General features: G+C 34.5%; 17 protein-coding genes, 2 long non-coding RNA genes and 2 pseudogenes across 45 annotated transcripts in view; 7 read left to right on the forward strand and 14 right to left on the reverse strand.

Annotated features, from left to right (window-relative positions):
- Window positions 1-40,889: 40,889 nt before the first annotated feature.
- LOC138932785 (uncharacterized) lies at window positions 40,890-72,045 on the reverse strand. Of its 2 annotated transcripts, none has more exons than XM_070294947.1 (12): window positions 71,319-72,045; window positions 49,605-49,713; window positions 48,708-48,933; window positions 47,337-47,861; window positions 46,325-47,237; window positions 45,867-45,980; window positions 45,362-45,763; window positions 44,805-45,151; window positions 44,159-44,674; window positions 43,911-44,029; window positions 43,631-43,838; window positions 40,890-43,544 (listed from the first exon to the last, which is right to left on the reverse strand). In XM_070294947.1, the coding sequence occupies exons 2-12, from the start codon at window positions 49,696-49,698 to the stop codon at window positions 42,980-42,982; spliced, it is 4,029 nt and encodes a 1,342-aa protein (XP_070151048.1). In that variant the 5' UTR covers window positions 49,699-49,713; window positions 71,319-72,045; the 3' UTR covers window positions 40,890-42,979. The 2 variants fall into 2 exon arrangements, with proteins under 2 accessions (XP_070151048.1, XP_070151049.1); XM_070294948.1 differs by having other exon boundaries at window positions 43,917-44,029; window positions 71,319-72,044.
- A 2,123-nt stretch (window positions 72,046-74,168) lies between these two features.
- LOC138932787 (putative gustatory receptor 28b) lies at window positions 74,169-76,022 on the reverse strand. The gene is made up of 3 exons (XM_070294951.1): window positions 74,768-76,022; window positions 74,450-74,536; window positions 74,169-74,364 (listed from the first exon to the last, which is right to left on the reverse strand). Exons 1-3 carry the CDS (start codon window positions 75,824-75,826, stop codon window positions 74,260-74,262), a joined length of 1,251 nt encoding a protein of 416 aa, XP_070151052.1. The 5' UTR covers window positions 75,827-76,022; the 3' UTR covers window positions 74,169-74,259.
- A 3,679-nt stretch (window positions 76,023-79,701) lies between these two features.
- Window positions 79,702-84,463, forward strand: Smc5 (structural maintenance of chromosomes 5). The gene is made up of 14 exons (XM_070294949.1): window positions 79,702-79,920; window positions 80,108-80,435; window positions 80,505-80,843; window positions 80,917-81,045; window positions 81,143-81,350; window positions 81,464-81,595; window positions 81,685-82,206; window positions 82,285-82,414; window positions 82,489-82,735; window positions 82,819-83,226; window positions 83,385-83,612; window positions 83,681-83,860; window positions 83,974-84,069; window positions 84,135-84,463. Exons 1-14 carry the CDS (start codon window positions 79,865-79,867, stop codon window positions 84,273-84,275), a joined length of 3,144 nt encoding a protein of 1,047 aa, XP_070151050.1. The 5' UTR covers window positions 79,702-79,864; the 3' UTR covers window positions 84,276-84,463.
- Window positions 84,464-84,561: 98 nt separating this feature from the next.
- Window positions 84,562-85,577, reverse strand: LOC138932788 (small lysine-rich protein 1). Its single transcript, XM_070294952.1, has 2 exons — window positions 85,003-85,577; window positions 84,562-84,912 (listed from the first exon to the last, which is right to left on the reverse strand). The coding sequence occupies exon 2, from the start codon at window positions 84,886-84,888 to the stop codon at window positions 84,613-84,615; it is 276 nt and encodes a 91-aa protein (XP_070151053.1). The 5' UTR covers window positions 84,889-84,912; window positions 85,003-85,577; the 3' UTR covers window positions 84,562-84,612.
- Window positions 85,578-86,208: 631 nt separating this feature from the next.
- Window positions 86,209-98,961, forward strand: Hydr2 (abhydrolase domain-containing protein 2). Of its 6 annotated transcripts, XR_011446774.1 has the most exons (11): window positions 86,209-86,395; window positions 87,364-87,478; window positions 87,721-87,894; window positions 94,928-95,100; window positions 95,256-95,423; window positions 95,849-96,035; window positions 96,148-96,346; window positions 96,428-96,578; window positions 96,658-97,056; window positions 97,133-97,183; window positions 97,321-98,961. XR_011446774.1 is itself a non-coding variant. In XM_070294339.1 (9 exons), exons 3-9 carry the CDS (start codon window positions 87,740-87,742, stop codon window positions 96,825-96,827), a joined length of 1,203 nt encoding a protein of 400 aa, XP_070150440.1. In that variant the 5' UTR covers window positions 86,209-86,395; window positions 87,346-87,478; window positions 87,721-87,739; the 3' UTR covers window positions 96,828-98,961. The 6 variants fall into 6 exon arrangements, 2 of the variants coding, with proteins under 2 accessions (XP_070150440.1, XP_070150439.1); XR_011446772.1 differs by having other exon boundaries at window positions 96,658-97,183; XR_011446771.1 differs by having other exon boundaries at window positions 97,133-98,961.
- A 4,099-nt stretch (window positions 98,962-103,060) lies between these two features.
- Window positions 103,061-106,381, forward strand: LOC138932659 (adenosine deaminase 2). Its single transcript, XM_070294720.1, has 4 exons — window positions 103,061-103,399; window positions 104,404-104,989; window positions 105,070-105,390; window positions 105,946-106,381. Exons 1-4 carry the CDS (start codon window positions 103,159-103,161, stop codon window positions 106,379-106,381), a joined length of 1,584 nt encoding a protein of 527 aa, XP_070150821.1. The 5' UTR covers window positions 103,061-103,158.
- A 461-nt stretch (window positions 106,382-106,842) lies between these two features.
- Window positions 106,843-109,767, reverse strand: LOC138932661 (uncharacterized; annotated as a pseudogene).
- A 516-nt stretch (window positions 109,768-110,283) lies between these two features.
- On the reverse strand, window positions 110,284-112,644 carry LOC138932344 (odorant receptor 46a-like). The gene is made up of 6 exons (XM_070294061.1): window positions 112,481-112,644; window positions 112,064-112,317; window positions 111,388-111,860; window positions 110,855-110,959; window positions 110,556-110,711; window positions 110,284-110,370 (listed from the first exon to the last, which is right to left on the reverse strand). The coding sequence occupies exons 1-6, from the start codon at window positions 112,582-112,584 to the stop codon at window positions 110,317-110,319; spliced, it is 1,146 nt and encodes a 381-aa protein (XP_070150162.1). The 5' UTR covers window positions 112,585-112,644; the 3' UTR covers window positions 110,284-110,316.
- Window positions 112,645-114,242: 1,598 nt separating this feature from the next.
- Window positions 114,243-116,666, reverse strand: LOC138932343 (odorant receptor 46a-like). Its single transcript, XM_070294060.1, has 6 exons — window positions 116,479-116,666; window positions 116,062-116,315; window positions 115,386-115,858; window positions 114,908-115,012; window positions 114,610-114,765; window positions 114,243-114,420 (listed from the first exon to the last, which is right to left on the reverse strand). Exons 1-6 carry the CDS (start codon window positions 116,580-116,582, stop codon window positions 114,367-114,369), a joined length of 1,146 nt encoding a protein of 381 aa, XP_070150161.1. The 5' UTR covers window positions 116,583-116,666; the 3' UTR covers window positions 114,243-114,366.
- Window positions 116,667-117,196: 530 nt separating this feature from the next.
- LOC138932406 (odorant receptor 46a-like) lies at window positions 117,197-119,748 on the reverse strand. 5 transcript variants are annotated; one of them, XM_070294201.1, is made up of 7 exons: window positions 119,598-119,748; window positions 118,921-119,174; window positions 118,218-118,569; window positions 118,088-118,127; window positions 117,756-117,860; window positions 117,397-117,552; window positions 117,197-117,308 (listed from the first exon to the last, which is right to left on the reverse strand). In XM_070294201.1, exons 1-7 carry the CDS (start codon window positions 119,699-119,701, stop codon window positions 117,255-117,257), a joined length of 1,065 nt encoding a protein of 354 aa, XP_070150302.1. In that variant the 5' UTR covers window positions 119,702-119,748; the 3' UTR covers window positions 117,197-117,254. The 5 variants fall into 5 exon arrangements, with proteins under 5 accessions (XP_070150302.1, XP_070150303.1, XP_070150301.1 ...); XM_070294202.1 differs by lacking the exon at window positions 118,088-118,127 and having other exon boundaries at window positions 118,184-118,569; XM_070294200.1 differs by having other exon boundaries at window positions 118,088-118,569.
- A 440-nt stretch (window positions 119,749-120,188) lies between these two features.
- Window positions 120,189-121,577, forward strand: LOC138932486 (uncharacterized). The gene is made up of 3 exons (XR_011446778.1): window positions 120,189-120,304; window positions 121,081-121,221; window positions 121,306-121,577. It is a non-coding gene; the product is annotated as an uncharacterized lncRNA (long non-coding RNA).
- On the reverse strand, window positions 120,452-122,747 carry LOC138932485 (odorant receptor 43a-like; annotated as a pseudogene).
- A 2,663-nt stretch (window positions 122,748-125,410) lies between these two features.
- On the reverse strand, window positions 125,411-133,229 carry LOC138932464 (uncharacterized). Of its 2 annotated transcripts, none has more exons than XM_070294346.1 (10): window positions 132,934-133,229; window positions 129,452-129,745; window positions 128,966-129,173; window positions 128,649-128,821; window positions 128,336-128,525; window positions 127,941-128,092; window positions 127,552-127,735; window positions 126,405-126,730; window positions 126,021-126,216; window positions 125,411-125,781 (listed from the first exon to the last, which is right to left on the reverse strand). In XM_070294346.1, exons 2-10 carry the CDS (start codon window positions 129,680-129,682, stop codon window positions 125,696-125,698), a joined length of 1,746 nt encoding a protein of 581 aa, XP_070150447.1. In that variant the 5' UTR covers window positions 129,683-129,745; window positions 132,934-133,229; the 3' UTR covers window positions 125,411-125,695. The 2 variants fall into 2 exon arrangements, with proteins under 2 accessions (XP_070150447.1, XP_070150446.1); XM_070294345.1 differs by having other exon boundaries at window positions 125,412-125,781; window positions 133,134-133,229.
- A 3,121-nt stretch (window positions 133,230-136,350) lies between these two features.
- Window positions 136,351-141,129, forward strand: LOC138932747 (uncharacterized). Of its 3 annotated transcripts, XR_011446833.1 has the most exons (9): window positions 136,351-136,552; window positions 137,188-137,295; window positions 137,602-137,811; window positions 138,088-138,642; window positions 138,940-139,009; window positions 139,094-139,256; window positions 139,803-140,033; window positions 140,106-140,235; window positions 140,846-141,129. XR_011446833.1 is itself a non-coding variant. In XM_070294876.1 (8 exons), the coding sequence occupies exons 1-8, from the start codon at window positions 136,526-136,528 to the stop codon at window positions 140,149-140,151; spliced, it is 1,410 nt and encodes a 469-aa protein (XP_070150977.1). In that variant the 5' UTR covers window positions 136,351-136,525; the 3' UTR covers window positions 140,152-140,349. The 3 variants fall into 3 exon arrangements, 2 of the variants coding, with proteins under 2 accessions (XP_070150977.1, XP_070150978.1); XM_070294876.1 differs by lacking the exon at window positions 140,846-141,129 and having other exon boundaries at window positions 140,106-140,349; XM_070294877.1 differs by lacking the exon at window positions 140,846-141,129 and having other exon boundaries at window positions 136,352-136,552; window positions 140,124-140,348.
- On the reverse strand, window positions 140,695-146,433 carry Cart (Carcinine transporter). 3 transcript variants are annotated; one of them, XM_070294873.1, is made up of 11 exons: window positions 146,343-146,415; window positions 145,452-145,664; window positions 144,638-144,814; window positions 144,198-144,301; window positions 143,749-143,903; window positions 143,422-143,590; window positions 142,768-143,016; window positions 142,116-142,330; window positions 141,739-141,920; window positions 141,351-141,529; window positions 140,695-141,073 (listed from the first exon to the last, which is right to left on the reverse strand). In XM_070294873.1, the coding sequence occupies exons 1-11, from the start codon at window positions 146,403-146,405 to the stop codon at window positions 140,863-140,865; spliced, it is 1,917 nt and encodes a 638-aa protein (XP_070150974.1). In that variant the 5' UTR covers window positions 146,406-146,415; the 3' UTR covers window positions 140,695-140,862. The 3 variants fall into 3 exon arrangements, with proteins under 3 accessions (XP_070150974.1, XP_070150975.1, XP_070150976.1); XM_070294874.1 differs by lacking the exon at window positions 144,638-144,814 and having other exon boundaries at window positions 140,697-141,073; XM_070294875.1 differs by lacking the exon at window positions 145,452-145,664 and having other exon boundaries at window positions 140,698-141,073; window positions 146,343-146,433.
- LOC138932748 (uncharacterized) lies at window positions 141,287-143,198 on the forward strand. Of its 2 annotated transcripts, XR_011446835.1 has the most exons (4): window positions 141,287-141,507; window positions 141,714-141,904; window positions 142,109-142,344; window positions 142,819-143,198. It is a non-coding gene; the product is annotated as an uncharacterized lncRNA (long non-coding RNA). The 2 variants fall into 2 exon arrangements; XR_011446834.1 differs by lacking the exon at window positions 141,714-141,904.
- Window positions 146,434-146,554: 121 nt separating the features above from the next.
- On the reverse strand, window positions 146,555-161,048 carry Fs(2)ket (Importin subunit beta Fs(2)Ket). Of its 3 annotated transcripts, none has more exons than XM_070294872.1 (7): window positions 160,819-161,048; window positions 160,235-160,293; window positions 159,968-160,150; window positions 159,208-159,561; window positions 158,982-159,131; window positions 156,912-158,779; window positions 146,555-146,645 (listed from the first exon to the last, which is right to left on the reverse strand). In XM_070294872.1, coding segments are annotated over exons 1-7 (2,676 nt in total). In that variant the 5' UTR covers window positions 160,880-161,048; the 3' UTR covers window positions 146,555-146,644. The 3 variants fall into 3 exon arrangements, with proteins under 3 accessions (XP_070150973.1, XP_070150972.1, XP_070150970.1); XM_070294871.1 differs by lacking the exon at window positions 146,555-146,645 and adding an exon at window positions 155,468-156,322; XM_070294869.1 differs by lacking the exon at window positions 146,555-146,645 and having other exon boundaries at window positions 156,908-158,779.
- Window positions 161,049-169,063: 8,015 nt separating this feature from the next.
- On the reverse strand, window positions 169,064-224,550 carry Hr38 (Hormone receptor-like in 38). Of its 2 annotated transcripts, none has more exons than XM_070293880.1 (8): window positions 224,274-224,550; window positions 177,301-177,536; window positions 174,160-174,398; window positions 173,462-173,962; window positions 172,716-173,046; window positions 172,156-172,464; window positions 171,324-171,558; window positions 169,064-170,698 (listed from the first exon to the last, which is right to left on the reverse strand). In XM_070293880.1, exons 1-8 carry the CDS (start codon window positions 224,374-224,376, stop codon window positions 170,442-170,444), a joined length of 2,211 nt encoding a protein of 736 aa, XP_070149981.1. In that variant the 5' UTR covers window positions 224,377-224,550; the 3' UTR covers window positions 169,064-170,441. The 2 variants fall into 2 exon arrangements, with proteins under 2 accessions (XP_070149981.1, XP_070149980.1); XM_070293879.1 differs by lacking the exon at window positions 224,274-224,550 and adding an exon at window positions 223,066-223,372.
- Window positions 224,551-266,395: 41,845 nt separating this feature from the next.
- Csn8 (COP9 signalosome subunit 8) lies at window positions 266,396-269,911 on the reverse strand. 2 transcript variants are annotated; one of them, XM_070293966.1, is made up of 4 exons: window positions 269,728-269,911; window positions 269,477-269,547; window positions 268,457-268,635; window positions 266,396-267,517 (listed from the first exon to the last, which is right to left on the reverse strand). In XM_070293966.1, exons 1-4 carry the CDS (start codon window positions 269,791-269,793, stop codon window positions 267,258-267,260), a joined length of 576 nt encoding a protein of 191 aa, XP_070150067.1. In that variant the 5' UTR covers window positions 269,794-269,911; the 3' UTR covers window positions 266,396-267,257. The 2 variants fall into 2 exon arrangements, with proteins under 2 accessions (XP_070150067.1, XP_070150069.1); XM_070293968.1 differs by having other exon boundaries at window positions 269,477-269,564.
- A 176-nt stretch (window positions 269,912-270,087) lies between these two features.
- Window positions 270,088-282,574, forward strand: Mbc (myoblast city). Of its 6 annotated transcripts, none has more exons than XM_070295083.1 (23): window positions 270,094-270,391; window positions 271,095-271,336; window positions 271,438-272,186; window positions 272,340-272,493; window positions 272,593-272,763; window positions 272,896-273,276; window positions 273,364-273,579; window positions 273,667-273,989; window positions 274,118-274,481; window positions 275,580-275,678; window positions 276,028-276,218; window positions 276,311-276,661; window positions 276,844-277,120; window positions 277,234-277,481; window positions 277,645-277,776; window positions 277,898-278,177; window positions 278,268-278,491; window positions 278,563-278,862; window positions 278,984-279,293; window positions 279,376-279,485; window positions 279,908-279,997; window positions 281,318-281,576; window positions 281,658-282,574. In XM_070295083.1, exons 1-23 carry the CDS (start codon window positions 270,349-270,351, stop codon window positions 282,126-282,128), a joined length of 5,985 nt encoding a protein of 1,994 aa, XP_070151184.1. In that variant the 5' UTR covers window positions 270,094-270,348; the 3' UTR covers window positions 282,129-282,574. The 6 variants fall into 6 exon arrangements, with proteins under 6 accessions (XP_070151187.1, XP_070151184.1, XP_070151181.1 ...); XM_070295080.1 differs by having other exon boundaries at window positions 270,095-270,391; window positions 279,890-279,997; XM_070295081.1 differs by having other exon boundaries at window positions 270,095-270,391; window positions 274,118-274,466; window positions 279,890-279,997.
- A 946-nt stretch (window positions 282,575-283,520) lies between these two features.
- Window positions 283,521-288,358, reverse strand: part of Gpat4 (Glycerol-3-phosphate acyltransferase 4) — a 14,275-nt gene continuing 9,437 nt past the window's right edge. The window contains exons 5-9 of one of the 2 annotated variants that reach the window (XM_070295087.1): window positions 287,610-287,843; window positions 286,932-287,047; window positions 286,691-286,832; window positions 286,397-286,605; window positions 283,521-286,235 (exon numbers count right to left, since the gene is read on the reverse strand). In XM_070295087.1, coding sequence (XP_070151188.1) covers window positions 286,148-286,235; window positions 286,397-286,605; window positions 286,691-286,832; window positions 286,932-287,047; window positions 287,610-287,843 — 789 coding nt within the window. In that variant the 3' untranslated portion in view covers window positions 283,521-286,147. The remainder of the gene's footprint in view (window positions 286,236-286,396; window positions 286,606-286,690; window positions 286,833-286,931; window positions 287,048-287,609; window positions 287,844-288,358) is intronic. The other variant, XM_070295088.1, reaches the window with a different exon arrangement.

A 288,358-nucleotide genomic window follows, 5' to 3' on the forward strand; every position in this document is an offset into this window, starting at 1 on the left:
GCGAAACGCACGAGAAACGAAAGTGCGCGGATTATGCAAGACGCGAAATTAATAACGGAAAGCCGGAGCATACTTATAATGCGTTTTTTAAATGCATGTCGGATAATTGAAAGTTAGGAAAGGAGAAAAATTCTTTCGCGACTGCATGATCAATGATGCTTAATCATCCGCGTTGCAATTATAATGCACTGCGTGGTATCATTAATTCCAGATTTGCACTCATATGATTTGACAATAATTTCGAACTTTCGATCGAAAAATCAATTTGACGATCATTTTTTTTTTCGCCCATGCATATTAATATTTTATGATGCCGAACTTCGCGCTTTTCTCAATTCTTACGAGATTTCTTATGACGCTCCATAGCAGTTTAACGACGCGTAAAATCCTGAAGGAATCGTTGCAGCATTGTGCACAAGTGGAAGTGTGTTTGCACGGCGGATTGTCCTGCGCTAGAGAAACGACTAAAGGTGAGTTTTATGGAATTTAAATAAGAAAAAGGTTATAGCAAGCTTCTGCACCGCAATAAAAAATGATAAAAAATGCAGCAAATAATTATTTTGAAAGTTATAAGTCAATCGTCCTGAATATATAAGATCGAAATACACGAATTAATAAAAGCGCGTGAAAAAAGATTAAACAATGCTTATTATTCATAGTTATATAAAAAAAAAAAATTATATCGTTGATTAAATGCACGTATTTTAATAGACAAAAATTCGAGACTTATCAGGTTTAGATTTTTTCCATAATGTCCGTTACGCTTTTATCGTCAAGTACCACGATCATTTACTTACGTCAGAAGGCAGCTGAAACATTCACACGTGGATACAATGCATCGTTCCGCCTGCACGAGATACACCGTATCTAATACGAGACGCCTAAAAGTCTTCGACGTTTCCTCGAAGGAGCGCACCGCGCGCGTTTCTTATATCATCTCGGACACTAACGAAGATATAGGGTGTCGCCTGGCGGACAGATAATCGCATCGCGCCGGGTCTAAGGTGTCTCACCGTCTAGAGGTTGGCCGAGATATTGCGTTACGTTAATTACGCGCTATCGCGGCCGCCGTTTAAAAGCGATGGAAACTCTGAACAACAAAATTATATTGTTTTGTTTTTCCTACGTCATGGATATTGTATCGGATAAACAAGTATTTCTTATGCTGAATTTAAATGCATTTTTAATTTTCTACTTCTGTGACAGATCTGTTTCAAATATTTTACGATAATGGTAGCATATATCTTTTTCTCACTTGCCCTAATGTTTTCATTAGAGAGAGAGAGAGAGAGAGAGAGAGAGAGAAATTTAATTTGCTTAATCTGAGTTTCTCACTTGTCCTAATGTTTTCATTAGAGAGAGAGAGAGAGAGAAATTTAATTTGCTCAATAATATAAATATTATATATCGTTCTACGTAGCAATTTTATGAAAAATCTTTACGTATTTTAAACTATTTAAATAGGAATTGTTATATAAATTTTGAAATATCAAGTTATCCCCTTTTATTTATATAAGTTAAGACTAATAGAAAATTTCGATTACATCTTTGAGTTTTTTGCGTAAAAAAATCTGCTTCAATCATTGAGAATGATATATGTGGCAATGATTATGTTCGCAAGTGTAATGAGAGCCGTGACTGAAAATCGATCAGCTGAGGGATCGCCGGCAGAACTGGATAAATCTCAATACAAAGTCAATTACGGCTGGCAGCTACGATCACGCCGGTGGGCGTGAATGGCTCGCACGAGTCATTTGCATCTCGTTTGCGCGTCGATATCGAGTTGATTTACAAATTTCAGCCGGCTCGAAATCAACTCTGCCGACTGACAGTTCGCGCTATATATTATACATTTATTGTCGCGGATGCGAACAAGAGTGTTCACCAACAAGATTATTACACATAGATAAATTAAATAATCTCCGATTGGAGAAAGAGCAGAAACGCATAGAAACGTGTTTAAGCCGTTGCGTACTATGCATTAAATCGTATCGTGCTTATATAATCAATCGACATTTTGAACTCTTCAACTGCCTATACAAGAAGTTTTAAATAAAAGACAAATTTAATAAAAAAATCAATAAGTACTGAAATTAATACCAGATACTCATTGTTTTTTGATTAAGTAGACTTTTATTGAGTTATTACTATTATATTTTAAATGTTATTTAATAATTATAGGTGATAGAACAAGAAAGGTTTAGCCGATACCGATTCGATATTCGTGAGAAAAATTCTAACATTAAATTCTAACATTAAATAAGAAATTCCTTGAGAGTCTTTTTTCAAAAGACAATCCTAAGAAAGAAAGAAGATTGAATTATATGTAAAAGTAAGCTTAATTGCAATGACCCAACTAAGTGCACCTCATAATGACACCGGTCATTTCTCGATGCGAGCACGTTAACGGGGCGATCAATCAGGAATTATTATGCGTCCGGACATTTTTTCGCGCGCCCGCATGATTTATCCCGTGGACCCGAGTCAGTCGGTGCTTTGTTACGAGTAACGTTTACCGTGCCTGATAGCGTCATTAATCCTTTCGGGTGTATTTGTTGCCGCGAGAAAAGTATTAGGAATTGTGTTATATGAGCGTTGGAACGAATAGCTCGAGACAAACGCGCGCTGTCGGAGCGATCTAACAAATCCGCGCGAGTAGAAAGGCGACGTCCGCAAGAGCGTAAACGTCATAATGATGCATCCCGTGTCGTTTGTATCGCGGCCGCTCTGTAACCCCGTACGAGTTCGTGTCAATTAAGCTTGCAGGAAATAATCCCGCCCGATCGCGATATCGGCGTAATATGCGCCGATAATAATGATATTACCGATCTCGTTGGTTTTGATCAAACGCATTGCCCGCGAACAAGCGAGCCTGTTCGAAGCGGAAAGCGGGCCTTGGTGGCTTTCGGTTTGATTTACAGCCGGTTAAAGAGCGCGGCCGACACCAGTGAAAATCGGCTCCGATATAAGGAGTGGTCGCAAATAGCTGTCGTGTTAGATTAATTGTCGATTCATTTCTAATTTATTTAACATAAATAGAATAGAGAGAGCGAGAAACAGAGAGAAAATATAATATTGTATCTTATTTTCTTCTTCTTTTTCCTTCTTTTTAATGGCCACTTCTGATTTAGGATATGATCAAATCATTCCGGCCAACTGGTAAAGAGTAATAAATGTAAAAATCCTCTTTAAAAGAAATGAAAACTCAAAAATAAGAGTCAAACAGAGGATACACGTGTAACGTGTCAGAATACATCCGTTTCCGTCCGCGGGCGGTAACAAACTCAATATCGTTTTAAATGAAAAGGGATAAAAAGCGTGAAGAAAACGAATCGAAAATAAAAACCGATAAACAAAGCCGAGGTATGTATCATACTTAGTAAATAAACAATCTTCTAAAATTCCAACTACGTATAAAAAAAGCTATTAGTAAAGAGACCAAGCGGTCTCTTTATTCCAGTCTTAAGAAAGAATTTCCGTTTCAATTACATTCGCTGCTCATTGTATCCAACGAAAAAGACTTTGCAATTAAATTCAAACCTCTAATCAACAACATATATCGACGAGCGCGTATTCCATCAACATATTCATTGGTCTATTAACCGCGCGTGAAAGACAGGAAGAGCAAGGCCAGGAAGAGCACGGACGTTACGAAGACGACGCACCGACACCTATTATATTATCGATGTATCAATAGAGAACTCAAATATTTTGATTATACATTTATCGAAAGCTGAATTTTTAGAATCGAAAACTTGTAATTTTTAGAAATACATCTAAAAACATATTGGACGGAAAACATGTATGATTTTATATTTTACGCAACATATAATTTCAAAAAAAATTGACAAACATTTCCGGACAAAATGGTTCTTTGTTGTTCCTTAAATCGGAGCCTTATGGCCTAAATTTTATTGGTTTCCATATAAATGCGCCTGTGGGATTTAAGAGCGATGCGAAATTGACAGATGCCCTCGGGTGGTTTCTCGCCCCGGCCGTTTTTCTCCCTTTGTCTCCCCGACTGCGCAGCTAAAATCAATATTTAATCGGGCTTCCATCGCGCGCATAGCTCGAAGGCAGGTGCGAAAGCAGACCGCCATTGTTTTAAAATCATCAATGATTTTGGCGGCGCCGCGGGGTATCCTCGTAACTTCGAATCCCTTTCGGATTCGGCTACCTTGCTCTCATCTACCTCTCCTCTCTCTCTCTCTCTCGTTTTCTGGATCGCGCTCCGCGATAACGATCGGGCCGAGATAACGAGCGGGCAGATAATTGGATGCTGGATATCGCCGTGGAAATCTTGGCACCTCTACGAAGATGGAATCGTCGCTACTTTCACGGTTGCCGCGTTAAACTTAACTACGAAGGTGAAAATCGGTAAATGAAGATTTTGCATAAAACTTGTGCAAACTCTATAGAACTGATATCCTCCTTATGTTTGCAATTGTTCCTTAACGTCAAATTTTTATTTATTTCTTTTTGTAAGTCAGCTTCTTCAGCTTGATTTGAAATTTATTTCTCTTGTATATTACATTTCTCTTTACATCGATCCAATTTGCAACTAAAGTATGTACAAAATTTCTTTAACACTTTTCAACTTTTTTCCAAACCTTCTTTATCTTCTTCTTCCTAATTATTAGATAGTTTTCACTTCAAAGTCAGATTGTGTTTGTCAAATTCATCAGATTATTTTTACAAAGAGCACTATATTACTTATTTTACCCTTTCATTATATATTCGCCCATTTAATATATGCGACCAGATTCCTTTTATATGAGAGAGAGAGAGAGAGAGAGAGAGAGAGAGAGAGAGAGAGAGAGAGAAGCTCTCTATAGACACAACTCTTAAATATACATGACTTTGAATAATGTGTTTCCGCGGAATCAGATTGCAATGAGGCAAAAATAAGGAACGGTATAACGAATCAATTTTGTTTCCTCATTAATCGCGGACTATGGCCCACGAGATCACGGCGAGAATAGCGCGGCAATCCTTGTTGCAAAATCTCTCGATATAATACCAACCGCGATCTTGCTATTTCGTTCTCTTTCATTCTCTTTTGAAAAAAAAAAAAAAGGATAATATTTGAAATATCTCATTCTTGACGCGAGATATAAAGCACCTGCGAGTAGATAATAGCGATCTGCAAGGAAAAGGTCGCCAATGACTGTCAGAATGTCCGGGTGCGCGAGGTTATCCGTGTCGCAGATCAACGCTATTCGTTCTGAATTCCCTGTCAGCGAACGGCTGATCCGGGCGAATGGAAAACAGAGATACCACGAAACCGACAGTCCGAAAAGAGAGAGAGAGAGAGAGAGAGAGAGAGAGAGAGAGAAAGAAACTAATTCTAGAAGAGGAGACAATATGCATATTTATCCTTTACACGTTCGGCACGACCGTGGCCCCGACAAATACGCATAATACCAAAAGTCGCCTTTCTTTTCGCGCCTGAAAATCTATACAAGATTCAAGTGTTCAATTATCTCGCGCCTAGACGACTATCCATTTACAAGCGCGGCGTCGAATAAATTATCAGTGCACGCGTGGCACGCATGCATGCGCACGAAACGTTGCGTGTCACCTATGCGGATACCTATAATTTCGCGTTATAATAACTAGTTGCACACACACCGTAGCCGCCTTCGTCGAGGCGCCGCATGCATTGTTCATCGATAGCAGGACAATGACATGGACGCAGGTAGGGACGAGCGAGGATGCGACAAAGACGCGAAGATTTCTCTCGAGGAAATTTTCATCTCGAATCTTGTCCCTTCCCTACCACATTGCACGTCCTCTTTTTACCACCTTTTCGTTCTGTAATTTACCGTTACAAAAGCTCATCGCCCACGCGTCTGCCCGGCCTCCTCCGAGTACCATCGACCGTCGTCGATCCGTCGATTTACGGTGCTGATTCAGCGAGACTGATCGAGCCTTTTAATGCTAAATATCGCTAGAGATCTTTATGCAGCAGGTGCACGTCTATCTTTCGAGTCACGCTGATGAGAATAGAATAATCGTGAAATATAGTACTTGGCTAATACTAATAATATATATATATATCATACTATTATTCTAATTTTATATTAAAAAAAATAAAATTAATATACATCTATCACTTCTCAAGATTTGTATTTAACCAAGTTAAAAGGAATTCTCACATGTACAAGATTTAGATTTTAATAAAATTTGAGCTTAAAATTTTCAGAACTATAAATCTTTAAGTCTTTTGCTCTTTTTAAACCATAAAAGTTAGTATGGGCATTAAATGTGTAATTATATGTAAGAAATAATTTATCAAATGATCCGCGGTAGCGCCGACTTACCAACACAAATATATATATATATATAATAATTAATAAATATTTGTTGTTGACAAGTAAATATTTATTTGCGGCGTTAGACGGAGTTAAAAAATAATCTGTCGAGAGGTAGGCAACGAGAAACGCTAAGAAAGAATTTAATCGCATAATACGTGTACGTGCTCGCGCGATATCTTCTCGATTTCACGTTTCGCGTTCAGCATTTGCATTAGGGCTGACAATGAACGTTACCGTGATTTAGTTATCATTAATCGTTTAGTTATCATTAATCGTTGATGCGGAATATATTACATTGATACACGTTGATAAAGCATTGTCGATGTCTTTCATTGGCCAAAACTAATATGAAATAATTTAATAAACAATTTATTAAGAAATTTATTCTTAATACTTGATATAAAGAAATCTGTGTGCGCGACGAACTCGCATTAAAATAATTTTTCAACTTACAATATCGAGCGCTCTAGAGATGAGCAGTCTTCAGTGAAAATTTAGAAATGTCATGCGCGGAAGCGTTTAGCACGAATACTCAGCCCCAGGCATAGGTAAGGGATCCCCAGATATCAGTGCGTACCAGGAAAGTTACCGAGTTACCGAGAAAGCTTCGTAGCGACAGTCGATCCCATCTACAATGCTCGCGGCGGCAGTACTGCTCGTCAAATACCAGAAGGTGGCAATAATCTGCACGTGTCGCAAATAATTCGTGGACGGAAGCACGCGCGAATGAAATCGGAGAGGATATGCACCATGATGCATCGCGGAGAACGCGGTGTAATGTCGGCCGCCTCTTGTAAACACGTGAGTCGTCCGCGACCTTCGTCGCGAGATGACATCGTCTTGACTGACATCTGGATATCAGTTTATCTTTTGTAGCGTGCCACAGATACTCAAATATTTTATAAGCAATATACATAGCGTGTAAAAGTAATAATGATGTTATTTATATTGTATATTATGCGCTCCGACACTTTCCGTCGGAAAAATCATATTATATTTATAATATATATTATTAATAACATAAAAAAATGTTTATAAAAATATGTGAAGACAAAAATGTATGTATATAAAGTTGCCATCATAAATAAATTTAAACGATATTATATATATTATTATAAAAAAATATTAAACCTCTATAAATCTAGCGCTCCATTTCCGAAATTTCGAGATAAATAAAGTTCTCCAAATATGTTACAGAATTCCTGATATGCTCTATAAAGAATTTTATCAATTAAACGTCGAAAATAGATATCCGAAAATATGAAATGTCAACTTCAAGTTTTCACAACATAAAAACTAGTTATAACTTTTTTTATTTCAACAAAGTACAAAATTTATTATCGAAAGAACGGTCAATTCGGATTTATCAAACAAAATTATTCGAATCTAATAAAATGAAATAAGTTTCTTTAATGTAAATTTTTTATATTGATAATCGATATGAAAGCTAATTGTCATTTTGTCAGATTCACCAGCATCATAGGTATATCCCCATAATAAATGTGAAACCATCAAATGATCTCTCGAAAAATTTAGTTAAAAAACTGTTATAAAATAATTTTTTTTTTTTTTTAGAGGGAGGGGAATCAGATTTGATACAATGAAAATTTCAATTCCGAAAGAATTGCTTCGCAAGAAGATCTGTGACAGTTGAGTACAGAGGGAACTTTCGAAACAGGCTTTACGGCGTGACTTAGACATGCGCATTAGTCAAACAATTAAGAGCTTGTAATGGAACGTCACATAAATAACGCAGTACAACAGTGCGCGATGCGTATACCTGGAGACTTCGGATCTCCCCTTTCTCTAACGCGACGGATCACGCTAATGGAATAACACGCGTGCACGCGGCATTGCGTGTATGTATATACGAATTCGCAATGTACAGCCGTGAACGATGGAGATTTTAGCTACGGAGTGCGGTCTCCTGTTAATATCGCGTAGGCGGTTCAATTTGCCGCGAGCCTGACCTTCTCGAATTGCATCGGCGACATTAACCTGTCATAATTACGACGTACTAGTCTCTCATCGTGGTTCCGCCGACGTGGCTTTTGCGGAAACCGCCGCAATCTGCCGCCGATCGCCGACTGAAATCCGAGAGCGATTTAACAGGCAATTACGAACGACGGCATGGTTACCGTATAGCGAAAGTAAACAAAGTACAGAGACACGAATGGATAATTCTAACTACTTTTCTAGTAATATTTTTTTTTAATTGAAAAAAATGCTTGTCTTTCGCATCTGTCATTTTCCAAAAAACGAAGTTAAAGAGCATTAAAAAAGAAATATTCACCTATTAAATAACCGATTAAATACCAAAATATTAATATTAAATATCAAATAATACTATATATTAATATTTAATTACAGAGCATTGCTGTAAAATATTTGACGTAATTCTCACCAAAATATCCAAGCTAAGTCCATTTAAAAAAAATAATATGTACTATAATCAAAGCAATGTAATATCCTGAGTCTGCATAATGCACTCTGATTCATACACAGTGATTTTTAGTTGTAGCGCATAACATTCCAACGATAAATACATTTTATATAATTTCAATATAAAATCACAAATTCTGTTAAATTAAAGTAATAGTTTTATTCGCTAACAAAATCAGCAAGAACATCTCTTTGTTCAAATGGTTGTTTAGTATTCAAGAAAATCGATCGTGACATCGTCGTTTACTACTAATCGGCAGCCCTATACGGACGGTGATGGTATTTATTTCCTCGAATGATCTGATTATGCACTGCTTATGCATCCCGATGCAAATAACATGCCAGAACACAGTGGCCTTTGATTCTCGAAAAGCTCTCACTGTTCTTGGTAGGCCCGAAAGACACCTGAATGGACCTCATTTCGCTCCACAGGGTGCCAACATTAATGCGCTATCATCTCAACAGACGCATGAGAATGTACGCGAGCGGTATAATCGTGATGAGACGTTGCGTCCGTTAGTAAGTCGCGACCTGAGATGCGATCAAGAAATTATTATCGATGCGAGGAATGCTCAGTCGCGAGTCTCTGTTAATTAATAATTCCACAGAACATGTGGTTGCAATTTAAACGAGGCTTAGCTAACGGTGATTTAGCGTTAAGTTTAATGGCAGACTTTCAGACGTAATGAAATTTTGTAAACAATCCTGCGTCCGGATGGTAATTTATTTAATGTGCAAATTTGCGATATTTATCTTAAATTAAAATTGAATTTACTACTTTACTTCGTCGCGAATGAAGCGATTCGCGATTAATGTGCGAGCAAGCGAATATTTAATATAGCGATATTTAATAAATTTAGACAAAAAATAATTATTTAGAAAAAAAAAAAATAATTAACAGAATGTAATTATCATATGATAATATACATATACTGTATTTTTCTTTTCACGAGAATTTAGAATTTTTTTGCTTCGGTATGTGTGCATGGGCGCTTGGATTTATCTATTTTTAAGATAAATACAATGAATGTAGCCTATTTGGACGACATGCGAACAATGAAGAATACAGACCACCCGCGGCTTAAGTGTTCCCCATTGAAAGTGCGAATTCTACTACAATGCTTCTCTTTCGCCCTAGCTAACAGATCTCATAGACGTAACAATTATGTCGCGTGCTAACTTTCACGGTACTCTTTTCGGAATAATAGCTGCTATATGCGGCAGCATATAGGTATAACATCACGCATTCTCCGGCGTAAAATAAAAAAAAATAAAAAAATAAAAAATAAAAAATAAAAAAAGAGAAAGAGAAAAAGGAATATAAAGTCGCGGGCCAGATACCACACACTGAGCGGACGGTTTTTGCGGCCCCGGCTGTAATAAAAGATTGCATTACCGGATACTGATCGCGCGGCGATAGTTATTACGCAAATCGCGAGGTTATCGTCGTAACGCGTCTCGGTCGGCGTGCGATATATCTCTACTCGGGTGTATAAATATGATCACTCCTCGAGTACAAGCCGAGCGTGTATCGTAAATTAGTGGATTAATTACGACGAATGCGGGTACCGTTGTTCTCTTTACATATCTTTTTTAAACGTCAGATGGAAGCGTACGGGAGATGAATCACGGAATTTGTTCGGGACAGATGGACGATGCTGCACTTACCGATAGCTTCAATTACTCGATCGTGCGCAGCACTAATTAGTAGAATACGAATCGCGCGATGCTTTGCATGGCACTCCTGCTTGCTGCTAATTACATTGCGACGCACAATTTTTTATCATACGAAATTCCAAGCATGTGGTACGTACAATTTTTAATTCTAAAGAAATATCAAAATTTAATACATTTCTTGGAAAAATTTTACAAGTCTATTTTCCTTAGTATATCTCAGATATTCTTAATAAACGTCTCGGGTACGAGAGAAACAAGACAAATTATCGGCGCGTGATTCCATCGACCGGTAGATCGAGATCGCGATAGTGACCGCGAACCAACGACGTTTGCAAATCAATTAAGCGGCGTAGGATAGAGTGCGATCGGCTCGGCGTTAATTAAATCGGCCAACGGTCGGCTTGTCGAACTGTCCTCTAATTTCGTGGCTGCTTCTCGCAGATATGATAATGGAGGCGATTAGAACTATATTGCGCAGCGATTTACCAATCACCGTGTAATCGATCGCGTAGATTGTAACGCGACAATTTTTGTATTGTTTTTTTTTATCGCAATATAATTTTATATAAAAGTAACAATTACGTAAAAAAGGAATCGTGCATCAATGTAACAATGTAACTGATGGATCGAGATTTCGAATTTATTTCCGATTCCTCTATCAAGGCTATCATCATAACAGTTGAGAAAACGATGATATTCTGATATACAAACATTCACTTTTTTAAATATATAATTAGTCGTTAATTAATCTACGATTCTTTAATTATAACGTAGAAAATCACGAGGGAATAATATATGGTAATATAGGGCATCGTATGATACGCTCGATAGCTCGATAAAGCCATATTCTTCGCGAAAGCCGAAATTGATCAATAACTTCACACGGACGATTATCCCTCGCTAGTGCGCAACAAAAGCAAATTCTGGAATCGGGTTAAACAAACGTTGCCTGGAATATAATGGTGCCCTAATGACTTGATAAGCACTCTCTCTCCTGTGGTTGCCGTTGCAATAACGCGGCCGCACCGATTTCTCGAGAACGAAAGAGCGAGTATCTTGTGAGTTATACGCCATAACGAAGAGAGTGGTAATAGCAATGATAGTAATAGAAGCAGAGATTATGATCATTTTAAAGTGAGCTTTCTAAAAATATACGGATATGCTTACGAATACCAAAATATACCTAATAAATATAAAACATTTATACGCGTGTCAAGTAAATTAATAATCCAAACATTCCAAATTCTTTAAAAAAAAAAAAAAAAAAAAGTCCTATCAATTCTGACGTTCTATAAATAAAATTAAAATAATTAATATTCAATCAAAATATTTCTATTTAAATTCGAGATTTGAATCAATCGAAATCGGTTTCCCCCTTTTGTCGGTCATTCATCGATAAATAATCATCGGGATACCCGGTAAGCGATTTACGAGTGAATGACGTGTCACGCATTGCTCCCGATGCCTGGGAGGAGCGAAAGTCGCAACGGTGATCCTCGATTGGTCGACCAACCTCACCACAACCGGTAGGCACCAAGATAATTATACCGCCGCGATAAATTAGCCCGGCTTGTCACACGCCAAGCGGAACCTGTCCCGAGATACGAGGAAATCTTGTCCGATCCGCGGGATTTCACGGCGACCAATAAAGACGCTCGATTGAGTCTGAAGCAAGCGAGATACATCAACCGATCTGATTTATAATTATCTCCCGACGTGCCTGCCATTTTGACATTGATGAGAAATTCTCGCGCGAGATTTTCTCTCGTCAAAAAAGAATAAAAATCAAATTTTATATCTGTATATAATGAGAAATACTCTTAAAGCAATGTGATGAGAAATACCTTTAATCCAATATCATTGACCATAATAGATTAGAAATGAACAAACATATACTATTAACTTCGTTCAAAGCAGATTAGAAATAACCGGACTTGCTGCAGGCAAAAACAAAGATCTCATGATTACATACATGTCGTAATCGTAACATTAAGTCAGAGTGTACTATTAGAAAAAATATTGCGACCATTAGCATTAGTCATAAATAATCGCCCCGAAAATTCCTCACAATCTACAATTCGATCGAGCTTTTTCCCTCCGCGAGGTGATAAATTCGAGTTCACGGACATCATAATACATCCGCCCACATTCGACGTGACAAAAAATCGACCTGTTCCCCCTGTTCGTTTCAGATTCTAGATTAGACGCGTACCGTTGAACTTGTTTTTAACTGGCCAATGATCTATCGGTCAAGACATTCCATTTCCTTTCTCGAGATTCCATCGTGGCGCGTTTCTTTCTGCGTGTGCCTCTATGCGTTTAATATTATTCGATCATTAGTCATGTCATTAGTATTTAAACATTTAAAGATTTGACATTAGTTAGATTGTCAATAAATATTTAACAGCACTCAAACGCACGTTCATATTTACAAGAGGAGCTATAACCTATCTCTTTTTATGACAAATTAAAAGTATTGAAAAAATTCATCGAACACATTGATATTCAAATATTTAAATAAGAGAGATTTTAAAATTATAGCAGTATTTTAGATTAAATGTTTGTTTTACTGTATGATACTGGAAATTCGTTAAATATTCTCGGCATAATGACTAGAATCGCCTTGAGCAGAACGAGTGATTAATAATTGCTCGTTGTAGTCAAAAGTGCAACTGCATCGAGGAAAAAAAGAAAGATTCCTTTAACTTCACACCTGGATGGGTTTAACTTAATACGAACGTTGACCGCATGATTTAACGCCCTATGATTTTACTTTAATGTTTATGTCTCTATCCTCTACCCCAAATAAATTGTCTAGATGAATTAGAGAAAAAGAATTTCATAAACCGTTTTGACTTTTACGACTCAAGTTTTATCTTTACTCTATATACCTAGTCTCGCCTCGTTAGACCGATATCTTTAATTATTGGAATTATCTCTCAGCTCTCTTTCTCTCGCACAATAATTATGAACCATTCTCAACGATGTTTTAGCAGTAACATGCTTATAACTATAACTGTTGGGTTGAACGGAAAGTTTGTGCCGTTTTTTCGGTCTTCATCTGCTAGAAAAAAACGGAACGAATTTTCCATTCAACCTAATATATGTTTATAACTACATTCATTCTAGACACCGCGCAATGTTTTCGACGTGAGTTCTGTTAATTACACGCTTAAATATTCCGTAATCCTAACGATATAATCATGTAATAAGTTTCGAATGTATCGTATAGGAGCACCGCGCTCTACGGTGTTTATTGAATTAATTAATTGCACAGTAATAAAATCATGGTGCCTTTTTCGCACAATAAATATTTTTCTGCAATCCTTTATTCGATTTTTTTTTTTTTTTCATCTCGTCTATTGTTATCCGCGGGTGATATACACCTGCTAAAGTGCTTTTCACCGTGGAACGAGGTGCATTCCGAACAAGAATCTCGCAAATCGCGCCCGACGATGTCGTTTGCACAATCGGCATTGCGAGACTAATTATCGCCGTGGATAATAGGTGCTCGTGCGGTATCGATCAAAAATTTCTAGACGTGGGCGTGGTGTTTCGCTGTGGCTGCTGCTCAATTTTGCCGGCAAGCCTCGTTGAGATTCTAAATGTCGGGGTTGCCTCGCTTACTTCGTTGCATGTCTAACAATCTTAATTCTGTTGATCACACCGAAACGCATTATAAATACGCGATTCTAAGAAATGCCGAGCTCATATTTGCGCGGCATGATTCAATACCGGCTCTATTACATTAACATCCAAACGAGCGGCGCGATTTCGCGTAGGGGCGACATTATATTGTAGAAGAGAGCAAAGGTATCCCTTCTCTCCATTCCGCGGTATCGTCGTCGATAGCGAATCCAGTATGTAAATATATCCCGCGGAGGAGATACATCGCGCATGTGCGTTGATCTATGCATATAAACGTGCATACGAAACGTGGGCGGCCGGCAACGTACAAGCCGGCTCTGAATGAACTTCTTGCGCCACGCAAGTGAATGGATTCGCGTGCGTTTAACAATGATGTCGATTCATTTCGCTCGAAGGGACCGGAAATCTTCCGTCCCTCTTAACCGTATAGGTATGGTCGCGATAATCCTGTATCTTAAAAAATTCTGTAACTAAAAAAATAACAAATGGTATAAATGATTTTCTATCGAATCTCATTGAACGTTTCGCGATATCTTTAAAACGGCCAAATTTTATAAAAATTTTATAAAAATTAAATAAAAAAAAAATGGTATAATTCTGTACACTTTGAAGTACTAATAAAATTAAAAGCGATACAAACGGTATAAACAATTCTTTGTTGTATCCCATTGGCCGTTTTACGATATCTTACAAGGGGTACTTAAAAGTTAAAAATGTAATTTTGTACTCTTCAAGGTAACAAAACAAAATTAAAAGTGGTACAAACAGGTACAAATGATTCTATGTTGAATCTCGTTGGCCGTTTAATGCTCAGTTAAAAAAAATTACTAAATTATTTTTTATAATAGATTTAAACAATTTTTTAAATGCTGTAGTTTTATGGTATAAATGAAATAGAAAGTGTGATACAAATGGATATAAATAATTTTCTGTCTACAGTCAGGTATCATTTTGCTCTCCGCGGCGGTGCCGTTATTAGGCAGTACGCAATGTACGCTCCAGCGTACGGCGCAAAGATATAAAGCCTATTTTATAAACATCTCTTGAAGGATATAAAGTATATTTTATTAAAGACCACCAAGTGTCATCGTTGGTCATCATTGCGATGGTTCCCAAGAAGATCGGATCAAGATGTTCGGGAACTTGGGCAGCTTGATGCTTGGGCATTGTCCATTTGATTGCTGGCTTTTCAAGTAAGAGAGTAGATCATATCCGTCATGTTGACAATGAGCATGATCATATAGGAATTGTGCCGACTTTGGAGCCAATGACAGCAGCGACTTGCTGTTCGTCTTTGAACGCATGCGTTCTGTGATTGTGCAGCTCCTTGTCGAAGCGGAATTGATCACAGTTAAAGACCTCTTCAGACATGTAGCTTTCGTCATGAATGGTCTTTTTCACGAGCTCGATGAATTAAGCTCGTTTCTCTTCCAGCTTGACCTGATTCTTCCACAAGTCATGGCCCACCTTATGAGTAATGGCCCGAGAAACAATTCAATTTTGTTTCTTAAAGTGAAACGGCCAGCAAACTTTAAACTTGGTGTTTGGGAAGTTAGTCTTTTTCACTGAAGTGCACACTGCCGAATCGTTCTATCGGTGACACAGCTGTGCTCTGCTTGCGCTTTTCTTCGAACATCTTCGTCATCTCCTTATTGATCTTGCCGATGGTGTCGATGCCTTCGTTTGCGCCAGCGTTTAAAACTGGTGCATTAGCCGTCCACGAATCTTTGGAACCGCCTATAAACGATCTCCTGCCTGATATTCTTGCACTTAGCGAAGAACTCATCGGACAAGTCGAGTTTGAGATCTTCTTGCTTCATGTAATACCGGAAGACCTTTTCTCACATCTCCGATGAAACTTCATGACTGTAGATACGAAATTTCATCGAGGAAAACTCGTTAGCGGGATCATAAGTGGAATCGTTCGAATCGTCATTGTCCAAATCGGAGATTTCAGATTCTCTATCTGATTTTCCAAGGTCATCGATGGTCACCGGTGATTCGTCAATCGGAGTGTCATTGTCGACCTCGAGCGATTCAAAGTTGTTCAGGTGAAACTCTTGCTCGACGAATTGTTTGCTCAATTGCTTGGCGGTCATCAAAGTCTCGTACGGATTGTCAATCGAAGCGTCATCGTCAACCTCGAGCGAATTAAAGCTGTCCAAGTGAAGCTCTTGCTCGACGAGTTGTCTGCTCAATTGCTTGGCGGTCATCAAGGCCTCGTACGAATTGTTAATCGGAGCGTCATCGTCGATGTCGAGCGAATTAAAGCTGTCTAGGTGAAGCTCTTACTCGACGAGTTGTTTGCTCAATTGCTCGGCCACCAAGATCTTGTATAGGTTGTCAATCGGAGCATCATCGTCGACTTCGAGCGAATCAAAGCTACCCAGGTGAAGCTCTTGCTCGACAAGATGTTTGTTCAACTGCTCGGCCATCAAGATCTCGTACGAGTTCACACTGATCGTCTCGCTGATAAAAAGCGAACATTGAGATAGTGAGACGGAAGGCTTTTAATAAATCAAAGCAATAATATTGATAATGTTGATGAAGCGAGGTGTCTTTTTGCTTCGGCTTCTCATCGTGAAATCGTTCGATAGCCCTGAAAAGGACTGTTTTGGTAATAGCCCTGAAAAGGGCACTAAAGCCATAGGTCTATACCTATGGCAGACATTGTCATGACAAAGCATGTCATTCGCAAACATCGTTATTAATGTACTTAAATGTAAATGTGTTTTACAACGTAATGTTAGTGTCTCATAGTTACACCTCGCAAGGAAATTTAATGTAACCGCACGTGCTTATATGCTAACGGTGAATTGCGTCGCTGGTAAGCGATACGGCCAACGTGTAAATGGCGAAAAGAGCGAGTTAATTAAGACATTAATTTGTAAGATAATTTTAAAACCGATGTGAATCTACCGCTTGATTTTATAAAAAATTACAAATTGATAACATAGCTTGTACCTATTTGTAGCGCACTTCATTTCTTTCAAAGAATTAAAAATATAAGATGATAGACATTACGAAGTGAATGAAGGGGAGAAAGAGCGGAAACAATGGCCGTATTTCAAAATTCATTAACAAATTCATTCCAGTACTAAAAATCTATAATTCACACGTATATTATATATTACCAGTACTGACAGTGAATTTTGGAACACGGCCAATAAGAAGCAGAGCAAGACATATCATAAGATGCGGTCATATAACAGAACTCATGTCTCGTGATCTTTCAACAATCAAATCGATGTCTCCTCCATTTCGAATGTAGAATTAAAACAAAACCAATATTTTGCCGAATTGATAAAAAGAAAGAGAGAATAAATATCTTTGATTTTAAAAATTTTTTGGTCTAATTAACTGATATTAATTATACCGTAAGGAAATATGAAATATTCAAAGTAGCATTAAATAGTACATAGATAGATTACAATGTAGCTATCTATATCAGTAACAGGCAAGTATTAGGCAGTTACGCGCCACTTAATTGCTAATTATTCAAGAATGTGGTACCGGCTTAATTATACATATTGATGATTTATACTGCTCGTTCACGCCCGGACGGTAATTGCCGGGCGGCTTTTAGTGACACAGGATTTTGTGGAACCGCGAAATTACTATGATTTTGAGACAATGTAAAATGCTAAAATCCGGTCGCTATCTGTTTGAAAAGCGATGGTCGTCGATGAAAAGGTGCTTGAGCGAACCGACAAACCTGTTTGAAGATGGCCCGCGGCCGGCGGTCAGTGATCTTATCGCACGATAGTTCGTAAACTAATCATCCAGATTCTAGTCATTATACAGCCGAAGTGAGAATATCGCGTTCAATTTTACATTTCCAATAAATGATCGTTCCAATGGGTTTATCGACTCTCTAACTTTTCTAAAAGATTACAAAGATGTTTTCCGAACGTGATCGATAAAGCACGATGGCCGCGATAATTACGGATGAAAAAAAAAACCAGGATTAAGCGAGTTGAAAGTAAGTAAAAATAAAGTAAACAGATTAAATGCCCCGCATTTGAGAATATTAATTAATTTATATTCAATGTGATTGACTTCTTATCTTAAAACATTGTAATTATATTAATAAAATTAAAATCAAACAAAAAATCTCAAGTTAATTGAGGCTGTACTCTATTTTATAAGTGTCATATGGAATGCGGACAAAATACTAACAGAAAGGGAGGAAGGCGTTATAATATCTATCCATATACAAAAAAAGCGATAAGCTAGAATGTATCGAATTGCAAAAAGAGGAAAATTCTGAGAAGAATATTTAGAACATGCGTTGATCAATAAACATTAAGATACCGAATAAAGATTAATAAAAAGATATATGAATTGTACCGAGAAGACTAGATATAGATCATAAGATAAAAATAAGCTGCTTGAGAGGAAGATTATTTAGAAGACAATAATAGAATAATAAAGCTCGCATAGAAAGAACTGTTTTCGCGATCTCGAAAACAGAATTTATTTCGAGATTTACAACGAAAACTATTTCGATGTCGGTGGTCCATCTCTCGTTCCGACAAATGGGCACAACAACCGACAGGCGCGTAGGTAAAACGCGTGCAAATTAGTCACCGATCTTCAAACTCGCGATTCCTACGCACGCGTGCGTAACAGGGCACGCGAGAGCCAGATGAACGGCTCCGGATCACGTCGCAAGCCGTGCGTAGGCACGGACACAGACATACTCCATTCACTTGGCGCCACATTCATTCATAGGACTGGGGAATGCGCCTGGCAAACGCGAGTTGGTCGTACGTCGACGATTCCGTTCTAATGCCGCCGTCGCTGCCGCAATCGACGTTACTATTGACGTCGGCCAGCCTCCGTTTAAGACCGGTAAAATCATTCTTGTTGCCCTGATAATCCACCTAACTTCCAGTCCGCCCGTGCTCTCGCTGTGATACGGAGACAATATGCATACTACGTACCACCATTGTTCCCGGTAATGTAATAATGATTATAATAAAATTTTAATCGGACGAAAGAAACATTCATATTTTGAATTAAATATAAGCTAAAAATATCGATTATATGACCAAGATAGATTTTTAATTATTTCGTCAATAATTAAAACTCAAATATTACATTCACATAAAATATTAATCAAATTTTAAATTCACGTTTCGCGATAAATGATCAATCGAGTTGTGCGTTATTGGCACATGCGTATGCGTAAACATTTATATAGATCGCGTAAATCGAAAACCAATGTAATTTTATTCTAAATTGGAACTAAAAATTAATTTATCTGCATGTTTTATCGGCGAAGATGGTACACGGAAAAAAATATTCCTCGCAGCCTCACTATTTTTTTTTTTTATATTCTAATCGAAATATTATATATAACTGCGTTTTACATCAAAGCGTTGAAAAATTAATAACGAACACATTGCCGAGATCTGCTTTCATTCGAAACAAAATTATAATAAAATTATTATTCGAGACAATCATTAATGAAACAAGTTGGCAATTGCGGGCAGTCGATACAACAGACAGGAGATTTGCGAAGGTGGCGGGATTTACATTGTAAATTGCTCATCATGGATACAATGCGTGAACTATTCGGCCATTGTCATTATGAAAATGACAGCGTAGTTCGAAGAATGACAGTCGCGCACTTGTGTACCGACACGCAAACGTGTTTTTATCGTTTTAAAGACAAATGCATTTAATTCACTACGAAGCTAATTTCTATTGTCGTTCACTTTTGCAATCTCCGGAAGATGTAAGATATGTATTACCCTCTCAATATTAAAGAGAAATAAATCTAATATTTATTTGGCACAAAATTCTTATTGTTGCGCTATAAAATTTTGGAATATTGTATAGATATCATTGTCGACAAAGGATTTCCGCGTTTGATAGCGGAAGTACTTGGAGAGACGCGAGAGAGATCGAAGAAGAATGTCTCAGGGCTCTCTCGATTTGCATACTGCGATCAAGGAGGCACGTGGGCCAATGCAGCGTAATGAACCGCACTTATGCATACACGATACACATGCAGTGACACCTTCCCTGGAAAGTATGAATCATCATTCGAGAGCCGTATCCCGGCTTCAGGTTCAAGTTTCCGATATTCAAAGCTATATCCACGACATATTCACGTCGCCCACGCTATTTCAAGGAAAATTATCACGTCGAGGTACGCGTTTAATTAAATGTATGCGCTTATTAAAAGTGATTTTTTTACAAAGTGATCGAGTCGATTAAAATTACAGTGGTGACATTCAACATGTAAGGAGTTTTAGATAATGTTTTTAATCAATCGATATGTAAAACGAAATAATAACAACACGCGGCTTACTCGTCAACATTAATATCCATAGTTAGCTATACAATCGCAAATCGTGATCGGCATAGTTATTGTTATCCCACGAATGTCATCGGGGTCCACGATCAGGTAGTTGTACACATATCGCGAATGGATGGATACGATAAAGTGCAGCGCGATAACAATCTCGTTTATGAGCAACTCTTGGACGAAGTTACCCCAATCGTAATCACGAACGAAAACAATGTCATATCCTTACGGCAAGAATATGCATCCTGCTGATCGTGGGCAACCGAGATAAAGGTTCTCGTGAAAGGATAGTCGTAAACTTTTATCGATATTACATCAATGGAATTTTCAAAGGTCGAAAGCATCCCAAGTTGATCGCATATTATTCATAAATTAATTGTATTTAAATGCATAATTTTTTTTTACGCTTAAGTAATTACACGGACGTAAGCAACCAGAACATAACTAGGAAGTTAAGTTAATTTCGCGACTATGTTCATGATATGGTAAGTTCAATAAAATTTAATAATTCAGTCTTTATAGAAGAACGTTTATTAATTTTTATGTAAGATTCAGGAAATGTTCAACAACAGTCGGAACACTTGTCGCGGGGATCGGCAATCTTAATGGGACACCCACGTGCAAATCCTGAAGGAAGCGACTCTGTGGCACTGTACATTTTCAGAACGCGTGTCCAATCGACTCGACACGGCGCAATCGGATTCCGTTAATTGTAAATTTATGGCGGCCGCGTGTAAAATTGCACGGAGAACGGAAAGAAAATCGCATGTTATTCCTCATGAATAGACTAAGAAAACCGTGAGAGACTCGTTCGTAAAAATGTTATTCCAATATTGTTAATTTATCTCTTCAATATTAATTTAATATTAATCTATCTCCTTGATAATTAAATTTTAATTAATTAATTCGATTTTCATATCTAAATCATAATTCAAACTATAAAAAAAAATAAATTGTGATTATATAATATCTAATACTAAATTTTAATTTCAATGTATAATGATGAAAGTTTCTTTAACAATATTTAAATGATTTATCTTGCAAATTCATTTTTTAGCTTCTGCGCATATCTTATCATTGCAAAAGGTAGCGATCGCGGTACATTATCGCCTCGAAGAAATTTTCAGCGGTCGCCAACGCGATCAATGGTAGCGCTTACAATGCCGGCACAAGACATGAGGTGGCAATGTCGACAAGTACAGCGTATATGCCTACCACCGCGGAGGTGGTTCCAAACATGAAATAATCACGCGTGGTCGAGCAAGAGACGTCGAATGAGTCACGCCACGTGCGATATTGTAAACCGCGAATACTGCCATCGTGAAGACCATTAGCGGACGAATGCCGAGGAATACGTTATTAATTTGAAAAAAGTCTAGAATCGATATAGTATCTAAGCGGATAAATAATATAATATGAAAATGAGAAGATAGACATATGAATAGAGAATAATAAAAAATTGTGTTAGAAATGTTCAAGGAGATTGAGGAATTTTGCGATAAAAGCTTGAATCGCGGTCAATTAGGAATGTTAATGAGGAACGCTGCGACGTATTCGCGGGGTTAATGACTATTTGCATACAATGAGGAAAAGCACCCGCGGTTATTGCCGTCTAGGAGATATCGCGTAGGACACATGCCGCCGACGTTACCTGCATATAATTCTAAAGACAAAGACAATCGTCGCGTTCGCGTGGTCTGACAGGTCGACACGTCATCCAAGATGCAATAGAATTTTCGCGGGTGTTGTTGGATGGTTAACTAATGAGTTAATCCAAAAACTCCAGTTGTTAATCATCATCGAAATTTAAAGATCAAAGCGTCGTGTTTCTGTTATCATGTTATCATGTTTCATTGTAAGATTTTTAATCCTCTTCACGAAGCAGACATTTTACGCAAATATTAGGTAAATTACTGCAAATTTTATGAAGAAGTAATTATACTGTATTATTGTGAATGTATATTTTGTTTTTCGATCAATTTTGTTCTAAATATAGCTTTTAGTTTTTGCACAAAGTATAATTTAAATGCATGTAATGTATGAACTCTTTCTCTCTCTCTCTCTCTCTCTCTCTCTGTAAATGTTAATATATATATATATGAGACAATATAGAATTAACAATGTAGAATAAATCTAAGTGCGAAATAAATTGTATGCTCTGACACATAAATCATCCTCTTAATGTCTTATAACAAAAATAAATAAGATAAGTCTACGTTTATTCTTTGTTGTTCAATATAAATCTCGAAATACGATTTGAACACGCATCACAGATTTTTATCACTTTTTTTTGTTATAGATAATATTAAATCCTAATACACTTTTTGATAGAATTCTTGAAACGCTATAAGAACTTCTAAAAAAATTATTTTAATCAAAAAATTTTAATTCTAGAAATAAAATATATTATGATAATCCTTTTAAAATCGATTTTATCAAGTCAAATTTTTTTAAGATTAAGAAAAAGATATATAAATAATTAATAATTTTAGCTATTAATATTTTTTTAGTTTTTTGTTCTAATTTTAAAAGAATGAAGATGAAAAATAAATCTGTTATTATGAGCTCCAGAAACTTATGAAAATTATATACGGATATTGAAAATCGTGCAATTTCATTTCCTTCCAACGTGAAACTTAATAACTAACTTGACTCTTGAACGGAAGAGAAGAATCCGACGATTTTCGTTTTTTCGTTCAGGATTCAACCGTGAAATTATTATGTCAAGGACCACACCTACGCATCCTGTAGGTCCTGCAATTGATTTTAAGCTTCGTTAAGACGGTTCTCGGAGACAATTCACCGTAACTTCCGTTTCTTTACGCTAATTATAAGATAAAATAAACATAAGTGACTTTACATTATTTGTCGTTTTTATGATAAAAATGATAATAATTTTTAAGTGACAGTGTGTTCTCGCATTGCTCTTAAATGTTTTTTTGTTCTCAAAACTTATTAACCAATGTCAAGATAATATTCTTTTATAATGCTTTATAATAACTGTTTCAAATCATTAAAAATGAAATATCTTTAAGTTGATGTGTCTTTAACACTCTCTAGTTTTGAAGATCCAACAGCGCTCGATTATCGGCGCTATGGAACATGATAAATGGCAAGTGTGTGTATGGTGGCTACGATAAATCATCAAATCACACCATGCAGGAAAAGAATCTACGAGAGTATCGTCCAACTCTGTTAATCAGCGGGAAAAGACGCGGCTAATAACAATCGATAATGAAAATATTAATTATTATTTGCTGCTTCGTGACTTTCAATTTATTTTGCCACAGTACCGCGCTATAGCATTGTTCCGCTCCGCAAAAGTAACGAAATCTCATTAATTTCTCTCGCTGACAATAAATCATAAAATATTCCGCTCTGATAATAGACTCGTTCGCGCAAAGGTGGATCCGACTTGGATCCTTTATGGCCCGATAGAATGATCGCGTGAAATGTGTGTGCCAGAAATAAATGGTAATATACTCTATTTAAGTAATGTAATAAATATATATAAACAGGGACAACAAAAGAAAAAATTAATGCTTTAAAAAGAAATCTCAAGATTAAGACTTAGAGAAGCGACTCGAGAACAGAGTGGATCGAGCGCCACTCTCTCTCGTCTCGGCGCTCGAAAAATAAACATCGTACTGCAATAAGAATATCTAATAAACATAACGGTAATATTAGAAGTGTGAATAGTAAATTGGAGCCAGTCGATTTAAAATACATCGAGTTGGCTTTGATTTGATTACATTTATATTTTATATGAACCTGTAAGAACATAACAAATATATATCAACAAATATATTTCTTCTATATCATGTATTATATTTTTTTAGAAGTCTCGAATATCTTTTAATATCGCGTATGGCAAATCGAGAGTGTCGGATCCAGAAAGGACGATTGTTTCGTTCGACCCATTGAATTACGCAGTCGCGAATTTCGGTCGTTATAACCGGTCCATCGATTAGCGCAACCAGTGTTTGTCGCAAGATATTCTTCTCCAAACATGTGTTGCGCATAATTCGCTCATCTGCAAATAAATGTTTCATCCAACATTTAAAGCAGCATTGTTCAAAAGTGACACACAATGACAGTTTCGCTATCACTACCGAGACTTCATACAAATAATTACCCATCTAATATTCCTTTCCCATTCATGCTTCACGTGACCGATCTAAGACTGCTCGCTGCTACAAAAATGTAACAACGCATAAAAAAAAAAAAAAAAAAAAACACGGACTCTTATCTCCTGCGCATCAAATAAAATCCCTGCGACAGCTTCCGTGTTTATTTCCATTGTTGTGATGGATATATTTCTAACAGCTTTTGTATTGATCTCTACCCTTGTAATAGAAAGATGCAACGTATCTAAAAGTGTCGTCCCCAAATCACAAATTTTCAAATAAAATTCTGTTTTTTATTCATTCACTTTTATAATCATAAAATCTAAATCTGCGAACCGTCTATCAAATTCTGACTTTAATTGATCTATCAATAGATTAAAGCAGGAAAAGTTACACGCAAATCTTAAAAATTCGCTTTAAATTCCTACACAATGTACAAACTGAGCGAAATTATTTGGAAAATATTCACATTTATTATGCTAGATTCGACATTACCGATTCGTCACGCAAGATATTGAAAGCTATTCGATCTACTTATAAAATAGAAACACTCGTATTTGAAGAACGAATAATCTCGCTCATTTTTTACATTTAAAAAATTTTCGATACTACTACACTACTATACTACTATATTACTACTACATCGTTCGAATTTCCAGGATTTACTTTTCTTACTGTAATTTACTGGTAGACGAATTAAAGTCAGAGTTCGATAGACGATTCGGAGATTTAGATTTGCACAGATCTATTACTATTTAACAATTCCATGATTGTAAAAGTTAATAAAGAAGAAGCAGAATTTCGATTGAAAATTTGTGATTTGCATTCGGATTTATTTGTAAAAACTGTTATAGAAAAATGCGAAAAAATTTATAAATTTTTTTCAAGTAATCAACCGACAACAAAAGTTGTGGCAGAAACATCCACTACAACAACAGAAATAAATACGAAAGCTGTCGTAGAAACTTCATTTGGCGTAGTAGGAGGTAAGAAATTTACTCTTTTAATAAGTACATTGCTGCTACATTTCTACAACATCGAGCAGCCTAAAATTGGCCGCGTGAAGTACAAATGAGAAAGGAATTAGGCCTATCTTACACAAATCTCATAGCCGTAGTATAGACACAACCGTAAGAATCAATCAATAACGAGCGTTCGTAGTATTTCAGCCAATATGGCTAAAATATTATGAACACGCGTATTAGAAGATTCTTACGATTACGTCTATACTTACGGCTAAGGAAGTTATATAGAACAGACCTTAGATAAGTAATTGTCCGTATGGAGAGTCGCGGTAATCATAGGTATACTGTCATCATCTGCCACCCTAAAACAATACTGCTAAAGCATCGAGAGGGGTCGTCAAAGGATCGCTGCGACGAATCAAGATGGAAGTGACCTCGCCCTACGGTTCACAAAGAGATTACGTTCGCATCCGATATATATTGACAATCGCATTTCTGATGTACAAAAAATGTCTCATGTATGACGAGATGGAAGTGTCAAACTTAGCGATGAACGCCGATAAAGAATAACCAAGATATACGACAGCATATCCCGATAAATAGATTAGGACGATCATCGATCGCTAAAATTCGTACTCGCGATCCGTCACTCGCCACATTGGCAGACACTATACTTATCACAGACTGCGCGAAACATGTGTTTGGAGAACGGAATCTCGCGACAAACACATAACTGATACGCGCGAAGCGACGGACTCGGAGTATAAATAATCGCGGTAGACGCGTACGCGTAATCCAATGGGAAGATCGAGCGATCGTCCGTCGCTGGATTCGACACTCGCGACCCGTCACTCGCCATATTGGCAAATACCACACTTATCACAGACTGCGCGAAACATGTTTGGAGAACGGCGTCTCGCGACAAACATATAACTGATACGCGCGGAGCGATGGACTCCGAGTTTAAATAATCGCGGTAGACACGTACGCGTAATCCAATGGGAAGATCGAGCGATCGTCCATCGCTAGATTCGGCACTCGCGATCCGTCACTCGCGGTATTGACATATACCACACTTATCACAGATTGCGCGAAACACGTGTTTGGAGAATGACATCTCGCGACAAACACTCGATTGCGCGAAGCGATGGACTGAATGCAGATAACCGCGGTAGACACGTACGCATAATCCAATGGGAAGATCGAGCGATCGTCCATCACTAGTTTCGGCACTCGCGATCCGTCATTGATATTGGCAGATACCACACTTATCACAGATTGCGCGAAACATGTGTTTGGAGAACGGCGTCTCGCGACAAACACTGATACGCGCGAAGCGGTGAACTCCGAACACACAAAGTCGCGGTAGACACGTACGCGTAATCCAATGGGAAGATCGAGCGATCGTCCACCGCTAAATTCGGCACTCGCGATCCGTCACTCGCGATATTGGCAGATATCACATTTATCTTCTTTTTTCTTCTTAGTTATTCCCACCGGTTGGTGAGAATTTTACACCTTCAACTGCACTTTGAAGTTATATAATGTCTGGGGTCCTCGATCAGTTTATTTACAGTTTTGTATCATATAAATTGTCCAGTGTTCCGAATAATACATTGAGTCAAATATACTGTCTCTACCGTTCAATCCTTTCCGGTCGAGTTCATTGTCCATTCATCTTCTTCTCAGCTTGCATCACACTTATCACAGATTGCGCGAAATATGTGTTTGGAGAACGGCATCTCGCGACAAACACTGATACGCGCGGAGCGGTGGACTTCGAATACAAAAAATCGCGGTAGACACGTACGCGTAATCCAATGGGAAGATCGAGCGATCGTCCACCGCTAAATTCGGCACTCGCGATTCGTCACTCGCGATATTGGCAAATGCCACACTTATCACAGATTGCGCGAAACACGTGTTTGGAGAATGACGTCTCACGACAAACACTGATACGCGCGGAGCGGTGAATTTCGAATACAAAAAATCGCGGTAGACACGTACGCGTAATCCAATGGGAAGATCGAGCGATCGTCCACCGCTAAATTCGGCACTCGCGATCCGTCACTCGCGATATTGGCAGATATCACATTTATCTTCTTTTTTCTTCTTAGTTATTCCCACCGGTTGGTGAGAATTTTACACCTTCAACTGCACTTTGAAGTTATATAATGTCCTCGATCAGTTTATTTACAGTTTTGTATCATAAAAATTGTCCAGTGTTCCGAATAATACATTGAGTCAAATATACTGTCTCTACCGTTCAATCCTTTCCAGTCGAGTTCATTGTCCATTCATCTTCTTCTCAGCTTGCATCACACTTATCACAGATTGCGCGAAATATGTGTTTGGAGAACGGCATCTCGCGACAAACACTGATACGCGCGGAGCGGTGGACTTCGAATACAAAAAATCGCGGTAGACACGTACGCGTAATCCAATGGGAAAGATCGAGCGATCGTCCACCGCTAAATTCGGCACTCGCGATTCGTCACTCGCGATATTGGCAAATGCCACACTTATCACAGATTACGCGAAACACGTGTTTGGAGAATGACGTCTCGCGACAAACACTCGAATGCGCGAAGTGATGGACTCTGAATGCACATAATCGCGGTAGACACGTATGCGTAATCCAATGAGAAGATCGAGCGAGCGTCCATCGCTAGATTCGGCACTCGCGATATTGGCAGATACCACACTTATCACAGATTGCGCGAGACACGTGTTTGGAGAAAGGTATCTCACGACAAACACTACGCGCGGAGCGGTAGACTCCGAATACAAAAAATCGCGGTAGACACGTACGCGTAATCCAATGGGAAGATCGAGCGATCGTCTACCGCTAAATTCGGCACTCGCGATCCGTCATTCGCGACATTGGCAGACACCACACTTATCACAGACTGCGCGAAACATGTGTTTGGAGAACGGAATCTCGCGACAAACACATAACTGATACGCGCGAAGCGACGGACTCCGAATTTAAATAATCGCGGTAGACGCGAACGCGTAATCCAATGGAAAGATCGAGCGATCGTCCGTCGCTATATTCGACACTCGCGACCCGTCACTCGCCATATTGGCAGATACTACACTTATCACAGACTGCGCGAAACATGTGTTTGGAGAACGGAGTCTCGCGACAAACACATAACTGATACGCGCGGAGCGATGGACTTCGAGTATAAATAATCGCGGTAGACGCGTACGCGTAATCCAATGGCAAGATCGAACGATCGTCCATCGCTAGATTCGGCACTCGCGATCCGTCACTCGCGGTATTGACTTATACTACACTTATTACAGATTGCGCGAGACACGTGTTTGGAGAATGACGTCTCACGACAAACACTCGCATAGCGATAGATGACAGTTAAGAATCATCAAGATACGCAACCGCATAAGTCAGTGGTTAAACCGAGACGATCGTTCATTGCTACATTCAGCACTCCCGTCTTATCACGCATGATACATTCTTGAAACGTCAGAAATGCGATTGTCAACAAAGCGAACTCGAACGCAATCTCTATATGAAAACCGTAAAGTGAGATCACTTCTATCTTAATTCGTCAGAGCAATGCCTCGACGCTTCTCTCGATGCTTTAAATGTTGAATGGAACATCTATATCACAGATGAGTGAATTACGCAAAACATGTATTTGGAGAATGATCTCGCGACGAACACTGGAACGCGCAATCGATGGACATTGGTCAGAAACGACCGAGATTTGCGACCGCGTAATCCAATGGGTAGATCGAAACAATCGCCCCTCTCTGGATTCGACATTCTCGATTCGTCACACGCCATGTTGAAAGATATTCGAGACTTTTAAAAAAATATAACTTCAATTTAGAGAGGAGGATAAGCCTCTCGGAAAGCAAATATCAAACCACCGACAATATCTTGCCAAGAGAACCTCTCTAATCTATACCGTTCGGAACCAGCGATAAACTCATATGTTTGCGGTAGGCGCACACCGTAGACATATATTGAGAGATCACCACATCTCTGATAAGAGATTACGGACTCATGAAGAAGTTATTATATATATATATATACACACACACACGTACATACAAAATAAATGACACATGCAACACACTTTTAAAAAAGGCGATTATTTTATTAATCCAACAATAGAACTTCTAATAAAACTACTAAAACTTAAAAAAAAAAAAAAAAAAAATTGTTTTTATTTAACATATGAAAAATCGCGAGAACTTTTTATATATCGATCTTAGCGCTTCGAGAGCGTTAAGAGTTATTGATAGAACTCGTGAGGTGCTACCCAGAACTGTCAATAGAACTGTCAGAACTCTAAAAAATTTTTTTGGTTTTTCATTTAATATATGAGACAATCATACACTCAAAACTTTTATATAAAAATTAATTACTATGTTTTCCCGATACTCTCGTTATACACGTATGCTTCGCGACTGGTAATTATGGCATCCAAGAGCAATTTTGTACAGTATTCGAATACTTAACATTTTAGTCAAGAGTATGGTGAAAACAAACATATACTGTTAATTTGTCAAATCTAAAGATCTTTAGACAAATAAATTCTTTAAATAATTTTCTGCGATATAAGTTAATAATTGTGCACTTTTATGTGCTAAACTGTTATATATGCAGCATATTATTTAGTATAATTGATCACTTTTTTTCCAGAAGAGCAGACATATGTTAGGAAAACTTCATCATTGTTTAACAAATATATCTGAGACAATTAATATAAATCAGAAGAATGTGTTTTAAAAATGCTAAATATCCTTAAGTAATATTTTTTAAATATTAATTTAAATTTAAATTAATGGTTTAAATACTTTAAAAAAAAAAGATACATTTTTTACTTGATGTATGTCATTAATATCTACATATGTATTTTACTTAGAAATTAGATTATCATGATTAGAATATCATGAATATTGAAAGATAAGAGCGATTTATATTCTTGTTTAAATCTTTGTAATAATATTACATATCTCTTAATATATTATGAGAAATATCAAACTCAAATATTTTTAGAATTAACCATATGACCATAATATACTTTTTAGATCATTTCTTGTTTGCGAAATGTCTTAAACAAAGAAATATAATTGTTTAATATAATTTGATTTTATTTCAGAAAAATTCAAGACACGAAACGGCTTATATGCATAGCCACTAATAATGCCTCAGGAAAAATTGTCGAACGAAGACATGATAATGTCAGTGTGTGTTCACACTGCTTCTTTATCCTCGAAGCTAAGAAAGCCGAATCCTGTTGCCCAAATGTGGGAAAGTATAATCAAAAACATGCTCGCCAGAACAATACGAGAAATAAAATATTAAAAATTGTTATTTTTCATTGAGATCTTATATGAGCATTAATATATGCAGAATTTATATTTTTTTATATAAATAATAATATTTATATAATAAAAATACATTAAAAGCAGTGTGAACAATGCGAAAAATGAAATATTAAAAATTGTTATTTTTCATTGAAATCTTAATATAAAAAGATCCTAATATAAAAATTAATTTACTCACCCCTGGATTTCTTTTTTTCCTAATCATACATTATGACCACTTCCATAACTTTGCCAAAGCGAGTAAAATAGGATCCTAGATCTGTCTCCGTCACATCACTTAGCAAAACATTAAGAAAAACTTGCAGAAGCCACCACAATGTTTTAGTTTCTGAAGAGTGCGTAGATTACATGGTTTTGGATCAATCTGTAATATGAAATATCAAAAAAATGTTTTATCTAACTCTCTTACTCATGTACATATAAAATCATAATTTTCTTTGTAAACTAAATTTACAAAATAGATTACTAAATAGCACATTTAATAAAATTACAAATACAAAAGATTAAGACAAAATTATGATTGAAAACATATTTTGTTTTCCAGCAAAAAATTATTATTGTTATAAAAAAAATATTTAATTACTTTTTGACAATCAATTAAATTATATAAGACTGATCAATCTTAATTAATTAATTTTTTTTTAGGTATAAAAGTAAAATATAATACTGAAAGGAAAATATTTGAATATTAATTATTTTTGAAATTACTGTAAATTCCATAGCCCTAGAAAGCTGCAGCAGGTTGAACATTATAGCTGCTTCCCTACTGATGCGGCGGCGGCGGCGGGATTTGTTGCTGTTGAGGCGGTCCCAGTAGTGCACCCCAATCTTGAGCATTGTACTGGGTACTATATCCGGCATATCCGATTTGGGGGCTAGTGTCCCAACCCTAATATTGTTGCATATGTTACCAGGCGAACCTATCGGTCCTCTCATCATAGATCCACCCATTTGTCTGTCCGAGAATGGCCGGGAGCCATTCATAGGCTCCATATTCCCGGCCATTCTCATCGGTAGGCCACCCTGTTGAGGTGGGCCCCACTGACCCTCATGACTATCTTGCTGGACGAGTCCCGCGGTTCTGCACGTTTAATTTCAATCTGAAAAGAAAAAATATGCAAATGTACTTGTATGCAATGTTAAATATCTTTTTATCAAAATAAAAAGAATTTTAAATTCGTATTAAATGTACGTATACATATATTTCTAAACTTTATCTTAAAAAATTTATTTTTAATGCGAATTTAAAATTCTTTTTATTATTTTTGATAAAAAAATAATTTAACAGTACATTAATAATACTTTTATAATAAATATATTAAAAGCAGTGTGAATGTTCACACTACTTTTAATATATTTATTATTTAAATATTATTATTTAAAAAAACAAATTCTGCATACATTAATGTTCATATAAAATCTCAATGAAAAAATAACAATCTTCAATATTTCATTTCTCCCATTCTGGCGAGCATGTTTTTGATTATACTTTCTCACATTTGGACAACAGGATTCGGCTTTCTCAGCTTCAAGGATGAAGAAGCAATGGACAGATCATTGCGGAGTATTTTGTCAACATAAATGAAAAACATGTATAACACATCAATACATCATCGCATTATAACCCTCTTTACAAATTATTATATATTTTAGGCTAATTAATTACTTTATATTAATTATTATACTTTATATTTAATTGTACTTTATATATAATTAATATAGTTTATATTTAATTATATTTATTATGCTCACCAGAACAATGCGACAAATAAAACATTAAAAATTGTTATTTTTTATTGAGATCTTAATATAAAAATTAATTTATACTCATTAATTTATACCCTGGATTTCTTTTTTTCCTAATCGTACATTATGACCACTTCCATAACTTTGCCAAAGCGAGTAAAATAGGATCCTAGGTCTGTCTGCGTCACATTACTTGGCACACCATCAAGAAAAACTTGTAGAAGCCACCACAACGTTTTAGCTTCTGAATAGTGCGTGGATTTGGCTCTGGACATGGCTTTGGATCAATCTGTAATATGAAATATCAAAAAAATGTTTTATCTAACTCTCGTACTTGTGTACAATAAGATCATAAACTAATCTTTGTAAACTAAATTTACAAAATAGATTACTGATAGTACATTTAATAAAATTACAAATATATAAGATTAAGACAAAATTATGATTGAAAACATACTTTTTCTAGCAAAAAAATTATTATTATTATCAAGAAAAATATTTAATTACTTTTCGATAATCATTTAATCATAACTTTGCCAAAGCGAGTAAAATAGGATCCTAGGTCTGTCTTTGTCGCGTTACTTGGCAAACCACCGAGAAAAACTTTTAGGAAGCCACCACTACGTTTTGGTTTCTGAAGAATACGTGGATTACACGGTTTTGAATCCATCTGTAATATAAAGTAGCTATAATTACTCGTTATTCCCGATATATGCGGATATACAACCGGACGAATAAATAAAACGCGACGAATGCGATGTTCCACCATTTTCCCGATACTCACGTATGCTTCGCGACTAGTTTTGTAACGGCGGACCCCTCGCGAAATAAATGACGATCGAAGGCAACTTCATACCGACGCCTTCTTCTCTGCCTTCCCCCCCCCCCCCCCTCCCTCCTCATCGCGAACTATCTCACGAACGAAATATACCGATCACAAGCTCGAAATCTATCACAAATATCATACAAATCGAGAAAATTAAAGAGCGACTAATAAGGCGATATAATTGCTCACTTCGTGTATAGTGTCGCGAACGAACGCAATATTATATTTTCGCGACACTCCCGATATTCGCGATGCCTCGTAATTACATGACTATCATGGCGGAAGACTTTATCGGACGCGTCGTGTAACCTCCGCCCTCGAATCCCTTTCCATCGCGGACTACCTAACGATCACAAACGAAATATAATAGTCGCGAACTGTTTGAGATCGCGAATATTGATATACTACAATTATTATACGATATACTTACTTTTTTCTATCTGCAATTCACTCCCGAGAAAGCGCACGTCCTCTCGCCACAGTGGTCCTCCCGAAAAAGAGGGATACCAACCACGAAGGTCAAAAAGTGATGCAATAAAACAAAAGATAAACGATGAGCGCGGGCAGCCGAACAAACCGATTAGTAGCAATGCAACGTGATTGGCTTTTACTTTTAGAACCAACAAATCAACGTGGAGCGTTGATAAGACAATAACTACGGTAAGGATGCAAACCTATGTGGCGAATTAGCGTAATGCGGAACGAGAAGGGAACCAATCGCGAACGTTCCCTAGTTTTTGTTACTTCCGCGTTACGCTATTTCGTTGGGTTCGCTCCCTCATTGTTCCGCTAAACGCGGCCATTCGCTTGGCGACATAAAGCATAATAAGCTCTTACGAAGAGAGAGAGAGAGAGAGAGAGAGAGAGAGAGAGAGAGAGAGAGAGTTCAATTTGTTATAACAAAATAAATATACATATATTTGAGATATTTTAAAGCCATTAAACATGAAAAAGTTTGAAAACCATGGTACATAAAAAACTGTAAATAATAAAACATAAGAATTTCATCCATACGATATTTTCAACATTATTCACGTTTCAATATGACTGCTTACATTCTCAACTGTAATTGGCTTTCCTTACATCTTAAGTCTTACTGCTTAAGTTTTTCCATATACCATGGCCTTTAGTCATAGTCATGGCCTCACTTACACCGATATATACTTTAATACCTACTTTAATACTATATTGCAATCACAGCCATTCTATTTTTTGAAAGAATGGCTACGATTGGCCAGTGTAATATATTGCCCGACTATGATTCGTTTCGTCCCCCTTGCAAGATAAACGTAGAAGTGGAAATAGAAATACTCATATGGTGAACCGTGAACGTAGGATAGATATCCCCACTCCTACGTTCACCTTCCTAAGAAAAGAAAACAAAAACGAATCATTGTCGGGCAGTGTGTATACTTACGTTAGTATGTATTAAAATATATCGATGCGGATATAAGCATCATAAAACTCGTATCAAATTGCATTAAAGATTGAAAACTAAAGATTGGAATTTAATTAATTAGAAAAGGAGCTAAAATTTCTTTATTCTGATTAATATTACATTTCAATCTTTAATCTTCAATCACAATGCATAGTCTGATATGGGCTTAAGAGCCTGATCTAGAGAAATTTATATATATTAAATATATAATGCGTATGCATTATAAAGAAATTAACCAATCAAGTGTCTAGGACACCATATTGCTATCTTCTTCGTATTAGACAAATGATTGGTTGATTTTTCTGTGCATTATGTATCTATGCAATTTTGTCTAAATAGACCCTAACTACATACATTCGCCCCGGGTCATTAAATACAAAAAAGAGGGAGACGTGTCGCATTTTTATAGAGGGCGCACACACTGAGTTATTGTTTCGTATCTTATGCACGTGTTTTTCACAGATCGAGAATAATAGCGTTTTTTCGAATGAACGGGTTAATTCAATCCGGATCAATTAATCACTATATTTTACTATGAATTCAAGCCTTTTATTGGCAGAGATGATGCAATGACGTCATTAATCGCTCTCAGAGCGATTAAACCTGCTACATTCGAAAACGCTATAAATATTATGTCGTGAGAATAAAATATCGTAAATGTTGAATAGTCGGGCAAGGTGAAGTCAATCATATAGTCATATAGTCACTTTGAATTTAATGTTGGTTTAGAAATGCCAGAAAATTGTCGCGCACATTTCTCCCGCCAAAAACTAGTCCTGTCGACTTATCGGGAATGTCATATAATATCGCGAGCGATCTTTTTTCTCGTTACGTATCGGTAACTGTTACACCAAATTGTGATTAGATATATTCTTGTGATTGATTTGAATCTACGTGCTGCGAAGGAGAATCGACTGACAATGACAATGCTCCCAATGCTTTTACGAATATTTGTTAGTGGGTAAGTAAATTTATTTGTTATATTCGATTAATCATTTATTTATCTCCCTGTCACAATCATAATCGACTGAAACATGTGCACACGCGAGAAATTTACATCGATGTAAATTTATCTGAATATGCACACGGTTACGAATTGGCTGGCGAATTGGATTGGGGTAACCACGTCGATAAAAACAGAGCTGATAGCGCTATTAGCGCTGCGCGACCGCTAGAGGGACGAATAATCGGGAAAACGGGAAGTCAAACATATAATCACTTTGAATCTGGTGTTAGACTAGAGATGTCACGATTGTCGCGGACGTTTCGCGCACGTTTCTCCCGCCAAAAACTAGTCCTGTCGAGTATCGGGAATGGCGTACTAAATTGCGAGCGATTATTTCTTTCGTTACGTATTCGTATCGTTAACTTACGCGATCCAAATCGACTAGATGTGATGATTCTTGTGATTAATTTGAATCTATGTGCTGCCAAAGCGAAACGACTGACAACACGACATCACGACAATGCTTATGATGGTTGCGAACATTTGTTTGCGCGTGAGTAAATTTATTTGTTATATTCGTATTCGATTATCATTTATTTATTTTTCTGTCACTATCATTAATCATAAACGATTAAAATATGTGGATATAAATATCTTTTCTCTCACTAAAACTTTATTGTAATAACGGTCACGTAACTTTCGAGAAACTTTTCTGGCCAACTCTATGGAAAACAATCGGATAACCATGATGAACGCTCGCACATTCTTACGTAAGAATGCGTTACGTGCGTCGATTTTCTCTTTTGGTACGAAGAAAATAGGCGGGAGATCAATGTATATACTCGATGATAGATACGCGTTAAGCTTTAAGTACATGCATTGATATCTCTTAATCATTTTCCGATCATTGCACGTTATCTCGTTTATTTTCCGTACTAACAATAAACGTATAATCATGCCTAGAGAGACATTTATACATATATATTCTAAGTATAAAATTAATGTCTATATTTCTTTATCCCTTCGGGAATATTCATTTTAGAAAATTTACTCCTTTTAAAAGAAGCGAGGAAAAAACTTTTGCGCACGAGAATTAAAATATAAAATTTTTAATTATTATATATAAACTTTTTTTAAAGAATTTTTTACAAACTATTTTACAAATAATATTCGTCGTTAGAGATACATATATGTTGCATTTATATTGTATTCGAAAATAATTATGTATTTCCAGATTAGATTAAATTGGAGAGAGATAAACCAAGGCAAAAGATTCGATATATTAATTAGTTAGTCGGAAGGTAAAATCTGAAGGATTTGCTGACAGCAAAATGTCATCGAATGAAGAGATTATTGCCAGACCGCAATCAGAAACGGTTGACGCTTGATCGTGACACAATGGTCACGTGCTGTAATACCGTGTTAAGATCTGTTAGACACTAGACAACACGCGTTACGATCGAGTTACGTCACGTGCATGTTGCGGAGAATTAAAATAATCTTCATTGCTCATAGCAGCGAACACATGACAACACAACCGCAAATCGTACTTTCCGGTTGTAGAAATTCCTTCGGTTATATATAATATTAACTCTATATTAAACCAATTACACCGGTTGAAAATTTTCCCTTATCCCATACTATATAAACACATTATTAAAATTATATATTTTATTATAACGTATAAATATACTCGTAAAAATAATGATATACACAGTTTTATATGACGCAGTAAGAGAATATTGATAATATATTTTAGAAAATAATGTTAATTATATTTGTGCAAAATTATATTTGGTAGCAGATATCCAATAAAAATTAAATAATGGTTAAGTCAAAGCTAGCGAAAGCTTATTGTAATGAAGCGAGAAATTCTAAAGTATTCTCATATGTTTAATATTTGCAAATAATAAATTTATTATATTTAGTGAGAAAATATGTATTAGTACATTTTAAAAAATAATATTATTTTTTTAATATGTTAAATTAAACAATATATATATATATAAAATTATTTAAGTACTTAAAATTAAGTAAATTTATTGCTGACAAATACGTGTATGCAAATATTAAATAAGAAATAAACATGTGGGAATGCTTTGGAATTTCTCGTTTCGTTACCAGTATAAGCTTTCGCTGGCTCTGGACTGGCCATTATTTAATTCTTATCGGATATCTGCTACCAAATATAATTTTGCAAGCAGTTGCGTACCTTCGCAAAAACCAGTTCACAGAACAAATTATCATTTCACGATCGTCAAGGACATCAAAAATTTCCTCACAATGAAGAATGAAAAATTAAGAACTATGTTTTGCTTTATATATCATTCTCGATCAAAAAGGAACACGATAACTCACTACAATCTTATTTATATGTTTATAATGCAATAATCTTGAAAGAATTTTTTCTTGGAGAAAAGTATGATATAAAGATCTTATTGAAATATATTATATCTCTTTAAAATTTCCACAGTTTAACTCAATTATCTATGCCTCGAATTTGCGCTTAAAAAGATATAATTATATTGTAGCGTTACGGCAACTCACTGTTTCTAAATCATGTAATAACCGTTCTCATCGAAAAAAGGCGCCCATTGATACGAGCTTGAGCGTTAACACGAGCCTCTGCCGAATTATTTAACATTATAATGACCGGGCTCCTGAGAACAATCGGAACAGGTAGGAATACACTATAAGACCTGTTACGAAAGAGCGGGCGGACTTCGAGCAGCCTCTGTTTGCCAGCGCATACGATGTTATCTTCATCTCGATTTAGAGAAGCTAGGAGAAAAATTGAGGCCGGCGATACATGCTCGCGTAAACAATGGACCGGTCGAACGACTTTTGATCATTTAGAGCGGATACATTTATATCGTAAAGATACTTATATAGGTAGCCGCGTGGCAAAGACACGTTGAGATATAGAATTGCCGTTATTATCGCGAATATCTGCGGTATTTCGCCGTGAATACCCGCATACATGCGTTGTCACTCGAGAAGACTTACAGTGTACACCGCCGCAGAGCTTTCTTGAATGTCGCGATCTTTTTTTTTTCTTTATTTTTTAGTCTACCGCTAAATAAACGGCCAAGAATAGAGATATTATAGCGGGTGAGAGGCTCTCTGAAATACCTGGCACATATTATATTATATAGCGCAAATTACAAATTACGGAAAGTGATGCGCGAATATCTATATATATATATCCAAGAGAATATAAACAATAGTTATCGTAATATAATTATTGAAAAATTACATATTAATATTTGATTAACATTTAAAAGACATGTGTGTAAACTCTTACTAAAAATATTTAACATTTAAATTTTTAATTAATCTATCGGACTGAAAAAAAGAGCTGATTTTTTTATATTTTATAAATATTTTTTATATATAACTCATACTAAACAATGTATTGAAGAATCAGTACAATACTTCATAGTGGCGCAAACTGTCGGAGGAAACATAAACATAAAGGTTTTAAGATGACTAATAAAATCATTTATATATTTAACTACTGATGATATTTCGAAAACTACTTCAATACAAAAAGGAATAGATGCCTCATTACTTTTATTTCAATTTAACATGATTTTATTAACGGCATAACTTGTCAAAGAAATTGCTTTGCTTTTAACATTATATTTTATAGCTAAATTAATATTTTACTGTTCTGCTTGATTTTTAAGCTCATTAGCCTGAACGAAGCTGTCCCACATGTTACAGAAAATGTTTGCGTTGCCATGTAAAAGGAGCAAAATACAATATCAAGCGACGCGATAGCGCGACATCAAATATAGGAAAAAATTTCTTTCTGGCTTGTCAACGGTACGTATGCACAATATATACATGTTAATTTTTTTATATGTAGATATTTTTTATAACTTTTTTTTATATTTCTCTTCCATATATTTCTCTTGTGTTTATAAAATCGTAGCTAAATTGTAAAATGTTTCAATAATTCCTTATAAACAATTATAGAACAATAATTATATTACGGAGCAAATCTGAAATAAATGCACAAACAATGGCATTATTTTCATAATTGTTATACTTATAAAAGAAAATTAATGTTAAATAAATATATTATATATATTGTATGACATGATATATGTTATACATTTCCAATTCTGAAATAAATTAAAATTAAAATTATATGTATGTAAAAATATACATATATAAAGATAAAATATGGGGTTACAAGTAATAAAAACAGACACATGTTTAATATTATTTAATTCCAAAAGGCACAATAAGCATGCGCTCAAGGAACGTACGCTGCGAATACCATTCGCCATGGGCCTAATTATAATATATGTAATTTAACAATAAATAACACTGGTATAATCGGTAACGTAAAATCAAAGATTGTATATAGTGCTCTAGGAGTAATAGACGTATATATCTGACAAAAAATCGCCGACATTATTTTTATAAAGTTAACTACTAGGAAGAGCTTAGTAAAATATACCGCGGTATGTATATATACAAACATATATAAAAATTTTTTTACAAGAACCTATAATTTATATCTGTCAAAGGAATATATATTCGATCGTAATGCATTCGTGGGTATTATTCCTTGATCAGACGAATAGTAAAAAAAACTTTATCTCTACGCGCAATAAAATAAGAACTAATTTTCTAATCATTGTGATGTATATATATATGCGATACTGGCGTATAATATCTATATTTTTTATGATATACACGTATATAGTTGTACATAAATGTTGTTATGAATTCGAGCGATTTATATTTGAAAAAAGCCACTATATTTTTATAAGTATAAAAAAATTTAAATAACAAAATAAATATTATTTTCTTATTTTTTTAATCCATCCTGAATTATTTTATAGATATCTTATATATTTTATATATATATATATATATATATATATATATATATATATATATATATATATCTTTTTTTATTTCTACATAGATTTTTTGTCTATATTTTTATTTGAGCTTTTGCAAATATATATATTAAAAAATTATAACTATAATAAAATAAGTCTTAGAAAGATTGTCGGATAGTGATGCTTGAATGAATATCATCTATACTGCCTTTCATGATGCAAAGAACGTAAAATAATATTGCGCATTACATACAAGTATAGTATAATTGAAGATATATTTCTCGCAATGTTGCCGAATGTGCGCAAACAGTTATGAGTTACAATCGAAAATTAAAAATACTTTTCTATCGGAGTCTTTAATGCTCTATATGAACATTTTCGGTGAACTCTCTTAACTGTATAGCTATTCAGTCATAATGAACAGCGGATGCTGAAAATTAACCCTTTTCAGTATATTTTATAACCCTATGATAACAATTCTTTAAATTATACTCAAGTATAGTAACTGGTTGTATGATTGTTTACACTTGCTACTTAACGAATAGCACGCTCACTTTTATATACAAGTCACTTATTTCAAAAGCGGTATGCGAATCTAAAGACATCTTCGAAAGTCTTCGAAAAATTTTTTATAATCATCACTTTAAAAATAAAAGGCTCCTATATTTTATGTACATTTCGACGTTTTATCATTCATTCGAGAATGCAGGAACATAAGAAGCAATTCTCAAGGAACTGTCGATTGATACCGGAAAGGGTTAAATATATTATGTGAATTTATTTATACAAAATATGATGTTCTATCTGTCATCTGGCGACACTATTTTATACAAGAATGCTATTAAGTGGACCCTTAATGAGAAACATATTCCGTATAAAAATCTTTTGTAAGAAATCCACTTGTTATATATCGATAAATAATTGCATCTGTCATTCGAGTTCGCAATCAATCGGTGATTAATCTTATGATATTAATTAACCTGTGATGTGTTGGCGAGAACACGGTGGTAACATATGATCGACAAACGTGTAGTCGCATTCGCGAGGGGATATTAAGAAGCAGGAATGAATTGTTCATTGATCTTTTAATTGTAACAAGCGAGAAAAAAATGTCATGGTTACGCGAACGTTATCACTCGCTAAATACCGAATCTTATTTAATCAAATGCGCTAGCTTCTTCTCGAACAAACTATTACTCGACAAGAAATAAAAGAAAACCAAGGGTAAAGAACGATACGATGCGTCCCTTGCATCTCGAGAATCAGTCTTAAAGATGCATTGAGCAGAAGGCGATAGAATTGCTGGATGAAGGATGCATTGATGTCGATCGTCTTTCCGGTTTCGCGAAAAACACATCTACGAAAAGCCATTCTTCTCTTTTGTACCTTTTAGGTATTTGTCTGCGATGATAAATAATATCGGTTATCTATGTCTACGATCGGTCAGATGATGCGATTAAATTTCGCAATGGAAGTCAGTCTCAAAACTGGATTCGGTAAATTAGTTTCGCCGTCGATAGCTAACTGTCTCGATTTTTTTGTATATATTTTATATTACTTCCGTAGAGATCTTTTGTTTCCATAGGTACTCTTTCATTTTTCTTCCGATATTCATGTAGAATTACTTTTTTATTAGCGATGCTCATTTTTTGTTTTTATTTTGAGTTGCTAAAAACGTTTAAAATTAATGTATGTATGTCTGTATGTATGCATGTATGTATGTATATTTATACACATATGCACTGTAATTTAGATGTGCTATTTAAAAACGCAAAGACACACATTGGAAAAATCTTATTATTAAAATAATTGAATTCCGACGATTGGTATTTTGATTAGATCTCATCATCTCCAATGAGTTTTAATTTATTCGAGACAGAGTTTCGCTATACGAGTACGTATATTTCAAGATATCGTATATCTCCAAACGCACTAGGAATTCTTTTATGAGTCAACGTTTTCATTGCTATTATAACCATTTAGCTCAACATAGTCTCTCTATGTTGAAAAAATTCAGAGAATATTTAATTAATCAAAATGCCATATCGGCCGCAGAGCCGTTCATTTTCTCTGGTCTTGTTAAAAAAATCCTTTGGTATGGCTAAACGATTACATTCACTAATAAGGCAAATGCCTTGAAATCATTTGTGTCAATTCTCTTGTTTTATTTCAGGACGTCAATCGTGTATCTTGTATTCTGGTGTCGAGCTTGTACAGTTAGTAACATCTTTAATAGAACACCGTATACTTCGAGGTATTTGACTAATTTCCAATTTCTTCACAAAATCATCTACTTATGTCAGAGCATTGATACGTTATCGGTGCTTTTCTTCTCGGACAGCATGGACGTTTTTTCCTCCATCTGTATGTTCCCAGCGCTACCATTCCTGCCGGACTCGCAAGCTAATTTTAGCATATCTGGCTGAAGATTGACGTACCTGTGAGCCTGGTTGTCATTGGAATTTTCTTGGAGCCACATTTGCTTCAAAATCGAGGCTCTTGTAGAGTCCAGCAAAGGGCTGGAACTGTCTTGTTCGCAGGATATGCCAATTAGTAGAGAATCCAAATTCTGATCATCATCATGGCCGTTCAAGTCCAGTAGAAGCGGCGTTGGCGAATTCGGGGATTTCGATTCTTGAATTTGTGGAACAGGACGCTGCGATGGCCACGAAATGGAGAACTTTCGGTTGTTCTCCGATAGTTGTATGTCAAGTTGCGCGGTGTGCTCCAGCTGCACACTCGACAGAGGTACATCCAGGCACGGCGAGATGATGCGAGGATTCGTCGCCAGAAAATCAACAATCTCCGGCGCCGATGGTCTCTTCGTGTGGTCCACATTCCAACAGGAATACATTAAACTCTCGCTATAAATATAGAAATATAGAATATAGCAGAAGGATCGTTAAACAAGATGCTACAATCGTCGAACTACGTCGTTATAATCACTTACAGCTGCATTTTCACCTTCTTCGGCACGGTGAGACAATTGCCAGCCTTCACATGCGAGAGTACTTCATTGTTGCTCATCCCTTGAAAAGGGAAACTGCCGAATGTAACAATCTCGTAGAGCATTACTCCGTAAGACCAGACATCGGATGCTGGCGTGAAGATACCTAATGCCAGCGATTCTGGCGACATCCATCTTACTGGTAGCATGCCTAGGCAAAATAAAAATTTGCCAATATGTTCTTTTATGAAATTACAATGCTGTAAAAACGAAGATATCATACTATTACCCTTCCGATTAAATTTGTAATAATCGTTCTCATACATTGGTCTCGTCATACCGAAATCTCCGAGTTTCACCACTCGCTGGGCGTTCACCAGACAATTGCGAGAAGCGACATCTCTGGGGGGGGGGGGGGAAACGTAATAATAATTACATAAGTAATTATAAGTAAATAAGAAAGCAAAAAAAAATAATAATTATGACATATATTAGCATTGCAATTAATAATTTTGAAAATTTGCCGTTTACCTGTGAACATATTTCAATTGCGCTAAATAACTGAGCGCTCTAGCAACATCCAACGCCATGGCGGTTAATTTTTTATTCGAGATCTCGTCGGAGTCTTCGTAACTTCGATCATTGACCAAATGTCTTCTGGCCAACAGATAGGTCTTCAAGTCGCCGTAAAGCATAAATTCCATCACGGTTAACACAGGTTCGCACTTTATGCACACACCTAATAATCTGATTATGTTCTTGTGCTCGAATCTCTTCATGACCTCGACCTCGCTCAAAAAATCAAGCTTCTCGTCGGTCGAACTGCCGACTTTTAAAGTCTTCACGGCAACGGCTAACCAACCCTTATCAGGAAAAAAAGCTTCACCACCGTAAACGGTACCGAAGGCTCCCTCTCCAAGTTTTCGATTGATTACTACTCTATCTCGAGGAATTTCCCATACATCCAAACTAAAAGTGTCCGTCTGTGACAGATCGATACCCAGGGACTTCATATACTTTTCGTGTTGCCGCACTTTTTCATCGTATCTATAAAAAATAGCAGAATACTATAATTAAACGAAAATGCAAAAATATAATACCTTGAGGAATATTAATTTTATTTTATATATTGTCTATTACGATATAATAAATATAGAATAATTTACAATGAACGTACTTTCGCTTAACCATGACAAAGCCAATGATTAGAAGCGCTCCGAGGAGGCCGAAGCCGATAATATTAGCGACCACTATCGCTACTTCGCAAGAGACATCCAACAACTCTGCCAATCCTGCCAAAACGCATCTCGACGGAGGCTCCGAACCATCGTCGGGTATCGTCTCCGACAACCAAACGAAAGCCGATGTATTTAAATCCAATGTACCGCCAATTATTTCGTGTTTGGCTTCCGAGGCATTCGGGTAAAAATTACCAATAATACGCGTCTCATTATCGATAAACTGTACGATATTAACAACCGAGTATCTCGATGGTCTGCCTAGGAACTGTATTCTTCCGGATACCTAAAAAAATGAAAATATTTAGTTATCATAAAGCATCGCTTATACACGGTAATTCGCTATCGCAAGATATTTTAATAACAAATTCTTCAACAAATCTTAACTGAATTATTTCTTGATGAGAATTTGCTGGAAAGTTATAATATATATAGATCATCTTATATTTAATTTTACGTCATGCGATAAGTTAATCGATAAATATGTTGAACCAACCCCGTTAAAATCAGTCTCTCCGATAATGCTCGTGAGACGATTGACCGTGTGATCACTGTGAAGATCGAAGACATAGCTCTCATTTTCATGGAGAAGTCGATCCATGGCATAAGCGTAAGTCCACATAGCATCATAAGCATAGCCGGCATAATTAGAGGGCTGTAGCGGAGGATTCTGCGTTCGGCACATGTTCTCATAACGCTCGCGCCATTCGCGCACCGTGATTCCCTCCTGCATTATGCTATCGTCGCGAGCAAAGTACGCGTGTGACAGACCGAGATGTCCGTTTATAGCCTTCATCATGTCGCTCGTAGTGCAAGGTACTTTTTCGCCCATTCGATTGTAATAATCGGTATCATACCATTGTTGCTGAAGCCAAAGCGGAAGAAACCAGACATAGCCCTTTAACAAATAAAAATTAAATCGTTGAAATTTCTGAATTACTTTTATTTTTGTTTTTACAATTTATTCATAAATATTGAGCGAAGTGATATATAATTATTACCTGAACAGCTGTCATCTCCAATTTATATGCTTCGCACATAACTTGACGAGCTACCTCACTGTACACATCGGCGATAATAATTCTTGCTCGTCTTTCTTTCAAATCTTGTAGATACTGAAAATTAATATTTAAAATTATCTATCACAATTTATAGAGATCCCATCTTCGCATAAAAATTATTGAAAGTAATTTCACAATTTCTATTTGTACAAGTATCGTGTTATTTTTAAACATAAATTGAAAATTTATAAATTAGCATTTTTTCTATGAATCTTTATATTATACTAGAACTTCTCTGAAGATCTTTCGTTCAAAGATCATACGATATGCATAATACAGCGTCGAGATAACAAATTGCGGAAAAGAGCCAACAATACTTGCGAGTATTGATTTAATTTGCCTTTTTTAAGAGTGGATTATTATCGTATTGCATAAAATTTCTCATAAATTAAACATACATTCGTCATCACATCAGTTTCTCGTTCTCTTGGAAATTTGACATTTGCCACGAATAGGATGCCGTTATCTCTGAGCATATCCTGCATGTACGATATATACTCAGTGTATTTTTGTCCATCTTCCGTCAAGGACGCCACCCGATGCCAGCCCAGCTTCTGCAAGAGCTGCAGGTAGACGTATTTGTATTGCTTGTTCTCGCCGATAGTTCTGAAGAAGTACGGATATTTGCTGCGATCGTCGAAACTGGATCCCTCGGCGCTGTAGCTGATAATCACCGTTTTGTAGTGTTTCGACACTCCGACCAATGGCTCCACGGTTTCCGAGCAAGCCGGCCCCAATACGCCGACTAGCTTCTGATAATGATTATGTACGATGTAGTCAATAAAGGACTTCATTACCATATCCGACTTACATTGGCCATCGTTGGCTAGCAGGGTCAGATTGTAATCTCTCAGCAGAGTGTTGTTAACGTTGATAACTTCTTTCGCCATCTTAGCGGCTATCACAATCGACTTGGCCATGTATGAGTTGCCAGTCATAGGAAATATTCCACCAACAAATAAGGTGTTCTTGTAGTCGTTGTTGGGCTTCCATTCTGTCAGGGTATAATTCAGATTCTCTCTCAACCAGTCACAAGCGATCTGTTCGTCCAAGACGTCACTCGTTGCCCGCATACGTCGTAAGATTAAATTCTCGTACATTTCTTGGCTAAACTTCGCGCGACTGATCGCCTGGAAAGCGATTTTCGCGATCAATTCCAGTCTATCCCACACTAGCTTCGTTAGTCTGTTCGATTCGTAGGCACAACCGATCGAACCCTTTGTCGCTTGGCAACGTGGAAAATCTATCGTTGTAAATTCTCTCTCATTCGGTATCACAGTGCTGGGAAAATAGTGCAAAATCACTAGCGATCTGAAAGAAATTTGTATGAAAGTCGTAAAATATCTCGTTTTTAATTCATAATAATCGATTGTTTCGACAAAATTACATATTCTACGAAATCAGCCGTACCTATTTTCGACAGAAGCCGACAAATTCCGCGCGAATTGCGTGTACTCCCTAGTCAAGTTCTTGATCAAGTATCTGAGATTCGGACCCACCCACACTACCTTGACGTAGAGCTTCATCTTATCAATATGCTCCTTCACGAAGAGCGTGACATCCGGGTATTCGGCTAGCAGTAGCGCGCATTGCGGCATCCTCTGCTGTCCTTGACTTTGACATTGTTCCGGGACATACATCCCATGCTGGCAAAAGGCTTCGCGGCAGTAGTAATCTGTGGTATTCGGATTTATCGTGAAATTCTTGATGATTGACAGATATACCTCGTTGACGGCGAACCTGTTGGCGGTCTCTAATCTGGAAAAAACTAGCCAGCTGTCATCGGGTTTGGCTAACGCCTCCGGAACGAACCATCCGAAGTGTCCCGGTGGCGCTATAGAGCCACATTCCTTCACGTTGTATTTACTTAGCAGCGGCGACGTGTCCTGCTGCGGCGGAATCCACACTTCCATATTCACCATCGTATCTGGAATTCTGTTATCGAAAAAAAAATGTTCATCATCCGTTTCAAACGAGTGTATATTCCTCCGCTGTGTTTAAAAATCGCGAGTTTATTTAGCTATCGATTCAAATCTGAGTTCGATTTAATGCTCTGACAACATATGGAAGAATATCAAAAATACGTCATCACTAGTAATTTATATAAATTATTTATTACTTATTGCAACAAAAAGATATTAAATTTAAAAACTTGAGACTTTTCCATTCTGCTGTCTTGTGGCTGCCACATATTAATAATTAATTATGATATATGTTATATTAACATATATATGTCACATTATTAATAAACAATCAAAATATCGCATATATCGCAACTTACATTGTTCTGTGAATTAAAATTGTGTAGAAATAAATATTATTAAATAATTGAGAAACAGTGCAAGAAACTTAATATAAGTATTGGTAAATATGTCCTGATTATTTGCCGAAGAAAGCGCTGCTTGAGACGAAATATGATTGCTCAGCGAAGATGCAAAGTATATTTGCAATCAATATGATAGTAAATGTTCTCAATTGTTAATCTAGTGTCGAAAATATTTACTATAGTATGAATTGAATATATTATACATACCAAAACTAAAAATTCTATCCACTTTACGCTAACATGTTAGAAGTTTTTAATACTTATTACAATTGAATACTATTATTTAATGCTATTTACGAATTCGTTGAAAAGAAAATCATGAAAAAAGCTATTATAATTATATTTATAATACAAAAAGAAAAAAAAAATAGATGAAATAAAAAATTCAAGAAATCAAGAAGATCAGTACCGGAATCGCAAATAAAATAATATTAATTATCGTGTCTTCATCTTACATTTTGTGTTCGTCGTATATCAGCTTGTCGGATAGCCTCTCAAAGACCTCGGATACATTGAATTTATCATCCTTTTCGATAATGCCGATATTGGTGTAACCTAATACTTCGGTCAAAAAAATTTTCATGACCTCGGACGTCAATCTATGCGTGATTCTTCTCGATACTTCGAACTGAATGTTCAAGAAATCGCCTTCATGATGAATCACCCTCTTTGGATTAACTTCTGCAAATTGTAAAGAAATTTTCCTCGAAAACTTTTTATTTTTTTTTATTTTTTAGTGAACTTATATTATGATTAAAAGTTTTAAATTAAAATATTTTAGAATTAAAGTAATCGGTAACAATTAGAAATTCTGCGAGAGGGACTTTGTAATCCGAACGCGTATAATATAAATAATGATAAAAAATTGTTATTTGACAATTGAAAAACACGAGTTGAGAATCGCCGCAAATAGAAATGCAAGGCCGTTCTATCGCTCGATCCGAACAATGTAAACATCTGAGAAAAACATGTAGCCGGTGGAAGAACGTTTCCGGCCATTGCCAATCTACACGATGACTATATTCAAATGCTCGATAATAAGCGGGTAAGCTATACGCGGCGCGATTACGTTAACTTGCACGAAATGCGAATTCAGTTCCTCATTACGTTCGCGCCGCGAAGCTCGTGATGTATCTAATTATTCATCAACAACGATGAGTGATCGTCTACGAATGAGTCGTGGACGCGATTCAATTAATATCCAGACCACGCCTCATCATCGCGTCAATTAGCGATTATTCCACATGACGCTTTTCCGATAGCAAATCAATGATATCGGCGTCTTCGGAGCTGACAAATGCGCCGTAATTGAGCCACAACGATCGGACTGATGATAACGAACGGCGATTTACCTTCCAACATTGTTAGACAGCGGTCCGAGTTTGCTGCAATCTTTAGCACGGCCACGAGGACCAGCAGGCCTACTAAGGATCCGGGTCTCAGCATCGTGACCTTCTCATCCTGCAACAGAAAAGGTGATCGGTGAACTACTGCTCGTTAGAAATGGATTAATTTAGTCACGACTCGCGAGATCTATCCGTAAAGTAATAAAACGGTTTGTCTAGAGGTGATCGCATTATTCCGAGTTGAATGTTAAACGAATAGTTGACGAATAGTTAGTTAAACGATTCATGGAGAAAAAAATGGAAAATAGTAATACATTAATCAAGATTCTCGAATCCTATTCTCTCATCAATATAAATTGATTTTTTAAATGCTTATACGCGTACAATCGATGTACGATCTCGCGATATAATTTTAAAACAGGATCATAAGTTCATGATTATCTTTGAGGAATTTTATCTTAAAAAACAAGCAAAACACATTAACAAATAATTTATTGCAGTGGCCAAGATTATATTCTTTCACTATTAACAATTTTTTGTCGCTTCACTTGAAACGTGTTTATTTCATATATATCAGAAATCTATAGCAAACATTGCAAGAACAGCAAATATGCGTGACCAGATAAATAAAGTTTTTCATTATTACGGATATTATATTGCAAAATAATATCATGTTTTGCTGAATTAATCGACATATATGAATAACATTCACGCGTGACACTATGCCTCGAGAGTATCACACGATCACATACTGATCCAATGCACGTGACACTCAGATAACCGTGACGAGCAATTCAAGCCATAAAATGCGGTATATTTCACGAAGCGTTTGGGTCGAGGAAAAAAGAAACTCCTCTTTTCCTCATGTAAATAGCCCTTGTAAATTCGCAACGGACCTATAATTTGAGTCAAGATCAAAGCATAGATTAAATATACGGAAGTACGTATATATTCGTGATTCAGTCTCATCTATCAGCACAATTTTTCTATATATTAATTTTTTTTCGATACGATTCAGACAGTTCTCCTCACTTTCCTAACTTTAATCCAATCACGTTGCTAACGTAATCAATCATTATTCACGCAATACAATATTTCGCACTTATTACGCGCATCTATTTGCACGATGAACGATATCGCTCCGTTATCAAGACAAGGTGGCGTAGGGTGATAGGATCGCAAAGGGTTACGAAGGTAACGGACGTGTTCAACCAGCGGGGCACCGGCTGATCTTATCTTCTCGTGGCGATTAAGGAGGCGCGCCTTTCTATGGTCACGATAGTGTATACTGTACGGTGTGGAAAGCGAATCGCAAGAACTTCCGGTTTCTACGAGGAAACTAAATGACGAGAAAAAATACCGTCAGAATCTATTCGGTAGTTGTTCATGGCGCCGATAGGCGCGATGACTCGCGATTTAAATGTATTCGACCCGTGAAGGGATTAAAAGAGTTCGATAAATATAAATGAAGCGTGACTCGCTTCGTATAAGATCGTCTATAAAAGTAACGGACGTACGTGAATAAATTTAAATTCATCCAAAAAACAGTCACCACGATTTAATCTCGGAATTAGACAATATCGAATTAATTGATATCTAAACTTTTCTTCATCTTATCATTGACTGTATTTTGTATTTTCATTAAAAGACATAATATAAATTAAAAAATAATTATATAAATAGTCGCGCGACCCAACACACATACACTTGTCGTATTATAGATTAATATTCTCGTGTTATCTTTGATTTAAACTTGATTTCAAATAATAGACAGTCAACTTTTACTTTATCGACTTAAGTCACCAAAAAGAAAACACATTTACATTGTTTTACTCAACATATTCTTGACATATTACATTCGGAGAATGAATGATATTATGACTAAAACTACGCATAACTTAAGGGTTAATTCTTATCAACCGCGCATTGCTTGATGCAACATCGACAAATGTACTAAAGTTACGGGTTCATTGCATGTGCAATTTATATCAATCTGGGGATTATGTCTAAAAGGCGAAATGAGGGCATCGAGAGGAAAGGGAACAGAGGCCGCATATGCTCGAAAAATCCAGATTCGTCGGCGCCCGGATGTCGCCGCGACGTCTGAAACTCGGTCGTATCTTTGGAGGGTATAAAGCAGCCATTGCGTCAAAGCACGACAAATTTTATCACGCCATTTGAGCGTGGCGACATGCTTCTTTATTGCGAAATCGATAGACGACGCAAAATGTAGATCAGAACTTCTGCGCGTGAATAAGAAGCACTACATTTTATACGCTTCTTCAAACATTAAGCGTATTATTTCATATAGTATTCGCGAAAAATATAAATTAGAGAAATAATAAAAAATTCGTCTCTATATAAACTGATATCGATATACAAATACGAATAAAAATCATAATTCAACCGTATGCATAAACGAAGCTAGCATATCGTCGGCGTCATAAAATATTGCATAATATAATTCTATTTTTCAACATATAATTGAAACAAATATAATACTCTTTTTTAAAGAGAGAAGCAGTTATAAATGTATTCCACAATTCTGCACAACAAAGATCAATTCATGAGTTATCAATACATCCAAGAGTGCAAATTTCGTTTAAAAAAGATAACGCAGTATTCGTCGCCTTTCATATATCAGTTTTGCCGATTTATCAATTTTATCGACGAGTAGTGCGTACAAATGTCGTCGCAACGCCACGAAAGATAATATCATCTGTCCCAAGTAGCTTCATAGGAATGAACCTTGTTGACAACAAGGCGTTCATTAATTTTATCGTTTTATAATAAAATAATTTTTCTCGTTTTCGCATGTCATATTTTGCGACTTCTATTTTTCTTTGTTGCACACAATGTATCTATAAATTCATAAAACATAATAATATCTATACATAATTAGATGGAATACTTTTATTTCTCGAGATTGAGCAAATTTTACGCCGCGCAAACGATTCGATCTTCGCGAACGGATACTGACAATATTTTAACCCCGTTTACGCGTCGCATTGGCTGAGAATTATACAGAAAGCTGCGCAAGATATTGTATCCCGACATCTCCAGGTAAACGACGAAGTGATCCAAAGACGAGAAGACAAAACGACCGAGGAAATGACGAAACGTTCGCAATTTAGATGCAATGCAGAGGCGTTGAAGTGCGAGTGTGACCTACGCCCCCCGTTATCACTCATGAATAAGACATTATCGGACACACGTCGCCTGAACTTTATGCTGCGCTTCGAGTTTCGTCACTGCCATTCAGAATCTTTTACACAAAAAAATCTTAACATAATATTGATATTGTTATGAATGAGAAACGCAAAAAACTCAGCGAAAAATAGTTCTATATTTTTATGCATATATATGTATAAATTTTTTTTCTGTTTGACTTATTGAAGTCTTATAATTTTTAATGTAGTTGATATTTAATCGCGTCGACGTGTAAGCTCTCTATGTGAGATACCATATGAAAATAATTTATATGTTTATTCCATCAGAACGATATATCTTATATTTTTATATTTTGGATATAATATATGAACGAACAAATACGCGAATTAGAACGTGAGCCGTTCAATTAGGATCAATTTTCCAATTATGTAAATGTGAAATATGTAAAACTGATTGTCCTACGTCTCAATATATGTGACATCTTCTTCTATAGATTCTTTCGTTAATGCGAACTGAGTGATATTAGTTGTTTTAATTCCAAGGTCTTAACGCAATTGTCACAATAAATCTGTTCTATTGCGACGTATGTTTCATAGTTCTTCCGCCACATTCAATGTCGATTATATTATACCTCTGAGTTTCGTTTCGATCACATTATCATAACAAAAGATACGGCACGGTCTGCCACCCATTGGACTCTCTGTTCTCTTAAAACTGTCCTCAAAATAAATTTAACAAGCATCTCATTTCGGCTCATCCTTGATCTACATAAAATACTCGAAATTAAAGGAGATGCGTTGATCGCAGAATAATACAAAATACAGAATAAGAAAAATAATAAAGTTTTATTAAAATAACAAACAATTGTTTTATTCATCTTTTTTTATTGTTTTGGAACAAGAATCAGACACATTAATAACATATCAAATACATTAATACATTAATATTATGGTTTCAAACTTAAATTATAAATATATATCGAGATTACTTCATTAAAAAAAAAAAAGAAAAAGAAAAGATTTAATATAAAAAAAAGGTTCGAGTATTCCTCACGCACAACAAAATGTAAAAATATTGTCTGAAGCAAGTTTAGCTATAACCTCTGATCTCGGGCATGTGCATCAGAGTCTATACATTGCGTCATACATTGTAACGTTAATTCCATTCTGATTGCTGGGTGAGATAATCGCTCTCAGGACGCGGGATCGAAACCTGCCTCAGGTGGCAAAATGAACGTTTTGCATGGGCGGATGTAAAATCTGCTATTTTAGATGCCGGGTGCCGATAGGTGGACGAATATTTTAACAACATTGTGCACGAAGGGGTGATGTGAACACGCGACTGTACACGTGACTTCGCGTGCACATAAAAGTCAAGCTACGAGGACGCGTGCAATATCGTGTTTGTGCATCGAGACTTGTACGCACGGATTAAAGTCATTCGAGTCGGCGCAACTTCGTCATTTAGCATTCTATCTTTTTCTCATATGCAAAAAATTTCCCATTAATTAGAATATTTTGCATAATTGCGTTCACAGTATGATCACGAAATAACTTGATCGTATTTCTCGTGCCTTCCTATAAAATGTATTTATTTCGAATTGACTGCAAATGGTATTTCCAAGTAATTTTCTCGCGATGTATTGAATAATAATTTAGTTGCTATCACGTTTTTGAATTTGACGTTTCGTATAATTAAATTTAATGTGGCTTCACAAAAACATAGGATTGTATATCAAATATTTTCTTTACAAACATCGATAAGTTCCAAGCAGTTTCGATGATGCATTTCGGGGCTTCCTTCCACTCGATTGATATTTGTAGTCTGTATTTGTTCTTACTGTCAATTTTCCTGTTATTATTCTCACTCGAAATTTATTTATACAATAAGGCAATATTTGTTATAATTATTTGCAAAAGCAAACAAATAAAAGTATCATAATACATCTTGATAAAATTTTCTAAAATACGATATAACGAAGAGAATTTTAACTTGCATACAAGATAACGAATAAGTAAACTATAAATTTCCAAGTAATGGTTTCCGTTGTTTGAAATCATGGCTAGAGAAAGAGAGAGAGAGAGAGAGAGAGAGAGAGAGAGAGAGAGAGAGAGAGAAGAGAGAGAGAGAGAGCGAGCGAGCGATTCTAGATAGAATGATAAATTGCGTATCTATTTTAAACAAATAGTAGGAGGAAAGAAGACCTCTACGACACGGAAGAAACGTTGTGAAATAATATAGCCAAGTGATGTAATTGGTGCCACGACAGCAAGGCAAGTCTATCGAGATTTAGTCAATCAATGACGTCAGAACAGCAAAAAATGTCATTATCGCGAATCAGCTCCTTGTAAAACAGGTATTAGACTTCCGAGAAAAGACATATACAAAAAAATTGGGAAATAATATAAGCGAGTGATGTGATTATCATTGACACGGTTGCAAGAAAAATGCGTTGTCAAAACTTAGAAATAGACAGTCACACTGCGAAATGACAAAAAACGTCAAGAGCGAATTGGCGGAATCGTGATAAATCTGTCGTGAGCAGAGATTTCTCTGCTGAATACTTTTGTTTAAATTTTTTTTTTTTTTTTTAAATCTCAATTATATTTAAAAATCTCAATTTTAAAAATGGCAAGATAATCTAATCTGACGCAACTAAATTATTAATTTTTTTAACGATTAAAATATATAACTCCTATGTATAATCGTCTTAAACTTTTTTATTTTGAAACTTCTGTTTTCTCTTCCTTTCATCATATTTTTATATATAAATCAATTTTTAAATTTAGCTTATATTGTACTTTATCTACATATCATGTAATTATTTCGCGTGACTCTTTCCGCTGTTTTCTTTTCTTTTTTTCTCTATTTTCAACTAATTGCTGAGAAAAGATTTTATCCTACTGTATAATGAAATATCGTTGTCTCTCCCAGTCGTCCTCGACGGGGCAATAAAAATTCCGGGCTACAAAACATCAAACGACAGCTGTAGCGTCTATTTTTGGACAGCGAACACGCTCACGCGCGAATTAAAGTGTCTCCACGCGTTCGTGCGTTATTGCGTGCATGGAAAAACACTATCGTGGCAAACGCGAGCGCAATCAAACGCGCACAAACGGAATCGCGCGTGAATTGCAACAAGAAGCGACTTTGCGGCGCCGAAGAGAGGAGGAAAAGTGCGTATGAAAATCGCAAATCAGCGCAGTTTGCCTTCTTATCGAATGTTTTTTCCGCGACGACGGAAACGTGTGCGTTTTCAGCGACGGCGATAAAGACGATATCGCCGATACGCGCTGACGAAATTTACACTGGCGAGGCCAGAGATCTCGATAGCATGTAATAAATGTCATAATAAATGGCACTAGCAATCTAGAGTTCGCATTCCGATCCTAATTCAAATGAGATATTTCGTAATTAATAATTATATGAAATTTTTTAACAAGATGTTTAATTTTACACTTTAACTATCTGCTATTAATATTCATGATTAATTGATCATAAACTATATATCCTTTGTTAAATTTCAGCTATCACTGTTTTATTGTACCGATACACATAGTATATAATAAATAGATTTTATTAATTTTTGGACATTAGAGAAATCAACAATTATTACGCCTCTAAATCTATCATAAACAACAGCATATTCTCATCTATATCGGTAGTATAGTTACAGGTATTAAAATTATGTAATAGAAGCAATGTAAAATTGCGTCTAAGAATCGTATTAGAAAACGCGAGATCGCTGGCTTTCAGCCACAACAACAAGAACAAGTAAACAATTCGTAAAATTCCATACAGATCACGATAAATTGTTTTTATACGAAAAAGAAAAATTTGTCACGAATATTTTAAAAGATTTCATTACAAGATTTTAAATTCTATTTAGGATAAAACGAAGTGCAAAGAATATAACGAAACTATATTTCCACAAATCTGTGCGTAGGACATTATAGTTTTTAGTTTCGCATTATTTCTTTATAATTCTGCTTCATTCTATCATTCAACTTTACTACGAATTCTTAATTATGTTAAAAGATTATTATAATAATAATTATAATAATAATTATAATAATCTTTAATTATATTGCTGTAGTTATCTACGCTATAATTATTTTGATGAGAAATAAAAAATTATTTTTGCTGGAAGAAAAAAAAATACGTACATTATTCTTGAAGAATCGAACGCAATATATAATATTATTGAATGAAAAAAAATTAATCCGTCAATCGATCGAACGATTGTAATCTATCACTTTCCTCGATAAGTTACGACACACGCAAACATACTTTATAATACGCGTTTGAAAGAAAAAAAACGAAATACCAATGCAATATGACGAGCGGCGAGTGTGATTTCTCGCGCGCGATATCGAGAATTATTCGAACCGATATTGATCGATGACTAACATGGAATGGTAGATCGACGAATCGTTAAAATGCATCAAGCTGTGATGTTGTGCCTCAACGCGAAAAACCGTGCGCACCAACAATCTATATAGATAAGAGAAGAGCGTTGACAAATCGTATGCACTTATCAGCCTTATGACGTCACGATGACACTTGTTTGTCATGACCGTGCGATACGATCTACGATATTACAATAAATGTAATTTTCGTACGTATGCCACCGGCTATTTCACATTGCCGCATTTAATATTAATAATATTTATTTATTCTCATTTCTTATTCTATGTGCATTTTTTACTTTTATTATCAATGCGTTAACAACGCACTTTGCTTGAGGATGCAAATAATAAATTCATTCTTACGCGTATTCCGCAACCATTTCAATAGTCCCTTTTTCAAAGTTTTATTAATAAAATAATGAAATACTCTCTTTCGATGTTGCTGATATATTAAAAGATATAATATTTTCTCTTATTTTATCTATAAATATGATAAAAAATTTGAGTAATCTCCTATGAAATATAATTTCTGGATCTCAGAAACTGTAAGATTATTGAACATTTTAATTTGACTTTGATTTTTATCGGATTTTTCATTATATATCAGGCGCAACGATGTAGCACCAATGGAAACTTTTACGCGAAGAGGCTTAGTTGTGTGATGAGTATATATGAACATTGTAGACGCAAATTAATCACTCGATTAGCCCGATCGCTTCTCGCGTGTTTACGCGTAGTGATTGATTTTCTCGGAAAAATCGCCATCGCGATTTATCGTCGCGAAAATACCTTCGTCGACGATAAATATAAATTCATTGCTGGCTAATTAAGATTCATATACTCGCAGCAGAATACGCATACATGTAATAGAGCACTACTCGCGGGCATGTTCGCGAGTATGAGTAGCATGAATGGTGTTAATGGATAACAATGTGTTAAGAAATATTCCGATACCGTTATCGCCGATCTATACCGTTACGGCTATAATTTTCCGAAGAATGTGTAAATTCATTAGCGCATCTTCGACGTCTCCGCGTAAAATGCATTAAAAGATATCTGCGATCGAACGGCGAAGGAAAATAGTCTTGATCGCGACGAGGAAATCCGATGCGGACAGCTCCCGAGAACTGTTTGCCTAGGCGGTGAAGCACGTAATGCTAATTACAAACTAACAACAACAGCTATTGCAATCTTCTCGCGGGACTACTCTGGGATGTAAAAGGAAAATACAAATTGCCGTTGCAAACCGTTGCAACTTGGATATGGCAAATACATGAAGTAGACAATTCGAGTATGGTTAGCATGGAATTTCTGTGTATAAAACCGCTAACTTATATCCTCGCACATTCCAAGACGCATACTTATCCAAGATTGAGTATAACCGCATAGTTGGTATCCGAGTTACTTCTTCTTACCGAGAAATAACTTTTCTATTCCATCTCAAGCTAGTGTGCTCTTCTTCCTTTCTTTGCACGATTGCACTCAGGAGAGTTATCGATTTTCGCGAATAGATACGAGAGAAAAAATCTCGGACGTAAATGTCGCAAGAGCGGAAACCGGATTTCTACACGTGGCGATTTCATTACCACGGAGGAATAGAAAGCCCTCGTGCGTGACAACAATTCGCTACGTGAATACCGGACGATCGCTTTCAGCTTGACTCCTGAGCTCATCGACCGGTTAACCTTGTCCGTATATGAGCGGCGGAGAAATCACCGGTCTTCTATACTCGAAATTGTCCAGGCGTATATATGCCGATTGACCGAAATAAACATGTATGAAGCGCATGAGAAACATACACACCGTACGATTCCGTCAGATTTAAACAACATATACTATATATATATATATTAATTTATGATACGTGATTATAACATGCATAACATGAATATAAATAAAAGTGAGGGATAATTCCACATTCATTAAATTTCGATGTGTATAATGTAAAATAAATACAATACTTTATTAGGATAATAAATCTTTTCGAATCGACTTTGTACAGATACAAATAGATTCTGTTGCACATTAATTTGCATACTTGGAACGTGAAATCTTTATATGTAGATGTAATCTTTAGATGTAACAACAACTTTTACATTAGACTGGAATTGTTGAGATTCGCTTTCTACGCCAACGAAATAATTATGACAATCAAGGGAGAGGGAAGGAATCGCGTCTTTAAAAATTCAAGCTATACAAATTGGATTTTCAGATCTCTCGGCGATGGGAAAGCTCTCGTAAATGCTCTTTCTCTTTTCTTTCACAAGGTACATATTTTATGTACAGTTTCTTTGTCCGGGCAAGTACCTTGGACGAACAAAAGATTATCATCGCGCACTTGACTTCGCGTTCTCTCGATACTCTTCGACCGACGCGCACGCATATTATTCTTAGCGGATAGCTCTGCTCGGCTCATAAACCATCGGCCGCGATTACCACGACGTCATTTTTCGCATTCCATCGCAAACTACATTGATCTAGACCTCCCACGCGGCAGATAAAACGTGACGGATCGTATACCGTTGCATCGCACGGTTCTCTATCACGCGCTCGCGCCGCTTTCGAGCAAATTCCAGTGACCTCGCTGATTTGTTGATCTTGAAATGATGCAAGGTATCTTGTGCAACGGCATCTAACGCTTGCATTACGCAAAACAAAAGCAGCATGATTGATTGACTCGTATCAATACTTTGGATTAAACCGCGCCCTTCAACTCTTAGATATAGCAAAAAACATGGAAGAAATATTGTACATCATAAAAAGAGGGAAAATCAGATATTGTAAGATCTAAGAAATTTATCAATATCATTAGAAATGCCAAATATATCCAGTTTGTTAGAAAAATAAAATTAAGACTGCTGTAGCATAGAAGGACGCAAACTCTGAAAAAATTTTTGTTCGAACATTAAAATCCTCCAAGAGAAGGGGGGTGGGGGGGGGGTGGGATAGGATTATTCTCTGACGTAGGTTTTCACGGAACATTGATCGATTTATAAGTTATATCACGATGCTATTTAGCTGGCTAATTTTTCTTCATTTTTTATTTCTTTTTTTATTACAATCGATAATCTCACGCATAGAAGGAAGCAACACTATGAAGAAAGAAAAGAGTTTCTGATGAAGAAATATAACATGCGAGATGATGCGAATACGAAACGACGCTATTCGAATAAAAAACATGTTTCCTATTTACTTCTTTTACAACGAAGAAATAAAGACGATTATTTTACTTTTCAATTAAGATCAAAGGCACATATTTATGTCTTTTTCTTCGAACGTTTATTATCATCTTATTGACAACTTGTTTTTCGTTTCGTCTCTATTAATTAATTACGACAAATATATTATGAAGCTACTGGCTGGCCTGACGTAAAGATCAATAGCACGAGAGAGACTCGTCACGCTGACGTTTGTGTGCTGTGCACATTCACAGTCTACAATTAATTCAGATCCGTGATCCGCAAGATCCTCCCTCTCTTTTCACCCCAGTTGATGTCTCCTGCCCATATATATGTATGCAACGAGGTGCCCCTACGCGACGGCCACGTGTCAAGGCTCTCTGAATAACTGCAACTTACGTCGCGGAATGCCATAATGTCGCTCTGTCGCGTAAACAAGTTCCGTGCCCATTCCCGCGCCACGTGGCAATGCCTCATCGGCCTCATACGTGCGTGGGTTGTGCGTGAGGGCACGTTTGATGCGACGCGAATGCCAGAAAACGGGGATACAGCTGTCTGTCATACGGGGAGAGAATGTACACGCAGTGTCGATTCAACGCGTTTCGCCTGCCTCCCTCTTCCTCCTTGTCTTACCAATTTATTATACTAAATGCCGTTTCCACGTACGTTACTTGCTTACTTTATTTTTTCACGACCGTTTCTGCCTCTTTTTAAAAATGTTAGAAATATTTTTATCTCTCACACGTGTCTCAACAGAATATATAAAATGTACTGCATGACATGGATTTCTCTGTATAAAAAATTTGTTTTGGGATAATATATTCAAAGGTTTTTTTTTTTTTTTTTCACTAGAATAATTTGTTGCGTCAATTGAATTAAAACATATATTTTATACATGTATTTTATATATGTATTTTTTAGTCTTTATTATCTCTTTTATATCATCGTTGACATTATCATCTGAATGAAAAGTCTTGGTAAGAAAACCTGCTATTTTTTTGAAACAATATTCTCGTTACATCTCAATCCGATAATAATCTGTTGTTTGAATTCTCTAACAATGGAGATTGCCGTAGGATTAAACCAATCTTCACTGTATACTTAAGAGATCGATGTATCGTTGCGCTATTTGGCACGATTGCAATGCGGTAGATCAATAGCCAAGTGCCAAGCGTTCGGAATAGATAAAAAGAACGAAAAAGCAATATTACTATCGGTAAACGAAAATCATTTGTGACAAATAGCCGACTGTAAAATTATGAGAAGATAAGAATGAGACTAGTCTATCTCATTTTACACTTGCACACGGCCGATATCTAATCGCAGATTAATATCATATTAGTACATATGTGATAATGAAATGAACTAACAATTATGTGTAGACGAACGATGATGGCAAAAACCTTGCGTAAGTGAATGAATATAGTCGGATAGTCTCGTTTGCCGAGCGATTCCCACGGCCGGATTCCGCTCCGAGACAGTTCACGTTGTGTCAAGGACAGACCGGCTATTTTGCGCGGGCCAGGTGTGGGTGGAGTGCATCGACCTGCTTACTTGCATACTTATCCGCGCGTGCAATAGCGTCCGCTTGTAGAACTCTTGCATAGCCGCTCATCGACGAGACACGAGCGTAGTTCACCCGGAACGTGAAGGACCACGGGAGACTATTCGGTGGCCGATTTGTCGACGATCGGTTAACCCTTCTATGACAAAATGACTTTTGTGTGTGTGTGTGTGTGTGTGAAAAGGTTTACGGTCGCGAATGCAAACAGTAAAATGTACTTTTCTCAAAGTTCTAGCGAACTAGCTCATATATATATATAAAAAAAAAGGGAAAAATAATAGGACATCTTATATTCCTGCTGACTTACGGTTCCCGAGAAATCTCTCGTGATCCTGGAAAGTGTAAATGGGATTAGAGATTTGTCATTTATGAAAGAATAAACTTCGATTTTATCTTATAAGTGAAGATTTTATCTTATAAATGAAGATTATCTCTAATCTTGATTTTATATATCTGATTTTTCTTCTAATACTAAAATTATAAAGAAGATAAAGAATAATTTAAACTTTTATTAACAATTAGTCGATATAAATAAAACTGACCATTAATCTTGGTCAGTGCAGTACAGTATCGTAGATAAAATCATAGATAGAATCATAATACACGGATAAGTTGTCGCAAAATATATATCTAATTTTTAAATCACAATATTTTGGAATATAAAATATATCTGTGTTTTTACATCGCTAGACGAGCTCAGTATTTATTTACAAAAAAGATATAACTTGTCTATAAGAAATATATTCTTATTTATGAATTTATTTTTCGTGACTGCGTCTATTTATGTGCGCGATTCTGTGCAAATCAAGTGGCCGTTCAAATCAGAAGACAACGTTGTTAGATATTTTCGATTCTCAACGTTGCAACTGACGACTGATTAAATACCACAGTAATAAAAATAGTCGCAAATAAATTCGGTATAGGTGGACTTAATGCATTATATATCGCTAAATAGAAAAGACGTTCGTATCGCTTCTGTATGCTGCGCTTGGCAGCCGATATGATAGCGCGCCATACGTGTGCCAGCAACGTCGAGGCCAATGCAATGCGCGGTCATAATCCGAAAAAAATTCTTGCATACACGAGTTAATCTTTGTCGAGAGAGAGATGGCGGGAGGGGGGAGAGGAGAGCAGGTGGATTGGAGGAGAGAGAGAGAGAACGATGAATCTAACGATGTGACTAGTTCTGCATCTCTGTTATAGCATCAAATTCCGTGTATACAGCGTCACGAAAAAATTTCTTTTTTCATTGCTTTGTATCAAATGTCAAAAGCACTTGACAATTGCCCCCCCCCTTTTTTTTTATATTGTTAACGCAATATTTTCGCGACTTTTTAAAAATTGACAACTACATAATCAATCAAGAATTTTGAATATTTTCTACATAGTTGAAGATTCAGGTTCTATCTATCGAAGCACCACTGTGCTTTTTAAGAAATCTTTGCCAACAGCAAGAATGATTAAGCGAGTATGACACACGCGAGAGTGGCACGAGCTTGTATTTACGCGCTGAACCAACCAAAGAGAGATCAACCGAAGAGAGTGACGTCTCTTACACACGACGAAGTCTGTCGTTGACCAGCATGTGGCTATCAACGGTATAAAAACGGCGTAACGTGACGCTCTGTATACGGAATTCGATGCCATAACAGAGATGCAGAACTAGTCACATTGACTGACGTTGCACCATCGGAGATGCAGCTTGCACTTTCATCGTCTCCATATACGATGACGGTCAGCTGATCGTTGCGTCACACGAACGTGATGCATACTGCCGTTTTTAATCTGCCAAGTAATCAGTTTTTGGTATTTTCGGAAGGTGGCGTCAAAGACTGATAAACGATACACCTGTATGGATCTTTCTGAGATACAAACAGTGTAAAATAATATTTTTGTTCGTTTTTGTCGTTTTTCATTATTCACAGCTGAATAAACTGCGACTGAAAAAAATAATTAAGATAAAAAAAGAACTTCCGTCTACCGGTGCAAATGAGATATAGATAGTGAAATAACCGAGTAACAACATAATTATGGGCGTCTCTTCCTCTATGCTTATTTACAATTAATACAAGGCAAAATTTTATATTTGCAGCTTTGAGATGTGAGGATTTTATTACAGTGTTAAATTACAAACTGTTCGACAATGTTTATTTTTGACGTTCACAACTCGCGGAATACTTATACTTCAATATTCTTCTCTGAGCTTTAAGAATTGCCTACTTAAGAGTGAAACGCATAGTCATAAATATGACAGTTTTGAAGCTGCGTTCGTTTCTAAAGACGTTATAACCACGCTTTGCATAACTGATGCGAACGAATTGTTTCAAAGAGTAGTCACACTGTTGAACCGTTACTCTCGTGCATGACGACGACTTCGCTTATACGGTTCTCTTCGAAGTCCTAGAAGTCTAACTTACAAACATGTAGCGTCGAAAGAAAATCTATTTTGTTCATTGATATATATAAAAATTTATATATATATAAAGTTCTTGAAAAATCAAAATATATTTTAATAACATTTAAATTTAATTGTGTTGATTAATATATTAATATTAGTAGATGTTATAAAAGAATGCATGAAGCTATTTTGCTTTGATGTTATTTTTCGACGTATGCGATTCCATTTTTTTCCTATTGATTTTTTTGAAAAATAATTTAAAATTAAATTAAATTAGAAAATTCTTTATCTTTCTAATGATATTTGTATCGCAAAGTTTTTTCGCGAAGTTTAATTTGTTTATCAAATTACTGCTAAATATGATTAAAAATATGATTAGTGTATATAAATCGGGGCGAGCTATAAATACACCTAAACTTGATCAATTTGCGTTTCATTTACTTAGAATCAAATAATACGAATATCAATAACACTCGATGTTTTCTTTACAAAACATCGGTATTTTTTATCTTATCGGTATCGCAATGATAAATTAAAGCGAAACAATGCAGATAAATGAGAAATATATGTATTTTGAATATGTATTTTCAGAGTAAATGAATATGTGTCTGTGTGATGTGGAAAATGTTACACATCGAGATGTATCGCATGCAAGATATATTGTATGATTTAAAATGTCAAAATATCCGATTATATATTTTCAATTCACTGATATATATTTTCTTGTTCACTTGAGTGTTGATACCTTCTCCGCAGTTATCGACACTCACTAAAAATATCGATGTCCCAGTTTCAATTTATAAGCGTCTCTAATCGGTTTATCTGTATGTTCGTATCTCGCAGAGAAACACGAACGCAAATCTGTTGTTTTTATTTTCCATGTTGTATTTGCAATGATAATGGACACATTGACACTTGATAATTCCAAGATTGAATGCACTTAAATTTTAATTAAAGATAAATCACTCCGAAAAATCTTGGAACAAAATTAATATTTTAAAATGCTTTGCCAACTTCTTATGCGTACTTTTTAACTGCGTCCAAAAGTATTCTCAGAATTTTCAGTCGAAAAATACGAAAAGATATTTAAATAAATTTATATATAATTTGAGAGATTAATTCTCTGTCTATGGAAACATCGGGAAACGCAGCTGGCCCCAACGTCAGTGGCCGCGCTTAATTTAATTCGGCGACACGTGCATGTCTTCGTCGGCGCCTATAAACGGGCACTTGCGATACAGATCACTTCCGGGTGCCTTCTAACCCGTTTAGAGCTCTTTCTCTGTTTCTCTTTCTGGCACCTCGTGACCTCTTCGCGAGCAGTATGACAGCGAGTCATCATCAACACGCGTCATCGTGATTACACGCCATGTCAACGTAACTCACGATGACATATGTATGTATACCTCGGAAATATACGAAAATAATTTTGAAAAAGCAATTGATTGTCTGGGGTATGAAAATTTCTAAGATTTATTTCATTTTGATTCAATACTAAAATTAAGAAAATCAATGACACGTGATAGCTAAGCTACATTATATTTAATACAAGCAATTAAATAATTAACAGAGACACCATGTATATTGCGTGTGCTGGTTTATCGAAAAATTCGAAGAAGCGATTTCGCATGCCTTATTATCATAAACAGCAGAATATTATTGCATAAATGTTCTTTAACGCACGCACGATCACATCTTTATTAAAAACTTAAAAATCCCCGGTGTATATCGCGTAATTATCACTATGTAAGTGTACGTCGTCGCTACATTCATAAAAAAATAATACTTGTTTACGTCGATACGTCAAAAAAATTATACTTATTTACGTCACGTCATGCGCGATAACAGACACAGCCACTCTCTATATGACTCATAAATGCATATAATAATCGAGATCGAAAATATTTGAGTATTTACCGTGCGATTAAACTCCAAAATTCTTAAATAACATAAAAAAAAATTAATGACAAAATTTTTGAATAATTTAAAAAATAGCCATTGTCATGATCAATAAATATAAATATATAGTAGAAATGACACGATTAAAAAAAAACCTATTTACTTAAATAGATAATTGTAAGATTGATCAACATACATTTCTATTATGTATCCATGGGAGAATAAATAATTTTTTTAGTTTTTCCACATTTCTCTCCCAATCTGCTTCAATAATCGACATGTATTAGCGCGTCATATTCAAAAATTAGGATCTTAACTATCGTTACGCTAACGAAAACAATTCGGTACGAATATCAAACGCTCGTCAATTTGCTACAATGAGTGATAAATGCAAAGTGTACAGTAGTTATATAATAATACAATATATTCATTGAAATGTATACGACTTCCTATATCGAATATATATATATATATTCGAATATTATCCGTAGATAATACTATTTTAACATTGTAAAATAAATTATCACTCGTATTTATTCATATATATTATATATATATATATATATATATATATATATATATATATGTGTGTGTGTGTGACAAAATAAACTTTAAAAGACTTTTTTATTTGAAGTAAAAATCAATAGATAAATACGACTGATTCTTTATTCTGAAATGTTAAAATAGAATTATCTTATACATGTATATATGAAAGAGAGAAGTACGAAGAAAATATAGATAAGGACAGATAAAAAAGATTAAGAGAACAGTATCCCTTCGTTTTTAAGTAGTTATTTTCTCATTGAATTTAATTAAATAAATTCTAGTAATGTGATCTAATATCCTCAGAAGGAAAGTCGTTTCCCAATTTGAGAGAAAAAGATGTTTATCGCAAACACACACACTCTTTCTCTCGCACTTAAAATCTTTACCGAATGCTTTACATAACGGTTTCCGTGGAAACATTTATCCTAGTAGAAAAATATGCATCGGTCAATGACAAAGCGCAGCCGTTATTCGTACATAAGTCTAATAATTCTGTTTGTTCCAGCGGACGAGGCGAACAGCAACTGACTCACGCACTCGCGACTCACCGCGCAACCTAGATCCGATTTTATCTCCGTGCTATAACGCGCCGTGCATCGTGTCATTATGTGGTTTGAGAAAAACAACGTGTCGCCGTGCGTCGTATATCGTAAGTATATCCTTGGGCATTTGTAGAAAATTATTATCTTTCCGCTCTTTTATGAATGAAACGTCCGCTTTCGTAAAGCGACGTAAGGAGAAAGCGCGCGAAACTACTTACTTGCCGAATCGGCGATCGCGATTTCATCAGCGCCCGGAGGGTCACGAGCAGGATCGGCTTTAGACATATAAAGAGCCCGATCGACGGTTCTTGACTCTTTCATTTTCTTATACCATATCTTGGCCGTGTTTATTGTAAAAAATTTAATTAATTTCATACGAAAATTAATCAAATTGAAAATTTGGAGGATAATGAGAGAGAGATGTGTAACGGCCATGCTTACGAGTATTTACATCGGTGAGACTGCATTATCTTTTTTCTGCATTAAATTTTCTCGATAACATCTAAATAAACGCACATATCTCGATTCGCCTCGAAGTCCGAGAAAAGTGAAGAACGCATAATGAATGCACGCCTCATGATGTCAACGGGGTCGTCATTTGCGTGCGAATCACACGCGTGTGCATTCGTTGCGCATATACCCGGGCTCTTTTCGTTCCGCATAATTAATGCTACGGAATGAAAGGTAACGTCACGAATCGAAAAGTTTATCGAAACTCTACATGCCCGAGCTCCGGATTGTGTCGCCGTTAGGCTGCGAGACAGGAATGAAGCAACGCGAAGTGTAGCAATCGGAACATACACGGAGATATATGAGATAAATGGAAAGACTTAACGATGTAATTGGAAGTGTAAACTGCGCAGAATCAACATCGGCCGTAATTCGAAAGCGATATATTCGGCTGATGTAAATCGAATTTCTAATCGTGCAATCAAAACGCCGCATTTTCGTGTAAATATAAATATACAAGATGACAAAATTAGAATAATAATTCCCAATCGCGTGAGCTTTAAACTATACGTTATTCGCGCGAAATCTATTTGCTTGAAACTAGGTATAGCGCGTCTCAAGAAATTAACTCACGAGTTAATAAATATATTATCTAAACTCATATTGCGCAGCGTCGTAAACGACCTCGAAAAGGATGAATCGATTAATTATAACAAAAGGTATTGAATTACGATATGTTTCCCCAAGCGAATCACATTCACTCGATATTAGTTCCGATCGACTGGAATCGTGACAATGACTATTACGGGCAAGGCCAAGCGATAGGCACGAACGGAGGCGGATCTCGAAAAGAAGAAAGCGGCCGATGATAAAAATGAAGGCGTGGGCGTCGCTATTTTCGATAAAATAGCGGGTCCGCATTCCTTCGGGTTTGCTTCACGTGCGTATTTCGTATTTTCGCAATTCCTCGCAATATAATCGCGCGAGCGCAATTATCGCGTCGGTCATAACTTTGAAAATCGATTCTCATGTTATGGTTCGAGCGCCTCGCATAAACTTCGCGATAAACCGTGGAAATGGGAATAGACAGACTATTAAAGGCTTGTTTAAATTATTTAATACCGGCAGAATCTTTTAATTAATTAATTTAATAAATTTGAAGAAATTGTAACAAAAAAAAAATCGACTATTTTTCAGACAGAAAAAGGGGTATTGATTGCGATGCGTTTATTTCAAACGAATTACTGAATAGAAAGACTTTCTTTAACATATATATTTTATTATGTATAATATGCAAAACTACTGGATGCAAGATTATTCGTAAAATTTTGTGTGCGAGAAAAAAAAAAGCGATAATCTTTCAGTTAACCCTGGGAAGTAGGCGCGTGTAGACGGATAAGACTACGCTTTCGCGAGCACATTTTTAATCGCCGCGCTTTTATAGCGCGCATGTGACCGTACGGTGGATAATAAATGCGACGTACAATGATAAATGGCGTATAACACACCACGATTTGTCTAGATATACGCATGCATCGATGCGTTTGTAAAATCGCTTATTCGCTATCCCGACGATGCGAGAAACAATAATTCATTGTACGATCTGCTCATGTATCAAAACTCGACGCGAGAACTCACACACTTTTCATTCGGATCATTCTGACGCGTTGGATCTATACGGATTCGAAAAAACCTTGGATGAAAATTAAAACATCTCGTCCGTATGTATATGCAAGTTTTACCGAAACAATAATCGCGTGCCTATCGCTCGCTATTTATTCATGCCGAATTTATCGAACGACAATATTAGCACAAGTTGATTCAATTCGTCTTCGACGAGCGTCTTTAATGCATTTCGCATCCGTTGTATCGCCTGTATGTACGTCACATCAATTCTGCTCGATGATAAACACGAATAGAGCAATGAGTGTGAATCAAATAATGATTGACGTTGCTCGTTATGTTTATTTGCCGGCGATAAAATTGTAGCTAAGAAGACAAACAAATATATATTGTAAAATAATTAAGAATGTCGAAAAAATAATATTCAAATTTGTCAGTTTTGATTTTTTCAGCTGTGAAGTAGATAAAATTCATTACGAAACTGAATGGAATAATCAACAACAAAAGTGCTACAGTAGATAAAGATGTCATTGATCGAGAACAAATATTGAATAGATTTAAAAATTATCTAAAATAGAGAATTGGATAGAGCCTCGGGAATAATTCGAGATAGAAGAGTGCAGCTCTCTTTCTCTCTCTCTCTCTCTCTCTCTTCAGAAGTCAAGCTGGTATGAGAACTATTCGATGCGTATTGTCGACAATTAGACGACTCATTGTCGCGTTCATAAATTCTCGTTAATCTCTGTTAACCGTGTAATAACTCAAAGACGCTATTGCGCGGTCGAGCACGTCTAACGGAAACGTCATATCTATCACGTCGCTTATATTCTGCAAAAAGTTCACTGACTTCCGGCGCGATTTCCCCGCATGTGAAACTTCAATTAAACCTTTCGTAACGACTCGAATCTTTATGAACTTTTATATATATATATATATATATGTGTGGATCTTTTAATTGATGTATTTGTTAATATTTAGACTTTTCCAGAAATATTTATTTAAATTATTCTTAAATATAAATCGATTAAAAAATGTATTTTTGTTTAGAATCATGATATGCTCAAAGATTTCACGGCGATAGTTTATTCGATAGTTTCGCTGAAATCGTTTAATTTTTTCAATATCCGAATAGGCGACCATCGCTACTTTTATATGAATTAGACGAATCACGCATTTTTATTTATGATGAGAGACAGTGCCTTAACAATTCCGCAAAGTGCGCCAAATGCTTTATCCGCAGCTCTTGGCACTCAGTAGGATTGACGATACAAGAGTCGCGCCGACATAAATATAGCATGGGCTCAATCTTCTCTGTTTTATTGTCCGTGTGTCGCCGTTTTCTTAATGATAATTTTTAAATAAAACTGTTACGATATTCATTTGCAAACATATTACCTTAAATATTTTGTAAATTTCAAGATAGATGATATGAATTTATTTGATATATATATATATATATATATATATATATATATATATATATATATCAAATATATTATTATATATATATAATAATAATAATAATAATAATAATAATAATAATAATAATAATAATAATAAGCGGCGTCTTTAGTCTTTAACTTAATGTGCCGAAGGAAATAGTCAATTTCCGAGCTAAACGAATAGATAAACATTATATCGAGATAATAACCACGAGTTTTAAAAGCGCCCGACAATTAACTTGTTGTGTAATAAGTAGCTCTAATTACAGTTTGCTGCGTACGAACAGCTGAAAATTGCCCAACGCTCGGTTATACGTGACAAAGTTTAACCAGACGAGATAGCGGATGATAACCCGTTTCTCGAACATCGTTATCGATATTGATTTATGGACGAAACTAAACAATCGTAATGACAATTTTTCTGATTGTAGCTATTGTGGGAGGCCACCGCGCTTCACGAGCAGCTAATGAGAGATATACATATACCGGTAACTTACTCTTCATCGGGAGACGGAAAATGAGTCTCAAGAAACGCCCTTGCGTCTCTTGAAGCGCAGCTGCAGCGTAGATCGGCGACGCTCTTCTCATGCGCGAATTAAAGTCGCTACATCCCACTCGCTCGCCGATTACGTGTCCGGTTGTTTATATCCCAGACAGATCTCTTCGTCGTCGTGTGCTCGCTACCGTGAATGTGAATACGAAAAAAGAGCCCGTGGCGCGACGACGGCGCGGCATTAAAAATCCGCGGGCAAGGCCGCGTTTTTGCATTGATCAGGTACGAGATCGGATGGCGCTCACTCGCGAATCTACATCCGCTGGACCTGAACCTCGAGCACGAACACACGAGTCCACCGTCCGTTTTGCGTTTTATTCAAGTCCCGATTTGTTCAAGTTCGACGCGATTGCGATTCTTTTCACATAAACGTGAAGATCACACAATTGTGCTATATACGCACATAAATCATGTCACTCTTGCACTGATTTTCACGTTATTCTCCTTTAACGAGATCGTTTTCTTGTTCTTGTCTTTGTTTTCTTTTTATGTCTCCGTTTCACCGCATTCGAAGCTCAATTTTTTTATCGCTCGCTTCAAAAAACACGATATCAATCGGCTGATTTTAATTCGCGAGAGAAAAATCACGGTGAACGAACATACGAGAATAACAAATCCCCAACGTTCTCTCGGCGCGGCGGTCGGCGCAACACTGACAATTGCGTATCGGTCAAAGAGAGGCGCCGCCGCCGCCGCAGCGTACGATGAGCCGGGCTCGCGCAATCGCGCGATCTACGCGCTCGCTGCGCGTCCACTCCTCACCTCCCTTTGTACTGCCGCCATCGTCGCCGCCAGAATTAGACAAAAGAACGGAACTTTGGTTCCCTGAAAGAATCGCGTACGCACGCTAATATTAATGTGTAAGATTTTGTCGCACGTTGCATGTCCATACAAGCGGTCGATGCGAATACAGTTCGCGTATCCGTTCGTGTGTCCGCGTGTAAATGCAATACACATATACATGTACATATAATACATATATCGCAGACACTGCGATGGTACAGTGTTCTATAGATTGAATAAAGTAAATCATCTTTTATTTATGCGTTCTTTTTGGCGAGTTTGGAATCGATAGCGATAACGAGAAAAATCGAATTTTTTTCGGTATTAATAGCTTTGAGAAAAAGTACGTCATCTTGTGTAGAGACAATAATATAATGTTATTCTGTTTGAAAAATGTTTCTTATCAGGATGGTACGTGATACATGTAACTCAAATAATTGATATAAAGTTATAATCGTCGGTTATTTTAACAATAAGAAAGTTATTCATTTAGAACCTGCTTATCATTGTATTATTTAACATCAATGTGTTTTTAACATAAACTCTTTACAAATCCTTTGTTTTCCCACTTTATATTCTGTTGACAGTTTTTAATTTTTTATATAGATCGTTTTTCTAGATTCGCGACGAAAACGACGCATATTTTATGAGTACGCTGATTTCACAATCGCAATCTATTCAAATTGCTGGAATATATTTGTCTGAATTCGAATCAATGTTCAAAGCGAGATTAAACAACGTATTGTAAATTACTTAAACTAATTTATTTGACCGATATTCGCGGGTATAGTGTGTACTTATATCGAGACTCATCTTTGCAAAGTTTTGTGCCGCTCACACGTACGGTAAACATCTGTTGTCTATTTGTCACGATTCTCGCGTCGCGATATTAAAGTAGGATTGGAATCATTAACGCATTTAGCCTTTTAATCTAAATTAATCTTTGCGACTATGTTAGGATATTATCGCGCAATAAAATGTTAACCTTGACGACAATAGCGATCCGGCTACACCCTGCCATACCTCAACACTAAATGAAAACTTCTTCGTGGTTGCTGCCATCGCTATTAAATAATACAAACCGTAGTTGATACACCTATTATTATTTCACATATGTAATATTGGCTCATTACAAATTATTTCTTATTTCATATGCGCGTTTCCATGAACTCATTTTATTATTATCTACTTTGTTCAACTATTAATCGTAGACGTTATTGAAGCTGGCATTTTCATCTTTTTTTATAAATACGAGATAAAGTTAAATCGTTTCGAGATAAGTCATTATTACTTTAAAATGCGAAATATGCCCTTATTAATAGAAGTCCTAGGAAAAAAAAATTTTTTTTGCGATCGCGACAAAACGATAGGATCAAAAGCTTTCATAAGTCATTCGCTAGCGATAAGAATTCTGTGGCGAATATGAAGCAAATATTTGAAAAGTACATGTATACGTCGTAACTTTCAATAGCGCAATCTGTTCCTGTGGAGCACAGAGTTTGAGATATAATACTGTAGGATCTCGAAGATAGCGTTTCTCGTTGATTTTTTTACAGACCTAATATCGCCACCGATATGTGGCGTCAATGAAAGAAATTTCAAATAGAAAAATTTAATCATTCTTTTATTCATATCTGCATTACTAAAAGTTACATTGATAATCGTTGCATAACATAACGTACGATATGTCATCTGATAGGATTTGAAATATTTTTTTGCATTTCAGAAATAAGAATATCAAATTGTACTGGCTTATTAATATTTGCATTAATTCATTTTAATGTTGTCGCAAGAGCGATTTTTAGATTATATGATATACATTTAATGTGTACAAAGTACAACATTATTTTATTATTCAATATTTTAAAAGTTTATTTGCAGTTGATTGTTGACATATATATAGAGAAAGGGATATAAGATTTTTAATTGTCTCCGTATATAATGCATATATACACGTGTCTCTATACAAATATAATACATTAAATGATAAAATATTCTATTCGTTACAATATGTATAAAAAAAAATATTTCCAAACATTATATTACAATATATTATATTTAAAAACATTTCTTTGTTTGAGATTATGTGTGCTTTCTTTTAATTAAATTATATGGGTGATATTGATTGTAGCTTTTCCGCTGCAAGTATGCGACGTGTATAAGAATTGTATTAAGATTAATAAGTACGTGGTGATGCTACCCACTATCTACAAGCAAAATTACAAGATAAATGATATACTTTTATTATTAATATTTAACGAATTATATATATAATATATAACGATTATTTACTGCAGTGAGGAGTGTCGCGTCCACATTGAGACCCTTCGCAGAGAATGCATTTTCTCGATGCAGTATTTGCAAAGAAAACAATTGTAACTGTAATGCCAAATCGTGCAATAATTAAATAAAGGATTTGAAAACGTTAATAAATATGCATAAAAAATTTAAATATAATAAAATTACATTTACTCGTTTTTCATGAGAATTAAATTATATAAATTAAATTATATATATTTGAAAGAGAGAATGTGAAAAATTATATACATATATTTGAAAAAAGATTAAATTATATATATTACAAATTAAATTATATATATTTTATGCTACCTCGTCTTTGATCTGCTTATCGCTGGTATTGATAAGCACTTCGTGAACGGTAGTGCCAATTTCCAAAGCCTGGTCCTTGCCGGTCTCGCAAGCCCACACTATCAACGCTAATTTCATAGAGTAATACAGGATGGACGTGATATAATACGAATACCAGATCTGTTTTTCCAAATTGATGAGAGGTACGCCGTTTTGTCGTTGCACTATATAAAAGTATAGGCTGAAAGTGATCTCGGCGAAGGTCATGACTATGGTAGCGAGAATCTGTAGACTGAAAACCATGTTCAACATCTGTACCGCATCGCTGACTATGAGATGCCGTTTCTTCAGAGCCTTGAGTTCCATCAACAGGAACGGATTTCTCTGCTCGTGATAGATCCGTCTAAGGAGATGCGGTTCATCGTTTATCACGAGTTCCCGCAGATTTGCCAAATTTTCGTTGATCTTCGTGAAACAGGCCTTCAATACACAAACGCAATTCATATACAGCATATCCATCTGAAAGACTAGCAGAGTGTTATACAGCGCAAAGACCTTGGCGAAGATGTCAAGATAATTTGCGGAGTAACAGTTCGGCGCTTGTCCGATTAGAAAGATGAAACCGAAAATGTCCTTGGCGTGGATTAGCCTAGATAACTTCTCATATGTTTCTGGGGGCAGTCTTGACGAGATATCCAACACAGTCTGGAGCAGGCGCATTCGCGGACCGCTCAGGATGTACGTGACGATTGTTATAAAAGCGCCTAACAAGTAGTAGCAGTTACCCTGAAGAGCTCCAGGTACGCCGGCGAACTCGATCCTTCCGGAGATATCGATCTCATAAAACATCGTCAATCCGTAAACGCAGAAGATGCAGATGACAACGGTCGACAGAATGTAGCGCGGTCTAGAAGTCTCGAAGGTTGAACCGTTGATCTTATACGGAAATATTCCGAGAATCCGGCAGAAGAGAAAGCAAGGATACATCAGGGATAGAAAATCCGTCGCGTGAAACAGCCGCCATTTTTTTCGCACTTTGCCCTTGGCTCTTCCTTGAAACTTTGATGACGAATGGAACATGATCAGCGGAATGTCATGGAAGAATAACAATCTAAATCGTAAACTAAAATAATTATTAATCACATTATTAATGCACTTTCAGCATCAATACAAGCTCGATCGCGAGTGTAGCTTCTTTTCTGAGTTTAGCTTCTGAGTTCGCCTTTTCGCGACGAATGCGTAAATGGACATAGACTCTTCGTGATCTCTGTCTATATCCGGCGAGTTTAAGTTTAAAACTACGAGGAATTCCTGTATCGTATAGCAAGACAGAAGACATAGGGATCATTTGTTAGCCGTGAAGTAACCATGGCACTCTTCGATCGGTACTTGTCACCCCTGGGATGCAGCGCCTAAAGTAATGATGTGTAATTGCTGTGACATACGACTCATCATCTTGCGCATCTAGATCGCGCACAAGGCGAATCATCTATATACGCGAAACAGGAAGCATCTGTATACACCAAACAGGTTGCGCAATATCCACGTGACTCAGTAGCTCTCAAAGATCCGTTAATAACGGCCGTCTGATTTCATATTTCATATTTATATATATATATATATATATATTTATATTGCGTGTACAGGATGTTTGACATTATTATGCATCCATAAATCTCTCCGAGATCTAATATCATCTCTGATCCTATTATCGTAACATTAAATATAAAATTTTTTACTCAATCTAAAAAATATACTGCCATCTAAATATTTATTCTTCAAGCTTAATTTACACAGATAATGATGAGTTCAAATTATTTTCGCAAATCTATTAAAACGAATTATATTTATATTGTACATAATATTATACACTAAAGCGCTGTTGAATTACGCACGCCGCACGTGTTTTGAGAAACACTGATATAGATCGCCGTGAAAGGCATATGCGTAACGAATGTAATGTTGATAAACCGAGTTATGATGCAAGGACAATGCTATTATCTAGATTAAAATTAATCGACGTATTCCCTCGACTGATGAAATTGTTAACAAGTACATTATGGTCTATACACAACAAATTACTTCAAGCTGACTGGTTTTTTTTTTTTTTTTTTTGTTCTAGCGATAACAAAAGGGATGAAATGCACAAACATTATCATTACGATAATGCGTCGATCACATTACGTCTTAACGAAACTTCATCAAATTATCGTTGACAACTTGAAGGACAAACGTATTTCTAACAAGTTGTTCGATTTGTTTTCGGAAATTAAACATTAAACATCCACTTTAAATATGATTATGTTCTTACTTTAGATAAAAGACATGAAAACGACTCAAACAAAAAGTTCATTAATAGAAAAATAAAATAGAAGTATCAAATTTTTAAATCGAAATAGCTTGCAGCAAATTCTAAATAATAATATATGTAAAAGTATTCCCCAAATTTTATCGCGTCTTCTTTAATTTATGGATTCTTTGATCAATTAAGAACTGATTTTTTTCTTTACAAGATAGTCGAGATATCCAAATGATAGGTTAAAGAATTTACAGATGAAGGGAGAAAGACATTTTATATATCAGAGATAACTATAGGATTGCCATACAGACTTGTTTATTTGATATTTTAGTCTATACCTTGTAATTGATCGTCTCTTATAGTTACAGATTATTTGTATCAGACACACACGTACATGTTTTATTCCTTATCGTGTTTTTTATATTATTTTTATGTTTCATTTTCGTTTAAAGCCTAGAAATTGTAAAATTGCATTTGTAAAGTAGACAAAATAATTGTTATTACATTAGAAATTATTATAAATAACGCAATCGCGTTATAATCATAGAAAGCCTTATAAATAGCATAATTGCCTTATATTCGTTTTTAAAGCCTCTTTTGTGCATATCTTCTTGCGATGAGCGCAATAATTACTTTGCACTTTTTGAAATGTAAAGACATATTAAGCGTATTTAAAATTTATAAGCTATTTAGCATAAACGCATATTTATCATATGTTTCTGCTTATTTGAATGTTCTCCATACAATGCATATATTGTTTATGCGCAAAGTTTCAATTTATGCGCGAGCATTTTACGTAATTTTGTTTGGTTTGGTGCACTTGCGCTATGAATTTCTGTTTTACATGAATATTTCCGTCTTATTGTTAAATATTTCTACGTATTTACGCACGACGTTCCACATAAAGTAGCATGCTTATTACTTTACTTAGCTCTTTATAATGTAACGATAATAATCGTACTAACAATATTACAAACAATTTATGCATAAAAATGCGATACGTCTTTGAAAGTATATCTAGGAAGAATCTTTTGAGATATATTTACGTATGATTTTAAATTATTAGAGAATAAGAAATTATATAATAAAAATGACATTATGTGTGCGTGAAATGAAGAGAAAAACATTTCAAGTTATTAGACAGCATATTTTGGTTCATGTATACAAATAAAAATGTGAGATCAATATTTTTTTAAATATTAATTTTATTTAAAAAATATATTTCTTTAATATTTTGATACATATTACAAGGTGTATAATTATACATCTTGAAAATGAGAAATCGATGTAGAATTTATTTGAAGAAAAAACTTAGAATATGCTATTAAATTTTTCTCATTTCGTAATATAATTTTCAAGTTTGTCCCAATAAAATGTCAAAATTATTTATCAATATATATCGATATAAAATGATTTATAGGTAGCTGAAACAAGATATTTTTAAAATTCTCAAAAACTTTGTATTCATTGCAATTTATCTACAACAGCTGTAACGATTTCTATGTAAAAAGACACAAGTTTTTAAAGGATTCGACCTATTTCATATTGAAAATGTTCGAGAATAATTAATTATTCAAAATATTTTGCAACATATGATCATTATCGATATATATAACTGATTTATAACAGACGCATATATATAAACAAGATAAAAGAAGATAATAAAAAATATGTCATTAATATGTAATGGCAGAAGAAAAAAAATTTTTATTATGAGTTTAAAAAAAATTATTTGTATAGTCAATATATCCTTTCTGCATATTCATTCTAAAAACAATTAAACATTTTGTTAGAATTTTATAATATTTTTCTTAATTCGATACTACGCTTATATGAAATAAAAAACTAATAGATTTATCAATTTTATGTATGAACCTCTCAAAAGTCACTCTCTTTGTATTTAAGAAAAAATTTAATTTTAATATTTTATATTTTGTATTGGATTTTAGCACATGATTAATGTGTCTGAGACACTTATATAACTGTATTTTCTTTCTGTCTCTAAAATAAAATATAGATATATTTGATATTTCAGACACGATGTAGCTCGATTAAAAAATGAACCAGAAGTTGCCATTTTAGGCTGTATTGCGATTCCCCATCCAGATGCACCCGATATTATAGTATACGTGACACATACTATAATATCGGGTGCACCCGGATTGGGAATCGGAACACAGCATTAAAGGAAGAAGAGAGGAATGAAATGTGCAGCGTGCACGTAAGAGAGATTGGTTCAACAGAAAAAGCAGTTTTGCAACTGTTGTAAAATTCTTTAATATGATTGGTTCTCGCCCTTAATTCCTGCCGGATCTAAATGTCTAAACCAATCATATTAAAGAATCTTACACAGTTGCAAAGCTGTTTTTTCTGCTGAACGCAGCCAATGCAATTGACATAAACGCTGATACATTGCAACTCATGCTAGGTGTCTCTGCGGTCGGAAATGCGCTACAAACGCTTCGAAGTGTTTGATTGACCAATCAGGACAAAAAGAATAAAGATTTCTCTATTCTGATTGGTTAATGCAATTCTTTGAAGCATCTCTAGTATCTTCTCGATCGCAGGCTTTAATTTCGTTTGTCGGTATGGTACATATTTGGCGGTAAATGAGAATTCTATTTAATACTGTATATTCTAATATATTCGGCGTTATTAGAGCTATCCGATACACATACAGTTTTAGTAACAAGAAGAATCAGTTTCATCTCGTTTTTATCACTGGAAACTTTTCAATTGTTATTAGCGAGCTTCATTTATTGCATTCTGTAGTCATCTTTTACAAATATTGAGATCTACTCTTAACTTAATCTAACGAGATGGACGACAATGTCGAGAAAGGAATTATCACGCGCATATATCTGGAAAATTTCGTGTAAGAGTGAAAAATTATAATTTTTATTTTTATTAATATATTATTTATATATTTTCTCTCTTTTTTCCGAACATTATGTATTGTATTAAATTCTATTGTCTCGTATTATATTACATTATATATTAATTCTATCAAATAATTTAGAGTTTAATGTATGCTTTCAAAACAATATTTTTTAACCAAACAGGACTTATGACAGTGCCGTAGTGAATCCTGCCAGGTATCTCAATGTGATTGTTGGACCTAATGGTTCTGGCAAGTCTACTATTGTTGCCGCTATAGTTCTTGGCTTAGGTGGCAAACCTAATATTATTGGACGAGCGCTTCATATAGGAGAATATGTCAAGTATGGATGTCAATCTGCAAAGATAGAAATTTATTTGAAGAATGGCAATAAACAGGATCATGTAATAGTCAGGATATTTACCAAAGAGGGAACATCGAAATGGATGATTAATGGTGCTCTGTCATCTGCAAAAGCTGTACAAGAATTCACATCCAGTCTTAATATTCAGGTATATATTGCTTTTTTTATTATTATATTCATAAAATATATTTTTGATAACGCTTGTTGTTTTTTATAGGTTGACAATCTTTGTCAGTTTCTACCGCAAGATAAAGTACAAGATTTTTCGAAAATGGATGCCCAAGCATTGTTAGAAAATACTGAAAGATCTGTCGGAGATCCAAAACTTTTAGAATATCATCAAACGCTGAAGAAAATAAGGACCAATTTCAAGGAATTGGAGCATGATGTAGCAAATAAAAAAAGATTGTTAGAATCTAAAATTCAGAGACGTGATGGATTGCAACAAACTGTTAGTACAATAAAAGAAAGAAAGTTGATAAAGAAAAAAATAACAACACTGAAACAAAAAAAGGCATGGATGCTGTACGAGGAAATGCGCAGAAAATTAGTGGAGGTATACAAAAAAAAATTTGAATTTTATTTGTTATATTTTATATTATATTTTTACTGAAATCTTATTGTAATAGTCTAAGAAAATCAGAGATACAACAGCAAAAGAAATGCAATCAATAGATGCTAAATTAATACCAATAAAAAAAAAACTTGAAAAAATACAGTTTGATATGACAACGTTAAAAAAATCGTTAAATGATCATGTAAGTAACATAAATAAGACTCTGCTATATTCAAAAAATTACTTGATTCAATAGTAGGTTCTATATTAACAATTTGAAATATGTCACACATTTTTAGAACAACAAAGTTAATGCTAAAAATACGAAATTGAAAAGCGTAATAAATGAGATTCTTAGTTATGAAAACAGGATTAAAGAATCTGAAAATACATGTTCACGTAGAATTCAAACAGAAGAGAATCGAGATCAAGAAATTAATCTCGCACAACAACAGAAAAGCAAATTGGAAAATGATTTTTCTCTTATGATTAACGAAATTGGAACAGGTTCGTAATTGCTGATTTAGTTGTTTAGGGTAATAATGAATATTGATGAGAGACAAAGAGAGAAAATGTGTATATATGTATATATGTACTATAATATGTATCATATATTTCAGAGGAAAGTTTAATAAAGCAATTGCAGAATATAGCAAGTAATATGGAAGAACATAGAAGAATAATAGATAATTTCACTAATAAAAAGAATATATTGAAACATGAAGAAGAAAACATTGGCCGTGAAATAAGAGGTATAAACTCATATATTATATATTATTTTCAGTTAACAATTACTATGTTTATTCGCTATTAAATTTATTAATTAAAATTATGATTGTAGCTGTGCAAGCAGAATATCAATCTCTCAATATTGATGTGAAGCGTTTAGAACTCTTGAAACGAGTGAGTCCTGACGCATATAAAGGTGTGCTTTGGTTGAAAGAGAATCGTGATAAATTTTCGGCTACAGTGTATGAGCCCATGTTGCTCAGTATCAATGTAAAAGAAGCTTCATATGCCAAGTATTTAGAAAACATAATACCGTTTCGGGATTTAGTTGCGTTTACATGCGAGAACAAACAGGATATGAATCTGCTATTGAAGTATCTGAGGGACCAACAGAAACTACAAGTCAATGCAATTTATTCTGATACTACAAAAAGAATTATGCCACCAAATATACCATTACAAGACATTAAACAGTTTGGCTTTAAGCATTATTTAGCATCACTTATTGAAGCGCCACCTGTCATAATGACATATTTGGTTTCGATGTATCAATTGAACAATATTCCTGTCGGGAACAATGAAGTCGAGAATAATACAGATCGTATACCTCGCAGCTTAAGTTGTTATTTTAGTGGTAAAATAAATTTTTTACACACATTGAATTTTACAAATACGATTTTGTACCGTAAATTTAATAGAATTTTCTTTGCAGAAAACAACATTTATTCCGTGAATATATCTAGATACACGCGCACAACATCGACCAGAATATCACAGGTCAATGGAAATGGCATGCTATCAATTATTCTAGATAAATCTAAATTACAGAGACTCCAAGAACGGTATATTAAAAAATAAATAAAAATATATAATAATAAATTTAAACACATTATGCAACGATATATATTTGCTTCAGATTAAACAATTTGCAAGAAAAGAAGAATCAAATCCTAATTGATATTAAACAGGAAGAAGATAAAATATGTGAAGAAACTAAAGAATTAGAAAAATATCGGACTGACAGAAATAAATATCAACAAAATATTCAGCACATTCAAGCATTGAAAAGTAGAATATGCATAGCTGCTAACAAAATTGAACAACAGGAGATGGACCGAACGAGTATTGATAATATAAAAGCTACATACGCTAAAGAGATTAAGGTTTTTTTTAAATAATATATATTATAAATACTTTTTTGTCTAATGTACAAAATCTGCATTTATATTTATTAAATTCTCTACAGGCTATTATGAAGAAACAATTAAAAATGTATAAAGAATATAACATAATTTTGAAGGAATGTTTTAATTGCGTCACAAGTAATGACGAAGTCAAATTTGCAATAGCCTTACTACAACAAACTTTAGTAATTAAAGAGAATGAGGCTGCAGATTTGAAGGATATGTTTACAAATGCAGAGAGGATATTTAAGCAACACGATGAAGAGTTTCAACCTTTAAAGAGAGAAGCTGAAAGACTATATAATGAAGCATTGACAAGCACAAATAATATTAATCCACAAGATAACGCCTTTAAACCTCTGAATAAAACCTTTGAAAAATTACCGGCTACTATAACTGAAATAAATAAAGAATTACATATTGCTCAAGCAAAAGTTTTCTGTATGGCAAAAAATGTTGATGCCGAAAATGTAAGTATGACATGTAATGGAAGATATTCTTTTAACATAGTATGCGAAACCGGTGTTGGCTCTAAATTGTTTTATTTGTATATTGATTTCTTTTACCATGTTACAAATTATTTATATAATAAAAATAACAATTGAGTATTTTCTTTTTACATCTTTAGGTGTTGCGTGAATATGAGGAAATACAAAATAATATTCAAAATTTGACTGAGTTTATCAAACAGAAGACTATTAAACTAGAAGAAATGACAAAAGAGATCAAAATATTAAAAGATAAATGGTTACCATTGTTGGAGCAGCTGATTGAAAGGATAAACACGAATTTTAGTTCTTATTTTTCTGCAATGGATTGTGCTGGCGAAGTTATACTTGCGTATGGTGAAGATGTTGTAGGTTTATGCATGGTATATACAACATATGAAATAAAAATTCTTTTATTGATTAGATATATTTTCAGCTGGATTTCGATCAATACGGTTTAAAAATCAGAGTAAAGTTTCGAGATGCAGATGAATTGCAAGAATTAACAAGACATTTTCAAAGCGGTGGTGAAAGAACTGTAACTACTGCCATTTATATGATCGCGTTGCAAGAATTGTCGCGCGTACCGTTCCGCTGTGTGGATGAAATTAATCAGGTTTGTTATTATACGTTTTTAAAAGTTTGTTATTGCACATGACATATTTACATAATTTATATATCATATTTTATATTTTTTTACAATTTAAATATTTCGCGGTTATTTTCTAGGGCATGGATGCAGTTAACGAAAATCGAGTCTTCAACTTACTCGTCAAAATGACAGGAAGGCCAGGCAGTTCTCAATATTTTCTGCTCACACCAAAAGTAAGTGTAATAATATTATCCAATTTTATTAATAATAACTTTTATTAATCGTGTTGTTTTAATAGCTTTTGTTAGATTTATCATATGCAGAAACAGTGACAGTACATTGTGTCTTAAATGGGCCAGTTATTAACACAGATGATAAAGAATTTGAATTTGATACAGAGGCTTACATCAATTCTTTTGCATCTACAGCTGATACATAGGAGAGAAATGTAAAAATTAATATAATGCTTAAAAATACATAGAATGTAGGTTAGCGTGCCTTAAGATATGATAATTTATTTTTAACAACATTTGCAATCAACTTAATGTTAAGGAAAAAAAAGTCTTATGTTAATATTATATAAGTTAGCGCGTTTTAATTTTTATATTATTTATATGTGCTTTATATGTATAAATATATATATATATATATATATATACATATATATATATATATATATATAAAATATATAAATATATGATATTTATATATTTATATATCATGTTAAAACTATTTTTTTCATAAAAGCACATATTTTCAGGCATTAATGCAATTATTTATTTCTTTTTTTTTCCTTTTTTTTTTTTCTGAGCTTCTGGCCATGGGAAACCTCGGCACTTAAGCACGTCCATGATGTTGTGACATGTATAATAAGCATTTTCCATCACCTCCTCGTTAAAGATATCCATAGTAAATCTTGCTTTCCCACCACTTCTTCTCGATTTTTTCGATCCTTTATTCTTGTTACCATTGCCACCTTTAGCACTTTTTCCATTATTTTTTCCATTAGTTTTCACACCCATCTTTTTCTTGCTTTTTCCACGCATTGCCATTGTTAAAATCTATTCGATTAATACCTTGATATCCAAATTATAATAAATATTATTTATTAATAATGAATATATTCGCTTTTTTGTAAATATATATGATTACTATTAATTAATTACCTTTAAAATAATGTTAAAATACTTTTGATTACTGTTCTTTCATTTTTGTCGCACTCTCGTGTATGTAAAAAATTTGATTCGAATTGGAATAAACCACGGTCGTACATATGACCATGAAATAAACACAGCTCGCGTTGCCATATCAACTTATAATAATTACATCAATAAAAATAACTTTATCGATTGATACCCAATTTCTTAGAATTAATCGATACAAGGACAATATATTTAGGACACTTTCCATGTTAAAAAAAAATTTATATTGATATGTCAGTTTTCGTCGTAGGCAGAATGGATCGGCGGAATTTTGACTTGCGTAATTTGTTTTCAAATCTTTTAAACGATGTTCTTCCGGTTTGTTGCATCACCGAGATTCTGACAACGATTGGCATCTTTTAGTGTTTCGAAGATGATGTCTCTCGTAAAGATCTTTTAACCTTCGACTTTTATAGTAATCGTTACGCATTCGTGACACATGAAAAATCTTGAATCACCGACCTTCGAATCTATGTATGTGCTCTTAAACATCCTTGACCTTAAATATGTACAAGCCATTAACTGATGTATTTACCTATTGTGAGTTTCGAAAAATCATAAGGTTTATGTATATATATATATATATATATATATATACATATATATTGTATATATACATATACCGTTATAATATATGATCTTTTTTTTCAAAATATTTTCGATCGCGATGAGATAGTAGTTCAAACAATTTTGTTATTTCGCGTCTAAATATTATAACGTAATTGAAACGTCAAATATTTCGATCTATATAAACTTCAAATTTAATTACATTGCACATTTATATATAAATGCACATTTATATATAAAATATTTATTTTAACAAATAGAATTCAAATTTAAAATTAAGTACAAGATAAAAATATTGGGAGGCAGATGATTTATTTACGAACTAATATTTACGCAAGAAAATATTAATAAAAAATGTGAAAAATTACGATAAATAATTAGAATATATATATAAGCACAATTTATCGCGAATAAAAATCAGATAATATGTAAATTACGTTTGGTATAAAACATAACCGACAGAAAAATATTAATATGAAATATAAATAGTTAAATATATATATATATATATTATGATATATATATCTTCCTCTTTCTTTCATATTGCGAGTGAAGTGAAGTGCGAAACGGACCGCTCCATGCTCCATTCTGTCAGCGTGTTTATCGCTGACGCGTATAGATGTCAGTCGTCCGGTGAATCTTGACGGGAACAGATGTAAATCGCGTGTCGAGTCTGTGAAACGAAACGCCGGCGAGCCGGTCGCAACAATAGTTTTTATTAATTTTTATTCACAAACGGATAGAATTATCGCATCTTGCCCATCGGAATTTGCTGGTTGCACATCATTTGGTAAGCAGGAATTATCCGAAAGCGAATAGCACGGTCATTAATTCCTCTCTGTCTTTCGTCGAGCACTCTTGTCAATAGTCCGAACACTATAAAATGGGTGTGAATAGGACGCAGATCCCAGCGGCTTTTTACCTCTATTTATTTTTTTATTATTATTGTTACTTATTTATATAGATTATTCATTAATTTTGATTCAGTAAAGTTATGCTAAAAAAGATAGAGAGAGGATCAATAATCAATTAATTAATTCGCTGTCGGAAGGATTCGCACCTGGCAATTAATCACTTAGAAAGATGGATTAATTAGTTGCGATTATCATTAATCACTTATCTTGGTCTCCGATATCGTATTTTTCAACATCGAATTTAGAGAATAAGGAATCGCCTTGTTACAGAAACTTTTTAGTTAGCGTAAAATGCTAATTACACGGCGATGTGAGGAATAAAAATCCGAATAAAGAAATATTTAAATGCAAAAATCTTTGCTGTCAAATCGATGACATTAAATAATGGACCGTCATATTTTGCATATTTGTCATCTCGATTTTATTCAATCCGAAGCGTTAAGAACATGTTCTTGATTTATAGATTGAACTTTTTCTGTAAATATCGATTGATTAAAGAAATGCGTGAGATCATCAAATTGATTTATCTGATACTTATTGTTATTTAATTATTATTACTTATGATAATTATCGGTATTTTTCTCGTACCTTATGTAAATATAACGATTAAATAATTGAGAATGCAATATGATGTAATACAAAATCGCAATAGGATTTATTGCCTCTTGTGCAACTTTTTTACAATCGTTATATATTTTTTATTTTTCTAACAATATTTTTCCAGCTGATTTATACAATCCATTATCCGGCATGTACGTCGTACTGCATTTCCATTATCTCATCATTAATCATCCGATATCAGAATTGGGTTCTACATTTTAATTAGAATCACTTCTGCTTGCAGGTCACACGCGGCTTCGATATTCGTTCACTGCCGTTGCAGCCTTACTCATAACCTGTTATCGTTCCATATAAACTGTAAAAGAAGATAACGTAACTTCAAGAAAACATTAAAATAGGTAAAAATAAAAAATATGACTCTTTAACAAAAACTTAACAGATGGTATAACTAATGTCGCTGAGAGAAAAAAGAAACATATTTCATAAAAAAACTTAGTGACATATAGCGACTATAACAAGATACTAAAAGATGTTTGAGCTATGATCTTTTAAAGACAGAAATTAAAGTCGCGCGATTACTTTGAAAAGTCTAGAGGAGATATAGAGAGTGAATCGAGAAAAGGAAGGATATTTCTTTCAGGGCAACGATCTAAGGAAAGATGTCTACTGCTTTATTAGCTGTGTTCGCCGTGATCCTGTGTATTCTGTTCAGAATATTGAACGTGAACAGCTCACCACAGAGACCACTTCTCGTCTGCAAAGATCAATCTTTCCTGTCGACAATGTTGAAGATCGCGCCGGTCATTGCCGAACCGTAAGTCTGGAAATGCATTTTTCATATATTTTAAATAATCCGTGAATCGATCGTTTCGAATTTTGTGACTCGAGAGAGTTTGTCCAAGAGATAAGAATCTCGAGAGATAGAATTCGAGGTCTAAGAGTTTCGCGAAAGTGAGGTTAGAGTCGATGCTGGAAGCCGGGTCCAGCTGACGTTTCAGCTGATATGCAAGTATAAACAAGATCTCTGTATTATCTCTTATACGCACAATAATTTCAAATTATATATATCGTATGTCATGATCGAGAAAATAAATAAGAACAGTTCTTATACTTTATGTGTAAGTAAAAAAATTCTTATACATTATGTGTAAGTAAAAAAAAAAAAAAAAAAAAAATATTATAGTGGAAAAAATATATATGTGCATTTTAATGTTTTTTATAATCTGTTTATTTTATTTGATATATATTGAAAAAATTATATATAATAATACAGATGAGATTGCAAGATGTTAATGTACGAATTTATAAAATATGTATTTTTTTGATGAAGAAATTATTCAACCAATTTTGAACATAATTTACATGAAAGAGATAATTAAATTGCTATATTAATTATATAAATTATAAATTATTATATTATATATTTTGATTTTTATTTACACAATAAAAAAGAATTGTCTAGAGAGCTTATAATATAATATATAATATATAATTAGTGACATCAACAAAAAGTTTGAGCTGTTTTTTGATGGTTTATATAACATATGAAGGCTGCAACAATTGCTCTCTTACCGGTATTGTGAGTGCTCTTGAATGATTATAATGAATTTTTTTTTTTTTTTTTTTGCAAAATTAGGAGTATTTAGGATAATAGCTTTTTGTTATAGGCTTTTGTCCGCAAATAACAACCTGGTCAAGACGATTGTTATAGAGAATAATATGCGGTTACAGTAGTCAAAATATAACGTAGCAAAGCATAATTTTGTAGGTAATGACGATAAACCCTTTCATTATCACAAACTCTGTTCTTAAGCTACTGTATGAATAACGTTTATTAAATAAATATAAAAAAATATGATGAATTTATCATTTCCGCAATTTGTGGATCATTACGAAACTTAAAGTATATTCACATATATATAACGGAGATTAATAATTATCTGAATGCCGTTCCGTATCTTAACTGCACAGAATTGATAAAAAGAGTGTGCACATAATGCATTTATAGGAAGAAAACAAGTAGAGTTCACCAATTCAATACAAAAAAGAAATTGAGAATAATTTTACGTTAAAATGCCTTCCCCCATTGACAAAGATGAAGAGAATAAAGTTGGCTCGTTAAATAATTTTTTCTATTTGTCGTATCTTTTAACTCAAAGTGGTATATGAATAAAAAATAATTTCTCTTTGTCATTTATATAGACAGTCGAACTAATTATTCGCAACTGTATTCGCGGAAACTTTTTAGTAAAACTTTATAAAATAATAGTCGCTTGAAAATGAAAAATATAGGACAAAAACGATAAATTTTTTTGAATTGTCATGGACATTGAACAAACGTTTGAATTTTGTTGTAGAAAAAAAATTAGTACTCTCATTCTAACTGAATGGCATAGTGTACTATGTTACGCTGTGTTCTGTTTTATATTCTTCATATGAGATCAGCATTTAAATCAGCACTTCCCACTTCTGTGTCGAAAGAATGGCATGTGTCTGCTAATCTCTTATGATGGTGTATTCGCGTATGTGTGAGAAAAATGCGTGAATTAAGATACGAACCGTATCATTCGCAGTATATGTGTCATATAGATCTTTTTCTACTGTCCAGCCAGATCATGTCTCCGATCGCAGATGATGTAAGCAAAATAATAATAGAATCATGTCCAGTTTTAGGCGGTTTATAATACATACGTTGCTTTCATTGATCTCATTGTTCCGTTATCTCAAGGATACAAAGAATGACTCACATCAGTCGGTTTTGCGAATATTATCAGCAGCAAGTATGCGAAAAATTTTCGTTCCAGCACGCATGAACGAAATCTATCGTTTAGTTTATCTAGTATTTCAGTATAGTTTTCAAGACACTTCGACAAAACATAATTCTACGAAATTTTATTTTGCGGAGGAAAGTTGCGACGACGACGAATAAAAACGCGATTCATCGCGAAGCTGTACTTCCATTAATGCAATGCAGATTAAGTCGTTGAACAAGATAAGCGCTGTTGAATATTGCATCGTCAAGGCATTTTTACTGATATTAATAATGTTAGTCAGCTGTTTATTTCGCCGTTAGACATTACGCGCGTTTACTTCTACCAATTAATAATCACGTGAAAGCGAAGTGAAGCAATTCCTGCTGCGTGACGCGGATGTCATATAAAAGTTTTAATGCAATAATAATAAAAAAAAAAATATTCCATTGATCAAATAAACTGATTGCTAATTGTAATTTCTTTTTTCTTTCAATTGCATGAAAGCGCTTAAGAGAAAGCGGAAACATGCAACGATTTTTAACTTTGTATTGCATATGGAAAAAATAGTAACGTCACGTTTGCATGTTTGCCTCTATAACCGATAATTCAAGAATGTAATTACAAGTATAAATGTTTGACTCGTATATTGATTGAAATCAACCACAAGTTTCATTCGAGTTTAATATCTGATGCTTACATCAACGTAAATGTCGGCTTTTCGGCTAGCACAAATAAATTAGTTTCTCCAAAGTGTCTAAGGAATACATGATTTAATGTCGAAAACTGTTCTTATCGAAATTCCACAGTTGCCGATTTCTCGCTCACGCGATATCGCGATAGATGATTATTACCCGATCCCACGTTGAAGGATTTTTCTTGCGCAGTTTATTGAGAAATCGTGAAATTTCCTAGCAATCAGCTGTCGAGTATTGCTTTTACTTCCCGTCTGTTGTTGTTTTTTCTAACGTTCGAATATACGGCGTCGAAAATCATAAATTATAGATTTTGATCGTGCCATCCTCTCACATCAATCGTATATTTGATCGTTACTTTGCTTCTCTTGCGAAGATCTAAACGTTCGTCGCACGCAATTCGCTCAAATCAGTTCCGTCTTGTTCGAGCAAGCGAGCTGCACGAGAACCGAGCTATTTCCCTTCGTCATGATTTTGTCGCTTTCTTCTTTCTAATGACTACACGTTGCAGCTATTTCAGCACGCCGTTCTTGAGTCATTACCACCCAACTCAACTTCTCACGAGCGTTTTTTGCATTTCCGTATTCACCATCATGTAAAAAATAATGATTCTCTCGTGCATATATGTCGTACTCATAATCAGCCTGATCCGTTTTTAACTAGCGATTCCACATATAAGTTTAATCACAGACCAATTGAAACGGAATCACGCAAACCATATTATAAAGAATTAGATATATCTGAAATCGAATAAGTTTAATACAGTCGTACATTAGAGTGCTAAATAAAAATAAATACTAAATAAATATATAATAACTATTGAACCACGCACACAACAGTACGCTCTAATTTTCCGATATTATTATCTCGTTGGACAGTAAATTATGAAAAATAATATAGTTTTGCCTAAAAATTGAATCTTTCTTCGAGGATTTGCGAAGCCGAATATGATGTCAGAATGATAGAAAAACGAAAAAGTTATGAGGAATTACACGTGAATAATTAATTTTGTTTTTTCATTGATGACGTAGAAGCCGTTTAGTAATACAGATGAACTGCTTGTTTTTTGATCGTAATATGTAATTGAGTTATTATCTAATCGAATTATCTTACTATTGACACAATTATTATAATGATATGTATTTTTGAAATTTTTCACTTTGTGTTCGAATAATAAGTTGTTAATGCAATACATAGTATTAAAATTGTGAAATTGGTAAATTAATAATTATTTCATCTGCAATGTCTTACTAAATTTTCAGTATAATAAATGATTAATATCATAAATCCTCGAGGAAAGATTCTATTTCTAGGCAAATATAATATTTTTTGATAATTGGAATATCTGATCGAATGACGAACAATGTAACAATTCAATAAATATGGATAGCTTTCAGGTTTTTTGATCGATTGTATTAGCCATGATCATGAACTCTAAATAAAAGAATCAATTTGCAATATAATATATATGAATATATGTATTATAATTTTGTAATCTAATATGCAAATAGAATTTTTCAGCTAACTGTAGATAATATGATAAGAAAATATATACATTTTTAATAATCTAAAACATTATTTTTGTATGATCACTGTGTTGTGATGCTAAAATTTGAGTTTCGTCGAAATTTAATATTTATACTAATATTAATCACTACGTACGTGTTATATTATAGGTGATTTTTATAAAAAGAATAAAAAAACTGACCTTTTCTGTATTTTATTGAAAAAAAACTCAAGGCTAGATTAAGCATAAACTAAAAGTATTACGTTAGCACAAAATCTTTTATGCATATTTTTGAGGAGTTCTAAAATAAGATAATTCAAACTTTCCACGTTTCAATTATGTAATTCTCACGTGTAAAAAAATTAGAATATTATCAGGGGACATAATTACAAAATCGGATAGTGATTCTAGAACGGAGTTCTCGCGCATTTTTATCGCTTCATCAAAAATCGAAGTAATGAGGAAAAACTATCGTTATAATATATATAAACGTAGAACTTTTTCTACATGTAGTACTACATATAGTAGACACTACATGTAGTTTTTACATATAGTTTACCCTACTTTTCCTTATCACGTCACAATTCGTGCGATGATTTCGCAGCTGTGCCGCGAATAGTATTGACACGATTCTCCTTGCGTTTACAACTGCAAATTGTCACGTGCATTGACTGTCACTACGTTCAACTTTACGCTAACTCATCGCGAGAGGAAAGAATTTTATGTTGATTCATAATTCGCAAAATTTCAGGACAGATCTTTTCTCCTCCGCTACAATTTAAGTCACATAAAAAAACAGATTAAATAGAAAGCAAGAGAGAACAAAAACAAACGTAAAAATCTATATCTTATTAAGCGATTTAGATTTAGCATCTTATGCTAGTTGTGTTAGCAGAGAAAACATGATATTAAGAATGGGAAATAGAAATTGAAAAATAATTATCATCATAATGATCTATCAAGTTTTCGGAGAAGCATGGATAATAATAATATCAGATCGAATGCAACAAATGTATCGATTAAACAAATTTTTATCGATAATGCATGGAAATATATCATTAGCATTTGCAGGAAATTCTGATGATAAACTTTTGAATCCCCCTTTTCTAATTCCCTAATGAATTTAAAATCGCGTTTTTTTCTGTACTTAAGAAATTTTAAAAGATTTTTTTAAGATAAAGATGCAGTAAATATTTTTTCTGTAAGTTAAAAGCGAGTTGTATATTCTTTGTGAGTCTGTTCTACTCCGGACAATCGATATAATGTTACTATACTTTATTGATCCGTAACTTGTCGTGTAACTTTATACATTTCTGCTTTTAAAATGCAATAGTATGGTCGATGTAATTTCATACATATGTCATTGTGTTAATAATCGCCCAAATGCCGTATATTCTTTGGCAGCTGTAACCGCATATGATTATGGCAATAATTAGATACTAAATATTACAGTGTTTTTGCGATTTATCATCTATAGATGATGGCAAAAGGAGAAAGGTTTGAGCCTTTCGAAACAAATTATACAGACTTTTCGGATGGTTTCTAGAAGTCGTTGTGAATCGAATAGATATGTGTAATTATATGTCAGTGGATACTTCATTTAGCGATATTGCGGAATATATTTTCTTGCTAATGATTAATCTTATTGATATAGACACTTCTCGCAATTTGTAACAATAAACGTTTTTTTTATTCAAGTTTTTCTATAGATTTATTTCATTTAGCGCTTTGCTTCGTGTTCCATTAATCCACTACGACTTCTTGTCTATTCTCTATAAAGTAGTTTAACGATGCGGTCTACTGTTCAACTCCGCTTTTCACCGATTTGCGTTTTGCCAAGTGAAATGCGTGATATATTATAACTCCATTCGTAATTTTCTCCTTAAAAAAAACGTATAGTACGTGTGCGCTTCACAAGATGAAACAGAATTATAGCAACTTCGAAAAATATTTTTGATTCTTAGATCTTTTGTTATATAGATCTTATGTTATATTATAAAATCAACATATTTTTGCGCTAAAGGAATAAATTAATTTCATAGAATGATATCATTTATTTTTTTTACACCAATTTTTTACATCATATTTTTCCGATTTTATAATTAAAATTAATTGTAACAAAAATATCGTTATCAGTTTGATAAATGTGCTTTTTACGAGAATAAAGATTATATCGATACTTGAAATCGGTATTTAATTAATCGATTTTATCTATGTCTCAAAATTTATTTCAACGTATGAAGCGTATATGCATTATCAAAAAAAAATATTTTAATATTTGACTGTTTAAGCGTAATTTGCATCTCGATTCGTAATCATCACGGTAATTAATAGTAAATTTTCAAACACATGTGGCGTTCTCTTGAGTATGATTTTTGGCTTATCTAATACCGTCACAATATAATTATGAATATCTATTCGGGTGAAATTTATATTTCAGAGTTTGTTCAGAATTATAGTACGTCGTGAAGAAAGTGTACAAATATTAATTGAATTTAATTTAGTTCTCATCATCGATCTCATCATCGATCATCGTTTTCATAAAAAAAATGAGACACGCTTTTAAAAAGATGCAGCAAATTTAAGAGAGTTCTAATTGTTTATATATCTTATAATCATATTTTCTTAATAATTATAATTGTCTTTCCCCGAGAAAAAATGGATATATATAATTATATATGATCTTATGTCTATTTTTTCTCAGATCGTTAATTTCTTTATTACTCTTGAAATTTAAAGATCTTTAGTATCCGTTAACACACACAAGGAAATAACGATAAACGAAATGGTTGATAAAGTTAAATTAGCTATATTTTTTCAATAAGTATCAGTAATTTCTCAATATATTTCGGTAAACATAAGTTAAAAACGGTTATGGTCCTTGGCCTGTTTTAGATACAAACCAACGAGATTGTGGGGTTTCAGCGGACACGTACAAACTATTATTCACAGTGTTATAGGGCGCGTTCGGTGCCCTTGGCCCATTGGTGAACGCGTGTACATCGCTCTTTCGGATGATACTACTCTTTCGTATGATCTCTATCAGCCGCTGACCAACGGACATGAAGGTATTGTTCAAAAATTAATTTTAGATTCCTCAAAGAGCAAAATATATTTGGCGATTTATTTATATTTATTTATCTTAGGAGAGAATGTGTTTAATAATCAAAAATTTAAAGAATAAGAAAGTGTATTACTATTACCAATAACTGCTGTTCTCTAGATGACATAACGATAGCTATTTGTCCCGGTATCGGTAACAGCTCGGAAAGTGTTTACATCAGGACATTCGTGCACTTCGTGCAATGTCATGGCTATCGATGCGCAGTACTTAATCACGTAGGGGCCCTTTCCAGTGTCAAGATCACAGCACCAAGGATATTTTCTTACGGTATGTATGGCGATCGATAAAACTTGTCCCGCCGCGACAAGGCGGTCGATCGAGGAAAGTCTACGAGTAATAACAGAGTTCTTATATTATGTATGTGTACATAGCGGGAGTTATAACAGCTATGGAAAAAAACCATTTTAATATCGAATAGTATTGGATTTTACAATGAGGGAGAAAGAGAAAGAAATTATATCGCTTTATTAATCTAAGCTTAGAGATTACATAATCGTAATTATGCCAAATGTATAATTACTTATTCGAATTTAATGTTGAAAATTCTTATAAAATTATCTTCTCTTTTCAGATATATTGATTTATTGAGTAAATATAAGTTTACATTGTGTTATATAATTTTTTATATTATATTAAATTTGTTTCTTTCGTTTAATTTGAGATAAATTTTATAATGCGTATTTTGCGAATAGGTCACACGGACGATTACAGTACAATGTTACAAAACCTGATAGAAAAGCATCCTAATACCAAAATAGTTTGCATCGGTTATAGTTTGGGCGGCAATTTAGTGACAAAATATCTCGGAGAACGAGGTCCCAATAAATTGCCCAACATTATAGGAGGAATATCGATTTGCCAAGGATACAACGCTCTCGAGTAACTAAACAAATTTTTTTTATTAACAATTAAAATGTTAATCAATAAGGAGAATCATTAATTTATTGTACATTGTTTTATTAATTTGTTAAATTTATATATTCTATTTTAGAGGAACGAAAATTCTGTTAAACTGGCAGAACTTCAGACGCTTCTATCTCTATGTAATGACAGAGTCGATGAAGAATCTTATACTAAAGCATAAAAACATGCTTTTGTGCGAAGATGTAAAACAGAGGTATAATTTGAATGAACGCGATATAATTTCTGCGGCGACATTACCCGAATTAGATGAAGCGTATACGAGAAGAGTAAGTTCAATTTCTCTTCAAATACTATCAGATAATTTAAACGGGGAATTTCTAATCTTTATAAATTCTTTTGTTGTTTAGATACACAACTTTAGATCTGTACAAGAATTATATAAATGGAGTAGTTGTATCTTTTATTTGGATAATATCACAACGCCGATGGTATTCATCAACGCGATAGACGATCCTATCGTGCCAGAAGTATTATTAAATCCAATTAAAGAGCACGCAGGTAGATATATATGTTATTTGCATATATACAATGAGTATAGTAAGTAAGAATATACTATTATCAAAATTCTTAATTTTAGCAAATCATTTAAATACATTATATGTGGAATTGGCTCACGGAGGTCATCTAGGTTTCTACGAAGGAGGTTTTCTGTATCCTAATCCTATAACATGGCTGGATCGAACCCTAGTATCTCTCGTTGGATCGTTGACACTAGCGCACGCGGATAAGGCTTTTAAAACTTCTTAATTTAATTGAGCTTGTTTAACATATTTGTATTATTGGGCATAGATAGTCATACACATTATAATCTTGTTGTGTGATTTGTCAAAGCACTGCACTATTTAACCCACATTCGAAATCTGCAAAGAAAATGTATGGAGAATAGAGAGGACGAATTTAAATTAGTAAAAATATTTAATATTTACTTGAGTCATTTCATGAAATGAAATAGACAAGGCTGCATCTTTTTACACAGGTAATACAGGGAAATAAGTGATAAGTGTGATTGTAAAATAACAAATGTTTGCTCACTGATATTTCCAAAATTGCAGTTTCGGAATTCCAGATAAATTTTAAATATTGCGCGACTTTTTATAGTTACAGTAAGTGGAATTTTTGTTATTGTACAATTTCATATACAATCAAAATCAGATGGCTTAATCTTTCAAAAAAGAAAACAAAGAAAAAAGAAATAAATAAATCTTGCATATTTTACTAAATACTAACGCTTCTTTCTCAGGGATCTTCTATAGGACGACGATTCAATGACAGGCCTTTAATGGTCGTTAACATATTGTTAGAACTGCTCACTGTATAAACGATTATTATGATACACACTGTCAGTTCAATGCAATATAGAATATTCTGTGTACTTTTCACTGAGAAGAACTTGTGTATTTATGTACAATATATGTAATAATGTAGGATAAATATTTACTTAAAACATTGATAATTGCATTCTGATTGCATTCTAAAATTATTAGCTTTATCGATATGAGAAATACGCATGTGTGAGGATATACTATATATATTGTTTATTAAAATCCATGACTGAGTGATAACGTTAGATTTACAAAGAAATCTATTAAATCACAGATTCAATTTCTTATGTAAGTCTAAAATTTCGTAAATGTATTTGAGTGTATATACATCAAACTTTGTAAATAATACTTTTCTAAACTAGAATTATATGTAGCAAATTTTTTTTTATAAAATCAATTTAAAAAATTTACAAATTTAACCTTATTACCAGTGGATTAATAAATAGTGAATTTGTATATTGCAAATTTGTATATAAATTGTATGTTTGTATATTGGATAAGAAGTGTTTATGAAATAATCTATAAAAATGCAATAGGCCATAAATGATATATTGATGCAGAGATATAAGTGATACTAAGTGACATATTACAGGATATTATATTGCATATTAAATTGATAGTATGTAATACCAAGATCTGCAACTATGTAATTTGATATATTCTTAGTACTTATGGTGTATATTGATGAAAATATATAATGTTTAATCCATTATGATTCCATATGATGCATATAAAGTATTTTCTTCGTCCATAAAATGTAATAAATTTTAATTCTATATGGAATATAATAGATTAAAATATGCTGCATCAGATTGTACACATATTTTATATTTGATGCAGAGATAAAAAAAATTAAATATTTCTTAAATCATCAATATGAGTCTATATCGATAAAGTTAATATGCAATATGCAATAATTTCTTATGCTAGACAATATATTTTAATCGATACATTTATAAATTGCTACATATTTATGTATGATCGCATGGCTTAACTGATATTTATTTTCTACTGGAATTGATAATGGTTTCTCAAACGGTACTATACATAACGTTAATAACGGCTGTATGTACAATTTTATTTACCCATGCGATGTAATTGACTATGTTTTTACTCAAACTATTTATATGATGTGAATGATGTATAATTTACACGCGATTGCATCATAATTTCGCATATTTAGAATAAGGATTTAAGTTGTTGATTTATTCCGGCAAGTTCTGGTCCTTAATACTATAGATAATGTAAGCATTTATATCTAGAATGAAACATTCGAGTAAATTCGCTTTCTAATCACATGGAAGCAATTGCCGTAAATAAGTCGATATTAAATTTTAATGTATCGAATATTACACCACATTTGTGAGTTTTATTTGTACAATTCACGTAAAGAAAATAACGAAAGACAATAAGACATAAAATACACACGAATAAAATTTATAAATAATGCTTTTGATTAAAATATTTTATGACAGGAATTATTAGATTTGATGAAATCTCTTTAGGTACATGATATGTATTTATTTTTCACTGTTATCTCATAAATGGCCTTTTTTTAATTTGAGCATTTCTTTTTTTATGAACAATTTCCTCTACATTTTCATACTATATTGACATTAGCACAAATATACAGAGTAAATCACACTAGAAACTGCCATTTTTAAATCTGATATTTTATGGAAAATAAATACTGGATAGAATATACATTTTATGACATAACATAATATCGAGATAAATTATAAATATTTGTAAACTATTGATTTTTTTAATGACTCTGTCTTAATACTTTTTAATGTAGAATGATGAGAAGAATCGACTTATATGTCAAAAAACACATATCTTCTTTTATAAAAAATAAAAATGAAAATTAGAAATCTTGAGATCTTTATCTGGAACAAACTGAGTTATCAGAGGAAGTTTCTTTTGAAACCAAGAAACTTTTATTTTATCAGAAATATTTTTCCATAAAATATTTTAATATTTTAGAATTTATTGAAGATGATTTTAAGTGATTTATTTTTTATATATTGATGATATCAATAATACATCTACAATACCCAAAATACAACATTAACGAAATTTGATGTATGTTAAATATATTACGATACTATGAATAAAACATTTTAGGTGTTTAAAAAATCACGAAAATACAGATTTCAATGTTTCTTCAGCTAAAATTAGTCAAAGGTAATTCTATAAAGCATTCAAGAAATCAATAAAAAAAAGTATTTATTAATACGTGCAATTAAATTAAGAGTTACTCTGACAATAAACAAGCAACGACTACTCAATATGTAATATCATCGTTATATTTTTTTACAGCTGGATTATGTGATACACGTAATTTAACATAATTATATTGACATGTTAGAAAATTAAACAATTCCTCGTTTTTACTAATTTCGTTTACTAGACGTTTGTATAACAGAATATATATTTTATTTGTAATTTCATGCAATTATATGAAATCCTTTATGCAACACACACATATGCGCATGCGCATATACATATATTCACGCATATATATATATGAAAAAACACTTAGAAATAGAAAAAAGATGTATACAACAATATTTGAATTAAAACGCAATATGCTCTTCTTATTGAGTTTATGAGAAAGAAAGTTTCTTATCTCTCGTTACTATTCAATTTATGTGTACGATCAAATACGATCCTTCTTATGAGATATCGTGATTATTACAGTGATTTACAATATAGTTTAATGCGTTCACTGTCCCTAATAGAAATATGTAGTTAGTAATGAACGAGTGAGAGGAGTATGCTTATACATTTTCGGATACTGTTATAAATTATTTTCTTTCCGAATAATCAGTAATTGGCACATTTACTATCTGGAAATGTAAATGTATCCTTCGCTCGTATCTATCTGAAACCGCATCGATTTAATAAGTCAGCGATAATGTATAGGTAGTAACTTAGAATTTACATGACTCAATTTAGCTTAATTTAGTTGAAGAAATGTTTGTTTTCACGTTCTTATCTTACACAGTGCTACGCATTGCAGAGAAGTCAAATAATATAGAATACCATATCTTCTTTATCGAAAATTTCGGTGATTTATGAGATTTTGTGATAATGTGAAAAAGTAATATTGTCTAACTAAAATGTGTTTACGAAAGTATAAATGTCTTTAGATTAACGAGTAACATAATGAATAATTGGTTTTGGTTTTAATTTGTATAAAAATTCTAAAAATAGCTGAGGGAGTTGATTCTTTTTTTAACGGATTTTTGCAATTTGCATTTTATGAATGTATTTAAACTATTTGCACTTGGATGTTGTGAATAACGACCTAATACTATTTGTCTTTATAAAAAGACTGTAATGTTTTGTAAATCATGTATGTAAGAAAATATGACATTTTAAAACATTGTGTTGAGAAAGATATTTTTTTTTATTAAGATCTGAGATAATCAAGTTTTTGAAATTTTACATAAGAATGTTTTCTTAAATCATTTGTAATTTGTACGCAGCGTTAAACGAAGGAGAATAGAACATGACGACTTTTGTATATGATTCGGAATTCCCGGATTTCCCGTTTGAGATGCTACGCAGAGATAAATCTCATTAGGTCACATATGAAAATGCAGACTATTTTGTATAACAATTCAATATATGTATCATGTGGCGTAATGATTTTTTTTACCATTATTTATCCCTAATCCATTTGTAACACGTTTAATCGAATGTATTTATTCCTTATGATCTTTTAATTGCGCAACTAAAGAGAGAGAGAAACTTGCTTTAATTAATAATATAATTTATCGTTTTTCAAAAATTGACAAATATAAAAAACCAAAAAAAATATTGCAGACATATGCAGTTGCATGCGTGCACGCATATAGGCAAAAAAAAAAAAAAAAAAAACAAAAAGTTAAAAAGAATATACAGGGTGCTCCTAGGTTAAATGGCCAAATTTGAAATATAAATATAATAAACAAAAATTTCCTCTGGAAGTATGCTCGTCAACGCTTTGTTCAAGAGATATTGAGATTTCTTAAGTTTTAAACTATAGGAATGAATAATATTGAAATAATCTAGGTATATCCTTTTTATTACTTTATAATAATCAAAATTGTATTATTAAATGTTTTGTTCAATGATGGTCTCTAGTCCCGAGACAAGCATTGCATCTATCAATGAGAGAACGAATGGCTAATTAATATTGTACGTCTGTTATTTTTTTCGCACGCTTGCGAAAATATCCTCCATTTTAATGATTTAATGTTAATAAATTACTTTGTCTACAGTGCAAGCAGAAGCCTGTCAATGATCTTCGATCTTAAAATAAAAAAAAAGAAACATTTCGACATTATTCATTTCTATAGTTCTGTAACTTAAGAGGTCAATATCTCTTGAATGAATTCTTTAAAGTTCTAAATTCATATTTCAAGTTTGATCATTTAATCCGGGAGCACCCTGTATAATATGAAATTGATTATTATATTATTTTAAAAAACGAGGTCGTTTGACGAATATAATCCATAATCCTCAAGAGAATAAGAATTGCTTTTAAATATTAGTTTTAAATATTATTTTAGTATTAATTATTTAGATTTAATTAGTATTTTAATATTTAATTTATTTTAAAATTCTGGCTGATGAAGTGATAAAGACAATTCAGGAAAAAACCGCTTACTAGAATACTTTACATATATGCATATTAAAAAAATGCATATTCCTAAGATGTAAGATAATAACATAAGAATGAATATATGAAAGAATTAAGATAAGATAAAATAATATAATAAAATATCTATTTTGCAATTAGGTTTCTATCTTATTCGGCATATATTTATATCTGTATTGAGCGATAATCATGATAATTCATCAGATACTACCATATATCCTCTCTCTCTTATCAGTCTAAAAAATTTATTTTTATCGTGGTACAAAATAAAAATAACTATAAAAAACTACAGCTTTTCTTGTAACGCAACCCAATGGTCACAATATATATTTATTTTATAGAATTTTTACGCGCGCGCATATATGTAAACATTATTTACGTAACAATCAACTTAATTAAATTATGCAGATATATTATATTTATGTTTGCATAATTTAATTAAGTGTATAAAGGATCCGATAAGAAAAAGAAAAACTGAAATAATTTATAATTGTTTCTTTAATTTTTGATGAAGTCTCTGGCTAACATGAAATATTATTTTAAATCGCAGAAACGTGCAAAAGATTCTTGTTCTTTATAATTCTTAATACTTAGACAGGTTATTTGATCGGTCTGGAAATCTAGAATATGTGTTGTTGTTTATTCTCCTAATTATAAATTAGCCGAAGAAAAATCGATTAAAAATCTAATGAAAAATAAGTCTTTCTTCTTTAAATATCTGATTATATCGTGCGCAATATCGTCATAACATATCGAAATTTTTTTGATGATGACCTCTACATAAATAAATTTACACGTATATTTGCGATCGCGCATGTGGATTTCTGCCAGAATGTTTGATTTATACAGTTCAGAAATATGGGCATATGTCATTAATCGTTAACGATACACATGGTCAACAACCGACTTTGCTAATGAGAGTTACCGGGGTCCTCATTATGTACCACTCCTCGAGTACCCTTATAAGTAGTTCTGGTAGTGAGAATTATTCAGTGGTGATGGAACAGCCGTAACGTTCACAGAGTTCTATTTTACGAGGTGTTTTATCGAGGCGAGACTATATAACAACGATAATTCGTATGCAATTGGTAAAATACAGTTTTTTATGATCAACATGAGTTGGTTGATCTTGTTCACCTTGACGATCCTGATCTGTGGCAACGTGATCAATGCGCAATCCATGCAGGCGCGAAAGTTCATACGACAGAACTACTACTGGCAGTTACGAAGAAAACTGATAATGAATGAAACGCGATGTTCCTTGGGCGGCCAGTTAGAGCTCAATCCCATGGAATTAATTGCGAATAAGATTCTGATGTCAATCAAGTACCAAGAAATCCACGAAGGTTCAATTTTTTCGCTTATACAATAAATTTATCCGCGTAAATGCGGCCGCATCTAGTCTGCAATTATTTAAATAAAGAAAATAATCATAGCTTTTTAGATTAATGATGCAATATTTTTTCATAGAATGAGTTTTTGAGCGTTGTTCAAAAATAAATTTTGTAACAAAAAAATTCGAACATTTTTTTCATATTCAATGTATAATTAAATATCAAATCGTTCACATTACATTAATTTTTTTGCGAAATAAATATTAGTTTTTTTGTGTCTTTTTTTAATTTTTTTCTGTTGAAAAACTATTATGTCAGCATATTATTGTCTGTTGTTCTCTGATTGAGAGATGCGATAGTGTCTCGATGCCAAGTACACAAAAATAATGAGACAAGTTGACGTAAAAAATAGGATAGTGAGAAATAAGCAAAATAAAGATTAACATATGAAAATGATAACGTGATAAGGTCTGACGAAAAACACGGAAACAGTTGATAATGGCTTAAACTACTAACTATTATATCGATTTAATCTGTGAAACTATTTTTTTTAGGAAACATTTTCCTTTTCTAAGCGATCTTTTTATAATTAATGTTTTCGAAACCGCGTTATGAATAATCGTGTACGAAATCGTGAATTGATAGCGCAAAATGAACAATTTTTGTTGTTGATATATTATTATTTATTCAATGTTAACAAAACATCTAGTATTAAAACATATTACAAACAAAAACTAAAATACTTCTCGAAATAAGATTTTGACGAAGCACATAATTCCACATTTCTACCTATAATCATAATTATTAGATTAATAATTCTTATCATGGAAGAGAAGAAAAGGAAAATGAGTCATAGAAAAATATACGTATATAAAATAAAGGAAAAGAAAAATCGACGGAAAGTGATACACCATTAATATTACACATCATTATTATATATCAGCTGATAATGAAATATCTAATGTTTGATTTATAATAGATATCCCTATAATAGAAATTCTTTATATTTCGGGCAGGTTTTATCAGCAATAACTTTCTACCATCGCGTAACTTCCTGGAGGTCATATCGGAAATAGAAAAATCCGAGGTATTCAAGATTTTACGTGAAATGCCCAAGGGCGCCGTTCTCCATGCTCACGAGTCCGCCATCGTCTCGCTTGATTATAAACTCAACAATGTGACCTATCGTGAGAATCTATATGTATGCGATCAAAACGGCAGTTTGCAACTTAAGTTTTTTAAGAATCCTGACGAAACTTGCGACTGGCAATTACTGAGCGAGGTGCGACGGGATCTACAACAGGCCGATGCAATCAACGATAGAATCAGACGGTCGTTGACAATGATCACGGAAAATCCGAGAAGCGCTTATAGCACCGTCGACAAGGCATGGGAAAAGTTCAATAGCATTTTCCATTTTATGAACTCCTGGCTGTCCTATCGACCCATCTTCGAAGACGTTTATTACCGCGTACTACAGGAGTTCTACGAAGATAATGTGATGTACGCGGAAATACGATCGACACTATTCTCATTATATGATTTTGACAAAGTCTATGGATCGCTGGAAATGGCGGGAATCCTCAAGAACATCACCGATAGGTAAAAAGTATTTTGTTTAAACTTATTTTCCTAACCAAGTATTGTGAGCAAAGAGATGTGTAATAAAATATGTATGATAGGTTTGTACGGGATCATCCCGATTTCCTTGGCGTTAAGATTATATATTCGCCGAGGCGATCCATCAATGAAACGAAACTAGACGAATACCTGAAAACGCTGGTGCAATTGACAGAATTCTATCCAAACTTCGTAATCGGTTTCGATTTGGTCGGCCAGGAGGACAAAGGAGAACCTCTCATAAAGTTCGTCGACAAGTTAAACGCCGTTAATCCGAAAATTAAATTCTTCTTCCATGCTGGAGAGACCAATTGGAACGGAGTGTCCACTGATTTTAATCTTTTCGATGCTTTGCTGCTCAATACCAAACGTATCGGCCATGGGTGAGCAGCGCTAATAAAATTAAAAGAAAATTAATTTAGAAAATTCACAATAGGAACATTAATTAATTAACAAATCGAATGCGAAAATATTACATTTTTTAACGATATTTTTACTTTATCGTTTTAGATTATTTATTAATAGTTTATCTAAATTTTTATTTTAAATTTCAAATAATCTATATTTTTTCTCGCCTTTATTTATCCAGGGGGGTAAAGGAGGGTTTATTATATATCTCGAATTGAGATTATTTTTAAAAATCTTGGTATAGCACCAAGTAAATTTCGTGCCCTGTGCACATATTCAGTTTCATAGAAAACTTATTTTTCTATGAAACTAACGCACTACTATCCGCGTTCTGGCTCTTATTAGCCCGCGATTATTTGAAATTTGTAATGTCACATGAGAGCCTAATTTCTTAAAATTTTTTATTTTAAAATTCAATAAATAATAGATTGCGATATATCGAAACACAGTTTACTTAAAATATCGTTCGCAGTTTATGATTGATATAATGCATAAACTGGCATACATTGACACTCAAAATATTTCTTCAGATACGCATTAACGAAGCATCCAATTTTATGGGATCTTGTGCAGCAAATGGGAATCGCAGTGGAGATTTGTCCCATCTCGAATCAAGTTCTCAGCCTTGTGGAGGACATGCGAAATCATCCCGCGACCGCTTTGTTTGCGTCGGGCTCGCCCGTTATAATTTCGAGCGACGATCCAGGCCTATGGGGCGTTAAAGGACTCAGTTACGATTTTTATGAAGCTTTTATGGGTCTCATGAGTGCCAACTCGGATCTCAGAAGTCTGAAACAATTGGCGATGAATTCACTGATTTATAGCGGCATGAACAGCCAAGAGAAAAATGAAGCGTTAATCCGATGGCAGAATAAGTGGAACATTTTCATAAACAAATTGGTCCAACCATATCTTATTGACAATAGATGGCAAAAACTATTCCAACTTTCTTTAAATTCCCAATAGACATAATCAATAAGATGAAAAAGTATATCCCTGTTGAAATATCGAAGAATGATGCCATTTAATATAACTCGAAAATATTGTTAGATTATTTATAGATAGTACTTCTGTTTTCGCAAAATGTATTTGTTTTTTAATTTTGTCAGTGTAATCATTAAAACTTCGTTTTATTCTAAAAAAATTGCGTTAAATTTAAAAATTGCATAGAATTCTTTCATTGTACTTTTTTATATATTATATTTATATTATATGAATTATTGCTATTCTCATCATGTTCGCTAACAACGCATTACTGTGCAGAAAATATTTCTAATGCACGTTCATTCTGAGCATTACGTTCGTTGAAGAAACTTATCAATGTGAAGATTCTTCGAAGGAATATTGTCCGTGTTTTAGGATTTTATACGATAAGATATAAAAATAACATAAGATTTTTTATTTTTTTACTGTATACGAAGTAACGATTAATTCGATGCCTGTTGCAAGAGATCGCAAGCTGAATAAGAGATATTGCAGATCTGAGAAAATAAAATTTCTCATTATTATTCTCACGGCCTCTTTTATTTATGTCCTATATTGAGATTTAGGTTTATATTAATAATATGAATATTATTTCCGTATATTACTAATTTTTATTTTTTGAATTATTCCATATTATTAATAATTTTATTAATATCTATTTGGAGTTATGTTGTAAGGCTTAAAAACTATCTATCTATGTTTGCATAATTAACTTGCTTTGCAATAATCATAAATAATTTACGCTGCTATAACAGTAATTTTAACACTATAAATCTAACGATTCACAGAAATTTATGAAATATATGTAAATTTATGTTCCCTTCGCATTTAATAATTTACCCAGATAAAGGTGTTAAGTGATAATACAAATATTCCGTGATAGAAAAACATTATTCCTTTCTGTTTATTATAATATAATATTAACGATCTGCGTTCTCGTAGCGTCGCTTTTGTTCAATCGCTGGAATAAATAGCGGTCACGATGTATTTGCTCTGCGAATAAAATTTGCTAATCCATATTCACATTAACAATTGTCATCACATAATTTTATTCGTCTCAAAAAATGAAAATTTATCTTGATAAATATTTATCATATATGAGACTATCGAACCAGCTCGTTCTATCCTTATCGTGTAATCGATCGAATTCAAACTGAACCGCTTATAGTAATTAAATCGAAATAATATACTAATAATAATTTTACTATTTTTTTTGCATCAAGATATTAATTCTGCAAGTACGAGCGCGCACTTTTCAAACAATAATCGCAATAGAATTTTTTTCATTTTCCGTTTCTCATTTATTTTTAGACATTTATTACATATAAAGAACCGTACCCTTTAATTACACCCTATATATACACTTTTTATTTAAGTTATACGTCTACGTCATTTTACAATATTACAGTACGTTACAGAACATAACAATAATTTACCTTTAATTCAAGCTTGTTTCCGTACCAACAGTAGTAAAATAATTAAAGCATCATATCGCGCAGATACGAGGGCATGGAAAGAAACTTAAAGCTGAACAGCCTCATCTGCAAAAAAATAAATATTTATATATCTGCAACACTATAAATAAAATGTTCCGTTTTTGTAATGTACCTTTGATATTAGAAAATTACCGGTGCACATGATGAAAAAGAAAAGTATCATGATCGATCAAATGAATAATTTTTGCATTTTTTATCATGATTTTCATGATAATTAAATGATGTTTGATGCATTCCTTGATCGAGATATTCGTTCCAATCTTCCTTCTGGAAAAGATGCTTTTCAAACTGTTCATCAATCGATAACACATCGATAACACGGATCGATCTCTGCGTAAAGATGTGAATTGTGAAGTCGTAGACAAAACTGTCGAAGGAAACGTTACGTAACATAAGATTTCAACCGCAACACAAGCTCGTTTTTCGTGAATAGTCCTAGAGCTGATGATCATGAAGCCCAGCCCGGTCGCGTACGATATCATCATAAACGATATAGTGCTCCATTTAGCTATCATGAATAATTAAATAAATTTATAAAAATCTTCTATACACAATATTTAACGTTCATTTTCTTATGGTATATAAAATATTATTGTTTAGCCGAGAATCATTTGAAATCAATTGAAATCATGTGAATATCGGCAAATTGTGACAATCGGCAAATTTAATTGTATTCTCGAATGTTAATAATCCTTAAATATTTATCTTTAATTTTAACTTGTATATTTAGTCACTTATTTTAAATATAAGCGATAAAAGCATAATCTCTCATAATTATAAAATAAATTACAAATTATATATTATATTAACAATTATATATAAAAAAACCCTCCCAACGGGTACACCTTGACGTTGGTGGGAGGGCTTAGTACCTGGAAGGTTTTTCCTGAAGGGGAAGCTAAGTACCCAATTGACACGTGACAATGCTATAAAAGCATAAATGCTTTTCGCAATAATGCCTGTCGTAAAAACACATATTAGTGCGTCGGTTTTCACGAATGATGAGTAGTGTTTTTGCATAGTATTTTGCTTCGATAAGCCGTTCGGTTTAAATCGATCAATAGCTCGATAAGAACAGAATGGAATCATCTGCATTTAATTCCATCTTATGTACCGTACGGTGTCGCCGTATCATGTCTGCATTAATCAAACACTACAGTTTCCTTTTTCATTACATTTTGATATATATGAATATGACATATATTTGAAACAAGAATCGCGAAGACGATTAGCATCGATCTCATCTATCAATTTTGAGTTTTTTCGTTTAATTTATCGGTTTTTAGTGTCGCAAATAATTAATCGCATCGTCGCATAATATTTCGATTTTGTTCCGAATTTGATTTTGTCGCGGATTTTAGATCGTCTAAAAAGGCCTGAATATTATACGACATCTCATCATACATCAAATAATATATTATATAATGTATATCAAAACGCAAATTATTCGAATACCTCTACGACTATGTTCTTCTATTATTAATTTTTCTGTGGAATTTCTTGCTTGACACATTTTTTCACGTAGACAATCTAGCAATTGCTACATTTTACTCTCCCACAGCAGAAAATTTGCGTATTTTACGTTCAATGTAAAATTCAAAGAAGGTCAATTCTAAGAAAAACCCTTTTGTCATTTCGTGGTCACGCGTGCGAATCACTTCTATTATATCATACACAGAAAAATCTCCCTCGAAGACATTTCGTTATTATGATCTGCATTTGTAATAAGATATGCACAACATTGTGAAAGGTACGTTAAAATTTAATACGGTTGAGTCTTCTACATCAGCAGTCTTTTCTAAACGTTGTTATTCGTTTCACCCACCAAAGAAGAAAGAATTCGCTTTTATATACGTAACATATCTTTGACATAAGACGACTATCGAGTATCTCGCGAGAAATATTTGTTAAGAAAAATTTCTATTCAACGTAATATCAAATTTCCACAAAGAAAAATTTATATACCTATATATATATATATATATATATATATATATATATATATATATATTGAACTTAATATTGAACGGACGATGCCTATTGATTTGTGTGACATGAATAATAAACTAGATTGGAAGTGAAGAAGTAAGAAGTTTTATAAGAAATGACCAAAGATATAACTTTTCAAGATAATTTGATTTTATTAACGATAAAAAATTTAAAAAATTTGATTCCAAATTATTAACAAATTTGATGTAAACGGAACATTGTTATGGAATTAAACTTTTGATCAGCGATATTTGAGGTTTTATTAACAGACAACGAATGATTATTCGCAACAACTTAATATAATTAATAATAATTGATATAAAAATTAATTTTTTCAGAAAACATTATATAATATCGTCTACTATACATCTTATATAAATATAGAACTACGTTGTAATGAAAATAAATTACAATTAACTATGTATCTGTTAATTAATCCGATGCTTGCTGCAGGAGATTAAAAGCTGAGTAAGACGTTTTACAAATCTAGAGAAACAAAATTAATTGATGTTAAAAATTTTCTATAGTTTGCTCTTTTATATATACTAACTTAAACATCTAGAAAATTGCAGTAACAACAATAAGTTCAAACTGCTTTTTAATTAAAAGTAAACTCTATAAATGTAAACATTGTGATATACATGTATATATTTATTTCCGAGTTTACTTACCCAGGTAAAAGTGTCCAGAGATAACGTAAATATTCTCTTATTGGAAAACGTCAATCCTTTTTGACTGTTTATCATAATAAGTATCAGAGATCTACGCTCGTGCGACGTGGTCAATGTCCAATTGCTAAAATAAATACTATTCGCGATACTTTTGCTCTGCAAAAAGAGTTGCCGATTATTCGTTGTATAATGAAATCTAATATTTTCTTATAGAACAATATTAATATTTTGCATTTCACGGTTCTAAAGTTTTATTGAAGTATTATATAATTGTTTACCTTTATTATATAATTGTTTACCTTTAACTCAAGCTCGTTTCCATACCAGCAGTAAAAAAATATCTGCATCATCATGCTGCTAAAATATAGTATCATAGAAAGAAACTGAATGCTGAAGAGTTTTGTCTGCAAAATTAATTTAATTTATGATCTACGAACAATACAAAACAAATACATACATAAATAAATTTTTTTCATATGTCTAGGATTTTTGAAAATACAAAAATGCTATCATAATAATATTGAAATAATAATATTAATTGCTTATATAAATGAATTAATATAAAATACTTTAGAAATTAATATGAGATACTTTAGAAATATAAAGTTTATGTATATTCTATTTTTTACACTATTAAAATATAAATGTTATAATTATATTGTAATTTAGAAAATTATAATCTAAGCAAATTAAAGTTATATGAATATATATATATATATATATATATATATATATTTGTTTAATTATTTAGCTATAGAATTAATAAAAAAAAAAAAAAAAAAAAAAAAAAAAAAAAAAAAAAAAAAACGACAAAAGAGCATATTATCCCAACCTTTGATATCAGGAAAATGCTGGTGCATAAAATAATCATACTGAAAAAGAAAAGGACCATGACTGTCCACAGGAATAGCGCTCCTATTTTCTTCACAAGAATGCGCACGAGTATATGATGCCTAATGCATTCCTTAATCGACGCAGTTGCATCCGATCCCTTTCGAGAATTTATGGAGACCTTTATATTATCTGTCAATCGGCGACATATCAGCTCAATCTGCCCGCAAGCGTGAATTGTGAAACCGTAAACGAGGGAGTCGAATGAAACGTTGAGCATAACTGCATAAAACAGCGCTGCAGTTTGTTGTAGATACGTCGCCGCATATGGAAATATTTCCGAAACGGAATAGGGAACATACGATTTTGTGGGCAGAATCCATTCTTCTTTGCCAAATCCTAGAATCGGCGCGGTCACGAAACCCATAGTAGTGATTTGCGATATGATTAAGAAGGAGAGAGTGCTCCACTTAGCTGTCATAAATATTTCGATTTAGTTCACCAAAAGGTTCGTTCGCCAGAATCCGAACCGATCGTGAAAAGCGGTCAGTGCGTTGAGTCAGTGAATTTTTATCGAGTTTTACTAACAATAATTAAATTGTTTGTATAGCGCGATTAGTTGCATGAAAATTTTTTTTTTAATTGCATATATGTTACTTTTAATAATATCCGAATACCTTTTCGACTATGAGTCTCTATTATCATCTTTTCCGTCGAATTTCTTGGTTGGCATATTTTTACGCGCAGACAATTCAACAACTCTGACACATCGTTTTTTCGTAGCAAAAAGTTTGCATATTTCAGGCACAATGTTACATAAGTTGATGCCAAAAAGAGTCCTTCAGTAAACTCATCGATTCGATCACAAGTGCGAATCAATTCTATCACTTCAAATATCGTAAACTCATATATTAGGAAAAAGACTGCGTACCTGCGAGTATAAAATTTACGATCAGTAGTTTCAAATAACCAAAAAAAAATTCTCTCTTTAATCCGATAACTTTAATAATTTAATATGAAATTGAAAGTAATTTTATCTTTATTTTAATTCTCAATACAGATAAGCCATCCTTATATTTTATACGTTTAAATACTTATAACAGGAGTGTAGACAACCAACAATGATGTTATCGTCATTTCGTTCTTTCCACGCGCCACAAAACCATAAGACTTTAAAATTTACCGGCAGAATGTCCATAACTGCGCGTTATTTCTTTGTCATTTGGTGTGTCTCTATCTCAAGACGATAGAAATTCCTCGTTTCTCAATAATGCATAATGAGTTGAAATTCGATCACAATAAGAGAAAATTTCCGGTAACATTTCATCATTGTAAACTGCATTAATAATATAATAATAGCATACGCGTATAATATCATCGAACGTATTTAAATTTTAAAGACGATCGATTTATGGCATAGCTAACTATGTAATCTTGCTACAATGTTATGTATGTATATCGCTTTGATAGAAAAAAATAATACGAAGGTTGTGTTTTTGCTCTAGATTGTTATTGTAGAATAAATTTATCCAAATGACAACTTTCGTTGATAAAATATTAAGTATGTTGCGTCTGCTTCGTGAAAAATATAAATAAAAATTCTTATAATAGAAATTCTTCATATTTCGAACAGGGTTTACTAGCAATAACTTTCATCGCGCAACTTCCTGGAGATTGAAAATAGAAAAATCCGAAGTAGTCAAGATTTTACGTGAAATGGCTAAGGGCGTCGTTCTTCATACTTACGAGTCCGCCATCGTTTCGCTCGATTATAAACTCAATAACGTGACTTATCGCGAAAATCTATACGTGTGCGACCAAAACGGCAGTTTGGAACTTAAGTTTTTCAAAAATCCTGACGAAACTTGCGACTGGCAATTGCTTAGCGAGGTGCAACGGGATCTAGAACGGGCCGATACAATCAATGATAGGATCTGACGATTGATGACCATGATCACGAAAAATCCAAAAAGCGCTTATAGCACCGTTGACAAGATATGGGAAAAGTTCAATAGCATTTTCAAGTTTATGAATTTCTGGCTGTTCTATCGACCTATCTTCGAAGACGTTTATTATCGCGTACTACAGGAATTCTACAAAGATTATATAATGTACGCGAAAATACTCGACACTATTCTCATTATATAATTTTGACGATTGCCCGATAAGAACAGAGTGGAATCGTCTTCATTTAGTTCCGTCATGTTTCATGTACCGTATGTCGCCATATCATGCATATGTAGATAGCCAGATTCCACGGTTTCCTTTTTCACTACATTTTGAAGACATATGTATGCTTTGAAACCAGAATCGGAGCGAAAAAGATTGGCATCGATCTCATTTATTGATTTCTAGTTTTTTTATTTTATTTAACAGTTTCGCAAATAATTAATCGCGTAATATTTCGATTTTGTTCCAGATTCAATTTTCTAGATCGTCTAAAGAGATCTAAATATTATACGGCATCCCATTATACATCATATAACATATCAAAACCCAAATTATTCTACGGAAAAAAAAAATTTTGCTACTATAGCTAATCATGGTTAGGTTTGCAAAATAAATTTCTGAACTGCAACAAAACGGTTTGCTGTTGCACCTAAGAAATAGGTGTCATAGCTAAGATATTCGCTGTTTATATAATATATGATTGAAATCTAGTTACCACACGCAATTTTTAACTACGGCCGCTAATTTTTTTTGTCCGTGTCGAATATCTCTGCGACTATGTTGTTCCATTATTAATTTTTCTGTGGAATTTCTTGGTTAGCACATTTTTTCACGTAGACAATTTAGCAATTGCGATATTTTATTTTTCCACAGCAGAAAATTGCGCAACAATTTAATATAATTAATAATAATTGATATAACAACTAATTTTTTCAGAAAACATTATATACTGTCGTCTGCTATACATCTTATATAAATATAGAACTATATTGTAATGAAAATAAATTACAATTAACGATGGATCTGTTAATTAATCCGATGCTTGCTGCAGGAGATTAAAAGCTGAGTAAGACGTTTTACAAATCTAGAAAAACAAAATTAAATTGATGATGTTAAAAATTTTCTATAGTTTATTCTTTTATATATACTAACTTAAATATTTAGAAAATTACAGTAACAATAATAAGTTTGAAATGCTTTTTAATTAAAAATAAACTTTATAAATGTAAACTTTGTGATATATATGAATATATTTATTTCTGAGTTTATTTACCCAGGTAAAAGTGTCTAGAGATAACGTAAATATTCTCTTATCGGAAAACGTCAATTCTTTTTGACTGTTTATCATAATGAGTATCAGAGATCTACGCTCGTGCGAGGTGGTCAATGTCCAATTGCTAAAATAAATACTATTCGCGATATTTTTGCTCTGCAAAAGAAGTTGCCGATTATATGTTGTATAATCACATCTAATATTTTTTTATAGAACAATTTTAATATTTTGCATTTCACGGTTCTAAAATTTTATTGAATAATATAATTATTTATCTTTATTATATAATTGTGTTTACCTTTAACTCAAGCTCGTTCCCATACCAGCAATAAAAAAATATCTGCAGCATTATGCTGCTAAAATATAGTATCATAGAAAGAAACTGGATGCTAAAGAGCTTTTTCTGCAAAATTAATTTAATTTACAAACTACAAACAATACGAAGCAGATGCCTATATTAATGAATTTTTTCATATGCGTAAAATTTTTAAAAATACGAAATTACTATTATAATAATATTAATTGTTTATATTATTAAAATAATAATATAAGATACTTTAGAAACATAAAGTTTATGTATATTCTATTTTTTATGCTATTAAAATATAAATGTTATAATTATATTTTAACTTAGAAAATTATAATCTAAGCAAATTAAAGTTATATGAATATATATATATATATATATATATATATATATATATATATTTGTTTAATTATTTAGCTATAGAATTAATCAAAAAAAAATAATCGACAAAAGAGCACATTGTCCCAACCTTTGATATCAAAAAAATGCTGGTGCATAGAATAATCATACTGAAAAAGAAAAGAACCATGATTGTCCACAGGAATAGCGCTCCTATTTTCTTCACAAAAGTGTGCACAAGTATGTGATGCCTGACGCATTCCTTAATCGATGCAGTTACATCCGATCCCTTCCGGGAATTTATGGAGACCTTTATATTATCTGTCAATCGGCGACATATCAGCTCGATCTGTCCGCAAGCGTGAATTGTGAAACCGTAAACGAGGGAGTCGAATGAAACGTTGAGCATAATTGCATAAAACAGCGCTGCAGTTTGTTGTAGATACGTCACCGCATATGGAAATATTTCCGAAACGGAATAGGGAACGTACGATTTTGTGGGCAGAATCCATTCATCTTTGCCGAATCTCAGAATCGGCGCGACCACAAAACCCGTAGCAGTGATTTGCGACATGATTAAAAAGGAAAGAGTACTCCACTTAGCTGTCATAAATAGTTCAATTTAATTCATTAAAAGACTCATTCGCCAGTATTCGAACCGATCGTGAAAAGCGGTCAGTGCGTCGAATCAGTGAATTTTTATCTAATTTTACTAACAATAATTAAATTGTTTGTATAGCGCGATTAGTTGCATGAAAAAATTTTTTTTAATCGCATATATGTTACTTTTAATAATATCCGAATACCTTTTCGACTATGAGTCTCTATTATTATCTTTTCCGTCGAATTTCTTGGTTGGCATATTTTTACGCGCAGACAATTCAACAAGTCTGACACATCGTTTTTTCGTAGCAAAAAGTTTGCATATTTCAGGCACAATGTTACATAAGTTGATGCCAAAAAGAGTCCTTCGGTAAACTCATCGATTCGATCACAAGTGCGAATCAATTCTATCACTTCAAATATCGTAAACTCATATATTAGGAAAAAGACTGCGTACCTGCGAGTATAAAATTTACGATCAGTAGTTTCAAATAACCAAAAAAAAATTCTCTCTTTAATCCGATAACTTTAATAATTTAATATGAAATTGAAAGTAATTTTATCTTTATTTTAATTCTCAATACAGATAAGCCATCCTTATATTTTATACGTTTAAATACTTGTAACAGGAGTGTAGACAACCAACAATGATGTTATCGTCATTTCGTTCTTTCCACGCGCCACAAAACCATAAGACTTTAAAATTTACCGGCAGAATGTCCATAACTGCGCGTTATTTCTTTGTCATTTGGTGTGTCTCTATCTCAAGACGATAGAAATTTTTCGTTTCTCAATAATGCATAATGAGTTGAAGATCGACCACAATAAGAGAAAATTTCCGGTAACATTTCATCATTGTAAACTACATTAATAATATAATAATAGCATACGCGTATAATATCGTCGAACGTATTTAAATTTTAAAGACGATCAATTTATGGCATTGTTAATTATGCAACCTTTCTTCAATGCTATGTATGTATACCGTTTTGATAGAAAAAAATAATACAAAGCTTGTGTTTTAGCTCTAGATTGTCATTGCAGTATAAATTTATCCAAATAACAACTTTCGTTGATAAAATATTAAATGCGTTGCTTCTGTTTTGTGAAAAATATAGTCGTAATAAATAAATCGTATACATACATAGAACCATTGCGGAAAGTCTGCTTATATTGATGACATGGATATAATATTTCATCTTTTAATCTTCTTACTTATACTCTCGTATGTATAATAAGTTAAGTTTTTTATAAAGTGTATCAAAATAGAAATAATTTAGAAAGAAGATTCTATTTTAAAAAACTTTTACAATATATCTGAAATACACGGACAGAAAGAAGAAATATGTAATTTAAATGTATATACAATCCGCGTTCATCTATAATCCAGGTATAATTATATTGACGTCTGTTGCAAAACATTAAAAGCGGAGTAGGATGTTTTTAAAATCTGTATAGAAAACATCATTAATAATTAATTATTGCTTTGTTGTTCCTGTTGAATTTGGTATATAGGTATAGTATCACCATAAACTTACCCAGGTAAAAGTATCGAGGGCCAAGCTAAAAATACCATAATAAGATAATTTCAATCCTTTTTGACTGATAGTCATCATGAATAGCAAACTTCTGCGGTCATATGTGGTAGCAGTCGTCCAATTACTTGAATAAATAGCGTCGCCGATGCTTTTGCTCTGTGCACGCGATAAAAGAATTTCTCATTCATGATAAGTTTTTAAGCCCTTTTCTTGATCTACAATTCGATACAAAATTATAAGTAAACATTGTATGACTAGGATAATTACGATTACAAATATGATTTTATGTTCCAAATGTTTCATCGCGAATTATAGATCGATTGAAATAGGCTTTAAAATAAATTATCATTTTATCACACCTTCAATTGTAATTCGTTCCCGTACCAACAATAGAAGAACACTTGAAACAGCATGCTCCCAAGATATAAAATCAATGAGAGAAATCCGACGCTAAGAATTTCCTTCTACAAAACAAACTTACGATTTAATATATTTGCACGATATAGTTACACGTATCGCGAATTAGACGAATTAGCAGATAAACAATACATAGTAATTACGTTTTTAATCAATTATTTTTTATCTGCTATAGAAAAAAAAAATATTTAACATAATGTTAGAAAAACTTTTACAATGTTAATTAAATTATAAGAAATTAACAATGGAACGTAAGAATCTAAATTTACGCAACCTTAGACATTTGAAAAATACTGGTGCATAGGGTGACCATGCTGAAAATGAATAAAAGCATCACGGTCCATACAAATAACGATTGTATTTTGCGTACAATCTCGTGTACGTGTAAGTGATGTCTCACGCACTCGCTAATCATCGCGCCTTTATTCGAACCGAATCGATATTGTGCGATATCAGGGTGATCCTTGAAGATTTCCGATAGACGATAACATAGCAATTCGATCTGTCCGCAAACGTGAAGGGTGAAGCCGTAGACGAGGGAATCGAATGAGACGTTGAGCAAGACCCCATAAAATATGGCACCTACGTGCTGAAGATACGTAGCCAAGTACGGGTATAAGCCAGCTATCGAGTACGGCATGTATGTCTTGAATGGTAGAGGTCTGTCTGTATCTTGAGGTCCAACAATAGGAGCGAGCACGAGAGCTATGCAAGTGGCTTGAGATATACTCATAAAAACTCGGACGCACCATTTGGCTGGTGATAGACATATATGTATATTATTTTTATATTTTTAAAAATTTATATCACATATTTAAATAGAATATTGTATGTGCGAGTGTATTGTAAAATATTGGAAAATATTAATTTTGGGGATTTAATTAATTTTAATATAAATTTATGCTCTGTGATCTTTCATAAAAAAATCTTAATATACTATCACTATAACGTTATATAAATATATTATGTTAAAAAAAAACTTATTTTATAATATTATTATTAGAATATATTACAATAATAATAATGCTATTACAATAAGTTTCATTTTAATATTAAGATTTATTATTTGCAATAATTTCGTCAAAATGGCAATTATTGGCTGAGTACCTTTGCGATCGTACTTAATTAGGATCATTTTTTCTTCGGAATTTTTTGGTCGACACGTTTCACCACGAAAACAGTCCAATAACATGGACACTTCATCTTTTCGCGTCAAGAAGTTTCCATATTTAACGCATAAAGCTACATAAGTTAACGCTAGGAAGAGTCCTTCTGTTATATCTTCGATATGGTCGTGAGTTCTTACAAGTTCAATTACTTCAGATATCGTAAATTCGTATATTAAAATTACTATGGCGTACCTAAAAATTTAATTATATCTTAATAAAAAGAAATGCCCAACTATATGTCTCATCGTCATATCATCACGTATCATCTGAACAAAAGGGAAGATTGAGTTCAACTAAAAATTAGGTGAAAATAGATTCTCCCTGCGACATAATCAAATACAAACTTTTCTTACTGAATCTTAAAAATGTACAGATAAATGATGTATGTCTGTAATAAAAATAAATAAAAATAAATAAAAGTAATAAAAATGTTACCAATAAATTAATTTTTTAAAAATTTAAATGAGAGGGATAAAGAAAGTACAATAATCAATAGTTAGCAGACTCTTCTCAAAATTAATATATAATGTATGTACTATAGTTACAAATTTAAATCTGTGACACGCATAGACAAGATATTATTTGGATGAATATATCACATTTTCATTATCATACCTGTAGCAGAAACTTATAAAACGAACGAAAAGACTTTTATCTTTTTCTTCGCTCCATGCACCGCAAAACCATAAAACTCGGAAATTCAATGGCAATATATCCATTATCCCGGAGTGATCGTTTCGATATTGTTTCACTTGGGCAGAGTTACCCTCTTATCATACCTCGCTATGTCTCGAAAATGTGCAATTTATAGAAAAATTATAACAAAACATATCATACATCGTCAACGTTCGTTCTCTTGAATTAGTAATGAAGTCGCTAGAACGTTCTTTATAAGCGTTTCTTAACATTTAATGTCGTCGAATAGAGGGGGGGCTCTCTTCGCTGATTTCTTTTACTATTATATTCTCTTCTTGTCTCTGAATTTATTTTCAATACGTTTATCAAACTTCTACGACGATATACGTTATTTTTATAAATTATGAATTTGAATAATTTATCGTACATTGTTATAGAGAAAGGAATATTGAAAATAACAGATACATTATTAAAATATTACATACTGCTATTGATTGTAAAAAATTTATCTGCAATCTTCGGTCGTTTGTCAGAAAAGCTAACTGACAATTAGATGAAAAGTTTGCAAATCAAATGACAGATATGCTCCTTTGCATTTGTATCTTTTTAATTATTTGGAAAAATATTCAATGCATAAAAATTTTATTTTTCTTTATACTAACGAACAGATGGAACATGCTCATTCAGTAAGTAATCTACAGAAAATAAGTTTCTAATATAAAAATATTTAAAAATCAATATCTCTACTAGTAAATATATACAATAGTACGAAAATACATTTAATATCAATAAAAAGAATAGTATTACATTTGCTAAAGAATAGATCGAAAATACTAATTCGAAGTTTGCTGCAACAAGTTGAAGGCAGAGTAGGACGTTTTTACAATCTGCATAGATGTAAAGAATATATATGTAATTTTTAGAATATATATATAAGACGAATTGTGTATGTTAAGTATACTCACCCACGTGAAACTGCTAAGGATTAGCGCGCAAGTTCCATAAAAAGAAAGTATTCTTCCTTTTTGGCTTATCATCATCATGAGCAACAAATTTTTGCGTTGCTTTGTCGATATTGTCGTCCAATTGCTTGTATAAATAGCGTACGCGATATTTTTATTCTAAATAAAAAATATATTACTTTATATATATATGAAAAAAATGTAAAATATTAAAAAGAAATAAAAAAAAAAGAAAATTTATTATTGGCAACATCTTCAAGTCGAGCTCATTGCCATACCAGCAGTATGTGAATACTTGGAATATCATTGATCCTAAATACATGATAACAGCAAAGAATTCCGGGCCAAAAAGCTCCTTCTATAATAAAATATTGTTTATGTTTTAAATTTCATCAATCAATTTTATAAGTATTAATGTTATTATGTTTCATATATCAATCTTTATATTTACAAAAAAATATATAAAATAGAATTTTCTTGTTACTTTCGACATCTGATAGATGCTGGTACAAAGAGTGATGAGGCTGAAGAAGAATAAAATGGCGACAGTCCATACGAATAACGTTTGTATCCTGTATATGATGTTATAAACTAAAATATGATGTTTCACGCATCCTGCGATAGCAAAACTTTCAATGGCGGTATTTGCATTTTTTTCGTTATTTTCTTGAAGAAATTGAAATATTTCTATCAATCGATAGCACAGCAGCTCAATTTGTCCGCAGGTATGAATAATAAGACCATACACGAGGGAATCGAAAGAGACGTTCAGTAATATTGCATAAATTAAAGTTGTCGTTTGCTGAAGATAAGTCAACACGTAAGGAAATAACGTTGTGATGGAGTACGGTACGTATATCTTGAACGGTAAAGATCTTTCGTTCCGAGTCAATAGGGATATTATGAGAAGCATTAAACCCGTTGTTTGACACATGAACATGAAGAAACAGACGGTTCCTTTAGCTTCGTTTTACAATGTCATATAACGAAATAGAGTTTGTAAAATAATTAATTATATGCATAGAGAAATTTTAATCGTATTGTATAAACAATTAATTAAATTTTCGGGCAAAAGCTTTATGCACTTAGCTAAGCATATATTTATAATGTTTATAAATATATTTACATGCCATGTATATTTATATAATATATTTTATCTTAACAAAAAATGTAACACTTAATAAGATTCCGCGAATTTTAGAAAGGGTTTATATTATTAACTCTTTCTAAAAAGTTAATTCGAACATATGTATACTTATTGTTAGTCACAAATATATACTAATTTAATATTCTAAAATTACAATATATATGTGTAATAAAAGTACCTTTGCGATCGTATTGCTTCAGTATCGATTTCTCGGCAGAATCTCTTGGCTGACAGATTTTGGCGCGAAAGCAATCTAGCAAGGCACGCAATTCGCATTGTCGCACCGAAAAGTTTAAATATTTTAAGCACAATGACACGAAAGTTAAAACAAGAAATAAGCCCTCTGTTACAGCTTCCATATCGTTTCTTATACGTACGAGCTCGATTACTTCGAGTATCGTGAAGTAATGTAATAGTATACCTACCAACATTATATACGTGAAAGGGAAAGAAATATGTATGTGTACACGCATTCATTGCACGTGTATATATATATAAAATAATATTATATATTAATATATCAAAATTCTTATCACATTTAGTTAATATGAATATTATTACTTTAGAGATAATTTCGATTTTAATATATCAATAAAATAATTTTAACAAAATGGCCAAATTATTTTTGCTTGATATATATATGCTATATCTGTAGCAGTAGTTGATAAAACGTACTATCAAGTTATTACCTTGACTACTACCATGTTCTTCTCATACACCACAGAAACGAAAAACAAAGAAGTTCACCGGCAATAAATCCATATTTTATTGTCACATCTAATGTAACAGCGGATTTTCCCCTAATAATGACAAAATGTAGTGTATCATCAGTTCAGAATTCTAAGTCTCTGACTACAATGTTTCTGCATTAATAACGATGATGTATAGCTATAACATTATACTAGGGTGCATTATATTTTTATGTCGTCTGTTGGGATAAAACATCGGCATTGTTCCCATTGCATTCTTATATATTCGATTTTATACTCTTGTTAGAAAGATAACACAACCCAGTGGCAACATATCGTGCAAAACTTCAATATATCAGCAAGTTGTCACTTATTTAAAAGACTAGCACACTATAAGCGTACGCTATTTATTTTATGTGTATGTATGTATAATTATTTACACACACACACACACACACACACACACACACACACACACATATTAACTCTAGTTTTTCGTTTTTTTCAAAATAAATTAAATAAAAATTATACACACACACACATTTAATATTTGAACTGTCAAATGCATCGTTATATGCATCAGTTATGATAGGTTTTATTGATATAAAGTAATGCACAATGCAGCATCGATATAATCAATCAGCATCGCGGGGAAAAGAGGTAACAATACTTGTGAATATCGATTTACCATATCTTTTTAAAAGTGGATAATCTCGATGAGAACTGCTCATATTACGGCATATTATTATACCATTACAAAATGTGTGTGTGTATGTATTATATAAAATATTATAAAATGCGCTATTTAGTTTTTATAAATGATAATAGATAAAAATGATAAAAGAGTTACGATATCTCTTACAATATTGGTTTGAGCATAAAAATATTGAAAGTTTCTTTTATGTTTCGTGGGGTGTTACAGAACACTAAATAAAACAACCGGAAATGCAAAAAAAATTTATCTCTCCTAATACTCAGATATATCTTTATATGACACATGAAAAATTGTGATTTCCGAAATGCGGAGATATATTCTATTACAATTATTATATTATAATTATTTTCCTATAGTTTTATATTATAATTATCTTCCTATGTTCTTTCGAATTCGAAGGAGTTTTAATCATTAACAGCATTCATTTATTCTTTCACGTTCATATGATCATCCGATAGATATACTTCTAAGTTTTCGCAAAATATCATACGGAAAACGGTGACATCTTTTGCAATATTGGTTGGAGCGTAAAAATGTTTAGAGTTTCTTTTATATTTCGTGAGACTCGCTACCCAGAATTCTAAATAAAAAGCCGAAATTACGAAAAAATTTACTTTTAAAATATTTAATTTAATTTAAAATATATATACTTGTATAATTTAATATTTTGTATATATATATATATATATATATATCATAATACGTAAAATATTTTGGCGATGAATTATGAATAATATGGTATTTTTGGTCTTGGTAATGTAAACATTAGTTTAATGTAAACACATTTACATGTTATCGTCTTGTTATTATTCGTACGGCGAAACTTGAATAGTACTGTAATAGTGGGAGATGCTACGTTACAAATTTCTTTCTTACAATACTTATTATAATTATTATCATTCACGCGACAACAGGACGACACTCGAAAAGAAAAGCAGTGATGCGAGATGCTCCGTCAAATTTCTTTTCTATACGCGATCGCGCCAATTATCGAAGAATAATTTGATTGATATGATTAATATGATTAATAATTAATTATCTTTTACATGTGTTAGATCATACGTTAATTATATCCCGACAATAAATTTCGAAGCGCGTATTTCATTCGTAATTTATTAATTTAATTTTAATTAAATTTTATTTTATTTATTCAAGTACGAAATGTGGTGACAGAAGTCTAAAATAATAAATTATCGTTTTATGCTATCTCTCTTTATGAGCAATAATTATTTCTATAATAATATATTTATTTAAATAAATTTAAATAAAATTTGAATTAAATTTTATAAAGTTAAATAGATTTCTTCCGGTACTTTATCGTTTGATTCTTCTATGGTTTAAATATGATTCACATTAAGAACGCGCAATTAAATAATCGAATCGCAGGATCGAGTAATTAACTTAACGAAAGGCTTTGTGATACATATCTATCGATTAATAAATAATTAATCTATAATTTAAAATACTTATAAGTATAATTTATAATATTTTGCGTATATATATTGTATATACGTCATAGGACGTGAAATATTTCAACAATGTATTATCAATAACAGTTCAATCTTGGCGATATAAACATTAGAAATCTATTGTTTATGTCTTACACCTTGTTATCGTTTGCGCGGTCATACGTAAATAGTTTTATTGTAACAGTGGGAGATGCTACGTCACAAATTCCTTTCCTACAATAATTCATCATTCACGCGACGACACTCGAAAAGTAGTGATGCGAGATGCTCCGTCAAATTCCATTTTTAAACGCGATCGCGTTTACTGTGAAGGGGAAACCAAGTACCTAGCGTTGTCATCCTGCCGCAGACGGCTTTCCGCGTCTTTCGCGTCGCGTGTCAACACAGCATTGCCACGAGTCGCACAATGGCTCATATGCGGCACGTGCATTTGTCGCATATTTTTTTGCAATTAGATCGAACGACAGTCCATGGATAATAATATTAATTTAAGAGAAAATAGATAAAAGTTCGAGATATCTATGGATATGTTTTAATCTTATTACAAGCACTCTTGCATTAATTCATTGCATTAAATATATTTTACTGTCATGTGACATTCTTAAATCATGTCAGAATAATGTTAGTTGAAGAAGGGAAACATGTATTTATGAAATGCTGTTTTATTTAAAATAGTAATACTGTATAATATATGAATTCCAAATACAAAATCAAAATACCATAATTCCAAAAGACTAATCTATACATATACACACACATCCCATAGATGCAATAAGAATTTTTTCTCTATATGTATATTCTTTCATAGTAATAACAACGATTGCTAAATTAAAACCTATATTAAAAAATATATTAATTTCTTATAAAAATATAATATTATATATTTCTTATGTACAGAACGATACAAAACAATCTAGAACAATTTTTCCGGAGTTAAACATATCAATAATACAACAATACAATTTTTATATAATTCTAAATACGTTTGTACTATCTCTAACATCACTAGAGAATTTTTTCACATACTATTACATAATATTTTTTATATTATTGATTTTATTCTATAAACAACTTTTTATTAAAAACGATTTCGATTTAAGATTGATACTCGCTCTTCAATTTTGATCTTAAAATTTTTCCAGTAGTACTCTTCGGGATCTCGTTAAGGAATATAACCCCACCTAAAAAAAGAAAAACATACAATCCCCAAGCCTTCTCGTTAGTTTTTAATTATCTAGTTCTTTTCTACGTGAATTCTTATTATGTATTAGATCTTTAATTTTATTACATAAAAATTAGATATCCGAATAAGATAATTATCCTAAAAATCGTATAATATCTCTTATCAATTTAGTGATTAAATGTTATAAGATAGTTAAAAATTCCATGACGCTAATTGTTGCTGGGAATTGAGTTATACCTTCGAGTTGCTTGTAGTCGGAAACCTTTTCTTTCATAAAATTCTTAATGTCGTCTTCCGTAGGTTTCTTGCCCTTCTTCGCTGTTATGAACGCTTTCGGTACCTCGCCATATCTTGCATGCGGAATCCCGATTACTGCTGCTTCGTTTACATCTGGATGCGTTCTCAGCAATGCTTCCAATTCGGCTGGCGGTACCTTTGACCAGGGAAAAATAATGTTTTAAATTGACAATTTGAATGACAAAAGAAGCAAACACTTTAATTAAATGCTAAGAAATAAGATATTATCAAGGCCTTCAAGAAGCTTTGGAATCATTGCATAAGTTTGAAGTTATATATATAAACACATAAGAGAGATCATTTTTTTTACGAGAACAAACTTACCTGGAATCCTTTGACTTTAATAAGCTCTTTCATTCTGTCCGTAATAAAAAAATCATAATCTTCATCGAAGTAAGCGACATCGCCTGTTTTCAACCATTTATCTTCGGTTAACGTTGCCTTCGTTGAGGCTTCATCATTAAAATAGCCTTTCATAATATGAGGTCCCTTAATCCATAATTCGCCGGTTTCACCAGGAGTGGCGACATCCTGTCGAGTCTCTATATTTACTAAGCGTGCTAAGCAACCGTCCACGTTTTTTCCAATGCTGGAAAATTTTTTTCCATCTTCAGCGAATGCTACTGGTGAAGATTCTGTCAATCCGTAACCTTGAAAAATTATTGCAGTCAGAGAGTATTATGACTGATAAGCGATAAAATTTTTTAATTATTTGCAGTATGCATATAACAGTGTAAACAGTAAAATCTGATCGAGAAGTATGAGTTACTGATAATAATCGATGTTTCAATGCAATCTTAAGGCCATCACACACAAAATTCCGTAAGGACGTAAGACGTAAGCGTAGGAAAATTTACCAATCCTAATCGAGTATTGGGCTTTCCGTCAAAGTGGAGGAATTACGGAGAGCCAAATATTCGATTGGGATTGATCGATTTTCTTACGCTTACGTCTTACGTCCTTACGGAATTTTGTCTGACATGAGATAGCCTTTACTGCCATGTTTAGTGGAACATAAGACGTAGAGCAGCAAAATGTGTTTTTACCGAAGATTAGTATACCGCTTATTGATCTTTAGTGAAATTTTTTTTCTTTTCTAAACTAATACAATAAAAATAAATTCAAATTTCACGAATTTAAACGCTCATTAAAATACAATATTACTTTAAACGACAATAAAATTTAATACAACGTCGATGGGCTTTATTTTAAATATATCGATTTGTTAGATTTTGTTAAAAATTGGACCTATACATCATTCGTTCATTCTGAAAATCCACAAATATATTACTTGCGTTTTTTCTTTTTTTGATTTTTCCATTCTTGCCGAAAAACATATATATCCGAATCTTCATAATATTCGTGCGTGTTAAGATGCGATCCCGAACTGGTTTTGCAGAACTCAATGAACGTTTCGTTTGTTCACGGATCGAGAATTTCTCATTGACTATTTAATTTCACAAATACTCACCTTGACGAAACTTCACAATATTGGAATCAATATTGAACTTGTTAAATAATTTATCGATGTCTGTTTTAGCGAGAGGTGCAGCACCACTTATTATTGTGTGAAGATGCTTAAGATGTTGTATTTTCACGAGAGGAGAACCAGACAAAAATAGTATAATCGGTGGTACACAGTATAATACAGTCGTCTAAAAAACGTAACAAAAATTTGAAAAACTACGATTTTTTTATAACAGATGGTTCAAAATAATAAATCCACAAAATTTTATTTTTTAATTTCGATTAATACATTCTTACATTTAATATTTAATCTAGCATTTTGTTAACCGAGATTTTAAATAGTTTATGGAAAGATCTATTGAACATATATTTGCACAGTAAGCGAGAATTTACCTTTTTCTGTAACACATCGAGGAACGTCTCCGGTACGAATTTTGGAACGGTAATTAATTTCGAGCCGACAGCAAGATTCGAAAGTACCACAACATTCATCCCGTAAATATGGAAAAATGGTAATATTAAGGGAATTATTTCTTGATATGTACCTATAAAAAACAAATAAAAAGTAAGAAATTAAAAAGTAATAAAGGATAGATGTCGAATTAATCACTAGTAGAGTAGGAGAAGGCATTTCAAAGACAACACATTCTACAATTATACTATAATATACTACAATATAATATTATACTACAATATAATATTAATTTATCGCTCGTATAATTTGATAAGATAAAATAAGAACGTGTATAATTAGAAATTAATGGCTTATTAAATAATGTCAAATATACTTGTAGTTGGGTGGTATGTATCGTTCAAACAGTTTTGGCACATCACGAGATTAGATACCACATTGCGATGTGTCAACATAACACCCTTTGGTAATCCAGTCGTGCCACTTGAGAATGGTAGAATTGCTACATTATCGCAAATTGTATTCGTACTTATAAGTGGCAACGATTTTCCTCGTGTGATGAGATCCTAAAAAATATTCAGTGAGGAATTGTTTTCTTATTCTTATTTAATGTTATTATTTTATAACATTTAAATATTATCCAATATATATATATATTTGCATGAATGTAAATTTAATTTAATACTAACATCAAAAGGTATCGAACCCTCCGGTATAGAACCAGTTTTATCATCAATCACAATAAAAGGTATTTCAGGCGGAAGACAGGAAGCTCTTGTTGCAGCCAACGTTGTGGATGCAATTGAGGCTGACGTAATAATTGCTTTTGCATTGACTTTTAACAACTGCTTTGACATTTCGTCTGAAAATTTTCATCAAGTCTACCTGTAGCGTAACAATACGCTTAATTTGCTCTCTTCTTTGACTTCAATTCTATGCTAAATATTGCGCGCACATATATGGACTTGAATCAGAATATCTAAAATAACATCGTAAAGCAACTTACCAACCGTATAATACGGATTTATTGAAGTGATAACGAATCCGCCTGACAAGCCTCCAAGGAGGCCTAAAACTGTATCCGGAGAATTAGATGCTGCCAATGCTATCACATCACCTTCTTTCAAACCAATGTTCCGCAAACTTCTGCCAATATAATATGTCGCATCTTTGGCTTGTGCGTATGTATACTTTTTGCCATTTATACCACATTCCTGCACAAAATATATTATAAAATCGATATTGATATTGTATTAATTCTTTACACATTAGGTTTGCCGCTTATTAAATAGTTTTAACAGTTGATTGCGTTTACATTTGATCATATCTTCCGTTTTTGTAAACATTTTTTCTTTATTTCTTTTCTTAAAATTTTTCCACAATTAATTTTGTTAAATATCTCATTTAATAATCTGTTTGAAAGATATGATGCAATTGATTAGAATTGTTTCACATCAATAGATCATCATTTTCATATATATGAAAAAATTACCAAAGCGATGTGGTCAGGATAATTTTCAATGTTGTTCCAAATAAATTCGTGGATTAAGATTTCCGGATAAGTAACGTCATTTACAGGTACAAAAATCTTCTCGCCATTTGATCCTGTAATAAGCTTGGTTCGCGCTGACGTCGATGTACACCTTAATGTGAAATTAAGTGTCCTACTAGCATCTAATACTCGGCTTAGCCGCTGGATACCACGGAATGCACGAATCGCCATACTTGGACAATGGCACTACTAATTTATTGTGTCAATAGAGAGAGACAATAAATGGCTCGTAATCTGTAAACGCGCGATGTGTAATTACTATGCAATACACACACAAATAAAGTTTTTGAAATAAAAACATAAAATAAAGACGAAAATTTCATTAACAATAGTTTGCGATCCTCTAATAAAGATTGTAATGTTATATATACATATATATGTTATATATATATATAATTTCCAGAATAAAAATTAAACAATTCTTTTTAAATTTTTATATTTATAAGATTTTTCTTATACGTCTTGAATTAAATATTTTTATCTTACAAGACGAAAAAAATTGATACTATATTTCATTTGTGAGTATTAAAAACTTATGCTATAAACACATATAATATTTAAATAAGCTTATGAATAATTTTTACTGGCTAAAAAATTTATAAACTAAATGTAGTATGGATACGAAATAATGAAGCATTTATGTTCTGTAAGTATTTATGTACTCGTAAATAAGAAAATAATTTTGTTATTTTTGTGACAAACGATTGACTTGCACAAAAAAATCTTACATATTGTAATACCACTTATCATCTCGTGATTAATAAATATTTAAAACGTTCTATTTGTTCTTCAGTTTTTAAAATCCGTTTGTTTAAGTCAAGTATTTTTCTCTATCATCTTGATCGTTATAAAAAATATACATATATTACATATTCGAAGTTTAATCAGGACTGTTTTTTACATATATTAAGTGAGTTGAGTCATCAAAATGAATAATCATAATAAATAATGGTTGATTTACTATTATACTGTTATATGCTTACTTATTTAAAAAATTTAAAAGACTAAAATAAAAGAGAAAAAAAATAAATTATGCGATGTATAATATATATATATATATATATATAGATAGAATAAGAAACTCACTATATACGATTTAAATTGGAGAGAGAATTTAATTACTAGATAACGATACTAGAAATATTTAGTTGCGAAATATTCTTTTTCTTCTTTTTATAATATGTATACATATATTTATTATTATATATTTATGCATATATACGTTATTGCGTAAAAAAAGGCTTTTTTTCTGTTTGTATTTTTTTGAATGGAGATACGTCACATAGAAATATCTTAATTCGTCTTGTATACAAATTTCTAATATTAAAATATCAAAATAGAATTTTATTGCAATTTATAGTATGATTGAATTGGTATACAAGTGAAGTTCAATTATACACAAAAACAAATACATTGATTATATTGTTTATTCAGTGGATAGTTAGAGATAATAATACTCGATAATTATTTCCAAGGCGTGTCAATTATCAGAGTATCTTTAATTTGCAACTGTTAATATATTCATAATGTTTTAATATAAAAATCTTATATGGTAATAAAAAGATTATATATTGCGGTAAAATATCGCATTTAAAACGTGATATGCATGATGATATTTTCATTACTACTCATATGTTATCTTTAATAATAATTATTATATAATCATAATTATATAATAATTATGTAATGACGCGATTATATAACTATTTTCTACTTCTCTGAAACAAACATGTTTTGCTCTTATTTTATTCTATCTGCATTATGCATATTCCAATAAATGCATATAATGCATAAAATGAATTTTATAGTAGCCGTTTTAAATTGATATTTGTATCAAGCGATATAGGATATCGTCAGGGACAGAGCTGGCAATATTTAATAAATTATCATCAGTAAGCTGATCATGATTTCTAATACGCTGATTTATTGAGAACCGGTATTATAATAAACAACAAGCAGAATCTTTTAAACACGAGCCGATATAAAAGCGTTCAAAGTTCAAGGAATATCATCGTTACTTTCGTTATTGCTTTATCATTGCCATAGACGACCAACATGCTATCTTTGTAAATGCAAGTCATTTCAATAAGATCAAGTAATAACAATTTTCTCAATTATCAAAAAAGAACAGAACATAAGCAGAAATTTGTATGTTTTTAGTGTATATTTACGATTGATTTATTATTATTATTTAAATATATGTAAAATTAATGTCTAAAAAAAATATTTTATTGTAATATATTTATCTATTTTTTAAGCATTATTAGCAGATGTGTATCGCTCTCTTATCGGCTTTGTGGTATTCATTTATCGTAACACACTTTCTTTTTACTAAACAGGGACATAAATTTAAACAAATTATCATTAGTAACGATACGCAATGTTAAATTAATGTTTAAGAGCAATAAGATAATCTAATTTTAAAAACGTACAATAGCGCAAAATATTTGCCTAATATCAAAACAATATAGGTAACAATTTCCGAAAATTGAGATTTTCAAGATTATAAAACTGCCACATATATAATGGATAATGCAAATGATGTTTAAAAGAAAAATTTACTTATATTTCTTTTACGTATGTAAATAGCATTATTGTGATTGTAATAAAAACAAATCGTAAGAAATAAAAAAAAATTTACAGATAAATTTATGTAACCTTTTACACAAAATATGCATATATGTATGAACACGTGCGCGTGATATGTACATTTGCATGCATATTTACAGAAATTTTATAACTAGCAATAAATCAAACTAATACCGAACTTTGTACTTATTATCTGTGTTATGTATTTTTATAAATAATAAAATTATGAGAAGTTATAAATGTCTGTATCCATATACTAATACGATATTTCAGAGTTAAATAATACTTAGATAAACGTATTAGTTTTTTAAATGATGAAATAAATTTATTGTGCATTATAATTAATCACACAAAAAGAAAACTTTTAAAAGTAATAAAATTATCGATTTTGAAAACATTTATTATGCGGAATAATTGCCTAATATCAATAAACAATAATTTTTGGAAACTCATCAAAACAGACCAGAAGTTTTTATATTTTTAAACCTTATTCCATGTTTATTATCACTTTTCAAAACTATAAACTTGCATTATCTTTATAAATTTTCTATATTTGCTTCAAAAATATATAAATAACGAAATTGCTATTAGTATAATTATTGTGCACTTATCGTTGGCGTGAGATATTAATATGTTTTTCTTTTCATGTCTAATTTAAATTATGTAGAAAAAATGCATACGTAATTTTCATAAAATTAACTTTATTGCTTGTAAATTATGCAACAATAATTTATTTAATAAAACTGTTTTTATATCTTTTATCTTTTTTTCGAAAAGCATTGTCTCAGTTTGCACTATAATTTATCGCACATACATTACATAATCGTAATTACATTTTCTTGTTGGATATGCAGATCGTGGAATTATTTTTAGCCATGTCAGAACACTGTTTTAGCGATGTAACGGTTATATATGATAAAAGTCAATGTCGAAGCAGATCGTTGGCAACACGGGTGTGATACTTTAGTACATACGAAGTTCTGGTGCAAAAAAAAAAAACAATTCGTAAATTCGTCAATACGAGAAAACTCACGCTGAAACGGTACACCTTAATTGCCGCCGATGTAGCACCGACGTCTGTGCATGACTGTATTTTCGCTGACGCAAACTGCAGAGTTCTCCAACAACGTTTAACTTTAAGCATTGAGAGAAATATCGTCTTAACTCCCCACCATCAGCTTGTCATGCCGCGCTAGGAGGGAGTATAAGGAATGTGAATGAGAGAAAAAAAAGAACTGTAGAAAAATCAGAGCAGCTTTCTCCTTCTCTCTCTATCTATTACAAATTTAATATTATTAATATTAACTTAAAGCTCAATAGTATATTGCAATTCTTATTCGACATCTCTTATTTCATAAGATATATTTTTTATAATAGTTCTATTAGTTGATATCAAGTAGTTGATATGACAAAGGGATTTTGCAATTGTAGAAAATAATATTTTATGAAAAAGTAAATATTATATGCGTAATGAAAAATTTCTTGAAACATATAGTAAAGAAAAAATTTTTCTTTTAGCAACTCTCTAAAGAAGTTCTCGTAAAAAAGGATTTATTGCTGTGCAAAAAAAAAAATATTATAGACGTATATTAAGAGAATTCTGAAATAAAAATAAAAAATTTTATTTATAAACATGAATTTTAAATTATAGTTTTTAAGTGCATCAAAAGTTCTCGGTACTTATGCAGAAAAAAATTGATATTTACCAAATTAAAAAAAAAAAATGTATATATATATATGATAAAGGAAAAATTATTTTGTTTAAAGCTAATTTTTCATTTTTAAAATACAATTAATTTAATGGGAACATTAGGACAGAGAGAAAATATTTATATTATACATAACAAATTATGAAAGAACTACGTACGATTTTTTTGTTACATATTGTTAGATAACTTTGATTATAGAATGTATCAATAGTTTTATATTATATTTGTACATATATGTTAATTACGTAAATTACGCGATATAACTAGAAATTTTCTTATTTGGACATAAATATTTATACATAACTTGATGATAATATAATATATAACAAAATTTCATTATTCGTTCTTTATGATTGATTAGATTGATTTAATTATTATCATTATGTATCAATATATAATCAGTTAGCAGTAATCTACTGCCATTCTTTGTTTCATTATTAAAAAGGGGCAACGATAAGATATCATTTATGATGTTTCATTGCTATTAATACTACATTTATGATATTCTATAATGATATATTTTTGTCACACAACGATGATTATGTATTAATTAATTCACATTTACATATAACGAAACAAGAAATTAAATATATCTTATAATATTAATGAGCTAATTGCACTTTTCGTCAATTCAAATTTTCTACTGCGTCAATATGAAAGAACGAGAATGAAAGTACACACTTTACTTTCACATATGACCTTGTATCGAATAAAGTAGTTTTTCTTGACGATATAATATATTGGATTCTCTTGCCATCTAGCGTTATACTTGAAACAACAAACGCATTATGCTTATCATAATTGTTCGACAACATAACGAGACTCGATTTTTCTCTTACGCAAAACAATTGATGTATTCATATACGTCTTATACGTTACATAATACATAACAATTTAGAAACTCTCACAGATATTCTAAATTATACTACTCTGCTTAGACCGGTTCTACAAGTCGTATATCGTTAATCGTAAGGAGATTGACCAATCACAGTCCATAATTTCAAAAAAAATTGACTGTGGTTGGTCAATTTGTTTACGGCTAACGACATACGACTTATTGTAGAACCGGCCTTATACCTTCATTGTTTTAATTTTATGCTATGCGTAATTTTTCTAAATCTAAATTGTAACTGCGTTTCTTTTCTTCGACTGTTTCTATCAATTTCTGTTAGCTTCTATAATATACGGCGTTGACCTGTTACCTGACTTCGCTTTTCTCATGACTATTATTCTTCTTTGAGCTCACCTGTTCGTTTATAGGTTGATGCTTTTTTCTACCTGTTTCTACCTGTTTTCTACCTATTCTCTCTATTTATATTTCAAATCGTGTTTCTTACGATTCGCTACATGTATATTCTGTTAACTATTTAAATTTTTATGTTATAATTTCTATTTGTCATTTTGTAACCATCAAACACTTAATTTTTTTCACCATTGAAGACAATGTTTTTTGATTTCCTGAGAAAAAATTAATCTATATAATTATATAAAATCACATGTGTATATATATGGTCATATACGATTCTATGTCCATATTTTCTCGGGTTATTATAAAAATTAGTCTAATTATTATGTATATATATATATACATAATAATTAGAATAATTTTTATAATAACCCGAGAAATATATATAAATATATATATATATATATATCTTATTTTTTAAGTTTTTGCTAAGTTATTCGCTTAAATAAAGTTTAATTTGCAACATTATCCGCGACAATTACCATAGACTTTGCTACATAGAATGATGTAATGTTTCAAAATTCCTTTTAAAATCACAAATTTTACAATTCCTACACACGCTGGTCAATTTGAGCTTGCCGAAACGCTAATGCGCCGACGCATCTTCATCGATGCCGGCGTCGACGCTGATGACGCTTGCCGAGACAGGATCGTCTCACAAAAAGTGTCATTTAGTATCGAGAAAATTAAGATAATATAAAATTTATTTTTGAGAGAGAGAGAGAGAGAGAGAGAAAAGGAGATGGGAACAGAAAGAAATTAACACAGTAAAACTTATATTTTTATATTAATGCAATATTAAAATTACAAAATTATAAATTCCAAAAAAAAGAAAGAAAAAAAATTTAAATTTCAACAAATTACATATTTTGTTATACTTATAACGCTTTATTCTTTTGCATTTTAACTTAAAATTTAATTTGTACTTGAATAGTTTTTTTTTTTTTGATTAAGGAAAAATACTATCATAAAAAAATTGTTACAAGAAACCGTTAAAATACCATACAAATTAATCGTTTTAGAGATAGCATAATATATTGTAAATATATTAAAATAAAGAAAATAAGGAAAGAAATTAGTTTTGTATTTACGCATGTTATTTCAAATAATTGATTATTCAAAAGATGTTTATAATATATTAACTTTTGTAGAGAAATTCCTGAAATACATCAGGCGCATCAGTTTAAGCCACCAGATTATCCCTTATACCTGCTTGTCTCTCTATCCCCCTAGAACAACAAACACCAGCACTGCGACATCCCTGCATACGCTTGAAACCTGCGCCTAAGGGTGACCGCTATGTCGACGTGTACCCTGCAGTGTGCTCCCCCGTTGCAACCCACGTACACCCTCGACTGGCGACTATTCGCACGAAGAAACAAACTCTCTCAAGAAACGGACGCTGAAACAGTCTCGAAGCTCGATAATCGTCACACCGGATCATTCTTGCACGCAGCATTTGGGATATGAATGAAGACCCAACCCTTTCACCTCGAGGTAAATAATCCTCTTATATGTTTAGCGGTGCTCGTGTCCATTCTACATGCCCGAAGCACATCGAGAGAATCTGAAATCTTTTCACCAAAAAATGAAGGTCTTATGATCTTTGTATATGACAGAACATACATCCTGTGTCGTGATTAGACACGGTGGAACAAATGTTAATGTGCATGAGCGAGTATTGACGTTTTTATCGATTGGATTATTTATGCATGTGTACTTGAGAAAAAATATTCTTCGGTTCTATATCGTTAGGGAGTATGTACAAATGTTTGTATGAACGTTTTCTCGTATCTTCTTTAATGTTTAGCATTTATAATCGATCGTATATTAGACGACTTTAATTAAATGCATAATGTACGACTTCAAAATAATCTAAATATCTTGCACGCGGGTAAAGGAGCTTTTGATTATGTTCAAAGAAACTATTAACGCATTATTATGCCGTTTAAAATTATATACGTAAATATAAAACACAAGGAACTCACTCGTCGAAGTAACCATTTCTCGTGGTAAGACAGGTAATCGATGATTTGCAAATTTTCAGAAAAAAAAAAAAAATAATAATAATAATTTAATATCGAAGAAACATATTTTTTATGAATAAATACATACTGATGTATTACTGTTAGGTTCTGGCAGTGCTGCTTCTATCTGTGATTCCATGGCCTGGTCCCAGCGTCTTTAAAATATCATGCCCCCGCGATCGAGCGTCCGTAGTGAGGAGGATAGTTCACAAGGTAAGAAAAGATCTGTTGATTCATTATCTAATATACAATATATATGTATAATAAAATTATCTAATAAATAAATAAATATATATATATATATATATATATATATATATATATATATAATGAAATTATCTAGAAAAGTAAATATAATATTATTTTTTATAATATTTCGAGATATCAGCTTCTATATATTTTCTGAAAATTAAAACTGATTATTTTAGCGATAATTTTTAAGCCACAAGTTTTAAGTACAAAAATAATAAAGAAAGACGAGACGATGACGCAATTTTCTGAGCTCTGTTGAGATTTCAGAGATGGATGCCAATATTGAAGAAGTATCAGGTAGAATTGCCACTGGAATGTCCGTTTCACGAAAGTCGAGATATCTTTCGACCGCAACAAAAGGCAAAGCATCAACACAGGCCCTCGCAATGGACTTGCGGCCTCTGCGGCAAGTCCTTCTATGCCGAAAAACACTTGGACGCCCATTTCGATAACAGACACAAAAGCAATGTTAATACGGTAAGAGTTAAAAAAAAAAAAATGTAAAGCCATTACAGCCAATACAGCCATTATTTATCATACAAAAAAGATTGATAATCTAATTTCTAGAAAGTATAGTACACAATTGTACAATATAATTTTTCTTGGTAAAGTTTTGAGCTCTTCTTTTAAATTCTTCGTAATCTTCATCTTGGCAAAGTAAATCTTCAATTATTAATGAGTCAAAAATTTTGATCAGAAATATTTTAGAATCCAGAGCGAATGTGTATGTAAGATCAGGCATGTTTTTTTCAGGCGGAAGATGCGGTATGCCTGGCGGACTATTGCGATATCATGCGCTGTGATGTGTTGGGTAATCGCGATTTCGAGAATTCAGTGGACGACGATGGCAGCCACCTAAATACCGATATCCAAGTGTGGCGCGAAAATACCGAACAACGGGAGCAACAGCAAAAGCAGCGTGGCGTTTCCATCCGAGTGCCATGCGAGTCGCGTGGTCTTGCCAGAATGTATCCTGCGGGCAAATCTTGCACCATCGCTGGCGGTGGCGCAATGACAAATCTGCAACGTTACTGTCATCGCGATGACAGTGGCGACATGCACAATCATAGATTAGCGAGATCGTCCTATCATAACGAGATCGCCGGGTCTGATAACAAGAGCAACGGTTGCGATGAAGAGGAGGATGAAGACGAGGATGACGAGGAGGATGCGGAAGATGAAGAAGATCTGGTGGAAGCGGCGCTACCTGCCGTCGACAAGAAGCAGAAACGACGAGGATTGCATTTGAGGAAGATTAAATCCCATTGCAAGCCGGAGGAGCTGCAAAAGCTGAAGACCCAGTGCGAAGTGAGTACATATATTATATAGCTGGTTATTTTATTAAAAATATGTATAGTGTCATTTTTTATCAAAAATATAATGATCCAACGCTAATAAAAGTTCGCACATTCTCTCTTGACTATTGGTATCTCTTATTGTGATATTCGTTTATAATGAAAAGAGAATGAAAATTAAATAATTTAGTTGCACTATCAAGTCGACATTAAAAATTATGATTTAGGAATAATATATGCAATCTTTGATCACGTATATATATTAATATTTTTGCAAGTAATGATGTATTTATCGCGTAATTATCAACAGATACTCGTGCGTGATTGCATTGCCGGATTACTCGCTAATCTTTCTGTGCGTGATTTTCAGGAAATCGAAGGTATGCAATTGATTATATTACATACAGATATACGACTGATACGGTCGTTGATATTTTCTTATCGGTTATGGTTTATGTCAATAGGGGAACTGAATCGCGCGATATGCTGGTATCTCAGTTGTGATAAATACTGGGAAGATACGAAGAGGTCGCAACGTCACACACCTTGGTATCTGCTGACCATTTTCATGTTGGTCCTGTTCTCGTCTATCTACGCGTGTTACTATGTCATTTGGGTCTGCTTCAAGTACGTCGTGCCGAAAATAAAATACATTGTTATTTCTTTCGTCAGAAAGTTCCGCTAGATGGCTTCTAAAAAAAAAAAAAAAAAATCATCTTGCATCGTTAAGAGAAATTGTGACACGAGTTTTAAGTTATTCTATGCTAAAGATAAGAAATATCTGGTTTATATCGAGTAAAAAAATTTGACTAGAAATAGCTAATATCGTACTTAATAAAATGTATATAACATATTAAACACGCGGATTTTTTTTAAGTAATACTGTACACAATGTTATGTCATTTTATATGCAATACCTCAACCACATTATTGTTGTACAATAAATATTAAATAAGTGATTAAAAAAGCTACGTAAAAAAATGCTTTAGATATGTAATAATCCTCTGAATGGAAAAAAATTAATGCTTTTTTTGTTGTGGAAACTTTTAAATAAGTGGGAATAAAAATAATCATGTTAACTATAGTCTTATCATTAGAACGCTCCATGTACGTTTCACTCACCTATTTTATTATAATAAAGAAAACTGATTCTTTTGTACTTTCTCATTGTAGCACCGCGGACGAAGACAGACTGGATGATACCGGAAGCATAGATTACAACGGGAGCACAGATCGCTCGAGTACTTCCCCGTTGCACGACTCGAGTATTCAAGGCGAAGGCAGATTGGAAAGACGGAAGGGCGATCATGGGGACGAGAATTCACCCCTGTCGAGCGAGGACATGCCCGATCATTATATCTACGTCTCGTATCCGCCTGAGCTGAAGCGACGACTACTGGAGAGGTAGATTTACCTACGAGTCGATTGACTCGCACCCGAAAGTACATACGTGAAGAGTATTGCATTCGCGTATAGTGACTCTCCTGCTTTCAGCTGCTACAACAGAACCACTCGCTTATGAATTGGCTTGGGAGGAAGAAACATACCAACAAACGCGGCGGCAAGATCTTATCCCGATCCCTGCACAAAAAAGAAGGCATTCGAGGTTAAACTCCTCATTCTCATCTTTCTCGTTATCTTCGTGTTTTGTATACCGAATGTGAATAAACTGCATCGTGGACACGACACATTGATCGTGACGTTCTCTTATCCTATTTCTCTTTTATTTATATTAATTATTCATTTCTAAAAAAATTTATATGCTACTTGTAATGCGTAATTTAAGAAGAAATATATTGATATATGTTCAATATGTGATTATGATCGTCTCTTATCGTATTTTCTTCTCTGATGATCTGACACTTGCATATATATCAAAATACCATATATGCTATTGCAGATTTGTATTTTTTACGTTATTTTGATTTCATCATATTCACAATATTAAAAAAGAGATATATTGATTAGGGTAGCACAAATAGCGATATAATTTTTTTGTCAAGTGCAATATTTTTACTAAAATGATATTTATTTAAAATAGAATTATTTTTTTACGTATATATACTTATATATTAGTTATATAATTCAATGATTTTATAAATCAATAATATATAAGAGAAAGTATGAAATAATTTTTTAATTAGCATTGAAAAACATTTAATTCATAAATGTGATAAGAAAGAGAAAAAGATTCTTTCCGTTTTTTTTTTTACTAGATTCGAAACGTTCGAAGCTAAAACCAATAGGTCATTTTCATAGTCCCATCGGAATCGCGTTGGGTATCCATCACGCTGGATTGGCGAACTAATCGGCGAACACTCGCCGTACTCGGCCGTTGTTGTTCCTCCAAAATAGACGAGGCAAACGGCACTTCAGGTACTTCGTGCATCTCTACTGTTTCTCGCGTCGACAAGTCTTCGTAAGAAGTTGCAATCGACGATGGCCTGAAGAACATACATTTTAATAAAGTTAAGTATAACCAAATAGATATAAAAATACGAAGAATCATTTTAGATATAAAAGAAATAATAGTACATTATTATTAAGATGTAATTAATTATATACAAAATAATATTTATTTTATTATATTTTAATTTTGTTAATATTCTTAATAAATTAGAAATTAGATTTTTTTTTTTTTAAGAATAAATCAAAATAGCATTCTAGTGTTCTACGAAATTCATAAAATTGCATAATTAGTAATCTATCGCCAATGTGTACTTTGTCGGGATGCAACGGATGCAATCCGCGCACGTCCAATTCTTGCCAAATAATTCTCCTTCTTCAATGGTTTGCGGCAGACGATGGTGCAATGTTTCTGGTAATCGCAATCCTGACAGACCACCAATAACCGAGACGGCACCCAAAATGAGTAAAGGTAAGACAAGATTCTCTTTCCCCTTAAAAAATCGTATATTCGTAAATATTTTATTTTTATTAAAATTTTTATAAAATATAACTCGTAATAATAGATAAATATATATATATTGTTTCTAATAAAATTAATAAGTCAACAAATAATTAATTACTTAATAATTTAATAAATTTTAAAGAAATACTTTTTTGTAATTATTACTGAAATAGAATTTAAGCAGGAATGCAGACTTACGAGATATGTTACGAAAGGTATAATGATGAGTCCGAGACCGCTGATATATGCAGAGAAACCAATAGCAACTCCGCGTAATTGCGTGGGATAGAGTTCTCCGGCGAAAGGATAAATAATTAGAAAAGAGGCCGATATTGCAGACTTCGATATGAGAAACAATATCAAGGTCTCCATGACAGCATCTTAAATAGATTAAAAATAGTAGATTGAAACTGAGATGTCAAAGTTCTCTCTTCTAACATAAATACTTTACAAAATTAATTAACTATTATAACTTGATGCTTTCAGTAATATTGCTACGTTGCATGAACCGCCTAATTACGTTGCTATTATCGTTAATTAATCAAGTCATTAACTGATTGGCCAGCAGTGCGTACCAGGCGACAACAGCACCGTGGCAATACACGACACTCCAGCCACGGCCATGCACAGGCAAAGCGGCCATCGGCGGCCCCATCGATCCATTACAACCCAACAAGCGATATAACTGGGAATCTCGGCAAGAGAAGAAAAGAGAAAACTCAGATGTTCCTCATTTCCTAATGCCGGCCCATAATAAGAAAGACCGACGTACACCATATTGTTAGCAAACCTAATCATAATAAGGTAAAGATCCATTTATTCTCACGTCGCCAATATGATCGCCAGGAAATAACGTATTATTATAAATTTTATCGTTAGCATTATATTAATTCCAATATAGATACCAACATCTACAATTTTAAAAATCAACCTAATTACAAATAGATGATTATATAATATATAAAATTAATAAATGTTGAATAATTTACTGATTTTTAAAAATTGATTATAAAGAAAATCAATGTTCGCAATGCGAAGAACCGTATATTAGAAGACTTCGAATAATTATCCGAAACTTTCCTTTTAATAAACACATTATAAAAAAATTATGAGTCCAAAATGATATAAATGGAAGTAAGAAGAGAAAAAAAATGAGGATCATCGAGATATGAATTTATGGTTTTTTGCTATTTCTGAAATTGATAAGCGCGTTTCTATACAAATTACCAGTTTAAAGTAATAAGACATGTCTTGAGACGCATATTCGGTGTTTTAAAGAGCGAGAGGACACCAGGACCGGTTCGCAATCTTTCCTCTTCACTTTTCGATCTCGACATTGTCATACGTCGACGAAGTTTCTGAGTGAATGATGCGGGTAGCTCTTTGCCATTTACTCGGGCCAGAGTTTCAAGAATATCATTAGCTTCGCTGAGGCGACCTTTCGCTAATAGCCATCTCGGTGATTCCGGCAAAAACCTATAATAATCTCTAATATTTTCACGTGTGTGCTTACATGCGTGTAGAAAAAAATAAATTAACATAAAAACTGTTAGACCATTCAAAGTTATTTCGAAATTAAGAATTAAATATTTTGACGATGACTCGAGTAAAAATCGTGTAAAGTTAAATCGAATGTACAAATACGTATAGATACAAGGTAATAAATATAATAGTTTGAAAATAATTTTTAGAAATTAATATTTCATACTAATTTGATAATATTTAAAAAGCAGAGAGAAATATCTCATTCTTATTTCAAATATAATTCTTATAAATCGTAAATATTATATATCCACATTACAATTACCATTATGTAATTTATGTAATTTATATATAATCTGCCATTAGAAATTTTAATGACAATATTAATTGTTCACTCACCACCAGTAAGAGAAATAGATTAAGAATGGTGCGCTCGTGGTTATGGCAAGCATTCGCCAATCGCGTATAAAATAAGTGACGCCTGCTAGCATACAGAGGCCCATCGTATAAAAAGTGCAAGTCATAACTGTCACAAATGAGCGATAATTTGGGCCGACCAGTTCTAAGGCTACGGAAATAAATATAGTAATAAATACAGCTATCTAGATGAACATATATCGATAGAGCTTAGATCTCATCAAATATTTTTATTACGTCGATTACGATTAGTGTAGCAATATTTACCAGTGGTAAAATGTTAATTTATTGTAAAAGTTAATTGCTCACAGATAATAAAAGGTATTTGATAAATAGCTGGTATCGTCAAACCGACGACGAAGCGCGTAGAAGCCCAAGTCCAAAAATCGTTTGTTATCGCTGTCAGAAAGCCACCAGTTATTAACGTTGCCAGACACGCGAAGAAAGATAATTTTCGACCAATTCTATTCAATAAAATAATAACATTTAAATATGGCATTAAAATTAAACAGGATAAATAATCTGCAGCGATATATATATATATATATATAACTATATATAAAACAATTAAAAGACAAATAAAAGATAAATATTTTTTTTATCAATAACTCTATTCATCTATAGAATTTTAAATCTCTAAAATAGGAAAAGTATGTTCTAATTAATATAAAAAAATATAAGCAAAATAAGATGAGATTTTGATCTGAAAAATTAAATTTTAATGAAAATTGGACTCGATCAACTGAGCTCTAGTTTACCTGTCATTTAATGTACCGAATAGATATACTCCTATAGGGCCCCCTAAATTAAGAGCCACCAAGCCAATCGTTGGATAGATTGCGCGATCGCAAACAAGGTCGAACTGTAACACAGCCGAATTTCTAATGTAAGCGTACGGTTATTGCCCCCTTCATCTTTTGCTTTCTTCGTAAAATTTACTCTTACATTTCAGATTTTTTCCAGATAATATATTTCTAATTTCCTATTTCCATAAAAAAAAAAGCTGTACATTATCTGTAATTGTATCTTACATTAAAAACGAGCAAGACTATCTCAAGAAATTGTTGAAAATTCGATGCGCTTTGATGAGAAAAAAGATCGATTAGATATATTATTCGCGAAAAGATTTAATTGTAAATTTATAAAGTCTAGAGAAAAGTTGTAAAGTTTCTCCTGTATAATTGCACGCACGACGTACGTCGATAACGATGGACGACGTCACCTCCGAGGTGTCGTATTCCCAGCCATGGTCGCAGGGCACGATGTACCACGACGAATTGGACAAGTACGTCCAAACAACGGAGATGTTCTCCGTCGTCGTCGTCGCCCAATCGACGTCATACCGTGTGCATTGGCTATAGCTCCCGTTCTCGTTCTGCATTTATATTACATCTTTACAATATCACTCTCTACAGCATTACGTCACGCAACATTGTACGAATAATACATTCAATATGCTCGAGCTAAAAAAATCCTACCAATGTCGGCGATCACACGTGAAGCAAATGGCAGGTTTTATTTGTTCCAATTTAATGTTAAATTCTATTAGTCTAGTAGGAGATTGCACATGTATAATGTTGCATTTATTGGGGGAATAATTTTTCAATTTTTCAAATGGCAAACTACAAAAAAAAAAAAAAAATTCAAATAATTTGCGCTCTTTACCATGTTCTCAAGCGCTAACTAGACACAACTCGAATTTAAATTAAATACGATATGATTAATTAAGTTTTAATTGAATTTATCAAATTTATACAGAGGAGGAAACAAATTGCAAAGAAAATGCAATATTAAATATTAAACAGAAGAGGGATATATCAACAAAACAACGACTAGCACACATAGCGTTAAATACAGAAGATATTATCTCTGATCGGTCGCAGCTGAAAAAGTAGATATGATACATGGGGATATAAACAACTTGTCAATTTCTACATATTGATAATTGGAACGGTGTTGCATTTACAAAGCATCGAGGAGCTCTCTCGCATTGTTGATTGCATCTGACTCACAGGAATAGCGAGATGCCTTCTGGATGCAGCATCCGTATGCTCCAGATCTGGTATCTTGCACCAATGCGGTGGTGTATTTGCCATGAATAACTGATTGAAAGCGCAAAAACCGCAGGGCAAACATGCCGGCAGACAGACCAGCCACAACAACTGCTTTTGATAACGACCAAACTCGCCGACGATCGGCAAAAGATCATCGAGATCGAAACTATCCTAAGAGGCATTTCGCGCGATTCGCGATTATTAAATGGCTAAAGAAAGCATTCTATTGTTGCGTCGCGTCTGTATTCGCGAATGATTTATAAATTCTCTGAACGATTTAAGAATAGTTTTTTTTTTTAATTTTCGACATTAATTTTAAAAGTATTATGTTTATTGACAGTTATTAAAATTTAGATTAATTAAAATGTTAAGTTTAACAAAAGAAAATTAATTGAAGAATATTTATAATATATTTCAATTTTATATAAAGTACTTAATTTTCGAAAAATTCTTATTTTGAATTGGTTATAAAAATTATACTCTGGTATTTTCATTGGAGAACAATCAATATTGGTTTCCTTCGAGAATCTATGACTCGAAATCAAACAAAGGGACAGGGACACAGGATTATAAGCAAAACACAGCTGTGCTATTAAAAATTTTCTCTTTATCTGGATTCAACCTAAAAATTGTAAAATTTTCGCGGACTATTTTCGCGAAATGGTACAAATATTATTCAATTAAGAGTGATTGGAAGTATGCGAAGAATTAATGCCATCTTTAACATCAAACTTCGCTTCCATGCGTTGGATGCAGAATAATATGCATAATAATTGAAAATAATTGAAAATCGAAATAAATAAAACGGCAAGAAAGCCTTTGTAGAAATAATAATAAATTAATACTTACGTTATCTTCCGCGACTCTGGTATTATCGACCGGTATCGAGTTGTTATCATTTTGTCTCTCCATTTCGGTGAACTTTTAGTCAGTCCCACGTTATCGAAAGCCTCGATGATACCTTATAAAGGCGTCACGTGACGTGTATTAGCCTCCATCCGTGGATGGATACGACTGATGTGACGCGCGTTGCATCGTCTTGTTCGTCTTCCTCCGTAATCAAAGTGCAAGAGAGTGATGTCTCTCGTAGATTTGGAAAAAATGCACCCTCAACGATTTCGGCGCTGACGGCGATTCGCCGCGCTGCGTCTTCTATCAACAGGACACGGGTCCAAAATACATTAATAAGTTCCAAAATACGTTAATAAGTATTCTTCCAATTGCCGACTCTGATGTTTGCGTATTTTTGCAGTATCGAGATTATTTTAAAATGTCAAGAATATAGATTTATAATGTATAAGGTTTGAAAAATCGTTAGAAAAATACGAAAAATATATAGAACGTAAATTAAATTCTTTTTCAGAATTTACGATAAAAAACAATATATTATATAAGAGATTAATTTTACACAATTAAAATTTTCAATAGTCATGAAAGATCAATAATTTGCAAAAACCAACACAAACACACTTGCAAATGTCAATTATTGTAAAAAATATATAAAATAATTAAATTGAGTCATGTGTCATTTTTTAAATTTAAACAAATATACGTAAAATATATTTATAACTCTAAATAATGATACTTTCGGATGATTCGAAATTACGATCAACTTCACGCGCACTCTTGCACTGAATGAAAGAATGTATTGGAAATGCAATAAACGGATAGTTAATCACGAGTCGCGCGTGTGCCGCGGGGTATCGCGGGGTGTGTCCTTCTAATTCAATTGGGTTAAGGGTGCTTAAGAGAGATTAAGAATAATGCTGGAACATGTCGTGTTATATACGGACACACGATACAACAATCCAATACCCTCTTCGTTCCCATTTCCTCCGGATAAATGCGATTTTCTTTTCATCACGATAAAAATTTTTAATTCCATTAGAAAATAAGGAATTCTTAGATTATATATATAGTATAAAAATTTATGTAAATAATATAATTGCACAGGAAATATTCTAAAAAATAAAATTAAGAAATAAAATTTGAAATTTTAGTGTTTCAAAAATGTGCTTAAACGGAATGCGATAAATATAAAACAGGTATTCGAGAAAGGGTGGTGCAACGTTTATGATATATTTGAGCGACGACTGGTAATAATGGCATCACTGCGTGTATACAGATTTCATGGAATTTATTTTCGAGCCATCGTGTTGTTTGTGAGAAAAAAGGAAATCATGAAATAAAAACAGGAAGCATTTCGCATTTTCCGCCGATTAGATCTCGTTTCACATTCTCGTTTCATACGCATTCCTGTACGAGACCGCGAGAATTTTTGTCGCACTTCAAAACTCGCGTCTCCGAAAAAAGACAAATGAAACAATGAAGAAATAGCAGTCGAAATGACTCGATATTATATGGCACTGTCGCTTGGCGATTCGTATAATCTTGTTTCTCGCATTCATCGGTACAGTCAGCCACATTAATGTCTTAAGTGATATGCAATCGAATTGATTCTGTATAATGTAACGTGCTCAACGCATCGTGTATCGAGGTCGAGCGAGCGCCGAAGAAAAGGTCTTGGCGATTTTCCGAAAATTTTCGACCGATTGCGCCGAGTTTTTTCTCCGTGCGTTTCATAGGGGCCTTGAGGCGCGTCTATCGAGCGATCATTAATGTGACCGATTATACGCTAGACACACTTCCCGAAGACTCGTCCTCCAGTCATTCCACGATCGCTCTGGCATTCACGTAAGCGATGTAGCCGAAGTCACATTATCGTTGTCAATTATAAATCTCCACAGGAAACACAGTCTTCGCAAGCACCACATGACTGATTCAAACCGAATAGGAATAAAATGATAACGCAATACGATACACGCACCGCGTGAATATGCCGCACCCTCTCCTGTTGAAGTCTGGTCAGTTCCTCCGATCGTTTTGAAAACGGAACTTACAATTAAAGAAGCAAGTGAAAGAAGAAGAAATATTATAAAGAAATTTTTAAAGAAATTTATAATTAGTGCAATTTAGGTCATTCATTTTCCTAATTTTTGAGTACATACAAACAAATGCTAAAAAGTCAATAATCACATACATCCGCACACATGTAAGATTTTGACATTTTTTAAACAAATAAAAAATAATTATTTGCATAAATTCAAACGTTAGATAAAGTAGGCAATAACTCTGATACATCGTCAATTTCGAAATTATAGACATATATGAATTTTTGAATATATATTTATTCTTATAAAACCCGAAACTTTTGAGATACTATAAATTTTACGCATGGCCTTCATTCACTTGATTCTTTAAAATTTCGGGACCTCTGAATAACCGGCATTAAATAAAATAATCGAGTAAATGTTCCATACAGTTTGAGATTCTTGATGAATCTTTTTTCGTTAGAATTTTGATTTCGTATCCATTTTATCCAAATTTTAATCGCGAAATTTAAATATCTAGTTATATTAAAACCTTTTACATCTTGATTGCCACGCACACACTGTGCTATCACAATAAATGTTTTGGGATTCTTAATAAATAATAATATCGCTGCCGATCTCTTCTTCTCTCGATCGTAAAAAATACATGTTACATTAAATCCGATACCTTGTTCCCCTTGTAAATTCCCTCAAATATATAAAATAGAATCTCTCTTCTGTGACATCACATTTCTCGAAATAGTATAATTTGTTTTTTAATTTGATCATACATCAAAAATGATAGATATCCGCAAAACGTGGATAAATTTAGCGCTTTTCCTTTAGCTCGATACCGATTGTAGGCGCAAAAAGGACATTGAGTTGAGCAAATACTGATGATTACATCCGATCTGCGAGGGTTACGCCGCTCGAAAATCGACGATTCGATTATCTCTCGCGTCGCGAGAATAGGCCGTGATTTCTGCTCGTCGCGAAACACCAATAAAGATTTATCAATGATCTTATCACGCCATAAAAGGGTCTCATCCTACAGAAATCGGCGGATCGAGTGCCAGGAAATTGAAGGAGAGGGTGGAGCAACGACGACAGGCGGACGTCCACATTCAGCATCGTCCTCTTTATTTTTTTCGCTTCACCCACGCATATATAGGTCGCCTAGAGACACATTTTTTCTTTTCACCATGCGTCAATTATATTTATTTTGGTCCGATCGCCTCTCGATCGGCAGCAGCACTCGATATCCTCTCATGCGCAGCGCACCAGACGTCATCCACGCACGCAGCTGTTTTTTTTTGCTTTTTTTTCTTTTTTTCTTTTAATTATTTCGCCCACTTCGTCACGACGGTGGCGTCGCTCTCTCTCTCTCGGCATCCCGCTTCAAAAAAGCATCGTAGATCGCAAGGTATCTTGACGTGAACATTTTAACGATTTAACGTGAGAATTTTCGAATCGTGGCAATTTCGCGAAAACGAGAGAGATCTACACCGAATCTTATCTATAGAACAAATGTTTTCTTCGGAGCAATCGTGCTATTGGAATTTTCGTTTGGTACAATATGTAACAATTAATTATTATGGAACACGTGATTTTTAATTGACGGATCCTAATATCGATAATTCTCTTCAGAAAACGCGTGATGTGCGAAGAGAAGACTTATCGCTTCAGTTGCAATTTCTGCGACTTACAGTGCGATTCGAAGTAGAATTCTCTCTTTCGATAATATCGTAAATTGAGAACAAAGAAAAAAAAAAAGAAATAACTTTGTGCTTATATATTCCTGCGATACACGTTGCCTCGTCGTCACCGCCGCGCGATATCAAGCGCATCGAACAACAGATCTACGTTGGGCTCGTGTTTCGCGACTCGATCGTTAAAAAATATTATCGAAAATATTGTCTCGTACATACAAGGACACCGCAGGCGGGCGGCAAGTCGCGAGGACGCTTGCGAGCCCGTAGGATCACGTGAAAAATTCGAAAGACAATGATGTGTTGCAACTATTAGTTATTTGCGGCCATTGGTGTCAAATAATTAGACAAAAAATTTTATAAAAAGTGTGCTCTGGCATACAATCGCATTAATAAATATGTCAAGAAGGCAATCACAAAAAACGTACTCTCAATCTCTTTCTTCTTTTTTGTTTTGCATTATTTTCAATATTTGATTATATATCTTTTAGATTCAAAAATACATTTACATCCATAATGTGTATTATGCAGATTAATTTTAATAATATAAAAATCACAAAAAACGTACTATCAATCTCTTTCTTTCTTTTTTTTTTGGCATTATTTTCAATATTTGATTATATATCTTTTAGATTAAAAAATACATTTACATCGATAATGTGTATTATGCAGATTAATTTTAATAATATAAAAATCACATTCAGAAAATTTTTCATTGATCCCGCAGGCCGATAAGCGGCGCGATCCGGCCCGCCCCGCGATACAAAATTTATATTTACTTTTACACGTTTGCTTCTTGCCTTCGTTTCTCCAACATCGACGATCCGTTCTCTTTTCTCGAACGTGACGCCGCGATTCACGACGAATCACGAGCCAACCACATTATCATCATCAACATTCTCATCATTATACCATCATCCTCAACAGCAACATCAACACCAATATCATCAGCATCACTAACATCTTCTCTTCCCGATCCGCTCCTTCAATCATCGATGCATCCATGATAAATTTCGCTCTTCATTTAACTCACAGCGCACATCATCACTGATACAGCGTAATGCACACGACTTTTTAAAATATACTACATAAAATACGCTCATCACGCGTACGTTCGCTCTAGTAAGCATCGCACGCACTCTAGGAGTCTCGACGATGAAAAGGCTAAACAATTAATTAGTCGACAAGAGTCAAGTTGCTTTGTCGTGCTATGATGGATTTCAGGCTGGCTTCGTATGCTGGCGAGAAATCACCACCGTAAACCACGCATCGAGGACCTTCCGCCGCAAGGATGGTTTCACGTCGTTTTCTCGAGATTGTTACGGAGGATATTCTTACGGCGGAAAAATATATTACGAAGAACGTTGTAGATTTCACGCGAAGAAAATTTCCCGATAACTTACAGTGATGATCTAGACAGAGCATCGGAGCCTTATAATTTTTTATGATTAATCAATATTCCCTTCCACGTGTTATTCTTCTATCTTTGAAAAAAATCTTTGGCATGCGGTTGTTTGGAATATATAGACTTAACTTCTTTATCGGAGATCTCCCGAAGCTCTGTTAAAAGAAGTTTCAAATCCTTGATTGTAGGATCGATTGAGAAATATTTAATCTACAGAACAAGAATTATTCGTCCGACCTCGAAGACCTCCATACGCGTTACAAAGCCAGCCTTATGGAGCACGGTACTCGCGAGCGGGCTTTTCTTCACCGACGATCCCAACGTGTGCGTTTCAAGCTCGATCAGGTTATCGAGATAGAGGGGAAAAGGAAGGACTTCGATCGTAGGATATGCTATAAATCAGGATCGTCCGTCAGAATCTTGTCCCTGCGATCGACAAAAGGATCACAAAAGATCGCGAAGACCGTGCTCTCTTCAGGGTAAAACGTCGATTCCTCGCACACGAGAGATTCTCTCTCTCTCTCTCTCTCTCCCTCTCTTTCAAAAAATCACAGTCGCATATACATCTATTATTTTTTCTTTTTTGTATTTTCGTATCTTTTGTCATTTTTAAATCTCGTCGCTTAGTCTTTCGCGATTTCCCTTTCGTTCTCTCTCTCTTTTTCTCTGGCATCAAAAATGTTCAGGTCATCCATTCACCAACGAGTTCACGCTTCACTCTTGCATTTAACTTTCTCTCTCTTTCTATCTTTTTCCCCCTATTCTATTTTCTTCAACAAATTCGGTGACGCAATTCGCGGCAATCTCGCGTCAACATCAAAACAATCTTTTTGAAAACGAACGTGATTCAGAGTATTATTATTATAGATAAATACAATATTTAATATATTTGGAAATAACGATTAAAGCCATAATTATATATAGTGATATTTTTAGCATTTAATAAATTTCGGAGAAAAACACTTGATGATTTGATTGTTAAATATCTAAAGATAGTTTAGTAAAAAATATTTGTTTGTTTTATACAATTTTTTTCTTATTATTTGACAAATCAAATCGCATCATTTCAGTTTTCCAAATTTTTAGAATTCAAGGCTATATAACTTTTCTATTATAAATGTACGAATAAGTCAATACTAAAAAAAAAAAATAAAAAATAGTGATATATACAGAAAGTAATTATTTACATTTTTTTAAACCATGCAACTTTTATTAAGACTTGATTCTTTCGTTAATAATAATAAAGCTCTAGATAAAAATATATATTGATTCAGAGTCGATCAATATTAAAATCACAATTGATTTTCAGATCATTGCGTGTTCACAAAATTTAGCACCAGATTGATTTTAAGAAAATAATCTCTGCAAATTTAGGACGCGCTGCGAATTCCGGCGACCGCCACACACAGAAATTGCAAACTTTCGATCGTGAATCAGAAAAAGACGAGCGATCGAATTCTTTGCAAGATGCGGAAAGACGCGCACCGCTGTCCTCTCCGTCGTGATAAATTCTCACTTTCTTTCTCTCTCTCTCTCTCTTTCTCTTCATATAATCTTCGCTAAATGGAATGTATAAAAGAAAAGGATACTCTCGTGCTTTCCTATCGAATCCATCGTAATCAGAAAATTCGCTACTGATTGCAATCATTGGTGATAACCATGCTAAAACGATAAGTCATCATAAGATAATCGGTGAAATTTCGGCATCAAGAGCATTACGTTTCGACACAACAGGAAATAATCGATCTCCTTGATAAGTATAAAAAAGATTACAGAAAAATAATTAATATTAACTACATACGAAATACAATATTTTGGACGATTAAGTTTGTATACGAGAGTGTATATCGTTTAATAGATATAATGTATCGTAAAAATTTGGTATCATTTGGCGTAGTTTATTAATTCAGAAAAAAAAAAAACTGTTACACAGAGATATATGTTCAACATACTTTTGAAAATCATTGACTATTTGACAAATAACATAATCGCCTTAAAATAAATATAGAATTGCTCGAATAAATATTGCCACAAGTTCAGAAATGTTTTCCTGTGTTTTCGCAAAAAGTTTCATTCCGCAATTTATGAAAATCTTGTCTTACAAAAATAGTTTATTCTCTTAGAGAAAAGTGATTTTAATATATATATATATATCTTCCACGTTATGAAACTTTGACATTACCTCGATAAATTTAAAATTAATTAAAAGCTTATTTGCTTATCTATAATTTGGCAATATTCGTATGTCACATCTATCGAGAGATAATACATTATTATCACTATTATTATTATCATTGTTATTGAATCTAGCAGATACGTGAATAAAAAAATCGAATTGATTTGTATACATTTCTTAAACAAATAATAAGAAAAAAAAGATCATTTTCCTGCGATTTATAGGTATATTTTGAGGGAGAGGAATATCTAAAAAATATATATTCATTTCTCGTAAAATCCCGGATGATGAAATGTCGTGGCAATACTTATGCGGAATACTGTAATAATAAATGTCATTGTATTGTATATGCGAAATAAACCATGAATATCAAAATTCTTTAAGCACGCGTGTGTTGTAAACGTGCGTCATTGATGCGCGATGCACGAATTCTAGTTTTCGGAGACACAGAGATATAAATCAATCAACGTGATCGTTCTACATTCGTTGCCTTGATCATCGGGCGAGTGTCAATGAAATATCTCTGAGAACTGTGCGTTTCCACGCTGGCGTTCGTCAAAATACATACACTCGCGTTTATTAAATTCAAAAAGCTTAAGATTTCTACGTGTTATATTACTACGTCGCTATCTCTCCTTCATGCATTCCGAAAATTTGCAACAAAAAACGAATATACATTTAAATGAAATCGCTACAAATAGTCAAATTAGAAAGAATGTCCGGCATGTCCGCTGGTAAAAATATTTGGAATGCATGGCACTACCACAGACACGTTTCTCGACGACATGACGTAACTCTGTGTCACGTTATTATGTCGCTAAAAATTGCGGACTGTGTATCTCGAAACAGATCCGCGAAGAGGCTGCGTGATTCTACAGAACGACTCATGGTGATAATTCGCGGCATTGACTATTCGTTATTAAAGATACGGTATAAGCGGAGGTAGAAATACACCACATGATACTTGAGACGTACCGGTCGAACGTGGAAAGGTTTTTCGCGGTTTCAAATCGTACGATTTCACCGTAAATAGATGTAGTGAAATAGATTCCGTTCGGAGAAGTAGATTTTCTACCTTAAGCTACCCTTCTCTCCACGCTACGACACTAAGCTATGTCAATTACCCGTTTAATAGTACTCGACTTTTTTAAACGCGATCACGATATTTTCTCAAAATCCCGGTGATCCGCGAGATTCTCTCATCGTGTGGGAAAAAAAGACAGGCAACGCGTGGTGAGGAAGACGATTTCACCTAGACCTCGAGAGTGACTCGGACATCTCGCGAACAGGGAAGGAAGGAACGAGTATTTAAAAAATGTGGACAAGCCATGCGGTTGTTCCAAATGGCAGTGCAAAGCTCTTCGTCTGCGGCGTCACTCCTAAATACCGTGATCGCGCAAAGTACTTGATTGATTACTAAAGTGATTGGACACGTATCTCGACCGGTTATAAAGGCTAATAAAAGGAAAGCGGACAGGATAAGAATGGGGAGTTGTTGAGCATTCAATATCACTTGCTCCTATGGACGTTCAGGCCGGACGAGGACTTCGGTACAACTAAATCATTTGTGCCAGCAAAATATTAACTTTAATGATGCAACCAACATCAACAGACATTCACGTACGGGGAAAAAGTAACATACACGACATCATCTCATACTATTACACAACAAATCACGCGCGTAGCACAAACGGACCAGGAGTCATTTAATTTTATGAGTTTTACAATTTTCCTGACCTATCGCATTCAGTCTCTCTTTCTCTTTTTCTCTTCCTTGCTATCCATTCATTCCGCTGCATAGGAAAGTGATACATACATAAAATCTAAGCTTTATAGCTATAAACTGCGATTCAAAATTTGATGCACATCATTGAGAAGCTCGGTAAGAGCTTTACAATGAGTCAACGGCGAAAGTTACCGTAAATAAAAGATTCTTGTTCACTCTCTCTTTCTCTCTCTTTTTTATATCACACATACGCACATGCATACATACATTTTACATACGCTATATTATATTTTTCATACGCTTTTTCTCGTATTTATCATGCTATCACTTTATTTCAGAAATTCTCCCTGAGTCTCTCGCATCATTCATATACATATATATTCTCCTTCCAATCTCTCTTGGTGTTCCTGTCGCGCTTTTGGCATCTCATTCTCTCGCATCTTCTTCTGCTCATTTCTTTCACGTGATCGTCCATCGAAGTCATCCTCTCTCCTCGAGGTTTTATCTCTCAATCACGCGAATAGAAATCGCAGGTTTGTTCATACCAGGCATACTTGCAATCAGAATTATCTCAGCAGACTTCTCGCTTGGTTCATTCATCTCAGTAACATTTACTTGCATTCTTCATCATTATCCGTTGTCGGCATCCGGCAGACAGGTACTTATTTTTTTGTTCTCTCTCTCTCTCTCTCTCTCATTCTCACTCTTACTTTCTCACTTTTTCTCGTATCATATGGGCTGCGTTCAACACCGATTATATCGATAAAATACCGTCGCCAGATAGGGACAAGTGCAGACTCATCATTCCATTTCGTCATCATCGCTTTGGACTCACGCACATCCATCAACTCGCATCCGCACCATCCAATCTTGTTGTCTTTGTATTGTGTTTGATAGCTTTCTAGTCAAATCAAATTGCACGACAGTACAACCGTGGGGCGATCTGTAAACAACAAAAGCGAGCCAAATATCAGTCACCGTCGCTCATCTGTGCTCTTTCTTTTGGGGAGGGGGATTTCAGGCGGGCGTTTCAAATCGCGTACCAGAAAGTCCGAGAAACAGAAAATAACGCTACAACGGAAAGTAGCATATTTCTGTTAATATTGAAATAATTCTTGAATGCCTTCATGTACTCACGTGCGCGCACTTTCTCTCTCTCTCCCTCTCATTATATATTTCTTTCCGCCCTCCCCCTTCTTTCTTTCCTCTAATAGTCCTATCCTAATTATGGCCTATCCCCGCTGTGAAAAGTTCGCCCGTTAAACTTCACAATGCCGAAGCATGTACGATAAAATGTGCATGATAAAGGCGGAGCGCGGAAAAGCGCGAGAAGAGGAGCAGCAAAAGTAACAAAGATGAATCTCTTCGCTCTAATGGAACAATGAAACTGAAATACGAGTTGGAGAGAACTCAAAATAAAATACGATGTTAATGCATTGCACTTAAAATGAGATCAAATTGCATCGAGATTATTGCGACGATTAGGCACGGCGTTTATATTTTGAAAGAATATAATGAGATACAGTACTCACCAACTGGACGTAGCATTGGCAAGAGCTTGAGTCTTGAGCTTCCGAATCTCCTTCGCAGCCCAAGTCGCCAGCTGTTTAGTTTTGTGAGTTCGTGACTTCCTACCCTTAGCCAACAGCTCGTTAAGCGGATCAGTTTCCACCATGGGCAACAGTTTGACTCCAAACACCATAACGAGATCACCCAGTAGGCCTACCGCAGCTGACACATTGCCGTCAGAATGCTCGCGGTCCTGTGCTATCGAAGTGATGAATTGTATAATAAACGGCACGTGCGGCTCGATAAGGGAGATAGCAACATCTGGGCAATTGTTCGCATCGCCGCGGAGACCTTGGACAATGCCAGTGTAAGCTTCGAGTACGCCCTCGCGCAACTCATTCAAATAATCGATCATATCGTAGTCGCTCCTATCTACGTTAGCCTGCGATGCCTGTACTAGCGTCTGTAGTACAACGTCCAAATATTTCTTGAACTCTGGTCCAATACTCATGGCGATGTCGCCGAAAGCCGAGAAGATCTGCGGTTTAACTGATCGATGGACGGCGTTATTGCTGAGATTCTCGAGCAACAGCGTCATAATCTCGTCGCAGTAAGGTATCATTTTGCTCTTCAGTGCGCGGCAAATGTCACCGGTGAGACCGACCGCAGCACAGCACACTTGGTACTCGGCGTAATTCTTCAGACCAAGACAAAGGTAAGGCTTGAATGCCTCCATATATTTTAGAAAGCCTTCACCCAATACTTCGACCAGAGTGGAAACAGCCATGAGTGCATCTTCCTGTACACCGCCCGATTTGCACGAGTTTGAGTTGAACATGGACAGCAAAGCAGTCATTATCACATCGGATATTTGCGGTGCATCCTCTGGAGTGACTTTACGTAATACAGACTGCAAAGTTGCACAGAGCAACGACTGCAGATCATTGTATTGGGCGCGATCAGAGTGGCTCTGTATATGCGACTCCATCTGTAATACCTGCTGCAATCGTTCAAGTATTACCATTGTAGTCTTCTGCACAGTCATGTAACAGTCGCGCGGTGAATTCTTTACCATCTCCATCAATGCCTCATAAGCAGCGGATCTCAGATTGGCTTGAGCGCCATCTGGTCGATCCGTTGTCTCTAAGAGTCGTTGAATGATAAAATCGAAGTATTGTGACATGCAATATGTTTCTGGCTGAGTGGCATCTTCGCTCACTTCAGCAGATTCATAACTTGCCTCTGCTAATCCTGTAAATGCCCAGCATACATTGGCAGCGACGCGCGGTTCGGCTTTCAATCCATTCACCAAAGACTCCAACAGTGGTTTCAGATAGGTCTCATTGATTGCGGCATCTGGAATCATCTCACATATACGGCCGAATGTCCATGCTGCGGTATCCCGAACGACCACACTACTATCATACATCAGCTCGATGAGAGTGGGCATAGCCTGTTCCACTAACGGTTTCAATGTGGCAGGTTCTAAACCGCCGAGAATCGAGCCAAACGCCATAAGAGCTGCATCTCTATACCTCCAGTCGGGACTCTTAATATTATCCTTGACGAAGGGAAGAACGAATGGAACAATGGATTCTTCGCAGCAACTGGAGAGTAGCATCAAGCATACTCCGGCGGCTTTTGAAGGATTCCAATCGTCTTCATCATCAAACTCTTCTTGCTTGGTTAATTTTTTCATCAATACCGGTACAAGATATTGTAAAGCTCCTTTAGCATAATGTCGTGAGACTTTCAGCGGCGGGCGGCCTCCTTCCGATGCTTCTCCTTCTTCCATTGATAAGTCAACTTCCTCATCAGATACATTTGACCAAAATTCTATTCCCTGAAGTGCCACTTCATCAGTGTCGGACTTCATAGCTTCTAAAGTAATCTACAAAAAAAAAAATAATTTATCAACAATTTCGTATACATATTACAGTAAAGCGATAACTTGGAAAATCAAAGCCATTTTTTTCAATTTGGGAAAAGAGAAATGAGACAGCTTTAACTGTATATCTTTCTTTTTTTTTTACTTTTATTATTTGACATTGTAATTGTTTTTATCTAAATAAATTGATTAAATAGAAACTTACAGGAAACAGTGCTGGAGCCATATATGGTTCCATATATTGGTAATACAGTGACATAATTTTCACAAGACACTGTAACGCAGCCACTCTGATCTGAGGATTGGGGGACTGAGTAGCTTCGCAAACGACTTCCATTATGAAGTTTCGTTCTGTCTGCAAGTATGATTAAAATCTCAAAAGGTTAGTTGCTGATCACAAATTGTATGATAATTATATGCCTAATATTAACCTCTTTCTCAAAATTTCCTTTAGTAAACTCCAGGGAATTGTATAAGGCGCTTGTTGCTGCTAGTCGAACATGATTTGACGTACTGGAACCCTTCATACCGTGAATGATAGCAGTGAGAATCTCATTTGATTGCGATACCAACACTTCACTCTCAATCTCCTGACAGATATATCCAATAGTCTCTAGAGTGGCTTCCTTCATCACTTCGGTACTGGACGGGTTGACAACATTATTGACTAACAATGAAATTAATTCATTCCATTGTCCCACAGGCAATTCGGCAACAGCAACATAAGCGACACATTGCGCCGCAGAACTTGGCCTATTGTTTTCTGTTCCTAATGCTCCTAAAATCTGCAAGAATAAATATCCCACATATCTGTTATATAAAGAAAAATAATATATGTTTCAGCAGCTTGATCGCTATAAAATTTTATTTCTTAACATACATAACATAATAAAACCTTTTTAAATATAATTAAATATTTCAGGTATTCAGATACACAGAATTCCTATTCTACAGTTTAAAAATTATCTTTGAAAGATAAACATACATATATAAAAATGAAGATAACATATAGATAGAAAGAGAGAAACATTGTATCTTCTTATTAGAGATTCCTGATGTTGGAAATCGATAAATCATATGAATATTATTTTGTAATTTTAGGCAAAAGATAAAATCATCTCTGCTTAATAAAGTCAGAGAAGGTGTATTAAAATATTAATAATATAGAGATATAGGAATAATATATCTTACATTTTTCTTGATATAATCCCTTGTTTCAGCAGGGATAGTGAGCCAGCGTTGCTGGTACTGGAACTTCATGTCTGGATCCTTGGAGGTAAGTTGGTTTTTGAGCTGTAGACCCGCTGCCATGCGGGCGACGGGGCTCGCGCCGACTGTGACCAGCACGGCGCTGAGTCGTTGCACGAATTCATGCTGGAAAAAACACAACGAGAAGTATTATAACGCAAGCATTCCCTTTTGCAAAATTCTCGATCATCAATCCTTCGAGTTACTCACAAGATTAGAGTCGGCCGCATGCTGCAGAAAAGTCTGCGCTGCCACGAGCTCATTCTTATCTGAAAATGAGAGAGGGACATGTTAATCGCGTGCGCAGCGGAAAATTATAGGTTAGACAATCGCGAAGGCGCCTCGTATCGCGAACAGCGACGTGCAGATGCGAGCAACCGTCGCGCGAGACAATACTTTTCCGGCGGGGAACAAAGCGCCTAGCAACAGCACGACGGGGCGCGATATCGTGCGTAACCGCGTGCGAAATGGCTCGCGATCCCGTCCGCGAGACAAAGACGATGAATGCGCTGTTGGAAAATCACGATGGAGCCGAAGACGGCGATAGCCGCGAGAGGAGCACGTTGCGTATGAATTTTTCGGAGCATCAATTGCGACGCGCACGCGAAACGATTTTCGCGACTTTACTTTCGGCATCTTTGGCGATCGGGATATTCGTTGCGTGCGCGCGAATATTGCGTTCCCCATGCGACGAGATATTCCGAAAACACTGACGCTTGACCGAGAAAATCGCGCGGGCCGGTATACGTGACGTCGCCGATGATGGGCACGATGGTACGACTCGACAGACTCACCTGATGAGACGGTCCTCTCGAGGAATTGGATCAGCTGCAACGTCGTTGGATCCATCTGCATGGCTAATGGCAAATCAATCTCGTTTACGGCGCTATTCGTCACGAGTCCCGCGATTTCAACGGGAGATACACAGTATAGTTTACGCCTGTTCCTTGATACGAAAGTTCTCGGCGCGACCGGCGGATATCCACATGTAGCCACCACCGACTCAACTGCCTTCGACTTTCCCCCTACCCTGCACACCCACTTCCTGTGCTGGCGGTCTATCTTCTCCTTCTCCTTCTCTTCCTTGAAATCGGCAGCGCGATTAATCGCCCTCTCTCACTCTCTCTCACTCCTAGCATTCGCTTCCTTTGCACACAATGTGCGGCGCAGTGATATCTGCACCTCTTTGATATTCGCGTGCCCGAATCTACGTACGAACCGCGATTACACCGGGTGAAAACGCAACCTCGTTGCGAAGAATAACGCGGAATCGACGCAATGACGGACCCGGGGACGAAACTATCGTCGCATTTTTCCATTACGATCGTATTGTGTTTTCGCGAGCGGGAACTATTTTCTCAGAGCGTGCTACCGCCATGCAACTCGCATGCGCCAACTGATGCGCGCGTCACCTGGCAGTCCTGGCACTGCTTGCCAGCAGCCGCATTGGTTCAACATCCGTGCGCAAGATTAAACCGTTACGTTGGTGGGTCTTTTGATTTGAGATGCTCAAGGTAAGTTGCAATCTCATCTTTCGAGGAATATCATCTTTCGCGCAAATATCATTTCCGCGAATACGGACAATTTACGGGCGTTCGATATCATCGTCCGCCATAAATATTTACTATGTATACAGAGACATATTTAATAAGTACACCATTCAAACTTTAATCAGTAAGGAATTTTCTAGAAATTTACATTACAGATAAGTACATAACATTAACTAAAATATATTTGATGGCGATATATTCCGAAAGTTAAAATGTCGGATCATTGTCATTTATCTATCACAGATCAATCTGTTGCAAATACATGAGCCAATTTTATTATATAGGTTATTTTGTATATGTGTGTCCGTTATCTTGTAAAAAATATTGTATAAATATATGTATATATCTTAGATATATTTCTACATGTATATGTGACAGTTATTTAATATAGTGATTATGATTTCTTTACAGGTGACAATGTGTGTACGAGTATGTTTCGACATTTTTAAACTCGTACAGCGTAGGAAGATTTATAATATACAGACACGTTACAGATTACAGGTATGTATACAACATTGCAAATATTATACAAGATTGCGCAATCTTTCTCTTATTTATATTAGACTTAGTTCACTTTCAACGAATTTAATATTGAAACTGAGAATAAATAAACTCTATCTCTTTAATCTCTTACTCGAATATTTTTCTTTAAACATATATAAAAACTAAATCTTTAAAAAAATATTTTTAACCAATAATGCGTGTCTATATAACTTAACGTAAATAAATTAATAACTTAGAATTATTTCCAAGAACATTGCAAATTCATACATATTTACAAGAATCTTAGAATCCTATTATTGATAACGTCGATATTACATCTGTGTCACACTATATTCCGAATACATTAGTCAACAATCAATATTATCTTTTGCAATTATTCATATTAATTTATTACCGGTATAAGAGCTTTTTAAATATAAAGAAACCTTATTACAATTAAAACAGCATCAATGTCTGGATCTCGATTGTTCGCATATGTAAATTCTAAAACCGGTATGACATATTAGAGTTACGGCCAGGTGTGCACAAATGTCCTTCATAGTTGATAGAATGGGTTAACGTAAAAAGCTGTTCTTGAACTAAAAAGATTTCGAATGAATTGCGAATTGTTATAGACGAGCCAAGGGAAGAAACATAAACGGAGGATGAGTGAGAGGATTTAGTAGAAAGGGCGCGAAAAACTAGCCGATCGTTCGTTTTAGTAGTTTTAATGAAACGATATACAGAATACATTTGCTTTCGTAATGCAACGCAACGCATTCTCGCGTGCCTTACCATCTATATCACAAGTCAATTTTTTATTTATAAAATATAATCGTTATAATTTTTTTTGTTCTCACGTCTTGCCTTTGAACTGCCTCCCTTCGTCATTTATATCGAAAGTATATATATTTATATATATATATATATATATATATATATTTATTTATGTATAATATATATACTCATTTATTTGTATATCTCTCTGTATATTTATATATTTATATATTATTTATATATATATATATATATATATATATATATATATATGTATGTATGCATGTATATATTACTCCAAGCGAGAGGAAACTGTGTTGCGGCTCGGCACAGAATTAAAAACGAATCAGGCCGGAAAGAAGGTGTTATGAATGTGCGCGCACGTGTGTGTGTATATATGTGTGTGTTAATATTCGAGTACAGTATTAGGTCCTGTGCACAATAGAGAAAATATTAGGAATAGGAATAAAATATTAAATATCGGGAGGAGCAATTTTGAATTATTTTACTTCAAACAAGGAAACGGAATGGATTGATTATTTCTAATTTTAATTTTTTTATTTCATTATGCGTTAATCCATTCCGTTCCCTTGTTTGAAGTGAAATAATTCCAAATTGCCCCTCCTGATGTTTAATATTTTATTCCTATTCTTAATATTTTCTCTATTGTGCGCAGATCCTTACACAGTGACATATTACGCTATGCGTCACACCGACGATCGACGATCGTATGGATGAAAAGATTGGCGCCAAGTATTGTTCTCTCGTATTTTTTTACATTGCAAGCCGCAAAAGTTACATGTATCGCATATACTTTCTCTCCATCTCTTTCTCTCTATCTTTATCTCTCATGCATCGATCGCGTAATCACACAGCGAGATCACACGATACTCGCACGATGCAATTAATTACCACTTCTCAATTCGTACGGCCATCGATATTTTCGTCATTTCCATCGGCTTTCTCCGTTTCGTTTCCTTCTTATTAATTTAAGATTAATGCATTCAATCATTTGCATAATATTTAGCATATAAAAAGGGAGAGGGGGAAGAAAGATCGACGATCTATCAAAAGATCATAATGTTTTTTTTTTAGTTTGAATTTTCTTACAACACTTATGTGGACGTTTGTTGGCTGCTATTCACATTGTCTCTTTGGCTATGTATATATTAATTTAGTCGATTTATTTTCGGTACAACGCTCATTCTTTATGGTGCATATATATATATAGATTAAGCGCGTGTCAGAATACATTTGTCATACATTTATAAACGCGATTTTTTGGCCGAGTATATATGTGTATATGTGATGTATGGTATATGGGTGCAGACATTCGTACAATAGAGTGAAGCAGTGAGATATTAATCAAGAAGTAAAAAATGTAATTTTAAAAGGCATTTAATTAATTTTACTCAAAAGAATTTGTCTTGCTTACGTCAAAACAAGATACTTAATGATTTAAAGATCTAACATTTATTAGATTCTCAAGTTGGAAGTTTTTACAATGATACCAAATTTACAGATATTGAAAAATATGTAACCACAAAATTGTATATGCAAGTTAATGTTTATAAAAAGAATTGTGTGTGATTATGTTCATGTTTCGGCTAATTTAAAAATATATAGTTAACTATAATTTTTATATTGTTTTTAATTTTTAAAATTTTTATTTTTACAAGGGACATTCGTTTCTCTTAATAGTGTGCTTATAAAAGTGAGAAGAGTTTCTACAATGCACAGATCAAAAAGTTGCTCTATACATAATTTCGAGAAAGAAATTCAAATTACACCTTAAAATAATTAGTTCTTCTTCAAAATGATATAGAGAAAGTTTAATAACTTGTGCATGAAGAAAGCGCGTTATGAGAAACTAATCTGAAATTTATTTAGAAATTTAATAAATCTTAGAAATTATAGTAGTGCATTATATGTGTTTTCTTTCAAACATCGTAATTACCTTTCCATCATTTTGATGAAGAACTGTGCGACAAGTTCTGTATTGTTTTCACGGTGGAATACCCTGTACATGAACATCTGACGTTTTACGAATCAGCGATAGATATAGATAAACTCAGTGTTGCGACGTCGATCGAAATAATTTATTACCAAAATTTCGAAGAGAATTTGCAAATAATCTGTTAATCGAACATTTATTGCATACATCGATGAAACGGGGAGAAGGGGATAGATTTACACCTAGCGGAAAATTGACTGTTATTTCGTTACAGTAATGACAGATAATCGGTTTAGACAACAAACGTTGGGACGATCGCGTTTGTTTGGTTGTAAGAACGATTTTATTGTTCAGGCCCAAACGATCCGATTTTGTCCTCCTCCTCTTCTCCTTCCTTTCGCATTTCTTTCTCTCTCGCCTGTTCTCCTTATGACAATTTCTCTTAAAAAATAATTCGCCGCAGTGCTGGGTCCAGGGATGATTTTTCAGGATCAGGAGGACATCAGTCTTGCGCTTTTATCTTCGCGTAAACTCTCGTTAAAAAAGATACATATAGAATAAAAAAACATATACATCATTTCAAACCTCTCTATCCTGCTTTACGGAAATCGAAATTTTTTTTGCGTTTCTCACCCGTTCTAGTCGTCTTTTGTGAAATTTTGATCTCGATCTTTCTGCGACTGATAACTCTTCTCCTGAAATCTTTTCTGGACTTGACACTTTATTCGCGCGGACAAAAAAGTCAATCCCTATATTCGAGGATCCCGTCAAAATATGAAGACTGATATGAGGAGAAAGTAAGGCAAATCTCGGACAAAACGCTTGTCCTCGAGAATTCGCAATTGCACACCCAAGCGTTTCTTATTTCTTACAAATATGAAAAATTTTCGTTTTTATATTGCCGCCATAAATCGATGCCAATGTCTGCTTTATTTTTTTATTATTAACACCAAATTATTTATTTTTTATATTCTGAAATATTTTATTTTTCTATCCACATCTAGTCCATTATTAAATACTTATTTTCGCAATGGACGGACGAAAACATTTATATTTACCGAAAAAACATGATTTTGTAAATATTTCAACGCTCAACGATTAATAATATTGTTCCTATATGCCTAGAAATATTTGTTATAATCTCTCATAGCTATGTTAAAAGACTTTTTGTCAAAAAATGTTTGTTTTTAGAAATTTTAAAGGCAAGATTTTTATATTTCTAAAATTCTTCAATCGATAGAATTATAACGATCTTATTTCTCACGTTACAAAATATTTTGACAGAACATTGGCACCGCCATGTATTTGGCATATTTTAAACAAGAATTTTCTTATCTTATTGCTATCAATTTTGCAGGGCGAATCAGTTTCCTTCAAACGCTTTCGAAATTTTGTACCCTTCGCATGATCCTCGAATAAGGAAACGATATCGACACTCTGGCTCATGTTATCCTAATTTCGATCGCAAGGGTTGCTCGAGCCGTTGCACCCTTCGATTCTGTTTACCTTGCATTCTTACCGGGCATTTATTTTGTCTTTTGAACACTTGCACACGTATTTATCCGCAAACATGGACGTACTATTCACGGAAATTATGGACGTATTGTCCATTGGTTGTCTTGTATTTTTATGACAAAACCAAATTTTGGGCGCTAGAAACGGAATTCATAGACTTCTTTGTAGAAAGAATAATTAGAATATTAACTGACTTGATTAATCATTCATTATGACATTATATCATTAATGTTTAATACACATATAATATCACGCATGCCATATAAGAGCTGTCATATTGGCCAGTATAGCAACGTTTGCGTTCCATATGTGAATCTTATGTGATAAGTACATTAGAGTTTGCAATTTAAACAAAACATTTTGAATATCTTTTTTTCTCCAATGCATTTTTCAGGGATGAATATATACATCAAGAAAAATAAAAATTTGTTGGTAACATTATCATAATCAAATATGTAAATTTCCGCGGAAATGTTGTGTTAAGATTATTATTATGGCGAATCTATTGGAAAGCATTCCTTTATAATAATTATTAATAAATAGCAATATATATTAAAATCATTAATTAATTCTTCACGGCCAAAATTATTTTACAGATTTGCACTTGGCAATTAAATATTATTGCTCACGATTTCTAAAGAATATATGATGTTCTATATATAAAAAATTATTTTTTCTCAAATCAACTATATCTCATAAACTCATTTTGATATAAAACGAACCTGAGTTCTTTTCGTGCACGATTGCAATGGGGATTTTTAATTAGTATTAAGAAAAGTTTCCGAAATATCGCAAAAATTTATGGTATCAGAACAGTTGTAAATGAAGATAAAATGAAATTGATTTCCGTTTCTAGCAACAGAAATGTACGCGGATATTTGACTTATTCTGTGCACCTTGTTGTGTGCGCGGAATAAGTCAAGAGATCATGTATCAAGAACATGACGCCATTAATTGCTAAACAAAATATAGAAGACGTTAATCCAAGGATTTACAATCGTAGAGAATTAATAAAAAAACGAGATCAATCTAGTTATCGATTCTGCCTAATCCGCGATGCGTCGAGCATTTGCGGATACATACGATTTTAGATTAACATATACACACGTAATTATCATATCTATTGTGCACGTACAGGTAATTAATGCGGTTTCTGTGTAAATGTGTCTCTGTTTATGTATATGTTTATATTTGCTTATATGTGTTTGTATGTATCACGATGTGAAAACAATGCCTGATTTGTCGTGTTTACGAAGCTCGGATCGCTTTATGATAGCGACGTATAGTGGTTATCGTAAGATTACATTGGTTGGAGTAACTATGCCTGAACAAAAATAGATTTCAGAATCATCTAATGGAATATATGAATATAATTAATTGCAGTAACTATAAAAGTTTAATCTGAAACTTATTATCGATTTTGTAAATATTATCTCGAAAACTAAAAAAGAAAAAACTCAGTATATCTGTGTAAATAAAATAAAATTAGGCTTATAAACAATGAGAAGCAAAGAACAAAGAGAGAGAGAGAGAGAGAGAGAGAGAGAGAGAGAGAGAAAGTGAAAGAGAGAGAAAGAGAGAGAAAAAGAAGTTATTAATTTTTAATATAATTTTTTTAAATAAAAAAATATATTTTAAAAAAGAGAATTCTTATGCATATACTTCTCTTTAAGATTTTTCTATTAAAATTTTCATATTTATCTCAAAAGTAGAAATAATGATTAAATCTTTTTTCGCTGCATGCAAAGTTATTCCCGATCTGCAATCTTACTTTATCTTACGGTGTACTTGAATGTGGATAAAATACAAAGATACATCAAAAATAGAGATGCGTGCCGACTGCGGTAATCCTGGAGGCGAGAATGCCTGTTTAGCATTCTCTCTCGTCTGTCGTGTCAATCGAAGGGCACTGGTGCGATGAAGGACGTTTTAAAACGACGACGACGACGACGACGGCAATGGTGAAGCTTACTGTAGCGAGACAATGGTAACACAAAGTGGTAGTAAAGGTAACGCTGGTAACAGTGGTAGTAGTGGTAGTAACGTCATAGAGTAATAACGCTATTAATGAGTAGTAATAAGTATAACGGTATAGTAAAGTAGTAGTTGTGTAGTAGTTAAGTAGTAGTAGCGGCGCGTTATACGTATATAAATAGGACATTCTACGTTAGTTTGATTAAAAGTAAATGTCATAACGTAATAGGTAACTTTAAGCCGGGCCCACCTCGCCATCATACTGAATTCACTCTTTTTTCCTTTCTCACTCTCATTCTCTCTTCCTCTGTTTCTTTCTTTCTTTCTCTCTGTCGTCTATTTTAAACGAACGAGATGAGCCCGTGGTTGTTCGCCTTAGCTTTCTAAAATCACATAAACGCAAGAGTAGTGGTAAAGAACCGATCGATATCGATCACGCGCCTTAGATAACGCCCCAATGGCACTGACGATGCCGAGTTTAGTCGTGAGTGCATTGCGAGAAAAAAAGCTCCACGAATAAAAAAATCTGAAGTTCATCAAAGTTCCCTGGTGAAAATGTTTAAATCAAATCTGTGAACTAAAACTGTAAAATCTATTTGTACATTTAGCCATTTTAATTTCGATATCAAAATATGCGATTGAATTAAAAGATGCATTAAGCTTTTTCTATTTATTGATAATTTATATAGCAAAGCTATGCAATTTTAAATTACTAGGACGGATCTAGTTATGTAAAATGCTTGTAAAAAGAAGCATTAATAAATATTTACGATTTAAGATTAATTAATATCTGAAATATTTGTTGAATTCTTGTGTGATAAATCTCTTCTTGAAAAATCCCCTCGATTAAAAATCTATCTGGTAAAATAGAATTCACAATTTCTCTTTACGGTTTTTCTTAAACTCATAAAATAATAGTCGCTTCTAAACTCATTTTCCATTATCATAGATATCCAAGAGACATGTATTGCAATCCGCTGTTAAATGCACACGAACTTCACAGTTTACTCTTACATTCCAGTTTTCATCAATTAATTTTTCACTCGATATTCTTTACCGCGCTCGATCCATCAATTTGACTTGAGAATCCAAAGCGCACATTATTAGGACAGAGATATGACTACATGATATAAAACAAAAAAGAAATAATAAAAATATATATATATTTAATTCGACTTAGAATTGCATCAATTTTTTACACGCATTTCGATAATCAATCGATGCATCTGCACTCGGCATCGTCCGGCCGTCAAGAGCGTAACCGACAGTCATATCCTACGTCTACTGTCAAGACGGGAGAGCGTCATTCACTCTCCTCGCCATTGCTCTGATATGTTGCGAATCGCCGATGCGTTTTCCAGCGACGGGCAAGATATTGCCGAAGATATTACCGAGATGTTGGAGAAGTGACGGGTCGTGCGCATATTAGCCACGGGAACGAGGCGAGGCGAGGCAAGGAGAGTCTCGTACAAACTAGATAGAAAAGTGAGAAAAATTTGCGTTCTTCGCGCGGAAAATCTTCCCGTCTCAGAGAGAGGAATCCCTCCTTCCATCCGCATCCGAGTCCGCGCGAAATCTGCTATAACTAGAAGAGGGAGAATAGCGAAACCGCCTCGCAACTCGCCTCACGCCCGCTTTCCGCTTGCGCTGACTTAGTCGTCGGCAATAGCGATAGTAGCTTACTACTAATAGTAACGACGTCTTCGACGCCCGCCACTCGTCGCGCATGCAGAGACCTGCGTCCAGGCATTCTGTACATTTGCATTCGTACATGATACGTACAATTGCTGATTCACACAGGTACACATTCACTCGCACATACACGCGTAGAACTTTTCCTTAAGATTACCGTTTACGCACGTTGAATCCGCGCGGATAATTTTTGCGCTCCCTCGTACGACCAGTAATGGTTCTCTTTCCTCTTCCTGCCCGACGAATCCTTCATGATACTCTTCTCGAAGTACAACAAGATGTCAAGGCTTCGTCGAGGATCGCAATGTACCCGCGAGATCGCGCGAGAAGTTACACGCAAGAAGAGAATAAAGCTATGTGTAATAATACGAACTAAGAAGGATGCAATTAGAACGAAGATAACGCAACCGCACGGGTCTGAGAAAGTAATCGTTCTATGTGCTGGCGAGCCATGGACTATGCTCAGCTCAGTTTAAAAGGGCAGACTACCGACAAACATCGTCTCGATCAGAGGAGGCGCCGGCACCAGATCCTCCAGCTTCAGGTAGAAGATTCGCTGGAGACCCTGGACCGAGAGACTCCTCAGCTCCGGTAGTTTGCCTAGTAAATAAGACAGGTACTGCGACTTCCTCTGCGCCTCGGCGTTGTAAGTTACGTGGTCACGCAAAGACGAGACAATCTTCATTTGTAACTGTTCCATGCGCTGCGGCTCCTTTAATCCATATCTCTCTGAAATTTTACAAACAAAACTTGAGTAACGTCATTATTATCGATTGAAAATTACACTATACTAAAAATTAGATCATGAAAATCTCTGAACAATAAAAACAATATTCTATATTTTACAAAAAACTTGCTATTGATCTTATAATACAATTTAAAATTTAATTGTGATAGCATCAACATTCACGAGATTAAGAAATACTGATCAATTAAAGTATAGTAATATCAGTCACGCAACTTTCAATACGTAGCTATCTAAACATGGAAACTGCGAGTGAACGCGCCTGTAAACCGCACACTTGCATGTGCGGTTGCCAATAGATCGCGTGCAAAACGCGGAGCATCGTCGTTCCTTTCGTCGGAACATCAATAATTAATTGATTCGACGAATTAATTATTTATCCCGTAGACAGGTCGGTATAACCGGAATACAGGTGAAGAGAGCAGAGTGAAGGGAGATTGAAAGTGCCATTAAAGCGACTATCATTAAAATTGCAAATTGACAACTATGCGATCACTATACAATTAATATTTATAGTAAGTAACAATGAGTATTATAAATGTAGTAATCTATACTTGAGTGTTTAATCAATAATATAACGAAAGCGTCAAATTATATACGAGTACCGACCAGTAATGAGGGTGAGAGCGCACAGGCAGGCGAAGGCGCTAATGTCGACCTCCAAGAAGTGAAGGGCTTTGCAGAAGTCGAGGATGCTGTGCAGCCAATCGCCAAAACTGCGCTGACATTGTTCCAACGCCAGGACGACACCGTTGCAGAACACCAGCTTTGTATCGTCCGGATTCGTGCGGTACGCCAACCTGAGCACGAACAATTCCAAGCTGGCTGATTGGAAGAGCAATTCCTAGAATCAGATTAATCGCGAAATTATTAGTATGCGATTATCAATAAAATGCAAACTGTTAAATTAAACAAAATCACCGTCAGTTTAATCAAGACAAACTATTTTATCTCATTTACATTATCAAATTACATTTATAAAGGAATAACAATTAGATTTATAGATTGATTTAGATATAATCTGACAAGGAGCGACAAAATCTTCTCACTAGTTTTAATGATATATTAACAAATTAACATCTACTGTTTTTTCGCGAGCAGTTTACTAGACAGCCGTCCGTCAAAAGCTCGTCAAGATTGACCTTTTAGAAAATGTATGAACTATATCGATTTCTATAACCGCTAATTCCCAATGGATATTGTTCAAAAATCGATACCTGACCGGCTTGATATATACTATGAAAGCGACATATATCTTGATGACAAAAGAGACAAGATACGATGAAAAATGAGTAATTAAACTAAATGAAGAATCGCGAATTCAACGTAAAAATTCTATAATTGGAAAGTTTCTTTGATTTTTTTTTTTTTTTTTAATTATCTTTCACTTTCTAAATTCTTTAAAGTTTTTGTGTATCCTTGAGTATATCTTATCGCTTACCTGATCTTCCCGTACTAGATCCGTGAATCCGGGGATTTTGTCGGCAAAGTTTCGGATGACGTCGATCGAGGTAGTTAACAGATTGTAGAATTGTTGAATCTTCTCGGCCTCGGTCATCGGTGGGTCGCCTGGTCTCGGTTGTCGGTACTGCGAATAATCGAGACTCGCCTTGTCCGGCGTTGTATCCAAATGGGCACGAACCAGAGCCGTAATCAAGGAAACCGGCGGACTCGGTGGAGATTCCTGCGGTGACTTGGGCTTTGAAGGCAATCTGCCTCGCCGACCTTTCAAAGAATCTGTTCTAACAACCTGTGCAACGGTTAAATAATACAATCAGTTATTGACTTTATTTCACATCCGTTCGCATTACAGTTCTCGCTATCTTTCAAAGCAGGTTTTAAATCTTAGAAACAACTTCGACAAAATTCATTGAAAAAATTAATCATCGCGAGAATTCATTATTTTATCATACTTTAGGATTTTGAAATTCGATATAAACTGTTAAATTCGAGAAAAAGACGTTTTACAATTATTTTATGCAACACAATGTCATTATTTACCTCCTTAACCATGCCGACCATCAGGCACTTCTGAAACCGGCAGAATTGACAGCGATTTCGGCGGCGCTTGTCCACCGGACAAGCTTTCTCGGCCAAACACACGTACTTGGAGCCTTTCTGCACGGTCCTTTTGAAGAAGCCCTTGCAGCCCTCGCAAGTGCGCACGCCATAATGTTGACAGGCCGCGGTATCGCCGCACACGGCGCAGAGCTGACTCGGGCTCGGGGGTGCGCGTTCTCCACTGGTACCGCTTCCGGGCGACGGCGAACTGACAGTGGAGCTCGCGGTACCGCCGCTGCCGCGCGGCTTCGGGGACTCTATGCTCCCACTACTGTTAACACGACACAGGATGCTCATTGATCTATAACCCGTCGCTATTTAAAACTGGAATTCTCCCAAAACTGTCGCGTCTCGTGTCCTCGTGAAACGTGTAATATGTGTCGTATGATCGACAGTGTGAAAGCGAAAACCATATGTTTTCCAATATTTATAATAGAATAGAAAATCTGTCATATATACAAGTTTGAAGATATATTTTTAATTTTAAAATTTAATTAGAAATACTAAATTTTGTGCCTCTATATTCTTTAAGTAAACTTGATTCTACAATAAAAATTGTGACTAAATCATAATAAATTTAAACAAGATAGTATGTGAAAAAGTTTCTCGTTTCTTTCACATTAGAATGCCGTTAGAACGACGAATAACGATGTTATTTATCATAATTATCTCGTGAAAAATCTTACCTTGCCGACTCTGATCTCTGAGTAGGCAGCGATGCCCTTCGCGACCTAGTGGTGCCAATCACAACGCTAGTGTCAACATTAGGACAGAGATCAGTAGGAGCTACGGGAGTAGCGACGTTGGCGATGGCCGATGGTGCCCCATAAACCATAGGCACGGTGACAGCTACACCATAGGATGGATCCTGTCGATGATTCGAGGGCGGAACGACTGTCGTTGCTGGAGTGGGCGCCGATTCCGTAGGAAAGTAACTTTGATGATGATGCGGGGCCTGTTGTTGTTGATGATGCGGCGGATGATGGTGAGGGTGTTGCTGCTGCGGTTGTTGTTGGTGCTCGTGATAGGATACTGTAGCCGGAAATTCGGTCGGATAGTGAGTGGTGGTGCAAGGATATACTGGGGTATCGTAACATTCATCATCCATCTTGATGCCAAGGCCCTGGAGTTCCTGTCTATATCGCTGCACTGTGTAGGTCTCCTGGAAGCTCGGCAAGGGTGTAGGACTGCGATCAAAAATATATATTGCGTTTTATATAAATCCCGTATCGTATATAAAATTCTATTATTCAAATTGTTTCGATAATATTATATTAATGATAATGTAAATAGTTTTCTTGCAATATTACTTGAAAAGGAACTCTTGTAAAAATTAAGATTATCAATGTTAAAAATTTGAAAAAAAAGAAATCTGCATATATACCTAAGAGAATCGGTCTGGATGTCCTCGGGGAGAGAGGGCGGTGGTGGTGGTGATTGCGATGGCTGTTGATGGTGTATATTTTGGTGAGACTGAGCAGACTCATCGACCGAAGATACGGCTTGCGGATTTCCAAGCTGCAACTCTGGAAAGGGATCCAGCTCCTCGGGCAAGCTTCCGGCATCCGCAGGGTCTGAATAAGGACCACTTAGCAATTCCGCGAAACTGCTTCCGAAGGAGCTCTGTAATGAAAAATCGCGACCATATCTATGAGCAACGGCATACAGACCATACAGAGTATATAGTACCAGAATCCGTATGATAAATAAAAAAATTATGTAAAATTTGAAAATATAAAACAGCACAAAAGTAATTTTATAAATATTAGAAAAATAGAAAGCAAATGTATTGGCGTAATAATAATTTATAGAATTAACCAAACATATAATAAAAAGATACTTTAACAATAAATCTTTACACAATTCAATAAAATATCATTAACAATTTCTTAATAAAAATTTCTATTACACAAAAGTTTGACGCGATAAAAAGAGCGCGTAATAAATATTACAGAATATTAAATATAACCGGAAAACCGAGAAAAAATAATAACAAAAGAAGAAATGAAAGGAATATAAATAAAAAATACCTGCGTGGTATATACAAATGACGTGAGCCAATTTGAACACCATAACGATATAAATTTTGCGAATCTTTTGTTTTCTAATTACATACCGAATAAATGAAAATCGATTATCAATTTTAAACGCCGATGTTTTTTTTTTTCCTTGAAAATAGCGAAGTTATCACGGCCTCCGGAAAGCCGTGCAAACGACAAATCGAAGCACCCAACTGCAAGGCAGAAACATTGCTCGAGCACAATTGCGAGCCACGGTGGCGAGACATCGATGTACAATTGAGGTGCGCAGTGAGGATGTTCGAGAGAGGATTGGATAAGCCAAACTCGTATCGCGTGTTGTCTATAAGCTAGCGTTCGATAGAGACTTAGAGCCTCTTTCTTTCTTTCTCTCTCTCTCTCTCTCTCTCTTTCCCTCCTCCTGATTCAATCATTGATAGTCAATAGTCGATAGATGGTAAAACACTATAGCAGCCTGGTTAAATATTCCCGCGGCAATGGGACGATAATAAAACGACGTTGATACATCTTCTAATTCAACAAGAAATTATACGTGTTACAAGATATCATAATAAGAAAATTACTCAATCGGCCGTAAAATATCCAAACGGTAAACTGCTCACCTAACTTTCAAAATTAACGATGAAGATTTATTACTTCTTGATGTGCTCGGAGCGATTTGCGTGATCGCGCAATAATACTTTCCTTTCCGCTTGTGAAACAAGTTCATTAAATTTTGCAAAACTAATGTGCCTTCAATCAATCGCGATAAAAATATAAACGTAATCAGAAATAAATTAAAATATCTATTCTAATTCTTGCTAATTAATTCTGAGGAAAAAGAGACTATACATTCAATCAAACAATATTATTTTTATGATATTTACACATTTTCATAAATGATACAATATTATATCCGCTAATGAAATAATAATAATCATCTTTTTCAAAGACCAAAATTTAATTGAAAGAAATCCACATCACCATTAATAAATTTGAGTTCTGAAGAAATATTTGTGTATTAAAATCCGAGAATAAAAAACGAAAATACTGTGGCAGGGAGAGAGAGAGAGAGAAAGTAGACCGAAGGATAGCATCACGAGAAGAAGGACGGGGATGATCGAGGAGGGTGGATATTCAATTTGCAAGTGCCGGTTCCGCTTCGGGCTGACATTTCGCTCATCGCTCCCCCGAGAACCGGCGATCGAAGCCTCGTCTTTCCAGACCATGAATAAATGTCCTGCTAAACGGCGTCCTAAAAGCGCTGCTCCTCCTCCTCCATCCTCTTTATTTCTTGCCGTTAAATCATCGAGACAATATAGGCGCTGGCCCGCTAATTTCGCGGCCCATTCTCATTTTAATCATTCACTGGCTGCAATGCCATTTCATCCAGCATGAAGAAGAAAGCAGAGATCGAAGCGGAGTAGAAAGGAAGAAATGGAGAAAGGAGAGAAAAATAAGAAACAGATATGTAAAACGCAGATTATGCGTAATGAACGCAGATGACGATCATAGAAATATGGGGAGGATTTTGTTATATAAATCGATGCGGAATCATCGTGGAATCCCGAGAGTCCGAGAGTCGATAAGAATTAGATTAACCGCCGGATCGTGACGCGATAATTTCAAGCTGGTCGCGCAAAAGCGAGTTTATGGGAAAGACGGTGAATGGCAATATCTCGTAATGCTAATATGCCATACGATTGTCGTTCGATATGTAGCGCCGGCTGCTTTGCTGCGATAAGAGAGAATCGTACGATAAGAAATGATCAAAGAGAGAAAAATGGCGCGTTATGCAAAATACTGAAGAAGTGAAAAAGATTCTCAGAAAAAGAAGATCAATAAATCTTACAGCTTAACATCAGCTTTAAAGAAATTTGACTATTATTTTCTAAATTAAATTATTTCCCTAAATTAAATTATTTCCCTAAATTAAATTATTTTCCTAAATTAAAATCGATTTTATTAAGTATGATATTAAATTTAAATAACTTTGAATTATTTAGCGCTAAAAATATATAATTTTATTAAATTAACTAGAAAAACGATAAGTCGCAATAATAAAAGTCCATTTTTTTAATCAGCTGTGAATTATTGATATACGATACGCTGTTTGCACGCACGTGAATTTATTTTCTTGTCTTGAAATATTACATATCCATATTTCTTACAAGATCTTCTCGGCACTATTTATGAGAATTGAGATGAGATGAGAGATATGAGGCGTTTACACGGATGAATATTATTACGTAAAATTACAACTTATATGTTGCATCATGTCGACACGCAAGCACGAAGGCTTAACCAATCTGATACAACTACCACAAGACCCGTGATACAGACGACAATTCAGAATGTCGTTTAACTTTGCTATCAATTGTTTTGGTCTCGATTACTCCATCTTTATTTTTCTTATCTTTCTCAATTTTTGAATTTTTAACAAATTTAATACGAATTTCGCGAAACGAGCGAAAGCTGAGATCGTACGGTAAAAACATGAAACTGACCTGTGTTTGCAAAAGAAGCATGCTTGATGCCACCGTGAAGGCGGTCGTGGGTGTAGTTATAGACGATTGATTAGTGCAGGCGAGAACCGGAACGGTAGCTGTTGCCTGACGTTGCGGCTGCCGTTGGCGATGCGGCTGCTGCTGCTGCTGCTGCTCTACCTCGTTGCGAGTAACAGCTACCGCACGCTGGCTACCGTTGCTGTTGTCGCTGTCGCCGTTCGGCGAATGCAGTTGCCCTGTAACACCCAAACGACCCTCAGGTTATTATATTATTATATTAGACAATAAAATGTATATTATTTAAGCTTTTAAAGATAAAGAAGACAAATTTTTATAAAAATACGCAAAAAGATTAAGTAATAAATATAAAGAGAAAAGTTATTTAGAATAAAAAATAATATATATATATATATGATATTATTATGAAGATTATTTCATTTAATATTTACAAATTATTACAGCAAAATCTTATAAAAAAACAATTTCCTCGATTTTTTTAGTATTATTCTTACTAATTAATATTAATACAGTATTAATTATCTATCTGCAAGATTTAATTCCTAAATCATTCAAGTATAAAGTAGAATACAAAATGTGTAATACTATATATGCATATTCCTTCAATAACAAACTTTAAATATCGGTTGAACAATGTATGCGCTGTTTGTCGTCAAATGGATTAATATCATTCATTATGTGCGAGAAGACGAAAATGGATCGCAACCTCGTTTCTCAGTAAGAAAAAAAAAAAAAAAAAAAAACTTTCTGACATGTCAATTTTCAACGATATGCCGAGAAGCTGCAACAGGACACTTTCTCTATCGCAGGAACGCGGCTAATATTGATTTTTAGTTTTCTATCGTTATACGCTGACGTCATTAAGTACAACTCGGCTATCCTCTGACTTTAAATCTTCATATTGAAGCTAATTCTTTATTATAATAAAAGAAAAATATTTTGTGCAACGCGAGAATTCATAAAATATTGTCTCCTGATTGCGTTTTCTATTATTTTTATATATAAGGAGAACAGTTATATCATATATTTTAATAAACATCAGAAGCATAATTGGATTTTTGAATCTTAAATTTTTGAAAGAATGATAAGTTAAATGCTTGAAAAGTACGTACAGTATCTACGATACTGAGAATATCCGTCGTCCATGGCAATCATGCTGCAGAACACTCTATGACCGAGAAAACTTTACAATTACGGCCAACGAATCTTTATTACTCAAAATATGCTATCTCTTCTAAAATGTCATAATTAATCAGAGCAAAACTAATGAATTGTAAATGAGAGAAATTTCCGAAATATCACTTCCACTATACGCGGCTCAAGAAATCTACGGTGAATCTTACTAAACGGCGGATTCTCGTCGTCGACTGAGCACTTGAATGCCTCCGGATCGTCCTATATAGGGTGTCCGTGTACACCCCGGGGAGACATGAAATCACTGGCATTTAAAATACTACCACCCCGTTCTATACAAACAACTACGCATCTCACCCCCCCCCCCTTTTCGATTATTATTACACAATATTATCCCCTGACGACCGAGGGGCAGACATTCTTATGCCAGCGACTACGTTTTTGTGACGACCATCGATACTGTGTGGGTCTCGCCGCAGCTTTCTCCGCATAATTTAAAATAATTAAAAAATCGTTACAATTAAAGAATTAGAAAAAAAGAAAGAGCGACAGAAGAGAATCCCTTTCTGAAGAAAACATTAAAATTTAATCGCAAAAGAAATATAATAATTTCTCTGATTACGAAGTAATAAATTACAGGAAAGGGTCTGCTGCGCCCGCGAGGATCATGAGGTCAATGATTTATCAAATGGATAAAGAGTATGCGCGAGTAATATGATACGACAGCCGGATGCAGGCGTCCTGGCGCATCGCCCATGGAGATGCCATTCGTCGATAGTCACGGGCGTCGAAGTCGCGTTCGATTTAATTTCACGATCGCACTCGGGGACCACCCGTCGTGATCGCGAAGCGTCGGTCATAAGCGATTTCACCGGTGACACCGATTAATCTGGGAAGGGGTGTGTTGCACGCGTGGAAGAAGTAACGATTAAGCACAATGGATCGGCTGTTATGGCGAAATAAACCCGTGTGAGAGGAGGGAACGCGCTTATTGTTATCCGCGATATTGTTATAAGATGAAGAAGGAAAATCGATGTCTTCCGCGACTGATAAAACACATCGATTACGTTTGATTCGGGAATTGCCGTTAATTATTCTGAAACTTAGGTGAGATGAAAATGTATGATTATTGCGAGATAAGTGCATATTTTTAAAAATATAAATTTTCGGAATTATGTTACTCGTTTTAAAAATATTTAATCGTATGACATTATGAGAATGTAAAAAATGTAGATTTCTCTTTTAACTTAATTCTCCACAATTATAAAATCATATTTATAAAATGCGAATAGCATAATTTGCAAAAGCATAATTTGTAAACACTTAAAAATATAAAGATAATAATTAAATAGCATAATTTGTAAACATTTAAGAATATAAAGATAATAATTAAATAGCATAATTTGTAAATACTTAAGAATATAAAAATAATTAAGAATATATATATTCATATTTAACACGAATACTATTAACCAGCAAATAGATATGTAAAAAGAATGCATTAAGGATACCTTGCCATAAATTGTAATTATGTCCAATAAAATTTGTCGATGGAAAATAAAGCAAAGAGATCGATTCAAAGAGATGTCAGGTATGCTCAATCACTAATTGCATCGTAAGTAACTATCTGATGCAATTAACGGAACTACCTGCTGGCTCTTGATAGTGTTTCAGAGGTAAAACATGCTTGTACGTTCTTGCCGTTATAAAATACATTGTCGTTATTGCCACGTAATAAATTAGTCAATACCAAGAGTACGTCAACTGGTAGCAGTTACTGTTACAATTACAGTTAATTACAAGTGAATACCGTTGTGAACTTTTCGATTATTTTTATGTGCTGAGAATGGTACTTAATAACCCGCTGGAGGAGATATCACAAAATCCGTAATTTACATAAGCAAAATATGCAATAACATGCAATTTTAAGTCTACGAAAAATATAATGGAAGTAGGTAAGTGCATCGTAAAAGATGCGTCGAATATATGTAATTGCAATATAAATAACTGTAATTGCTAGAAAAAAACTTAAAAAATAATATAATAATAATAATTTATTAGAGTATTATAATATTATATTAACGTGTACGCGTGTAGTTTCCCATAAAAATTTTAACAGTTGTCTCTCCTCAACTCTATGAAATTAAATATGCCGTACCTATATAAACTTATCCAAAAAATTATATAAAGAATGTAACACAAAAAAAAATAGACTAAAAATTCTTTTTAAAGATTCTTTATATATACCGTGCTTTTATCTTATTGTTAAGAGACATTTTTCCCATCCAACCTCTCTCGGCTTCTCTCTCTCTCTCTCTCTCTCTTGAGAGAGAGAGAGAGAGTGCAGTCCCGCTCACAAATCGGACTAGACTCTGCATCTGAGATGCACAGCGCGCGTAAAGAATACGGAAGAACACGGGAACGGTGCGGCGGCAGCGCTATAGGCAAGATAAAGGTAAACGCGCAGTGGTAGAGTAGGGTGGCGAACGGTCGAGAGAAAAGAGTAGGGCTTATGTTAGCCAAACAGCCGTGTGCCAGGTGAATTGCAACGGTCTCGTGTGCACGGGATGCCCTCCCACGAACCACGCCCCTGCACGTGCCACCACGTGCAAGCTGGTCCACGTTCGCCTGCTCCCTTCGCTCGACAGCATCCATCATAGATCGCGCATATTTGCTCAACTCTCGCTGTCTCTATCTTTTTTCCTTCTTCCGTCCGCTTTCTTATCTACATGCCGATTTCTCCTACCTATGTCTCTATCTCTCTTACGTCATACAATGAAGAAACGAAGACGCGGAGAAAAGCGACTGTCGCGTTGTCTCGCGTATGATATATGATCGAAATAAAATGCATACATTATCATAATAATAATAAATCAAATTTGACACACGGTCTCTTCTCTAACTGCGAATAGAATAAAGAAATTCAATATTACTCTTGTGAAAGTAGAAAAGCACTTACATAAGGTATACAAAGGTCTAATACAAAAAATAAGATTTATTTTCTGATGATAATCAGAAATAAAATAATATTTTTTTATAATTAATGAAATAATAATCGAAATTTTTTCACGATCTCTTTCGCGTTTAAGTGTAACGGATCCGAGAATATGTGTAAAATGAAATCTAAATTAATTATATTATACTATATCGTGTAATTTATAAATCAACTTTTGAATGTATGCTAATTGCAAGCAGAACGAAAACCGTTGCAATATATCGCAACCGCATTCTTGAAATAAGATGTAGTCACACGATGCTACAAGACGCCCTGGTGACTTTAACGCGCGCATAAGAAATGACGTATGTGCATTTCTCGCGCGTCTCTTTTTCTCTCTTTTTTCTATAAATACCTATAACACATGTTCGATAAAAAACAAATAAATCAAAAAATTAATTTATAATGCCATTTAATGTCACAAGTTGTTGAGTTAAGCATTAAACTTTCTCCGATTGCTCGCGGATGGAAGAGGGCCGCACATAAACGCATATTCTACACGTGTGTTTAGATTTAGATGAATCTTAGTTATAGCACGAAATTATATATCCGTGTTTTGTAATATCGCAGGGAGGAGGAGAAGGAGAAAGAGAATAGGGATAGGCGAGAAAGATAGGGGATAGAGAGGAAGATAGACAAACTATATTGTTGGAGATTGCTAAATGAAGGGATTGGCCGTTGCTACGAGGACCGTGGCTGTAATTTTGTTTTGCGCTTATGTGGCTACGGGGATATAATTTCATCTTTAATATGATTCTAGTTGCCGTAACTAGTAAATTACCGTGGAGCAGATTATTTCTGAGATCCGAGCGCGAGCGTACACGAGCGCGTCTTAAGAGCTATACGTTATACGGCGGAGAGAAAGGCTATATTGTATTGCTGATTACCAAGTAACTCCCGAGAGATTCACCCATTATGCAAATCATCCGGACAATTCTACACGTGAGCTTACACGCTTCGAAGATCGTAATCGATTTTTCCGTCAATAACGATTAGTTCTCGGCCGCAGTGATCATTAAGAAAATATTTGCATAAAAAGTGCGCGTCCTTATTTCGATCGTTGCGTGATAGCGAGATGCAATTGTTACAATGTATAAATATCTGATTGCAGCAAAAATCTATCGATCCTTCGCGAAATAATATCGAGAGCCGAGTGTTCGATACCTTGCGCGTTCCATGATGCATATTACAATAATCTGCAATGTTTGTAAATATATAACTCTCAAATATAGCTATTCCACTCTTGTCTCGGATATTACAATATATTATTGTAAGCAATAATCTTAGGTCTATCCCAAAACACAACATTACATTACACTAACAGAAAAATAAATATCTTTCATCATTTGATGAATTATATCGATATTTTCCGTTAAATATATGATAATTCTAAGTTTATTTCTTTAATTTTTTTACCAAAGATATATATAACCTGGTGCTAAATATTTGATATAAAAGTCGTTCAATTGCAAAATGATCTGTCGCAATATTCTCGAGCACAAGTCCCAGAATCCACTTTTCGAGAGCATAAATTCATTCGATATTGAAGGACTCTTTGTCGGTCAATTCAATCATAATTTCGTAAGGAATAGAAGTTGCGAGCGTCCGAATGTAAAGTAGCAGAAAGCAGACGATGTCTTTTACTTAGCAGTGAAAGGGTTAATTATGATCGTCTGGCATCTGGCGCGCAGCGGAGGGGTCCGCGGGGCCCCTGTCGTGTGGGCGCGAGCGTGCGATGGGGTCTTAAATCGAGAATATCCCCGCGGTCGCGATTATCTTACGTGCCGTAGCGGCCGCGTGTGTGATATCGGGCCCCGCTTTCTCTCACGCACGCTCGCGCACGCATCGCGGCGGAACGTTAGGTGTGCCCGCATACGAGATGAGACCATTGATCGCGGCGACATGATCGGCGGCGGAGGAGAGAGTACGTCAAGATAAAATATCTTCTCTATATATTGCCCCTTCGCGCAGTTATATATCCAGCGGTTAAATGCGCGGCAATATGCAGAAAAATCATCGACGACGCTATTATTTATTTCTGCAATGCATTAATTCTCTCTTAAACACATAGCTTTTTATACATTTTACAATTTTGAAGTTGATACTTCAAGCATAAATAAATCATATAATTATGTTACGACGAGATAAAGGAAAATTCGCCAATTAAAATCTGCTAAATAGAATCGTGATTATCATTTATAAACAACATATTTTCGTTCTTTACGCGATAATAAGAGACGAAAATAGCTTCGATTCTGAAAAGCATGCATTGCAGAATTATTATTATAATATCAATACTCTTCAGTCAAAACAATCTATAATTAACTTAATCGATGATAAATGACAAACGGTAAATGATAGGATTACCGATAAAGTATCAATCCAAGTGCAGATTGATAGAATAATAATTGCCGGCAAATCAACAAGACTTATCTATGTCAGATGTAATAATCCTCGGATGATGGATCAATCATAGTAACGATAATAATTCAATTCCACAAGGCGTCGTATACCGCGCTCTTGAGCTGTATTTGCATAAATCTCGCACACGCACGTCCGAATTATATTACGCATAATTTACACGAATGCGTTATCGTTTACATTACGGGAAATCAATTAAATAGACACGACTCTCCTTTTCCTTTAGAATCGTTCCTCTGCTTTATCTATACTATATTCATTATTTTGAAAGTATCCAGATGTTGCGTCGGTCAGATCATCGTACGAGTATCCGATATCAGGCTGCTTTCACTTTAATTAAATTTAGCAAGAGATTAATATATTAACGCGCGTTATCGCCGCGAGCTAATATCTGAGATACGGGGTGTTGCAAATTTATCGAACAGTCTTTTATTTGGAAATTTTTTCATTTGAAATCGATTTTATCGATATACCGTATATATTCGATAATTTCTCGCGTGACAATCATTATTTCTCCAAAGGAGTAAAGATGACAGCTTACACAAGCTTGTTGCTTTTATCGATAATTATTATTCAGTCTATTCGAGAAGATCCGTCAAGAATCTAGTAGTCCACGTAATACCGTTGTAGATCCTATTACCGCTGTTTATATTATATATATACAGCGTTTAATTCTAAATATAATTGATAGCATTCGAGAGCCTTTTAGTCGTTGCTTATAGTTAATTTAATCGATTACACGTCTATACGTCGGTAGGTCTTTGAAATTGTAATTAGATTAATATAAAAGATTTTGATTACATGATATTTCTTCAATTAGTATCTCTCTTTGACGGGAAGTACGAGAATCTGAAGCCTCAACTAAAGCATTAATTTCCATAAATACATCTTTATAATATGTACACATAATTTTTCTTTAAAAATGCGAAATCGTCATACGAATTTATACGAGGATCAATCAAACGTTCTCTATATCTATCAAACGATCAAAAATCCCATTTGCAGAATTATAAATTAATAATGATTAATGAAATTAGTCTTTGTAATGATCTTTGTGCATTTATTTCTCGGATTATCATTATCTCTTGATAGTGCATTCTATCCGCAAGAGTTGTTGCCGCGATTTTTCTCGGTTGTGCGCGCGCCGGGTTAGAGTGCGGCGTGTCGGCGGAGGTGAAAGAAGAGAATCGAGTAGGAGAAGAAAGAGAAGGAGATAACGAGAGAGGAAAAGAGAAAGAGAGAGAGAGAGAGAGAGAGAGAGAGATAGCGAGGAGGATGGGAGAAGGATATGGAAAGGTGCTTGCGACACGCAGGCTCGAGCACCGGCCCGATAGATAGGTAGGTAGGTAGATATATCGCCCCCTGACCCCGAAGAACTACCGTGAGACCGGCTTAGCTCCGGCCGGCATAGAGCACTCTCCTTTGCTCTCCGCTTTGTGCGGCGTGCATGCACGTGCACGTGTACATATGTATATATGTATGCGTGTATGTTCTTTCGCGAGGCGCCACGAGATGTGTAGGAAGGGAGGACACGAGGACGAAGGAGAAGGGAACGACACGACGATAGGTGGGAGTCTCGTGGGTGCAGCCGCGTCCTCGTGGCGGTCTCGGGGTGCATCAGCAATAGGGAGGGAGGGAGGGAATGGAACGCTCAATGAACTGTTTGGATTACGCCGGGAGCAGTGTCGCAAGCGTTATAAATGTTCCTGTGCAAAACCGAAGATTTATAGATATGCCACGGAAGGGTTACGACCGGCCACCGTCATCATCTTCGTCGTCGTCGGTTTCTGAGATCGTTTGCTGAAAGATTTTGCTATTCGCGTTCGGAGTCGTTAACGAAGAGATTCGTCACGTAGAGACAAGTGGAAATGGATCGCGAAACTTAACGTGTGGTCGGATAGTTGCTAATTTCTCCAAATTTTTGTATTTAAACTTTTTCATCAATTTTTTTTTTCCAGATATCTTTTATTTGTATAATCTTTGTTAATCGATCTTAATAGCCTTTAATATATTTCGATATATTTCAAACTTTGTAATAATTAATTATATGCGTCTGTCCGTTAATCCGGATCATTTTAAGGAGTGATCGAATTATCATACCTCTTGAAATACTTTTAAAGGGGAAAATACTATAGTGATATAAACTCTTAAAGGAAAAAATAATTTTTCGATGAATCGTGAATCTTCGTTTGAACGAGGATCATCCGCGCGGATTTACGATCGTCTACTTCTAATTCCAACTGCGGCCGTAAAATCCTAAGCGTGCGATTACGGCAATCGTTTTTTTCTCTCCAAGCCGCGCGTGATTTACGCCCCGAACTCGCCGGGCTCACTCTTTCGCGTTCACGGTTCATCGGCGATTTATCGCCGGCCGAATATCGGTGTCGTGTGTACGTCAGGAGATTTTCCATCGTGAGAGATTTACTGGCGGACTTTCGCTCGGATCGCTGTACAGTGTGTCTCGATAGTAACATTCGAGTGAGTGCTTTTCTCAGGTATCATTCACAGGCATTTCAGTCGGATTTCCGTTTACAAGACGTGCGACGTATCAAAACTCTTCGTTATATATTAGCAGGTACCGCGGCATATATTATAGATTGACTTTCTCCTATCTCCGCGACTTGTCAATTTAGTTATCCATTAATTTCGACGCGCGTTTATGTAATTTTATACCACTCGCTCATTCGCACGATTATGTACTTCCGTACGTATCTATTTAATACGATGTAAACTTAAATTTTATTCCAGATAATCGATCAAGCACAATAAACTTGTAGGAACTGCCACTGAATTTGTTTGCTTTCCACACTTTTCATTTCTATAAAATTTTATGCAAATCTCATCTAATTAAATTTTTACCGATCCACGCCAAAAATGTTATAATTACATGATCATGACTTAACGCATTCGTTGGATGTACTATAGTTAATTATAGCATCGCAAAAATACATGTTTTTCTCACGCGGAATTAACAAATATTCATATAGGAAGAAACGATGCAAATTTTTTTTTCTATCTTGCATAATAAATAATCGCGCATATTCCGTAGAAAGAGTAGGCAAATAGAAATCTACCTAGTTACTGCAGCTGTATATTCCCAGTACATAATTGCAAGATTCGATTTTATTGTATAAGCGAGCAGGAGACAAATAGAAAATATTGAAAGAGAAGCTATAGGTGAGAAATTCCTATTAAAATTGAATGCAAATATTCAAAACTAGCCAAGAAGTTTCTATAGATATTCGAAATTTTTTTAAGTTTATAAATTTTACAAATAATTAAATTTTGATTGCATACTTTTGTGTACATTTTTTTTTCCATAAAAGTACACGAGAAATTTCTTAATATTCCACGATACACGATATTTTTTGATTAATTAAATTTTTTATAGTTATACCTATAAATACAAAACTACGTTGGATTAAAAGATGGAAACTAGGGTTTTTAACGTGCTAACGTTTGTAATATTATATATGAACTGAAGTATTATATATAAAACGCGTTCAAACAATTCTATAGGGAAAAAAAGAAATAAGTAAAACAGGATGCACATGTCGGAAAGAATGGCGCGTAACGCAAGATGGCCGTGAGAAACAGTTCCACCCACATCTCAATGCTCGCATGCGTGCTCGACGGTCTCATATATTGATTTACCGAACCTCTTTCGGCACCGTGAGCGATGGTGGAGTTTCTCGACGGGCATCGAGATCTCCATGGCCTGCGAATTACCGCGGTTTCCGGAAAATCACATAATATATATCGCGTTTCCTGCCAAAGCAGCTTTCTAAAATAAAGTTTTCTTTTTTTTTAAAGGAATGATCAATTATAGAAATATTTAATAGTAACGAATACAAAAATTTACGACTCATCAGATTGCGAATTTTTATCAAATTCTTTTTTAAAAACAAAAAGTAAACTTTATATTATTCGATGAAAATATATTATTATCGTTGGACACACGTTGGAAAGCTGCATTATTTTATATGCAAATCTCATGTAACAGTGTCTTCCTTGATTTGCGGGACAAATAAAAATTATAACGGTCATGATTAACGTATATTAGTGATGATTGTGCAGATTTTAATAGCAATCAATCATCAATTATTACTTCCATCTCTTCGAAAACCCAGAGATATTTATATGATCGCACGTTACGCATGAGTTTTTCGTAGTGTAAAATCTGTTGTATGATAAGCAATTATTTGCAATAAGCAGTTGTATGTTTTTTTTTTTTCTTACGGTTAATGGGAAAGATCACAGAAAGAGAAAGCGAGCTAAATCTCTGAATCAATAAAAAGATGATGCATGATAAAAATCCGTGCAATTAAATTAAATTAGTACCGAATTAATACAATATTAATGACAGCTATAACAATATCGATTCGACATGTAACGAAAAAGCGATTCGAGTTTCGTTAACGGTTTCTCCTGTCAACAAAATAATTTTCCGTACTTTACTAACACAATTTATGTGATGAGAAAACTGATCGAATCGACGAATCGATCGTTATCAATTGCAGATAAATGAACGACCGGTCGCTTAATCTCAAATTGTGTTATTCAATTACATTATATATATATATATATATATATATATATATATATATATATATATATATATTAGAGAGCAAATGAATGGCACGATTATAGTATAAAGTAATAGTTATGAGAATGATATATGTGTGGGATATGATTGCAACTTTCAAATTATTCCACGTATCAAGATAATACAGCGCGTTCCATAAATTTGCAAATAATATTTTATGTCAAATACGAATTTCATCGAATTACCGTCCGTAACAGCCCACATATTTCAATCAACCAGATCGTTCCTTCCATTCGAATATCTACCGTTATACTAACACGCGTGAAAATTTTTAAAGATCGGTAACTCGCGCGGACACGTGCCAGCATTAGATAATTAATTGAAATTTGCCTCCCCTTCTATATGCCTCTCGTCCGTCGCTCTTTTTTTTCTCCAGAATCACAGAACCGGGTGTAGCCAAACCGACTAGTTTCGAAGTCGCCAGGCGGCTCGAATGTAATTAAGACCGGTCGAACCTGCCCCGCCGAACGTCTTGCGTAATCGTTCGTGTGCGTTTCGTCGGATGCGCACTCCTTTCCGCGATCGAATCTTCTCTTGCGTCGAGCGAATGATCCTCGCGTTGCGCCGGACGAAAAGTGATCCGGCCAGTTCGGCGGCGATTACATTTTTTCTCGATTAATTCTCTCACTTCTCGCGTAATGCCACCATATGGTTGGCAAATTAATTCTAAACTTGACAGAATTGTTTTTGTAAAAATTTCAACGTAAAACTTCCTAAGTTAGATTATGATGATAACGTGATGTGTAAGCGATGCAGCTATAAATAATAAATTATTTATACGATCGAAAATTATACATTATCGTCAGTCGATTTTTGCAAAGGTGTCACACGCGATAACAATTTATTTTTGGAAAAAAAAAACCGGAAAGAGAATCGTAATATTCAAGGACAATATGTATCTGTTATAAAAAATATGATAGAGAGAGGTTGTAACTGTCAAAAATTGTCGATTTAAAATTGAAAAAGTCGTTACATCAGAAAAGACTGTACTACGATACTCGTATATGCATATGTGTTTTCGTCAGCACTGGTCCCTCCTTTCCCTATCGTTCAGCATGTGGTACCGGTTGCTCATCCTCTCACTCTCAGCAGGAAGACGAAAGATATCGTAAGACACCGAGGAGACGACGTGTACTTTCATCGAAATTGACGAGGGAACAAAATTTACTTCGCATCGTCTGATGTATGTCCCACGGCGGATTCGTGAATAATTTTTCATAGACACAGGAGAGATAGAAATTACTCTTATCTCTCTCTCTCTCTCTCTTCCCCTCGGACATGTGTTATGAAAGAGCAACATGTATCAGATTTGAGAAAGTTAGGTATTAATCGTAAACCTCTCGTATAAACTTTGCGTTAGCTTCAACTTTTGAAATAGCGAATAAAAAAAAAGACGATAAATTATGTAAATTAATGATTTGCAATTCCGGTGATTTTTCTCGATAAAAAAATTTAAAACTTATTTTCCATCGTGCTGGGAATATACAAAGTAAAATTATTAACGATGTTTTACATCGCAACGATTCTCCCTCGTGGCGTAATAACGTTCACCTTTATCACTCGGATAACAACTCTGAATCTCGAAGATATGTATGTACCTTTTCGCGTTTTTCCGGTACACACGTGCGAGTGTTTATCGTTTTCCGAACGATGAAATTCCGGATCGCGCCATGAATTACCAACAACAGACTCTTACACGACAGCATAGTCGATGCATCATACCCGCGTATCGCGATACACGCTTGGCAGTGGATTGATGGATTCGAGCGTGCATCTATGTAACATCGTCGTCTTCATCGACGTGGAGAAACGTCTTCGCACCGAGGAAAGATATCTATCGTTCGTTTATCGAAGTGTGCGAGGGTAATCGCGATGGTGCCATCGAGTGTCGCGGGCATAGTCAAGACTACGCGTTGGACGTTAATTATTCACGTCTATTATCTCGGTAAAAAAAAAAAAAAAAAAAAAAAAAAAAAAAAACGAAGATATTCTCAATATTTCGCGCGTACTTCTCGTAGCTCGTACTCGTAGCCGTTGTAGGAAAGGTCGAGCATCCGCGGAATTTCAAACGAGCGGCGCGCATTCGCTCGAGTCCGATTATTCATGGCACGCTGTTATTATTTACGATTACTCAAGTCTCGCTATCCACGAGAGGAATTCGTGAATGGAGCGCTCCTAAAAACTATTCTGTACCTCGTTAATCGTCGCTGAATAAAATACTCGCGGTAATGCGACATAATTGCGAGTTCAAGTTCTTGTTAATAATAATGCAATTTAAGTAACTTTTGTTTATTATAGAATTACAACTTTTTCATTGCGTATATATATATATATATATATATATATATATATGTGTGTGTGTGTGTGTGTGTGTGTGTGTGTGTGTATGTATGTATATATTTTTTATTTAATAAATTTCAAATAACAAAATCTGTAATATGTAAAATAATTTCTAAACAGAAAAATATACTTATTATATAAAGAATATCTTTAAAATATTTGTAATAAGTTACGAATCTCTCTCTATTCGATTCTATAATTTGCAGAATTCGCAAAATAATGAAACATCGTAATGAATTTCTCGATTCAAAAGATAAATGCGTTTTTTAATACTGCGTAATAATTACTAGAGATCGCGGCGGTCATATGAAAATTCTATATCCTAAATAGAAAATTGTACTATTGCCTGTAAGTACTTTTACAAGAGAGAGAGAGAGAGAGAGAAATAGAGAGAGGAAGAGAAAGGGAACGCCGTATGCATTTAGTATCTAACAAAGTGCGCTTTCCGCGTTGCATAGTTAACGAGCGACGAGAAGCTACCAATAAAGGAGCTTCCGCGAGGAGAACGGCACTCAAGTTCCCGGCTCGCACATAAAAAATCACGAATGTACACGTACTTAGAGTACACGTGCGAATATATAATACATACCCGGCATCTCGTAAGCCGCAGAGAATGGAGCGCGGGATCGTTGCATCTCGTGCGAGATGCACCCCGACACGGCGACGTCACTCGAGGAGAAAGGATTTTAGCCGGGGTCGTCTACGTCGTCTCTACGCGGGACACTATGGGAAAAGATAACCAACGACTAATAGGGTCACTACGGGCCAAAGTTTACGCGCCGGGCCAGAAAAAAATCGCGCCGGGATTTCCCACATCGTAGGCATCGACGTGCAATCTGGCGATGCAGTCCCGAATTGGTTAACGTCCGATGACTCGACCGATTAACCCTCCCAGATGAAAGTCGAGATTGGACCCCTTATGTACGCGGTTCATTCGATTCCGTTGCGAAAAACGCTTCTGAATATTCATATTAATATATTAATTAAATATTGATAATGATATTTTTATCTTGTAGATGATTATGCATTAAGCATATTTGAATTAAGGAATAATGAAAATTTTTATGAACTTGATCGCTCTGATTACGTTAATTTTTACAAGCAAAATATTCTAACATGTATATTTTTGCAAAAGTATATAAGAAATAAATTGAAAAAATTAAATATATCGTATTACATCATATTGCTGGACAATGTGATATAAATAAAAAAGTCGTATTAAAAAATAAAATCAACAAAAAAATAGTAAAATTCTTTTATAATATATTACAATATGTTATTAAATCACAGACATACAACACACACACACACACACACACATTCAATATTAAAATATTAAAAATGTTTAAATATTATTTCAATGTCTATAAAAAGAGAAAAGGATATATATATATATATATATATATATATATATATATATATGTATATGTATATGTACGGATAAATTACGGTAAAACGATCCTGCAGAAAAGCGATTTCAATGTACCGATAAGGCAACGACAGAAACCGGATCGTCTAATCGATCGTTGATCACTTAATCGCTGAGTGACAATCGATGCTACCGGTTTAGGATCTCGGACGGATATGAACGGATAGAAGGATTCGAGAAAGGCACAAGCATAATGATGTTCCTTCTTACGATCATGTTTTCTCGTCCGTTCGTAGATCTCGTATCACGTCGACTAATTAAGCGCTAGTCATCGATTTGTTGTATCAAATACGGATCGCAGCAACGAGCTTCTATCCTGTAAATGATATTTCGAACGAGCATATATGTTCGTGTACCAGGATTATGTTATAAATCTACTTTTCACACGCTAGAAGCTGTTATCTAATCCTATAAGTGAATATTTAAATTTTGTTAGATCGTACTTGCTGCATGTGTGCACTCACCATAGTTCGCTTAACTCGAAAGAGTTTACATTGACCGTTTACCGGGTTCGTCCCGGTACCGAACCGGCTCTCCTTCGCATGAAGCGGAGACGTAACGTGGGCGAATTCACGTGGCGGAAATCAACGGACGGACAAGTAGATGTAATCGTGCGCAGATATCGTAACAGGTACCCTAATCCCATCCAGCTTTCTATATCGCCCGTGGCGAGAAACCGCTTGCTGTGTCCAAGATTCCAACAAACGTGATTGTGATTCCACAAGCAATTTGCAATATGTCTTAACCACTTACTTATGCAAATAACTCACAATGCGCACAATCAACTATAATGAATGTGTCCGTGCCGTTATACGAGCTTACGTTTTGTACTAATTACATATCTGAAAAATTTTTGTCATTTTGGAGCAAAAAGATAAGGAAAAATAGAGATAAAGGAAAAACTAAGACTATATATTTTTTTTTTATTATTATGATATCAATACTCATTTACTAACGCTGGAGATAAAGCGTTTATTCTGTCGCTCGTAAATAGACATGCATATAACACACAAATAGACGTGCGTAAAGTATAAAAAAATCGCGTGAAATATTGACTTTATTGGAATTCTAAGCAAGTTTAAAGGCAACTTTAACTCTTTACTGCGCATTATCTTGATCTTCTTGGAGGAAGAAATATACTTTTTGCAGTTCAAAATCGTTTGTATTAAAATAATTAAACTTTACATTAATGAGCAGCTTTAAAAAAAAAAAAAAAAAAAAAAACAATTTTAAGAAATTATTTTAGAATCTAAAAAAAAAATGTATATTCAAAAATTTATCCGTCTAAAATATAATAAAAAGTAGCGTTTAAAGAGGAAAACAAAATTGTAATCGCAACAATATTAATTGGCGAAAATTAAAAAACAGAAATTCTCGAATCTTTCAAATTTCGACTTTCTCCGATAATCGAATTATATGACAAGACAAGACAAAATATATCTCTAGGCTTTCGTATCTTCAAATTTTCACTTTTTACGATTTCTGTTGCTTAATACCGAATCCGCGTGCGCCAAATACTTTCATCTTTCTCAGGATAGACACCAATTGCCGATCTAGCTTGAAAGATCAGCTGTAAGATTGTCTTGTTTCTCTCTCGACAATTAGCACACTCTTAACAAATTGTTACGATCGATTCTCTTTTAACCTACTCCCCAGCCAGTTTCTCCTTAATGCACTCGTCGGCTTAATAAGCGCGCCGTAATTCATTTCGATTTTTTTTTTTTTTTTTTTGCGCGCACGTCTCGTTCCTCTCGCATGGTTCGATAATCGCCGCTTGTTACTCGCTCGCGCGCTTTCGACAGATTCGCAAGGGGCCGGGAGCGACGCGACCGTCGACGAAAGTTTCTGCGTATACTTTCCTTCCTTGTTAATTTTACAAGACGATTCGACAATGAGTAATATCGTAGGGCCCGCGGCCAAGCGGTCGCGCGGCTTTCAGAATCAGTATATCGCCTCCGAGGAAGCCCCTGCGTAAGTTTTAAATTTATGAGAGTGATTAATATTCACAAGCCGGACCTCTTGTCGCTCCACACATGACCATGTTATGCCATATACATTCATTTGTCTCTTCTCTCTCGTGAATACGTAGGCGAATGCCTCACACATGGACGATCAACGTGTTTGAAATCGTGCACGAGACAAGAACAGAAATAATAAAAAAAAATTAAGTATCTTTTCTGTAATGATTTAGCGTGATGACACTTTCATTGAAAGAAATCGATAAATTTCGCAGTACGTGAAAATATTTCGTTTTGTTCAATGTTTTCCTATCTTTTTAGCTTTACATAGAAGTTTGCGTTAGAAGCGATATAATATAAATATTATTTGTATTTTCTTCAATACAAAAGCGACGAATAATTTTTTATATTGAAATATAATTTGTTGAATGATCCAACTAGTTTATGCGACCATCATCAATTTTAATTGCCGTATATATGTAATTCATTAGAGCGATCATCGGTCAATTATGTGAGATCGATATTTCTCGTAAAATTTCATGCTTATTGAGATACGGTGGTTTTGCTGCAAGTAGAAAAATCCACGAGTGGCATGGCTTAATCACGAGATATAAAACGTTTGCATGCTGCCTCTCTCGAGCGTGTTTGCTCACATAACTCACATACTAATGATACGTTAAATCGCTACGAGGGGGTAATTGCCGGGGGTATCGATCACAGTATACAAGATGAATACACACATTCACAATGCACGCCGGGCAATGAGAAACACATCAGTAGATGCGGTCGATGTATGGTACGTCGACGCACGTGGCAAGATCTCGGCGCGCCTCTGAAGATAATCGCCCGTCAGAATGCAGTTAACCCTTCTGAACACCAATCTCCTCTTTTCTTCCTCCCCCGCCTCCTCTTTTGCCCCCGCCAAGTATGCGACAGAATAAAACACGAGATAACGATTCGCGACCAGATTATATAGTATGAATACTTATTGCGAAATGTAGGCAACACACGCGCCAACCGCGTCGCGTTCGCGTGCGAGAAATCGATTTAATTCATTAGAATATCTGTGAGTTGCATCAGATGCGCGTTGTTCGGTATTTTTGGGCATGCAAGAATTTATTTGCATATTAGAAAAAAAAATTGCAGATTTACTAGTTTCGATATAAAGTGTTCATATTTTGAAAAATTCAAATATTTAAAAGTATAAAATTCAAATATAAAAAAGTATCATCTATAATGTTAAAATAATTTAAAGATCCAGCCATTTAAAAATTCTATACGGACAGAAATCTAATTTTCTAAGAATCAAAAAATTATAAATTTCAAAAATATGAAATTCTCGTTATATTTTTATTGCCAGGAATCTCAGGTATTTTAAAATGCAAGTATTCAACAAAATTACAGGAAATAAGGATTAATAATAAGGAAATAAGACTAATAATAAACCGATACCCCTAAGTGGAAAACAATATCTCGAGGTATATCGCCGCTACTGATATAACGATATCCTGGAATGATTTTCAAAAGACAATCGCCTGTTAGCACGCATAAACGGGCTGTCTCTAATCGTGAAGTATGTATGTATGTACATATCTATTGACACGATCGCAATGTGATTGCAGTCACAATGTTATACATGTCAGATAATATTTATGGTGCTCTTATACAAGAAAATTCCGTCTCCATTTCTATACATTTTTCCAAATGTTTCAACGTGCATTTAGTATCCGCACTTTATTGATACTTGTTTCAATTTACTAGACATGTCAAACATATTCATTATCCTTCACATGCTGGAATTCTGAAAATAATTTTGAAAAGTATCTACTATATCTAGATTTTTAACATTATTTTTTTTCCCCGATCATTTCAAAGAAACAAATTAAAACAAAAACTATATATTTATCAACTATTGTTATGATGTTATATATGGTTTTATATAGGTATATACATTTTGATGCGTAAAATATATTTTCTATAATCACTTAAAATAATATCTACTTCCGTTATATTTACAAAAAAAAAAAAAAAAAAAAAGGTTACACTTTGTCGAGCGGCGTAACCGACCATTCGTTTATGAGAGAGGCACAAGTTGCAGTCGCGGGCGTGAACGTTGCGCAATCGACGCACGTGCGTGCAACGCGCGAGACCGATACAGAAACGGTGGACCGTCCCGTGTGTTACGCGCCGCGTGCAATTAGACGCACGAGAGAGAATGAATGCGGAGCGATGCTAATTTATACGAATAACGGTATACGGCGCTACCGTACTACTCGTACCGGTCTCTGACTTTTTTTCCATCGTGTTTCGTTACAGCATAGAAATCGTTTATTATCGCTTAATATAGGTACTCGATCGGTCTTATCACGCTGTAGGGAATACGCTTCAATCGTGTGCAAGTATTCGCGACAAATTAATCATACATCAGAAGAAATCACATGTCGTACTTTGCATCGACAATTATTTAAATTAATATCATCTGATGTTTGATTTAAAAATGATTTAAAGATCCGAGTACGCATAAACCTTTAAGCAAAAATATCAAAAGTATAAATAAAAAAAGAAAAAGATATTTGATATGTAGAATAAGAATTGGTGTAAATAATATTATAATAAATTCTTACATTCACAGTATAACACATCCGAATTAAATATTGTATTATCTTTAAATATCGGAGAAATAATTGAAATAGCACGGTCCATTATGTTCCACGACTTATCGCGCGTCGATACAAAGGCCAAACTGATTTCTCCAAACTTGCAACTATCGGCGGGATGAATCCTCCCGATCGTAGATCGACTAGTGAACTTTCTAAAGATCTAAAGCATATAGCAACGGCCGTTCGCGAACACACACGTGAGAGACTAGACAAAAGAGTCTCGCTCCTACAACTACCTCTGCGCCTGTCGTAATGCATGCGCGCGAAGACAATCGCCCGTCAGAATGCAGGTAGGGCGTCCGATCACGAGAGGGGCCCCACCGACACGGGCGCAATGCGAGCGCAATAGGCGCGATAGGTGCAACGCCATAAAGGCTCCGCTGTGTGTGCATCGCCACGCGGATTGCGCCCAGCGCAATCTCAGCGCGGCCTGCAATTATTGCGAAATCCGCGCGCGAGGGGCACGCGTGCACGCCAGCGGGCGTGAGAGATCGAGACTTTTCATCTGCCGCACTTCTCTTTTCCCCCTACGCCAGCGGCGTCACTATCAGCTTTTTTGGAATAGCGTGACGCCCCCTTTCTCGGGGCACTTTTAACCCGCGCGCCCGAACTGATCAACATATCCGCGCATTAATTGTCAGCGATCACTTTGTAATTGAATCAAGCGCCTTTACATGATCCCTCTCTCTCTCTCTCTCTCTTTCTCTCGATATGCATCTGATAACGCTTACAGCTGATTAGCATACTTTCGCATGATGATATTTTTTTATGCAAGATGTAATGTTTATATTATAAGAGAAGGGAGATCTTATAATTACTTTTATACGTGAAGCATGAAATATAATATATATCTGGACTATTTCTGTCACACAAGATAACGTATCTATGCAAATAAAATACTGGCTGCTTAATATGCAGTGAGTATATTAATGCAACTCAGAGATTGCACTTTATTCTCGATGATACGAAACTCGTAAGAAACTTCCATATCAACGGAATCTTATGAATTCTATGTCGTATTTAACGAGACTGTAATGAATAAATTTGCAACACAAATATTTGCCTCATATCTCTCTCTTACTTATTATTAAAAGAGATTATTGTTATCATAAAGTGTACTACTGACTCGATTATAAGAAATACATATAATGACATAAAATTCATCATTTTTATAATTAAATGTTTATAATAATAGTTAAATAAATTTGAATCTAGAGAAGAATACAGAGGACAATTCAATGTAAATTAAAAGAAATGAATAGCAAACGAAGTGCGTTCGCACGAGACAAAACAATTATAAATAATTATTAATTATCGACCAACGCGCGTTTGCTCAAACGATCAATTAATCGATCGAAGAACAACACTTGCCGCTATTTTTCGCGCCAATTATCGCAGCTTCCGCGCTTTTTTGGTCATCGACGTTGAACAAATAATATCGGCCAATTAATAATCTGGAATCGCGTTGTTTTCTGGGGGGAGCGTATCGATTCTGCGGTCGATCGATGGCACGCGCGATGGAAAGCCGAAACGGAAATCCAACTCGGCGAAGTCAATGGAGCGCAATGTAAAGTCAGAACCGGTTACGGCGTTAGCTGTAATTGCTACGTGTGCATTTAAACGAAGGAGACGAGAGGCACGATCGTGGACAGTTGTTGCTTTGCGGAGCAACGGTTCTGCAACTACAGGCGAGTAAACGAGCGTGTATTCGCGAACGCTAGTGGAAATAATCCCCGCGAAAGTATTCTCGAAAACCGTTTAAAGCGAATGATCGTGCACTTTAAAAAAAAACTGATGAATGATAATTTGAATTGAAACGAGATATATGTCTTGTATAAATGTGCATTTTTTTTATTTCTCATGTATTATGCATTTTGTGTGAGAAACGCGTCTCGTCTCGTCAAAAAAACAAAAAAAAAAAAAAACAAAAAAAACCAGCTTTCTTTTGGAGATTGCGTAAACATATGAATCCGCCAATCCTGAACGTTCGTGAATTTTTGTCCCATAAATTAATTCGTCACAACGAACAAATCAACTTGAGGATTTTGGAAATGCTAATTGTTGTTTCGAAACTATTATCCGCGCGACGGACGCATAATAGATTAATATTTATAAGTGTACAGCATCTATAAATATATATATATGACGCGCGAATTTTTGTTACGCCCGGATCTTTCCAAATGCGAGTGCACGTTTCCGAGTTTCTGGTCGTCCTCGCACGACCAGACGTCATCGTCGTCTCGCGGAAATTGTCAGAAATACGCAACTGAATCCTCGACGGAAAGAAGTCACGCGATAGATGAGAAACTCGTTTTTATTTTACACAAGCGCGGACAGATTAAAAATATTTATTTATCCATAAGTTATATATATATATAGCGTGTCAAATATTAATACATTGATTACGTGTGGTCATGAATGTTTGTTCCATATAAATTATACGTGCTTACATCACACATGTGTGTTTTTGCAAATTTCTCGTAAATATGTTTTTCTATATATATATATATGATTTCGACATATTATTATATAATTTATATATGCAAATATAATATGTTGAAATATTTTTCTTCTCATTTAAATAATTTATAGAAGATTTATACTCTCAGTTTTTACTAATCTCTTTCTAATATTTTTGATTATATTTCTTATTTTCGTTTTATCTTCCTTTCAAATCGACGAAATAAAAAAAGATATATATTTCTTATTCTTTTTCTTCTTTCTCATTATTTATATACTTTCCATCGACTCGTAATATATCTCTATCGAATATTATTTGTATGTCGCGGAGAAAAGAATTTTTACGTTAATTGGTACTGTAGGTGAATAAGCGCTCCTCTTTAAATAGCCGCTCGCCAAACGGTGAAGTCATAGAATCGCTAACGTTGGCGTCCTTGCGCTGGGTTACGTGGTAACGACGACGAAAATCGATGGTGTAGTTGGCAGTGGGTCGTCGCAGGATAGAATAGGTGAAACGAAACGAAATGGATGAAGGTGAAGGACACGGAGTGGCAGTGCGAGTGATACAAATATTCGTTAATCGCTCGCAACGATCGTCCTTGCAACGTCGGTCACATGGATAAAAATTTGATCAATGTGACGAAGCTCGGCAAGATGAAGTTAACGATGCAGATGCGCGAAAATAACGATCTTGGTGAACTTCTCGGAATCGTAGGGACGATCGAAACGATCAAAAGATCAACGAAACACGTGGGAGAATTTATGAAGAATGCGCTTGTTCGATCGAATGAGGCTAACGAGCTCGGTAATTTGTTTAGATTTTAGATACAATAATAAATGCCATTAAATATAAAAAGATTTAAATATAAGATATAAGAAAATAATAATTATTTTTGAAATATAATTATTTACTGTTCTACTATGCTTTTCTTTTATAATACAATATCAAACATTTTAAATTTTGAATTATAAAACGTTCGATGTTCACCTTCACGATATCTTACGCTTCCGTTTCTTATCGATTTTCCTCACATCCATAATCTCTCTCCGTGTCTTAATCTAACTTGACTTTAATCAAGCGATACATTTAATATATCAGTGACTTTAAAATTCAACATATTCAAAAAAGTATTACATTCGATATAAGTTGGCGAATTAAAAAATAAAACTATCCGAGAGAAACTTTCACTCTCTAAAACATTAAAAACCTTTCCATAATTATTAACTTGGAGAAACAGTATTACGCACTCAAGCAACAATTCTTCTGACAACTAATCATTAGAGAAAACTTATGATTGACAAATAAAACTTTTTTAGAGAAATGTTGGCGCGTTCGTCGCGTTGGGACGCAGTTCCTCCAGCTAATTAAACGGCACAAAGCAGAGAAAGTGATATCAAGTTACACAGTCCTCTCGGCTGCGCGTTGCAGGTCCTTTGCGTTAGGATACTCACACATGAATCCGCGTGACCGTTATTGGTTGCATTAATCAAGCACCAGGGGAGGAATGAGACGCGCGCGAGTCGAGGAACAGCTGGCAGGTTCGGCTCTCAACGAGCTCATTTGCCGCGGATGATCCGCGCGATGAGGAAGACGTCGGGGCTGATTTAGATTTCTCCAAATACACACACACGAGACAGAGTGGATTATGAGAGCGGCGCTAATGCGCGCGATTTATGAACCGTCATTTATCGGCTTGAGTATCGGCTTGAGCGAATCAACGCGAATTACGGAGCGCAGCTGTCAAAGACCGCGGCTCTTTCCTTGCGGAGCATCTGTCGAGGAGAAGGTGCGCGCAAACTTGCGCAAATCCGCCGCGCTCGATTAGCGCGCCATTAATTAGCGGCGCGAGATCCGCGTAAATTGAGACGTATGTACGGGAGCCTATCGATGCCTGTCAGAGAATCGACTCGCAACAGTCTCCAGGTGAACGGAGCAGCGCAACGAAAGCGCCGACACTCGCCATGTGTGCTAAGATTACGCGAACCCTTGCGGGCCCTCCGCGATTCTTAAAACATGCTCTTCAATATCGCGCCTCGACGAACCGCGATTTTTACTCCATATCCCTTCTTACAGCTAACGACGAGCATCGAGCGGTGAAAGTGTAAAGATTAGGACTAGACGTGGAATTAGCTGCTCGTAGCGAAATATTACACATACAATGTTATATTTATTAATATAAACGGGGATATAATTAATTATTTCTTTCTCGATAAATATGTCACCTTCGTGTTTCAAATACATAAAAATCAAATCCGAGAAAATCAGTTCCGAATTTGTTCCGAATAATAGCCAAACTATCTATTTCCGCGGATAGCTAGATAGCTCCGATATGATTAATAACCGTTATCGATCAACGAGGCAGAGCGAGAGAGCCGAACAACCAGCTGAAATCCGGATGCTGAACAACTCGCGATGATGGCTGTCGAGAGAAGCCGCGGATCACGACGGCTCATAGATCACGGTTAAGTGACGAGGAAGGAAGAGAACGCCACAGGGCTGGAAACGCAAAACAGGCGAAGAACCGCTTTCGGGGTCGATGTTGCTATCGGTTTCGATTTCTCCTTGAAATTTCTCTACATGGCGCTGCTTTCCGGTCGGCTAAGGCACTCGACCCAGCAACCAACAAAGAAAAACAGAGAAAAAGAAGAAGATAGAAAGTTGGAAAGGGAGAAGGACCGGAAAACACGAATAAAAGGAATAGAGGAAAAATATGGAGAACGAAATTTTTCGAGACAAACAAATCAAGATCAACAGAATTTCTCGTTTGAAAGAAAAAAGATAGGAATTAAAAAAAGCAATTATACATACAAAAATATCTGCGATAAAGAAAAGAGGAAAGAGTAAAATTTAAGAATAAAGGAATAAAGATCGGGAGAAAAATCAAATCTTTCTTGCAAAAATAGTTACTTACTAACATAATAATCATTTTACTTTGATCTTATCTATATTTGGAGAATTAATAAAGAAAAAAGGTGTTAACTGGCTTTAAAAAGACTCGAAGAACAGGATGTGGAAACATTAAAAGCGGAAAATTGCGAGGAAAGGATCCAAAAGAAAAGAGAGAGAGAGAGAGAGACAGAAAACGTTAACGAGATAAACGACATATGATAAAGAAGAAGAAAAAGGCGCGACGGAGAAAGTAAGATAAGTCGAGGATAAAAGAGAAGGAGCTTAAGACTGATACAGTCGAGTCGCAAGTGAGAAAGAGATAGAGGAAAAAAGAGGCGAATAGTAAAAAGGAAGAGACAGAATGCGTGCGTACATGCGTGACACGCGGCAAATAGAATCTCTCTTTGCTTTAGTATGCGCCGGAGCGATCAAATACACGACACCCATATCCCGGTCCGAAACGGAGCTGCAGGCAAGTTTCGCGACCCCGAAAACGAGGATCTATCGCGGATAAAAGGAGACACCGGGTAGTGTTGGAAAGCGAAACGTCTTTGATCGATTTGGCGAGCCGTGGCCGATTTTTCCAACGACGTCGAGTTCCGAGATGATTCCTCGCACGCTAAACATGGTCCTGTCTCCTTCGCGAATGACAACACCTCGTAAATAAACACCTCGTAAAACGCCGCGACATAGCGGCAACAAAGCCAAGCAGATGTCGTTGTCAAAGTCAAAGCAGATGTTAGTATATCGGCTTATTTCATAATACGCATATAAACGGATGTGTTAAAAATTATAGGTGTTACGAGATGCTAGTTACATCGCACGTGATTATAAATAGGTGCGTGTTGGATAAAATGACAAAATATCCAGCTAATTCGTAGAATTTATATATACTGCTCTATTTTTTAATATCTATATATTAGATATTCATTTCCACCAATGCAATAGTGCATAATTATCGGCCGATTGTTTACGGTATAAGAACAAAATTATCAAATAGAGAATTTAAAAAAAAAATTCCCTGAGTTTCAATAAAATTCCATGAAAATTCCTCATTTCTCCAGGTACAAAAAGATACCCTGAGAATTTCAGATTTTCCATGTTTTTCCAGGGAATAGACATCCTGTGATAGAAGCCAGTCGGCTGGCTTTTTGGTGAGAAATATGAACGCGTTGCCTGTGGTCGACAAAATGCTTTAATCTTCGCGATCGGAAGAACCTCGTCGGGAAATCGTACACGTTTGTTCGTACACGAGCGGCGTAGCGTGTCGGCGACGAGTGATTTAGCCGCCTCGGATCGAGGTCCGCATACCGAACGACTATATGTGACCGAGTCTCGCACGCGCAGGACGACGTATCGGGACCCCGTTGTTGGGGCCACGGGGCCTCCAAGGCCGTCAAGCTCGTAAAGCCGACTAGTGCCTCTCCCTCGCACCGCCGCCCGCGTCGCAACGAAGCGGATTTCCAGCGCGAGACACGAAGACGAGAACGAATGATGGACGCCTCTGCGATCCGCCGCACCACGTAGCTCCGAAATTTATTAACCCCTTTTCAAAGCATTGGGAATGTTTCGATTTGTGAATGTTAGCGACACTCGCGTGTAATTAAAATTTCGCTTCCGAATAAATTTAAAATCGCGGTGGTTTTTTTTTTTTTTTTTTTTTTTAAGGAGAATGGAGGCTAAACTTAAATAGAGCTGTATGTGTGTGTGTGTTCTTTTTTATGTATGTATTTATAATAAAATATATTTTATTAAAATATATAAAATAGCAAAATGCACGTTTGATAAGAGAATTATTCATTTTTAAATGGAAAGCTAGCTAAGTTGGGATTAAATCATTTGTAATTTCAATCGAGCGTGTTCTCCAATTTCTGGAGAACATCGTATTGTTTGGATATACGGTCAGTACGTGCGACATGTATATCATAAGAATAGGTTTCGGCAGATGACAAAAATATCAGAGACAAGGATGACAATTTTACGGCGCACGTGGATCATGTGAAATATGCCTGAATCAAATGGGAATCATTTAATGGCTATCTACAAGGTATATTGGCAATCATATACTATTTATTTTGTGAAACTTCGTTACTGAAAATAATTCTTACTAAATTGAAAATTTAAATTGAAAATCTGTTGAATCGCGTGGACACACGTCGCCATGAACATTTGCAGCCAAGTCGAGAAGGATGACCATGCTCATCGACTCGCGGAATACTCAAATAGTAGCGATCGACCTGGCTAACGGCCAATTTTACTGTCATTCGTGCCGAATTCTTCGGCACATTCCTCATCATTCTCTCTTCCCCGATCATATCCTTGTTACTTCATCCGCAGTGTGTATAGTGCACGGTTACATAAATATCTTCATAATTGGCACAATGAATGGATAATTGATGTAAATAAATGTAAACTCGCGTGAAATTTATATAGAAATATGATAAGACAATTTCTTGAAGATATATTACGCATTTTAGAAAATACGATTATCGGAATCAATGGACAAAAATAAATCTCCTAAAAATTGTATGTATACAATTTCTTCCACATTTCTTTTTCGCCAGCTTTCAGGTCATATAGCGACATCGGTCGTTCTCGTTTCGAGATATATACACGATGTTAATAAAATTAAAAGTCGGGAACGATCCTCGCGTCGATATAATACTATCGATATAATATCTGGTTATATTTTAGTCTGACCGATTTAGATGGCAGTGATGAAGATTTAAATCTTGCCTCGAATGGAGAGATCCATTAATGAAATGACGAAAAATGTTGGGACCTTAAAGTGGAGAGCGAGATCAGGTATTCCACGAAATCGATTTAATCGCAATCACTTGCGCGAATCAAATAGCCAGATTACACGCGCGCGACAACACAGAGTCGGATTTATATGCCATCTAAACAGATATTAAACACTTTGCACATTATGAGAGACGCAACGAGTTTATTAAATCCCTCACTGTACATCGACTCATGAAGAGAAAACAGAACGGCAACGAATCTGATAAGTTTTAATTGTCATAAAAGAACCCTATTATTTTAGACCTGGTCTGGAAAGACGACGCGTGGTTACGCTAAGCCGACGTTAAACTTGAAAAATGATGCTAATTAAAATGTCTGGGGCAGCGTTAAGAAATCATACGAAAGATTTCGCTTAACTGGTGACTGAGAAAGAAAGAGAGAGAGAGAGAGAGAGAGAGAGAGAGAGAGAGAGAGAGACTTCACCCTCCAGCTAATTTAACATGGATATTTAATATCGTTAATATTCAATGTTGGATAAATTCATCTGATCTCCAATGGATCCAGAATAATTACAGTGAATATTAATTAAACTAATTAGAACTTTATAATGAAGTAAAAGCTTTTAAGAAACATTTTTCTTATCTACTTAGCGGATCGCGTATCACGCGACAAAAGCGCAAGCGAAAACAAGCGTTTATAACGAGCAAATGAGTGATTCGTGCGCGAATATTAGCTGCATTTAGAGTGTAATTACTCCGGAAATTGTAACATTAAACGCCACGCCGATCTTAAAGCGGTGATAACATATTTTTGCACTTTGCTCTGCAATCTTTAAACATATTTCAAAACACTCTCTTAAAAACTTGTTCGAGATTGAGATCAGAAAAGATGACTAACCAGAAATTTTTCATATGTCTGGAAATACATCGTAGACTTGCAGCATCGAGAGCACCTAAAACAGACATATTTTCGAAAGATATTTTTCAAGATATTTTCCTAAAATACAAAGCAATGTGCACCTATTAAAATTTTAACTTTTACTCTGCGATATAATATCATCTCTCTAAATAAAGTTTTATTTGTGAGATAAACATGAGAAGAGAGATAAATACGTCACATTATAAAATATGTCGCAAGAATTCTGTTATCGATGTATCGTCTTTTCAACGGATAAATAAGCAATGACACGAAGACAAAATTCCAATTCCGATTCTAACGTCAGCAATATTCACGGAGACCCGTCCGCGAATCAGCTGCGCGTCCACCTGTTAAAAGTCGCTCGATATCGCGGCGCTCTATCCGCTTTAAACGGCGGCCTTAACTCGCCCCCGTTATAAATGCGCACACTAACACGCATCCCTAGTGTGGATCGTCGACACACAGAGAGAGCAGCAAAACCCCCGATACCCAACACCCCTCCACGGCAGATCCGACGCTTTGCACAGCTGCTTCGACACCCCCGCCCGTCTTTCCTTTTATCCTCTGCCACCCCCTTTGGCGGCCTCCTTCCGCCGCGGCCAGTAATGACGTCATACTGCGACGTCGTTTATGACGTCACCGTTGTGCTGCAGTTCCGTTCATCGATCGATGAACTGCGGGGTCGCCGCAGGGACGGCGGAAGAGAGAGGACGTAGAGGTATACTCTCGTGAGCCGATCGGCTCACACTTTCCCGTGACGACTTCGTTTCCACCGGCAGCAAACTCATCACGACCCACGCCTTTCCGCCCTTATTTTTATTGCGCGCGCGATCTGACGTAACGAGTCGGCGTGATATGCCTATCGACGTCTCGAAACGTTATCAATAGTCCAAAAGTGGAGGCTATAAAATCCATCGTAAGAAACACGAAAGATTAAAATATAATGTAATATAAATAATAATATAAATGAAAATATCAAAATAATACGTACGATAGAGAGATAATATCTCACACGAAACAAATCAAATAGATAAAAATAAAAAAATGAAACGAATAAATTAGATTGATAAGAGGAATAAAATATAAATATAAACGTAAATAAATATTTGTTACTATAGTATGCGGTTTGTGTATCGATACGCTATTTACAGTGTCGCGGGAGATTCCTTGTTGCTTATATCTTATTCTTATATTTCATTGTGTCTCGGTCCTCACGCGATGGGTTCACGGTCAACCGGTCGCGCCCTATGCGATTCCAAGTCCGCCAACTAAGGTCATCTAATTAGCATCGCCGTCTTCTGAACGTTCCGCAAGCGTATAACGAAATACTTCCGCTTTCCTGTTCTATACGTGTACCGTTTACATGATAAGTGAAATTTTACCTAGAGCTATTATTATCAAAATTTAATCTAAAATACAACATATTCGCGTTTATCAGATAATAAATTAAATTGTTCTCAATTTTGCATAACGCTTTCTTTTACAAACGTCATCCATATAAAATCATATTTCGCGTGACGTTATTTTAAAATTCTTACACGCGCGGCCACACACATCTGCAATTCAGATAAACCAGGTCGCACTAACGCGCTATAGCGCAGGAAGGCAGAAGAGGTAAATAGATTTAATTAACAAATTTCTTCAAGTGTTGCATTTTGTGCGAACGATGAATGGAACCGTTATACGTGGGCAGAGACAGTCTCCTCTTATCACAGTTTCTCGATTCCCTCCCGCTACACGTGTTGACGTAATGTTAACGGAATTATTATTAGCGCCCGTATTATACATGGAAAGTTGCATGAGTGAGCCGTTTTTGCTTATGACAAGAAATATACATATAGTCGCTTCATCCCCCTCGGCCCACACTAGCCGAGCTTCTTTCTTTTCGTCTTATTTAGATTTTGTGCAACCTGAATGAAGTCATTATAAGGAAGAGTTCGAGTCGGGCGCGTCGATGCATGCGGAAAAGAATTTACGAAATTTTTCTATTACATCGTGCTTTATTTGTTTCTATTTTACGGGAGCTTAATTTATCTTGCGGGTCGTCTTTTACCATCATGACACAATCGGGTCATCCTTATCTCTGCTATCGATTTTACAGCGTTCTCACACTGTATATATTGTATTTACTGCCTACATGTTTTTCGATATGAGAAAAGAGAGATAATTTTTTTTGTATATATTTATATTATTATCTGTCTCTGATATCTATTTTGGAGAATACTCGGAGCAGAATTGATATAAAGCAACAAACTGTTAAATGGACAAAAAAAACTTTGCGCATTAGAAGTTACCACGAAATTCTATCAAACTTTACGTTCTCTGGTCTTATTTCTCACGAAAATAAATACTCGCATCGTATTGTGTGTATCACTGCCAAGGATATAACAGTCGTGACTAAAGTTACTTTGCGCGGAACTGAGTTATTTCAATCCTGCCACTGCTTGTACGATTTGTTGTCCCACCGTCCTTGGTATGCGCGAAAAATCTGACTTGGTTATCAATTATCGATGTGTCGCGTGATTTTTAGAATTTTGTATGGCCATCCAAACATTATGCGTCAATGTGATTATATGATTAATTACAAGGACGCGTGAAACCTTAAAAAAAAAAAATCGCGAAAAAAGGTTTTTTTTTTTTTTTTTTTTTTTTTTTTTTTTTTTTTTTGTAAGATTCTAAATAATCAAAGAATTAATCAAAGAGAAGAATATCTTGTATATATATTGCTCATATATAGGATATAATATCGTTTGTAATAGCTATTCGACGTATATAACATGACAAATGATATCGAGACAAGAACATGTAATTTCTATAATAATTTATAAATTAAGTCCAAGAGTAACGCAAACTTCGTAATTCGTATAATTTGCATTCTAGATTCAATGCATTTAGAATGAAATTTAAGAATCATGAACTAAGAGCTTGTTCTTGCATTGAATCTCTCAAAGAACGTACTTTAGTCAATTCAACGTTCAGAAATCACCGTGCATCCATCGAATTAGCGATTCGAGGTAGGAGGTAGGACGCGTTACGCGTGTCGAAATATTTGCGTCACGCATCGCTCCGCATTTGTCCGCGTCAGCTTTTAATTGAAACCCTTCTTTTGCTGTTCTCGCGGAACGCATTAAGCTAATTTACGAGCCCGCGAAGCATAGATGACATGCCGTTTAATAGCAATGTAAAAAAGTCGTTGTCGACCTCGCCAAGGAATGCTGAGATACAGTTATCTTTCAAGTACTGTCGATCAGAAAGAGAAAGAGAGAGGGAGAGAGGGAGAGAGAAAGAAAGAAAAAAGGAGAGGGAAAGAGGGAAAAAATAATCGGCAGGTACCAACTCTAATAAATTCCGATGTGTCGCCGCGACGCGTCGACGCCATTCATTTATCATTCGCCTTAATTATCGGCGAAGACGATATTGAAAAACGAGAGAAGAAAGAGAATTCTGAAGATTGTAGATAATTTAACGCGAAAGTCGATTTGAATAGACTAATATTTATATAGATAGATTACGTAAATATTGCAAATTGTGCTCGTAAAAATTGCCTTTTATCGCGACGAGATTTTAAAGAGATGTACCACTTTGCTGAACTAAATCCTGTCATAAAGAACGACAATCGGCACGTCGAAAGATCGAATCTTCGAACTGTCGCGTGATTCTCAATTTTAGCCATAATCAATCCGACTGCATTCTTTCGCGAGACATCGCGGAATCATTGATGAGCGATCATTATTATCATCATAATTCATCAGCGTTTTTATCGGCAAGATGAGCTTGTCGATGCGAAGGACGGCAGTCGCGAATACATCATCGCTAAAAGTCTACGTATAATAAAAGTATCTTCTCTCTCTGAACTATGTCTGCACGCTATAATTTTAATCTGGATAAATATAGTCGGAATATATTTATCTTTGTCAATAAGTAAAATTATTACCTTTCATCAGCGTTTTCATATATATTTTTTCATATTCATCTAGAATATATTTAGAATAAGATAAATGTGTGTGTGTATATGTAAGATATTTAAAAGAACAACATTGACACCGATACATATTAACAAGACATACCACAAAAATTTAAATTTCTCGAAAAGATGAAAGGGAAGAAGAATATCTTTTTATAAAACAACAAGATACTTTCTCGCGATTATAAAAAGAGGTACAATGCGGATATGGATTAGAAGATTGGAGAATCGGGGGGAGGGGTGGAGGAGGTAGAGCAAAGGTATAAATATTCGCAGGTAAAAGTGAAAGCTCGCGAAGTAGGTCATGCGGATGATGATGGTATGTCATCGCGGAATTATCGACGATGTCGCTCGATCGATAGCGCGAGAGGAGGCACATCGCGCTGCATCGCGACCCGATGATCGTTTCCAATCGTCTAAATCGCAGCCTCCTGTGCACCGTACGGAAATATTTGATTTGCGCGTTCGTTTAAAGCCAACCGGATTATACCGCGTTGAATCAATACGGCACGCTTCGTCAGTGCTACCGCGTCGACCATTCTCGCGCATATATCCTGATATTCCCTCTCGTTTCCACGCAAGCTTGAAAATAGCTTTCGATTCTAACGTCGAGTTTAAAACGGGCTCTTCATTTCCTCCGCGATGGCACGCAAACTGCGATGCACACTTTGGAACTTCAGCAATTCCGGAATCGTTCTCTACGATAGAAGTCATTGAGGATCACTGCAAATTCAACGGAGACACGACTCTCGATTCGCGTGCATAAATAAAAAATTGAGGAAGTAGAACTTTTCCATTCGTAAAAAAAAATTTTTCTTAGTTCATTACTTCCTTACTCGTGTCTTAAGTTGATTGTACATCGTCGGTCATCGATGTGCCATTATACACGTGACGTAAACATACGAACGAAAATGTAAACATTCTTCTCTCCCTGCTATAAATGTTGCCTTTCGAATTTCGTTCGAATGGATTGACGAGTTGATGGAACCGACACGGTTTTTTTTTTTTCAATGCTAATTATTCAACGATGCAGTATTTCTATGTTGTCACCGGCCGGCACGCAAAAAAGCTCGTGCGGAAGCACGTGCGCGATGCGCCGGCCATCGACAAATGCAGCGCGCGGTGCATCCCTCGCGGCTTTATCGCGCATTACTGCACAGTGACATCATGCGAAATTACATTCCGTATTGCGAAAGGTATTAAGTTTATAGCGCGACAGAGTGTCGAGGTTGCGCAGCTGTTGAATTTGTAGAGAAATTGCACACATTGCATGTTTGTTTAAACGCACATGCATAGACGCGGACATTAAATACTCTTCGAAAGTCAACGTGAGAAAATTCTCGCGTCATTCTTCTTTCAACAGTCCCTATTGTTAAAGATTATTATTATATGTCGTTATACTTCAACGCGTTAAAAAGCATGTACATATGTACATGTTAATATAAAACACAAATAAAAAAATCGAATGTACGTGAATCAATTCACACCGCGGCATGTTAAAATGTATGCGTATATGCGTGTCAATGCAAGCGTATTACATATGAATGATGTAATAAATATACTTTTTTTATATCGAGATTACTATGGCCGCGCGCACAGAAAGGCACGTTTGAGCACGTGGGCGAATTTGTTGACATCTGTATATCGAGATATTTAACTCGACGTTGGCGAAACAATTACTTGCCGGTTTCCTCTCTTTCTCTCTCTGTGTATCTCTCTTTCTCTCTTTCTCTCTCTCCCTCTCTTTCTCTGTAGTTAGTATTAGCGGCAGATTGCAAACATTGAAAGATCAATATTTTAGTAGCTGTATTTTAGTAGCGGTTCTCATGCTGCATGTCTATCATGTGTGCCCGGAATTCGATACAATTAGCTGATCGATTGTTTAACTTGGCAATTTTACTTGACAATTCGTTCGCAATATTCGGAATAAAAAAATTTTTAATGATTTTTATATTAATAGCAAATAATTGATATATGATATAATCGATAGCAAAATAAACAAAGACGTTTTACTTATAATTGGAGATATTAAAAAAGAAATATAACCACTGCAATTCAATATTAATATAATGATTCTATTAAACTATATTAAAGTAATTTCGCGCAGCTGTACGATGCATACAATCGTATACTTTAGTTTTCATCTGCAATTGTATGTGTGTACTCTCTGATACTATATAAAATCTCTGTAATGCAAATTTTTACAAAGATTTCTGCTGCATCAAATTTACACAAGCTATTTTCTCATCCCTGACGTACACAATAAGTTTTCTACCTCTTTTTATTTTCCTTTACTTGGCAATGGTTGTCCCAGTTTTTCCCGACATTCGTTTCTACAAATTTCTCGCCAGCACTTTTATCTCTCTCCGCGCGACTGTGTTGTACAATTTTATTGCGTACACTGTTAAACCTGCGTTCGTCGCTATGAGAAGTCTGACGCAGCGTCCCGCTATACGCGACACGTTTTGACAGTAATACATGTTCCCGAGCGTGAGAGACTAAATATTTCCGTCAGAAATATGCAAGACGTGTGCGTATTAGTCAGCACGTTGAGACAATTTCACTTTTCGCGAGATTAAATCTCTGTCTCCCTGAAACATTCACAGAAGCTAGATTCATCTCTTCAACTAAATTAATTTTTCAAACGTAACTCGATGTAACTTTCAAACTCGACTGCTATCCTTTTTATTATTTTTACCCTTTTTTTAGCATGTTACACGTACACAAAATCGAAAAGTTATAATATAGCCGGTAAAAAATATATATATATATATATATATATATATAATTATACACATTTTTTTTCATAAAAATGTAATTAGAAATTTTTTTTTTTACTCGTATAAATATTGGAGTAAAGCTTAATTTTTATTCATGCAAAGTATATAAGGTCCCAACAAGAAAATAGTGCAAAATTGAATCAAATTCTAGCTTCTATAAAAAAAATCCTTTATCCCTTCATATGTTCCTGGCGCGGTCATTCACCAAGTCAATCGCCGTCCCGGTATTCGCGATTGCGATGCTCGAGACTGGCGAAAGCATGACATCGTCATCGGCGTCTTGGCACGTGCCGCTACCCGACGTCGTCGCTGCGGCGTCGAGGCGTCACGCGCGCTCTCGCTTTGTATATATCTTTGCTCTATGTTTAAATTTAGACGCCGACTATTACGCGAGCAGACTCGTGTCTCGACGCAATCTCGACGATGCCTGCTTCCTTCAACACCTCGCGTCGCGATGACGGTACGACGCCGTTTCCCGGAAGCGATTGCGCGAGAAAGTCATCGCGATATCATCACTAGCAACCGGAATGCAAAAACGTTCACGTGTCCGAATGAGCAATGCGACACGTGATGCGCGTACTCCGCAATCATTTACGTTATTATATTTTCAATAAATTAACTATTATTAATTATTGTATTCGTATAATTAATTATCGAATAAGCGTCCGTTATTTGCAAGATCCACTTTCAATATGAAATATATGATATTTAAGGTGAACAATTATAAAATCTGATAATTGAAATATTGTATTAGTAAATAATTCTATAATTAGAATATATGAAAAGTGTCAAGAAACTGAATAATTGAGGATGGAGGAAAAATAATGTTAGCTTATAATTTACATAAAGAGAAAAAGAAAACTCATTTTAATTACTTTATACTTAAAGTAAATCTATTCTCTTATAAATTTTATGTATTCACTTTTATCGTCTCTGTGAATTTTTCAATTTTTTTCAATACAGCTATTTCAAGTGTGTATTTCACGCTTATTATATGCTTATAATAAAAATATATTACATTTTGCAATATAAGAAAGTTCTCATAGAAAGTTTACGTGTATACTTGTATACATATGCGTGCATATATTTCATTAATTATGTAATGCTTGTCTAATCCATTTTAGTATCTGTTAATTGATCGCGCGGTCTGCGCGAAATCGATTACCAAAAACGTTTCTTTTACATGCACGAAGAATATAAGAAAATTTACATCCCCCTATATCATAACTTTGTATTCCATCGTCCACCGAATAAACTTGCGCGATCGATATGTTATATCGTACTGCCAAATCAAAAACAATAAGGTATATCGGATCGCGACAATTACCTGTCAGCAGAAGTTATCGAAGAAAATATCGGTTAATCGGTCAATAACTCTCTGATCTTCGTCAATATTATTAAAACACATTGTTACATAAGTTTAAGTATTTCGATAAACCTTAATAAAAAAAATTGTGCGGTCTCTTTCTTTTCCTCTTTATTATAAATATTTGTCTTATTTATCATTCCTATATTATACTCGATTAATTTATAAGTTGTAAAAAATATAATAATAAAGCTTAAAAGAAAAATCGAGCTTTAAAATTAAAGAATCTGTAGAAAAAACGATGCAATTCTAGAAAGAGGATACTCTCTTTATACTTCAGTGAAATATATTAAATTAATAAACACAAAACATGCTTGTAATCTTTCGATAAAATCCGCCAATGAGAGAAAAAGAAAAATCCGACTAATCGGCAAGTTCTTTTTAAGCGCTAAAAAAACTAATCGTGAACAGTAGCGATACTTCCTTACCGGAAGAAGTCTTCGGATAATCAGTCGTCAGGACGTTGCGCCGGATTCACCTCGCCACGTTCAATCGAAGCATCTCGCGTCGCGAAAGAGTAAAGTGGTATCGGTATACCAGACGACTGGAGAATCAGAATATACCGGAAACGCGGAACCGTATGCGAAGGCAGGTGACGCCGAGAGCAAACTGACAGAGGCCACGTGGAGGAGGAAGGTTCGACCGTCACTGAGGCCGCGACGCCCGCCGCCACCACCACCTCCAGCGCAACGGTAACGACGTCGACGGCGTCAACGACGGCGGTGCATGACGCCCGAAATAGCGTCGTCCTTGACGGTACGCGTGACGTCGTCATCTCGCCACACGGTCGATGACGGACGGGGGCGGCATTGTGACGTCAGCGTTGACACCACCACCGTCGACGCCACCGACACGACGCCGAGTTTGCGCGGCAGATATTTTCACGGAACGGACACGAGGCGCGAGTTCCCTTTTACCGGAACGATCGATGGAGATTCATTGATCGTGGATCAATTTCGAAACTTGTTCGCCGCGTTCATCAATATCGCTTATTGATTATTATTTGTGGATCTTGACATAGACAAAACCGACGAGATGCTACGTGACGCGGAGAGATTATATAATAGTTAAAATGATTGACAGATTTTCATTATTTCTTTTTTTTCCGTATGAGTTTCAAAAATAGTTTTGTGAATTTTTCTATCATTTTATTAGATTTTCAATTTACTTTTTTGAATCATTGTCTACCTCGATTTGTTTGACTTTAATTTAGAATAGACTTTTAATAAACAAAAACATCGACATTTCGATATAATTTCTTATGTGTAAAAAATTGAAAATAAAAATACAGAATTTTATTATAAGCCAACTAAGGAACTATAAAAAATATTCAATAAAATTCTTGTTAACATGATATATTCGAAATTGATACAGTTCATAAATGAGAGCAGCGATATTGAAGAGATGTTCCATGTATATACTATGTTACTCCTGTTATATTTTAAAAAGGGGCAACTATAATTGAAAAATTAGTTATTCGTATACGAATAAATTTTCGAATCGATAAAAAATTCCTGCACCTTGTATACGCAGTTCAAAAATAATATGATACAAATTTCACAAGTTTAGAATACCGTAACATAATATTATATCACAAACAATATATTATACAGTTCGAGATCTCGTACATATACAATGATAATGAAAGTATTATTATACTAATCGTTAATCATGTATTGCATATATGTGACATTTCAAATCATAATAGCAATTGGATACGATTACCGAGATTCGTTTAAAAAGAGACGTACGTTAATCACGATAATACATATAACGTCATCATCTCCAACAGCTGCATACATAAGAAGCTTATGGTAATTTGGGCATATAGCAGGCGACAAAAATGTGTAACACCGCGAGCTCTATGACGCACGTGCCTGCTTCACCTGAAATAGACTTCGCTACGGAATCGCGTTCTACTTGAGTTTCGAGCAAAACGGCACAGTTCTCCGTACAAGCGGATCAGTTCTACGCCGTGAGATCTTATCCCTGTGACTTGCCTTGTTCATATTTGCATAAAAATCAAAGAGTGACTGAAATTAAAGTCTAAATAAAAATAATCCAAAAAGCCGATAATAAATTAAATTATGTAAATTAAATCGTCCGAAATGTAGATTATGTTAAAATTAATGTACTATATATATATATATAGATTAGGATTTTTATATATTTTTCTTTTCTTCACGTGCAGGCTGTGTGATGTCGATTATATTGTGCGGCGTTAACATGACATGACGATAGGGTCGGTAATCGATTGCTTTGTATGTACTTCCTCGCGGTTAGGTTTCTTCACGAAAGTCACGAAACCGAAATCGCGTCCCTTCGTGCAACACGTGCGCATCATATTCGACGGAAGCCTCATCATATCGCGATAACAATGCGTTAAATATTTGACGAAGTTTCGCGGTGTAGCATTTATGCAATATAAATCACGCCAACTCACTTGTGTCTGATTTTTGCACGCTTCTTTTCTGTCCATCCCCAAGTTCTTTTTTCGGTCGCGTGTCTCCTTTCTAGAAAAAGGTTCGTATAGATAGTGGATAAATCGATCCTGAACACCATAATTGAATATCACGTCTCCTGTCATTATGTTTCGAATAATTCCTTTCGCGTACATATATATTGTATTTACTCTAATTATAATCTCTAATGCTTGCTTTTCTTGTTTAATCAAGCAGTTTCATGAATATTTGGCTCGGCAAATCAAAGCGTTAGATTATCGATATTTGATTATGAAATTTAATATTTGTTGATCAAAATGGAAAGAATTTATCGATCGATACTCTTTATAAACTAACAAGATACAATATTTACTTGCAGGAAAGAAAGAAAGAGAAAGAGTATATATGTATGTGTGGTACGTGTGCGATACGATCGTATATATTAATAAATTAAATTAAATCGCAATTTGATACATTATCGATATTAGATATTAAAAAGTCAATTATAGTTATTAAAGTCAATTAACATTGTATGTTTTGAAAAATGTAGAACACTAAAAGAGTATTTATTTTATAGATATCTCTAATCAAATCTAAAATTAAAATGTTAATAGATTAATAAATATCTTATATATAAAATATGATATACCTATATATATGTATATATAATTATTATCTGAATAGAGTAAAATGTTTCGTATTTAGTATTAATTCGCGATGAAAAAGCTATTAATTGTCTCATTTTATGTTTTATGTTATATTATCATATATAAAATACTTACGAATATAAATATCAAAGTACGATTAATTATAAATTTTTCACTCTTTTAATATAAAATATTAAATGAGATAATTGATAATTTTTTTTATCGCGAATAAAAAACTGAAATATCTTATTATTCCGATAATAATTTCATTTTACACAACATCGCATACTGCACACATTAAAATTCTATATAAAATAAAAAAACTTTGAAATGGCAATACATTTCTGTGCTGATTTCTACTAAAAATTGGCAGTCTGCCGTGACACATGCGTGATACATGCGCGTGTATATGTGCGTTATCCGTTTATTATCTTTCCGTCATCTCTCTCAGTTATACAAGGATACGTTTTATCTGGCAAAAAAAAAGCACGGTGTGAATTCCGGCGTGAATATGATTTACAATTCGCCGGCTATCGTCCGCGATAGACTAATCGATCGGTGAACAAATCGAACGAATCGCGGAACGCCTTATCAGTGTCAGCTTCGCGATGCATAGTAGACGTATGATTCAGCGACGGATGGACCAACGGCGGATTCTCTTACGCGGCGCGATGATTGGGACACGAGACGTTGGTTTACATGGCGCGCGTGTTTCGACGCTATAGCATATCGGAAACGTGAAAAGAGTGGCACGTGATGCGTCAGCCGCTTCGGTCTCTTTTATAGCCCGGCCAAGCAGCCGCGGATCGCCCGCCTCGCGCGTATATATTTAGTTCACCCAGCAAAACAATGCAATTGGCCTCTAGGAAGCGTTGCTTAAACTCTCCATTGGTCCATCAAGGACCTTTTTTTAACCCTTTGCTTTGACTGCACCAGATGATGTATGGGCAAGCGGTATTTTTGGAGAAATTATGGTACTTGTGCATAAAATAATGGCATGACTTATATCATTGAAAAATTAGACGAATAAATAAGATTCTTTTATCTATACAATTTAAATAATATCATCATTTTTAATAATATATTTCTTCACGCGAATATTGTTTTTATACGCCAATACAGGTTTTTGTCAGCAGAGCTGCCAATTAATTGTATTATGTATGATCGAACTATCTTAAATGTTAAAAATAGCAAATAATCCCCGGCGAGAAAATTCCTCTTTACATAACTAAATAATTTCATGCAAGTTGTAGATAAAATAAATTGCTCTAAAAAACATAAAAATTGCATAAATTGATAAATAATTTTTCTTCATATAATATATTAATGATTCTTTTATCATTCAAAAACATTAGAAACTTTTATTATTTTTATTGTTTTGAAAGTATCGAAAATTATAAAAGTAGGAAGATCGATTAATAGTAGGAAAAAAGAGCAGAGTAAAAAAGATAGTAATAAATCAAGTATACATAATAGTGGTAAGTAACAGTATATTCACGAACAATCTTTTGCAATTTATGGAGAACTTTCGTGACAGCATATACGCATATTAATTAATATCGAATGAATTAAGTTGGAAAATCGCTCGACATGCAATTCGCGCGCAGCGGAATGTTGCTCGGCGCGAAAATAGAGGCAGAAGCGTGAAGAAAAGAAATAGGACGATGCGCGCGCCGATTGGCAGCACGATAGAGAATATAATGTAAGAATTTTTACACACGGGAGAGAATATTTTCCCGATATCACTTTAAAACTACCCCTTGTGTGCTGCTCAGTGGCTGCGTGAACGAGCTCTACGTTATAACGGATGCGCGCGTTACGGTCGCAAGAAAGCGCGCGCGACGTCGTTACTTGGTTACGGCACACGCATACATAATGCACGAACACGTGTAATGTGTATGATGTACATACGACACACTATGACTCTGTTTATGGAGCTCTGGCCTTGGCGAGTCAAGGGACGCGGGATTTCTCGCGTACAAACCCCGCTCTTGCATCCCTCTGCCTCCCTTCTCTCTCCCTCCACACCCTCCCCCCCTCCCTCTCCCCCCGCCTCACCCCAGCCTGAATGTCGACACAAGCCCGAGAGAACAACTCATTCCCGGACACGCGCGTGGCGCTCCCTTTGATCGCGATCAAAGCCTTCGATCTCCATCGGATAAATCTCTCTCCGAGAAGCCGATTAAATCTGGCCGTGTACTTGAGAAAGTTCGATTTATATGCTTACGGAGCATGAGAAATTTTTATGCGATGATTTTAGTGATTCGCGAAAAAATGACAGGGAGGATAAGATGACTCGTTTTCTACGATTATCCTACGAAAGAAGGATCATATATTTCCACGGAAATGATGAACAAAATAAAGTCCTTTTTTTACCGTACACATACATACACGACGTTTACTTTGAACCGAGATCATTCACCGTGAAACGTCTCTCTCTCTCTCTCTCTCTCTCTCTCTCTCTCTCTCTCTCGTGGTTGTTTTTATAAAACCTCCTATGTGACAAAATCATAATACTTATTCTCAGGAGAGATAAAAAACAAATATTATAACCATATTATAATGTTATTGCAAAAAAAAAGTATTCAATATGTAATTTTTTCTTCGAAAATGATTCCACAATTTCATCGTATAAAATAGATTTTATAAAAATAACGATAACGCGCGCGCGCACGCGGCTAATGTATCTCATTCTCTCGCGAATGCATTTTAATAGTGAAAATTATATTTTTGTTAGTATAAGCCAGCGTATTTAAGAGACATAAAAGATACATTAAGCAGAGTAATCAATTAAACAGAGTAATGTGAGAATATATCCATAAAAATATTCTGCCTATTTATGGCGGATACTCAACCTTTATCTGGCTCTTGGAAAGTTAACTAGGATCAACATAGCATTGAACGTATCAGTAATTACGACCGATCAAGCTCAGACGTCGCGATAAAAATGTTTGCGGATGTCTGAGTCTGGATACATTTAATTACTAGAGGATATCCGCGTGTCTTCCAGATCAATTTGTATAGCATGTAATAATGCGAAAATTCCAAAGTAAATGTGTTACACAAGTATAAATAGAAAATCCGTTGTCATAGTATAAAATTAATTTTAAAATCCGGTATTTTTCACATGCGAGCTCCCAATATCGAATATCTTCTACAGACCAGCATAAGCGCTATAGGAGAGAAGAAATGCGTGCGAATATATTAATTTTGCAACTATAATACCTCTCTGTGATATTATAAGAAATTCTAAATAATCCTTGCGTTTCGAAAAAATACTCCAAATCCTTTTGCTACTCTATAATCGAACAAAATCGATATTTTTTTGCTACGATATTTTTTTTAACAAGCCCGAGTCCTTTCCCATTTAAATTCCAAATACGGAATATCTATGGATTTTCGTGGACGATCGATTCCAGTCTGCTTTTGTCTCCGATGAGACGAAAGCTTTTTCTCTTGGACGATCCCGCGCGTACGATGATGTATCGATCGCACATCGCGGCAGCATCCATCCGGATTATAACGACGCAACGGCATTTAATACGGAGAGAGTTATAAGCGGCTGATTTATCATTGTCACGGCCGTTACTCCCTCATTCCGAGCAGGTTACAATCGGCGGATCTGTCGCGATTCGTGCACGGCAATGCAGCGAAACCGGTGATCGGCCGTCTCCGCCGCACCTGCGTCAGCTCTCGGTGCAAGTGGTTATATTTGTAGAGTATTCGTATATACACTCTTCTTTCCTTGCGATCTCGTACAGGCCAAGTATGTACGCGGAAAAGAAACGACTTGCACTCGGCCGACTGCCAGATCCGCTATATTTATCACAATACGTGCCGATTACAGCCGTAAAAAGTTCTGTGGGAACAGAAGGCACGGATCGTAGTATCTATCAATCACCGGAATCATTAGGATCCTTCCACACAAAGGAGCTCTCTCATTTCTTTCGCGAATGAAATACATTTCTTAAATGCTACGTAAACTTATGATAAAACTCATTCTTTTTGTATATAAAAGTGTTGGTTATATAACTCGCGCGATATCAATTTATTTATATATTTATATATTTATCGATTAAAGATAATAATTATAGCTGTAATAAAAGTAAGAAAATAACGTGGAGAGTCCTCTAGGTGACTTTTAAGTGAACATGTTTGGTTTAGACGTATGTAACGTAGAAATGATGGCGCGATAAGTGTGCTGAAAAAAATTTTAATTTTTTAAATTTGCATAAATAATTTTTTATCAAATATGTATTTAAGAAAAAATTTTTTGGTGTAAGAAAAATTTTAGGTGTATTAAAATACAATATTTCAGATCTTAACTTATGTTAGATTTTAATGAATATTTCTTAGAATGTTCTTAAAAAAACAATGTCCTTTTATAAATATTTTAAAAACTTCTAGAAGACGTAGATTTTTGAAATCTAAGTTGAGATTTTCAGACACATTTTAAAAAACTTCACGAGTCGTGACAAAAGAAAGAGCCAGAGGGGAAGGAGAGAGAAAAAAAGAAATAAAAGAAGACAGAGAATCATAGCTTGACGTCATAATTTTCATGCGACCACCGATCGATGCGTTCAGGTGAAATATGATTTAATTGGCAGACGGAAAATAATCGCGCAAAGTGGATCACCGCGATTGTCTAGGCGAAATAATAATAACGATATTCTCGTTCGTCGTCTACGTAACGGCCGTGACGTAAGTAGATATCGGGCATAAATGGTGACGAGCGTTTGGAAATATAGGATGACCGCGAGACGGTGATAACCCAAATCGTTCTGTAATAGCATTCAATTATTTATCTGCCGTTGCCCGATTTATCGCGAATAGCACAGAAGGAACAAATTATAATTATTGGCAATAAAATTTAGCGAGAATATGATATTTCTCATTTTTAAATAAATGTCGAATAATACTCCTGATAAAAATCGATGTTTAAATATTTTATTCGAATCTCGAGTGAAATAGATGAACGAGCTTATACGATGTGTCATCGTCCCGAGAAATATTTTTAAAATATTATTAAAATAAAATCAAAGCGATAATATTAATAAAAGACCATCTAATAATTAATGGTAATAAAAACGAACGTAAAAAAAAAACTGTCTAACATGAATGATGCACACGATAATCATTTTTCATAAAATCAAACTAAAACACGCGCAACAGATTATTACAAATCAGAATGAATTTCAATAAATGTTCGCTTTTGCAATTAAAAATTAAATAGAATATAAGACAATGTGCAATTTAAATACCGAGCAATGTAGAGCTCTATGAATATTTTAATAATTTATTATATATTTTAATAATGTATTATATTTATATGTATATATGTGATAAAATGCTCTTCAATCGTATCACGCTTAATTGCATATTAATTTGTTTGCACGTGTTAAACTCTTTAATCCGATTACTCTTGAGCAATTTTTATAATTTTAGGAGTAAATCGATTTGTTAGGAGAATAAAATAAAATTAAAATTAGAGATTTAACTATTTATACATATCGACGTATAAAGATGAATTGTAAATTTCATGAAATATTTTGACATATTGATATCTAAGAATGAGATCTTCCCATTTTTATCGCAGTTTCATGATACGTGCCCTATTATATATACGAGCGGTCTATTTTATCTAAAATCCTTCATTAATAATTTCCAATAATTTTCGATCGTTAATTATTATCAATCAAGTCAGTCTATAAAATATAAAATCGATATTCAAAGAGAATCTGTAATATAGAGCATGGAATATCGATGTAGGAGGAAACGCTAAAGCCAGCTACATGTGTATTAATAAAATCAATAAAAATTATTAATAAAAATTGCAATTTTGTCGATGATCGGGATTTAGCACCCTTAGCGTAGCCAACCACCACCGTCATCATCGCCATCATCACCGTCACCATCACCATAACCACCATTAGCAGTGAGCAGCTTATGGATATAATCCGCTCGCGATCTTGCATCCCGTTTATCTGACTTACACTTGTTCCAATGATCGTGGCGTTGCGCCGCGTGATGCTCGAGATTCCGATGATGATCGTGATTGTTGTTGGTGTCCGCGGCGATGGTGACCTGGTGGTACGGCGTGGCGGTGGCCAGATGAATCGGCGCCGCCGCCGATCGCTCTTGTTGCTCGACACCCAGATGCCGGGCGACGGTGATAGCGCCGCGATGCTGCTGATGCTGATGATGATGATGATGATGATGACGATGATGGTGCGCCGCGACGCCGACGGTGGCGGCGGTCGCTTCCGTGTTGCCCGTGCTGTCCTCGACGGTGGTAAGCATCGCGCTTCGTTCAATCGCGACGGCTGCTCATCGGGTGACCGCCGATCGCGATTGACGTGGCATCCCGCGCGATTCGCACGGCGTGGATCGCGATCGTGAAAAGATTCCAAGATTCCGAGATGACACGCGCGTACACGCGATCTATAAATCCGCGCGTATCTCTCGAAAGATCGCAACGAGATCGAAGAGATCGAGCGAAGAGATTCGAATGAGTACCGATACACTGGACCACGAATTGCTCGCTCCGATCGGCGTGGACATCGAAGATCTAGACTTATCTAGATCCTAGACAATGGATCTGATATTTGGCGCCGAGTATATGGATGATTCGAAAAGTCCGTTCGATCCTTACCGTCGATCGATGAGATCGCGCAAAAATGAAATCGGAATGTTTCACACAATCCACACGCCGACCGATTGTTACAAATCGTGTCGCGCTCGAGAAAATGCAAAAAGCTGGCATTCAATATCGATACATCCCTTTAACGAAGCATGCGCGCCGCGCCGTCTGACGCCGGGTGGACGGCAGGAGGGAAGGAAAAAGAGCGAAGTAGAAGCAACGATAAATAGTCAGACTCGCGATGAAATACAATCGAAAATCCTTATGCGAATGCCACGAATTGATTGAATGCGTGCTGCCTCGACTGTTTCATCATTAATAATTAAGAAAAATATATATATAAGAAAAAGGAAGAAAGAAGAATGGAGGAAGAAAGAGAAATTGGAGCAGACAAAATTAGGTCAAAAGAGAAGAGGATCCCCTGCCGTCAAATCGGTGGAGAACGTGCCCGCTCCGCGATCCTTGGCACACGCGCAACACACAGGAGCAGAGCGACAGTCCCCTCCCGCGCAACAACGGAATGAACAAATGTGAGACCAGCACACGTCATGTATCACCGACCTGCGTGCGTCGTCGTAGGGCAAGAAAAGTCCTTCCTGATGATGTTGTCGGAGGTCAGCACCCCACCGAGGAGCCCGAACACTTCCGCTCTGGGCACTCGCATGCAGAATCCAGATACTTGGCCGCTTATCGCGTCGTCGTGCGGGATGACATCGTTGCTTTTCCCGTTGAAACTGATCCTCGAATGGTGCTGTTTGATCCTGCGCGAACAAGGCCGGCAATAATTGCGATTACCATTCAACACTGATAGTCGATTGACAGATCGTCACTCCGGAGCACCGACCGCGTTGATCGACACGCGGAGACGCGACGAGATCGCACAGGTGTTCCGCCGTCGCGAAGGTAGAAAGCACCCTCGGAGCCGTGCAATTTGATACGATTTTAACGCGCGAAATGAATTGACAGTATGCTCAGCGTCGATCGTAGCCGAGCGAACGTCGAGACGGAGAGGGAAAAATCGAATAAGAGACAGGTGAAAGAGCCTTCGTGAGAGTGAAACCTTCAGTTACCCTGGAGAGCGGTACACTTGCACGGGTGGCCGGCCGCCGCGTAACTGAGTCCGGAACGCGCGCGTTCCTCCGCTATATTAAAACCGTACCGTGTGTAGCGGCGGCGACGGTGGCTGCGATCGCGGAGCGGAGAGGAGCGAAGAACGGATAGGCGAGGCGCGGCGACGCGAGGCGAACGATGACGTCATCTCGGACGTCATACCCGGGACGTGCACACACAGCAGCATACGGCGGCGGATCGATGGACCAGACCCTGAGTGTGAGCGCACCTATTGGCCCACGCGGCCGATGATGCCGTTACGGTGACGTCAACACACCACCCACCGGCCCGCCGCCCGACGCTATATCCCTTCTCTCCTCTTCCTCCCTTCCACCCCCCACCCCCCTCTCAACTTCCTCAACGCCACTTCTTTCCTTTTCCGCCCCCATACCCTCCGGCACTCACTGTTTCAACCCCACGCAAACCTCGAGGCAACGGCGGCACGCGAATCCGATATCTCTCTATATGAAAAGAGAAGGAAAACGAGTGAGGGGAAGGAGAATAAAAAGAGAGAGAACGGACTTTAAATTAGTTCGGGATTCTCGTTTCTTCTGCTTCCGCGTATTCTTTTGATGTTTGCAAATAGTCAAGGTCTTCATAAACGTGACATAATTATGTTACACGATTGCGACGTTATTTCTTTGATATGCTATTGTCCGATGAAACTTTATACGCTACAATTGAATGTAACATTACGATGAGAATGCCGTATGATTATTATATGATGTTACGTAAAATCTCTGTGATATATTACGATATTATATTAAAACCTTTTACACATCAAAGGGAATTTTGTTCCTGTGTTCCTCGCTCGTTCTCTTTCGATAATATTTTCTTTCGGATATTTATGTGAATTTTTTTATTGCGATACGCCGTAAATCAGAAATTTCTTTTCATTAAATTTTTATTTTAGGATCTAACAATTTATTTATTTGATCGTTACAAGAGCGATACAAAAAATTTCTCAGATTTCAATTCAATTTGCTAGTAAAATTGGTAAGCTAAATATTAAACGTGAAATTAAATATCCTCCTCGGTAGCCATGAAATGACCAAGAAATGAGAGATTATTTACTTCGTCGATGATGACGATTATGTGATGCGTGTCATGTGTTAACGAACGCATTATCATCCGCGTTATTCATTGTCATAATAATACCAAGATCAATGTGACGAACTTATATCGCTTATAGCTGGTTTTGTAATATCGATGAGAAGAGACCACAACTCGGTTACCCGTGGATGCAACGATGCAACGGAATGCATTGATGGCGCGCAGATGGCTGTTGTCGTTATTAATCTACGAACTATAAATGCGCAATCCATCTGACCTCGTAATGTAATCAGACGTGATATCTGACAATTATCGTGTAATAATATGGGCATTAGCCCATTGGTAATTATCGTAAATCTAGGAAAATTCTAATGGCAATTAATTCCCTTTATGAGTTGCATGACGTTTATCTTTGTGACATAACGAATCAAGGGGATAATGTTTTTGTACTTCGACTTATAAGAATCGTAGACTTTCATTTCGTCGACTTTTAATTCTTGGCAATATGTAGAAACTTTTAAAGTTTACGTAATAAGAAAATTAAATTACAGAACGAGCGAATTTATCGGGTTATATTTTGCTTTTTTTTATCTTTATAACTTTTCAATCTCCACAAAGTTTTGAAAACTGTCAACCTGGCAAAGAACGCTAAATTAGAATTATAATAAAATATCGAATATTAATTCACCATAACAGAAATTATGCCTCGAATCAAAATCGAATCATTTTAATAGTTGCCCCCCGTTTACATGAATCTGTCATGAATACCGAAGCAAGGACAATTAAAAGTTTCTAAAACATTGCGATAAAGGTATCGCAATGAAAATGCTTCTCGTGTCGTGGCGTTTGAATTCTCGTCTCATTGTTCTAGATTGCCTTTCGAGAACCCACTCGCGTAGACTCGATCATTCGTAACAAGCGTTTTAATACGTCATCAATTTATCCGCCGCGTCACTTGAGGGTGAAACGACGACGTCATCGTTTTCTCCCACTTTTCGCTCACTATGACGATGCCTACGCCACTCTTATCGCTTCTGCGCGTGGGTCAGCTGCAACGAGGAGGGGTTGTTACTGAGAAAGGGAAAAAGAGAGAGACGGGATGAATAGAGAGAAAAAGAGAGATAGACAAAGAGGGATTGCGACGCATGCCGCTTTTCCGTCGTCGATTTCCACCACCGCCATACGGGGCCTCCATTCATGCATTACCCGATGCACCCCGCGCGTCCATCTAGCCCCTTCGCGTCCCTCCGCTCCCCATACCTCCCTTCCGCCCCTTTTGCACGCGGTGCACGCGTGGCAGAGCGTGGGAGGCGTAAGCACGAGTCGATGTCGCCCCGGTTTAATCAGCCATAAGACGGTCACTTTGACACGTGACGAAACACTGAAAACTCGTGGCCGGCTTCTGTGATATCATCGGCGTGTCATCACCTGTATGAAGTGACCGCTGATCCAGAAGAACGACGATTGAGGGGTAAGGTCGACTTCGATCCGGTCACGATAGGGTGCGAATCGGCGACACGCTTCGTTCTCGTTCGGAAAACAGCCCTTTTGCTGCCATCTTAACAAATATTTATGCAAACCTTCAGTTACATAAATGTTTAATTATGTCTTAATTTTTAATTACGGTCTGAGAATTAAAATTCAATGTGTTGCAAAATAATTTGTCGAAGCATAGAACTCTCTGTAAGATGTACATATATATATATAGGACAAATATAAATGCATAGATAAATTTATTATACTTTATACCCCATAACGCATTGTGAAAGTGTAATCGACAATGCAAAGCGAGGAACAACACACCGTAACAAGAATCATCTGACATTCACGATAGTACAACAAGCGCAATTATCGCAATTGATTGTGTCGTGAGAGGAACATAAATGTCGGTAGTAAGATAAAGGCGGATAAAGTTATTTGCCAACGGCGGAATCGCGTTGATTTCGACAAGACAGCGTTCGACGATGTACGATACGCGTATCTCCGGGCTAAAAGCGCGTAGATAATATATTCTTTTCATAATCGGCTTCCTATCGGCAAACGGGCGTATATGATAATACGGATATGCCTGAATACCTTAAACTTCGACAGTCGGCTGTTGTCGAGAAATCACGATAATTCAACGATAGAATTTATATAATTGAAATTATCCGCTCTTTACTAACGTTATTCGTTTTATGAATCGTGCATCGTTCGTTACAATCGCGACATTCATTATGTCAGTAGGTCTTTCTGATGTTAACGACAAAGCGTGTAAAACGTGCAATATTCTGGCGCCACTTTCATTAATTAGCAAGCTTGAGTAATTAACAATTTGTGATAGAGAAAAAGAAAAAGAGGTAATGGCTTCGAAATAAATTATCAAGTTCTCGTGTTGCGCCTGAGGTAATCGATTTTTAAGACTACCGTTAAGATATGAAAGTTGATGGTAATGCATGTTCTTGCACTATTACGTCATTTATTATTGTTTCGTCATTAAACTGACCTCACTCGCGAGAGAAATGAAGAGCACACGCGCCAAGATATTTCGATTCTCGGAAGGTTAAAAGTATTTGTCTGTATCTAAAAATTAAAAATAGCTATAGTCGAAAATTAATTTATAATACATCGCGTTTCATACAAATTATTTGTTTAATACCTACAAGCATCAAAAAATAAAATCGATTGCCATAACAATCGGAAGCAAATGACAAATTTCGAACCATTATCATAAACATTATTTTCAATTTTCGCTTGTAAATTACGATAGAATTTCATATTGATGAACCTATAAATCTGCAGAATAGTAAATATTCTACAGTGAAGCAGAAAGTATTTTTATGCTTCGTTTAAAAATGAAATTCAGCTATATGTCTGTTCGCATGCCAAGTATAACTTCCTATGTGTGTATCTCTCATAGATTTATAACTTCATTGCAATACGCATCATGATGATATTATATTACGTGATTTTTTTCCGCAAATATAAAATTATAAAATTTGCATTTAAATAAGAAAAAATATTATATAATCAGTAATAATTATTATTTTAGGAGATAAAAATTAATTAAAATTAATTGAAAAATAAAATGTTGTATTTGATTATTCATATTCTTGAAGATTGATATGTAAAATCCTATTTTTTCACAATGTTAAAGAACTCCGTATCTATTGATATCTCGGCATTAAAACAAGAGCGCTACTTTTTTATATATTGACATCTAGATATCTGTTAAAAAGATATTTGGGACATTCTCTGTATATCTATATTTATACAAATAATGTCATTCAAAAATTTATTACTGAGCTGCTTGTAAGATTAAAGCGAAAACGTGACAGAATATCTCGCAATAATTTTAGAAAGAGTATTCATGCATTAAAGATCTAATTTTTTTGACATATTTATTTGGTTGCATTTATGCAATTAATCGAAATTGAAAAATGTTGAAAAGATCTTTCAGGTCAGCCGAGGATGGCTATTCTCTGAAAACCGTCATTCATTTTGCGAATCTTTTCCGGCGAATAATTTGTTTTTATTACTCGACTCGGGGCCGGTGTGAACTGTTCAATGATTTTTTAATAAACTTCCGGGCACTTTGTGCCGTGTCCTGAAGATCGTTGTACCGTGTACGCACTGGAACCAACACGGCGCATAATCTTTTATTACACTGTGTGATATGACCTTTCCTTCGTGAGCTAGTAAAATGCGTTCTATCAGTATATATATAAAAGGACGAGCACGACGATGCCAGTGAACCTCCTCTACCCGCGTACTACCCTCGTATTCGCGCTCCTTCTCTCTTTTTCTCTCTTCCTTTCGCAATGTAGAATTATTTTTTACGGCATTTATAGAACGTGACTCGCGTGTTGGTTTGTATAGAGCGTAGCGTGCGATTAATAAATATAAATCAATCGGCATGTTTAAGAGGCATCCCCACTCTTAGACGCGACGGATAATGGGGGGAGAAAAAGTTTCTCGCGAAAAACTATGGTTGGAATTTTTCTCGACGATCGTCCGATCGTACTGGCCTCCGATTTCCCATCGGCGTAGCGTGAGTGTATTTGTCGGCAATGGTATTGAAACGGGCGACACAGATTTTATTTCGAGTGCAATGTAATACAAATCAAAAGCGAAACCATGCCTCATTTTCGCAACAATAAATGCGACAACAGAAAAATTCTAAACTATTACTAAAAATTTCTACCAATCGTAACAATATATGGATCTCGTAAAATTATTTAAATGTTTGTATGCGCGTTTAAATAAATCGATTCCTAATTCGATTTATTTGAAATTTGAATGCGTATACGCATTTAAATAATTCTGTAAGATCCGTGCGTAATGTATGATTGATAAAAATTTTGGTAAATGTTTGGATTAACTTATAGATCGTTTTTATTTTCACGTATATTGTAGAGGGTACATTCCTAAATAATACACGCTTTAAATTTTATGGCGCTCTCTTCTGGTTCCAGAGATATGCGATTTTGAAGTTTCACAGTTTTAATGCTTTTTCTGAGGTATTATAAAGTAATATTAGGAAATGTTAAGTTTGTATACATTGTATTTGTTGTAGAGCAAACGAAAAAGCGTTTGTTTACATTTACGGAATAGGATCCACTTCCGGAACATATAACTTAATCCAAATTCAAACCAAGAAATTTTTAGCGAAACTAAACAGTAATCCAGAAGCGTACTGACAGTGACACAATAACGGGCGAACGTAAATAAAAAAATACGAACACGCAAGTATAATATAACGAAAAGATGATACAAGTAAATAAGAAAATTATAGTATTACAATATATTTCAAAATCGTATATCTCTGGAACTAGAAGAGAGCGCAAAATTCAAATCGTATATTACTTAGGAATGTACTCTCTATAATATATGTAAAAATGAAAACGATTCGTGAGATGTAAGTTACTCCGAAAATTTTTAATTCAAAAAAGTGAATTTACGATATACACAATAATAAAAGATAATTAGCTCAAGAGATTATTTAAACTACAATAAAGATGATAAGAATCACAATAATATATATTTAAATGCATTCGGTGCATAAATGCATACGATCAAATTACGAGATTCGATTAGAAGTACCGATAACCGCTAAATATAATAATTATAGGATCTAATCTTACTTAACATCTCCTAATACTTGTTATGATCGTAGATCGTGTATCGAAATAATACACACGATTTCGATGACACGAAGCGTCTCGTGCCATTACCTACCTATTCGTTCGAACCTCGTTAAATGATAGAAATCACGTATATATATACATTAACACGTTGCACGTGCGCAAAATACAAGCGTCAAGTTTTCAATTATTTTCGGTTTGGAAACACGTAGCGATACATATGAATTGAAAGAAAACAATGTCAAGACAACGCGATTGTACTACATCATACGCGAATGGCAATAAGATCGTGTATTACTTCTTCGATTATTCTTTACGAATAATGATTAATATCGTATCGTATAAAGTGTCGCATGATCGGCGTGTTTTGATAATTAATTTACGCGATCATAATTAATCGTGTTATCGCGAATGAGTGTCGTATGAATTCCAAAGCAGCAAGTAAAACAAGAGAGAAGACATTCGAGAAGACAACGACGGAGAAATGGTGAGGTAAGTGTAACTCTCTTATAACTTATTTAATTTATTATTTGATAGTTGCAAAACTAATTGTTCGTTTATCTCCTTGGCAATAATCTACTTTACACATTCCTGTGTAATATATAACGCACGAAATATTTTAGACTTTAGATTACATTCTTGTAATTGTAATACAAATTAGTATATAAATATTTAGTCTTATGAAATATTGTACATATTAACCGTTCATAAATTTATTTTGTGTCATTGCAAAACAGAAAAATTTTCTGCAAATTATCTCAAAGTTAATATAGTTGCAAATATGACATATTTATATAATTATATATATATATATATAAACTCTCTAAATTTTATGGGATTATAAAGTTGTAATGTTTGAAAATTACAATTTAAAATTAACAACCTGCCTTCCGTGTTTGCGCGAGAAAGAAGGAAGTTGTGACGACCGTGCGTAGCAGGATTCGGTAATGGAGAAGGACGAAGAGAAAGAGAAAAGGAACCGGTTGCCGTTTCTCGTACAGTCAGGAAGAACCAGGCGAGGGTGAGAGGCCGATATTATGCAATCGCATGCGAGTCGCAAGTCGCGGGTTGCACGACGAAAGGCGACTGTCGCGCGAACAGAAACATATATTTATACAGATAATATTAATAAATATAATATATACATGAGTTTAATATAATATTACTCTATTATTATACATATTTCTGTGTATTTTCATGTATTATTATAATATAATATTAATATTAATTTTAAGAGAAAAGATAGAAAAGAAATTAAAAACCCAATAAACGCTAGAAATGATTTTAATTATCAGAATTATATATGTAGAATAATTGCTATTGAATTCTAAATTTTAAATTAATTACATCAAATATTTTTTGTTTAAATATATTTTAATTTCACGATAAAACATTGTTATAATAAAAATCGTAAAAATTATGGCAATATCCTAGTAGAAAATATTAATTTTATCTGTATTTCATAAAATGGCTTCAATAAACTTCTAATTGCACGTATGAATGTCGTATAAGGAAAACGCTTTAATTAGCCAGAGCGCGAGCAGTTAATCTGAGAAAAGCTTGAAGACGCAAGATTATTACTAGTTCATCCTCTCACAGATTATCCTAATAATACGCGTTCGGATATATGTAATTACATTGCTATTACACAACGTAATAATTTTAATTACAATCTGAAATCTTTTATTGCTACGCTAATTACGGTAAGGTAGCCGTTATATACGTTCTTATAACTTTAAAAACGGTAGACTTTTAATTGCTCCCATACGGCACGTATTTATTAGAGTACTCAACCGCGAATAATTACATTGTGTAATATTCAATTGCCACGTAATAGTCGTGATCTATCAATATATCACAATATTCGCATATTGTTTTAAATAATGAACGATTAAAATATCAATAATGGAAGATAGAATGATAGAAAGAATAAAAAATAGAAATAATAATGTGTAAAAAATTTAATTTTGTACCTTTTACCTTTACTGTCATATGATATTTATACGATCGACACGCCAGTTAAACAGTCTCAATATTATCCGATAAAAATATTCAAAATATATATAATAAATGAAGCAAAGAGAGAAAATATGCGATACGAAATAAATTAGTATTAATGTAATTAATACCATTATATATGTTACGTCCATCTAATAAAAAAATAAATAAATAAATAAAAATTTAATTCTTGGAAAACAAAAATATCCATACAGAGTCTAACTTTTATCTACTTGTTAAACGAGAAAGATATTTTATGTTGTATCATTTTTTTTTTATTGTAGGCATCTTAGATATTATCATGTCTAATTTGTGCTAAGAAATCTCTAATTACGCCCGGTTGGCGAATAAGGTATAAACATTCTCTCTCATCTCACAATATATATATATATGTATAAAATACATAATTCCGAGATGCAGCGTATGAGCGTAATTTTCCTTTCAACGTGAATGAGATTAAAACGTAGTGCTGAATGCGTGGGCCGTCTCTCTATAATGGAATCGCGGCGCGTGTTGGTGAATCTAAGAGGGTAACTCTTCTTCTTTTTTTCAACCTCACGTTAATAAAAAGCGACTACATATTATCGATTATTATAGTATCTCTATTTTGTACTGGTATTTAAAAGCGTATCTAATCGGACGATGTGTCTGATGCGTGAGCAATAAAGAGTATCGGGCTTGCAAGTTCTATATTAATCGGCCGTATAGCATTTATTCTAAATATTATCGAGTGCGGGTTTTTAATAAGAAACTCCGAGAAATCGATCTAAAGCGGTAAATTAAATATAAATCTTTTGCTTACTTAAAAATCGTGATTATTAGTCATAATTATTTTTAATTAATCATAATTAGTGAATAAGACAAATCGCAAAAAAGAAAAAAAGATTTCTTAAAATTGTCAGCGAAAAAGTTTTAATCGATTATTTACTGTAGCTAGAAATAAGACTTTTTCCAAATTCAACGGGACAAACACTACATATAATTATTCTCTATTATTTCTAACTCTATATACACATAGAAATGTTGTAAAATCTCAATATGTATGTACATGCATGTATCTTTGATATTTAAAGAGCACCTCGTGCTGAAGTCGAAATATCTATTGTCCTGCTTGAACAATATAGTTCAATTGACATCATTGCAACAGTTATAAACGCGGATTCACTTGGAAACCATTGCAAGAATTACAACAGTGGATTTAATTAATTATAACTTTTAAATTCGATTCGAAAGGGATGAAAAGAGAGAGATTATATAATATATAAGATTACCTTTTATATACTTACAAATATTGTGTACATATATTCAACTATGACAGAGAAAAGTTTAAATAAATAATCGTGTAAGATTTTTCACTAATTATTATAAAAATGATAAATCTCTGCATAATGTTGCAATTACAATAAATTTCTATTTTTATCGCTGATCTTAAAGGAGTATTATCTTGGCGTATAGCTAAAGATTTTACAGCTGACTGAAAAATCACAGAGGTATTGAACGTGAGAAGCTTAATCGACCGAATAAGATCACGAAACGAGCATTATATATATATATATATATATATATATATATATATATATATATATACAATATATATAGCGACGATCCCGTTGTCGACACGTGCGCGCGCGCGCGTATATAAGATTAACAAAACATCGATTAATAAAACGAGTGGGCGTTTGTATCACACGTGGGTGTTGCTTGAATTGGTGTGCACATATATGCTGACGGTACGGCATCATTAAGTAGAACGTACGGGTGGTACGCAAAGTCGTACCGCGAAATGGAAATCGGATAACTGCCGCTTTCATGCGGTTTCGATCGACGATTATCCACACGGGGAAACTATCCGCACTATAAAATGATTGGCGCTTAAAATTGCGGACGCCATTAACCTCTAGTTAAACATCGCCGCGACCCGCCGACTTTTCATTCATACACCACGACGCGAATTTATTCATCAAAATGCGTCGAGAATCGACCGTAACGGATTGTATTAACGAACGCCGTGAAATAGTAACATGCCACGTGGGCGACATGCTCGTGAATCCATTGAGTATGATGTACTTGGAAAATAATGTCAAACCGATCAGTTAAACAATTCATATTGTTAATTGTTTGCAAAGGATAAGGCTTGATTGTTTGTACGTGTATTGTTTGACTAATCTCAAATTCGAATTACAATTTTGATAAAATTTATCCTCACGACTGACAAGAAAAATAATGCGATCAACGTGTGTGTAAATATATATATTTCACTAAATATATATTAAAATCCTTAATATATTACATTTATAGCATAGAACTTTAGAATTCAAAAATACACGTAATTTTTATTTTCTATTTCAATTCCCTGGTTTTTCTATATTACTACATTATATGATCGGCTTTAAAGGATTAACCTTTAACAGGATTAACCCAGGATGTCGGTCTACATAGTATCGTTCACGTTGTTTTATTTTTCATTTCAATTGTTGTTGAATGTCATTTAGAAGAGCACGCATTCAGTTCGTTCCGAGTTAGGATATCGTCTCTCGACTGATGTATGAATATCTTCATATTTTCTGCATATAAAAAATATAAAAGGATGAAATAGATCAATATCGCAAATTAAGACTTAATAATAATATTAGAATCAAATTAATGATTTCAAAAAGATCATTATAATCCATAATTCTTATTCAGAAAACATGAAAAATATTTAATAACTTTTTAATTGCATAAAAATATTTTATTATGAATATTTCTATACACATACTGACCGAAATTAAAATTTTACAAACAAATATAAATAAAAGAATATCACATAGTGTGAAAACCCATTTCTGAAATTTTTCAACTAAAGCTGTCCCTAAGATCGACGATTCAGTTAATCTTACACGCACATTTTCTAATCGTTATCGTTATCTGACAATCGTTTCGCGCTGGATAAATGAATAGTTGAAAATCTTGTTCCCACCTTCCCACGAGGGAAGTGTGACGCCAGGTGCTGCAAAGTTCTCCGTGTCCGAAACGAAAGGAAATGCGCGGCCGAAGGTGCAACATGATTTAACTGTGCTCGTTATCTTTCTTGTAATATTTCTCACATACATAGCCGGATGGCAGCTGCCTCGTCTAATATAATTGATAATTTCGAAAAAAGTCGACGCATCCGCCGATTGACATTTTTAATTACGAACTGCCGTCGTCGTACCTTTGACAGCTCTTTCCACGTGTATTATATTAGACATTGCATTAGACATTATAATAAGTAACATCTTTTATAATATTTTCTTAACTACATGTATTTTCTAAAAACATTTTTGCGCTAACATAAATATTCATATTAAAAAAAATATGTAACATCGAGCAATAATTTACTACAGCTAGCGTTCGCCATGTGTCATCGATCGTAAAGATCGTCAAGGATAATTATTCTCTTTTTAACTAAACGATGCTCTGTATCTATTTTGCATTGTGTGATGCTTACGGTTACTTTTTCAAAAAATTTATAAAAAGCGCATATGGATACTTAAAAGAAATTATTATTTTCGATATAAATCTCTTAAAGTCTTATAGAGTCATTATCTATTATCTCTTTCTCTCTTTTATTGCTCTCGCTTTTTCTATCTCCGGCTCGATAGATCAAAGAACGATGGGCGATTAGCGCCGCGTGTGAAAGGGAAAGCGAGCGGTCGACTTCACGGAGGAGGACGATCGACCCGACAGCATGGCGCGGTACACGGGTTCGAGAAACGACTCTCTCCTCCGTACGTAATGCGCGTTCGCAGTCTCTCCAGCTTCCATCAGTCTCTCTCTCTCTCTCTCTCTCTCTCTCTCTCTCTCTCTCTCTCTTGCTATTAACCATCCATCCTTTCTTCCACAATAATAGTGATTTGAGATTTTTCCATGTTAAAATATACAATAATAAATATCCAGATATCCGCAAAAGTCAAAGTGCAGGATAAATTTTAATATTGTAATGAGCGATACATTTAAGTATTCACAAAGTGCTAAATATTGTATAATTTCAATGAATACAATTTTATATTTTTTTGTCTATTTATGTATATGTATGTGTGTGATTTTTGGACGCAAATTATTTTAATACAATATTTAGAATTTTTATCGAATGCACCTTTCATGCGTATTCGTCATGATAGAACCTGCCGCGAGAAAAATAATGAATGAGAAAGAATTCGTCATAATTACAAGCTTGGGATTTTATATAGACGGGATTAGCATACTTACGTTATGTAGAACTATGTAAATATTGGGAGAAGCCATTCATTATAATTGGCCTCGCTATGATTAATGGATGGTATTACGGGGTGAAGAATTGTCGGATTCACTGTAGTTCATAATCAGTCGATATACATTTTCATAATATATACCGTTGCAACGTTAACATTGTCGTTGAACTGCTCTTTTTAGTATAGAGTATATCAATGCACTATCGACTTCTCAATGTAGATCGTGATAAGCATAAATTTTCTCATTGATATTTTTTTTAAATTTCTTGATTGGATATATATTAATTAGATGAGAACTAAATAAAATAATTATTATAAGCACATTAAGCGTAAAAAGTTTAAAAAATTAATATTCTCTCTCTCTCTCTCTTTTAAACTTATGTATTTTTTTTCCGTATGAGAGAAATACGAGTCATTCCTCCTTTTCTTCTATATGTAAGAGATATATCGCACATTATATGATTTTATCTTTAATTTTAATTTTTTATTTTTCTCTGATCTCATAGGGATAAGTATGTCGTAAAACGGATACGTAGGCATTTCATATTTACGCGGAAAATGGGAAACTCGGCATAGAAGAGCTATTATTTACATTGTGCGAGGCGCACGTCCCGGCGTTTTCTATAATTTGCCTCGCGACGCTATCTCCATCGGCGATCGATCGATCTCGCGACGTGCACACGCATCGGAGATCGCGATTCCTCATACACGGATGTACGAGATGCGAGCATGTCGACATACGTGCAACGGCACGCATACACACATGTATGCGAGAAGAGCCGCAAGGATGAGAGCACGAGTTTCGCGCGCGTACATGCATCTCTGTGTTTCCGCGTTGCTATGCTAATGAGAGAGCGTCTCGATCTTCGATCGACTATCCTTGGACGGATTTCTAGCTCGTAACGTCAAGATTCGAGCCACGATCGTACCGAAATCAAAGATGTTTCATTCCAACGAAAAGCAAGCACACAATTTCACTCCCTCTATTTTATTTAATCTCTGTAGAGATTTAATAGCATGTTTATAAAGCGATGTAACATTGAATTTTGATAGTGTGTGACGAGTGTATCGCGTGCGAGAGTTACATATTAAATTTATTGGAGGATCTTTGATCGATCTATTAATGTTTAATTTTCTTTAAAACAAGAATTTTTTAATGAACGATTTGTAAATTTGTTAATGACCAGATGAATCTTGCGAAATATTCAACGTGATGAAATAATACGAATGATTCAAACCCGTGTCGAGAAATAGAAATTTCACGATACCGTTAGCTTGAATAGGGTTGACCACTTTTGATTTCAATCGGTAATGTTGCAAAACCGGAATGGACTACCTGCGGGATCCTCAAAACAACTTGATTTTACTGGTTTTCTGATTCTCTAGAAATTTAGTACTCTTTTATAACTATGCTAATGTGAGAGCATATCCCAAAGATCAGAGATATCCTTGGACGAGATTCGTAGTAGGACACGACGCGAGAGTTTTGTTTCCATTAAAGTCGAGATTTCATCGACGAAAAAGGAATGAGAAGATCTCTGCTAACATATAAGTATAAACGGACCGGCGCTAAACATGATATAACAAACATGACACAATATGTGTAAAAAAATTAAAATATAGCGTGAGCAAAGATATATATAAAACGCAACCATACACAAAATGTGTTTATACAACAGTAATAAATTTAAAAAAATATATCTTATGTCACACAGGCCGCACTATAAAATTTGTCTGCCTGATAAATATTCCATTTAGACATATAGTAAACAGGATAAGTAAAACTTTTTAGAAAAAAACTTACTAACTGCTTATATATATTGAATAAATCTCACAAAAATAAAAAAAATATTTTAATATTTTAGTTACTTCCAAGTACACTCTTTCTCTTAAGTAATAAACGATAACGAATTTCCTAAATACTTCAGCTTATTAGATTTCTTTACGATGAATGTCCGAGATCAAGAGGCATATATTATAAGATAAGTGAGTCTTAAGTATTCTACTTGACGAGAACTAAGACGACACTAGAGACGGATAAATACCTCGCTATATGTATATATAGTCAAAATCTCTTGTGAGTGCAATAAACATAATTGTAGATACATGAAACTCGATAAAATAACATTAGTGTGAAGTATCTTGTTATGTCTGTTTAATGCAACATCTTTTATCAATGTAATTTAATTTTGTTACATTTCAAGAGATGTTATTTTAATCGATTTTAGAAAAATTGATTTTTTTTTAATGCTGTCAGATATTACTTCCAGACAATTTCTGTTTGCGGTAACAATTTTAGTTTTACGTTAATCTAGAAGTCATCACAGGAAATCGTGAATTAAAATAAAATAGCAAAGTTTATAATAAAAAAATTTTGTAAAATAAACTCCGACTTTTATAAATAATTGTGATATAATTGTAGACTTTTTCAATTCATACAATAACATTATATGCAGTTATACTTCGTGCGTGTACCTGTTTACGTATAGGACAAGATGAAACAGAGAATGAATCCTGCTCGAGGTACAACTTCCGGATTTCCGCACAATCGAGCGTCGAATCTCGATACCGTTCGCCCGAGTGTTTTACTTGGCGTCGATTTTCTCTCTAGAAACGGTCTTGCTTCCCGGTAGGCAACGTGATCACGATTATAATGCCATACAGAGAATCGACGCCGAGTCGTGGGGTCACACGCGGGATCATCGTCGGGTTGTAAACCCTCGTCGGGTGCGCGCGATCCGCGAGAAGAAGGAAGAAGAATAGTTCTCTCTTTCATTTTCTTTTCCTCCTCCTTCTTCTCCTCTTTTGACCCGAACTCCCATCCTCTATCATCTTATGGGATAGTCTATATACGACTTGCAAGAAACGTCGTCGTCTCCGATCTGCACAAAATCGTTAATGAGTCTCCTCGTTATCTTTAACGCTTAGTTTTATACATGTACGTGTATACGTGTATACGTGTATGTTGCTCACCTAGATGGGTTTATTGTTAAAAAAATGGCAGAAAGTGGAGGGAAACGAGGGGGATTCGAGGGGACAGAGGAGGTTTAAGGAGAGAAGAAGAGAGAGATGCTCCTAGACATGAAGCTGGAGAACCGGGAAGGTCGTTCTTTCCCCTTCTCCGTTCTTTCCCTCTCTATTTCTTCTTCTCTCACCCCACTATTTCTAATCCTTAGCAAGACACACAGGTACTTTCTCCTACAGTTTTTCGGTGCCTTTGGCATGCACAGAGATCGACGACGACAATGACGACGTCGACGGCGACGTCGTAACATCTACAAAGTCACTCATCGCTTGCGGATTTTTTACGGATCGTGGAATCTTATTTATCGTCCGGGATGTAACTCGAGACCAAGAAGTCATAATTTATGTAGCAATTCGAGTAAAAAAAACGGAAGAATTTTTAATTTTTCGTCAATAATAAATTTTTTAAATCGAATTTTAGATTAATATAATAAATAAATATATTAAGTAATAAATAATAATACAAAATAACAGAGAAGAAAAACTAGAATATATTTATGAAAAAATAGGATAAAAATATTTTTATCCTTAGACATTGTAAAAAGAACATAACTAAAATTATTTAAAAAATCATATGTATAATTTTTATTATACGATAATTCTTCATTTTAGATGACAAATAATAGAAACATGATGTTACTCGCATCTAGAAAATGAGCAAAAACTTTCCAGAAACTATTTCAGAAATTATTCCACGATTAGAATTAAAATTACATTGTCCATTATAATGAACGGGAATGTCAAATAATCGTAAATATTTGCATGACTGAATATTTTTCGAGGAAACGCCAATCTCTTTTTAACGTACAAGCCGTTAAATTGATTACACGATAAGATCATCGATGTATGTCGATATACGGTCCTGATTTATGTAATGTATGTAAATATGTAATTTATGTCCGATTTGTCGCTTGGATTCAAGGTGAACGCATTGTAATCTACGCGGATATTGCGTATTTTTAAAGGCGTCATTCGTAAAAACATAACTGATTCCGTACCTTTTTTAGATTAGCAAATGAATTATGCACTCCGTGACTTGTTTTTAACTCTAGACCAATTTCAATAATCGAAGTTACGCGCAAATAATGTAGTTTATTTTTAGACTTGCAGGGATACTTTTATTTTTGGCAGGTATCAACACCGGCAAGCTTCGGCATTCAATAAGGGAGTTTATTTATGCGAAATAATGCAGTTGCATCTTCATTTGACACGTGATACGACATGTTATATTTTCATCGCAAAATCACATTAGAACAAAACAGTGCTGGGATTTACTTGCACATTTCGGCTCGATTCGGTGGCTCACGCCTATTGCCCCCCCCCCCCATTCATCGCTCTTGCGTTAGCAACGAGTCGTCAGATACGCGTAAACTAAGGAGCCGGACGCTTCGTCTCAGGAGCGTTTATATGTAAAAATGCCGAAATATAAAATAATAAGACAATACCTTTCTAAATTCACCGCAAAAATTCTTAAAATTAAAAGTTTTTCTTCAATATTTTATATCAATAAAATATAAAATATTGAAGAAAAAGTGATAGAAAAAAATTGATAAAAAAGTATTGTCTTATTATTATATTTGGGCATTCTTATATACGGATGCTCCTGCGGTGAGAAGGGGGGGGGGCGGGGAGAGAGGGGGAATAGTATTAGACTATGTGTTAAAAATTGATAGTTAAAATAAACTAACATTTCGTACAATGTTAAATAATCGTTACGTAGCGAAAAAAAAATAACCTGAGATAAGATATCCAATACACGCTTTGTATTAATATAATGTTTGAAATATAATATATGAAGTTCTGTTGATTTCTTCACCTATTTCTACAACTGTGGGAAATAACAGTAGTAGATAGCAATAGCAAATTACCAAGCAGAGGCAATGCTAGAATCAAAACTTTATGCGTTGCGCAAAGCATCTCTGTCGGCGAACTTTTTTTAAAAGAGAGGGCGTTTTAAAATTTCGTTACGCCATCGTGCGATTTCGCTGATTTATGATCCCTTCTCTCTATCGCTTGTATGACCGATCGTCTAACAGAGAACAAAAGGATCTATTACATGACCGTTACTATTAGCCATTAGAAGAAAAACGACGTAGAACACAGTTCGTTATTATTTTCATGAAATCATATACGGATTTATAGTACGCATTTACAAAATTTTAAATTTTTCGAAAACTTGTATAATAAAGATTTAGATATTTATCGAGATATATTAAAAATGCAAAGTTTTTAATAAGATCTCTCTAGCAAAATTTTGTTATGTAGAAAAATATTCATCATTGCAAGTACAAAAATGAGAGAGAAAGAGAGAGAGAGAGAAATATTAAAAGAACGTGCATGCGCGAGAAGAAAAAATAAGGCTCATGAGAGGTTGCACGTAATATGGGTTTCATGGGTGTTTGACAGATGACTAATGCAATACCACCGCGATAGACGGTACGGGCACCGGTTGGAAGCCGAGCCTACAAAGTCGTTAACAACGTTGCTTGGCCTTGGTCAGGAGTCGTTGGTTAACGGGTCGAGGGATTTTTTTCCCAGATCCCATATCTGCTTCCTGCTATTTACTTTGTGACTGCTATACGCGCTTTATCATTGTCCTTGTGGCGTTTTATCTCGCATATCGGGCATATATTAATAATCCCCCGCGCGTCTTTCTTTCTCTCTTCTCTCTTTTAGCGCGTGTCGAGACCTCTGCGAATTTTTCTTTTATCAATCGTGTGATTTATTTTCGCGCGAATTTCACGCAGGGACTCGTCTTCTGAATGCAAAATGTCTCTCTCAACGTACTCTATCGTGCTGCTGAAAAGTTTCATCTTTCCAAGAATATATGTTAACGAAAAGACGTTACCTGGATATGTAAAATATACAGGGTGTTGAAAAAACCATTCAATATTTATATGGTAGATAGGACACATCATACTGAATAAAAAAACCTTAGTAAACAGGGTTAAAAGCTCAATCGTTTCTGAGATATAAATATATTTTTTATTAGCATCACGAATTGACTTACTGGCTTTTACGTGTCGCGTATGATATTTACTTCAGTGTTTCTAAACCGCGTTCTAAATGTCCTCGTTCAATTTCCATACATACTTCATAACAGAAGATTTCATCGGCAATCAATCAGTTGTCATCAACCGGCGATTTTTCGCCGATAAATGACTTAAAAGAATTACGTGACCGAATCCAACGTGCTTGTCAAATAATTCGACAGAGATCTGGAATTTTCGAGAGAGTTCGCGATTGTGTAAGAAGAAGATGCCAAACGTGTATGGAAATGGAAGAAGGACATGTGGAACACCTTCTCTAAATATCGAGCTAAAGATTTAGACAGATTATTTTCTTCTCACGTCGCATGCGACACGTAGAAACCGGTAAGTCAATCATGATGCTAATATACAAAAATGTTTATATCTCAGAAACGATTGAGCTTTTGATGTTTTCTAAGGTTTTTTTACTCGGTACGGTGTGTCCTATCTACCATATAAATATTGAATGGTTTTTCGTGAACACCTTATATACCAATAGTAAATCTATTTTCCATATAAAGATTCTGTGGCACTCGCAAACATTTAACACATTTTTAACAATTATTAAACTTTTCAATAACATTTTTATATTCGTGATACTTGATATCTGCTACTACGTTAATCATGAAATACATCAAAGTATCGAATATAACGCGATAAATAATAATAAACAGATAATAACAAATAATAAATGAAAATAATTTCGCCGAATCACATTTATCTTTTCAAAGCAGTCGCGCTGAAAAAAGAAGATGCGTACATGTAATTATTACTGAAAAAAAAAAAAAAAAAAAAAAAAATTTATTGCGCCGTTTAAGGACTGCGCTTTCCAGGAGAAACGTCATTTGAGCGGAAATATTATACGCAGCATTAAAAATAGAAAACGCTTACAACTGTTTATATCGTAAAGGACAGATTTTTAATCGTACTTTTTTGAATACAGAATGTCAGCGTAAAGCAGATAAAACGTCAATGTACGTTTATTAATTCTGTTCATAAACAACGATGGAAAAACAAATGTGTAAAAGAGATTGTCCACAAGTTGCGCGTTCTGTCACGTGATAATTCGCGTTGACGCGTTAGATATTCCGGAATTCTGGGGGATACACGTTTTCGTAACAAACGTGTCAATTATCTTATCGTTTTATCGTACACGAATTATGTGTCAGCCGATTAGAACTAATTGTACCTCTATCTTGATACTCAGAAAAATCCGTATATTTAATTCCACGTTCGAGTAAACCCCTATTTATTATATATATATTTTTATAATTAATTGAATAAGGTAATACGTAAAGCTATGAAATTATAAGAAAAATGGGTACTTTATTAAAGTATCCATATATTTTTTTCCTTGATTAATTATAAAAGTAGATACGAATAAATCGATTCTGCCTCATTCTTAATACGACGATGCAAATGATCGAAACACGTCAGTTCAAATGATGACGATGGTGGCAATAGTTACATTAAGTAACGTTACTCGTTCCCGACGTCAATTATTTACATTAAGTAATCGTATAAGATCCCTATTTACCGGCTTCTGATCCTGCCGACGTGGAGACAAGCGATAATTATGCGTTTACGAGGACGCATATGCGCATTTATAACCACTTTCGCCTCTCTAATTACGAAGGAAGATAGTCTCTGTCGCCATCATTTGAATTTGAATTTAATGAAACGAACAATATATAGTTATACCAACTTTAATCTTTTCTTTTCTAAAAAAAAAAAAAAAGAATGAAATGCTAATATCACACTTTATACTCGATCTTTTTTTCTTTTTTAAACTTTTTTAAAACTAACGCAGGAAATCATGGATCATTGATTGTTGGTTCACGATGCGTAAACGATGCACATCCGCACTTTTTACCCAGAATATTACAAAATCCTTGTTTATATGTGAAATGATGTGGATGACGCACGTATTAATATATTAGACTATTTTAAACTATCCTTCGTGTCGTTGCCTTTGGCGTATTTTGCTAAAAAGAAAAGAATTTTTATCCGCTGCAGAAATGTTAGCGGAGGGAGATACTGCGCGTGTTTTCTTAGCTAATCCTGCGAAACGTATTATTACTGAATTCCTGGCATTAAATGCGATAAATCAAAAGCTTCATTCCTCAACTTATTCCTCCTCTCTTTCCCTTCTACATTCATTATTGCTGTATAATAAACATTTCGTGTATTCACTGCTGAAAATCTCAAAAAAAAAAAAAAAAAAATCTAAAGGAATTGGCAAATAGAAATGTCGTAACTTATGTAAAAAAAAAAATATTCATCCATTATTGTTTGAACTACAATACATACTATGTTATCTGTAAAATCTTTAATACAGCTCTTCATTCTAACGTTCTTTTTTGCAAGAGAGCAAATTGTTTAAAAATATTTTTTTTATATTCTTTCATTAAACTTTGTATTTCAAGAGTCAAGAAATTACGAAAAAAATTTAAAAACTTCGAATTTTTTAATCTGCAGTCAAGAAGTCAGTTTGTACACATACAGATACACATATAGAGGCTGCAAAATCTCACCCTCTAGTATATTACAATAAATCACATCTCGAGTCTAATTTCACGCTCGCGTCGATCACGAACGCGTCCGATATTCCGATCGCGATCGGTTTCTCCTCTGCCAAGCATTTCTATCAGAAAGAAGAGCCTTTCGATTGAATATCTCTCCTTTTCTACGGAATTAGATATCCTCGGCGAATGGTGTGCGCGACCTCGCTGTCCTGCGCGTATAGGTCGTTTCACTTGTCACCTGCGCAGAAACGAAAGAGAGAGGACGATCGCTACGGGCGAAAAAGGAAAGGACGAGCGAGCGAGCGAGCGAGTAGTCGCGTAGACATCCCGATGGACCGGAATCGTTCGGCGAACGTGTGGCTACTACGAGACCCATCGGCTCCTTCGATAGTCGATTTTAAACGTGGCCGACTAAAAAAACGAGGTCGGAGGCCTGCTTCGAGATATCAAGCAGGTCAATACACGTGCACGTCGATCTGAAATTCTTTAGAAACATCTTTGTCTAGAATGATTTATTTTCTGTATACAGAGAAAGAGATAGAGAGAAAAACATTCGGTATATGATTAGTCACTCTCTTTTTAGTTCTAACATTCGATATAATTCACATATCAAATGTGTTCGGTACTCTAATTTAAAAAAATATTATTTTTATTTAAGGAATGAAAGATGAACGGTAATCAAATGATATGCCCGAGTTTACTCATATAGAGCGAAAAAAACACGCTGAAGGCGAACGTATACATGGCGAAATACAATAGCATTCTGCATATAATTCACACGAGTTCGATGAAGAGCGGTGTTCTGTATTTCGATGTTACTCTTTACTCACAGCGTGAACACAAATTTGCCTCACATGTGGGCGTGGAAGATCGCGGTCATTAAATCGCCACTGGAAATCTAGCGGGACACGAATGGAAGATAGCAATATTCAAATGAATGCAAAACTTCCGCTTAACGACAAAACTTAATTTTTTCAAAGATTACAACTTTAGAAATTGAAGGGATTAAAAGTTTGAGGCTAAATATATTGATAAGGATAGAGTAAATTAATTGAATGAAAAGAGAATGATGTCTAAAAATAATCCTACAAAAAAGTAAGCGTGTTGACGGGAAATGTCAAACTGAAGAATACCAATTGAATTACGCGAAAAATTGTCGAAACTGCGCGATTTTTCCAAAATAATAAAAGTACAATATAATTTTTTTTTAATTACATGCACAAAATAAAATTAATAATTTTTTTGAAATTCTTTCCATAATATTGAATTATGATATGAATATTTCTTTTCGGTCGCTTTGTCTATAATATTTTAATCAATATCTAGGAATTAATATTTCTGACAAAAAAAAAAAAAAAAAAATTATTCCTTATTTAACTTGGTGTCATTTGCTAAACTTTCCCAATTAAATACCCGGAGCGACGAATTATTATCGGTAAAATCATTTGGTTTATAGCCACGGTTAGTACACCCAGGAAGTGAGTTCTATATGCGACTTTCTTCATACAGTATATCTAAATCGGATGCCAGCAGCCGGCCACGAGACTCGTCTCTCTCGTAAGAGAAGAGAAGATCATGGTGCTCCGGAATGGGCGAGAGATGGATGATGCCGGGTAGAGTAAAAGCGCGTTATAACGACGGGGAATAAATATTGGAGTAGGTACACGAGCGGTATTACCATACAATACGCATACCGCGTAGAGTCGTTCCGCGGGCCATGCAAGGGTGCGACGCTCTCCTAGAGCCGTTTTCAACTCGGTATATTTATATGTGTGTAACGTTTTTCTCTTTCTCTCTGTCCCTCTTCAATCTTTTCTCTTTAATAGCCATTAATCATCGCGATCTTCTATCTAGTCCCACGCAGCCACAGCGTCAGATACATTACGTATGTGATATCGAAATATTAGAGAAGGAGAGGCCTTCCCTTGGTTAACTTAGAATAGGACTTAGAATAGGACCTCGCGGATATCGCTTATCTCGTACTGCGCTCTGATCTATATCGACCTCCCGACTGCAGGATCGTGCATAGCACGAACAAAGTTACCCTTCGGTCCCCCCTGCATTTTAATGCACAAATATAATGGCAAAAAATGCCGAGGGAAAAATTAGAGGGAAAAATGGATTAATTTCGATTTTAATGTACTATTTCAGTATTCAGATGCAAATATTAATTAACAGATTACTTCGCGTATCCTTGCGGATGATACCTTATCGTTTGATAAGAACAAATTTCCTTTTTTTTTCATGATAATATTAAAATTTGCGCTCTCTGTGATATGTATACATTTTACTGCTGTCATAATTGTTGTATGTCGCGCATCCGAAATATACGATGGGTACACATATACCTTCAATCTGCATCTTTTATTGGGATTTCATTCATATTAATCATAAATCATTTTAATTTTCTTTTATAGTCACCTACAAAATAAAAAGTATTTAAATCATTCTTATACAGATTAGATTTCCAATCTCGAAAGAATTTCGCGGTTAAAGTCTCACGTTCGCTCAAGAAAATTGAGAGAAGCATCAGTACGCAGCGGTTAGTCTTTGAGGACGAGCGTAAGTCTGTACGTCTCTAGTCGCGAGCGCGCGAGTCGTTAGATCCTGTTGGCCTGCTGTCTCGGAGAGGAACGGCCGACGTAACGTAAGCTCGCATCCCGCCGACGCCGAACGACGGAGACGCGGCGACGTCGGCGCGACCGCGTCTGACAAGGATGCCCGCGGAGACAACACAACCGCGCGCGGAGAGGAGATCTCGGGAAGACCGAGCGTAGAAGCGCTAGAAGCGCGGTTCGGCAACGGGACCAGGAGGGGAGTGGGTGAGCCGACCTCTGACCCGATGCGGCGAGGGGACGACCGGGGACCGCGGCACCGTGGCGCATAGCTTAGGCATAGCTGGGGCATAAAGCAGCATGCGCGCGACTCGCCCGCCTTTCACTTGGCGAGGAGATGAAGGCAAGAGACGTAGATAGAGACAGCCGGGGAGTGCCCTGCCGCGCGCACGCTATTATCATATTACAGCCGATTTACCGTCGCCGCGACGCTGGCGTCGGGATCCAACCGTGACCAGATCTTCGCTGTCTCTTAATAGGCAGGATCGAGATAGCTCCATTTCGGCCGTAATGAAAGTTTGAAAAAGAATCTCGATAATAAGAAAAATAAAGCGGATGAAAACGGAAAGTAAGAAAAGGAAGGCTCTACGAAAGGAAAAAAAAAGAATAATATAGAAATTAGTTGAAAGAGTAATTGTTACGTGTGAGAGCCGTTTGCTTATTAAAAGAAATAACCGTAAATAGAAAAAAAAATTTTCAATATACCTTTTGTATGTAAGAGTAATTAATAACTACAGAAACATCGTTTAAAATTGTACCAACACATTCGTGGCACAGATTACTTAACATTTTTGAGATTTATTCTTTACCATGTATGCATTCCTTAACATTCTGAATACTTAGCAGAAAAAATGTGCTCTCATATAAAAAAGTGATTTATGATTAAGAAACAGAAATAACTTTCCAAAATTGTAATTTTTAATAAAGTTCCTGTATGTGAAACGACTACAATGACAATTCGAGCAATCTTTGCTTTCTTTCTTCGCGAGTTTCTCGCTGTCAATGCGTTTTGCGATAGGATTATCATACGACGCGATCGCGGGACGAATGCTTCACACTCGGATTACGCAAGGAATAGTGTCGAAGGCGTATACTTTCTTAGGCGGTATTCGATCGCTCAATTTTTGTTTCTCTGGGGGGAAGAAATAAAAGTCGAGTCTCGCTATCACCATGCCGCGAAAGTGCAATTGACGCGCACGATCTCGCAAGACGAAAGTGATATCGTTGTATCGCGAACATAAAACGTTTATTATTTTTTTATCGCGCTTTGATCCTTTTTCCCGCACGCGATCCGCTCTCATAACCGCCGCGTGATTATTTCTATAAATTCTTGAGCATGACGGCATAATTATAATTTATTAAATAATTATAGCGATGGTAATTGTAATAGTAATGATGAAATAGAAAAGTAAGATTGTTATTTTTTTTCCGAAGAATATAATATATGGTAACCATCATATCTTTCAAAGAAATAAGTACATTATAAAACTAAATAATTACGAAATAAAGAGAGAGAATTAAAAAAATAACTAAATACACAGAGCAAAAAAATATAATATAATTAGTTTTCTGAATTTTTGATAAGAAATCTATTCATCAATTTATTAGTATGTATACATCTTTCTTTTATGTTATGCGAGTGCATTATTGATATAATGGTGAATAATAAGCTTACTTATTTCCGTACGACAATCTTGAACATATTCCAAACTAATGTTGACAAAAAAGTCAAAGTCGATTGTAAGTGTCGACGAGTTGTTCGCTCGAGCGAGCGCGAGATTGACGGGATAATCGCGAAGGCAAGATGCAAGTGATTTCGACGCGTGGTATGGGACATTCGTTACTGTCTTTATTAGCTTGCGTGTTTAGCTTCTTTTATTTCGCTGTACAAATGACGAAAGAAATTAATGATTTGATATTTTCACTGCTGGCAAGAAAAGGAGAAATGCGATTTTCAAATTTTTATCGCGGTAACACACTACAGATAATCTGTTGTTTGTACAATTGTAAATAAATGTAATTAACTCATAAATGGATATACAATATGTTACATATTACTGCGAAAAAGACTTCGTTAGTTATTTTTACAACGAATTTGTCGGGATTCTCACGCATATATACAAATACGATCGAGAATCAAAGTTTTCGCAACGGTTTTTGCAAAGGTTATCTTTTTGCAATTTTAGATGCTTTCATTTAAACAAAACATACAAGTAAAGAAAGACAGAGAAAAATGAAAGAGAGATAATATAGCTATTTCTTGCCAATTTATTTCAAACTTCATTTTAGATAAATTTTAATTCGATACTAATTATCACAAGTATTTAAAGTTATTACATCTAAATTTGCGAAAAAGAGACTGTCAATAAATATTTTTGAATTTTATTTTTTAATTAGATTATTTTTTTATTATTTTTCTTGTATAAAAAAAAAAATATTCTAAAAAATATTTAACACACGCATACAAAATCCTATTCTCTTGGCTTCGCTTATCACATGCGATGCTCTATATAATATACATCTCTAGTTAATTACATTATCTCTATATTATCTCTACTTGGTTTGATGCACCTTGGATGCAACCCAATCTGAGAATAACCGAGGGATAGCGGAAAACGCACTTTTGCATCTGTCAGTCCAGCATGGTGGGACAACAAAATCACTTTCATCGCGGCTCCGCGCGTGCTAATCGCGGAGATGGTGCGATAGCGGAGGTCGCACCATCTCGTTCGACCCCGGTACTTCTCGTAGCAGCGAGGACACCAATCGCTACTCTAACGTAAATGCGGAAAGAGAAGCTACGAGAAGAAGAAATAGTAATCAGAATGAAAGAGAGAGAGAGAGAGAGAGAGAGAGAGAAAGGCGAGGCCGAAGAGTACCGGTGAGAGTGCACGGCCGTAACATACAGTACGATACAGTCGTGCCGGCATTCCTGTAGGTCGACCTGTAGTGCGCGCGACGTGTAATTATCATCTCCCAAGGGCCTATCCCACGCTATCCAAGTTAAGTGGGACACAGCCGATTACTGCGTGAGCGATTAGAAGAGAGAGAGAGAGAGAGAGAGAGAGAGAGAGAGAGAGAGACGCGAGGAGAGCGCAAAAGAAGGGGCCGCACGGCCCGGCTGTGGAAGAGGTTGACTCCGGGTTTTTTCCCCGGAGAAGGATGCAAATTCGTTGACGATTGTTAAAGTCCTGTCTCGCTAACGCTGATTAATTGGCTGTTAATTGATCTTAATTAAAGTTTTCTTTATTATTATTTAGCGTACAAATTTCGCATTGTTAACAATGTTAAAATAAATTTAGACATTTTAATATGCAGTTAGGTTACTTAAATTTTCACGTAACACTTAAAGATTGATTTATAATGTTACACACAATGATAATATTCATATATCTTTCTAAAAGGGTAATTAAATTTCTATTAATCTACAACAGCGAGATTATGAATTCAAACGGTTGGTAAATGAGATGAATGAAGGCAAATTGTTTTGTGAAATAAATGGAAATTGATACATCTGATTGAGTTATATCAATTTCCGCCCTATATACAATATGAGTGTTTATTGAAACTTAATTTATCTTTCATATAATTTGAATATACTTGAGTATAATTTCAATAAGAGAAAGTAATTATTAATTTTCGTACTTATTAATAAATAATTTGAATATGTATTATAACATTTCAAATTTTTTAAATTGCGGAGGATGTTATCTAAGAATGACATAACAATATTTGTATGTGTAAGAGAGAGAGAGAGAGAGAGAGAGAGAGAGAGCGAGTATTTTATAATGACAGCTTTAAAAAAGACGTATCGATAAACTATTTTTTTTTTAATCTCGTTATTTCGATAATTTCCCGAAAAATATACAATAAAATTATGAATAAATGGTATGAACATATAGCTTTGCCAGGTATAAATTAACTCGTTAACGTTGCTGTGATTTTACATCGAAATTACGAATCCAAGTGCGTTATAGATTACGGTGGTTCAAATGCATAAGAGAGCTTATGTTAATTGTTATGTGTAAGCGTACAAGAGTACTGCTCGTAATATTAAAGTTCGTTGAGCGAAAAGAGACGTGATTAAATTAGACGCAGCGCAGCTGATCGCTGCGTGAGTGATTAGAACGGAGAAGGATGTCAGTGGAAGAGGAAGGATTAGCTCGGCCGATGATTGATTCGTATTTCTCCCGTTGGAGAACGAGAAGGAAATGAACCTGTCCGCGTTAACGCGGCTGCTGCTACTTATCATTTCACCATGCATAATTGCGCAATAATGACTATTCCCGATTGTAACAATTACGTAAAAGAAGATTTAAAAAAGCACGAAATATTTTTCACAAAAATTTAATGCGAATATAATTGACTGATCGAATAAAATTTAATCTTTGTAATATATCATAATTTAAACAAGTTACTAAATAATAACTAATAAATAACTCTCTCTCTCTCTCTCTCTCTCTCTCATTAAATCTACTATAAATCTACAGGATATTCGGAAAGTATGCACCTACTTCAAATATTAAAAAAAAAATTTATTAAATATTATTAGTAACCTATATATAGAATATATAAAGTTCTTTTAATTAATTTTCAAGTCAATTATTTTCTATGATTTATAATTGCTCTCTGCGTAAATATGTATGCGTGTAATGAAATTTTTAAAACTAATTGTGTTTCCAATAAATTGCGCTTACACTCATCGTAAATATGTAAATGTCCACCACGTGTATAATAAAATAATATTTGGAGTATTATCTACAATTTAAATTACTAATTTACTATAAAATTATATTTTCAATAAATCTCGTTGATATTTTACGAGTACTTTATAATAACTATGAAATTAAGTTAAATTAATTAATTGTGGATATACATGTAAATTAATTATTACAGTGATTATCTCTAGAAATATTTAAGCCGGATTAGAATGCGATATTTATTATTTCACTGTGAAATCAACATAATTAACGACTGAACTTACTATCGTAATCGACGATAACGCCGACATTGTGTGATGAATCATTTGCATCGTCGATGCGATGAATTTCTTTCATGTAAACGAGCGCGAAACGACTCGAGCAAGGAAGGACGAATTTCGGAATAATTCGGTAATTTCTCAATCTAAACAACCGTCCTTGTTTTTAATTACACGATGCCCGGACTCGCCAAAACCGATCACGGAGATAAGCGAAACGCACAGTTGCGCGCGAACGTAACTACAAAATACGTTAACATAAGATATTACGTAATTGCGACGTTTATATGAATTTATATAGTTGCTAAGATTGTAGCATATTGCAATTCTCACGCCTGAATAAGTGATAGTTTACGTAATTCCGAAACTATTTGAAAACCGGTACAACTCACCAAAGCTTCCATAAATACCTAATTTTACTCACGATATTTTACAATATTTCCTGTTGATGTTTGATATATTTGCAAATCGTTACCAATAATAATTAATTAATATTATATAATTTTAATTATTAAATTAGTGAATTAATATAGCTGTTCAAAAATCCTTATTTTTTTCTTTTCTTGAAATCTTATAATGAAATAAGTATTGGACGAATAAAGTCGATCGAGCGATTAGACCTCGATTAGTCGTGACTCTAGTTGCTTCGGTGCCCCGAGAGGAGACAATAGATCGTTCGGGAATTAAGCGCAACGAGAGAGGGCGGAACGCAACGTCGACGGGCGGCGAGCATGATCGTTCGCGCGAGAGACCTAACGGTTCTATCTTTCCGAGGACTAAACGTCATCGGAGGTGTACTTTCGACGTCTATAACTCTTTAAAATTTACATAACTACAACGATGATAGGCGTACCACACGGTGAGATCGAGTGCGCCGACAATACTCTGGAGATACTGAAGAGAGAGATTCTCCCACGCGCGTAAATCGTTATTGACATTGACCAATTTCCGCGTGGTACGTACACAAACAAATAATTCTTCAAAATATTACATTCCCGCAAAATAAAAAGTCCTTTAATGAGCGCGCGTACTTTATCGTTCGCAGAATAATTATCTTTGAACACAAAATGTAAAAGGGGAAAATAAGGGACTAATGTGACAATCTCTTTAGATTCTTTTACTTTTATGGCATAATATTAAATAAATGTTGCTGAATATATATATATATATATATATATATATAAAAGATATTTCGGAATATATTGTACGAATTTGTAATTTCATGAAATTTTAATTAACGCAACAATATTTTTCATATCAATTTATGATGCTGCGGACCAAAATCTTGTAACATGAAAGACACGTGGTTTCGAGATGTAGTCGCTGTTGCCTCGATTTCGCTAATTCAAAATTCGTTAATTATCGCGTTTAAATATCGCGTTTAATTACAAGCACGGTAGTACGGAACGATTGTTAAAAAAACAGTGGCAGCGATACGTTTTAGAGGCGGACTCGACCTCGCTACGACTATGGTAGGTGGGAATCGTCGGGAGAGAAGTCGTGCGCGACGTTGGTGGCCGCTACCCGGAAACGGACGACGGCTATGGAGTCATCAGATTCCCTTGCACTCCATTCATCTGAAATCCATTGTCGTCGTTGTCATCGTTAATAACGCGAGACGAATCGCGATGACGCGCGCGACACCGCTAAATGTACACCGATAAAATCGTTCGCGATGCATCCGTCAGAATGTGCAGCTTTTTAAACACGCAACCTTGGCAGTTTATCGTATTAGGGTGGTAGATAAATTTATACGGAAGGGAAGAGAGAGCAAGGCATAAAATGTTGTCCTTGAAGCGAATTATGTACTGGGACGGTGTATGACATTTCTTTGATTACTGCCAAGACACCGGATGGCGTTGGTCGTTTCAATCTAATGTCAAGTTATTGATATGTAATGCAATAAGTCAACAAGATATTTAGTAAATGATAACAGAATCAACTTTTTTACTATATATATTATATGTAATATATGATATAAAAAGTTAAAAAAATAATATGTATTATATATATATATCATATGATATAGAGAAAGTAATATAGAGATATAAGAGCCTTATCACGTTAATTTTAGCTTTCTCTCTTGCACATAAAACGATATATAATATTCATAAACTTTCAACTTTGTGCTGTGAATCGGGAATAATATCCGCATTTAGCAAAGAAGTTGTATTATCTAATGTTTTTCTAACCAATCATTCTGACAAAGCAGTTAGTCCAGAATACAATAGATAGATCGTTAGATACTACTTGATATCAGCTTTCTCTACACTTTCTATACGAATCAGCCAATAAGATTGATAGAAACCGCAATTAAGAACCGCACAATATCAAAATCAGGTAAAAAGCGTAAGTGATGCGATTTACGAGATTTGATAGATGAATCGCGCGTATATTGGTGACATCGGCAACATCGTTAGGAGAAAAACGATTGATGTTTTCGCTTCGTTTCGTCCGCAATAAAAAAACTATCGATAGATAATGTCTAATCGTCCCTGGTGCCCACAAATTGGAGAGACGCGAGAGGATGGGGCCTGACGTCATTCAGCCTAACGAAATTAGAACGTATTTCGTACGGTTGGCTCCGACAACGTACATCCATTAAAAGAAAAGAGAAAAAAACGTACTTCCCACCCGATATATTGCGCGCGCGAAAAAAACAGTGATCCTCACAATATCATTTCTGAAAATAATTTATGCCGGGCTTTATCATTTGCTGGTAGATTAATATAGAATAATTCCGATGAATAAACACTAATGTAATGAATATAAAATGTTTTATAAACAAGGGAAAAAATAATTAAGAAACAATGTACGATTGCAAATAGCTTCATTAGCGATCTACGGCAAATATCGAGGGGGAAAAAAAAAACTTAATTTTTATTTTAAAATATAATCCTTGATGAGATAAAATTAATTTGAAAAACAGTTTCATTATCTATTAATGAACCTTGAAGCTTTAACTCATCGCTCCGTAATCCTCAATATTAAATAGATCTGTCTGTTTTCCGTTGAAATAATTGCTAATGAAAAGACAAAGATAGTTTCAAATTTCTTGAGAAATGTATCCTACAATGTATTATTGTCAGTATATGTGTATATATATATATATGCGTGTGTGTGTGTGTGTGTGTGTATGTATCCTTATTGGTCGTTGCGCCGTTAGTGTACCTTTCTCTCTCGCTCAAGGAAACGGTGCATCCCGCGGGCGAGAAAGGGTCGGCGGGCTCTGTACACCGTAGGCAAATCGCGTCCTTTTTCCCGGAGCGGCGCACGAAAGCGGAGACAATGGATACGTGGGCGCAGCATCGCGAACCCTAACCCCGGGTGATCCCATATTCTCCGTTCTCTCTCTCTTTCTCTTTTCCCACTCGCGAACACTCTCCTTCGCGTCTCTGCTCTATCAACTAAGCCTCTATCCTCGGATCGTTGCAGAGCTTCGCCGACCCTCTCCGGGCAATACTGTCTCTCTCCCCCTCTCTCTCTCTCTCTCTCTCTCTTGATCTCACCTGTATCTTCCCAGGTGTTTCTCCTTATCCCCGGCCTCGGAGAGTGCCGTCGAGCGCTTGCGAAATCCCAGAAGTATCGCGCATGCAACCACCTTCTGCCGTGCCATCGAAGCACGAAGGTGGGACTATCTAAGAAAGGCTATCACGGAAAAGCTCGTGCTAACAATATTATGTTTTTTCGAGACAGGAATTTCGTGCTCAGATTTTTTTTCAAGAAATAGAAAGACGAAAATGCGTGAGATATCTTAATAAAAACCAGTGTGGTATTATTTGTATTTGATCATATCATAATACTATAAATTTTTCGTAATTAGTACCATTAAAATTTCATATTGTTAATTACCTATTAATATAGAATAAAGAAAGAATTTTTTTAAATCCTGAAAAAAATTATTTAATTAATTTATAGAAAAGAATTAAAAATTTTTTTGTTCTGTCTTTTAAAAAAAATAGCGCATACCTAAGTATAAAGAAGATATTATACATTTTCTATCTATATATTTATTTGCTTTAGAACGATATTGCATTTCTTATGCATTTTTGCTTCTACTATATTTTTTAATTTTTTTTTTTATATATTTGCAGTTTTATAGTATAATAATTTCATTTTTACAGAACTTTCAGAAAAGAATAAATTTATTCTTCCAGAGTCATTACAAAATATGATTTTAAATTTGCGTTGTTACGAAACTCATATACATAGTGTATACGAATGGAATTAAAAGTTTGTTTGTAATCCGATTATTCCTTTTTTTTCCAAGCAATTGCAAAATCTCGAGAGTCTCAGATAATTCTGTTTAAGGGCTCGCGAGGATACTGCGTGGAACAAGCAAAGATTCCGCGCAGTATCGAGAACTTCCAAAGGAAGAACTTCCTCGCTTTGCTTCTGGCAGACGTTGTCCACGTTGTGGACATTGTTACGAACAATACGAACGTGGTTTTATCGGGTCAGTAATCGTGGCCTGAGAAGAGAGCTTAGTCGTGTTTTTCGGAGTGAAATGGGCACTAATTTTGCGCAATAAATGTCGTGCAGGAAATAAAAGAGTCGTCGAGGAAGAAGAGCGACTCTGCCTGCACGTCCCGGATAAACTTCCTTACTTCGTGATTAGGAACAAAAGATGCGATATAGCGGATCCGGCGCTTTCTTAAACATCGCGTACCGTTAACTCTTCGTAGCGAAGTGCAGGACTTCAAAGTGATATAACAAATTGTTCGTTTTCTGAAGTTAAATTTAAACAATTAAGAATTAATGAAAGAGTATTTAAAAATTTTCACATATTTTAAAACATAATAAACCAAATATATATTTTTTTAAACAGTTGTTTATAAGATAAATGAAAGCAAGAAAGAAGATTCGTTTCGTTTAATAATCTTTGATGAGAGGAATCACTAGAATCTTCTTTCAAAGATCGTTTCATCTCCGCAGAGGGTCAAGATGTCTTTGCGACTGAATAACCCGTATCTCTCGATAACCGATCGTTGTTATCGCGAAGGTGTTCTCGAAGAGCGGATCAAGAGCGCGGGAAAAGCAATATTACGGACATTCAGTTTTGGGGTAGGTCGTGAATATCTCGCTATCATGTTCTCAGGATCGGAAGAGCGCGGTCTCGGTTTTGCAACAACGCAAGATATTTTTTGTCATCACCTTATGCAACACGATGCGTAATTTACTCGTACTTCTCTTATTATTTGCCCGGGAAAGCCATTAAATGGCCACAAAATTTCTACGATCTATGCTTGCTACAATCGTGTCGAGATCAAGCTATTTATTATAATATCTGAATAAAATGAATAATAATGTAGATACTGAATCGGGTAATTTATTGACATGTGAAATAAAAATATTCCTAAAAATCTTATTACAATAGTCAATATTATAAATAATTTAGTAAAGTATTTTTGCATCGGATGCTCTTCATTATAATCACACATATATTTATTGTAATGATTTATCTATTATTTCTTGCAATAAAATTTCATTCAAAACTCTCAATCCTTATATTTTAAAATTAATGTGAACTTGAACGATTGTAAATGGTCAACTTTCATATTTTCTTTATGTCATTCTATCTGTCGAGTTTTTCAATCGAATCAATGACTCGAAACATCGAATCAGAACGTTTGATTCGAAGAATCTCTTTCGAGGCAAACGTCGATCGACTCATCTCGTCTCCGATGACGAGTGTTACGCAGATGTTACATCGCCGGAATGCTACGAAACGTTCGATTAGAGAAGGAGAGGGCATAGAGGGACAACAGCAGGTCGAAGGATAGAAGATACAATTGAATGTTGGCGGATCCGTGGGCGGGACGCAGTTCGATTGTTTCTTTATCGCGATCATCCTCGTTCTCTCTCCTGCAACGGCAATAGCGATCTCACCCGGCATAGTATTACCGTAGATTTATATAGGGTGTCCTTTCGATCCATATTTCGCAATAAATTGCGATGTCATCGTGTCACAATATAGTTTTAATTTTGAATGTTACAAATTTTCGATTAAAATTCTTACAATGATCTAATCGCTCGATTAACTGATGATAAAGAGAGAGAGAGAGAGAGAGAGAGAGAGAGAGAGAGAGAGATTTCATTTTCCATTTACAAAATCTCGATATTTAATTAGTCAGAGTTTTTTGAAATGCATCAATAGCTTATGTAATTATCATTAAAAGTACTATCGTCTTTTTTATTGTCAATTTAATTACAGTTAGTAAAAAATAAGACTTCGTCACTCATATATAATCCCGTTTAATTATTTAAAGCTTGTTAACGTCTCTCCCGTAAGATTTTAATCGTGTAATGTATTGTCGGTTTTCAAAGATATAAAGTGCCATTTTTTTCTACTCGTAACTAAAAGCATATCCGGTACACAGTGGTGGGACACCCTGTAGATCACGGCTTTGTCCCCGTTCGAGCTAGCCGTTGCTGGTCGATGGTACTCTGGTGGGTGCGCTCAGAATGCACCTTCTCTGTGTGCACGGCATACCATCGGAGAAAAGAAAACCGATCGTTACCTTTGCACAATTGCATCCCGTGCACGCGGAACGTATGCGCGATCGAACAACGAGGGGATCATCGATTCGTCTCGGGCTCGAACTCCCCCATACGCTTTCGATTGTCGGTAGAGACGGAAAGTCTCCTTACTGTCTTAGCAGGTAGAGCCGCAGATCGCCCGTTGCAACTTGCGTCTACATTTATTTGCGAATAATAAGAAAAATCGTCTAAGAATATCTAATTCTCGCGAGTAAACTTTAAAAATACCTTAATTTTTTTATTCCACGTAAAAAATTTGAATTAATTTTTAATTTCTCTATATAAGTTCAACTGTTACAGACTACTTAATTTTAATTGAAATTTTATCTTATCTTGCATCTAAAATGAATTTGTAAAGACTTTGTAAAAAGCTATAGATATATAGAAATATAAATATATGGATATATAGAGATTTTACAGATATATACAACTATCGAATAAATCTTTAACAATTGTAGTATACATTATTTGAATCTTTTCATCATGCACAATCTCAAGACATTTAACAATCAATAAAGTAAGAATACTAATACATATCTAACTGTAAACGTTATACGATTTTTTCATTAAAAGTTCGGATTATTCCTACATTTATTGGAGAAGTGTAAGAATTAAAAAAAAAAAAAAAAAAAAAACGAGCGATGCCTGAAATTGCATAATTTACATAATCCCCTTCCCTCAGCTTAATGTTCCTTCCAGCTTCTAGCAACTAGGATCTTCATCGAAGCTGCAAATCTAAAACGCGATCGACGATAAACACGCCGTGATTGGACGCCTCGGTGTTGCGCCGCGACTCCCCGGACCACGCTCGCGTTCTCCGATTAGGTGAAAAATCCGCGTCGCGCGCGGATAATGCGACGTAGATTCTTATCGATCACATCATTTAGAGGCAGGTGCAAGTAGCGTCCCGCGCGATAAAAATACCCAGTAATGGTATCAAGAAGAAAAGGTCACTCTGGAACCTGGGCGCCCTTTTCTCCGCACGTGTCAAACAAATCGCCGTCGCAAACACCATCGCCTTTAATTCTTGAAAATGCGCCCCGTGAAATTCATTCGCACCTCTGAATCGACCCGAGGGGTCACCGAGGACAAAGAGGAGGATGAGAGGAAAAGCAAGCTGGCGAAGGGAAATCCCCGTCGCGATGGCTCGCCGCGGCCTTCCACTTCGTCTTCTCTTCATCATTATCATCATCCACTCCTCGTCCTCGACGTCTCACCTCGACGGCTCTTCCGCCGCAGCCGTGTGCGCGATCGGGACTTACGAAATCACGCGTTCGTTCGATTCGTGCCGCTCGCTCGCGCGGAGAGCATCGGCGTTTTTCGCGACGCGCAAAGGTCACCGCAAGCAAGCGCGAGCGAGCTCGGGAAAGAAGACGCGAGTCACCGGCGCGTACTCTTACGAGGGGAGGTCAGCTGAGGTAACCCGGCTTGGCTCTCTTCCCTCTCGCCTCTCACCTTCGCTTCGTTTAATGTTGCAAACGATGCTCGCTCGTCTTCGTTAATATTCCGCGTCGCGTTGCACCGAGATAATCACATCTGGGTCTGGAGAACGTCTAATAAGATTTCTGAATTCGGGGTTGATACTATAAATTTTGCCTCAAACAAAGATGCCCTTACTAGAAGAAAGAGAGAGAATTTTATTCGAAAAAAATTTCTCTATATTGGACACATAATTAACATAAATAAGGATATAATTAATGTAAAATTAAATATGACAGTCCGAGCTATATTAAAGCGTTAAAGATAAATTTAATTTAATTTACCTTTATACCTTCTTTTTTATTGATTTTAATATAGTTGATATATATTATTTTACATTATCTTATTACGTTTGACTAACTTATTATCTTTGTAATTTTTTTAGGACAAATTGAATCCTGTTGTATTTAAATATTCCGATTGATGAGGATGTACAATTATTGAAATAGGGTTGTTTACCCTATTACATGCTGCGAAATTATCGATGATGGACGATCGAACGGATGCGAGAAGATCCACCCGCTAATGTCTGTATTCGCGACTCACGGCGAAGATTCTGAATCAGTATGTTCTTTCGCTGCTTGATAGTTACTTCGATTACATCGCTATAGGGCAAATAAATTACATTCTCGTAAATCACCGAGGTTGCAATTTCCTTCTCCGTTACATCGAAGAAATTCAGTATAAAAGCTGTATATATTACGTTAATTCCATATGTACATACATCTCTTTCACAAAATATCAAAGTAATTACTTGTGATTCTTTCTATGTTTTCCAATATATGTGGCTTCTTCTAATTTGAAAGAAGAATTTTGATCATGTTTTCCTTTACGTTTTCTCACATGTGTTTTCTCACAACGATTTAATTTATCTTTGACACTTTAATATAGCTCAGAGTGTCATATTTAATTCTACGTTAATTATACGTTACTTTACTTGTATTAATTATGTGTCCAATACTGAGAAATTTTTTAATAGCCTTAGAATTTTTTTAATAACCGGATTTGTGGATGTGCGTGACAATTAATGGGCTTAGAATAATGGCATCATTGCATGTGCTGTTATAAGAGACATCTGTCTCTTCTGTTATTTCGCTAAATCGAGAATTGCAACCTAATCAGCTGGCGCGGCCAAAACAAAATCCCCCGAACCTCGCGCGAGCGTGGCTTCATCGAAAGGTTAACGAAGACCGATAGAGAGCCGCGAAACGTTCGACAATCCGCGAGCGAGGCGCGAAGGTATCCACCATCAGGTAACGTCCCGAAGAACGCGTGGTTCGTCATCGTTCTCTCTCCCCCGTCGCCCGTCGCATCGCCTCGGCATAGAATAATAATAAATAATAATAAAAAAAAAAAAAGAGTATCGGCCGGTGCGATATCGCGATGCAATCATCTCGCCGGATGAATCTGCATTATTCAACGAACGGCGTTGAAAAGGCGCGCGAGAGGAGCTCGTGGAAACGATTGTCTCGTGTTCTGCTCGCGTACAAGAGTACAGATACAACGGGTCTGGGGGTCGGGCCCCATCATCGACGGAGCCTTGTCTGGGGCTACATCCCGGGGCCGTTTGCAACCCCCCGCTGATCTCGCGAGAGCGACTTTTTCGTTACCGATTATTGTTGGAGCCGATATATTCCCGATACGGAACAGCGCGTCTAGGATAGGCTTCGTCGTACATATGTACGAGAGCGCGTGGGAACATTGCCTTCCTTTTCCGCATGTTCGATAGATTGGACGCTTTTCTACGAGCATTCTCACACGTCGGAATTAACGGGCGAAAATTAGCTTATGTTAGGATGATTCAACCGGTATATATCGGTCGATCGTGTTTTAACGACTTCCTGGATGCGCTTGGCGTGAAGAAGAGTATTGGATTCAGAAATTTTACGCGCAACATCGAGATAGATGAATTATAGAAAATTATTATAGTGAGAATTTTTGAAATTTGGTTGCCTCTAATAAAGCCTGCGAAATTAGGTAAAATATGAGAAGAATTCATCTAATTGGATTTTAATTTTTCATAATTTCGCAATAAAATCTGTAAAATTGTAAAATATAAAAAAATACATTAATATAGATTTTTCGAGAGTGATAAAATTAAATGTGTAATATATGTGCGTGAGTGATTCTCGATATATTCTGACAGGAATATCCAGATAAAATTAATAATCGTCGACCAATCTGTAATAAATATGGCATCATTCAAAAAATAAAAAAAGAAGATTTTTACATTTAACGTAACAATTAATAATTAACCTTCTTAAATATTATTACATATATCACGATGATAATTATTTTTAATTATGCAATCAAATATTAATATTATATTTGCACAATCAAATATTAATCCCATAATTATTTTCCGTGCGTATTACATATTACATATAATACATATTTGTTTATATATTTGTTGCATTCGATATTGTATTGTTGCAAAGAAATTTAAAAAATATATCAAACAAGTCATATATATATATATTATGGCACACAATACTATTTAATATTTCTTATGTTTTATATGAATAAGATTTTTTTTTATTCGCGCTAATTCAGAGACCAAACGAGCGAGCATGAACGATTATAAACAAACGCTAGCACGAAAAAGTCGTTGATCATTAATCTTTTTATTATTCTAATAAAACAGTTTTTTTTATAAAAAATTTTTTTATATAAAATATTTTTTAATAACTTTATTTAATTAAAGCTCCTTCACTAATGTTCGCTGATATTTCTTCGTAATTTTTCGTTCGTTTGCTCCGAACTCGATTTGTAAGATCTGATAAAAAGTATATTCCACATAAAAACATACATATTTTAATCGATTCTGTAGAAAAGAGGCAGCACTGCGAAGGCTTTCACCTCCGTGACTCCGGAGTGCACATAGTATGATATGCATTTTATCCCGCATAATAGAAACGATCCAAGGAGCGACGACGAGAGCGTTTCAACTCCTCTCGTTAGCATGCATATTCCTCACGAAATATCCGCGATCCGCGCGCGGTCGGATCGAATAATAATGCATCGTGCCGCGAACCGCGAAGATCGAAACAATCGTTCGCGAGCAGAAACGAACACGGTAGATTTCCGTTGGCGATTCTCACGTTTCTCGAACGCTTGCTCGAAGCCGAGACCGCAGGTGTGAGAATCGGACGAAGGTGCGCTTATACAGAGAGCTGCTGAAAAGCTACAAGTATCAACTTCATTTACAATTCTTTTAATTATCTTTTTAACTTATCATTATCGAAAATTTCATTTAACGTTCATCGCTTATAATATTAAATTTATATTTTAATTCTCAATATTAAATATCTTTGTAATTATATAATACATGTGTCGCGTGAACATTTATATTTAGATGAAATGCAGTTAAATAGATAAGAATTTATCATCTCTTTTTTTCCCATATAAAACGAAAAAGAAAGGATTACTCTCTTTCAATCGTATATTAAAAAAATCTCTTTCAAACTTACATGTAGATGAAATGTAATTAAGTAGATAAGAATTTATTATCTCTTTATTTTTTTCTTGTAAAACGAAAAAGGAAGGATTACTTTCAATCGTTTATTAAAAGAGGCTCTTTTTCAAACTTATGTGTCTGTGAAGTACTTTCTTTACTCATTTTATATCCTTGACATAGTCTCAGAGTTTGCAAGTCAATGTAAAACGGAATTTTAACTAATTGAATTACAAGTAGCTAAAATTTATTGCTCCTTAATAAAAATGCAGAAAAGTTGTCTCAGGTCGATCGCATTCGAATTTATAATATCTCAAAAATTTTGCTAGGAATAACTTTCAAGGACATAGATTAAAATAATTAAATATAGCATATATATATATATATATATATATATATATATATATATATATATATATATATATACATACATATACATGCGCATGTGTTCGTGCTTTAAACAGGAATCCCGTATTAACATTTTAATCATTATTATTAGCTTTTAACTTTATATATGCACATATATACGTATATATATGTCCATACATAAATTCGTAATAGGATTCAGTACAAGAATATGCCCCAACCATCTCGATCCCCGACAATGTACATGTAGCTTTTCAACACTTTGTAGAGAGATGTAGGCGAGACGCGTGTTTTCGCGCACGTATAGAACTAACGATACCGGTGCAACAACTTTCTAGAGTGGTGGTGGCCCCCCCCCCCCCCAAAAAAAAAGGAAAAAGAGCAAGAGTATCAAAGTATCGGTGCGCCGACGAAAGACCGCGAGCTACCTGTCCTAAGTTTCGTTGAGAATACTCGCGAAATTGCGTAATCGGCGGCACAACAATGCCGATCGGCCCGGCCCGAGGAATCGATTTCGTAGAGAATTATTGCGTCGCTCCTCGGCACGTGCAGTTATGTACTCACCTCGTCCGCAAACCTGTCCGCGCACCCGATTTTTCCGAATGAGGATTCGTAATTTGCGTGATGTAACTCACCCGTCGTGGATAACTGCCGCGAGCGCGCGAATTTTGTCGCTCGGCTTTCGCGCGCCAACTGCGGCAACGTTCGCGCCGTTCGAGATATCGAATTCCCGTATGAATTGGAGGTATCAAATGTCCCGCGAGAATTTAATTTACCGCGGTTTTCGAAATTACGCGTAAAAATAAATGTTAATGACTGATTGCCGATGATTTAAACCGATTTCACCAAAACATTAATTAATTTTAGTCTTACTAATCCTTTATTTTCTTTTAGTTATAAATCTAAGAGGGATAAAAAATCGATTAAACTTAAAATTTAAATTAGACAAAATTTGAGTAAAAATTCAATATATATCAATTAAATATTATATAATTAAATATTATATAATTAATTAATTAAATATTACATAATTATTTTTTAATGTCGTTATAATTCGTGAACAAATTGTCGAAACTTATTTTTAATATATAAATTGATTTATTCACTTTTAATTAAAAAGAATAACAATCAAATGGAGATTAATTGCAAGATTGTAATATCTTAAAAAATGTGTGTATTTTTGCTATAACAAATATTAGAAACGCATATATATATATATATGATATCAGAGGAAATATTTCGAGAATAATAGTGAATAGGAAAAATTGAGTGAAGAAGAAAAACAAATATAAAAACACTCACTTGCTGCTATAACACACTTTATCAAAATCTAGCCGTTTGAAACAGTTCTAGTCTTCCTTTTTCTCCTTCTGTTTCCTCTTTTCGATTCGAAGATACCACGAAGAATCACGCGTGAGGTAATTCGCGCGCCACGTACGTGTTTAAGCTAGATAGAGGCACGTCGTCGTCGTCGTCGTGAGGAACGTTAACGGCTACCTGTCCGATTCTTACTGCGACGATCCACTTTGATAATTACAGCGATGCAAACGGTTGCAAACGGTGTATATTTTCAGGGGATCCACATCGGATAGGCGAGTTAGGAGGATGGCAGGAAAGAGGGAGATGGGGGAGAGGAAAAGAGGCTCCTGCCGGAGAATACCGTTCTGTGCAAATGCCAGTCCGCCCTCTCGCGTACGCACAGCTGATTATCGATTAATATAGTTGTTGATTCCACGCTTGCAAGGAGCTTCATTGAATTATTCTTCCGATTGAACGGACAAATCGCGTGGGTAGCTGCTTTCTGTCTCTATCTCTGTCACTAATCCCTCTTCCTCTCTGTCTATCGTAAGGTATGCTTATTTTACGAGCACGAACATCGATGATGTTAGCTTTGGCGCGCACTTCCTCCTTTATATAATAGAGTTACGAGGCAAGATTACAAAAGGAGGTTCGAGTCATAGAGATCGCGCGGTGATTCGGATCCACACAAGGAATCAAGAAAGCATCGATAAAGATCTCTCAATTTTCCAAGAAGGACACAAATTGTGTGAGTTTCTCCAGCTGCTCCTCCGTCAGACAGATCTTGTCCGACTGATTGTATTGTTCCTCGTCGATCTGTTTGCATGGTTGCACTATAGTACCGTCGACGGTCCAGCCCCTGTCAATAGCGGCTTGTCGCGCCTCGTCCAACGACATTCCGCTCATTGTCGCCATGGTCGTCAAGTTTAACGAGGAGTATGCCTTTGATATCAGCCTCATCACTCGTTCTCGAACGTGGTCTGCAAAAATCGGGGGCGAATCGGGGATTCCAAATTAGCGCGAATCCTCTTGTTTAACGAAGAGCAAGAAATTTGAATAAAGAATTCCAACGACTGTATAGATTCTGTTCGACTAATTGATTATCGATAGGCGTTGTAAGTGGTAATTATGTATAAACGGTGGATTTAATAATAATTGATTGTCTTTAATTATAATAAGGTACATATTTAGTCTTTGCTTCTACATATGTAGGACACATAAAAAGATGTAATGATATCAAATTTATTAAAATATCAAATCTTACTAAAACTTACTAAATGATAACTACAATAAGAGATTTAGAATTTTAATTATTTAGAAAATAGTATATTTCGATTAATACGACTTTTAACAATTTTGGATTATTATTATTATTGTAATGGATAATCTCTGCACAATCGCGAACATTATACATCACTTTTTTTCAGTTTTCTCTTTGATGACGTTATGTATAATATTAAAAATTCTAACACACAGTGGCATACAAAAAAAAAATAATTTGATGATTTCACATCGATTATTATTATCTAATTCTAATTACTATTTTATTAAAGGGGCATACTCGTTCAAAATTTCAAAAAATAAAAAATGCCGGCGTGTTGAAAAAATTTTTTTTTTGTTTGTTTTTCATGCACAGTGTGCATGAAAACATAAATCTGCAAATATTCGTATAACTTAAAAAAAAAAAAAAAAAAAAAAAAAAAAAAAAAAAAATGTTTAGCTGATAATTTTTATTTAAGTAGTTAATAAAATTGTATTAATATTGTAAAAAAATTAAAAATTTTTATCAGTCGTTGCGCTGCAAAAAGATCTAAAAAAATGTACTCATTTTCGAGGTTTCAAACGAATATGCGCCTTTAAAAGAACGTGGAAAAATTTTCGTTATTTTATTAATCTTTTATTGTTTTATATTAACTTACCTTTTAGAGCTGTCATAATGTTCTTGACATCTTCGCTCCATTCTACATTGAGAGCCGCGTGTACCGCGGGCCAATTGCGTTGCCACATGCGTTGTCCTACAATCCATATTCGTCTGAGATCCTCATGAGTGGCTTTCATATCCGAGGGGATTCGTTGCCAGACGTACTTCGCGTTGTACCTATGATTGTCGCTCGTTTCATTCAAATAAACAAAATTATAGGTCGATCGATAAACAGATCCGGCGCGTTCTTTCGGGCATTTCATGCGTGATGCACCGTACAAAAATAAAATAGGCTGCCGATTTTAGCAGAATAATACAAGTTTTATGTGTGCGCCAGAAAAGAAACAAGATATCTCGCAACTTTGGACCAATATACCATAAAGAATTATAAAAATCACAATGTAAAGAGACAACAAATGTCATCATAAATAGATCTAATGAGTTTTAAGACCTCCAAAATACAATAGTAAATGAAAGAATATTTCTATTGTCTTATTAGCAGGCAGATATAAATATGAATAAGATATAGAGAAATAACCATTTTATAAAATAAAGCATCCCAAAAAAGTGAGATGCAAACAAGAAGCAAAAGCTTCTAAAAGTATGTCAAAAAATAGGAGACATACTATAAAGAAATAGTTCAGTAATTATTTTATGGTAAAACATTTAGCGATAATAATATAAGTCAATACAATTAATGATTTAATCAATCTGTCGACCTAATATAATATACAAATTCAAAAATATGCTTTACTATTATTTTACTGTCTTCCATTGTTACTGTACCTCATTAAATTATATAATATATATATTCAATATTACAATATGAAAAAACCCAATATTTAAAATATAGATTGGATATCAATTTGCCTATGCTAATCCATACATACAAATTGCATATCCTATCTAATTTTATTATTAATGAAGCAATAGAAAAGATTATTAAGATACCAAAAAACAAAACATATAATATTCTTCGTGAGAAATAATTTGGATGCGTGTGCCTTTCTCTACTCACAAATCATTCTGATGGAGATAGACAGCTAGCAATCGCATGTAAGCTTGTGCAGTTAGAACTCCAGTCGTGGGCTGAAACGAGTGATTCACTGAAATTATTTTTCACGCTCATCTCTTCAATTATGGAGCAACATTTCAGCCAAAATGTAGTTTGTCATTAAATGCAAGCACGTAAGAAGAATTGAATATAAATTGGCGCCATAACCTACAAAACGCTTTTTTAATACAGTTTTGAAACTCATTGAAACTCACCTCCAATTCGCTCATTTCTAGTTCGTTCATCAATGTGTTAAGCTCGGCTGTACAATTGAGCACCATGACGACGGTTTCGTTTATTATTTCAACGATAATAATGACACAAAATTTCAAAAATACGCCGACATAAAAATCATCGAGCACGATAACCGCGAACACAACATAAGATGGATACAGAGTGAAATCAGCTGATACGTACGAAGTTGAATGCAGTAGCATCGATATTACAGATTATAGCTCCCAAGAAAGTTTGAAATCTCTTTATCGACAATATTTATATCCACAAATATCCTCTTTATCGATTATTGATATAATCATTTAAATGTGGAACTAAAAAGAACGAACATTTCTCACTCGCGTTTTCCTCTCTATGTTTATGTCAATTTTTATTTATTTCATGACATGTTTGTTCCCTCCAGCCGTCTCTTCCTCGACTCTTTCTCGTTCTCGCATCACGCATCACTGTGGCAATATAGTGGAGAAGTGTAACATCCTGTTTCGGAACATTATAGTAATAGATGACAAGATAAAACGGCAATATAATTACCCTGGCGAGATGTGAGTCGCGAGATGTAATTAATGTAAATATCTTAGAAGTGCTAAGAATACCGGAATAATATGACAATGACATGGAAGCGGATTAATGAGCAGTTAGGAGTAGGTGAGGAATATATAGTTTATGTGTAAGATTAATAACCCTCTGCACTGCGAAATATTCCAACATCCTGGGAGGTGCCCCCGAGAGTTCAGATTTTCGTTACATCGCGTCTGACATTCGAGTGGGCTCTCCACATTTTTGTAGAGTTTTGTGTGCTGAATCTTTGATATATTTTATGTATGTGACATTTCGTATATTTTCAATATTTATGACATTACGTTAATCAACTAATGTAAATGGATGCATTATTTCATTTATAAATACCATAATCATGTTTAAATTAGAATTGATTGAAAATTATTTTATTGTCATAAATATCGAAAAATAATATTATTTTTAATGCTGTTAAGCAAAATACTTTACATGTTGATGTATGTTGATTATTTATAAAGAAAAAGAGAATGTTATATCATTGCATTGTACATTTTTGTGTGTTTCTATATATTACATTAGTACATTAGTTTTAGAATATATAAAATATATTTATATATTTTAAATTATAAAAATATTTTTAAGTTATAACAAAATTAAGCAGATAATTTGTCAGACTTCATTAATGGACATTCACATCAAGTTTTAATAAAAATTATAATTTTGAAATTAATGTAGATTTAAAATACAATTTTATCAAGATATTCAAAAGCATATAAAGTCAGAAAAAAATATTAAAATGCCAAAATGAGATATATTTTATCATTTTATTTAGCCATCCATAATTTTGCGCATTCAAACCCACACACAATACGTTTAACAGTCGGAGAGGTTGTACAGATAACTGAAGAGTGTGGAGATTGGTATTATGGCCGCAGCAAGTTTAAAGGCACATGTGGAATTTTTCCAAAATCCTACATATATATCTTACAGAAATCAACACATATGGATAATTTAGTACATGAAATCACTAATGTTTTAAGAGAATGGGGACATCATTGGAAGTATTTATATGTAGTATGCATATATTTTTTATAATATAGCTATATATATAGCTTAAATTTGTCTAGAAATTAAAAATATATAGATATAACTATATAATTTATATACATATATAGACACACTCTGAACACTTCAAGACAATGCAGCAACAAATTTTGGATGCAATAGGATACAGAAGCAAGATTTTAAGTGGTACTTTAACAGTAGATGAATTGAAAGATATGAAAAGATTAGCAACAGCAAGGATAGACACTGGAAATCAACTATTGGGTCTGGACATGGTAGTTCGAGACGAGCATGGAAACGTTTTAAATCCTGAAGAAACAAGCACTATCCAATTATACTATCATCATGAGACTGCTGCAGAAAGAATAAGAAAGGCATCTAATGATACCAAAAAAAAGTTGCATAAGCCACAAGTACCTGTATATTCACATATCTTTTTTGTCAGTGTGAGAAATTTTGTATGTAAAATGGCAGAGGATGTAGAGCTACTATTGACTTTATATGACGGTAGAGAGATGAAAGCTATCACGGAAAATTATGTAGTATCGTGGAGCAAAGAGGGACTTGCAAGAGATATTGATCAGTTACACAATCTTAGAGTATTGTTTACGGACCTTGGTTCTAGAGATTTGACGAGGGACAAAGTTTATTTAGCTTGTTATGTAATTAGAGTGGGTGGTATGGAAGCCAAAGAACCAGATCACCGACGCTCGAGTGTTGCACAAAATAATCAGAATAAATCCAAGAGCACGGAAAATATGAGGAGACCATTTGGTGTAGCCGCGATGGATATCACTCTGTTTATTACTGGCAAACTCGAGGGAGATGTTGAACAACATCATTTTATACCTTTTATACAGTAGGTACTTATTTGAGATAGGTATCTTGGTTTTATGAGACTCAATATTTTTGTAAAATTTATAGTTGAAATGTCAAAGAAAAGCATTATAATAATTCTTGGAAAATTAAGATAGAATTGTTTTGTTGGTTTCCTTGTTTTTTGTTTCATATGTTGTGAGAAAGACAGTCTCGATGGTACATTACGTAGAATTATCTCACAGAAAGAAGCAAATATTCAAAGACATATCAATGGCAATATCACCAATATCACAGGTGGACAAGGATTATGGACGAGTTTAAAATTGTTAAGAGGCGATCCAAAGCAAGTGAGTCGAGAAATAAAGTTATTTTTCTATATAATTGTATAACTTATGTATTGTTGTGTTTGAGATAAAAATTATCTCTAATATTGAGCACTTACATAGGTACGTGACGAAAATCCACATTTGGTCCTCGGTAACGTTGCAATTGCACGTAAAATGGGATTTCCAGAAGTTATTTTGCCAGGTGACGTACGCAACGATCTGTATCTGACTTTAATTAGCGGTGAATTTAGCAAAGGCTCAAAATCTACAGACAAAAATGTAGAAGTAACGGTTAGTATAAGAATTTAAATAGAAAATATAATAATTGTTTTTATATATATATATATATATATATATATATATATATATATATATATATATAAGAATATATATGTTAAGCATTTATAATATGATTTTTAACAGGTTAAAGTATGTAATGAACATGGCATAGCAATTCCTGGAGTCATGACATTAGGTGGCGGCGCGTTCCCAATTGACGAGTATCATAGCGTTATTTATTATCACGAAGACAAGCCTAGATGGTGTGAAACATTCAAGATTGCCATACCTATAGAAGAATTTAAGCAGGCTCACTTAAAGTTTACATTTAAGCATCGCAGTTCTAATGAAGCAAAAGATAAGTCTGAGAAACCATTTGCTTTAAGTTATGTTCGATTAATGCAACGTAATGGCACAACTCTGCAAGACATACAGCACGAATTGTTGGTTTACAAATTAGAGCAAAAAAAGTACGAGGAAAGTGATATATCTTATTTTAAATTGCCATCAACACGTGGAGAATTGGTACATCTATTTATTTATTGAAGAGATAAAAGAAATTTCATATATTTTTAAACGTTACTTTTCAAACGTTACCTTTTTTTTATTTAGGCTGAATTAAACATAGAAAAGAAGCCAAGTTTAGGATCATTAACATTAAGCAGCAAAGATAGTTTTTTAATAGCAACCAATATTTGCTCAACTAAATTAACCCAGAATATAGATTTATTAGGTTTACTTAATTGGGCATCGCACAATACTGGCTTAAAGGAATCTTTAGCTGCTTTAATGAAGGTTGATGGGGAGGAAATAGTGAAGTTTCTGCAGGTAAAATAAAATTCTAGTGAAATTACATGTATAGTAAAATTATGTTTGGATGAGAATAATTATATTGAGTAGCATTATCTTTCACAGGATGTTTTGGATGCTTTATTTAACATCTTAATGAGTAATTCGGACAGTGATGTCTATGACGACATGGTTTTTGAGTGCCTTTTATATATTATTGGGCTTGTGTCCGATAGAAAGTATCAGCATTTCCAACCAGTATTAGATTTATACATTTCTGAAAGTTTCTCTGCGACTCTTGCATATAAAAAATTAATTGCAGTATTGCGTAAGCGTATAGATAACGTCGGCAACAACGATGGTCAAGAACGTGATTTATTGCTTAAAACAATGAAAAGTCTGCAATACTGCATGAGGTTTATTGTCGAATCTCGTCTTTTATTTACTGAGTATGTTTTATTTATTATTATCCTAAATATCTAAAAGACAATGCAATAAATATAGCTATAATATATTCATTCTTGATTGAAGACAAATATACATAATTTTGATTAAATATTATAATTTTCTTTCAAAGATTAAATCAAGATGAAGAAGAATTTTCACAAACATTAACTGATTTATTACGATCTATTGTTAATCTCATGAGTCACGAAACAGATGGAACTTTGTTGGTTCAAGGAGCTTGCCTCAAATATCTACCTACAACAATACCTCATTTATTAAGGGTTTATAGCGGCAAGCAATTGAGTACAGTTCTAACAGATTTACTTGTGACTCTACCAACAGGTAGATTAACTAAGCAGAAAATGATGACGGTCAATGATATTGTTCATAGTCCACTTTTTTTAAATGTGGAGTGTAGAGCAATTTTATTGCCGAGAATTACCATACTCGTGAGAGACTTATTGGAGGCTAAAGAGGAGGTAAGATGTCATAAGGTGTGCTCTTTTCTAATGCTACAATTTCCTATAATCTAATTTAAATGAATTGGAATGTTCACACATTACTCTTATCTATGTTTCACAAGAAATAATGTCAATTCATCACATTTATACATTTTCACGATACTTTTCAAAGAATCATAATTATATACATTTGCATAACTAAAATTAATTAATTAAATATAAATTTTTACTTTCATTTAATATCGTGATAAATGTCATTTGTGCTTTCCGTACAGCCTGCGATCCTTCCGCCACGCATCTTTCTACATAAATTTTACCATTTTTTTTTTTTTTTTTTTTTTAAGGATGTCTTTTTATTTTTTAAGTCATAGCTTATTTATTAGAATATTTTTTAATACTAAACTGTCAATCAAATTTTCACATTATTATTATTATTATTATTATTATTTTTTATATATTTTTTTATATTAAAGGAAAAAAATAATATTATTTAGCTGTAATTTTTCAGAATGTGTACAACAATAATGAAAATTATTGTGTTATTTGAAAATATAATATTGAAAGAGACATCCTTTTTACTTACTCTCTCAGTAAAGCATGTAAGAGTAAATACATTTGTATTAAAATAATAGAACTTCGAATGTGGCATGTGTTTGTAAAGTAATATGTTACTGCATAATATTTATTCTGCATTTTATATAATAGGCATTTAGATATACTATTATTTATACTATTTAATTTGTGATATCTTCTTTGATTTATTATTTTTTTATTATAATAGAAATTTTTGAACGTTTTATAATTTATATAATCCATTAATGAATAATATAAAAATATGAAATACTTGTAAGAGGAAAATTATTATTATTAGACAAAAATGCTAAATTTTTCTTTTTTTTTCTGATCTATTTTATTCATAATTTTTTTTTATATTAGCATACTGCTTTTTATTGTTAATGAGAAGCTGCATCTTTAGTGCATGCAGTTTTACATTCACATTGGTGTCGGGAATTTTCAGAAATGTAATTGTATATGTCTTTAGAAAATGGTATTTTTTTCCAACTAACAAGGGTTATTTCATTTTTTTTTTTTTTTTGTGTACGGTTTGGTTTTGGTTAATGGCGTTTAAAGGGGCTATCGAGTACGCCTGGAAAGAGCGTGGCGAAGGTAGCCAGGCTGCTCGGCGAAAATCGGCATCGGCTCAACCAACATCGCGGCTATTCCGAAGAGGTAATTTTTGCGATAAATGCAGGAAATTTCAAAATATACGCAAATAAATAGTGCGTTTTTCACGGCGTTATATGGTACATTTTGAAATTGCTTAATACATTATTAACACAGAACTTTGCATTTATGCCTGTGTGTTGTGTTGTATTATATTTTATGATTTAGAATCAATGATTCGCGTTATATATGAATTAGTTTTTTGTGTGAATGTATAGTATGCAGAGAATATACATCATATTATATGGACTAATTTAGACACATATAGATTTATATATCTACTAATTTTTATATTTTATAGAAATAGATATATCCAACCCATCTACTTTTTAAATCTGTCTTTTTGTTCCTATAGGTGGAATTATGCGTCAAAATATTGTCTGACATTCTGGAACTGACTTTTAGAAAAGATATAGGTAGTACAGTTTCAGATGTTAAGGAGATAATGTTAACTGCATTACGCACTATTATACAAACTGTTATATCAATGGATAGGGAAAATCCTTTAGTTGGAAATTTAGTATCAGTCATGTTGGCGATATTCAGGTATTTTTAAGATCTTAAATTAATTATAAAAAAAGAATATCGAAAGAAGAATATGGAGGAAACTCTATCTTTCTTTGTGCAATCTTTTTCAGACAAATGACACAACACCATTATGAAGTGTACATCAATCATTTTGGAACAAGAATTGATTTACTCGATTTTCTTATGGAGATATTATTAGTCTTTAAAGATTTAGTTTCTAGAAGTGTGTTTCCAGGAGACTGGTGTGAAATGATTATGCTTCAAAATAGCGTTATTCTAAAATCATTACGATATTTTTCGGGCACAATTAGAGATTATTTTTTCACCGAATTTGAGCATCAAGCATGGTCAAATTTCTTTCATTGTGCTATTGCTTTTTTAACTCAACCTGCCCTACAGTTAGATACATTTACACCAGCAAAACGAAACCGCATTATTGCGCGTTATAACGACATGCGTAGGTACGTTTCTTATAAAAATAATAATTATGCAAATATTTCAAAACTCAAATAGAAAGAATGCTATTTAAACAGATGCATGATCCTTAGTTAATAATATATTATATGTATAAATATTTTTATTAAATGGCATAAATTGATAAGATGAAAATAATATCACATCTTCTTTGTGTAATACTTTACAGAGAAACTGCATTTGAAATCCGATCAATGTGGTTCAATTTAGGGCAACACAAAATACTTTTCGTGCCTGCTTTAGTCGGCGCAATTCTTGAAATGGCGTTAATACCTGAAACTGAATTGAGAAAAGCTACAATACCTATCTTCTTCGATATGATGCAATGCGAATATTATAGTTCACGTATAGTGGAAGGATATGGCGATACCAAACGTGATCCTGCTCACATCAAAGCTAATTTTATAGAATATGAAAATGAGATGATTGCAAAACTGGATATCTTGGTATAGTTTTTGCATCATTTTATACATTGAAATCAAGAGTGGTTGCAATTTAAATCTGCTTCACTAATAACGTCAATGAAAGATTATACTTCATCAAAGAATCTTTTTTACAGGTAGAAGGAGGCAGAGGTGATGAACAATTTCGTGTGCTTTGGACTCATGTTATGGGTTCTTTGTGTGAAAAACATTCCACAATGCGAGAACAAGGCTTACGCTTCGTAGACACTATCGCTAAGCTTATGGAACGCTTGTTGCAATATCGGGATATTATTCATGCAGAGTCCCAAGAACATCGTATGCTTTGCACTGTAAATTTATTAGAATTCTATTCCGAAATTAATAGAAAGGAAATGTATATCAGGTAAATGCAAAAAATATTTTAATAATTAAATTCAAATGTTTTAACCATCTATTTTAAGCTTGATTAAATCAATATAATGAATCTAAATCTTTTATATATAATGTTTAATATAACATAAATATATATTTATTTAAATATATATTAAGTTTTCTTTACATTACAGGTACGTGAATAAGCTATGTGAATTACATTTAGAATGCGATAATTACACAGAAGCAGCTTATTCTTTGAAACTCCATAGTCAATTATTAGCATGGAGCGATCAACCTTTACCACCTTTGCTGATATCACACAGGTAATATCACCAAATTTAGAATTAATTAAATAACCAAATATTTTCATACATTAAGCTTGTACTGCGTTAATAATGCGTTCTAATAAAATAAATATTAAAATATTATATTATTTTTTTATAGATATCCATTATGCCAAACACATCGTGAACTGAAAGAAGCATTATATAATGATATTATCGATTATTTTGATAAGGGAAGAATGTGGGAATGCGCTCTTACCGTTTGCAAAGAACTAATATCGCAATATGAAGAAGAAACATTCGATTATTTGCAACTGTCTGTATTATTGAGACGCATGGCAAAATTCTATGATTGCATAGTCAAACAGTTAAGACCTGAACCAGAATACTTTAGAGTTGCATATTACGGCAGAGGACATCCTGCTTTTCTTCAAAATAAAGTATTTTGACATATTTAATAAATATACATATTTTCGATCATATTTTATACTTGCTTTTATTCTTTTAACAAAGTAATTTATTTGTCATAGGTATTTGTCTATCGAGGAAAGGAATATGAACGACTTAGTGATTTTTGTTCAAGAACATTGAATCAGTTACCGAATGCAGAGCAAATGAACAAATTATCTCCACCCACCACAGAAATGCTGGAATCCAATCATCAATATGTGCAAATCAATAAGGTAGAGCCATTAATGGATGAAAAGAGACATCGTCTAAGTGGTAAACCAGTTACTGCAGAAGCAGTTTTAAGGTATTCAATAGTATATTAAAGTAATTAAATATAATATATGTGACATTTTATTAACTTGCTATTAATTTTAGATATCATCGTGTGAATGACGTGCAACGCTTTAGATTTTCAAGACCTGCACCGAGAAAAGAAATTATTGCAATAGCTAATGATAAAGAAAAGGAAATAAATGCTGGCATTAATAATAGCAATGAATTTGCGTCGTTATGGTTAGAAAGAACAGTGCTTGTGACAAGCTACCCATTGCCGGGAATTCTTCGATGGTTTCCTGTGACGTCTAGCGAGACATATTTAGTCAGTCCATTGAGAAATGCAATTGAAACTATGGAAGCTACGAATATAGTACTACGTGATCTTATTATTGCTCATAGGTTTGATATCTTTTTGTAACTAAAGTCGATATAAAAATATGATAGAATGTAATTAGGTTATTTTTGTTCACTTACATTATGAATTTTTAGATAACTATTATTTTCTTCATACTTATTGCAGAAGCGATCCCAGTCTTCCATTAAACCCCTTAAGCATGAAATTAAATGGTATATTGGATCCAGCTGTTATGGGTGGTATTGATAACTATGAAAAGGCTTTTCTCAATGTAGAATACAAAGATAGTCATCTAGAAGAAAGTTCAGATCTTCTTAAGTTAGAAGGACTTATTGCGGAGCAAATTCCCTTACTCAGTATAGGACTCCAGTTACATAAAGCACGAGCGCCCACCGAATTGGCACCATTTCATCAACGTTTAGAACAATGTTTTGTGTCGATGCGCAATCAAGTAGAAACTAAGTACGGAAAGAGGGTAAGTTAATTTAATTATTCAAGTCAATAGTTATAAACGCACTTTTCCGAAATCTATAATTTTTTTATTTTATAACACACAGACATGTGATTTGCAAATTGAAAGCCTAACACAGACCGTAACCATGCGAAGACCACCAACTTCAAGAGGGGATAATCACTGCCTGTCCGAATCAAATATGAATAATTCAGAGTAAGTTATAAATTCTATTAATTTTCGCATAAGCGTATGTTTGTCATTTTATTAACAAGTTTATCGTAACTAACAAAAATAATTGCTGCATAGCATGCTATTGCTACATCACAATTGTCATTATTGAAATAAGGCAATATTTCAAAACATATTACTAATCTATTCATATAAAAAGCTACATTTTATATCTAATTCTTTTAAATTAACTTTATTTCTGTTAAATTACATAACAATACAAATATCCTATGGAATATGTTTTTAAACAATATTTATTATAAGTAAAAACAGTATGTGTGATATACAGGATGTCCAGGTTCAAGCACGACTGATCTGTGACACCCTGTGTCAATTTTAAAGTAGTTATATTTTGTAATTACCCCGTTCAGCTATATAATTCACTCCAGGATATCCTCACTTACAAGATCTCAAGTTGCAACGTTCAAGTCACTTGCATCGTTCAATTTTAACAACAGCACACCCACCAGTGGTGTTCAAAACATCAATTTGTCAAGGTAAAGTCATACTAGTGTGTAACTTAGTCTCAGCACTAACTAAGAATTAAATCAATCACTTCTCTTTATTTAGATGAGTTAATATGTAATAAATTCTAATTATTTCTATGCGGAAGCATTAGATACATATTTGGATCTTTTTTGATAGATATATTAAAAACCCCAACTTCTAAAAAAAAATTGTTAGTAAATTTTTACTAATTGGATGCGCGAATTTATTTAATATTTATCATTAGAATCACAGTTATATTTCTAAAGAGAGTAACATAAAATGCCGTTTTAGAGCACATGATAGAAAAGAATGCAATATGATTTCAGGAATATCGCTGTTGGACCTGATAAGCTCTCGCATAATGCCTTATTATCCTTTCTTCGCACTTAACATTCCTGTTGTATATTTTTGTTTTTTATTTATATTTTCCAGTTATTTCATTCCTTTATACAATATAGGAAATATGAATTAATATATATTTTCCCCGCATATATGTGCATTAATTTGTGTAATTTATGTTACTTTTTATACATATGTGTTTTGAGGGTGGGTAGTATAATATATCATAAAAACTAAAATTAAATAGAAGTAACTAAAAAATTGATAAACAATATTTTAAAAATAATAGATTTGAAATGCAGACTACAATTTTGCTTTATCATTTTGCTTCTGTAGAATGGAGATGTAACGAGACAATAAGAAAACTGTTTTTCATGCTGGATAGCTATATTCCCCTTTATGTGATAGAAATTATACATTACGTAAAATAGGATAATCTTAAATGTATACCGAAAACGTATTGGTTTCTTTAAATTAACGACTTTACATCTTCTATTTCTATTTATTCCGCTTCTCATCTGCATGGTTCTGTTTTGCATTTTTCACAATATCATTATAAATTTCCCTGGAATATATATCTTCTTCAACTGGCAATCTACTAAACTTTCTACGTCTACAATAACTACGATAGGTAATTAAAAATATGCACTTGTTACAGACTGTTGCAAAGTTCAAGTGACATTGCTATTATTAGGATTATTACATTTTTTTTATCAGATATCTGATATCCTATCATGATAATAAAAATATAAACATAGCTTGCAAAATATTCTTTTAATAATTATAAACTAATTTACTCAATCGTGAAATTTTATCATTTATCTATACTATATCAACTCTATTCTATTTTCTATACCTCATTTCTAGCAATGAGTTATATTTTTTTCAATCGTTAATATATAGGTATCCGCTTTTATCTATCTATCTCTGGTTTTACAAACTTGTTGGTAATCGCGTCGCCTTCAATCGCAAATATTTTCAACTTACAGGAACAACTCCATGCGTTCGCATATTTTGTCAACGGCCTCTTTGCAAAAGGCATTGGGAAATCCTTATCCGGGAACATACAAGAAGAAGGATACGAAGCGTAGAAGTTCGCGAAAGAGCGATTCCGCCACAGTGACGAAAAGCGATCAACCAACCAGCCAGTGGTACACTACGGCCGAAATATCTCATAGTTCAGTGTCTTCCGTTACGTCATTGATATCTAATTTACATTCGACACCTGTATTCGAATTACGACAAGAGGTAACAAGTTTATGAGCATTTAACATAGCCTTTTTATTTTTTGTAATATTAAAATAGAGATATACGCGCCTGTTTGCATAGCTCACACCAAAACGTCCTCTGAGATCAGAAGCGGAGAAAGAACGTAGAATGAGTAATCGTTGGTCCGGACAATCTCAGCACTATCTAAGGAACATTAATAACGAATTAGAACCTAGCAATTTGGGAAAGGGAAATAGAGATAGCGTCGGCACGACCGACAGTACAGCATCCGAGGACGATCCGCCGCCACCTCTGCCGATTAAAATGCGCGAGGCCGATTATTGTAATCTTCCGGAGGACTTGTCCTCTAATCAGTGTCTAGCTAGTAGTACTTTGAATAACCTAAACAAATCTTCAGGATTGTGGAAGAATAAGTTGCCGACACCTACTGATGATGATTTAGACAGTCATTCTAATAAACCGCCGACGCCTCCACCGAAACCGAAAAGACCGATTAATAGTTTGCATAAGATCGTTTTTTCTTCTAACGATGTCGAAACTTCACATATCGAGGATTCGTCGTCTGCGTAACATAACGTAAAATCCTGTAGATGTTTTATCGATCTTGCCGAGAGTTGTGAGCATAACAAGTGTCCATCCACGTTTATAATACGCGCGTTTTTCTGTTATTCGCGTTTATTTCTATATCGTTGATCTTTAAAAGAGTTACCATTCTCTTAGAGTTAGCATTCTAATATATTTCTTTGTGCCTTTCTTTCGCGATTTAGGATAAGCGAGTTTAGTATACGCTATTACCATATACGAAATATCTAACAGTAGAACAGAAAGTTACATTATTCATACTGAGAGCGAGCAATGTTATTGACAAAAATATTCAAAAATTAATATGGATTTAACAGCATTTTATAATTTCGCAGTGCATATTTGACAAAGACTATAATGATGAATGATAAACTAATATATATCAATGTCATTGCCTTATTTTTATTCTAGTATACAGTTCTAGTATAGAGCTTCGCGCTTTATTCGAAAAATTCAATGTTTTTATAATATTAACATGAATCAAATAGAATTTGCGCTTATAAAGATAAAAATTGCAAGGTTTGCTTTTAACAACTTTTAACAACTCTAAATGAGCTTATTTTTTCGAATATTTAAATATTATTTGATTTTACATGCTTGCTATAACATCCATTACATAAGGCATAATATGCTAGAATAATGTCCATGTTTTCGATCTAAAACTTTATTATCATATGACTTTGGACATATATATTTGTAATAAATACATATTTTTATAGATTTTGATATGAAACATATACACACATATAGTTTTAATTGTAATGAAAACTTTGGAAACTTTTTACATTTTATACTGGCAATTTTTGAATGAATTTTTGCTAATAATATAATATGAAAGATTATTGCATTAAATATAACAAAAGCAGTTAACTTTTTGCACATCTCTGATACAATATTCTAATTTACTTCAGAAATCCGAGATTTTTATGAAATAATTATGAGTAGTTATATAGTTTATATAACCACAATATAGTTATATTATTTAAATATTACCAAGCCATTGTGATCTAGTGGTAAAAAAAATTTATGTGAGTTACTGTATTTATATAAGTCATTCATACTTGTTAACAATGAGACTACAAAATACAATCTTATGTGTTAACTTATTTTTAATATATACAAGAAAACATGCTCGTTTATACAAATATATTCAATAAGAAGTAAATATGCAGCAAGTGAAACTGTATATGGCATGTTCGTTTCATAATCCAAATAAATTATTTACTTGTAATATTGATTATGATCATAGAGTGTAATTAACGCTATACCGTTTACAAACTGCTTCCTAATTGAGCACAAAATCAGAATAAAAATTTAAATGGATTATGAAGATTATAATCTATAATCTTATATAAAGAGACTTTATAATTAATCAGGGTATCGATTAGCATTGCTTTTTAATTATAGCAAATTCTACAAACTTACAACATTAGAAGAAGCTATTTATAACGTTAATATAAGCTATTTATTACGTTTTTCACATCATCACTTGAGTCTCATACCAAAGAGAGAGATTAGTGCTTTATTTATTAAGAGCTTTAGAAAATTATATGTGATGCTGAAGAAAAAATATGATATCCTGTATATGTATATATATATTGATATTTGTGCATCTAGTGGATGATAAAGAAAATAAGTTAAAAAACACAAGTGGACTTGATAGATTATTCATTACTTATGATAATTAATGTAGCAAAGATCTGTATTCAAAGTTATTTGTTTTTGCATTGTTGTTTATTTATTCATAAAGTAAATTCCGAAAAATACATACATATATTTGAGCAGAGCATTTATGAATACAGTTCTTAGCTTTGATGATAATTTTGTTATGTAACAGAAAAAAATTTACAATATATTGAGCCTAAGAAATTTAATATAGTGCCATTTGTTTTTCGATATATATATGTTTGATTACTTTTTTCTTTCAGGGACCAATGTAATCTTATTATTTAACTAAAATGATTTTTCTGTTTTTTACTTTTGCACATAATATTGCAACATTTTCACACACAAAATAATATTTATTTAATATATAACTATGTTCACACACACACACACATATCAACAAAACTTTAATTATAAATGAGTGCCATTCGCATTATCAAACCGCACTATATACTATATGATACATTTCTCTCATGTAAGAAAAACTCTAAGCAATAAGAAATATATAGATATACATACTATATAACAAATCAATTTTATTTATAAAAAATGAAATAATTTTATATAATTTCATTAATCCTTATTTTATAATATAAGCAATATAATTACATTTGTTATATATTATAATTTACTTATAAAAATATATTTTATATAGACCGTTTCTTATAAAAAAATTACAATGATATTACAAATAGCACAAGAGAGAAGGAAGTGAGAGATGAATATATAAATTTAACTTTACAAAACAATGGATTTATACATGTTTTATAATCAAAATATATGTGTATTATGATAAAAATAAATTCAAAAAGTAATTCAATTTTCTGCAATTTACTCTTTCTTTTTATGTAATAATTATTTCGCTCTATTTATTACAGTTAATTGCAACAATAATCCTTTTAACTTATTTTAGTTTTCTTGGAGAAAATTTTTAAAAAACTTTAAAATAAGCTTATTAATTTGCTTATTTTTACAATTAAATCTCCTCTGAACCAATACAGATTTATAACAGAGCAGAAAATCATTAAAATCATATAAAACTTGTCGATTATAAATGTATTCATTTTTCCAATGAATAGGAATTAGGCCAAATTGATGAAATACACAACAAACAATATGAAGATTATAAGTGTCATCTTCATTATTTTAATAAGATTCTAAGAAGTTAATAATTATAGTAATACCATCGATAGTAAAATAGCACTTATTGTAAATCTGCTATTTAACTTTGGTTGAAAATGTGAGAAAATATACATTTCTTGATACTTACATATATATATCTATGTTTTTCTTTTCCTTGATCTTAAGATGTTCTTGTGAATCGGAAATTTACAGATACAATTGTGATATATTATTTATTTATATTAAAATTTATAACTATATATTATATTGTTATATTGACATGCATTGCAATATAGAGCACTAATGTTGACATTCTATATGTATGTATGTAATGTATGTGTGTATATGCGCACACACGCGCGCGCGCGCGCGGAGACACACACACACACATACGTGTTCAAAATATAAAAGTAGAAAATATATATATATATCGAAATGCTATTCGGAGTTTTAATAGAAAAATAACATAAGCATAGCGTTTCTGAAAAATAATTAATATCTGAAGTATTGTAATTGCTATTCTCTTTCAGAAAAAAATTATTTTTTGTGTTAAAAATATTTTATAGCCGAAAATATTTTAATATTTTCCCCTACTATTTTTGTAAATAAGAAAAAATGCATTAATATATAACTATGCAATTCAATTGTCTAATAATTTCGAGGTATGTATGAATTATCGAAAACGTTTTTGATGCTGTACATACATTCATACATGCAGGAAAGTATCACTCAACTTCAACATAATACACATTTCATATATATAAATAATTCGTAATGCCTTTTTGCAATCATTGAACCTTATTAGCATTTAAAATTAACAAATATCACGTTTGCACTTCTTAAGAACTTAACTGAATTTGAATCTGTCAACGCATCTAAGCCATATCACATAACTGTCTAAAAATTAAATTAAAAAGTTACATTCACATAATTATAAATGTACACAATATAACGTTACTTTGCGCGCGTCAAAATTGCAGCTGTCAATCTATTCGCATTTAGAAATTTGCCAAGAAAGTACAAACTATCATATCTGCGAAGATCTACATCTAAAACTTAATGCAAACTAATGAAACATAGATTTCCTTGGTGATGATGATGGATGCAGAAAAACAATATGTGATTACCAAGCCAATTAAATGAAATGATTTTGTTTAAACAAACAAATATCATGTAATATGTGCATTATGAAGTGTTAGAAATGACTAGAAACAATGAGTTTATTCAATTTTAAATCGTTTACTGAATTCCTCTTGCTGCTTTTCCCTCCATTCCTTCTTTGGCTTCATCCTCTTCAATTGACCATCCCTGCCATTAATGAAAAAAATTTGCATATAATTATTACATACATTATACATTACATACATTATAATTATATACATACATATATATATATATATATATATATATATATATATATATATTTTCCATTTCTTGTAAAGTATTTTTAAACTAATATCGAATATTACCATTGCAGATCGACGAGACCACCTTGCCGCGCTATCACAGATTTTACCCGATTCGCAAAATCAATAGCACTCTCCCCTTCCTTTCTATACATAGGAGGGAGATACCAAACATCGCAAACTATCGCCCAGCTCGACATCATCATATACAAATATTGTATCATCGAATATCGACTGCTATTCCAAAATGCATCGCCAAATCTTGGATCGTACTATATATTTAAAAAATAGAAAGTGAAAATTTTGAAAAAACATCATGGATACATATTTGAAACATCATTTAAAAAAAGAAATTACTTTTATGGCTACAGGATAAATAACACTGTCCACTTCAAAACTGCCCTTTTTAAATTGCATAACTGACGTATTGTTGATACATGTACCCTCTGGAAAGATGAGTATTGGTGGATTTGTGGGATCTGATACATGCTTCTTTAATCTGCGCAAAACATAATTATAACATATTAACAATTATATTATGCATATTGTGATATAAGACATGACAAGAAAATGTATAATAGTGCTTAAATGATTGCACCTCTTTGTAACTGCTTCTCTGTCTTTGATTTCAGAGCGTTCGAACCATATATGTGGAGAGGCACGAGCGAGAGCTCTTTGTAATATTCCTAAGAAACCACCGTGTCTCTGACCTATCTGTAATAAGAAATGTAAATAAGGTGAGTTGATCTATATTTAAAATTCAACACTACTTTTCAGAAACTGTACACTGCCTTTGAATTACAGATATTGAAGTCTGCATTAATAATGAGAATTATATCAATAATTTAATTAATTATAATTACTGTAAAAATATAGAAAAATAAAACATCTTTTTAACAATTCAAAAACGGAACTTAATATCTAATTTCATTTAAAATTTAGTTTTTGTATGTCTAATATTGTACATCATACATTATAATAAATGTTGACTTTTCATTAAATTTTCACTAAGGAAATCAAACGTCCCAACGAATTTATAGTCATCAAGGAATATACAATTTCTGAAACATTTTAACACTATACAACACTAAATAACAAGGCAATGGAATTATAAAATAACGAGATACGCGAGCATGCTTTCGCAATTACGAAATAACATCCTTCTAAGGATGTTTGTAAAAATTGTATCACAGCAAGCAAAGCAAAAAAGGACATTGTATATGCGCCAAAAAGCAATTTTAAATGGTGTGATATTCATAATCGAACAATAACATACCAAGGAATAACAATTATCACACATGAGTACGAGTACATCAATGGGAGACGTGTGATTAGCAACACATATGCCTCTGACAGGTCGATTCTCTGGATTGTTGTATGTGATGACTGAAGATAGAGCACTGGATAAGACAGCAAAGCACATTAGGGAGACTTTGTAGTTCAGCCATCGCTTGAAGCTACCCTCGGGGACGTAACCCACTACTGCAGTGCACACTGTCAGCCACATCACCTGTAAACCACAAGCTTTGCACCTGAGAAACGTGGGATTCCCTCTCTCTATCGTTGCTGAGTAGGTACTACCTGTAAACCAAAGTTACAGGATACGTTACCTGTAACATTTACCAGTAATGCACAATAACTTCGGTAATGGTAGTAACAAATATCCGATCTTCAGTTGTATACGAAAGTAAATTGATTAGATTTGTTTTTATTACATGGTATAGATATATAAAGGATTATGAGATACTTTTATACCTATTGTTTAAAAAATACGCTATATATATATAGCGTATTTGAATGATAGGAATTATAAATATTACAGTTAATAAATATTATAGAATATCAGAACTTTATCTCTATACGACATTCCCAAATACGATAAAATAGTAAAATTGAAACAAACCATGCTATAAACATTGACAGATGAGAATCATATTCGTGACGACAAAAATATGACATAATGATAATATAATGGCTTAAAGCTGTAAAGCTTATGTATAAATATTGTCTCATCCACAACATATT

Source organism: Polyergus mexicanus, unplaced genomic scaffold (genome assembly GCF_030449975.1).
Source record: "Polyergus mexicanus isolate NDT 795.1 unplaced genomic scaffold, iyPolMexi1.0 SCAF_4, whole genome shotgun sequence".
Lineage (NCBI taxonomy): Eukaryota > Metazoa > Arthropoda > Insecta > Hymenoptera > Formicidae > Polyergus > Polyergus mexicanus.

What these genes read in the sequence shown, in the direction of transcription:
- LOC138932747 (XM_070294876.1), top strand. Translation starts at nt 136,526, where the DNA reads ATGAAGACCCAACCCTTTCACCTCGAG. An exon ending in CCCAACCCTTTCACCTCGAG is followed by an intron (nt 136,553 to 137,187) that starts GTAAATAATCCT and finishes TATTACTGTTAG; the next exon opens with GTTCTGGCAGTGCTGCTTCT. An exon ending in AAGCGACGACTACTGGAGAG is followed by an intron (nt 140,034 to 140,105) that starts GTAGATTTACCT and finishes ATTCGCGTATAG; the next exon opens with TGACTCTCCTGCTTTCAGCT.
- LOC138932406 (XM_070294200.1), bottom strand. Translation starts at nt 119,701, where the DNA reads ATGGATATATTGCCATTGAATTTCCGAGTTTTATGGTTTTGCGGTGCA. An exon ending in AATTAAGTACGATCGCAAAG is followed by an intron (nt 118,570 to 118,920) that starts GTACTCAGCCAA and finishes GTCTATCACCAG; the next exon opens with CCAAATGGTGCGTCCGAGTT. An exon ending in GTATTTTTCAAATGTCTAAG is followed by an intron (nt 117,861 to 118,087) that starts GTTGCGTAAATT and finishes TTTGTTTTGTAG; the next exon opens with AAGGAAATTCTTAGCGTCGG.
- LOC138932343 (XM_070294060.1), bottom strand. Translation starts at nt 116,582, where the DNA reads ATGGACATTCTGCCGGTAAATTTTAAAGTCTTATGGTTTTGTGGCGCG. An exon ending in TGTCTACACTCCTGTTACAA is followed by an intron (nt 116,316 to 116,478) that starts GTATTTAAACGT and finishes TTATACTCGCAG; the next exon opens with GTACGCAGTCTTTTTCCTAA. An exon ending in AGAGACTCATAGTCGAAAAG is followed by an intron (nt 115,859 to 116,061) that starts GTATTCGGATAT and finishes TATTTATGACAG; the next exon opens with CTAAGTGGAGTACTCTTTCC.
- Smc5 (XM_070294949.1), top strand. Translation starts at nt 79,865, where the DNA reads ATGGACGACAATGTCGAGAAAGGAATTATCACGCGCATATATCTGGAA. An exon ending in ATATATCTGGAAAATTTCGT is followed by an intron (nt 79,921 to 80,107) that starts GTAAGAGTGAAA and finishes TTAACCAAACAG; the next exon opens with GACTTATGACAGTGCCGTAG. An exon ending in CATTGGCCGTGAAATAAGAG is followed by an intron (nt 81,596 to 81,684) that starts GTATAAACTCAT and finishes TTATGATTGTAG; the next exon opens with CTGTGCAAGCAGAATATCAA.
- LOC138932344 (XM_070294061.1), bottom strand. Translation starts at nt 112,584, where the DNA reads ATGGACATTCTGCCGGTAAATTTTAAAGTCTTATGGTTTTGTGGCGCG. An exon ending in AGAGACTCATAGTCGAAAAG is followed by an intron (nt 111,861 to 112,063) that starts GTATTCGGATAT and finishes TATTTATGACAG; the next exon opens with CTAAGTGGAGCACTCTCTCC. An exon ending in GCATTTTCCTGATATCAAAG is followed by an intron (nt 110,960 to 111,387) that starts GTTGGGATAATA and finishes TTAATTTTGCAG; the next exon opens with ACAAAACTCTTCAGCATTCA.
- Cart (XM_070294873.1), bottom strand. Translation starts at nt 146,405, where the DNA reads ATGGAGAGACAAAATGATAACAACTCGATACCGGTCGATAATACCAGA. An exon ending in CGTCGTCCATCGTTATCGAC is followed by an intron (nt 144,302 to 144,637) that starts GTACGTCGTGCG and finishes GCTGTGTTACAG; the next exon opens with TTCGACCTTGTTTGCGATCG. An exon ending in ATCCGTTGCATCCCGACAAA is followed by an intron (nt 141,074 to 141,350) that starts GTACACATTGGC and finishes TATGTTCTTCAG; the next exon opens with GCCATCGTCGATTGCAACTT.
- Hydr2 (XM_070294339.1), top strand. Translation starts at nt 87,740, where the DNA reads ATGTCTACTGCTTTATTAGCTGTGTTCGCCGTGATCCTGTGTATTCTG. An exon ending in GCGCCGGTCATTGCCGAACC is followed by an intron (nt 87,895 to 94,927) that starts GTAAGTCTGGAA and finishes GGCCTGTTTTAG; the next exon opens with ATACAAACCAACGAGATTGT. An exon ending in CAAGGATACAACGCTCTCGA is followed by an intron (nt 96,036 to 96,147) that starts GTAACTAAACAA and finishes ATTCTATTTTAG; the next exon opens with AGGAACGAAAATTCTGTTAA.
- LOC138932464 (XM_070294346.1), bottom strand. Translation starts at nt 129,682, where the DNA reads ATGGCGATTCGTGCATTCCGTGGTATCCAGCGGCTAAGCCGAGTATTA. An exon ending in TCGATGTGTTACAGAAAAAG is followed by an intron (nt 127,736 to 127,940) that starts GTAAATTCTCGC and finishes TACGTTTTTTAG; the next exon opens with ACGACTGTATTATACTGTGT. An exon ending in CGACTACAAGCAACTCGAAG is followed by an intron (nt 125,782 to 126,020) that starts GTATAACTCAAT and finishes TTCTTTTTTTAG; the next exon opens with GTGGGGTTATATTCCTTAAC.
- Mbc (XM_070295080.1), top strand. Translation starts at nt 270,349, where the DNA reads ATGACAATGACATGGAAGCGGATTAATGAGCAGTTAGGAGTAG. An exon ending in CGTTATAACGACATGCGTAG is followed by an intron (nt 276,662 to 276,843) that starts GTACGTTTCTTA and finishes AATACTTTACAG; the next exon opens with AGAAACTGCATTTGAAATCC. An exon ending in AAACTAAGTACGGAAAGAGG is followed by an intron (nt 279,294 to 279,375) that starts GTAAGTTAATTT and finishes TATAACACACAG; the next exon opens with ACATGTGATTTGCAAATTGA.
- Hr38 (XM_070293879.1), bottom strand. Translation starts at nt 223,372, where the DNA reads ATGCTTACCACCGTCGAGGACAGCACGGGCAACACGGAAGCGACCGCC. An exon ending in CCACGATCATTGGAACAAGT is followed by an intron (nt 177,537 to 223,065) that starts GTAAGTCAGATA and finishes TGGGTGTTACAG; the next exon opens with GGCAACTGCATTCGCCGAAC. An exon ending in CAGAGATCAGAGTCGGCAAG is followed by an intron (nt 173,047 to 173,461) that starts GTAAGATTTTTC and finishes TCGTGTTAACAG; the next exon opens with TAGTGGGAGCATAGAGTCCC.
- LOC138932659 (XM_070294720.1), top strand. Translation starts at nt 103,159, where the DNA reads ATGATCAACATGAGTTGGTTGATCTTGTTCACCTTGACGATCCTGATC. An exon ending in GTACCAAGAAATCCACGAAG is followed by an intron (nt 103,400 to 104,403) that starts GTTCAATTTTTT and finishes TATTTCGGGCAG; the next exon opens with GTTTTATCAGCAATAACTTT. An exon ending in CTCAAGAACATCACCGATAG is followed by an intron (nt 104,990 to 105,069) that starts GTAAAAAGTATT and finishes TATGTATGATAG; the next exon opens with GTTTGTACGGGATCATCCCG.
- LOC138932787 (XM_070294951.1), bottom strand. Translation starts at nt 75,826, where the DNA reads ATGTTCCATTCGTCATCAAAGTTTCAAGGAAGAGCCAAGGGCAAAGTG. An exon ending in ATAAGCAGATCAAAGACGAG is followed by an intron (nt 74,537 to 74,767) that starts GTAGCATAAAAT and finishes TTGGCATTACAG; the next exon opens with TTACAATTGTTTTCTTTGCA. An exon ending in ACGCGACACTCCTCACTGCA is followed by an intron (nt 74,365 to 74,449) that starts GTAAATAATCGT and finishes TTTTGCTTGTAG; the next exon opens with ATAGTGGGTAGCATCACCAC.
- Csn8 (XM_070293966.1), bottom strand. Translation starts at nt 269,793, where the DNA reads ATGGTGCTCAATTGTACAGCCGAGCTTAACACATTGATGAACGAACTA. An exon ending in TAGAAATGAGCGAATTGGAG is followed by an intron (nt 269,548 to 269,727) that starts GTGAGTTTCAAT and finishes CACTCGTTTCAG; the next exon opens with CCCACGACTGGAGTTCTAAC. An exon ending in CATTATGACAGCTCTAAAAG is followed by an intron (nt 267,518 to 268,456) that starts GTAAGTTAATAT and finishes CGATTTTTGCAG; the next exon opens with ACCACGTTCGAGAACGAGTG.
- LOC138932788 (XM_070294952.1), bottom strand. Translation starts at nt 84,888, where the DNA reads ATGGCAATGCGTGGAAAAAGCAAGAAAAAGATGGGTGTGAAAACTAAT.
- LOC138932785 (XM_070294947.1), bottom strand. Translation starts at nt 49,698, where the DNA reads ATGCTGAGACCCGGATCCTTAGTAGGCCTGCTGGTCCTCGTGGCCGTG. An exon ending in GAGAGACTGATTTTAACGGG is followed by an intron (nt 45,152 to 45,361) that starts GTTGGTTCAACA and finishes TCATTTTTTTAG; the next exon opens with GTATCCGGAAGAATACAGTT. An exon ending in AAGAAGGTGAAAATGCAGCT is followed by an intron (nt 43,545 to 43,630) that starts GTAAGTGATTAT and finishes CTATATTTATAG; the next exon opens with CGAGAGTTTAATGTATTCCT.